Genomic DNA, 260,894 nt, shown 5'->3' on the forward strand with positions numbered 1-260,894 from the left:
ACACAAAGGAGGAGAGAGCGTACAGACAGAACAGTAGCTGTAATCAGATCAGGTACTAATCTCCTGCTTGAGATGTTTCCAACCCTGGAATTAAGTGAGAACACGCTGCTGCTCATCAGTGCTGGGATTGCGCTACCTGAGTGTTACAATGCCCAGTTAATGCTATAGCTTCCAGACTCTGTCTGCTCCTAAGAACAGCCTCTGACAATCTCAGGCTGCGTCCGCAATGGCACCCTATCACTAGGCTATATTGTGCCCAATTTTTGACCGGGCCCATAGGGCTATAGGGCTCTGGTCAAAAGTAGTGCACGATATAGGAACTAGGGTGCCATTTGGGACATAGCCTCAGTGTGCTCTAGAGGTCAGGGATAAAACAACCGCAGTGCATTTCCAGGTGTAGCCACGTCCATTGTCTCCTCCCTCATATGAGAATGTTCTGTCTGCGCCTTTTGTCCTTGTGTCAGCAGGTAGGACATTCTAAATTATTTTGCTCAGCTGCCTCCCTGAACTCTTGCTACAGCACGTAGATACACACAGCATCTAGACTCCCCCACATATCAGGGATGCAGCTCATGTCTATCTGAAACCTCCTACGGTGGGTGATCAAGTTAAGAGACTTAAAGGAACATTGATCAGGAATTATTGTTTTTTTTCTCTCCCTGTTTTCACCTTTGTTCATGTGCATGACTGTTACTGTTAATCATTCATTAGGATTGACCAAATTAACATTCATTACCCTCAGAGATCATTAATTAATGGAAAGGAAATGCATCATTCTCACAAAATACGATACACAAAACCCAGTAAATGTGGTATTATACAGTGTTTTCAACACATAGGTTGAGGAATAATGCTGTTACAATTCAGATACAATTGTATGTTATTTTACAACACACTGCATTAACGAACCACTGTAACATGATCAGCTAAAATGTTAATTGCAACATGATTCATATCAAAATAGTTCATACAAGATATGAAGTATGTACTGAAATAGTTCATACATAATATAGACAACAGGTTGCATAATACAGAATTCAACAATATTATGCAGTTTATATTTAACTAAACCACTACATTATGATAATCAGAGTACATTTTAGATCAATCTGAGGTTACGATCTGGGCCCACTACACCTGTAACAAGAAGTAGCTCTTTGACGCAATGAGAATGTAGTATGGCTAGAATGTTTGCTCAAGATATGTCTCACACAGTAAAATTGTTCATCTCCTCAGGAACAAGGTTAGGGGTTTGCAGAGGCATGTGACTGGCTGTTTTTTAACCTTCTGCCTACAGCCTCTTATGTCACCTCTGATCACTTCAAAGTGGCTGCTCTTGGTTTATTATTTCTGCCATGAAACACTAGCTTTGGAGAAAACCAAACAACGGCTGCTCTCAAAGAAGGAGATTGTGTCATTCYAGATATTTTAAACAAATAGGAAATGTTTTAGTCTAGATCCCTGCTTTGTGGAATCTGATAATTGTCTCGTTCTATGTTCATTGTATTTAGACAGTTCTCTTTTATTTTGCCGTGCGTGATATCTATAACTTAACGTTAATCTATTAATAGAGATGAGAACATCTTATCTCATGTATCTAGCAAAACACAGATGGACTAGTTTTCACTTTAAAGTCTAGACTGTCGACAAAATATTATGCCTTAAACGAAATATTTAGCTGCCTTTGAGCTTTTTTCGGGGGGAGTGGGGGGGGGGTAAATGTTGTTAATATCACTCTAATTGACTGCCTTCTTGTACCTCGTATACTTAAAGTAAGCACGGTGCTGTGTCATTTCAAAATGCGGTCCTCAGGTGCATCTTAACAAATAAAGCTAGTGCAAATCACCAAGGTCCATGAATAGAAATAAAAGTAACAGTGATTGTGTGGCCCTCTGGGGGGTTGATAAGAGAGTTTGGGAGGAGGAAGTGGTTTGATAAAGAATAAAAGTCTATAGCAACCTCCACAATAAAACTCAATGGCTGCTGAAGAGTCCAGGTAGAAAATAACAGAAAAATGAAAAATGAAAGGTTTGCTTTCTCACATTATTTCATGATGTGTAGCCAAGTCCCTTTATGGACTGGGGCTAAAATCCTAATGGGGACAAGCTTGAAGTGAATAGAGCCCACAGAGGATAAGCTACTAAATCTTGCAATAAAAGCAATGTGATTTACAGTAAATTCCACAAGGCTGACAGTGCCACAGCTAAGGGCATAAACACTCCTTTCAAAGCTGTGCTGCCACTCGGCTCTATCTGCTGTGAACTACAGTTGCACAGCGAGCCGTGCTGCTAACCAGCAATGACGTTGATAAATAACCAGGAAGACCCACTGTTGGCTTAAAACTAGAAGTTGTTCAGTTGCAATTCTACATTTGTCCCTTTTGAATGGGTCTGGAAGTGGCTTTACCAGTAATCTGTCAGTGATTGATTGGGTCTCACCAGATCCCCACCGTGTTTTCCTCTGCAGCCTCAATGCTCAGCCACAGCAGAATGCTACAGCAGGATGGCTGTATTAGGGAAGTGCATGCCTTATTTACCTGCTACACAAGCACACTTAATTCCACTTGGGTAAATATGTGCAGGGTGAACGCCAATAAAACAGGAAATGAGAAGTGACATGTTCTTGTTGGTGCTGAATGCATGCGCCCAGGGATAAACAAACACATTTTTATAGACCAATGACTCTAAGATGTTTAAAATAACTATTTCACCTGTCATCATCCCCGTGCAGCATTGTAATGTTGAATTGATCATTTGTCCAGTATCACCAGCATAAAATGGATGGCATAATTAGATGGCTATAGTTGTTGTCAAAGTGGAACAGGACCACATTCAATTCCCAAATATACAGCAATTGTTGTCAAAATGGCATTGTCTAATGGTACGTGCACAGAACTGTTGGAACGCCTGATCTTTATGGGATATGCTTTAGGTTTATCCAACAGTACTATGTCCAATTTAGACTGGGTGCTAGATATTGATTACATTTACCAGAAGATCCATTTTAATTAAGTGAGAAGGCTGAGAAAGATGGCGATGTCTAGCAGGGATTTCTTCTTATTGTTCTTTGTGCATCTTCTGAGAAATGATAGCAAAAAAGCAACACGTGGAAAACACATTTCATACAGTTAGACTTTATTCTTTAATCAGGTATTTAAAACAGGCCTTGGGTAATAATCAAATTCATTTCACATGCAAAGAATATTTTAGTTATTTTTAACAGGAGGTTTGGGCATGAACATTTCATGTATGAATTTTAATGGAGATACTTAAATGGTAATTATTCCACCCAGGCTCAAACGCAGGTAACAAATGGAATTCAATCAGTGTCCGTGCATAATGACCGTCATTATGAGAAAGAAAATAATAATGACATCCTATCTGCATTAAACCTGCAGACACTTTACACAGTGATCCTGTACCCATTATTGATCTCCATGGAGATAAGCAATTGTCACTTTTCAGCATTGTGCACCAATGTTAAATACAGCACATTTTGTTTGCTGCTGCAAACTATTCCAGTCGATGCCACAATCCATTCAATTTACTACTTGAAATCACTGTACTTGTTCTRCGTAATTCACATTTTTAGACATTGCCGTCATAGTTAGCTAGTGCTCCCTCTCTAAACCCCCTGTTTTCAGATTTGAAACCAGCATAAGTACAAGCCGACATTAACTTCTGTTCAAAAAAAACTATCTAGTGTAAATGACAGCTGAAGTTTGTTGTAGGGATATTTGGAGTTTTACTGTGATGAGATTATACTGTTTGTGCTCGAAATTCAAGTAGCTATGCTCTCTCTCTACTGCAATGCAGCCATCAGGTCCTCAATCAAATGTACACTTGAACAAAATCAGGTAATCTCCTCTCCCACATCACTGTTTTAATGTTTTACCTAAGTAGTGTTTATCCAAATGATCACCTATGAATGAATCTGAATGATACAATGGTACTGGTAATGCATTCACTTATTGACATTAGTGGTTGGTTTAAAAAGCACTGCAGAGATCTGCAAAGAACAGCATGTAACAGCATGTATGAAATGCAGATAGAATAGCAGTTGTGACTATACCACAAGTTTAAACTCTAGAATACTCCGCTTTTTTCGGCCCACTCCAGGGTACAGTAATCATGGATCTACTGACAGGGTAACTGCGGCAAGGTTGAGCGGAATATTACTTGGCTGGACAAAATCCCTATGGTTTACACTAGATTCAATAGCACTTCAGTTGGATGGACTCAATGAAATATCTAAGCTCTGAGGAGTAAAACTGAACTGGGCCTCGAAAGCTTCTGACAGATTTTTAAACATAGACTGTAGCAGATTGCTCTCAGAGTATCAGTATAACGATATATTTGTAACATACCGTACATCTCCCATACTGTTTTCATACTGTTTTACTTTTCAGATTGTATAGCTTATAACTTGCCAAAAGCATCAGGCCTATTTAGATACTATTTGGTCTTTGTCATTGTTTCAGTGTTTTTATGTTGTCTGTTTTTTTCAGTTTCTATGAACACCGCTGTGGCTAAGTATTATTGAAACTGAAATATGTGAATATCTAGATAGTAGTTGGGATTTAAAAAATAGTATCAAATAGTATCAGTGACCATTCTGGCCATCTTCTCAAAAGATATCCAATCATTCATTCACTAAGTGAATTTCACAAGCAGTAGTATGTGTCAGGTTCAACATTATAAGTTGCCAACACACACACACAGTAAACAGCACTTATGAAGACTCAAAGATGGCCAATTGGAAAAAGAATTGAATGACAATTCCAACTAGTGATCCAAGCTTTACATACCTTCTGTTCCAGACTAGCTCCATCTGTTTGATTTTGAGAGCACAGACAAGGGTTGCAAAGGGTTGGAAACTTTCCGGTAAATTTCCAGAATTTTTCCGGACATTTTCCATGGGAAGTTAAGCCCGGGAATTTTGTGAATTTTGCTTAAATTCATCAAAAAAGTTAGCTTAAAGCAGTTAACCTTTTTTGTGGGGTACACATAAGGCAATTCTAGGTCTTGTGGTATATTTTGGTTAAACTATCTCCAATTCAATGGAATTGCAACCCTCTGCATGCACAGTGCACTCTTCCATCACATGTACAGCTGATTCTCAAGATCCTGCACACCAATTTTTTGTTAACTAGTACATAGTAGCCTACAGCAAAGTGTGTTTAAATCWTTTCGAACTTGTTAACAATTTCTGCTAGTTAGTTTTTGCTACAAAGTGGGTTTTAGCTTGCTTGTGCCTGCTAACTGAGGAGTGTTAATTCACCTGTTTCCATACATGTGTCATTWAAAAAAAAAAAAATCTTACAAAGGAGTTGTTTAATTTAACTGCTTAACTATTTATCTGTACATGGAATTCTATTCGTTTTTTTTTTACTTATTTTTTTCTAATCTTTACAGGAAAATGCCAAGGACACTATCTGATGTGTGGAGCCATTTCACTGCAGCTAATGTAGAAGGAAAAGCTGTGTACATTTGCAAATACTGTGCCAAATCATATGTGAAGAATGCAACAAAGATGCAGAATCATCTGGCCAAGTGCATAAAGTTCCCTCAGTGCTCACAACAAGCAACCTCTGACAAAAGTCCCTCTACTTCTATTTGAGGTGAAAATGATGAATCAGACACATTATCAACAGCAACAGCTCATGGTCCTCCTGGAATCAGAAGTTTGTGAATGTTCTTCGCCCAGCTTACACCCCTCCAACCAGACATGCGTTATCTACTAATTTGCTGGATGCTGGATCAGAGTTCAAGTGAAGGTCAAGCAAATCATAGAGAAAGCAAACTGTATTGCAATCATCTATGATGGGTGGTCTGTCAGGAGGTCTATGTGTAGCTGGTGTATAGGAGTCAGGCGCAGGACAGCAGATATGAGTAAATAAACTTATTTTACTCAACATATAATAAATGTAATACAAAAACAGAGCCCACAATAACGGCCGTTCCTACATAGAAACAATCACTCACAAACAAACATGGGGGAACAGAGGGTTAAATAATGAACAGGTAATTGGGGGATTGAAACCAGGTGTGTAAGACAAAGACAAAACTAATGGAAAATGAAAAGTGGATTGGCGATGGCTAGAAGGCCGGTGACGTCGACCGCCGAACGCCGCCTGAACAAGGAGAGGGACCGACTTCGGCGGAAGTCGTGACATGGTCAAAAGTTTGTGGGCAAGGAATGATTAACTACATCATCTCCACCCCTCAACCAGTATTCTACAAGAGCACAGACACAAGGGACAACAGACATACCGGTCTCTACATTGCAGATGAGCTGAAGGCAGTCGTCAATTACCTTGGACCACAGAAGGTAATTTCACTGGTGACAGACAATGCTGCGAACATGAAGGCTGCTTGGTCTAAAGTGGAGGAGTCCTACCCTCAAATCACACCCATTGGCTGTGCTGCTCATGCATTGAATCTGCTCCTCAAGGTCATCATGGCACTGAAAACAATGGATACACTCTACAAGAGAGCCAAGGAAATGGTTACGTATGTAAAGGGTCATCAAGTTATAGCAGCAATCTATCTCACCAAGCAAAGTGAGAAGAATAAGAGCACCACATTGAAGCTGCCCAGCAACACCCGTTGGCATGGTGTTGTCATCATGTTTGACAGTCTCCTGGAGGGGAAGGAGTCTCTCCAAGAAATGGCCATATCACAGTCTGCCAATATGGACAGCCCCATCAAGAGGATCCTCCTGGATGATGTATTTTGGGAGAGTGGTAAGCAGCCTGAAACTCCTGAAACCTATAGCAGTAGCTATTGCACGGATTGAGGGAGACAATGCCATCCTGTCTGATGTTCGGACTCTGCTTGCAGATGTAAGAGAAGAAATCCGTACTGCCCTGCCCACTTCACTGTTTCTCCAAGCAAAGGAAACTGCAGTTCTGAAATACATCAAAAAGCGTGAAGACTTCTGCCTGAAGCCCATACACGCCTCAGCATACATGTTGGACCCCAAGTATGCTGGCAAAAGCATCCTGTCTGGTGCAGAGATCAACAAGGCCAATGGTGTCATCACTACCATGTCTCGCCACCTTGGCCTGGATGAGGGCAAGGTTCTTGGCAGTCTGGCGAAGTACACTTCCAAGCAAGGGCTTTGGGATGGAGATGCAATATGGAGGTCGTGCCAACATATCTCARCAGCCACCTGGTGGAAGGGACTTTGTGGAGCTGAGGCTCTTTCCCCTGTTGCCTCCATCATCCTCCAAATCACACCAACATCAGCCGCCTCAGAGCGCAACTGGTCCTTGTTTGGGAACACACACACCAAAGCACGCAAAAGGCTGACCCCATACAAGGATTGAAAAATTGGTGGCCATCTGGGCAAATTTGAGGCTTTTTGAGCCTGACAACGAGCCATCCTCAACAAGGTAGGAAWGTAACAGTGAAGATGAGGCCTCAGAGTGATGTTTAAGAGGTGGACATTGAGGAGGTCCAGGGAGAAGACATGGAAGCCTGAGAGGAAGACAACCAAAGCTTTAGTTTCTAGACTATCATTTTACAGATGCATGTTGAAAACGTTTTTGGGAGATGCGATGGATTATTGGGGATCATTCAATATTCCCTTTTGTTGTCCAGTYAAATCATCCCATGTGACGAGTCAACTCATTTAATTAAAGTTAAATTCGTAACTAAATAGTTTTTTTTATTTTCTATTGGAAGGATTTAATCATTTGCAATTATGTCTACTTATAATAAGGCAAAAGGTTTATGTTTCTGTCTCCATATGATATTGTAAATTTATCCAATGCAAAAAAACATCTACATCTACCTATTAATGATCCACCCCTTTTTTTCAATTTTAGCCTAAAATGACATACCCAAATCTAACTGCCTGTAGCTCAGGCCCTGAAGCAAGGATATGCATATTATTGGTACCACTTGAAAGGAAACACTTTGAAGTTTGTGGAAATGTGAAAGGAATGTAGGAGAATATAACACAATAGATTTGGTCAAATATAATACAAAGAAAAGAACAACCGTTCTTTTGTATTTCTTTAGTACCATCATCTTTYAAATGCAAGAGAAAGGRCATATTGTATTATTCCAGCCCAGGTGCAATTTAGATTTTGGCCACTGGARGGCAGCAGTGTATTTGCAAAYTTTTAGACTGATCCAATGAACCATTGCATRTCTGTTCAAAATGTTGTATCAAGACTGCCCAAATGTGCCTAATTTGTTTATTAATATATTTTCATGTTCAAAATTGTGCACTCTCCGGAAACAATAGCAAGYCATTATTTKACTGTGATASCTACTGTAAATTGGTTAGATTAACAAGAATTTAAGCTTTCTGCTAATATCAGATATGTTCTGGGAAATTTTCTTGTTACTTATAACCTCATGCTAATCACATTAGCCAACATTATTCCAACCATCCGGGACACCGATCCCGAAGAAGTTAAATGGTATTAATAAATGGTATTAATATTAATTTGCATATATTTCTGTTAATTCCAATATATTCCCGTTAATTCTCACGGAAAGTTTCCACCTCTGAATATTCTCCAAAATGTGCAACCCTAGCACTAACACTGTCGCTCTTGTGAGTTAAACAGTAATGATACTATTGCATACAGTGCATTCTGAAAGTATTCAGACCCCTTCATTTTTTCTGCATTTTGTTATGTTACAGACTTATTCTAAAATTGATTAATTATTTGTTTTCCTTCATCAATCTACACACAATACCCCATAATGAAAACACTTTTTTTTTGTTGAAATTGTTGAAAATGTATTAAAAATATAAACAGAAATACCTTATTTCCATTTTGTATTCAGACCCAGAATTGAGCTCAGGTTTATCCTGTTTCCATTGATAATCCTTGAGATGTTTCTACAACTTGATTGGAGTCCACCTGTGGTAAATTCAATTGATTGGACATGATTTGGAAAGGCACACACCTGTCTATATATGGTCCCACAGTTAACAGTGCATGTCATAGCAAAAACCAAGCCATGATGTCGAAGGAATTGTCTGTAGAGCTCCGAGACACGATTGTGTCGAGGCACAGATCTGGGGAAGGGTACCAAAAAATGTCTGCAGCATTGAAGGTCGACAAGAACACAATGGCCTCCGTGATTCTTAAATTGAAGAAGATTGGAACTACCAAGACTTTTCCTAGAGCTGGCCACCCGGCCAAACTGAGCAATGGGGGGAGAAGGGCCTTSGTAAGAGAAGGGCCGATACTCACTCTGACAAAGCTCCATAGTTAACTCTGTGGAGATGGGAGGACCTTCTAGAAAAACAACCATCTCTGCAGCACTCCACCAATCAGGCCTTTATGGTTGAGTGGCCAGACGGATGCCACTCCTCAGTAAAAAGCACATGACAGCCCGCTTGGAGTTTGCCAAAAGGCACCTAAAGGACTCTCAGACCACGAGAAACAAGATTTTCTCGTCTGGTGAAACCAAGATTGAACTCTTTGGCCTGAATGCCAAGTGTCATGTCTGGAGGAAACCAGGCACCGCTCATCCTCTGGCCAATACTATCCCTACAGTGAAGCATGGTGGGGGCAGCATCATGCTATGGGGATGTTTGTCAGCGGTAGTGACGGGGAGACTAGTCAGTATTGAGTGAACGATATACAGGGCAAAGTACAGAGAGYTTCTTGATGAAAACCTGCACCAGAGCTGTCAGGACCTGACCGGGGCGAAACTTTACCATCCAACAGGACAACGACCCTAAGCACACAGTCAAGACAACACAGGAGTGGCTTCGGGACAAGTCTCAATGTTCTTGAGTGGCCCAGCCAGAGCCCGGACTTGGACCCGATCGAACATCTATGGAGAGACCTGGAAATAGCAGTGACGCTCCCCATCCAACCTGACAGAGCTTGAGAGGATCTGCAGAGAAGAATGGGAGAAACTCCCCAAATACCGGTGTGCCAAGCTATGTTGTTGGTCAGATGTTTCAAAAGTGAGAAAAAAATAGAAAGGGAATACACAAATTATAATTAAACAAACAAGCTATTCCGAGCTGTAGAGTAGGACACTAAATAAAGTATGTTTTAAATGTCTATCTTTACAGGGATGGCACGTAAGCCACAGACCTCCACCTTGATCAGACAGATTGTACATGTAGCTTTTCTTATCTTTGCTGTGACATCAGGTCTGGCTCGAAGTCGGCGTTCCAATTGATCCCAAAGGTGTTCGATGGGGTTGAGGTCAGGGCTCTGTGCAGACCAGTCAAGTTCTTCCACACCGATCTTAACAAACCATTTCTGTACAGACCTCGCTTTGTTCACGGGGACATTGTCATGCTGAAACAGGAAAGGACCTTCCCCAAACTGTTGCCAGACAGTTGGAAGCACAGAATCTTCTAAAATGTTATTGTATGCTGTAGCGTTAACATTTCCCTTCACTGGAACTAAGAGGCCTAGCTCGAACCATGAAAAACAGCCGTAGACCATTATTCCTCCTCCACCAAACTTTACAATTGGCACTATGCATTGGGGCAGGTAGCCTTCTCCTGGCATCCGCCAAACCCAGATTCGTCAGTCAGACTGCCAGATGGTGAAGCGGGATTCATCACTCCAGAGAAGGCATTTCCACTGCTCCAGAGTCCAATGGCTGTGAGCTTTACACCACTCCAGCCAACTCTTGCACATGGTGAGCTTAGGCTTGTGTGCTGACGTTGCTTCCAAAGGCAGTTTGGAACTCTGTAGTGAGTGTTGCATTTTTACGTGCTAGACTCTTCAGTACTCGGCGGTCCCGTTATGTGAGCTTGTGTGGCCTACCATTTTGCGGCTGAGCAGTTGTTGCTCCTAGACGTTTCCACTTCAGAATAACAGCACTTACAGTTGAGCAGGGCAACTCTAGCAGGATAGAAATTTGACGAACTGACTTGTTGGAAAGGTAGCATCCTATGACAGTGCCACATTGAAAGTCACTGAGCTCTTCAGTAAGGCCATTCTACTGCCAATGTTTGTCTATGGAGATTGCATGTCTGTGTGCTCGATTTTATACACCTGACAGCAATGGGAGTGGGTGAAYTAGCCGAATCCACTTATTTGATGGGGTGTCCACATACTTTTGTATATATAGTGCATGTTTAATTGTTTACCTTGCATGTACATTATCAGCAGYCCAACAAAATCTGAGCAATATACTGTCCATACTCAGCCATCACCTTCCTCACCTTCCATGTCACAAAATGTATTGAGACATCAAGTTTAGACGTCTTGAGTTGAGACCTTTTGAAACAGACTTTTCAAGACATCATATGACATCTTGAGATACATTATGAAGACATGTCTTCAGACACGCTATAGTCCGTGATTTCCACAAAATGTACGTTTTTCCCAAAGTGGAAGGACATCACTTACATATCTTGTGACCTACAAAGTGTAGCGTAATTTATTTAAAACTCCATAGGAGCAGGGCTGTGAAGAAGGTCACCCACGTTAACTGTTTAATGTTATTTAGGCCAACAATGGTCAGTGTTCAGAGAGACATGGTCAAAGACAGAGATGTTGAACTGCCCACTAAAATACAATTTTCTCCCGCTGTATGCCTTTTACGTTGAAGTGGATCTCCTCATTAAAACTCGTGATGCCAAGGTCATTCAATTAATGTCTGGGCCTTTCATCAGCTTTAGTAGCTCCATTGTGACGGAGCCACACTTTGCCCATCACACTAAAGTGCTCTGCCCATAATAGAAAGAAACCCACCATGATGAGTCCATGTGGTTTCTCTACTTCTCCTGCATTCAAATGATTAAAGTAACTTAATATATTCAGGTATGGGAATACTGTATGTATATGAGAAATTGCTGGATGCAAGGAATTGATTGTGTTAATTTATTCATAGCATTCTTATGGACAAAGCTGGATGGCATTGACTTGAATTACTGAACAAGTTGTAGGTCTGTCATGTAATCAAATCAACATGAATGCCTTTCAGCTTAGCCACTGTGTATGGTAAACTAATTTACTTGATGAATACAAATAAAGACCAACATACTGTATTTGCAAACAGTGAAACATTATATTACACTACACAGTTATGTCCAAGAAATAAATATTAATAGTATTAATTCTACATAATAGTAAGGATATTGGTTTCAGAAAGCAGAAACAGAAATGTGTTATTCCTATGAATGAATTCCAAGTATTTAGCACTATAGATGCTAAAGAAGAAATGATTCCTCAGCTAGAAATGAGGGATGTGATGTGAAGTCAGATGGTTCCATCATTGACAATACATGATGATCACGTACACTACTGTCCAAAAGTGTGGGGTCACTTATAAATGTCCTTGTTTTTGAAAGTAAAGCACATTTTTTGTCCATTAAAATAACATCAAATTGATCAGAAATACAGTGCAGACATTGTTATTGTTGTAAATGACTATTGTAGCTGGAAACGGCAGATTTTTTGTAATCGAATATCTARATAGGCGTACAGAGGCCCATTATCAGCAACCATCACTCCTGTGTTCCAATGGCACATTGTGTTAGCTAATCCAAGTTGATCGTATCCAAGATGGTGTGGCAGTCAGACGTGTGTTTGTCTTGTCCCTGTGTAAATTTCCTTGTTTTTTTCATATATACTTTAATCTCACTTTCCATCTATGAACTGAATATACTTTCCTGCAACCCGCCTCACCCAATGTGGTAATGATCTGCTATTTATATACTTTCAAACCGGAACCTCCATCAGAAGCTAGACAGCTAACTAGCTACTAGCTAGTAGTCAGTTAGCCACTGCTAGCGGTCTTCACCGTTAACTTGGACACCAGCCAGCTTCAGCTCGGTCAATACCTGCCAGTCTGCACAGCACGATATCAACCCAGAGCATATTGGACTCCTTTTTCTCTTCCACATCACCGGATTCCTGCCGCAAGCTCTGGACCATTACACCGGAACATCGCAGCTAGCTAGCTGCAACCGAGTGGCTACTGCTGGCTAACGCCTCTGTCCTGAAGCAAGCACTAGTTAGCCTTGAGCTAGCCTCGAGCTAGGTCCATCTCCCGGCCAGCCGAAGATGTCTACCAGCTAATTCTTGGGCTACAATACCTCTTTTGCCAATTGGCCTGGACCCTTTATTGCTGACACGGAGCCCCGCCGATCCATCACGACTGGTCTGCCAAAGTAATCGTCCAAGGTGGGTTCAACAGGCTTTTCCGTTGCGAAGTCGCCGAAGACCCGTCTGATAGCCCCGGCCAGCTAGGTTTCTGAATCGCCGTGTCTCCAGCTCGCCTAGCATAGTAGCGACTACCGAACGGCTCCCTGACTCACCTATTGCTGCTCATTGGACCCTATGATCACTTGGCTACACATGCCTCTCCCTAATGTCAATATGCCTTGTCTACTGCTGTTTCGGTTAGTTATTATTGTTTTATTTCACAATAGAGCCCCCAGCACCGCCGAACATGCCTTAGATAGCTCTTTTGTCCCACCCCTCACACATGCGGAGACCTCACCTGGCTTAACTGGTGCCTRCAGAGACACAACCGCTCTCATCGTCACTCAATGCCTAGGTTTACCTCCACTGTACTCACATCCTACCATACCCTTGTCTGTACATTATGCCCTGAATCTATTCTACCACGCCCAGAAATCTGCTCCTTTTATTCTCTGTTCCCAACGCACTAGACGACCAGTTCTTATAGCCTTCAGCCGTACCCTTATCCTACTCRTCCTCTGTTCCTCTGGTGATGTAGAGGTTAACCCAGGCCCTGTAGCCCCCAGCACCACACCTATTTCCCAGGCGCTCTCATTTGTGGACTTCTGTAACCGTAAAAGCCTTGGTTTCATGTATGTTAACTTCAGAAGCCTCCTCCCTAAGTTTGTTTTATTCACTGATTTAGCACACTCCGCCAACCCTGATGTCCTATCTGTGTCTGAATCCTGGCTTAGGAAGGCCACCAAAAATTCAGAAATTTCCATCCCCAACTACAACATTTTCCGACAAGATAGAGCTGCCAAAGGGGGAGGAGTTGCAATCTACTGCAGAGATAGCCTGCGGAGTTCTGTCATACTATCCAGGTCTGTGCCCAAACAATTCGAGCTTCTACTTTTAAAAATCCACCTTTCCAGAAATAAGTCTTACTATAGACACCCCTCAGCCCCCGGCTGTGCCCTGGACACCATATGTGAATTGATTGCCCTCCATTTATCTTCAGAGTTCGTAKTGTTAGGTGACCTAAACTGGGATATGCTTAACACCCCGGCCGTCCTACAATCTAAGCTAGATGCCATCAATCTCACACAAATMATCAAGAAACCTACCAGGTACAACCCTAAATCCGTAACCATGACTTAACTAGGCAAGTCAGTTAAGAACAAATTCTTATTTACAATGATGGCCTAGGAACAGTGGGTACACTCCTTGTTCAGGGGCAGAACAACAGATTCTTACCTTGTCAGCTCAGGGATTCGATCTAGCAACCTTTTGGTTACTGGCCCAATGCTCTAACCACTAGGATACCTGCCTCCCCGATACACCTCTGCTGTCTTCAACCAGAATCTCAGCGATCACTCATTGCCTTCGTCCGTAATGGGCCAGTCAAACGACCACCGCTCATCACTGTCAAACGCTCCCTAAAACACTTCAGCAAGCAGGCCTTTCTAATCGACCTGGCCCGTGTATCCTGGAAGGATATTGACCTCAACCCGTCAGTAGAGGATGCCTGGTTGCTCTTTAAAAGTGCTTTCCTCACATACTTAAATAAGCATGCACCATTCAAAAAATGTTGAACTCGATATAACTAGATATAGCCCTTGGTTCACCCCAGACTTGACTGCCCTTGACCAGCAAAAAAACATCCTGTGGCGTATTGCATTAGCATCGAATATCCCCCGCGATATGCAACTTTTCAGGGAAGTCAGGAACCAATATACACAGTCAGTTAGGAAAGCTAAGGCTAGCCTTTTCAAATAGAAATTTGCATCCTTAGCAATATTCCAAAAGGTTTTGGGACACTGTAAAGTCCATGGAGAATAAGAGCACCTCCTCCCAGCTGCCCACTGCACTGAGGCTAGGAAATATTGTCCCCCGCTTCTCCTTCACCAAAATCCTGACAGCTGATGTTCTGAAAGAGCTGCAAAATCTGGGTCCCTACAAATCAGCTGGGCTAGACAATCTGGACCCTCTCTTTCTAAAATTATCTGCCGAAATTGTTGCAACCCCTATTACTAGCCTGTTCAACCTCTCTTTCGTATCGTCTGAGATCCCTAAAGATTGGAAAGCTGCCGTGGTCATCCCCCTTTTCAAAGGGGGAGACACTCTAGACCCAAACTGTTATAGACCTATATCCATCCTGCCCTGCCTTTCTAAAATCCTCAAAAGCCAAGTTAACAAATAGATCACCGACCATTTCGAATAACACCGTACCTTCTCCACTATGCAATCTGGTTTCCGAGCTGGTCATGGGTGCACCTCAGCCACGCTCAAGGTCCTAAACGATATCATAACTGCCATCGATAAAAGACAGTACTGTGCAGCCGTCTTCATCGACCTGGCCAAGGCTTTCGACTCTGTCAATCACCACATTCTTATCGACAGACTCAATAGCCTTGGTTTCTCAAATGACTGCCTCGCCTGGTTCACCAACTACTTCTCAGATATAGTTCAGTGTTTCAAATTGGAGGGCCTGTTGTCCGGACCTCTGGCAGTCTCTATGGAGGTGCCACAGGGTTCAATTCTCGGGCCGACTCTTTTCTCTGTATATATCAATGATGTCGCTCTTGCAGCTGGTGATTCTCTGATCCACCTCTACACAGACGACACCATTCTGTATACATCTGGCCCTTCTTTGGACACTYTGTTAACAGACCTCCAAACGAGCTTCAATGCCATACAACACTCCTTCCGTGGCCTCCAACTGATTTTAAATGCTAYTAAAACTAAATGCATGCTCTTCAACCGATGCTACAAGCATCACTACTCTGGACGGTTCTGACTTAGAATATGTGGACAACTACAAATACCTAGGTGTCTGGTTAGACTGTAAACTCTCCTTCCAGACTCACATTAAGCATCTCCAATCCAAAATTAAATCTAGAATCGGCTTCCTATTTCGCAACAAAGCCTCCTTCACTCATACTGCCAAAGARACCCTCGTAAAACGGACTATCCTACCGATCCTTGACTTCGGCGATGTCATTTACAAAATAGCCTCCAATACTCTACTCAGCAAATTGGATGTAGTCTATCACAGTGCCATCCGTTTTGTCACCAAAGCCCCCTTACTACCCACCACTGCAACCTGTAAGTTCTCATTGACTGGCCCTCACTTCATATTCGTTGCCAAACCCACTGGCTCCAGGTCATCTATAAGTCTTTGCTAGGTAAAGCCCCGCCTTATCTCAGCTCACTGGTCACCATAGCAACACGCACCCATAGCACATGCTCCAGCAGGTATATTTCACTGGTCATCCCCAAAGCCAACACCTGCTTAGGCCACCTTTCCTTCCAGTTCTCTGCTGCCAGTGACTGGAACGAATTGCAAAAATCACTGAAGCTGGATACTTATATCTCCCTCACTAACTTTAAGCATCAGCTGTCAGAGCAGCGTACCGATCACTGTACCTGTACACAGCCCATCTGTAAATAGCACACCCAACTACCTCATCCCCATATTGTCATTCTTTTTTTATTCTCTTTTGCACCTCAGTATCTATACTTGCACATCATCATCTGCACATCTATCACTCCAGTGTTGATGCTAAACTGTAATTATTTTGCCTCTATGGCCTATMTATTGCCTTACCTCCCTAATCTTATTACATTTGCAAACACTGTACATAGATTTTTCTATTGTGTTATTGACTGTAAAGCTTTGCTTTATCTTGGCCAGGTCGCAGTTGTAAATGAGAACTTGTTCTCAACTGGCCTACCTGGTTAAATAAAGGTGAAATAAATGAAAAATATATAAAAAAATGTAATGGCTAATTGATCATTAGAAAACGCTTTTGCAATTATGTTAGCACAGCTCAAATAAAATAAAATAAAATTGTATTTGTCACAAACACAAGGTTAGCAGATGTTAATGCGAGTGTAGCGAAATGCTTGTGCTTCTAGTTCCGACCATGCAGTAATATCTAACAAGTAATCTAACCTAACAATTTCAGAACAACTGCCTTATACACACAAGTGTAAAGGAATGAATAAGAAAATGTACATAAAAATATATGAATGAGCGATGGCCGAACGGCATAGGCAAGATGCAGTAGATGGTATAGAGTACAGTATATACATATGATATGAGTAATGTAGGTTATGTAAACATTATATAAAGTGGCATTGTTTAAAGTGGCTAGTGATACATTTATTACATACATTTTTCATTATTAAAGTGGCTAGAGATGAGTCAGTGTGTTGGCAGCAGCCACTCAAAGTTAGTAATGGCTGTTTAAAAGTCTGATGGCCTTGAGATAGAAGCTGTTTTTTCAGTCTCTCGGTCCCTGCTTTGATGCACCTGTACTGACCTCGCCTTCTGGATGATAGCGGGGTGAACAGGKAGTGGCACGGGTGGTTGTTGTCCTTGATGATCTTTTTGGCCTTCCTGTGACATCGGGTGCTGTAGGTGTCCTGGAGGGCAGGTAGTTTGCCCCCGGTGATGCGTTGTGCAGACATCACTACCCTCTGGAGAGCCTTACGGTTGTGGGCGGAGCAGTTGCCGTACCAGGCGGGGATACAGCCCGACATGATGCTCTCGATTGTGCTTCTGTAAAAGTGTGAGTGTTTTTGGTGACAAGCCAACTTTCTTCAGCCTCCTGAGATTGAAGAGGCGCTGCTGAGCCTTCTTCACCACGCTGTCTGTGTGGGTGGACCATTTCAGTTTGTCTGTGATGTGTACGCCGAGGAACTTAAAACTTTGCACCTTCTCCACTACTGTTCCGTTGATGTGGATAGGGGGGTTCTCCCTCTGCTGTTTCCTGAAGTCCACGATCATCTCCTTTGTTTTGTTGACATTGAGTGTGAGCTTATTTTCTTGACACCACACTCCGAAGGCCCTCACCTCCTCCCTGTAGGCCGTCTCGTCATTGTTAGTAATCAAGCCTAGCACTGTAGTGTCGTCTGCAAACTTGATGATTGAGTTGGAGGCGTGCATGGCCACGCAGTCATGGGTGAACAGGGAGCACAGAAGAGGGCTGAGAACGCACCCTTGTGGGGCCCCAGTGTTGAGGATCAGCGGGGTGGAGATGTTGCTCCCTACCCTCACCACCTGGGGGCGGCCTGTCAGGAAGTCCAGGACCCAGTTGCACAGGGCGGGGTCGAGACCCAGCTTAATGACGAGTTTGGAGGGTACTATGGTGTGAAGCATTCTTCACACAATGAACAGCATTCTTACATAGGTATTCCTCTTGTCCAGATGGGTTAGGGCAGTGTGCAGTGTGCAGTGTGATTGTGATTGCATCGTCTGTGGACCTATTGGGGCGGTAAGCAAATTGGAGTGGGTCTAGGGTGTCAGGTGGAGGTGATATGGAGTTGATATGGTCCTTGACTAGTCTTTCAAAGCACTTCATGAAGACGGAAGTGAGTGCTACGGGGCGATAGTCATTTAGCTCAGTTAACTTCGCTTTCTTGGGAACAGGAACAATGGTGGCCCTCTTGAAGCATGTGGGAACAGCAGACTGGGATAAGGATTGATTGAATATGTCCGTAAACACACCAGCAAGCTGATCTGCGCGTGCTCTGAGGATGCGGCCGGGGATGCCGTCTGTGCCGGCAGCCTTGCGAGGGCTAAGACGTTTAAATGTTTTACTCACGTTGGCTGCACTGAAAACTGTTGTTCTGATTAAAGAAGCAATAAAACTGAAGAGGCGACTCTGGGATGCTGGCCTTCTAGGCAGAGTTCTTCTGTCCAGAGTGTGTTCTTTTGCCCATCTTAATCTTTTATTTTTATTGGCCAGTCTGAGATATGGCTTTTTCTTTGCATCTCTGCCTAGAAGGCCAGCATCCCTGAGTCGCCTCTTCACTGTTGACGTTGTGACTCGTGTTTTGCGGGTACTATTTAATGAAGCTGCCAGTTTAGGACTTGAGAAACAGGCGTCTGTTTCTCAAACTAGACACTCTAATGGAATAGCCTTCATTTCTCAGAACAAGAATAGACTGACAAGTTTCAGAAGAAAGTTATTTGTTTCTGGCCATTTTGAGCCTGTAATCGAACCCACAAATGCTGATGCTCCAGATACTCAACTAGTCTAAAGAAGGCCAGTTTTATTGCTTCTTTAATGAGAACAACAGTTTTCAGCTGTGCTAACATACTTGCAAAAGGGGTTTCTAATGATCAATTAGCCTTTTAAAATGATAAACTTGGATTAGCTAACACAATGTGCCATTGGAACACAGGAGTGATGGTTGCTGATAATGGTCCTCTGTACGCCTATGTAGATATTCTATAAAAAATCTGCCGTTTCCAGCTACAATAGTCATTTACAACATTAACAATGTTTACCCTCTATTTCTGATCAATTTTATGTTATTTTAATGGACCAACAATGTGCTTTTTTTTTCAAAAACAAGGACATTTCTAAGTGTCCCCAAACTTTTGAACAGTAGTGTAAATGGAAAATAAAATCCACAAAAGCTACACTGTATCAAAGTGTGGCAATAATCAGAGGAGAAAGAGGACTTAATGTGAAACAGTGGAGTTAGCTTCTCATTTTGCGAGGCGGCATTGCTTCTCCAAACAATCTCCAGGACTTCCTGATCAGGCCCTAATCCCCAGCTTTCACACACAACTCATTGAGAGCGATGGAGTCCTCTCTGTTTACTCACTCCAAACCAAATGATCTTTCACAAGCAGACCACTTCAGATGTGAAATGTAATTTGCCAGGGTGTTCTATCCTGAGTCTCTTTCTCTGTACGCTTTACCAATTCTCAAATAGAGTTCAGTCGTTCACAGATAATGTCTGTGTGGATTGAGCTGGACTCCTCGGCCATGTGGTGAAGACCCATGGGAGAGGTATTTGAGGGAACTAAAGAAGTGCTGTGAAGCACACACAATGCTCAATTTCATTTTGTTATATTTGCCAAAATGCATTTGTTCATTGGACAGTTGAAGAATGTGTATATCAGGGTTTGAATGACTGAACAATAAAATGGAGTCTGTGTACATTGAATCAATAATTGAGTCCCAAACTAACACCAGCACCCCTATAAATATACAATAAAATAGTTCAACAGAAACACACATAACACACGTAACCATTGTAGGATGAAAAGCCAGGCTCCATATGAAGACTCTGTAGTAGAATGATGCTCATTCACTAGTATGACAAACCCAAAGACAAATGTATTCACAGATCTCCTTGATTGTATTGTCTCTCAGTAATATTCCTGTTAGACTGGAAAGATTTGGAACACTGCTGATGGCCTCATCTTAGAAAAAGATTATTGTATTGCTGCTTTGGGATGTAGTGATGATAAATTGTTGTTTTAGGGTGTCTGCATTTACTTTGTAGAGTCATTATGAGATTATTATGGAGCAGACAAACAGCCATTAATATTCATTATAATTGCGAAACACTGAGATGAATGCAGATTGAGTGTCTGTGGTGCCAGCAGAGAGTTGATATTGTTTTTAATGTATTTCTCTCTGCACCTCCAGAACAGCTGTGCTGCTACACGTGAAAGTCTTCAAGGAGGTGACTATTAACATTTTGACAGATTTCGTCTTCAATTTAACCCTCTACAAACTGGCAAMTAGGCCTACTGTACTGATCAATCAATGAGCACATGATGACTTCTGGATATTTTCCTTGATTTCACCCACATGACAAATGCTTTACAATGCAAACGTTCAATTATCAGCTTGGAATGCATACTTCATAATGCTTTACCGTATATATGACATGTTATGTTATTTATTCCAGATGCTGAGCAATAATCTACTAAGAATTCAAACACCATTTCAACTCATGAGGGTGAGCTAGCTAGCCCCATCTTTGTTTTGTGGCTGGTAATTGGAGGGATGTTGAAGTGAGGAACATTGATATGTTCCCTGGTCTATCTGTGCATGTGGCTGACTGTGGAAAGGAGAAGGTCAAGGCCTGAATTGGCCCCTCTCTCTAGGGCCTTCAGCTGTAGGGACTGGAGAACACCACAAACAATTAAACATGTTGCTTTTCTGGGTAAAGCAGCCAGACTCCTGTTGGTTAAAGGAGTTTTACCTCAGCGGGATGCTGTTGGTCACTCTCCTCAGCAATAATCTGCAGGTTTGGACAATCAATACAGACCCGACAGCTGCAGCTTCTATTACTGCCCGCATCTCTGGAGTGCCTGTGCATGAGGAGGAGAGCACAGAGCAGGAATCAACCCTCTTTCACCCCACCACCACTCTCCTGCCGCGCCTCGGCACTGTCCCTCAGTCACAGACATAAAGATGTTTGTCCATAAAGCAGAGGTTAGAACCAAAATTATTTTCCAATTGTTTAGTTCTGAACAGAACCATTGTTTTTTTCATTCCGTTGGACTGTTCAGACTAGCAAAATGAAGTGCTGAACCGGTTCGAACCCCCCAAGAATACTGGTTTATATGTTCCTTTGTGTACCTTTTTAAACCTCTGAAATATACAGTATCAGCCAAAAGTTTGGACACACCTACTCATTCAAAGGTTTTCTTWATGTTTACTTGTTTCTACATTGTAGAATAAGAGCGAAGACATTAAAACTATGAAATAACACATATGGAATCATGTAGTAACCAAAAAAACYAATCTAAATATATTTAGTATTTTAGATTCTTGACAGCTTTGCACACTCTTGGCATTCTCTCAACAAGCTTCATAAGGAATGCTTTTCCAACAGTCTTGAAGGAGTTCCCACATATGCTGGGCACTTGTTGGCTCCTTTTCCTTCACTCTGCGTTCCAACTCATCCCAAACCATCTCAATTGTGTCGGTTGATTGTGGAGGCCAGATCATCTGATGCAGCACTCCATCACTCTCCTTCTTGGTCAAATAGCCCTTACACAGTCTGAAGGTGTGTTGGGTAATTGTCCTGTTGAAAACAAAATGTAGCCATGCTGGTTAAGTGTGCCTTGATTTCTAAATAAATCACTGACAGTCTCACCAGCAAAACACCTCCACACCATCACACCTCCTCCTCCATGCTTCACGGTGGGAACCACACATGCAGAGATCATCCGTTCACCTACTCTGCGTCTCACAAAACACAGCGGTTGGAACCAAAAATCTCAATTTTGGATCAGATCAAAGGACAGATTTCCACGGGTCTAATGTCTATTGCTCGTGTTTCTTGGCCCAATCAAATCTCTTATTATTATTGGTGTCCTTTAGTAGTCGTTTCTTGGCAGCAATTTGACCATAAAGGCCTGATTCACACTGTCTCCTCTGAACAGTTGATGTTGAGATATGTCTGTTACCTGACCTCTGTGAAGCATTTATTTGGGCTGCAATCTGAGGTGCAGTTAACTCTGCAGCAGAGGTAACTCTTGGTCTTCCTTTCCTGTGGCGGTCCTCATGAGAGCCAGTTTCATCATAGCGCTTGATGGTTTTTACGACTGCACTTAAAGAAACTTTCCAAGTTCTTGTCATTTGACTGACCTTCATGTCTTAAAGTAATGATGGACTGTCGTTTCTTTGAGCTGTTATTGCCATAATATGGACTTGGTATTTTACGAAATAGGGCTACCTTCTGTATACCACCCCTACCTTGTCACAACACAACTGACTGGCTCAAACGCATTAAGGAAAGAAATTCCACAAATTAACTTTTAACAAGGCACCCCTGTAATTTGAAATGCAGCTGGCTGAGAGAATGACAAGTGTGCAAACCTGTCATCAAGGCAAAGAGTGGCTACTTTGAAGAATCTAGTGTTAGACCAGGGCAAACGTTAGCTAGCTGGCTCGCTAAGAAGCTTGTGTGTGCAGAGCAGCACAAGAATTAAAAAACACATCTTACCTTTTTATATTTAGTAAATACAACATGAAATGTGATAACAATAGTATAACAATAGTATCCTTAACTTGTATTGGAAAAGTAAATCCATTCTTCTTTAGTTAAACATCTCTCTCTAATTTCTGAATTAGGCTTGTAACGTTGTCAGTAGGCTAAAGTAATCTATGCTTCAGAGTGAGGAGCAGGTAGCCTGCACACAAGCACACCCACTGGCAAAGATTTCCAGCTGGCAGGCAGACACTGGAATAAGTTTCTGAGTGACGGAGTGAGTGCTTTGCATAAGCGCTTTGTTGTGGTTTTTGTGGGACTGGAAAACAATGCCCCGAATGTAAAATAACATTATTTACTGGTTCCCATGCTTTTAAAATAACGGTTCTGTTCCGGAACAGTATAGATTACTTTTGTTTTCGGTTCAGGTTCTGTTCCTCAAATAATTTTGTTATTCTCTGGTTTTCGGTTCTGTTCCCTGTACCGGTTCCAACCCTTGCCATAAAGTCAAGCTGGCTGAGGTATTATCAACACAGACAAGTCAAACAAGTCCTCAAATTCCTCTTGCTGATGATGAAAAGGACAGCATAAAACCTTTGTCTGTGCAATCATAGGTTGCTGCTAAGTATGTCTGCAATAGTTGCTCAAAACAATGAAGAGCCCCATTTAGCATTTCTGCTTACTGAAGATGACAATGACTTGAAGAAAAGACCAATACGACCTATAGCTATCTAGTGAGTACAAATAGCTACTGTGAAATTGTGTCATCTTCTCTAAAAGCCTATGCCCATCAAATCCAGCATTAATAAAGTAGAGGACAGGAGACAACGTATCCATTAGTAATAGATGAAAATAAACACTTCTTTCATGTAGGGAATTTAGAATGTATCTAAGAGAATGTATCTTACAAATTCATCCCACATAGCATATTTTTGTGTAAACACTCATCCTCTTTCATTTCCAGGGCCAGCCCTAGGCATAGGCAACATAAGCGACCACTTGGGACGCCGCTGCCCTTTTTTTTAAGGAACTCAGTCGGGGTCTCAACTTACTGTTGAGAGTTAGAATAGTAGAAAACACAAGGTGCAATTTTGAAATTTGTCGGTGCATCAAATCAAATCAAATTGTACTTGTCACATGCGCCGAATGCAACAGGTGTAGACCTTACAATGAAATGCTTTCTTAGAGGCCCTTAATCAACAATGCAGTTTTAAGAAAATCCCCCCCCAAAAGTAGGAGATAAGAATAACAAATAATTAAAGAGCAGCAGTAAATAACAATAGTGGGGTGATATACAAGGGGTACCGGTACAGCGTCAATGTGTCAATGTACAGGGGGCACCGGTGTCGAGGTAATTGAGGTAATTATGTACATGTAGGTAGAGTTATTAAAGTGGCTATGCATAGATAATAACAGAGAGTAGCAGCAGCAGTGGGGCGGGGAGGGGGGCAATGCAAATAGTCTGGGGAGCCATTTGATTAGCTGTTCAGGAGACTTATGGCTTGGGGGTAGAAGCTGTTTAGAAGCATGTTGGACCTAGACTTGGCGCTCCAGTACCGCTTGCCATGTCATAGCAAAGAGAACAGTCTATGACTATGGTGGCTGGAGTCTTTCACAATTTTTAGAGCCTTCCTCTGACACCGCCTGGTATAGAGGTCCTGGATGGCAGGAAGCTTGGCCCCGGTGATGTACTGGGCCGTACGCACTACCCTCTGTAGTGCKTTGCGGTCGGAGGCCGAGCAGTTGCCATACCAGACAGTGATGCAACCCGTCAGGATGCTCTCGATGGTGCAGCTGTGAACCTTTTGAGAATCTGAGGACTCATGCCAAATCTTTTCAGTCTCCTGAGGGGGAATAGGTTTTGTCGTGCCCTCTTCACAACTGTCTTGGTGTGCTTGGACCATGTTCGTTTGTTGGTGATGTGGACGCCAAGGAACTTGAAGCTCTCAACCTGCTCCACTACAGCCCAGGCGATGAGAATGGGGGCGTGCTCGGTCCTCCTTTTCCTGTAGTCCACAATCATCTCCTTTGTCTTGATCACGTTGATCGAGAGGTTGTTGTCCCTGCACCACATGGTCAGGTCTCTGACCTCCTCCCTATAGGCTGTCTCAGCGTTATCGGTGATCAGGCTGACCACTGTTGTGTCATCGGCAAACTTAATGATGGTTTTGGCGTCGTGCCTGGCCGTGCAGTCTTGAGTGTACAGGGAGTACACTAGGGGACTGAGCACGCGCCCCTGACGGGCCCCCATGTTGAGGATTAGCGTGGCGGATGTTTTGTTACCTACCTTTACCACATGGGGGCGGCCCGTCAGGAAGTCCAGGATCCAGTTGCAGTTTTACTCTTGTTATGTCAGTCACTGACAGTCACTCATTTAGTCCATGTTAGCAATTTTTTGGGGGATTGGTAAGTTAGTCTAGCCAGCTATCTAAACTTTTAGTAATCATGGTCCTGCAACTGACTGGGCACACAGAGCCAACTACATTTTACGTAGGGCCCCAGAAAGGCTGATGCTGGTCCTGTGTATTTCTCTGATGGAAACACAGGATGTACATTTTTGTGCTTTAGAAATGTAAAGATCATGACAGAATCAAACAAATATCACTGTGGGAAATTTGCCAGTACTCTTTGGTCTGCATGGCAGCCATCTTTGTTATTGAATAGTTAATAACGATGTAGTTCTTATGGTCCTCCAGACATCTCTGAGGGTACAAACGTAATAGACTGAACACGTAAAGCAGAATTGGCACGGATCCAGCAAGTCACACCCCCAGGGAAGGCAGTTCTACAGTAGTTTCACAATTAAACAAACAAAGAAATATTCAGCTTAATGCTTCCTGGAGGAAAATCATAACAWATCCAGAGGGTTTMATTTTTTATTTATTTTTTTCAACTCGCAAAACTAATTGGTTCCCTTGCCTATTGTTTGTCGTCCACAATACTGTGAAAATGCCTTTGACTCTCCGACTGCTCCTCATGAAGAAGAAGGGTGTCTGAACACAAGCAGGTCACATGGATTCTATATAGGCTGTCACCTTGCAATAGGTGAAGACGGATGCCAATTCGGCTTGACTAACACACCTGTTCTTGTATTTTAACTGTTATTTATTGAAGGCATGACTCTATGGAGTTGCTCCTGGCTCTGAGTTAATGTGCATTGAAACATAGAATCAAATGATCTGATGAGCTTTGATTAGTACGTTTAAGGTCAAGGACCTCAGCCACCCGAGCCACAGCCTGTTCACCCTGCTACCATCTAGAAGGCGGAGACAGTACAGGTGCATCAAAGCTGGGACTGAGAAACCAGGGCATCAGACTGTTAAATAGTCACCACTAGCCAACCCCCACCAAGTACCCAGCCCTGAACTTTAGTCACTGTTYCTAGCCGGCTACCACCCGGTCCTCTACCCTTCACCWTAGAGACTGCTGCCCAATGTACATAGTCATTGAACACTGGTGACTTTAATAATGTTTACGTAGTGTTTTACCCACTTGTATATGCTGTACTCTAGTCAAGGCTCATCCTATATTACTGCTGCTGTACACATCTTTTCTATGCATATACTGTCCATAATGTCTACACACACCATCATATATATTTATATTCCGGACTCTGACATTGCTCGTTCTAATATTTATATGTTTCTTAATTCCTTTATTTTTATTTTGGGGATTTGCGTGTATTGTTTTGTATTACTGCACGTTTCGCTATACCCGCAATAACATCTGCAAAATATGTGTAAGCAACTAATAACATTTGATTTCATTTGTTTGTGATTTAATTAAGGGCTAGAGCACTGAGATGATAAACCACACACTGTGCATGATACTGTACACAACATAGCTGGTCAAATATTGATCGTAAATGTATGACATTTTTTTGAAAGAAAGGAAGCAGAAGAGGGAGAGGGGGGGGGGCTAGTTGGGGCTAGTTGGAGTGGGACTTAACACACACAATCAGCTACTACTGTCTCCCATCTCCTGTTTATTGAGATCTTGTGAAAAGTAACATCAGACGGGTGCACAACTCTCATGTAAATAATGCATTTGTAAATGGGAAATGTGGAAGTTTCAGCAATGTCAACATTTGGGATTGACCTTAGAGGGAGGAGGAGGAGGAGCCAAGTGATGTGTCTGATGGATGAATGGAGAGAACAGAGGAGACTTGACTTGATGGATTCTAGCATTACATAATCAATGGCTTGAATAGTTGATTTTCTCTAACTTGAACAGGCTTTTACTGAATTGAGATGCTCCGTCGAGTATGAGTAAGGGCTTGGAGTGTATGGCTCTTGAAAAGCAGGACTTGATGTTGGAAGTATAATTGGCAATAATGGAAAAGAGGCACTTCCCTTGTGTTTTTCTGTAAGTGTGGTGAGTGTGAGCATGTATGTTTAGTATTGGTGGATGAGATGTGGAAATGTCACAATGCGAGATAGAAATAATTCCTCAACGTGAAGATTGTATGAGCCACTGTTTCTTCTTTTCCCATATGTCATTCTACTTCTCAACAGCATTATGGAGAGCTGGTACAATGTACACAAAACATTGAAGGTTGTTCTTACTGTCACGACTTCCACCGAAGGTGGCTCCTCTCCCTGTTCGGGCGGCGCTCGGCGGTCGTTGTCGCCGGTCTACTAGCTGCCACTGATCCCTTTTTTCCCCGTTTGGTTTTGTCCGTCTTGTTGTTCAACTGTGTCTAGTTTAGGTTAATTGTGGGGTATTTAATCTCGCCCTACCCTCRAGGTTTTGTGCGGGATTGTTTGTGTATCTGTCATTTGTTTGGGTTGCGTTTGGTTTGTCCTGTTGAACAGGTGTTTTTTGTGGACTGCGTTCTTGCTTTTTTTGTGGCTGCTGTTGTGGTCCTGTGCCTGTTCTTGATGGACTTGTAAATAAACACCCTTCTTGCAATTCTTACTCTCCTGCGCCTGACTCCACACCCACCTCTTATAGGGAGAACCTGACACTTACAAATCCTGGTTAGAGAACAAATCCATAGAAATGGAGACATTTCCTTGTTTAAAGTTCTTATCAGTCTTTCATTTTGGATACACAGCTATGTGCCTCTCTCATCGCACTGACAATAAGAACGTTGAATGCCCGTGTGGGGAGGTGAATGCTCTTCTTGATATTCACCACAAAAGTGAAAATGTTTTTTAACATGAATTAATAAAACATTCTGCTTAACGTTTAATCTCAACCCGAAACACTTCATAACATCCATTGTACATGCGAGAGCTGCTTTCGTGGCCTCCGCAGAGACTCGTGTTCAGCAGTCTCTGTTGGACTAATGAAGCATACTTGTCCTTCCTCGTCATTCCGAACAAAAATCAGCTTACCCCAAAAGCCAATACTATCTCTGAGGGATAAACAAGTATTATTTTGTAAGCCAGAGAATAGTGTAATCTTCAGGAAAGTATAACTGATTTAAGCTTTAGCTGGAAGCTTCTCCCTCCCTGATAGTGTATTTTCTTTTTCTCCGTTTGTAAGATATGACTTTTAGCCTTCTTTTATGTTCATGGGGCAGTTTTATGTTGTTGTTGCTGTGTTTATCTGCAAATTGTCTAAGAGTCACACATAGGTGTCGTCACAGCCAATTGGGGAGTTCAATCTGACTTAATTGTTTGGTGTCCTGGGTTACATTCAGTACGACAGAACGGTGTGCAACGTTGAATTCAACGGAAACGGTACTGTACTGAACTACCAGTTGAAAACRGTTGTGATTATGGTGACCCAGAGGGCATTTACCACATGGTGTGGTGCACAAGTTTAGCGGTTTCAGATGGTCACACCCATATTGATCAGGGCAGACCTGGTCATACCCACCAAATGGGAGGAAAAGTACCTCAATAGCTGCTGAAGAACGGTGCGTAGCGTTTTGTGGAAACGCGTTGTTCAGTACAAAGCATCACTCAACGTCACAAATGTTGAAGTGAACTGAATGTAACCCAGGACATATACCCACACCAATTAGTTGATGGGTTTTTCTATGGACTGGGAGAGTGTTATAGGGCTGCAATCAACACAATTCCTTTGAGGCTTTGGAGAACAGGGGCTGATGAGCTATTTAATAACACTTGCTTTTGATTAATTATAATATAATATTTCAATGGCTTTTGATGAAAGACAGCTTTTGCGTTTGAAAATGTACAACTTTTCAAAACGTAACAAATTGTGTTTTTTGAGAATTAAACAATGGTGATGAGTATTCGGTTTCTGATAAATAAATAAAAATACACGCTTGCACAGAGATTGCAATGGGTTGGTTGTRGTTTCTCCTGCTTGTGACCAACTTGTAATGCAAAAAGACGTGAAAAAATGTATCATATAAACATTACTAGCATTAGTGTGTTAAGACAGTTTTTTAGCAGTCAGTTGGTCTTTTTGGTCCTTTTGTTCGATTAATTCCGTCGATATATATCCAAAATGTCCATTTATTTGGCGCGTTTGATCCAGAAAAGCACCGGTTCCAACTTGTGAAACATGACTACAAAATATCTCAAAAGTTACCTGTAAACTTTGCCAAAACATTTCAAACTACTTTTGTAATACAAAAGGTATTTTTTTAACAGAAATACTCTATAAAATTGAAGACGGGATGATCTGTGTTCAATACAGGATTAAAACAATCTGTAGCATGCTTTCTGGTCATGCGCCTCTATCTAACAGTTCACTTCAAGTGACCCTGATTCAAAATGGCCGTACTTCTTCCTTACACAAAGGAAAAACCCTCAACTAATTTCTAAAGACTGTTGACATCCAGTGGAAGCGGTAGGAACTGCAAGAAGGTCAATTAGAAATCTGTATTCCCAATGAAAAGCCATTGAAAAGAGAGTGACCTCAAAAAAAAGAAAATCTGAATGGTTTGTCCTCGGGATTTCGCCTGCTAAATACGTTCTGTTATACTCACAGACATGATTCAAACAGTTTTAGAAACTTCAGTGTTTTCTATCCAAATCTACTAACAATATGCATATCATATCTTCTTGGTGATGAGTAGCTGGCAGTTGAATTTGGGTATGCTTTTCATCCAAACGTGAAAATGCTGCCCCCTATCCTAGAGATGTTATTAACGACTAAAAAGTTACTTTTTCCTTATGGAGAAATGCATGTCAACAGTTTTGTTCAGATTTAAACTAAGACATGGCTGCTCAAGCCACTGTGATACATGTGTTTGTTTGGTGTTTGCAATAAGAGTGGACCAGCTTAATTCAAAATCTATTGATAACAGATTGCAGATTTCCTTGTGCGGTACTGTCCCCCAGTACTAGATCAGTCACACTATGAGGACATCAGGCTTAGTGGAGAGAGGAAAGTCTACAGTACAGACCATGATGTGGTGTTTGTCAGCCAGTGAAAGAGTCATTGTACATTGTAGTGTTACCATGGAAAAGCCAAAGTGCCACATTACTTCAGTATGTGCTTGCTTGGTCCTTCACACTGTAATGTAACTCTGCCAACTTGAGCATGTGATTGGACTTCTGGCACAGGTTACCACATGAATAAATCGAATACAATTGTATTGGTCACATGCGCCGAATACAACGGGTTTAGACTTTACTTTGAAATTCTTGCTTACGACCCCTTCCCAATGATGAAAAGTAAAAAAATATCAATACAAATAAAAATAGTAACACAAAGGAATAAAATACACAACAATMGATCTATATACAGTACCAGCAACAGATCAATGTGCAGAAAGAGGTATTTGAAGTAGATATGTACATGAAGGCAGGGTAAAGTGACTAGGCAACAGGATACATTATAGGTACTTAGTTTAATTAGTTGTATTAGTAGTTGTAATAGTATTTTTGTATGCTGTTGATGTATGTTTTTTTATTTGTATTATAATTATTTTATTGTTATTATTAGACAGAAGTTACTATTATTATTGTTACTAAGTATTGTTTGTTTGGTTGTTTTTCGATTTTTTAAAAATTTTATCCTAAATTTCGACCAAAAAAGTAATAATTAGAGTAAAATAGATAACAGAGTAGCAGCAGTATGATGCGTGTAGAAGTTTGTGTGTGTCTGTGTGTGAATGTGTATTTGTATTGTATCTGTATGTGTGTGTGTGTGAGTGTGTGTTATGTGAATGTGTGTGGGTTTTGTGTGAGAGTGACAGAGTAGTGTGTGTGAGTGTGTGTACATACAGTATAGTCTTGTGAGTGTGCATAGGGTCAGTGCAGACAGTCCGGGTAACCATTTCATTAACTATTTAGCAGTCGAATGGCTAATTAGCAGTCTCATGGCTTGGGGGTAGAAGCTGTCTCAGAGCCTGTTGGTCCAACAGCCGGTGCTTAGATACCATTTGCCGGATGGTAGCAGAGTGAACAGTCTATGGCTAGGGTGGCTAGGAGTRTTTGGCAATTTTTCAGGCCCCCTGACACTGCCTGAAATAAAGGTCCTGGATGGCAGGGAGCTCAAATCAAGTTACATGCTTCGTAAACAACAAATGTAGACTAACAGCTTACTTACGGGCCCGTCTCAACAATAAGAACAAATAACACGAGGAATAAATAGAAAAATAAATAATACACAATGAGTAACGATAACTTGGCTATATAGACGGGGTACCATTACTGACTAGATGTGCAGGGGAACGAGGTAGTTGAGGTAGATATGTACATATAGATCGGGATAAAGTGACTATGTAACGGGATAGATAATAAACAGTAAAATCAGCGTATGTGATGAGTCAAAAGAGATTACTGCAAAAAGGATCAATGCAGATACTGTAGCTCTGGGTAATTATGTACTTAACAGACTATTTAGCAGTCTTATAACTTGGGGGTAGAAGCTGTTCAGGGTCCTGTTGGTTCCAGACTTGGAACATTCGCACCTCTGGCCTTGCAGTAGCAGAGAAAACAGTCTATGACTAGGGTGGCTGGAGTCTTTGACAATTTTTAGGGCCTTCCTCTGACACTGCCTGGTATAGAGGTCCTGGATGGCAGGGAGCTCGGCCCCAGTGATGTACTGGGCCATACGCACTACCCTCTATAGCGCATTACGGTTGAATGCCAAACAGTTGCCATACCAATTGGTGATGCAGCCAAAAAATGTGATGCCCGTTTTGGGCTCTAAAAATTGTTTATTATGATCAAGTTCGATTCCCGTGGTGAATTCTTAAAAAATGTGCTACAAATCGAGGTATTTAATTAAATAGTGATCCATTCTGATTATTACATTTTTCGTCACACAGGACCACGTGCTGACACAGACCAATCACGTGCTGACAGGCTATGCACGCTCTTTGCACAGGTTGACTCTCTCAGGCAGGATGAAAACGGCTACATCGACCATGTCTATGGATGTCTTGGGCTGACCGCACCACCCTCTGTAGTGCTTTGCGATCGAGGGCAGTTCATTTGCCATATTAAAAGCTGTTGCAGCCAGTCAAGATGCTCTCAATGGTGCATCTGTAGAATTTTTTGATGATTTGAGGGCCCATGCCAAATCTTTTCAGCCTCCTGAGGGGGAAGAGGTGCTGTCGTACCCTCTTCACGACTGTGTGTGTGGACCGTGTTATGTCCTTAGTGATGTGGATGCCAAGGAACTTTAAGCACTTAGCCCGCTCCACTACAGCCCTGTCCAATGTGGATGGGGGCATGTTCTCCCATCTTAGTCCATGATCAGCCCCTTACTGACATCTTACTGATGTTAAGGGAGAGGTTGTTGTCCTGGCACCACACTGATAAGTCTCTGCCGTTCTCTCTGTAAGCTGTCTCACTGCCGTCTGTGATCAGGCCTACCACTGTCGTGTCATCAGCAAACTTGATGATTGTGTTGGAGTTGTCTATGGCCACGCAGTCATTGGTGAACAGGGATTACAGGAGGGGACAAAGCAAACACCCCTGAAGGATCCCCGTGTTGAGGGTCAGTATGGCGAAGGTGTTGTTGCCTACCCTCCCCACCTGGGGCCGCCCCGTCAGGAAGTCAAGGATCTAGTTCCAGAGGGTGGTGTTCAGTCCCAGGTTCCCCAGCTTGGTGATGAGCTTGGAGGGGACTATGGTGTTGAAGGCTGAGCTGTAGTCTATGAACAGCATACTCACATAGTTATTTCTCCTCTTGTCCAGGTGGGAGAGAGCAGTGTGAAGTGGAAGGAGAGATTGAAAATGTTTGAAAAAAACGTGACAGCTGTACTGCGCATGCTTTGAGAACATGCCCTGGTATTCCGTCTGGCTCGGCGGCCTTGCGAGTGTTAACCTGATTAAAATGTGTATTTATATCAGCCACGGAGAGTGAAATCACACAGTCATCCCGAACAACAGGGGCTTTCACGCAATGTTTCATGTTGTGTTCCTCAAGGTGAGCATAAAAGGCATGTTATGCATCACATGGCTGGGTTTCCCTTTATAACATGTTATCGTCTGTAAGCTTTGCCACATGCAACAAGCGTTGGAGCCGGTGATATAGGGTTTCACCTTCTTCCTATATTGTCCTTTTGCATGTTTGATGTATCGTTGGAGATCATAGCGGGCTTTCTTGTATCAGTCCATGTTCTTGTCCCATTCCTTGTAAGCGGTAGCTCTAGCCTGTAGCCCAGCGCGGATATTTCCTGTAATCCATGGTTTTTGACCCCATACAGTTTGTTGAGTGCTAAAGTGGTGGTAGCTTGTGGAGGGATGTAGACAACCGTGATGATTATGGCTGAGAACTGTCTTGGTAGATAAAAGTGTCTGCAGCTTTCCATGAGTTGTTCTATATCAGGTGAGCAAAAGCTCCAGATTTCCTTCACACTGGAAGCAGCGCACCAGTTGTTGCACACCCCTCCCCCTTGGACTTGCCCGAGGACGAATATGGATRGAGTAGAAGGACAAAACCATTGGCTGAACACTGGCATTTTGTTACCCATTTAAGCAATGCAACATTGCCTATGATTTCCACTTGGACGACTCAGAATGGTTAGATACAGTAGGACCAAATTCATGTTGATCATGTCAACATTACACGATGTGATCAACAACGACACACCCACTGTTCCGGCACCTGAGTTGTAATATTCCTTTAAGACTGCAATTATCCAAAGATTAGCAAGTTCAAGCTGCTACGAGAGGATGCTGTGAGAATGGATTTCAGTTCCAAGATTTCTTGGCCCCTTGCCATCTCTGAAGGTGACAGAAATCTTGCCGATCTTGCATGACGGGAAAGTGGGATGGACACAACACAGGGAGAAGGAGCCAGTGGATCTGAAAGTCAACGCTGTTAGGGCTTCCACCACCCTGCCCTTACTGCCCCAGTCTAATAGATCAGCTTTACTCAGCACATTCCTCTAGCCCCCAGTGGGGACGTACAGGAGGATTGGAGAGGAGAGGAGAAAAGAGAAAAGGAGAGGAGGAGGAAGAGGCGGAGAATTAAACCGCTCCCTAACACGGCTCTGTCAAAGCCCCACTGTCCTGACGCTAATTATTGATCGGATGATTAAGGCAGATGAAGAGATTTTTTGAAAGTGAAGGCTCTGATTGTGCATCCCCGATGTGGCTAGAGAGAGCCGACGGAGAGATCAATACTCTCAATCACACTGGAGAGCAGCTCTGTCAGTCACGCTGAGTGAGGTGATTAGAATTGAGTCTTAAGACAATGAATAACTTCACAGGGCTTCCTCCCGGCGCTCGCAACCTCCTCGCGAGAAGCCTAATGAACTCACATCCACTAAGTGGGCAGCCCAACCTTCCAACACACTGGCAGAGAGAGCGGCCCTGCAGAGAATATTACCTGCCTCTCACCTGCAAACAGACACACATAAACACACACATAGACACCAGACACCAGCAGAGCTGTAACCTTTTATTATACAACACAGAGAGATTAAAAACCAACAACAGGGATTCCCATCGGAAACTCACAGCAAGCCCTTTCATACATTATCTTTATTGTGAGGAATTTGGAGAGGGAAGCTAGAGGCAGGTCGGATGGGCAGAAGCAGCAGGAGAAGATGGACTGAAAGGTGTTCTCTCCTTCACTTCATACATTTTGGGATTGAATTAAAGGCAATAAACCTTTTAATTACTTTGACCATCTGTAAAAATGCTCCTAGATGTTTTCAAACTCAAGTTATGGCAGTTATGGCAAGGTTGTGTTGTGTGCTTTTGAGATAGAAATATAGTAGAAATATATATTTATTTTTTATTGTGCTAACGCCCAAAGATATCTTAAATGCTAATTGAGATGTTGAGTTTATGAAAATTCCCACTGATAATGTTTGTGGATGTGAGATTGACAGAAAGATCAGAGAGCCCTCTGCGACTGTCTCTTTGTGTAGTGCCTGTCTGTCAGCGAGAGAGGGTGAGGAAAATGTCMGTGCTCCCTCTTCCACCACTTCTGTGTGTCCTTGTCAGCCACTCCTTGCCAAAACTCCCATTGTGAGCAGGTCATTTTTAAGGCAGACACCACAAATATAAGGAAATAAAGAGTGAAATATCCCTTCTAAGCGCTAGCATTGAGTCCACTGAGCGATTGTGCAGGATAAAGCTCTCCCAGCAGTGTAGAAAAGGGATCTAAGGACGGCTTTGTCTTTAACAGGCAGCATGCATCAATGTCCCTCCTTCTCTGGCTGACATCAGGCTTTCAGGGAGCCAGTGACTTGTTAGTACTCTAAGCAACAACAGGAACAGATGTGTCCCTGACAGTGGATGGATGGTCAGGGTCCATCTGGTCAGTGCAGCCCTGGACAGGAATGATGAATACAGCTTCATCAGTGAATGGCTGTCATCAATCCCGCTCCGTGGCTATGGCCGGTGACAGCCACATGCCAGCCCCAGGCCCCAGGTGTGGCCAGGCGGAGGGGGCTGAATCCAGAATGCAGGTCAATCAGCCAAGCCTAAGCCAATATTATCTCCAAATGTATATATAAGTGTATGTATTACAACTGCAGAAGAAGTCCATGTTCTAGCAGCTGGACTGGGGGAGAATTTGAATTTTGATTTGGACACAGACTTGGGCGTACATTTATTTGAGCTCTGGTCGTTCGTTACTGAGCTTTTCTCTAAGGACGAGTGTCAGGTGTCCAGACAAGTCATGGCTCTACATTGGATTCTTCGGCAGTCCCAAATGAAATGTGTTGCATCCTTGCCTGCCTCATGGTACATAGATGTGGAGAGGGATTTGAACACTGACCTTGCTGTGGATCATTTTGAATATGTTATGGGTCTATGTTCCCTTGAACTGTCACAACTTAAAATTGAGCAATTCTAATGCTTTCGTACACAGCGTGAGGATGACAAATACTGTGGCTATATTTCTGCATCACGAGATGACATGTCACCTTATTTTGAATGTGACTTTGAAGACAACGGACTAAAAACGGCGTATCTTTTAAAAACGGTCTCTAAATCTCAAACATTTCTCTAAGTTTCCAATGTACTTGTTGGAGCACTGTCTGCTTGTCCTAACGACCAGGAAAGCCTGGAGAGGGTGTGTTTTAGGACCTTGATGTCGATGAAATGAAGACACCAGTTTGTAAGGGGGCGGTTCAATAACACACGAAAAACAGGTACATTTCTACAATTCTACACATTTTGCCATGGGCAAAGAGAAACAATTGCAGTTGTATAGCTAATCTCAAGCTATTTTACACATTTTTGCCATGAAGCTGAGAAATAATGATGCTCTTTTAAAGCGATTTCATGCAATTCTACACATATTGCCATGGGGCAGAGATAAAAATGTGCAGTTTTATAGCTAATCGTGTGCTATTTTCCACATTCTGCAATGAGGCTGAGATACATTTTTAAAAATGGGGGAGGGGGTGGTACACCAGTAATTGGTAAGAGGAAATGACAAGCTGGGACTCTGAACTAAACATACCTCGCATCTCAAGATGAAAAAAAAAACGAATCAAAAGCATCCAGCATTTTTTACTTGTGCTAATATACTTACCTAATTTGATCCATTTATTTTTAACATGTCTGTGCATATTTACATATGTTGTGTATCCATTTAAATGAAATAATGTGATTTTTTWAAACATTTCCATCGTCTAAAGGTGTGTGGAAATCCTCTAAGTTACAACAGAACGGATGTTATATCAATTACAGATAAATCCCCATCTTTACACAGCTGGTGCTGATGCCACGTTGGCTTCAGTGTCAGAACTGTCATGTGTAGTAAGTTGTCAAGGAGAGGGCCTAAAAACAAGTGCACATTTGACCTATTAGAGAGCTGGATTTTATAGTCTAATAAATATTTATTGGCACGGCTCACCTCCAGTCTTGCTGACAGCAAACCTGAGCTTCAAATGGCAATCTCAAGTTCACCAGAATGTTAAGCCTGCTCAAGGTTTATGGTAACTAATAACAGCAAATATTCATATGTTTCTGTATGTTAAAGGTGTGAGTTGCCTTTACATGATAATCACTTGCATTTTTTTTTCATGATGATGCCCAAGTGCTGTACTTAACATTAACTTGTCTCCCTAATAGGCTATTTTCTACMAACACAGCACAAACACACACAAACACACACACACGCACGTGCGCACGCATGCACATATTGCAGTCTTTCACATTCTTTTGATCTGTTGTAAATCATTCAGCTGCTCTTGTCCACTAGATGTTCATTATAACCGTGTTTTGTTTTTCAGAATTAGAAGATAATGAAGCCCAGTAAACACTACCATGGTTATGTTAAAACAAGCACTGTGATCTTAGCCTCAGTCATGAATGTGGTTTGGCTTTGGTCCAGTATAGAAAACATTTCTCTCCTCATGCTAATTGCAACAACAGCAAAAATAACATATTTCTTGTTGGTATCATTAACCAGACTGGGTGCTCCCTAAAGAATATAAATTCATCTCAATAAATTGTTCAAATTCGAAATAAACATGCATTAAACCTATTGTAATGACATAGATCTAAAGATAAACATTTGGCAATATTGGAGGATATGAAACACCCATAGACTAAGGTTAATTTAATGCACAATCATGTTTTTCCATGTTATGTGACTCAAAATGATGGCGTGGGAGTCCAAATGGCTCTTCAAATGTCACTTTCCACTAGCTCACACATTTTCTATCTGAGAAGAGAAAGGTAGTGTGAGCCAGGAGAGAGCTGGTTTTGTACATTTTTTTGCTGCCCTGTCGTTTTCTCAGTGGGGTGTCTCTTGGGAAATTCAAGGTGAGGGGGAAGCAATAGGGGGAGGATCTGGCAGAAAATACACACACAGCCATCAAATCTACAAAACACCTCGAGATGCTGGGTCTCTAATGCTGCGCACATGTGATTAAGAGCTAGATTCTTAGAGAGGCTGTGTGACTAAAGATGTACGGTCTTAATTGAAGCCAGTTTGCTACAGCAGGAAAATAATCCTGCAGCAACAGGAAATGTGGATTATAATTCATGGAATTTCTTTTAGGGATTGATGCATTTTTCATGAGGGAAAATCAAGTCTGACATTTCTAAGTGGAAATTACAAACTCAGAAGCCTTTTTAAACAGAAAATACACTACAAGTTTTAAATGTCCTGCATTGCAGGAAAGTCCTCATGCAACAGGGTGTTCACATTCAGATCCTACATTTGTATATGTGACTGTGTTTCATGACCCTGGTGCTGCGTGTGTCCCTGATGTCCCTGAGCCTGTGTAGTGGCAGCACGCTGGGCTCCTCAAATGCTGCGGACGGTGGAGTGCCTTGAGAAGAAACAGCAGCCATGTTCAGAGCTCCGCTCCGCTTTGTGAAGCCTCCCTGAAACTGACAGTAATCCGCTTTTTCTTCACRAGACTGACAAGAGCAAGGAATGGAGGTGTCACACTGCAGACAGTGGAGGGGGCAGCAAYCCTCTGATGCCCTGCTAAAGCATTGCTGCTGCTTGCTACAGTCAGAGCACTGCAAATTGGAAATCCAGAGGAGATCATCTGTGAAGAACAAGTCCACTGGGTGTGAGGGAAACACAGAAAGGGGGAGAGGGCGAGTGAAAAAATCAAGCAAACAGGCTTGTAGAAAATCTAAAAAGTAACAGTTCATAAACAATACTTCACAGGAGCCTTACTCCAAACTGTTTTCCATTGAGACACACTTAAGCCAGCYAATGTAAAGTATGAGTTGAGAGGAAGGTAATGCATTGCGTCGTGTTAAATATGTGTAACATCCAGCCTCTTGTCTAAGGCGTGTGGTTCCCATCCAGGGAGCCTTCAAACAGAAACCTTCAATCCCACTGACATCTGCTTAGATGTTGAGTTTGACCAGAATCCCCCTGTATTTATTCGAACATATGGTGCAAATTGCATGACCTCAAGGAATTTGACCAGGCCACTTTGGCCAGGGTACAAAGATAAACAACTAGTATTAAGTTCAAAAACAGGCCTACCTCGCCTCTTCCCCTCCTTTGTATTTCTATTTAACCCTAAACCCTTGAAAACAAATAATCTTTTGATAACTTATCTACAACAATCTGCCTGATGTTTCCATTAAATGCCTTCAGAAGGTATTCGTACTCCTRGACTTATTCCACATTTTGTTGTGTTGCACCCTACATTACAAATYTATTACATTTTTTCTTCTCACCCATCTACACACAATACCCCATAATATCAAAGTGAAAACATGTTTTTACAAATATTAGATTTTCTTTTGGGAGGGGGTGAAATACAGAAATATCTCATTTACATAAGTATTCACACCCCTGAGTCAATAGATGATCTTTGGCAGCGATTACAGCTGTGAGTCTTTCTGGGTAAGTCTCTAAGAGCTTTACACACCTGGTTTGTAGAATATTTGCCAATTATTCTTCAAGCTCTGTTAAATTGGTTGTTTACAAATTCCTTAAAAAGGGAAAGCAGAAATGTCTTGAGTCAATAAGTATTCAACTCCTTTCTTATGACAAGCCTAAATTAGTTTAGGAGTAGAATTTGCTTGACAAGTAACATAATAAGTTACATGGAATAAAAGTGTTTAACATGATTTTAGAATCTCTGTACCKCGCACATACAATGATSTGTAAGGTCCCTCAGTCGAGGAGTGAATTTCAAACACAGATTCAACCAAAAAGACCAGGGAGGTTTTATAATGCCTCTTAAAGAAGGGCACCTATTGGTATATGTGTAAAAAAGATATTGAATATCCCTTTGAGCATGGWGAAATTATTAATAAGACTTTGGATGGTCTATCAATACACCCAGTCACTACAAAGATACAGGATCCTTCCAAACTCAGTTGCCAGAGAGGAAGGAAACTGCTCAGGGATTTTACGATGAGGCCATTGGTGACTCTAAAACAGTTACAGAGTAGAATGGCTGTGATAATATAAAATGGAGGATGGATCAACAACATTGTAGTTACTCCACAATACTWACCCAATTGACAGAGTGAAAAGATGGAAGCTTGTACAGAATAAAAKTATTRCAAAGCATGCTTCCTGTTTGCGACAAGGCACTAAAGTAATACTGAAAAAAAAATGTGGCAACAGCAAATTCAAGTTTTGTCCTGAAAAGTGTTATGCTTGGGTCAAATCCAATACAACACATTACTGACTATCACTCTCTATATTTTCAAGCATAGTTGCTGCTGCGTCATGTTATGTGTATGCTTGTAATCGTTAAGGACTGTGGAGTTTTTCAGGATAAAAAAGAAACGGAATGGAGCTAAGCACAAGTAAAATCCTAGAGGAAAACCTGATTCAGTCTGCTTTCCACCAGACACTGGCAGATGAAATCACCTCTCTGCAGGACAATAACCTAAAACACAAGGCTGGAGTTGAACTGGAGTTGCTTACTAAGAAGARGGTGAATTTTCCTGAGTAGCCAAGTTAGAGTTTTGACTTAAATCTGCTTCAAAATCTATGGCAAGACTTGAAAATTCTACTCCTAAACTAATTTAGGCTTGTCATAAGAAAGGAGTTGAATACTTATTGACTCAAGACATTTCTGCTTTCCCTTTTTAAGGAATTTGTAAACATTTCGAAAAACATAATTCCACTTTGACATTATAGGGTATTTTGTGTCGGCAATTGACAAAAATCTCAATTTAATCCATTTTAAATTCAGGTTATAACACAACAACATGTGGAAAAAGTAAAGGGGTGTGAATACTTTCTGAAGGCACTGTGTGTGTTTACAAACAAGTGTATGTGTACAAATCAATTGGCATGATGTGATAGTAGGCCCATCTTTCATTATAGGATATTCTGCTGTTTAAGGGTTTCTAACATTTCACAGGAACCTTCCTTGGATTGCATCATGTGTGGCATGAGAAATAGCTGTGTTTCTGTAACAAGTGGCTTGGTAAGTAGCCAGTGACAACAACAATCTCTGCTCTAGGTACAAATCTCTCCATTTCATTTGAATGTCTTGCTTATCTAATAGTGTGGTGACAGGAGAAGACTTAGAATTACATTTTAGTAATTTAGCAGACACTCTTTTCCAGAGTGACTTATAGTAGTTTATGTGTACGTTTTCATACAGGTCCCCAGTGGGAATCAAACCCACAACCCTGGCATTGCAAGTGCCATGCTCTACCAACTGAGCCACATGGGACATCACCCTGTGTTAAAGTACATGTAAGCCTGAGAGGTTGAGCGGCCTGGGAGAGAAGCACAAACTAACAATGGCAGCTRCAGTTTTTTATATTTATAGCGCCCAGCTTGGGACTATAAGGTTCGATCTGCAAAAAGATGATTCTGAGATAATTGACTTTAAAGTTACGAACCCTCATTGACTTGAATGATGTCAGTTTTTATCTTGTATTCTTTTGAACCTTACTGTATAGGTAGAGGACATTGAACAGAGCAAGGCTATGTCAATAACTGAATTTGAAACAAAAATGCAAGCTCTTGCGGTGTCAGCCACTGCAGTCTCTGTGGTCCCTCCGTCACCCTGTGGCTGCTCTGGGTCCTCCCACCCTGTGGCTGGGCTCTGGTCCCTCCGACACCCTGTGGCTGCTCTGGTCCCTCCGACACCCTGTGGCTGCTCTGGTCCCTCCGACACCCTGTGGCTGCTCTGGTCCTCCGTGTGAAAGAGAGGCACGGGGGAGGGGGCCAGCTGCCGACTGGGATTAGGTACCTGAATCCAATCTTGAGGAGCTGTGAGCTCCAGTGGCGTTAAAGTGTTTTCTGGAGAATTTCTCATGTTCCCRGCMAGCTGATTACTTCCAGATTTTAGTTCTGCCTCAGCGGAGATGAGCTGCACACAGTTTTGTCAGTCGTGGTTGAGATGTAGTTTGACACACTGGTTGCCCTGCGATGAGGTGTGTAATCACATTGGGAGAGCAAAAAGCCATTCGCAAATCATCTATCTAACATTGGACATGCATGTATTTATCACAATTTGCATGGATTTGATATGAATTAAGACAAAGGCCTCTTCAGATAAATGTTTTAATTTGTATTGTCTTCACAGCTATTTTGATTATGGTCTCAGAAAATATATACACTGAGTGTACAAAATATTAGGAATACCTTCCTAATATTGAGTTGTACCCCCTTTTGGCCTCAAAACAGCCTCAATTCGTCAGGGCATGTACTACACGGTGTTGAAAGCATCCCACAGGGATGCTGGCCCATGTTGACTCCAACGCTTCCTATAGTTGTGTCAAGCTGACTGGATTTCCGTTGGGTGGTGGACCATTCTTCATACACACGGGAAACCGTTGAGCATGAAAAATCCAGCAGCATTGCAGTTCTTCACACACTCAAACCGGTGTGCCTGGCACCTACCACCATACCCCATTTAAAGGCACTTAATATTTTGTCTTGCCCATTCACCCTCTGATTGGCAAACATACACAATCCACGTCTTAATTACCTCAACTCTTAAAAATCTTCATTAACCTATCTCCTCCCCTGGATTTAGGCAGTGGTGTAAAGTTCTTAAGTAAAAATACTTGAAAGTACGACTTAAGTKGTTTTTTGGGGTATCTGCACTTTACTTTACTATTGATATTTTTGACAACTTTTACTTTTACTTCACTACTTTCCTAAAGAAAATTTTGTACATTTTTTCCCTGACACCCAAAAGTTCTCGTTACATTTTAAATGCTTAGCAGGACAGGAAAATGGTCCAATTCACCAACTTATTAAGAGAACATCCCTGGTCAACCGTATTACCTGATCTGGCGGATTCACTAAACACAAATGCTTTATTAGTAAATTAAGTCTGAGTGTTTAGGAAGAGGCCAGAGTAAATTAAGTCTGAGTATTTAGGAAGAGGCCAGAGTGTTCCCCTGGCTATCTGTAAATTACATCTGAGTGTTGGAGTGTTCCCCTGGCTATCTGTAAATGATGTCTGAGTGTTGGAGTGTTCCCCTGGCTATCTGTAAATGATGTCTGAGTGTTGGAGTGTCCCCTGGCTATCTGTAAATGATGTCTGAGGGTTGGAGTGTTCCCCTGGCTATCTGTAAATGATGTCTGAGTGTTGGAGTGTTCCCCTGACTATCTGTAAATGATGTCTGAGTGTTGGAGTGCACCCCTGGCTATCCATCAATAAAAAAACAAGAGAATTGTGCTGTCTGGTTTGCTAGATATAAGGAATTTGAAATTATTTATATAATTGTACTTTTATTTTTGATACTTAAGTACATTTGAGCAATTACATTTACTTTTGATACTTAAGTATATTTAAAATCAAATACTTTTTTTTTTACTCAAGTAGTATTTTACTGGTTGACCTCACTTTTACTTGAGTCATTTTCTATTAAGGTATCTTTACTTTTACTCAAGTATGACACTTAAGTACTTTTTACACTACTGGATTTAGGTGATATCAGTAAGGGATCATAGCTTTCCCCTGTATTCACCTGGTCAGTCTATGTCATGGAAAGAGCAGATGTTCCTAATGTTTTTTCTACACTCAGTGTATGGTATGTACACATATACTGTAAATAGTTAATACATTTGGAATACAAATCTTTTTTCGAAAGATGTCAAAGATTTTACAGGACATATACTGTAAACCATTGTATTCTAGAAATACACAATTTGAATGGATATTTGGGCGATTTGGCTAAGTAAGGAGACATCAATACAAGACAATCTCTGTTTCAGCTGTATAAAACCAAAGCCAGACCCTTTTCACCCCTCTTGTGTTGGTTTTTTTCACCAATGTCAGCACTGCTCTTTCTACTTTTGCTCATTAACCTTGCTTGTTCTTTCACTTCATAGCTCTACTAATACACCCCATCTAACTCTTAGAAGCGTCCAAATCCCCATGAGTGACTAAAGAGAATGAGGCAGATATAGCCACACCCAAGCTCTGCATGGTAGATGAAAGTGCGGTATGTCTTGCCAAAGGGTTGGTTGAGCCACCCCTTGTTTCTAGGAAACCATATACAAAATCAATCATGTGATCAAATATTTAGGAAGAGGTCATCATTTCATGGAGTCTGTGAAGGAAGAAACCACATTGAAAAAGTGGTAAGCAAGTTAGATCCAAAAAACAGATTTTCACAAACTCAAATTAGTTTACAGAGTTTTAAGACTTTCTACATCAGTTGGTCTCTATAAGCAACAATATGAACCTATCATGAAAGTGTATCCTTGTATCTTTTGGGCTAATATAGTCAAAATTGTTGCTTTGGGGTAAATTGTGCTATTTTTTTTTTCATTTTACAAATGATTTTTACATTTGTCAGTTTTATGCATAATATGCATAGTATTTTTGCAATTTGTCATTCATATGAACTCAATATAGTGCCATTTTATTGTTACAGAGCAGACATCATCATGCCTTGTGTATACAGACGTAAAACAAGCAGGGGTCTAGCCCCCCTTGAGGTTCGTGAAAGAGCAGCCAGGGAAGTAGGAGAAGGGAAGAAGTCTATTTGAGCAGCAGCAAGGGATGAAAAAATAGACCAACGGACACTGAAGAGTTACATTGACAAAAAAACGAATCAGTGTACCTGTGTGAAAAAGAGGCTATTATAGAGTACCAGAGGCACACATAGTCTGTGCTTGCTAAACATATCAAGAATCTCATGGACCAGTTTCATGGGCTTAGTAGCGTCAAATTCAGAAAACTTGACTGCGAATAAGGCGGCTCAACTTACCCTAAGTTGTGTGAAGAGACAAGCTAGGTTTTCAAAACTGTTACGTTTACATAATTTCCCCCCCCCCCACGGATACACAACATCCTGCAATATATGTAGATATATTTGTTAGAAGCAATAGTAAAGTATTCCCTTGACGTAGTGACGCTGAATGTAAAAAATGGTTCAACATGCACCACTGTCCCCTACTCCAGTCTACATTTCTTTCCAGAGGTAATGTTTGTTTATGCATAAGGCCAATACATTTTTTTCTAGGATCACATTTGTCACATAGATTATAGTTTAATAATCAGAGAAAGATCCCTGGGACTCATTTTAGATTTGAGTCATTTAGCAAACMCTCTTATCCAGAGTGACTTACAGGAGCAATTAGGGTTCGGTATCGTGCTCAAGGGTATATCGACAGATTTTTCACTTAGTCGGCTCGGGTATTGGAATCAGTAACTTTTCAGTTACTGGTCCAATGCTCTTAACCGCTAGGCTACCTGCTGCCTCAAAGGAGGAAGCCACGGCGAAAGCGAGGCAGCCTCCTGATGAGACTACGTCGATGAACAAATAGACACCATTGCCCTCTGTTCTGTTGGCGAAACGTGCAGTCACTGGAGAACAAACTGGATGAGCTCTGTTTGAGACTATCCTATCAACGGGACCTGAAAAACTGTAATATCCTATGTTTCTCAGAGTCGTGGCTGAACGAGGACATAAAAATACATCTGCCTGGTTTTCTATGCATCGTCAAAACCAGAGGCAGACTCGGGTAAGACGAAGGGAGGGGGGTCTCTTTGTAAACAACAGCTGGTTGAAGATCTCTATGGTTAAGGAAGTCTCAAGTCTTTGATTGTCTGAGTTAGAATACTTCATGATAAGCTGCAGAAAATACTATTTACCAAGAAAGTTTTCATCTATATTTTTTGTAACTTTCTATTTACCATCACAAACCGATGCTGGCACCAAGACCGCACTCAATGAGCTGCATAGGGCCATAAGCAAATAAGTGATTTTAATGCAAGGAAACTGAAATCCGTTTTGCCTCATTTTTACCAGCATATCAACTGTGCAACTGGGGGTGACAAAACTATCGATCACCTTTACACCACACACAGAAACACATACAGGGCCCTCGCCCTACCTTTGGCACATCAGACTATACCTCTATCCTCCTGCTTCCTGCTTACAAGCAAAAACTCAAACAGGAAGTATCAGTGACAAGCTCAATACGGAAGTGGTTCAGTGAAGCGGTTGCTAAGCTACAGGACTGTTTGCTAGCACCGACTGGAAAATGTTCCGGGATTCATCCGATAACATTGAGGAGTTTACCACCTAAGTCACCGGKTTCATTAATGCAGTGCATTCAGAAAGTATTCACAGGTAGAATAAACCTCTTTAAAATGGCATGGCTGCCAAAGTTTTTGTATATATTTTCAGAAATACCAGTTACCCCACCGAAGAGATTCTATAAAAAAGTATAGTCAGTCATAACAGATTTTACATGGGCAAATAAAATTCAGAGAATAAAAAGGAATGCTTTACATGTGGTGGTAGTACATGTGGTGGTAACCTTCTAGACTTGGAACTGCATCAACTAACTACTCAAGGCTTTTATTTCCGATATACAGTGCGTTTGGAAAGTATTCAGACCCCTTGACTTTTTCCACATTTTGTTACGTTACAGCCTTATTCTAAAATAGATTAAATCGTTTTRCCCCCCTCATCAATCTACACACAATACCCCACAATGACAGAGCAAAAACAGGTTTTTAGAAATGTTTGCAAGTGAACTTAAAATAAAAAACAGAAATCACATTTACATACAGTTGAAGTCGGAAGATCACATACAACTTAGCCAAATACATTTAAATTCAGTTTTTCACAATTCCTGACATTTAATCCGAATAAAAATTCCCTGTCTTAGGTCAGTTAGGATCACCACTTTATTTTAAGAATGTGAAATGTCAGAATAATAGTAGAGAGAATTATTTATTTAAGCTTTTATTTCTTTCATCACATTCCCAGTGGGTCAGAAGCTTACATACACTCAGTTAGTATTTGGCAGCATTGCCTTTAAATTGTTTAACTTGGGTCAAACGTTTTGGGTAGCCTTCCACAAGCTTCCCACAATAAATTGGGTGAATTTTGGCCCATTCCTCCTGACAGAGCTGGTGTAACTGAGTCAGGTTTGTAGGCCTCCTTGCTCGCACATGCTTTTTCAGTTCTGCGCACAAATTGTCTATAGGATTGAGGTCAGGGCTTTGTGATGGCCACTCCAATACCTTGACTTTGTTGTCCTTAAGCCATTTTTTTCCACAACTTTGGGTTGGGATGGTACAGAGACTGAACTCTTCTCTCTGTACTGCAACTGGATGCTGGACCTCTTGGCGAGCACGCCTCCATCCACATTGATGGGGCTGTGGTGGAGCGGGTCGAAAGCTTCAAGTTCCCTGGTGTCCACGCACACCCACACAGTTGTGAAGAAGGCACTACAGCACCTCATCCCCCTCAGGAGGCTGAAAAGATTTAGCATGGGCCTTGAGATCTTCCCAAAGAATTACAGCTGCACCATTGAGAGTATCTTGACTGGCTGCATCACCGCTTGGTATGGCAACTGAGAGGTACCCAACCGCAAGGTGCTACAGGTAGCCTAGTGGTTAGAGCATTGGGCCAGTAATTGAAAGGTTGCTGGATCGAATCCTCGAGCTGACAAGGTAAAAAAAAATCTGTTGTTCTGCCCCTGAACAAGGCAGTTAACCCACTGTTCCCCGGTAGGCTGTCATTGTAAATGAGAATTTGTTCTTAACTGACTTGCTTAGTTAAATATACAACATTTACAGAGAGTGGTGAGTACAACCCAGTACATCACTGGGGCTGAGTTCCCTGCCAGCTAGGACCTCTATAACAGGCAGTGTCAAAGGAAGGAACAGAAAATTGTCAAAGACTCCAGCTACCTAAGCCATGGACTGTTCTCTCTGCTACTGCACAGCATACAGTACCAGTGTACCACGTTTGGAACCAACAGGACCCTGAACAGCTTCTAACCCATGTCAAAAGACTGCTATATAACTAATCAAATGACTACCTGCATTGACCCTTTATGGCACTCTCGCTTGCACTGACTCTATGGACACATACTGGACTCTACCCACACATTCAGACATACATACACCCCAACACACACATACACACACACACACACACACACACACACTACATACGCCCACACACACAGAACATGCGCACACATGTGACACCACATACACATTCACACTCACACTCACACACTTTCACACTCACCACACACTCTGCTGCTACTGTCTATTATCTATCATGTTGCCTAGTCACTATAACCTACCTATATGGCCATAGCTATCTCAGTTATCTCGTACTCCTGCACATGGGCTCAGTACTTGTCACGCCCTGACCTTAGAGATCCTTTTTATGTCTCTATTTTGGTTTGGTCAYGGCGTGAGTTGGGGTGGGCATTCTATGTTTTGTGTTCTATGTTTTCTATTTCTGTGTGTTTGGCCGAGTGTGGTTCTCAATCAGAGGCAGCTGTCTATCGTTGTCTCTGATTGAGAACCATACTTAGGTAGCCTTTTCCCACCTGTGTTTTGTGGGTAGTTGTTTTCTGTCTTTGTGTCTGTAGCAGACAGAACTGTTTCGTGTTGTTCGATTTGCGTTTATCTCTTTGTTATTTTTGTCATAGTGTTCACTTTTCTAATAAAGGCATGAACACTTACGACGCTGCGTTTTGGTCTCCTCCCTTAGACGATCGTTACAGTACTGGTGCTCCTTAGCCGTGTTATTTTTACTCATTATTGTTATTAACTATTCACTGTGTAATTGTCCCTTGTCACTATTTGGGGGAAAAATACGTTTTATCTTTAACTCTGAAATGTTGGAAAAGGACCCATAAGTAAGCATTTCACTGTTAATCTACACTTATTGTTTACGAAGCATGTTACAAATAAATGTTGACCTTTAAACGTGAATGACAAGATTCTGGACAAAAGCAACTTTTTTATTTATCATCACCAGTCACCTACCCCTCTCACATGTTGACAAATTAGAACTATTTGATACCCAATCATCTTTTTGAACACATGGTTTTGCTGTTGGTGGACAGAACATAAAGACGTTCTATATGAGGATTTCCAGCATTGAAAAAAAAACAGTTTTTTTTTGTAGCTACACGTCTGGATGTCTTTCTGTCAATGATTAACTCATCAGTCCGTTACTATAGTAACTCTATAGCTACACTTGGGTGCTGTCATTATAATTAACCTCTATCAGATTGTCTTTTCTCATTTAACCTAGCTTTTTTCTACTATCAGGGAGAGAAAAAAACTCCTGCGGCTCTGTGATTTTTTTTTTTAGATCAATTAATTCGCTTGATTAATGGATTCACTTGTCCTGAGTTGATAAGAGATCGGATACTTGCGATAACACATTTATGACGGAACTCCTACAGTGTAGAAGACATAGACCAGAGAAACGATTAAAGCCTTGTACTGAGGAGGGCATGTTGGTGTTCTGTTGAGGAATTCGTCTCCTAGAGGAAACAGACAGGGTAATGACAGTATCATGCTCCTTGCTAAAGCTTTGAAATGATATTGTACACTGTACATGATGTTGTAAAATGAGGTGTTGTCTGAATGCATTTGCCGTAAGTAATTGTTTTGACTGCTAAATGTGTCATAATTGGACATGTTTACTCATTTTCCAAGAGCTGTTGGACAATTATGAACTTAACTTTTATGATCTGGTAAGAACATGTCATGTCGGGTCTAATTGAAAATAATGAATTCAACTGACACCAGAATATCCAAGGTTATACAGGGTGTTCATATACAATATACATTATAATGCTCAAAATCAGTTTGACACACTACAGAGAAATGCAATCAAAGCATTGTGTTGTTTTTTCCCGGTGTATTTCGGACTAAGCAGGTGCATTTGTGTTGTGTCTGCAGGTGCGTTTCTGTTGTGTCTAGTCACTGGGTATGTCAGACAACATACTGTAGACTCCCTCTGTCTAGCCAACATAGGACTACTCAGTCCAAATCAACTCAACTGGACAGGTATACCGCCCACACCATTTATAGTTTACTCTGTAAAATCCACCAATAAAGTTTGAAACAAAGCTAATGTATAACAATAGGTTAAATCAAACTACTGAAAGATAGTGGGTAATGATGCAAGAATCGAATTAATAAGTACAGATTTGAGTTACAGCGTAAAAAAATACATTTTACAAAGACGTAGTCTTCTTTCTCAGAGATTAGTATCCGGGGGATCAAGACCATGAGCCTTTGCAGTGCTAAAGCCAGAGGAGAATCAGAGCTCTTTGATGTCACAGTTGAATGTAAAATGATGGCACTTTCACAATGTGGTGAAACCTCAATGTACTTGCTAATGATGACAGAGAAGGCCAATATGGCACCGAGATCCGAGGGAATTTGACAAAATGCTCATTAAAAGGTCTAATAATTAAAATATTGATTCATTAGTCTAACATTGATTTAGAGTCACACTTTATCAAGTCGAGAGGCTCTAATTACTGTGTCATTATGCCACAGGCCGACCTGCTCATTTTTGTCACTTGTAATGAAAAAGGACATTCCTTTAACTGCCTTTTAAATTTCTGACCTGTAAAATTTTAATAGGGAGTACAGTGGGTGTCGGATGTGGATTGGTAGTAAAGTCATGGGTGGCTAATGTCCCTGAGTCTGGTTAAGTGGCTGTACACACAAAGAGCTGCCTGGACCGCCTCTCTGGAGGGATTGGTCAGGGCTGCATTGTTTTAACGACAGGCTCAAACGCTTCCAACAAAGCAAAGCTAAATAGCCAAGCTCTACTAAAGCTGAACTTAGCCAATTGTATAATTGCAACATGTTTTATTACATTCATCAAAATATGCAAAAACATACCTGACAATTCCAAAAATGTAATTGAGATGTAGGGGAATATACAATTATCACTCTTCTTTGATACCATCCCTTTTTTGTGGATAACATTTAGCGGTTAGTTCATGAAAAGGCGTTGAACAGGAAGTGAATCCTATTTTCCACTCCATAGATTCAGAAAATGGTGCTTCAGACACTTGTGAGTGCGGTCAGGAATCCCAATTTGCCTGCCGAAATTGGAAATGTGCAGACATTGAGGTGTGATGCCAATAAAGTCAGTCAGTTTCATATAAGGGACTGGTGGATGGCCTGGTGGCTAGTCCAGTTCACAGACCAGCTAAGATGGGCCATGACACAATAGGCTCCTGTCCATGACCAACATACACTTCCACCAAGTGGAAATTGGACATTTGTGGGCATTCCTTTTCCTCCATGAAATGTCAGTTACATTATTGAGAAGTAGAAGTGTCCATTGCCGTAAAGTACTTTCTTTGTGCTTCATGTGCTTCATTTTTATATTTTCTACATATTGTGTCATCATTTTTTCTTGTATTCTCTTATACGGTCAGATTTTGTATTGTTTTTTCAAACAAAGAAAATGTAAACTGTATCTTGTCTGGTAGAAGTAGTTGTAAAAATCACCACACAATGGCGCTTGATGTACTGTATGCATGAATGACAGAAATAGGCTGAGCTAATGTCAATCCTCAAAGCCAAATTAAAAACAAATTGCAATGAATCCATTAATGAAGGGCTGAGGGAACTGCTGTCTTTCCCATTTTAATGAGCTATGAAGASTATCACACCCCTGTGATTCTGCTGCATCAGAACTACATCCACCACACCTTTGTTTGCACTTCAAGGAGAGCCCATGGGAACATGCCTTGCATATTTACACCTGATTAGCAACTTTAAATGAACATGTCAAAATCRGCAAAATGTTCATCGGTGACAGTGATAAGACCACACTGATTCAACACTGAGCTTGACGAGAATAAAACTACAAAACCAAGGGGGGTTAATCTAACATGGCATGGACTACACCCCGAGTTTAGTTCATCCAAATGGATTTCATTGAAAAGGGAATATATGATTTTTCAAATGACGTTGACTAAATGGATAAAGACATAACATATGAATGTATGCGTTCAATAACATTACGGTTAACAGAAAGACTTGCTACTGTATGGGGATCTACATTGAGCTGTTTTAATAGGGAAACATCAAGAATGACTGTTCAAGGTTAAACATTAAACAATACTTGCAGAGGAGGGTGACTAGCATGAGGTAAAAAATATATATATATATTATCCTGCATATCTGAAATGGTGTGTTTGGTGTGCCATCCCAGATGAGCTCCTCACGTACTGTAGAACATTTATTTTCAATCGATGTTGTTTAGCAACAAACATRGTGCCCAACTACGGGGCAAAACAGACGGGTTTGGCTAAGAATGTTGACAGCATGTAAACAATATTTTTTGAAAATAGAAATACATTTGCAAAATGAGCACTTGTTGTCTTTCAAATGCATCTTTACAGTTGTTGGTTAGCTAGCTAGCAATTATTTTTGCCATGTTAGCATTGACATGAAATCAGGCAAAACATCTCAAAACAAGACATGGTATCAAGAACAAGATGAAACCAGCTGAAACGAGTCACTTAGGATTCCCCACATGGCAGTTTCTTGTCATTGTTGCTAGCCGTCTGGCCATCCAGAACCAWAACAACTCACAGACTTCTGCCCCATTGAAGCGTGGCCATTGTTTCCGTGACGTTGTCAGCTAACCCYTCTATATAGATATATCTTCTTTTTTTTGTAGTGCATTCCTTCACAAAGATGAGATCATTCAAATTTCATGACTATCCCTTAGTGTTCACATTATTATGTATTTTTTTTCACAATCTGTCCAAATTAAAGAATGAAAAGGAGAAGGAGGGAAGGGTCCTCCTAGCCTACCACAGCGTTAACGAACCCAGTATTCCAGCATGCACAGGAGAGGAAAACAGAAAAGTTCAAAATGTTAAGGTAAAGCTTGGGCATGCTAAGAAAAAAATTGACTCTCCATAATTTTCGATGCAAACTTTGTTCCGTTGAGCTCTGTGTAAGGTATGAAATATGAACTAACTATGTGATTATTAATTGGGCCCATTTTAATTTGAGGATTCTGGGCTGCATATTGTTGGCAGCTCTCCACGGGGTCTGTCTGCGCAGGAGCGTGTCGAGGGGGTACCAGGCTGGATGCCTCAGCTATTTAGAGAGCAGCTTGCCACTTGCACATTGGAATACCAATGAGTGAGGTTAAAAAGGCACGGCTCCTCTTGGAGACGGCTCTCCTTCTCCTGCTCGGCTCCAGAGGGTCTCCACGGACTAATTTCCAAAACCACCTCTTAATGTGGGCTTGTGTCAATCACCCGAACAGACAGCTTCATCCCCTGATATAGAATAGTCCTACATTATAACCAAGCACACCAACTGCTCTACAATAGCCACAGAGCATTCACATTCGGAAAAGGATCAGAGGGTCTTTAATGACATTTAGCTCTGAAAAAAATACTTTATAAATTTTTTTGTGCACATTTAAATTACAATCTTAAGGAATATGATCCAAAAGTGTTCTGGAGTCATAGCGATAAAGTGAAGGCAAAATACAGATTTATTTTGAAAACAAAAGAAAGTGTATAGAACAAGAAGTGAAAATCTCAGAGACCAAGACATTTATTTTTATTTTTATGAGTGACCAGTCTGTAAACTTTCATCTTTTCAGGCTGCACATTTACTTTTAAACTCCAACTTATGGCCATGGTGCTGTGAATATAAACTTCAAAAGAATCTCCGGCAGATGAAAATAATACTGAGGGACTTCATTTTACCCTGAAAGCTGTCTGTTGTAATCATTTCATTCCAGACTTTATCATSCACTTTTTCAAAGCCTGGGGGCTTAAGAAAGAACTAGACTGGAGGGACAGCCAAAGTCCTATTTAAGAAGTGCATAATGTTATGTCTTGTAACTTTCCGGCCATATTAGTAATAACAATATTGAGTTGTTACCTTTTTGTGAACGTCATCCATAAATTAACGAATTCTTGGGAAAATGCATAATAGGAACGTCTCGTATCTGTCAGTTAGAGATCTCATTATTTTCCCTCTGACATGGTCTCTCGATACCAAATAATATTTGGTCGGGGAAAGGGGAAAACATTTAAAAGGATCTTGAGCGGGGTGAAAGATGAACGCTCATCAGCATACTTATATGAAAACACAAGGATAGACGTGGAGGTCTCCATTGAAACACACTTGAACATTATGAAATGGACGCTCCAAGGACATGGATTATTTTTGGTGTGTAGAAATAAGAGTTTCGTATTCACCTCAGTTAATGAAAATATTGTTTATTTACTGAGTTGATAAAAACACACTGTGTATGTGATGGAAGTGACAGTATTGTATACACAGATCTAATGTATTAACAGACACTACAACGATCAACATTCCCAGTTCTTGAGTTATCTTACTGAWCTCACGTGACCATATATTCTCATTCAGTCACAGCCATAAAATTCTGTTGGTTCATTTAAAAAATGACTGACAAAATGTTGTGACATGTTTTCTCCTGCAAATGGAATGGGATTCTTCCTGAAGTTGAAAGTGTAATCACGGCGATGTTTATTTGGATACGGAAGCAGTAAGGAAACGACCTGTTTGAACGTTTCAGTGCCGTGTGTGATGTGACAGYGGTGAATAGGTTGCAGTAGTTGCGTGGAATTTGACTGTTGAACTGTAGAACTCTTTGGAGTGTCAGCACTAAACGTAACTATTGATTACAATACGATAGTGCTGAGTGGGTTGGAGTCCCCACAGTCCAATCTGCCCATCAGCAGATTCTCAACGAAAAAACAGGACACAACAAATGTGTACACTCGCTGGTACACTGCAAACCTAATGACATTGTACCGCGAACGACATGTCCATCTGAATATCAGCCTTCTGATGAGGATTTTACAATGTCTCAAGTTTTATTGTCACATGCACAGGATASAGCAGGTGTGAAACAGTGCAGTGAAATGCTTAACTTGCAAGCTCTTTCCCAATAATACACAACAGGGGTAGTAATATAGATAATTAGTAAAAACAAGTGACGTGCGAGAGAAGGAAATAATCAAATCAAATAAAGACGAGAATGTGGATATCTACAGGTACGATATGTAGGTCACTGTAGAGGTTAGTGCAGTACCAGTGCCGTTATGCCAATGTGCAGGGGTACCGGGGTGATTGAGGAAGGAATGTACATGTAAACCGGGCAAAGGTGTCTGGTAGCGGGATAAATACTAATGGTAGTAATGATCGTTATAAACAATATAGCAGCAACGAATGGCCATATTAATCACTATAATCAATCAATCAATTATGGCAGCAGCGTATGTGATGCATGCATGGTAATAAGTGAGTGTATGTGAGGTGTCAGTAGTGAGTGTGTGAGCATGAGTGTGTGCGTGAGTATGTGTGAATATGAAGTATCAGTGCAGGTGTGTGTGGCTGAGTGGTAGAGACCTGAGGACAGGCATATAGTCTGTGTAGGTAGTCAGTGTGGATAGTCTGTGGGAGTGAGGGAGGGCACAGGTAGTTAACTATTCAACAGTTTTATGCTATTCAACATTCTTATAGCCTGGGGAAAGAAGTTATTTCGTAGCCTATTGGTCCCAGATCCGATGCTGCGGTACTGCCTGCCAGACGGGAGCTTAGAGAACAGTTTATGGCTTGGCTGGATGGAGTCCTTGGACGTTTTTGGGGGTTTTCATTTGATTGGGGAACAGATAGTACATCAGTAGCTCCATAAACACATCGCTTAACTCCTTCAGTGAAACACAACCATTCTTCTACTGAATCAAAATCCCTTTCCTGCTCTAGCTTTTCCCTAACATTAAACTGCACAGAAACCATCCCACATACTGAGTTTTGCTTTTTGTGTCACAATCCGAGATGGCATATGACACGTAAAACGATGAGAAAACTGTGGAGGCTTCCAGTAGATTGATTCTCCCAACGCCTCATTCTTTTCTAGTTAGTATTTTATTGACTACAAAGGGAGAGAGTGAGTGAAGGAATGAGTGAGTGAGTGAGTGAGTGACACCTATATAGATGCATTGTGAGTGAGTGAGTGAGTGAGTGAGTGAGTGAGTGAGTGAGTGAGTGAGTGAGTGAGTGAGTGAGTGAGTGAGTGAGTGAGTGAGTGAGTGAAGTGAGTGAGGTCACCTATGTAAATGCATGTACTTGTATTTACTGAAATGTTGTACCATTTGGCAATATCTACAAATTGCATTTCATGCCAATAAAGCAATGTGAGTGAGTGAGTGAGTGAGTGAGTGAGTGAGTGAGTGAGTGAGTGAGTGAGTGAGAGAGCGACAGAGAGAGACAGAGAGAGACAAGAGAGAGACAGAGAGAGACAGAGAGAGACAGAGAGAGACAGAGAGAGACAGAGAGAGACAGAGAGAGACAGAGAGAGACAAAGAGAGATTGACTGCCCTGTTTAATCCTTGGGGCATCGGTGTAATGTGATCACTTCTTAAGAACGCTAAGGCCTACAAGGAAATCAGAGCAGCATTTGAGACTCTAAGCTGAGTTGAACAAGATATGGCCCAGGTTGAGCTCCAGTTCTTCAGGGGGAATAAGACCACTCTGTAGAATAACGTTTGGAGGCTTTAGAGGCATACCAGTTCTTGTGGTCACACAAGGAGCAGTTAGTCTGAACGGTAACCCAGTGTCCTACATGGACAAGTAAATAATCCTTGGGGTTCTTTTAGAGAAATATCTTGTATCATTTCAATTCACACGTTTCATCAGTTATAAACAGAGTGGAGAATGGACGCTTTTTTTTCTCCTTCATGCAGAACATTGTAATTGTTTGATAGCAGTGATTAACCTTTTGTGTATGTCAACTTTCTTTTCAAATATCTTCTGCTGGTTGTATCACACACCTCCGATTACTGTACATCAATGTAGCCTGATAGAAAGGGAAGAGATCCTATCAACTCTGGCTATGTAACTAATGCTCTATTCCTCTTCCAGGCAGATGAAGTCGATATTTATTCAACACCAAGAAGAAATGTGTTTCCAATTGTAATGCTCTCATCAACCCAGACCTTAAGAACTAAACCCAGCACATGAAGATGTACCTATCTTCCATCTGTCAACAAAATAAGCAGAAAAGGAAATAGGTTCAGGTTATTCGCCAGTCTTTTGCTGGATATCAAAATACAATGTTCAGCTTTAAAGGGATTACCATTTGACTATATCAACACATCATAATCCCCTGTGTTGTGTGTGTCGACACACTTGATAATCAATATGTGAACTATCAACTTCTTTTCTCTATATCAGGGGTCTGCAGTGGGTTTCTGTACCCCATTCTTTAAAAGAGTTTACATTTAAATTCAGAGTATTTCAACTGCGCAGACATAAACTTTGTGATAAAAGAAATTGTTCACCTAGCTATGCATACAGCACTGAAACGGTAAAGCATTCCGATTTACTCTACTCCTACACATAGATAACTGATATGATAGTAGATTGAATAGATAGCATATCACATTTCCTATTCCATTGTGATGGTATTAGAAGAATGTCACCCACGTAGGCGCAATATAAGAAAGAAAAAGGAAACTCAACCTTCCTTTGAAAGGTATGCAATTACAAGTTCACAATTCCAATGGATGTGGCAAGGCTAAAGTTGAAGCACATGAGACCGAAGAAACTTGTGCTATGGTTATGCATTTCCACAGTCCAAGAGACTGACTGTAAAATTAATGAAGGGGGAACTCTGACTTTTAGTCAATGTAAAAATGTCATTAATGTTATTATTCAGTCATCTGAATGGTGTTGAATTTATATCATGGATGCTTCATGCTTAGAATTTTGATGTCTAGTATTTCAATTCTCTCATGATCAAGTATCTGGCCAGGTGTACACCAGGGACCATGCATTGTGAGATGGGTACAGTACGAAGGACATCTGAAAGGAAGAGAGATCTTTCTATGGCCACACTATTGAGTAATGTGGATAATTCAATGTTTTCATTTTAAGGGACTTGTTTTCTGAACTGTAAAACATGCCCGTAAAAAGGGATTGTTTTTATTTAGGAAGATAATGCACCAACAGGCGCGCGCACACGCACACGCACACACGCACACGCACACACACACACACACACACACACACACACACACACACACACACACACACACACACACACACACACACACACACACACACACACACACACACACACACACACACGCACATACAGAGTACTCTCTGGAGACCTTAGAGCCTCTATATCTCTATAGTGTCTGCATTAGGTTTGAGTTTCCGCTATCACTGTGTTTTCCCCCTCAATTTCTCTTGGAGTGCCGGGACTTGATGAAGATTCTTTAAACAAATCAACAAAGCAAAAAGCCAGTGAAGAGCCATGAATCAATTCTCCATAGAGTTTAGGATGCTGGTGAGGGATGAAGTATGTGCGTGCAATTGGGGAGTAAATGGTTTTCCGTCAATTGTGCTGGAATGCTATCCTTGTCTCGAGTACTGCTTCACATCTCCGAGGAGTGTCCTTTTCGGGTGGGAACGATATCAATGTTTTGTAATTCCATTTCTAATAACAAGGCTCTTCAGTCCTTTTGGAAAACAGGGTGCTCTTGGTAAAGTGTTCCGTACTTACAGGAAGGGGATAAGAGTTAATGCAAGCCCATATCTGTTCAAAATTCTGCAACAAGGTCCTTGATCGACCACACAGATTGGTTGTGGAAAATAGGGGCATTCTGTCATTTGGCTAAAGATCTGATTAAAGCTAGCGCTCACTCACACAGTTGGACCATGAAGTGTAATGGTATTCAGACGTTGTCTCCTCTACTCTTGGTTTTACGGTAAACTCTGAGACAGAGACATGATACAAACATGCGTGCGTGCTTTTGGAAATCATACAAACATGTGCATTCTCTCTCTCTCTCTCTCTCTCTCGCTCTCTTTAATTATGAATACATAAAAGTCCATTCATTCCTATCGTCTTGTCCTTCAAGCAACCGTGCATACGAGGTAGTTTGAGGTACTGTAGTTCTCTTTCATTCCCTGGCCACAGTAAGTCTATTGACCCTCAGGGTTCTCCATTGTAGCGCTAAAGCAGTGTCGTCTTTAATCTTCTGGATCAAAGATTGGTCAATAAAAATCATCTTAGCATTTGGCGTGAAGGGGAAAAGCACATTCTGGTTCAGCACTAATTGGGACACAACATATCTATCCCATGGACTAAACCCATTTAAATCCTAATCAGCTTTCATGAAAGAAATCGGATTAAATTAATTTATTGATAAATGTTAGTTTTATAAACTTTCACGTCAGTTAATATATAAATGTGTGTTTTGTAGAATATCCAAGGAAGCTGGTTTAAATCAAGGAAATCAAGAGTGTAGGGTTTTTATGCAATTTGATAGTGCTCCAAGAATATACCTCTGATAAATGGTGGCCAGAGCAATGCAAAACAAAACAGTTATGTAAAAACATTAACTGACCTCTCACTACACTGGGATCAATATGGTAGAGTGCATTCCTTAATCCCACCATCTCTCATATGTCTGAAATGTTCAAGAATAAAGCACATAGTCTACAGCCCTCTTACAATTCATGCTCGACGGATGAATTATCTCCGGACTGAATGATTCCACTTCAYGCCAAAGGTTGCCTGTGTGAAAATAGCCCATGCACCATAATGTTCATGAAAGTACATTTTGATGAAGTCAAACCCAATGTGAGGCCATTTGACAAAAGTCCTTATCTGCACCACTGTGTGTTGTACGAAGTAGCAGCATAACCTTTTGGCTATGTGGCTATAGATCATTCACAGTGCTTAATTCATGTCAGCGGGCTGTAGCTTGGGAACAGAGTTTATCCATAAACAAAAATGACTATAAAGAAAGCAATCGTACTGATGAATATCATTTTAAGGCTCATATTTCTGGCAGTATTAGAATTGAGGTTAAACCTCACCTTGATTTTATGATCATATTCTACTATATAAGGGAACTTCAAATTACTATTGGTTATTGGGAATCGAGGTGAAACAAAACTATTTGAAAAAAAGGATTCCAAAAGGGTTCTGAGGCTGTCCACATCGAAGAACCCTTTTTGGTTGCAGGTAGAATTTTTTGGGGTTCCATGTAGAACCCTCTGGGGAAAGGGTTCTACATGGAACCCAATAGGGTTCTACCTGGAACCAAATATGATTCTTCAAAGGTTTCTCTTTTGGGGACAGCTGAAGAACCCTTTTAGGTTTTAGATAGCACCTTTTTTTTCTAAGAGTGAATGGTGTAAGTCTTGAGATATACTTTGAAGACATTTCATGGCTGGGTATGTAAGCAATTCTGATCCGCTGAAAGTCTCGTTGACAGTAGATGTTTAATACAAGTTGTTTCATGATAAGCATTCAGGGTCTCCCACAATAATGGCTTGGGTACCTCCATGTCCAAAAAAGATACCATGATTTACAAATGCCTTTGCAGAGGACTGTATTACATTGTCCTATTCTCATCTTTAGTGATCAGGAATGTGACAATTACTGTCATGTTGTGAAATTCTCACCCCTGCAAGACACTGCAAACAAATCTGTTGTGACCTCTGTTTAGCACTCTGCTATGGGCCAAGACACATCTCTTTCCTCCTAAAATGCAGTGGATTCTGAGGTCATGGTCATTTTGCCCGTGTCCCCATTAGTAGATAATGTMTGTGTCTGTACCCTACTGTGCTAACACTGTACATGGAGACTGAGGCCTCTCTCTCAGTTATATCAATAGATTGCTATATGTGGGTCAAAGTGGAAGCTTTTGAATGGAGGATGATAGGAATACTTCCCAGTGTGATCAAAATGAAAGGTATTTAAACAAAGCCAAATAAACCCATCTCTCAGATGCCTGACCAGAGAAAACTGATCTTCAATGGAAATAAGTGTTAACACAGCTACACCTGTTCCAGCACTTTTGTMCCTCCTTACAGAGGAGCATCTGGAGGGATGTATTGGACTCAGATTCAATTAACTTGTCAGATAATAAGGGGCAAATTGAGGGAGTTAGCTATACAAGTCTGAGGTCCAAAGGTATGATTGACGTTAGTCTCGATTCAACCCAGCATGAAAGGATGAGCTAAGTAAACAAATAGAATGATCTCTAAATTTTCCCTGTCCAAGTAATGGCACCAAGTCCAATACATTTACTTGTGGAATCAATCCCCATATTTTCTGGTATTGTGAAATAATGTGCAAAGGCAACAATTATGAAGTAGTGTCCGAAGGATCAGCCCTGAGATGGGCATATATTGTAGCCGGCTGATTAATTTAATAATTCAGTAAATCTCCTGGATAAAGGACAAACCTGAGCTTGCAAGCCTGTTGGAGGAGAAATGTGTTTGTAGAGAAAGGCTGAAGGGGTGTTGTCAATCAAATACAGCATACTATTTTGGGCTTTGTTTAAGTCAGTGCCTTTTTACGTGATTTTTGGAATAAACATAAAGATTATCTTTGAAGATATTTGGCATACTCTCTATAGTAGCACATTTGTTAGTGGTACGCAAAGAAGTTGCAGGGGGTTTGGTGACGAATTGGTTTTTATCTGTGTGTTGCTGAATGACACAGTGTCAGATGCTGTCTGAAACCTTTCATGTTTCACTTCAGTGCACATTTCACAATCCTTCCCCTTCCCTAGGCAGCGACAGAATACATTACTGTGGACTTGTTGTTCTGCCACTTGTCGTGTTTTGAAGACGTAGATGTACTGTAAAATGTAGAATGATAACAATAACCAAAATGGAAAAACATATATTTAAAGTTGAGGGTAAGGTTTTTCCGTTATTGTTCTACATTTCATGGTATATAACATCATTCATGTTACATAGAGGACATTGTTTAACCATTTGGTCCATTATATAAAACATGCCTTTATTGCCCACCACTTTAGCCAATCACAGTAACAAAACACCTCTCCACGAGCGCACAATCAACACAGAAAAGCAGCAACAAGCAAAAACACCCTTAACAGCCAGTCAATGGATCAGCCAGTAGATGGCCGTTGTCCAAGACCATGTCATTGGGAAGAAAATAACATCTAATCAATTGGCCAGTGTAATGTATGTGTGTGTATTGCTTTCATCCTCCCATTTTCCTCCAGCACTTGTGGGACCGTATCCACCCCGGTGGACATTGATCATTATTGGGGGTGATCAGTCAGCCCTCAGTCATGCTCTGTAGGAGATGAGCTCTCCTGGCTGGAACTATACTGAGGCTGGATGGCCCAACAGTGGAGGAATGTAGTGCTGCCTCTATACTTAGTTAACACCAGTTTCCTATGTCTAATTGAGCAAACTACCTCACTATAATTTCCAAAATGTATTTTTGATTCAACTAATTGTATGACATTGGGACATTTTTATATGTCCTACCAATTTCCATGAAGCCCTTTGAATGAGATACAGATTAGGAAAAATGGCCAAATCCTCCAATGTTTGATTTTCAAACTCATAGGAAGCATATTTAAAAAAATCTAACCTATTAATTACACATTTCACTTCACACTTCCACAGCAGGTATTTACATGCATTCTCCCTGTGTTGGAGTAATGGTATAGGTACTACTATCACACTTTTATTGGGGTGATTGGTAATGTGTTCTGTATACAGCTGTTTGTTCACATGTAGGATCAGTTGACAACAACCTGTGAAGCAAAAGTCTCTCCATCCCCTTAAGAACAATTAAACGTTGTGAGCCCGTGATCTTGACATCTGTTCCTCCCTAGCAATCTGTTCCAGGGAAAAACCTGTTGAAATAGGCTGCAACCGCCAAGCAGCATGGCAAGATGGGGTCACAAAGTCGTTTATCATATAAAGGGTCAATTGTTTTCGGATCTTTTCCAAAGGAATATTAAACAGTAGGTTTTTGTTTCTTAAACAAGACAAAATGTACAGATGTAGGAGCTTAATTTGAGCCAATTTTCTACAGCAGGAGAATAGTCTTGCAGCGACAGGAAATGTGAATTTATTATGTGGATTACAATTAATGGCCATTTTTGTGGGGTTGATACATTTTTTATATATTTGTATTTTTAGGGTGTAGATCAGCTTTAATATTGCAGATAGATTGTAGCTTTCATCAATGTAATTGTCTGAATCACTTCCAATCCCCCATATATTTTTGGCCAATATATGTATATATATATATACCTCTGTATATATATATATATATATATGTGTACACACATATACATACACATACATACTTACATACCTACATACATACACACATAAATACATATACACATACATATAAATACATATACATACATACATACATACATATATACACACAGATTTTTTWWAATATATTTTCCTTTATTACTTTCTAACCCTACCACCCCTCCCTTAATAGGAGTAAACTAGCGAACAACAACGCTTAGGCTTCTACTTCCAGCTCATACATACTATATATATTTTACAGGAACAGTCTATTTTACAATAGTTATGTTTTGTTTGTTTTTACTCCCGTCCTTCCTCGAACCTCAACCATCGATTTATTTGGCAAAAGTTCTCAACCTATATACATTTTACGGACACAGTATGTTTTACATTAGTTATCTTGTTATTAGTTGTTATTATTCCCAACCTTCAGTTCCATGTAACCTCCCATCTATCTCTTAACACCATCCGTATTGGATTTATATTTGTCATATATTTTTCAACTGTGCTGTGATGTTTCACAAAAGTTCTGAACCTTTCTATTCTCATAATTTCTACAGGTTGTAAATTAAAAATATATTTTTTGTTGCTGAAAGTATTATTATATTATTGATCGATTGACTATGATTTATCAGATCACCCAGTTTTTGGTGGAAATGACAAACTACATGTTTTGGTTTCCTCATTGCAAAGAACGTTCTCCTGCAACAATGTAATGTATTAAATCACTTTCAGTTTCATTACATAGTTCTAAATAGGATTTGAACATTATAGACAAAAAGGGAAAGTATAATATACCATGTATGCTATAGTGTAGTGGTATAATATAGTTCAGGGTACAATACAATCTGTAATTACTTGATTTTGTGTTTAGTAATAAAAAGTGTAAGGAGTTGGAGATTGTTCTGATGTGACTGCTTGTTGGGCACTTCCTGCCCTCTAGTGGTGCTCCAACCTTYTGAGGCAGAGACAGGGAGACAGAGAGACAGACAGACAGACGGACGGGCAGACAGACGGACAGATGAGCAGGAGAGTCTTTGTTGTTGAGCTGTTAAACTGTACAGTATGTTCACCAGGATTGATTTGCGGGACAAACGTTCCTAAATGATTTCACAAAATAATAGATTGGCTCTTATCCAAAGGTGAAGACAGGCAGAAAAGAGCAGAAAAGTTCATGGTTAAGCATGTTGTGTCTGCAACCTAATGTCAGATATGAAAACTTCACTAACAAACCTTTAGATACTCCCCAAAGACATAATAATCATTTATCATTATGTGTCAATAAAACATATCTATTTTTATATAGTCTTAAATGTAAGTACAATACTGTATGTAACAACTGTAATTGAGATATTAATATTAAACTCAATATTAAAACACAATAAAGCTGGATTCCGGATTCAGTTCAAATCATTTAGAAAATGATGATGAGATGTCTTGCGAAAGTCATGAATACATGTTTTGTTCTTGACAAAATTCTAGCTAACTGAAACACCAGAAAGAGTATGTGAATATGATTAGGAGAGAATCAGTGTAAATGGTGCTATGATTTCCTCTGCCTCAGAAGCAGGGGAGATGGGGAGAGTGAGCAAGCGGCAAATGCCCAGTGAAAGGTCAGCTCTGTATCGATTTTTTTTTAAATATCTCTTAAAATACCTCCTGGCGTTGCAAATATTTTTGACTACCACCTGGTACTTTGTGGAAGGATGACTCCCCCCCCCCCCCTTTCCCCTCCCCCACCAATGCAGAGCACTGTTCTAACCAATCCGTCCAGAAAAACACTGCTTTGGGTTATTCATCGATTGACTATTCAAATCCCAACATATGCTGCTCTGCTTCCACTCCTCAGCGCTCTGAGAAATGGTTCATTTCCTAGCTCTTCCACCAAGCTTCCTGTCTAGCTCAGGAGTCACTCGCACATCATGTAAATGAGAGAAAAAAGTAGGTAGAATTGCAAATAGATTCAATGTGGTGTGTTGGCCGTGTTGCTGTCTATAAACCCCAAGATTGTGGGTGCGCGTGTGTGTGTGTGTGTGTGTGTGTGTGGGCACGCGCACTACGTACAATATGCCCTGTTTTCAGTGATACTACAACGATGCTTTGGTTAGAGTGCATGCTGCTTCTTGAAGTATTTCAAAGTAATTCTTTTGAAAGTACATGTTGCATAATGTCATATGTGAACTCTTTTTGTTCTTCACACTGAAACATTCCAAATTTGAGTTAGCGGAATATTTCAAGTGTATTATGGATAAAATGTGATTGCTGTACCTGTATAATGTCATGATGCATTAATTTCAGGGCATGTCTCATTTATGATTTGGAATACCAACCAACTGAAAATGTGCAGTTGAATACGAACTATGTGATGTCAATCAGTAGGCCTATGCTGCTGAACAAAATCTCAACTTTGCTTTTAAGTTTTACGCTCTTTTACGATTGTAAAAATCCAAATGTTTTCTCTGCAAGACTCCTTCCTGTTTTTCCCCCTGTCATTTTCCATTTCTTATCCATCCCTTTGATCACCTAAAACATCAGTCCATCTCTTCTATAAGCTGTCAGTTAAATCTCCCTGCTGTCTATCCACAGCTCTCTCTCTGCCCACCTCCCTGCTTGCCAAACTCACGTGTTACTGTGAGGAGTGAGCAGGTTTTACATGCAGTACTGCCTTAATGTTGCTCAGTCGGTGGTCAGCCAGTCAGCCAGCCAGCCACTGAGCCACACAGCGAGCTCCTGCACTTCTGAAACACTGTTGGTCAACACAGGCCCAAGCTGCTGGAGATGCTGAAGCCTCGCTCAATTGTTTTTCTCTCTCTCTCTCTGTTTCTGTCTCTATCTCTCTCCATCTCTGTCTCTCTGTCTCTCTCCATCTCTGTCTCTCTCCATCTCTGTCTCTCTCTGTCTCTCTCCATCTCTGTCTCTTTCCATCTCTCTCTCTCTCTCTCTCTCTCTCTCTCTCTCTCTCTGTCTAACCATCTCTGTCTCTGTCTCTCTCTATCTCTCAGTGCACCTATCCAGCTCAGAAAACAGGCAGGGGTTCGAGGATAGCCAATAACTCTCGAAAATATCCGTTCTGATATTATCGATTCATTGTGGGATCTTACTAAGAACCTTATACATATTTACAATATTCCCTTCTTTACTGTATACACACAGGCATTATTTACACATGTCAGTTTTTATCACACAAACACTTGGCTTGCTGTGATTTCTCTATCTCCTTTGAGCAATATAAAGGTATGCCTTTCAACCGGGGATTAGGGAAGGGGGGCGGGGAGCTGCCTCTTGCCAGGCTCCCTCATAGCAGAGCACTCTTTCTAAGGTCAGAAATCCCACTGTAATGTTGTTGCTTTGAAGGTGTTTCTGAGAAGACAATAACAACTGTCCTGCTGGTGGAGAAACCAACACCATGGATTGTTATGAGAACGATCCTGCCACTGGTCTGGGAAAGCTATACTGAGCTTAACATCTAATGACATCAGCCTGGGCCTAAAGCTCATTTTATTATGAATATTATTTCTAATTTATTGCCTATAACAATACATTTGATGTACAATAATATTAACCAAGAGTGTTTAACTTCTTACTTTATATTAGTCTTTAGCAATTGCTACCTACATGGAGACAGTATTTAACCAGGGGATGTGTCACTGCCTTGTACTGTCGTGTTCAATTTGAACAGTCCAGGTCTAATTGAGCTACTTTACATTGTAATAAGGGAAGGAAATGCATAGAATTGAAGTAGACGAGAACCTGTTCCCTTATGTATTTAAAAATAGGGCTTTAGAAAAAGCTACATTACCTATGTCTTCCCTTTTGAGATTTAATGACTCACTTGTGACTCCACAGAGAATTACTCCCAGTAATTGATTATTAAAACTTGAAATTGCAAACCATATCCATTATTTGACGAGTGAATGTGTTATCCTTGTAATTAACAAAGCTGGATACTTAGCGTTCTCCAGCACCAAGACCTCTGGAAAAATATATCTGGGGTTAGCAGGCAGACTAGGAAGCCAACATTGAAAATGTGTAATTAGCTGCGACACGATATATCAGAAAATGACGAGGTGAAAACCACCTTTAGAAAAAGTCTAGGGAAATTAGATCATTTAAACATAAAACACATGCAAATATAGCTGTCCATTATTAATGTTAGAATTACCACCAAACTAGCCTTTCAAACACATGAAGAAATTGATCTTAATTCAGTTGTTCTTCTTACTTTGGAAGTGCAATCTATTATCTAAAAAAGGTAGACACAAACACAAAATCCAACCTTTGCCTCAGTACTGTGTTTGCTCTGGTTGACTCAAGCCGTTTCAGAAATACCACATATTCCCATCATCAATGTGTTTTAACGTTGCATTCTGCAAGCCACTGCCTTTTTAGATATTTCTTTGTCGAGCTAATGCTATTTGTGTGCTACACCTGTTGTTCCACTCAATGTATAATAGCGATTAAATCTCTAAATAAATTGACAGATATGATTGGCCTTCGACAGAAGAAATCAGATGCTCAATCAGGATGCTCATTAATAATGTATCTCTCATTATCCATGTCACTCTGTATCCATGTGTATATCACAGGGTGGATAGAAAACACTCTGCCAAAAGGTGTTGCACTGAGGAAATGGGCAGGTTTAGTGGGTAGAGGCATTTGAGAAAGAGTAACAGAATTATAAGTACATGTTTTGAGGTATGATTAATAATGAATTCAATTACCCAAACAATATATAGGCATACACCATACCTCTATCTAGTTTATTTTGAATTAAATATTCTTTCTTACACACGTATATATTATAAAAACACATATGTTTTGATGTTTAGAAAGTAAAAAGACAAAAGGCAAAGCAGAGTGAAAAAAAAGTGGACAGTGATCTTTAGATGTTTGGGGCGGCAGGTAGCCTAGTGGTTAGAGTGTTGCACTTGTGACTGAAAGGTTGCAAGATCGAATCCCCAAGGTAAAAATGTGTTGTTCTGCCCCTGAACAAGGCAGTTAACACACTGTTCCTAGGCTGTCATTGAAAATAAGAATTTTATCTTAACTGACTTGCCTAGTTAAATAAAGGTTTATTTTTTGTTGTTGCCTTTTTCCCTTAGTGACAGTGCTGTTCCTTTGGAGATACAGTTGCATTGGCAGTAGAGCTGCCCTGGCCTCTAGGAACAGCCTGGTGTCATAGACTAAACATAGTAAATGTAAATCCACGACACTCAAATTAGTATAACATTTAAAATTTGGTATGGTTACATAAGACAGATGGTTACTTAAGGCAAAAACAATAGTAGGGTGGGTGGTCTGGGTGGGTGTATAATGCGAACGTCTAGCAACCTCAATGCGGAAGACACATTTCAGTTGAAGGCATTCAGTTGTACAACTGACTAGGTATCCCACTTTCCCTTTCCAAAGGTTGTGAGTTTGAATCTCATCACGGACAACTTTAGAATTTTAGTTAATTAGCAACTTTTCAACTACTTACTACTTCTTAGCTAACCCTAGCCCTAACCTTAACCCTTTTAGCTAACATTAACCCTTTAACATATCTCCTAAACGTAACCCTAACCCCTAGCCTAGCTAACGTTAGCCACCTAGCTAGAATTCTTAACATGTCATACATTTTGACAATTTGTAACATATAGTACGGATTGTAGTTCATAACATATCATAAGAAATGGGTGATGGACATGCACAAATTAATACATACAAAACGTAACATATTATACTAAATGGAGTATCACAGATTTACGTACAGAATAAAACTAAATGCTCTGAGACCAGGCTGCTGGGAGTGGCCTGACTTGCTTGGGGAGCCAGCCTCCTGCTGACACACTCTCGGGTCATGTACAGTACATCTAACGCACAGAACATCTACTCTGTCCCTGTCTATACCTACCCTCACAGACCATCAGTACCTTCTGCTCCTTCTGGTCGGGTAAAGTAGAGAAGAGGAGTTGTTCTTGTTCTCATGTGGGCCCAGATAGCGAGCCCCAGTCTGCCTGGGAGGAGAAGTTATCCATAGGCTGTTTGGGCTGTTGTCTAGCTGGATGAATTCATTAAGGGAAGCAGAGTCTCTCCCAGCTGCCATCTCTCCCTTATCCCTGGCCCTGCAGCCAGACATGGATCAATGGCAGGAATGAATCCAAGAGGAGCATTTAGCTGCAGACCTCAGAAGCAGGGCTGCGTTTAAGACTTCAGTGTGCACATCTCCCCTGGATTTGAGCACAGTTTCAAAGTGAGACATTGAAATAGCCGTGGCCATGAAGTGATGGGGTGATTCGTTTATCTCACTACAGAGACTGTGTTGTTTTACTCGTGTTATGTGCAAGAAACGCCTCAAGTCAAAACGCTCAGCCGTCTGACTGCAATGTACAGAACACTAATCCATTTATCAAGGTTATTCATAATCTATTCACACATACAACAGTCTGATAAAGGTTCAGGTAACACTGAAAGAGCGGATGTTAAATGAAAACAAGTTTGGCTGGGGCATATTCATTCATTGCTTTCTGTAAAATTGATTTTCAATTCAATAGAGAAATATGGATTGTATTTCTCACTGTTGACAAACATGTACTAACTCCAATGTGAACTGCAAGCATATGGTAAAAGAGACCGCTATGACTCTTTACAAACCAAATCAAATTAGGGTATAATTTTTTTAAATCAAATAAAATCTTACTAGATAAATAGTATTAAGATTGATCTATTAGGGATATACTGTACTGTATGCTCGTCATCACCTCATCTCCCCATTCTAAAGTTACTATCTATGGTTAGTAATGACAGACCAGTGGATTATTAGTAGGTCTAGTAGGTCCAGTAAAATGTTGTGAAAGTAAATGACTGATTGCTCTATTCAAACCATTGCAATTATTGGTCTACGCAACAGATGCTGAGAGATCCATTGATTTATATGGAGATTTCATCACTCCCTCCAGAATAGTACAAGAAGCCATCTACTGCCATCTAGTGGCTACTATATGTACAACCGTAGTGGCGCCAGTGTCTATGCCAGGAAGGGCATCTTAAATTTGACCAAGGACGACAATGAGCGAATGGTGGACACAAACAAAGCTTTACAGAATACGAAGTATATGTACAGTTGTAGGATCTTAATTTGAACACCCTGTTGCAGGATAACCTTTTGCAGGAAATGTAAAACGTGTAGTGTATTCGAGTTTCAAAAAGGCTTCTGAAGTTTGTCATTTCCACTTAGAAATATCAGACTTGATTTTCCCTTACGAAAAATGTATCAACCCCCAAACATTTTTGATTCATTATAATCCACATAATAATTCAAATTATTTTACCTGCTCTTGCAAACTGGCTCAAATTAAGATCCTACATCTGTTGTACATGGTCATTTCAGATACACTAAGGCTATTTAGGTCAGTATGAAATGGAAGCAGAGCTTGTTATGACCTGGTAAACTACATGCATGCACTAACAACTTCTCATTAATAACATACCTTAAAGGGATACTTCGGGATTGTGGCAATGAAGTCCTTTATCTACTTCCCCAGAGTCAGATGAACTCATGGATACCCTTTTTATGTCTGCATCCAGTATGAAGGAAGTTATAGGTAGTTTCGCGAGCCAATGCTAACTAGCGTTAGCGCAATGACTGGAAGTCTATGGTACCTACTAGCATGTTAGCTGTAACCATAGACTTCGAGCATGGGCGTCTGGCCATCTGGCAATATATTTCTATGTACATATTCTTATTCCATTCCTTTAGATTTGTGTGTATTAGGTAATTGTTGTGGAATTGTTAGATTACTTGTTAGATGTTACTGCACTGTCGGAACTAGAAGCACAAGCATTTCGCTACACTCGCAATAACATCTGCTAACCATGTGTATGTGACCAATAACATTTGATTTGATTTGAGGGTGGGCTGGTTGAAATTGACAACAAAAACAACAACAACAACAACAACAAATATATATAAAATAATGGACACGGCCGGCGGCCCATGAGCCAGATGTTTTTTTAATAACGTTTGCGCGCTATGTGTCTGTCGTCATAATCGTCTACATTGATCATTTGGCTGACCAATGGGCAACAGTATTCTGATTGGCTGAGCTGAGGAGCGCATATTCACATTCAAGTCAAACGTGCATCATCATAGTGAGACCCGCTCTGGCTACAGTACCAGTCAAAAGTTTGGACACACCTACTCATTCAAGGATTTTTCCTTACTTTTACTATTTTCAACATTGTAGAATAATACTGAAGGCATCAAAACTATGAAATAACACATATGGAATCATGTAGTAACCAAAGAAGTGTTAAACAAATCAAAATATATTTAATATTTGAGATTCTTAAAAGTAGCCACCCTTTGCCTTGATGACAGCTTTGCACACTCTTGGCATTCTCTCAACCAGCTTCATGAGGAATGCTTAGTCTTAAAGGAGTTCCCACATATGCTGAGCACTTGTTGGCTGCTTTTTCTTTACTCTGTGGTCCAACTCATCCCAAACCATCTCAATTGGGTTGAGGTCGGATGATTGAGGAGGCCAGGTCATCTGATGCAGCACTCCATCACTCTCCTTCTTGGTCAAATAGACCTTACACAGCCTGGAGGCGTGTTTTGGATCATTGTCCTGTTGAAAAACAAATGATAGTCCCACTAAGCGCAAACCAGATGAGATGGCGTATCGCTGCAGAATGCTGTGGTAGCCATGCTGGTTAAGTGTGCCTTGAATACTAAATGAATCACTGACAGTGTCACCAGCAAAGTATCCCCACACCATCACACCTCCTCCTCCGTGCTTCATGGTGGGAACCACACACGCGGAGATCATCCGTTCACCTACTCTGCGTCTCACAAAGACACGGTGGTTGGAACCAAAAATCTCAAATTTGGACTCATCAGACCAAGGACAGATTTCCACAATTTTAATGTCCATTGCTCGTGTTTCTTTGCCCAAGCAAGTCTCTCTTCTTATTGGTTTCCTTTAGTAGTGGTTTCTTTGCCGCAATTTGACCATGCAGGACTGATTTATGTAGTCTCCTCTGAACAGTTGCTGTTGAGAAGTATGTTACTTGAACTCTGTGAAGCATTTATTTGCGCTGCAATTTCTGAGGTGCAGTTAACTCGAATGAACTTATCCTCTGCAGCAGAGGTAACTCTGGATCTTCCTTTCCTGTGGTGGTCCTCATGAGAGCCATTTTCATCATAGCACTTGATGTTTTTTGCGACTGCACTTGAAGAAACTTTCAAAGTACTTGACATTTTCGAGATTGACTGACTTTCGTGTCTTAAAGTAATGATGGACTGTCGTTTCTCTTTGCTTATTTTAGCTGTTCTTGCCATAAAATGGACTTGGTCTTTTACCAAATAGGGCTATCTTCTGTATACCACCCCTACCTTGTCACAACACAACTGACGCAAACGAATTAAGGAAAGGATTTCCACAAATTAACTTTTAACAAGGTACACCTGTTAAATGAAATGCATTCCAGGTGACTACGTCATGAAGCTGGTTGAGATGTGTTATGTGTTTTGATTTCTTCACTATTATTCTACAATGTAGAAAATAGTACAAATATAGAAAAACCCTGAAATGAGTAGGTGTGTCCAAACTTTTGACTGGTACTGTATGTCAGTCACTCAGTCAAAACAGAAAAAAAACGGAAGGGTGGTGACGAAGGAGTTAGAGACCAAAAAGGGCTCTTGAGGTCGACGCTAATAAATGTTTGAAATTAACCGATTTCTTTGCTAAAACGTCTGGTTCTGCTGGTCTGAGTGCTCTGTCTGTGTCTGTAAGAAATGACAGATCATCATCTGCATTGGTGCAGTCTAGGTAGGAATAAAACAGAGAAAAACACTCACACACACTGACACAGATCATGTAGCCAGTTAGGCCTAATATGTTCCTGTCTATTTCATACCCTACTATAGCAGGCTAATTAGGGGAGGGGGATTCGGGGGACCATTTAAACACTAGGCTACTAGCAATATAGCCTAACAAGTCAGATTGGCTTTTATAACACATAGGTAAGGCAATAGTCCTCTACTAGACCTTTACACAATGTTCTTTACTAAACACAAGTCACCATGTATATCAATAAAGGTCCATTTGGGGACTGTCTGGGTATTTTCATTGTTTTAACAATGTTTATTAACTTCTGAATCGCAGTCTCTTCAGCTCAGCAAGTGAGTTTATAAGGTGCTGTTAAGTCCTGTCTATCTCTCGCTTATTTCATTCGATGGATGGCTATCACTTGTTGGCAGAAAGATATGCATACGCGCGCGGAACTGTCAAACGAAGCACAACGCTGGAAATCTATCCGCATCTTTGACAAACACAGAAGGTTGTATATTGAATTCAACAGAAGAAAACAAAGGGAGAGAGAGAATATGCCAGTTCCTTAATCTAGCCATGGGCTACAGCCAAAACATTAAGGAACTTGCAGTCTTTCTCTTTCTGTTTTCTTCTGATGAATTATACACCCATATGCTCTTTTGCCTCRAGAACAGCCTGAATTATTCGGGSCGTGGAAACATTGCTCAATTGGTATCACGGGACCTAACGTGTACCCGGAAAACATTCCCCACACCATTACACCACCAGCCTGTACTGTTGACAGCAGGCAGGATTGGGCCATTAACTCATGTTGCTTACGACAAATCCTGACTCTGCCATCAGCATGACGCACCAGGAATCGGGATTCGTCGGACCAGGTAATGTTTTTCCACTCCTCAATTGTCCAGTGATGGTGATCACGTGCCCACTGGACGAGATGCCGTTCTGCACACCACTGTTGTACTGCGCTGTTATTTGCCTGTTTGCTGGAACGATCTCTCATCAACAAGCGGATTTCGCCCACAAGACTGCCGCTGACTGGATGTTTTAATACCACGCTCAAAGTCTCTTTAGGTCACTATTATCAGAAATTAGTGTTACCAGTGTTTCAACTACAGTGCAACTAGCATGTCATCTACAACAATATAAATGCAATATTTTCATGAATGTATATACATTTGTGTTTATCTTGTGGCTAATTCTCAATACGTAACAATTATACAACTGAAATCAGACATTTGTTTGCTTCCTTTATTTAGCTTCCTTTATAAAACATGACAGTTCATGACATGCATTACTATTTAAATGCACTGTTCTCCCTCTATGTTAAAAGAAACATTGTATGAAATGCATTGTTAACATGTCTTGGTTATTTAACTTGTTTCAAAGCACAGTACATCTTGTTTCATTATATCGTACTGGTGAAACCGGTCTGTACAAATTGCTGCATGATTACAGTACCATTTCCAAAACGAAGCAACAAACAGTACATGATGTATGTCATAGTTTTGTTGTTTACATCAATATTCAACCATTCCAGGTGCTGCACATGGTTTACCTGAATCTTAAAAAAGACTATAAAACATTACATGTCAATGTACAACAATTCAGATTTTGATCAATAAAATCACAATATTATACTGTATTTCTATCTTACACTTTGTGGTCTAAATCTAAAATTAGGTCTGGATTCAATCCGTAGTGCCGAAGTTCAGCGCTGCAGTGTGCTTGAAATGTAAAGGTAATTTCCGATTGAGCCGGCATATGCAGCGTTTGCCGTGAATGAAGTCTCCACTAAAACGGGAACATTCCCTTTAAATGTCAATCGGGCAACAAAGTGGAACTTCGGCAATAAGCATTGAATCCGGCCCTTAGTCAAATATATCTTCTGTGGCTCTTGCTACAACAACAGAGAGCAGTTTTACATGTATTGATTCAAATGCAATCAATACAATTCAAAGTAATGTACAGTGCAGGCTAGTGAAGCACGTTGTTGTGCATGCTCTCTCCTTACAGCGGTCACAGTCCAGCTTAAACAACATGCAACCACTTTGCATTCTCCTCTGCTACTCATACCTCTAAAATATATATTTTTTAATCATAATTTGTTTTAGAAAAATACCTGAATTCCTTGAGATGTGAAAAAAACAACGAGCAACAGCTTAGTTTACCCAGGAGATGACCAAGGCCAGAGGACCACTGTAGCCTACATACTACATTTCCCATCATGCCTTGCCTACAACCTGATAGTAGTGATCCCCTCCTACTGACAAATGACCAGGTTCAGCTTAACTGTGCCAATAATGCACAAATATTATGGCTATACCACACTGGTCATTCTATTCACATGGTGTGAACTGAGTCAAATAGCCACTCTTGCTCTACGGATCCAACAGTTGGCTACGGTAGAAGATGTTCATTCCCATAGAAAGTTGTAACGAGCAAGTAAGCCGATACACATTGCAAACATGATCAGCTCCACATTATATACAGTACATTAACTGAAGTTTGGACTCCACACGAGTCACTGCGGTGTTTGTGATTCGTACCCACACCCGGGCTAACATACAGGGTGAACCAATGGGCTCGCAGTAGAGCCCTCCGGTCACATCAAGTCTACAGTAGATGCACTTTATCCAACACCAGATTTCTCAACACCTGTGGTCACTTCCCACTGAAGTCATTTTAACATCTTGATTTACATTTGGTTGAATTGTCAACTAATGTGAATTCAACAAAAAAACTCACATCAATGGATTAAGGTAAAAAGTTTGGTGACAAAAAAACGATGAAATTCCTTTACGTTGATGACTTTTTGCAAATCCAATCAGTATTCCACAATGATTCAACGTCATTTCACAGATTTTTGTTGTTGTTGAAATGACKTGGAAACCATGTTGATTCAAACTAGTCTGCCCAGTGGGTTGTGACACAGAATCTTCATCTATTTCACATCCTAACACCTCTAATTCATATTTTATTGAAAAACAAAGTCATTACAAAGACCGATTTACCACGTTTGTCTCCAAGAGGATGGGTTCTAGTGGGTGATTATAACAGTGGTTTCAGCTGGCTTATGTCTGGCGGTGTTCTCTGTGTCTCCTGTCCAAGGCACGGTAGGGAGGGAGGGATGCATGGGTGGTTGGTTCTCCGGAGAGGCCCTGGCTGTGATTAAGGTGCCTCTGTATGTATTGGGCCCTGGGAGACCCCTGGCCCCTCAAAGGGTGATCCTGGCACAGTGGTGTTTGAGTTTGCAGGGCAGCACGCCCCGGTTGAGCTGGTAGAACTCCACTAGCTGGATCAGATCAGTGAAGCGTGTGTGACCGTCGTCCAGACTGTAGAACAGATCGCCCTCGTCATCCACCTAACACACACACACACACAAGCTTGAGCATGTCATCTAAAAGATAAGAGAAGTGCACATACCAAAACAAGGGGTTATACTCACCGGTAAGATCTGAAAGTGTTTGATTCTCTGTGTGTGGCACAGTGACAGTACAAATGTCTTGGGGTTGCTTTGGCTGTCCCTTAGAAGAAATACTCTGAAAACAAAAGAAAAAATCTCAGTTTCTTCAGGAACACCATGGGACAATTTTGTAAATGGTATTTCTGTCCGTTTGAAGAAAAAAAAGTGTAGGGAGGAAAATACAAAAGCTACACTGAACAAAAATATAAKACGAAACATGTAAAGTGTTGGTCCCCTGTCTCATGAGCTGAAATATAAAGATCTCCGAAATGTTCCATATGCACAAAAATGTTACGCACACATTTTTGACATTCCAGTTAGTGAGCATTTCTCCTTTGCRAAGACAAGCCATCCGCCTGACAGGTGTGGCATATCGAGAAGCTGATTAAACAGCATGCTCATTACACAGGTGCACCTTGTGCTGGGAACAACAAAAGACCACTCTAAAATGCGTTGTGTTGCAGTTTTGTCACACAACACAATGCCACAGATGTATCATGTTTTGAGGGAGCGTGCAATTGGCATGCTGACTTCAGGAATGTCCACCAGAGCGCTTGCCAGAAAATGTAATGTACATTTCTCTACCATAAGCAATCCTCAACGTKATTTTAGAGAATTTGGCAGTACGTCCAACTGGCCTCATAACCGCAGACCACATGTATAGTGTTGTGTGGGCAAATGGTTTGCTGATGTCAACGTTGTGACCAGAGATGCGGTGGTGGTTGGGTTAAGGTATGGGCAAGCATAAACTACGGACAACGAACACAATTACATTTTATCGATGGCAATTTGAATGCACAGAGATACCGTGACGAGATCATGAGGCCCATTGTCGTACACAATTCCTGGAAGCTGAAAATGTCCCAATTCATCCATTTACATTTACATTTACATTTTAGTCATTTAGCAGACGCTCTTATCCAGAGCGACTTACAGTAGAGTGCATACATTTTTATTACATTTTTACATACTGAGACAAGGATATCCCTACCGGCCAAACCCTCCCTACCGGCCAAACCCTCCCTAACCCGGACGACGCTATGCCAATTGTGCGTCGCCCCACGGATCTCCCGGTTGCGGCCGGCTGCGACAGAGCCTGGGCGCGAACCCAGCCCAGCCTGGGCGCGAACCCAGAGACTCTGGTGGCGCAGCTAGCACCGCGATGCAGTGCCCTAGACCACTGCGCCACCCGGGAGACCTGCATCCATGACCTGCATACTCACCAGACATGTCACCCATTGAGCATGTTTGGAATGCTCTGGATCGACGCGTACGACAGCGTGTTCCAGTTACAGCCAATACCCAGCAACTTCGCACAGCCACTGAAGAGGACTGGGACAACATTCCACAGGCCACAATCAACAGCCTGATCAATACTATGCGAAGGAGATGAGGCAAATGGTGGTCACATCAGATTCAGATTGTTTTTCTGATCAACGCTGCTCCATTTTTTTTTTTAAAGGTGTCTGTGGCCAACATGTGAAATCCATAGATTAGGGCCTAATTCATTTAAATGTACTGATTTCCTTTGAAATCGTTGCATGTTGCGTTGATATTTTTGTTCAGTATATTTAGAGTTCTTTGCGACAAAACACACAGAAAAGTGRCTGATGCTGCTCACCCATCAATCAGACCTTGTTGAGTGATCAAGCGGTGTGCCTCATCTCTGGACAGTTTGCTGTGGAACCAGGGCTGGGCCATATGGAGGGCTGCAAAACACACAGGGCGACCATGGTGAATTTCATTAGGCACCAAATGGAGGAAAACATACACACTCTTAGAGAAAAAAAAGGTGCTATCTAAAACCTAAAAGGGTTCTTCAGCTTTCCCCATAAGAGAAACCTTTGAAGACCCCTTTTTAGTTCCAGGTAGAACCCTTTACACAAACGATTCTACATGGAATCAAACACGGTTCTCCAATGGGGACAGCCGAAGAAACCCTTTTGGAACCTTTTTTCTAAGTGTGCAGAAACTGGGAGGGGCTGTCCTGAAATTGTCCAATAAGAAATTATTGTTTTCAGTTGTAAAATGGATGAATACCACCCATGAATATGACCCCACCCCAAAATTCTGCACGGTTGGTTAATGACTTGTAAGTAAGCATTTCACGGTATGTTGTATTCGGCGCATGTGACAGATAAAATTTGATTTGACGCCGGAAGGGAGTAGACACTGGTGGCGGAGTCATTAAATTAGCTACTTGTATAATCTTTGCATTGTAATTTCAGAAAATGTCCATAATATATCTGCAGTTATAGTGGAATGATAGTGATTCACAATATTTTTTCACCCCAAAATTATTTTGGGCCAATTCAAAATCGTATTCTAAAATACAGACTTTCTATTTGACAACAAAAGCCAGACCGGCTTCTGGGAAAACTGCACCCTCCCTCTCATCGGCGTCACTAAGAGGCATGGTCATCTCCTCCTCGATCACGGTCATCTCCTCCTCGATCACATTGAACAAAAGCAGACTTGGGAAAGCGGACAATGTAGAAGTCGCGCTATTATTTCGTGGTTGCTAAAATTCTACACTCGTCGCTGAAGTTCAGTTTATGTGAGAAAACAATCCCTGAATGGTGTAGGGAATCATTGTACCATCTAAATGGCTGTGAAATATCTTTTCAATAACAAAATAATATTGTTTTTACGGCTGTTTGGTCCATGCTATCCGTAACCCCATTGAAATTGACATTTTAAATCATTAGGGTTAAGGTTAGGGTTTAGGATAGGGACATCCCAAGGATTCTGGACTGCACTAACCTCTTCYCCATGTTAACAGGAAAATGGGATGCGGGGGAGGGGGGTTGTTTGGAATACAGCATAGGTGTTGTTACAATCCACCTAGATTCCACATGGTTGATACATTCTACATGTKGCACCTTTAAGTGTATTTGGTCAGGAGGGATGTGACTGCATTCCTGGGAGTTGCTGCCTGCATGGTAAAAAAATGGCCTTCTACTAACCTATGTTTGACATGGGACTCTGGGAGGTGGATGGGCTTCCATGGGAGCTCAGACGGTGGCAGCTTTTCCTCTGAAGGGAAGGAGAGGAGGAGTTCCAGTATCACACGCTTGGACTATTTTCACATGGGTGCATCATCATTTCACACCTTATACACATTTTGGGCATTGACAAAGCATCTGTTGTCAGGTATTCAGTCATGGTAAAATAATCCTTTAAGCACTATTGCAGGACCAGTGTGTCACTAGTGTGTCATGCTGAGTAGAMAGACATGATGTCAGAGAGAGAACCAAATGGCCTACCCTCCATGAGAGCCCCTCCTCCACGGCTACGGACAGCGCCTCCGATGGGTTCTCGATCACCCGGCTCTTGTGTCCTGAGAAGTCCATGGCCACCAAGGAGTTCTCGGAGATACTTCTCTGGAAATGTACATCATGTTTGAGGTAGTATATATTATTACGAGTATACAGGGTAACAGTGTTTGAAATMTAGAAAATATGTGTACAGATGGTGAGTGAAAGGTTATAGGAGAAGCACATTCATGCTTTCTGTGTGTGGTATTGTGCTGCCATCTAGTGTCTGAGAAGTGTGACTTGAGTATAATTTCTAGATGATTCCGAGCAGAATGTGCTCAAGTGACTGGTGATTAGAGCGGTTTGGAATAGAATGACACATAGCATTGACGGTAGTCCCTTAAACTCTCACAGCCACTGGTTCAAAATAATCACACACAAAATAAAATATTTCTTATCAGGATTAGGATTGTTATATTGTTGCTGCCTTGCTATGTTGTTGTCTTAGGTCTATCTTTATGTAGTGTTGTCTCTCTTGTTGTGAAGTGTGTTTTGTCCTATATTTATATTTATATTGTATTTATTTATTTATTTTTAATCCCAGGCCCCCGTCCCCGCAGGAGGCCTTTTGCTTTTGGTAGGCCGTCATTGTAAATAAGAATTTGTTCTTAACTGACTTACCTAGTTAAATAAAAAAATGAAACCCTACCCTCAGGAAAGGGGGATACCTAGTCAGTTGTACAACTGAATGCATTCAACTGAAATGTATCTGAATCAGAGAGGTGCGGGGGGGGGGGGGGGGGGGGGGGGGGCTGCCATAATCGACATCCACATTTTCGGCACCCGGAGAACAGTGGGTTAGTTGTAACAAAGTGACTAGTGTTGACTTTAAGGTAGAAACATGTGAATCCTTCTTAGACTCTTCTCCGGTCCATTCAGATGATGTAAATATAATTCTGGCGTTCCCAGACATCAGTGTGCAAACAAACTGATTGCTCCTTTCCTTGACATGTTCTCATTTTCAGTTTGGTTTCGTTAAGATCTAATTCTTTGTCCGGCGGTCTAGTCTAGCGGCGTGCTGTGCTCTAGGCCAGGGGTACTCAACTACTATAATATACAGTCATTATTGCTCATCAATCATTTTGGACCAGTCTATTGTCAGTGCTGGGGGTTGGTCTAGCGCAGGGGTACTCAACTACTATTTGAGAAGGTTCCTAGGTGGCAAAGGTCAGGATGGATATCGTCCTTTATCGGCGTTGTGGTACAGCCGCAGTAACAAACATAGTCGTCTACGACTTAGGAAACATGTTGTTATATAAAATGTACATTAAACATGTGCAACATTGCTGAAGAACAAAGTGGTTGCATAATTGTCTATGCAAAAAAGTGCACTGTGAACCATTTGTACATGGGCGTTGAATCAAACAAATAAGTGCATGTTTTCTGGAGAACAAAGGAGAGTTGAACAAAAACCAATAATCTGAAAGCACATAATGTCTCTGTGGGCGTGCAATATTCATGAGAAGTCACTCTGGGCCTTGCATCAATGAGAGAATGACACTTTCTTTCTCCTGACAATGTTTTGAACTTTGGCACAATGGTGTGAGAGCAACTTGAGACACTGGTGCCGTTGTTCATTGCTGAACATAGAGCGGTATTTGTTTTAATAAAGTTCATTGTGGACGGAAAAGCTGATTCACAGCTGTATGTGGAGCCAAACATGGTCAGGATGTATAGTGCCAGTTTCTTGAGAACAGGGACATCAGCTGCAGGCACCATCTTTCCCCAGAAYGTAACAGGGTCACAGTCACCAGTCTGCTCCTTCAAAGACACATTTTCTTGCAGCTCAATCAACTCCATTTGCAGTGAGGCAACATCTACCCATCTGAAGATCTGTTTTGCTTCTTCTGACAACTTTGTCACATMTGTGACCAAGAAGGGGTTCTGGATGAGCAGCAGCAGTTCTCTTCCAACKGTGKAGTCATRAAAGCGAGCCTTGAAGTTTTCCATCAGCTTCTGGATGAAATCAACATGGTTTGGGAACATCTTTGTCTCCCTGCATTTGCACCAGAAGATTGGGGAAGTGGACAAGTTCTCCCTGGAGATCATTCTTGAAAAGCTCCAATTTCTTCTGGAAAGCCCAGACTGCTGTTATCACATCACACACTGTGTTGTGCCATCCCTGCAGCTTAACATTCAGTTGATTAAGGTGTGATGTAATGTCTGTCAAAAATGCAACTGTTCCCATCTTCTCCTCATCTTCCAAAAACTCCAAAAACTAAGTTGCCTTGTCACTCTTTTGCTATGATAAGAAAGCTTTGATTTCTTCCCGAATGGCCCAAAAGCGTTCCCAAACTCGGCCTTTGCTGAGTCATCTGACATTGTTGTGCAGTWGTAAGTGAGCAGAATTGGCGTTGGCCTCTGTCAGAATGCTTCGTAGAAGGCGGTGTTGTAAGGATGATGTGGCTCTCAAAAAATGGATAAGTTTCATCATCGTTGCCATGACCTCAGAATACTCTTTTCCCAGACTGGCACACAGAACAGATTGATGGATGATGCAGTGGTATGACGTCAGGTCACGGTGGTCCTCTTTTAAACGTGCAACCAGTCCCCTCCCTCTTCCTAACATGGCTGGAGCGCCATCTGTGATGATGGAGACCACAGACTTCAGATCTAGCCTGCTTTTTGTCAGCATCGCTTTGATGGCCTCATGGGATATCCTCTCCCTGTGTGTGTGCTTCTTGATTTGTTAAGCCCAACAGCTCCCCACAGAATTATAAAATCTGACAAACACCAGAAGCTGGGCACTATCAGTGTCATCTGTTGATTCATCCACAGCTAATGGAATGCGTGGTGCATTCTGAATGGCCTCATCAAGTTGTGAAGTCAAATCTTCAGCTAATATTTCAGTTCCCCTCATTGCTGTGGAATCTGACAGTGGGATCGGTTGGATCTTTTCTCTGAGGTCATCTTTTTGTTGACCTTCAAGCAAGGTGTCAGCGACTTCACACATGCATTATTTTACCATCTCAGCCTCTGAAAAGGTTTTTGTTGTGTTTTCCCAAAACCCAGGCTATCCTCAGTGAACACTCCATTGTACGTTGTTGGGCTGTCAGGGAATCGACAAGGACTTCTGGTGGACCTCTCATATTGGAATTTTKGTTGGTTCATCTMGTTTGTTCTCACCTCCGTGTTCAGAGGATACGTTTGATCTAAATTACTATGCCTGGTGTCATAATGGCGCTTAACATGGGCACTTTTCACGAGGGCTACGGACTCACTGCATATCAACCACATTGGTTTTGTGCAAGTTGCGGGTAGAATAAATACATACTGTTCCGTCCACTTGTCTTTGATTATTTGGTTTTCAGCGCCAGCTTTTCATTTTGTTTTAACAAGCCATATTAACAAAGATACTGGTAACTAAGCTCCCATCTGTGATATTAACAGTTGAACCGCGGTCAAATCTTTCTGCCTGCTTGTCCCAAGGTTCCGCAGAGGATATTTGGATTGATGTTATTGGGTAAGACGCGGCCTCTTGTATTTGCATATAACCACGCGATTGGATTAGACAGGGCACTAGTTGAGGTGGCCGTTGTTTTTGWGAGAAAGAGAGGTTGCTGAGTTAGAGGCCGATGCGCCCGGTAGATTTTTTAAAAAGCTGTCAAAAATAATTGATTAACTTTATATAACAAAATGCGACGTTGTCCGGTCCGTATTGACCCTTCTCTGGGTCCGGACCCAGACTGCGATCCGCTAGTTGAGTTTGGCTGCTCTAGGCTGTAGCGGCTGTACGGCAGGGTAAAGGAGATTAAGCAGCGCCATGACCCCTCTACAGTATATCCTGTACCCTAACCTAATATACTCCCCAAGCATGTTCCCAGAAGCTGGGTTAGTCTAGGAGTGCATCCCAAATGGCACCCTTTCCCCAGTTATAGTACACTACTTTTGACCACAAGTGCACTACTGTACATAGAGAATCGGGTGCCATTTGAGATGCATCCTAGCCCTTCCCTTTGCAGCGCTGAGCTCAGGGTCCCAGACCCATGCCTGGACACTCTGTGCATTCCTCTGACAGCAAAGTAGAAGTGACGAGGTGTTAAGTCTGAGAGCAGCTGATCTCTGGTTATTTTTAGAGGAGCCAGGCTCCTCGAACATGTTCCAGTGCCCAAAATAGAACATGTGTTTACTCATAAAGAATACTGGAATTTGAGGGGGAAACGCTTTCATTTTAGACTATTCTAGAAGATCACTCCGGTATGACTACTAGACTGTGTGTTCTGGGTCATGTGCTTTAAACAGTGTACCGGCACATTGGTATTTACACACCACTTACCATAGGTGAAGCTTTCTGTTTCTGGTGTGGTTGAATGAAGTTTTGGTACAGCTGCAACCCATACTGCAACACAAAACAGTAGGTGATAACGRTGTTCAGTAAGCACCGATCAGACATGATGAGGCATGGATGGATGGCATACAGTAGTCAGTTGGGGGTCAGGAAAGACCACACTACTAGAGTTGTGCTGACTTTGGAGATCTGGAGACACTTGACAGAGGTCGCATCCCCAATGGCACCCTGTTCCCCACATAGTGCACCACTATGACCCCTGGTCAAAGGTGGTGCACTATATAGGGAATAGGGTGTACATTTGGGACGCACACAGACAGAGGWTGTGATAAGGGGGCAGCATGGTGACTGTACCTTAAAGAGGCGCATGGCAGTGACCCAGCAGGTTCTGGTTTGCTCATCATCTGCACACAACAGCTTGAGGTCTCGGGGAGAGCCACGCTTAGTCGACTGGAGGATCATCATGAAGAGAAAGCATGAGTTTATCAAACAGAACWCGGAAATGACTTTCCTTTCCTTAATTGTGCCTGATGGGATAAATACAGTTCCATTGAATAACTTAACATTGTAAAACACCAAAGTATAGGTTTATAGATAGAAAATGCAAAAGTACCTTGACACAGAAGCCATAGTCCGTCGGCGCTCCGTGTATCTTCTTCGCCGATAGTAACGTGTAGACGTCGCCGTCACTGAACTCGGCAATAAACTGGAGATGCCTTGGTTCCTGTGAATAGAGAACAAGAAACGTCTCAAATCTCCACATGCCTTTCAGTGTTCATTATTGTGTTTATGTCACATCACCCCCCAACACACGATGCTCCATTGCAACCAGGGGTTCTTCTTGCATGCCACTGTGGAGTAGCCTCAAGTTCCATTACAAATCCAACTATGTGAGGGATCGGGGTAGAAATGTGAACAATGCAGGGGTGCCCAGTGTGAGGACAGATGCTAAGCAAGTGCCCTGGTCGATTGTGATCACAGACTAAAAGTGATCGTTGTTTTAGCTGCAGACTCCTTCGAGCTGAGAGGTGGGACAAGGTTGGCACACTTCAACATAGTCAAGCAAATAGTATTGCCCTATCCATTACACTGTAGGTGTGGCTAGTATGTATATTTAGTGTTAAAGATAGGACCAAATATGTGACAAAGTGATAGGAGCTTTATTAATACTATAAGCATACTGTCAGGGAGCCAAAGCAAAGGAGCACAAAGCAAACCATTGTTGAAACTATGTGACTGCGACACAACATTCTCACTTCCCTGTTGCACAGTGTCAAGCACAGGTACAGTCAGGTGCATAATTATTGGCACCCTTGATAAAGATTAGCAAAAAATACTGTATCAAATAAATACAAATCTATTTCTCTGAGCAATTGTATTATTATAAAAAAATATCATTTCAACCCAAAATGTTTTTGCATACAATTTAGCTCAGTATTTGAATTATTTATTTTATAGAGTATTTTTTGCCCATCTTTATCAAGGTTAGAATAATTATGGACTTGACTGTAGGTATAGTTGTCTGGGTATGTGTTGACTGACTGGCAATGTGTATGACACCAACCAAAATTGTAGCCAAAACCAATGTACTCATGAGCATAAATCACATCATATCAAACAAAAATAATTAAATCAAATCTAACTTCTGTTACTAATTGGATTGCCTATATTGGAGATTGCAAACCCGGGTCATTTTGTGCTCTAGTCTAAAGAACAGCTCTTCTGTAGTTGGGAGAGGGGGAAGTGGTTGGTTTGGCACAGTGCTGTACAGGTCTAAGATTCACCTGTCATCCARGGGTGTTGAGGGCTCAGTCCTTGGCAGTGGCATGCCATCTGACCTGAGGGAAAGCTAGCTCAACCAGTTCCACAGAGCAGCCAGGGAACAATAGAGCTAGCTACTCCCCTACTGTACACCACACCACTCTGGCAAATTGACACAGGCTTCTCACATGAACCCATAAAGCAGCAGGTAAAACAAGTTCAGTTCTCTCCTTAAACCTACTTGCTTTTTTGCAAAAACACTACTTTTTAACACTTTTTTTTAAGGAAATCTTTGTAATTCATATTGTAATCCATTAAAGGCCATGTTTCATTGAAATCTGGAAAAACGTGACAACAGTTACTTTAATATTGAAACATTTATAGACTACACACTTATATAACAAATGCTATTGACTGACCTTTGATGTCCCCTTGTTTGAGAAGTAGAGACCTGACCTCCTCAAGACAAAGTAGAACTTCTTCCAAGACTTCCTGCCTTGTTCTTTGGCATGGAGGTGCCCATGGATCTCTGGACAAGTGCTTGAGTTGAGAAATGTCTGTCGGACAGAAAAATTGTCCTTAAATACTGTAGCAGCAACACTGAGGGGCGGTTTCCCGGACACAGATTAAGCCTGGTCTTGGAGAACAGAGAATCTGGATCGAGTCTCTTCGAAAGTGCTTTTTTTTACCCTTTGCTTAATCTGTGTCCAGGAAACTGGCCCTAACTCTGTAAKTTTAAAGTGAAGCAACATGTAGAATGTTGCTTAATAGATACCTGTATTAGCTGAGAATGGTCCATAATCCCATTGGTTTCACTTGATAAGGACACCATGTCATCTGGGAAAAAATCCTATCAATATGAAAAACAACATCAGTCATAACACACAGGCTCTTTACATCAGCTATCCATTACTGGTCCAGCTGAGTGCATTTAGAAAACAGGCGGTATAATGTACTAATTAGTTCACAATTGTTTTGCTAATCACACCCTGGTCTTACCAGCGGTTTATTGAAGAATTCATATTTGGCATAGTTCTTCCGGAAATATAGGCGACTCTCTGTGTCCATGCCCCACCCGGACAGCACCTCCATCACAGATTCATGGTCTTCTATGGTTCTTTCTGGTCAAAACAAGAGAAAGAAATGTCAACGTAGAGACCACAAAAGACAAAAGAAAGAGAGGGAGAGGAAAGTGAGATGAATAAAGTTAGTAAAATCTACAGTATCCAACCATGTTCCTCATCACAATACCATATAGTCAAACATTAAAGGTTTAGAATAAAGTTCTCAGAAGTTCAAACACATAATCAGGATCATACAGTACACATTACAGTGGTTATAACTGTTCAGAATCATAACAGTAATATAAACTGGTTTAGTGCCCACGGCCCACATACAGTACAATAAGGCCTGTGTCAGAGCAGGGCATGTGCTTTGCTACCTCTAAAACCGTGCAGATTGATTATTAACCCTTTAAGTAGAGATAGATGAATACATAGCTTAAGGTGGGAGTTACAGTACGAGTCCTGGCTCTGTGGGTATTATTATTTAGATGTATTACCGAACATTACTCAAATGAATATTAACTGTTACAATGGAAAGCAGTCATTTGGAGGCAGTCGTCTGGATACTGGAACACTGCACAGCCGTTTGAGGCCAAGTCATTCCCATAGTATGACCAAAGTCGAGGCAAGGTGGTGGTTATGCTGGTCAGGATGGTTTGTGCTGTTTGTACTGTTTCCAAACTTTGCATCTGCACTGTTCAAGTAAATGTGATTTTGTCAAATAAATGGAGGAAATGGTTAAAAGTCGTCCTTGTGCATAGAGTTGTATGGTTTAACTTTGCAATCATTGTTTTTTGTTTGGCACAATATACGTCTCAGCAGCATTCTGTTACCGTGGAATTGCCCCGCAATGTCTCTCTAGTATCTTTAGTGGCCTATTTTTACATTTACATTTAAGTCATTTAGCAGACGCTCTTATCCAGAGCGACTTACAAATTGGTGCATTCACCTTATGATATCCAGTGGAACAACCACTTTACAATAGTGCATTCTAACTTTTTAAGGGGGGGGGGTTAGAAGGATTACTTTATCCTATCCTAGGTATTCCTTAAAGAGGTGGGGTTTCAGGTGTCTCCGGAAGGTGGTGATTGACTCCGCTGACTGGCGTCGGTGAGGGAGTTTGTTCCACCATTGGGGTGCCAGAGCAGCGAACAGTTTTGACTGGGCTGAGCGGGAACTGTACTTCCTCAGAGGTAGGGAGGCGAGCAGGCCAGAGGTGGATGAACGCAGTGCCCTTGTTTGGGTGTAGGGCCTGATCAGAGCCTGAAGGTACGGAGGTGCCGTTCCCCTCACAGCTCCGTAGGCAAGCACCATGGTCTTGTAACGGATGCGAGCTTCAACATTTTACAAATGTATTCATTAGGAATCCCATTTCATGTCTGAAAAGCAGCTTTTCATCTCAACACGAGCACCGCATTAAGTGCTGAGAGGCTTTACGCAAAATATTACATCTACAGTACCCGTCAAGAGTTTGGACACACCTTTTTTTTAAACAATTTTCTACATTGTAGAATAATAGTGAAGACATCAAAACTATGAAATAACACATATGGAATCATGTAGTAATCAAAAAAAAGTGTTAAATCAAAATATATTTTATATTTGTGATTCATCAAAGTAGGTGTGTCCAAACGTTTGACTGATGTTGTAATTTGAGCAGCACTTCATTACAAACTCAGTGAAAGCAGATGCACTTCAACTAATTGTACAAGAAGAGCACAAGCTTAATTTGGCTTGACCAAGATTATGAGTGAATCAGGCCACATATCGTTATAGGAGGTTCTAAGGGCTCTAAAAGATTAAGAGGAACTGATGTGTGGGTGTCCCAAATGGCAACCTATTCCCTATATAGTACACTACCTTTAACCAGAGCCCTATGGGCCTTAGTCAAAAGTAGTGCACTATAAAGAGAATATGGTGCCATTTGGAACACAGCCTGTATACGTCCTGTGTAGCTCAGCTGGTAGAGCATGACGCTTGCCAGGATTGTGGGTTCAATTCCACGGGGGACAAGTACAGAGAAGGGAAAAAAAAGTATGAAAATGTATTCAGTCACTGCTTACTGTAAATTGCTCTGGAATAGAGTCTGCTAAAGGACTAAAATGTATCTGCACAGAAGCACTGGAAAACAGTATTTTGTGTCAGTATGATAACATGGCAAAACAGATGCTGAGGGTTGTAGAATACTACCTTTGGCAGCGATTACAGTCTTCTTGGGTATGACGCTACAAGCTTGGCACACCTGTATTTTGGGAATTTCCCTGAATTTTTCTCAGCAGATCCTCTCAAGCTCGGTCAGGTTGGATGGGGAGCATCGCTGCACAGCTATTTTTAGGTCTCGCCAGAGATGTTCGACCGGGTTCAAGTCCGGGCTCTGGCTGGGCCACTCAAGAACATTCAGAGACGACCCGAAGCCAGGCCTGCGTTGTCTTGGCTGTGTGCTTAGGGTTGTTTTCCTGTTGGAAGGTGAACCTTCACCCCAGTCTGAGGTCCTGAGCGCTCTGGAGCAGGTTTTCATCAAGGACCTCTCCGTTAATCTTCCCCTCGATCCTGACTAGTCTCCCAGTCCCTGCTGCTGAAAAACATCCACACAGCATGATGCTGCCACCGCCATGCTTCACCATAGGGATGGTGCCAAGTTTCATCAGACCAGATAATCTTGTTTATCATGGTCTGAGAGTCCTTTAGGTGACTTTTTGGCAAACTCCAAGCGGGCTGTCATGTGCCTTTTAGTGAGGAGTGACAATCGTCTGGCAACTCTACCATTAAGGCCTGATTGGTGGAGTGCTGCAGAGATGGTTGTCCTTCTGGAAGGTTCTCCCATCTCSACAGAGMAKCTCTGGAGCTCGGTCAGAGTGACCATTGAATTCTTGGTCACCTCCCTGACCAAGGCCTTTCTCCCCTGATTGCTCAGTTTGGCTGGGCGGCCAGCTCTAGGAAAAGACTTAGTGGTTCCAAACTTCTTCCATTTAAGAATGATGGAGGCCACTGTATTCTTGGGGACCTTCAAATGCTGCAGAATTTTTTTGGTACCCTTCCCCAGATCTGTGCCTCAACAGAATCCTGTCTCGGAGTTCTATGGACAATTCCTTTGACCTCATGGCTTGGTTGTTGCTCTGACATGCAGTGTCTGTGGGACCTTATATACACAGGTGTGTGCCTTTTCAATTGAATTTACGACAGGTGGACTCCAGTTGTAGAAACATCTCAAGAATGATCCATGGAGACAGGGTGCACCTGAGCTCAGTTGAGTCTCATAGCAAAGGGTCTGAGTACTTATGTAAATAAGATTCTTTTTMAATTTTATACATTTGCAAAAAATTCTAAACACCTGTTTTCACTTTGTTATTATGGGGTATTGTGTGTAGATTGATGAGGATTTAAATGTAATCCATTTTAGAATAAGGCTGTAATGTAACAAAATGTATAAAAAGGGAAGGAGTCTGAATACTTTCTGAATGCAATGATTCATCATCAGGAAACAATTGACTCTACTAGAAGAGAAGCCACGTTTAGCTGACATTTTGACACATTTAATTTCCAAAGTACTACAATAAACTTTGACTGGTTTTCATTCATCTAAAATTACCAAATGTTCCCGTAACAACATATACTGGGTGGTGAAATTATTAATTTCTCAATTATCATTAATCTCAAAAAAATAAATGTCTATTGAAAATTAAAAGCAGGAGACTCAGAGGAACACAGGAAACTTTGAGACACACTTTACTAAACTGGTTGAATGAGAACAGCACATTTCCAGCTAAATCAATGCTTAAAGACTCCGTTAAATAATGAACAGAACAGATGGGTAAGTTATGCAATCTAAGTGTGAAGAATGCTGCTGAGAAATGGTTAGAAGATAGAAGACAAGAGTCACTTTTGCTGCACAATTCAGTGTTTGCTGACCAACTTGTGGTACCAAAGAGCAGAATCACACTGGTGTGCCACAGAAAGAGTAACTGTTATTTTTTTTGTCAACAATCTACACATGTGTCTCTGCAATATCGAAGTGTTAAAAAAAAATAAAAAAAATATTAGAAATTAAATAACTTAAAAATAGTCGTTGACTATTAGTCAAAAATAGTCGTTGACTAATAGTTGTTGACTCAGCTCCATGAGTCAACAAATGGTAGAAACACATTGGACATCAATTACAGCTGTACGTCTTCTTGGTTAAATCTATGAAGATCTTTGCACACCTGGACTGTGCAATATTTGCCCATTATTATTTTCTGAATTCTTCAAGCTCTGTCAAGATGTTGGGGATTATGGCTAGACAGCCATAGATTTTCCAGCAGATTTAAGTCAAAACTGGGTATCACTTTATTTTAAGGTATACATATTAGTCACTAATTAGTAGTTTATAAGTGTGTATATAAGCAGCTAAGAAGGTATTTATTCCGTGTTATTAGTCATGTATTAGGCCTTAAGTKTTTTCTTATTCAAACATAAGTCATATTACTGGTCAATCATTGATAACTTCATTGTTAGCCATAATAAATACACATTAGTCGTTAATTAAGAGCAAGTTACACTTAAAATGTGTTCCCTGCTCTGAATTGTGGCCACATTTTTACTTGAAAAATCATCTTTACAGAAATGACCTCATTGGACAGAAAGGGGCACACAGAAAACATGCCACACAGAAAACATGSCAGTCAACATTTGATGTAAACACAACAAAACATCCATATACAGTATTTGAATGTTGGCTCTATGGCGTATATTATGTATTATGAAATGCAAAGGAGCACACCTCCCCACACCCATGAGCAACACCATATATTGTTTGCCTGAAACTGAGAATTTGTGTAGTTTCATTAGATAAGAGATTGATTCATATTAATGCCACACATTCAAGGTCGGGATTCAATCTGATCGCACAATGTTGACAATGCACCTTTTAAAGGGATAGTTAGAGATTTTGGCAATGAAACCCTTTATCTACTCCCCCAGTCAGATGAACACAGGGGTTGGAACCAAAATAGTTTTCCAATCATTTCGTTCTGAACAGAGCCATTTCTTTTGTTCCGTTCCACTGTTTCGACCAGCAAAACAAAGTTCTGAACCGGTTCGAACTCCAAAAAAGTTAAGGTTTATATTGCTTCTTTTTTAACCTGTGAAATCAACTTTAAAATTGTTTTTACATTGAGCTCATTAAATGACTTCACCAATCAGTGCAGCTGGAGCAGGCAAGCTAGTTGTTTAAAAGCATAATGGGCAGACAAGTGTAGCCTATGGCACAAGATGCGACTGACATTTTGCTGGTGGGGAGAGAGCGAGAGAGGGTTGAGGAGAAGGCTTGAAGCGCTGGGCATCTTGCTATGACATGCATTATTTGAATTAGGTCCACATAATTACACCTAAGAGGAGTGGCTTCTACGGAGGAACTTTGAATTTCCTTTAAGCTAGCTAGCTAAAAAAAACTTGAGCTAGCTAGATAACAAGCTTGTGTGTGCAGAGCGGCACCAGAATTGAAAACACCTCTTACCTTTTTGTAGTTAATAAATCCAACGTGAAACTTGATAACTAGGACTATATTATCCTTAACTAGCTAATAGACCCAGTGTGCCTTGCAACGGGTGTACAGAGATGACCAGTTTACAGAGGAGTATAGAGTGCAGTGATGTGTCTATAAGGAACAGTGGTGGCAAATCTGATGGCTGAATGGTATAGACCATCTAGCCGCTCGAGAGCACCCTTACCTGCCAATCTATAAATTACATCTCCGTAGTCTTTATGTAGGCCGTAATTGTAAATAAGAATTTGTTCTTAACTGACTTGCCTAGTTAAATAAAGGTTAAATCAAATAAATAAAAGTCTAGCATGGGTAGGATGGTCATCTGAATCAGGGTTAGTTTGGCAGCTGGGGATGAAAAAGGAGCGATTATGATAGAGGAAACCAAGTGTAGATTTTACTTTAGCCTGCAGCTTTGGTAAGTGCTGAGAGAAGGACAGTGTACCATCTAGCCATACTCCCAAGTACTTGTAAGCTCTAAACCCTCAGATGTAGTAATCACACTGGTGGGGAGAGGGGCATTCTTCTTACRAAACCACATGACCTTTGTTTTGGAGGTGTTCAGAACAAGGTTAAGGGCAGAGAAAGTTTGTTGGACACTAAGAAAGCTTTGTTGTAGAGCGTTTAACACAAAATCCGGGGAGGGGCCAGCTGAGTATAAGACTATCATCTGCATATAAATGGATGAGAGAGCTTCCTACTGCTTGAGCTATGTTGTTGATGTAAATTGAGAAGAGCGTGGGGCCTAGGATCAAGCCTTGGGGTACTCCCTCGGTGACAGGCAATGGCTGAGACAGCAGATGTTCTGACTTTATACACTGCACTCTTTGAGAGAGGTAGACACCAATACACCTTAGCCGGCCCACAAGAAAGGAATGGTCTACCGTATCAAAGGCTTTGGCCAAGTCAATAAAAATAGCAGCACAACATTGCTTAGAATCAAGGGCAATGGTGACATAATTTAGGACTTTTAAGGTTGCAGTGACACATCCATAACCTGAGCCAAAACCAGATTGCGTACCCAAGAGAATACTATAGACGTCAAGAAAGCCAGTCAGTTGATTATTGGCAAGTTATTCCAACACATTTGATAAACAGGGCAAAATAGAAATTGGCCTATTAACAGTTAGGATCAGCTTGATCCCCCCCTTTAAATAAAGGACATACCGTGGCTGCCTTCCAAGCAATGGGAACCTCCCCAGAGAGGAGAGACATCCTATCATCTCTTCCCTCTGCTCAAACCTTCTCCAACCTATCTCCTGATTCTGCCTCCTCAACCCTCCTCTCCTCCCTTTCTGCATCCTTTGACTCTCTATGTCCCCTATCCTCCAGGCCGGTCGGTCCTCCCCTCCTACTCCGTGGCTCGACGACTCATTGCGAGCTACAGAACAGGGCTCCGGGCAGCCGAGCGGAAATGGAGGAAAACTCGCCTCCCTGCGGACTTGGCATCCTTTCACTCCCTCCTCTCTACATTCTCCTCTTCTGTCTCTGCTGCTAAAGCCACTTTCTACCACTCTAAATTCCAAGCATCTGCCTCTAACCCTAGGAAGCTCTTTGCCACCTTCTCCTCCCTCCTGAATCCTCCTCCTCCCCTCCCCCCCCCCCCCCCCCCCCCCCCCCCTCCTCCTCTCTGCGGATGACTTCGTCAACCATTTTGAAAAGAAGGTCGACGACATCCGATTCCTCGTTTGCTAAGTCAAACAAACACCGCTGGTTCTGCTCACACTGCCCTACCCTGTGCTTTTGACCTCTTTCTCCCTCTCTCTTCCAGATGAAAATCTTGCGCTTTGTGACGGCCGGCGCCAACAACCTGCCCGCCTTGACCCTATCCCTCCTCTCTTCTCCAGACCATTTCCGGAGACCTTCTCCCTTACCTCACCTCGCTCATCAACTCATCCTTGACCGCTGGCTACGTCCCTTCCGTCTTCAAGAGAGCGAGAGTTGCACCCCTTCTGAAAAAACCTACACTCGATCCCTCCGATGTCAACAACTACAGACCAGTATCCCTTCTTTCTTTTCTCTCCAAACTCTTGAACGTGCCGTCCTTGGCCACTCTCCTGCTATCTCTCTCAGAATGACCTTCTTGATCCAAATCAGTCAGGTTCAAGACTAGTCAATTCAACTGAGACTGCTCTTCTCTGTGTCACGGAGGCGCTCCGCACTGCTAAAGCTATACTCTCTCTCCTCTGCTGCTCCATCCTTCTAGACCTATCGGCTGCTTTGATACTGTGAACCATCAGATCCTCCTCTCCACCCTCTCCGAGTTGGGCATCTCCGGCGCGGCCACGCTTGGATTGCGTCCTACCTGACAGGTCGCTCCTACCAAGGTTGGCGTGGCGAGAATCTGTCTCCGCCACCACGTTGCTCCACCACTGGTGTCCCCAGGCTCTGGTTCTAGGCCCCTTCCTATTCTCGCTATACCAAGTCACTTGGCTCTGTCATATCCTCACATTGGTCTCTCCTATCATGCTATGCAGACGACACACAATTAATCTTCTCCTTTCCCCCTTTGATACCAGGTGGCGAATCGCATCTCTGCATGTCTGGCAACATTATCAGTGTGGATGACGGATCACCACCTCAAGCTGAACCTCGGCAAGCACGGAGCTGCTTCTTCCTCCCGGGAAGGACTGCCCGTTCCATGATCTCGCCATCACGGTTGACAACTCCATTGTGTCCTCCTCCCAGAGTGCTAAGAACCTTGGCGTGTCCTGGACAACACCCTGTCGTTCTCAACTAAATCAAGGCGGTGACGCCGTTGCCTGTAGGTTCAATGCTCTACAACATTCGCAGAGTACGACCCTGCCTCACACAGAAGCGGCGCAGTCCTAATCCAGGCACTTGTCATCTCCCGTCTGGATTACTGCAACTCGCTGTTGGCTGGGCTCCCTGCCTGTGCCATTAAACCCCTACAACTCATCCAGAAACGCCGCAGCCCGTCTTGGTGTTCAACCTTCCAAGTTCCTCACGTCCACCCGCTTCCTCCGCTCTCTCCACTGGCTTCCAGTTGAAGCTCGCATCCGCTACAAGACCATGGTGCTTGCCTACGGAGCTGTGAGGGAACGGCACCTCCGTACCTTCAGGCTCTGATCAGGCCCTACACCCAAACAAGGGCACTGCGTTCATCCACCTCTGGCCTGCTCGCCTCCCTACCTCTGAGGAAGTACAGTTCCCGCTCAGCCCAGTCAAAACTGTTCGCTGCTCTGGCACCCCATGGTGGAACAAACTCCCTCACGCGCCAGGTCAGCGGAGTCAATCACCACCTTCCGGAGACACCTGAAACCCCACCTCTTTAAGGAATACCTAGGATAGGATAAAGTAATCCTTCTAACCCCCCCCCCCCTTAAAAGAGTTAGATGCACTATGTAAAGTGGTTGTTCCACTGGATATCATAAGGTGAATGCACCAATTTGTAAGTCGCTCTGGATAAGAGCGTCTGCTAAATGACTTAAATGTAAATGTAAAAAGGTCAGAGATAGGTCAGATGATAGGGGCAGCAACCTTAAAGAAGGGTCTAAACCATCTGACCCCTAAGCAGCCTCCACTGCCCTGTCCAGTATGAAGGAAGTTAGCTTTAGTAACTAGCATTAGCACAATGACTGGAAGTCTACAGGAACTGCTAGCATTAAATTACCTGTAAAAGTCAAGCATGCTGTAACACACGATCAGATTGAATCCCAGCACAAGTCAACATTTTACGTAAATAATTAGCCACCATTTTACGTAAATACTTGCCACGAGTGCTAATATTATGGTAATTCTGATTTAAAAGACACACTATGGAAGTTTAGATGCCAATTGTTTATGTGAAATGTTTCACTTGATTTGTTGGCTATATGACATCATTTATGTGGGGAGGTGTACCTCTTCTGTCCAATGAGGTAATTTCTGTAAAAACAAAATATGCAACTAAAAATGTGGCCTCACTTCAGAATAGGGAACACATTGTAAGGTACTATGTCCTTATTAGTCCCATATTGAGACAGCTTACTAAGAGTATGTTTCTGGTGTAACGTGCAATTAACAACTAATATGTCTTTATTATGGCTAACAATTAAGTTATTAATGATTGACCAGTAATATATGACTTGCTTGAATAAGAAAATACTTAATTAAGGTATAATACATGAGTAATAACAATACCTTATTAGTTGCTTATATACACAATTATAAACTACTAGTGTCACATATGTGTAACTTCAAATAAAGTGTTACCCAAAATGGTAACTTGGCCTCTTAGGAACAGTCACTGTCTTCTTGGTAAGCAACTTCAGTGTTGATTTGGCCTTGTGTTGTAGATTATTGTCCTGCTGAAAGGGGAACTCCTCTTCCAGTCTCTGGTGTAAAGCAGACAAGCAGGTTTTCCTCTAAGATTTTGCATGTGCTTAGCGCCATCCTGTTTCTTTTTATCCTGAAAAACTCCCCAGTATTTGCTGATGTCAAGCATACCCATAGCATGATGCAGCCACAACCATGCTTGAAAATCAGGAGGCAGTTACTCAGTGATGTGTTGTGTTGGATTTGCCCCAAACATTCAGCTCTGCATTTAGGCAAAAAGTGTATTCCTTTGCTGTACTTTTCGTCTTCTTCAGTATTACTTAAGTGCCTTTTTGAATACAAGATACATGTTCTGTATATTTGTATTCTTCTTTTCACTCTGTCATTTAGGTCACTACAATGTTGTTAATCCATCCTCAGTTTTCTACCAGCACAGACATTGAACTCTGTAGCTGTTTTAAAATCACCAATGGCCTCATGGTAACATCCCTGAGCAGTTTCATTCCTGTCCTGCAGCTCAGTTCAGAAGGACGACTGTATCTGTGATGTGTCTGGGTGGTTTAATTTATAAAAATCGACAGCATAATTGTTAACTTGACCATGCTTAAAGAGATATTCAATGTCTGATTTGTTCTTGTTAGCCATGTACCTATCACTGCCCTCCTTTATGAGGATTTCAAAAAGCTCCCTGGTCTTTGTAGTTGAATCTGTGCTTGCAATTCAATACTTGACGGAGGGACCTTACAGATGTTGTATAAATGGGGGACAGAGGAAGGGATGGTCATAAAAAAAAATCACGTCAACCCCTATTATTTCACACAGAGTGAGTCCATGTAATTTATGTGATTTTTTAAGGCCACATTTTCCTCCGGAACTAATGTAGGTTTGCCTAAATACTTATGCAATGACAATATTTTAGTCGTTGCACAAACAAACTTCCACCTTGACATTACAGAGTATTTTGTGTAGATTGTTGACAAAACATGACCARTACATCCATTTTAATCCCACTTTGTAACACAATAAAATGTCAAGAAATCCAAGGGGTCTGAATACTTTTGSAAGGCACTGCAATCACTGTAATCAGGTATACTGTATTTTTATATGTGAAGGATTTTGTGTCGATTAGATAGTTGGAAAACCGACTCGACTTTCTTAATTGCKRCTGATGGGATAAATAAAGATGTATTGCATTGAAATTTTACCTATGCCTAGATGAGAGAGATGCTCAAACAGAGTCCAGCTGTGGTCGTCAATGCAATGATTCTTCATGACAAACAACTGGCAGATGTCCCGGGCTGTGATGTCAGTGGGAACCTCTACTGCTCGACTGGTATTGTCCTCATTATACACTTTGATTACCTGCAGTGGGAAAAAAACACATTGACATGAACTACATCTCTATGATATAAAATATATACATTAAATATATACATACATAACATTTACATACATCAAATGCACATCAAAACATTACAAATAACCAACAAGGCAAGAAATAGGGGTAGGGAGGGAGGCATAATTTCAAATGCATAGGATTTTCTAAATGTTCTCCAAGCCTTATAAGATATGAGGTAGGTCAAATCCCATCATTAACAAAGCCCATGATAATTCTACCCCATAATCATTCAACCCACACACAACAGCACCAAATTCTCCCAAAAGTTGGGGAATGTGTCCATAACAAAGTACTGTACTATTGCTCCAATTATGTTTTTTTTCTCCCATTCACAACAGTTATGTTACAGTTCTGCATTACAAATAGCACAAAGAAACTCAACAAAACAGCAAATAAGTGACTAACAAATCCATCTAGCATCACAACTTACCCCTCTTTTGGGAGACAAGCAAACGTGTGAATTTGAGCCAACTCTGCAGCCTATGTAGGGCTGAGTGCACAGCATTGTAAACCAGGCTTTTAGTGAGGAACATGGAAACATGCACCAGACAGGCAGACAGCGCAGAACAAAAAAAGCAGAGCAGCGAGTCAGTGTCAGCTGGGAAGCGAAAAGCAGAGCCCCCTCTCTCTCTCTCTCTCTCTCTCTCTCTCTCTTTACTGCAGTGGAGCTGAACTGAGCTAATTACAAAGAGCTGCCTCTGATCACAGCGTTTTCCTGACTCCACAGATATATGTCACCGAGGCTCTGGCCCAATCACCTGCCACCTTTTCCTCAAGTAAAAAGAGACCAGGATCAGCCTGCTCTGCTCCACACACCCCAGGAGGAGGAGGAGGAAGAGGAGGAGAAAAGAGTCACAAGGCTCGCTCCCCCCTCCCTATTCACACAACCATGGCAAGTCGAGTTCTTAGCATAAAGCCCTGCATGAGCTCAAAAGCAATTACAAAAGGTGCTAGTTAAATGTAATGCTAGTTGGGTCAACTCTGTCTAAAGTTGACAGGGGTGGGCGGGGAGAGGGGGAGGGAGAGAGGCACAGTAAAGATCAGCTGGCTGCCTCTGTGTGCTTGGGTCTTGGTTTAAGGCGGATCGGTTGGGCAGGACGCTCCAGCCCTCTTTTGTGGAGAGAAAGGAGGTCACAGTGCTCCAGCAGGGCTGGGGTTAGTGCCCTTAAGGAGCCCGCAGCGAATCACAACCTTCAGCCATGACATCACCCCACAATGAAGTAGACGATCTAGTGATTAAATCAGTCAGTGCCAAGATTTACAACACAAAAAAAACACACAAAAAAAAGGATTTCCCTTTGTAGGTACCTAACAAAAGCAAAAGGGACTGCATTACTGGGATTACTTTAACAGCCAATGTCCCCTTGGTGGGTTGCCTGTACAGTACAGACAGACAAGCTAATGATAATGAGACACTGTAATCATCTTGTACATTGCAGCAACTCTTAGGTCACTCGCATTAGAAAGCGGAGGACAGTAATAATCTAAAAGCCCAGTGCATTTACTGTACTGTATACACCATTACAATGCGTGTAATGCATTTCCAGTGGTAGAAATGACAACAGGAAAAATAGATGAAAAGAGTGTGAAGGAGCCTCTAAATCAGGCTGTGGAAATAGCATCTAGGCACGATTCCAGTTGTGTCCCTCTGTGAAAGTCACTTCCTGAGAATTTGCCAAATCAAATCTCTAAAAAGATCATGTTTCATGAGTAACAGGGCAGGGTTTGTCAGGGGGTGATGAAGCTTTAAGTGCATTACTCCTGAAGGTGACAGGTTGACGTTAGTTCGTCAACTAGGGCTGTGACGGTCATGCAATTTTGGATGACGGTTATTGGTCAGCCAAATGCCCGCAGTCACCGTTATAAACATTAGAATATAAAAAATAAAAAATAACAACATAAATATCCTCTCCTCCACTCCTGACTGCATGTGCTGCCATAGAAATAGCCTAGGCAACCAACGGCTCGTTTTCTACACCTTGCTCATTTCAGCGAAGAGCGACAAAGTTTCATCGCGTTGTTAAGAGTCCAGGTTACCGCAGAAACTGACTTAACCGCACAAATGCCGTTATGGAGGTTATTTTACTTTCATGACAGTCTTCATCCATAACTGTCGGTTACACGGTAATTGTGCCAGCCCTATCCTCAACACAAATACACTGGAATGAACGCTCTTACACACTAGGTTTAACATTTTGGTGCCAAGAGGATCATTTAATACATTGAAGCRCTTTATAGATTAACTGTGCTGACAGAACATTTTGTGTTCATCAATATCAATGTCTACCATCCTTTAGAGAGCGTTCGACAAATATTTGATGAGGTACTTAAAAATTCAACACTCCGCAACAAAATCTTCTGGTTCTGTCCTCATTTGGTGAACTACTCTTACATTTACATTTACATTTAAGTCATTTAGCAGACGCWCTTATCCAGAGCGACTTACAAATTGGAAAGTTCATACATATTCATCCTGGTCCCCCCGTGGGGAATGAACCCACAACCCTGGCGTTGCAAGCGCCATGCTCTACCAACTGAGCCACACGGGACCTCTTAATTGGAGATACAAGGTCACAGACAGCAAAAGTTCACAACTCGCTAACAGCAACAATAAAGTGCTTAGTTCAATCTAATGAATCCGTCAACAGTCTGAACCCACACTAGTCTAAGACTGCTCCTATCTGGGTTTGACCATCGCATGTTGGATGTTTCAACTAGGGTTGAAGTGACTGGCTACAGTATCCATGATAAATCACTTGTTCCAGGGAGTAAAATGAACGCCGAGGCCAGAAAAATGCTGCTGTGAACGGCTGCTTTCTGTGTCAACGAGCACAAAGAGGTGCATTCATCAGGTAGCCATGCTGCTCCATGTGCAGACCTACACTTGTTTTTATGTCGACAGACCACAACTCCAACTCCCAAACTCACTTCTCTAAAGTGTCATASTACTAATATACAGGTAGTTATTGCGGTTGCTTTACCTTCCCTAGAACGATTGATAAAGTCCGCTATTTTCTACACCGACTTTATGACGACTTAAGTCCTTCATATGCTCTTCCTTATATCCAAAAGATAACACCTAAATGTTACAACAAAGAGGATTCGACTATATAAGGACTGCTTAATGCCTCAGTTTAAGTGGAAAATAGTGCCGAGTGCAATCACAGTGATTCTGGAACTGTGCAACTAAATACCAAAGTGCATTTCGGTCCAAAGTAAATGTGAAGTGTGCCCATGATTAACTTCAGATAATTACAGTCGTTCTGGAACCGAGGAAACTTAAAACAATGACATACCCTGTGCAGGGGCTGACAGGGAAAGGGCTGAGGGAAATAAGATAGGAGTTGGGCAACAGTGATAACGATAATGGTGATGACAGAGCTAAGCAGTGCTACGAGCTATGAAGTAGTACTATATGCAACCCAAATTCTACTCCCGTCCTTCCACCGTCGACGGCCGCGTTGTTGGACATCCAAAATGTACAGAACTCCGGGAAGAAAGGAACATGATGTGCTGAGTCTCAATGGTCTTCTATTGAGAGAGGAAAGACATTTGCGCTGGCCTAAATATAGTGTCGTTAAGCAAAGCATAGACAGTTCTATAAGTCCTCTTTATCTCAAGGACAAGATTGCAGACAKCGGTTTACCAATTAGTGTGTACTGGTTTTACCTTGAACTCCACTCCCACAGCTCGATTCAGTGTGTATCCACTGCACATCCACAGTGCCCTTCACTATGGCAAAGCACTGGATGAGCTCAGTTAACCAGGCTACTCCTCCACAAGCTACTCCTCCACAAGRTTCAACTCCCTGTCTGTCTGGACACAGCAGGTCAAGCTGCTACTCAAGGACCTCTTTGCCCTACTGCTCTTATTTTGAGGCATTTTAGTTCAACATTGTGCAGCTGTATGTTCCGTTTCTGCCACGTAATGTCAACCCTTTCATTTCATGGGTCTGATTAATGCTTAACTTATTTGAACAATAAATRCTCCGGTACTCGGGACACCAAACCAAGAATATGTTGAAAGACCATAAATAATGCTAGGGCAAACCTTTTACACATTTAACAGTGGTGCTTCTCAAGAGTGGTTCAACAGGCAACAGGCTCACATAGAACCTTGAAATGGCTCACTCTAGTGTCATTTTTGTCACACAGGTTTATAGACAATTATAGACACATATCTCAAGCTGTCAGATGTTTTTGCATTCCAAATCACTTCTTGGTTCATTCATCGTTAGAGTGATATCATTACATGTGTCAGTCTGAGTTCATTGTGTCTTCTGAAATACGTGGACACAATTGTGTTTTAATGTCAACCATTGTTTTGGAATAAGTGCTACTATAAACCCGCTAGATCTATGGAAGCTTCTGGTGCAAAATGTAGGCCAGCTAGTAACACACAAAACCCACAACAGAGGAGGCTACTGTAGCTAACCTCAGAAGACGCTTGGGCCCTCTAGTGACTGCCATATACTGTACTTCAGCAATAAAGGGGAATATGTACTGAAGACAAATACATGAATTGAATGTAAAGAAAATGTGATGACTGATAGGAAAGTGATATAAAAGACTGAAGCACATTCCAAAGGATCAAGCGAAACTACCGCATATCTGGATTTGAGGTACGTTTTTTTTCTCCAAGTCAAACTGGTTCAGCAATGTCGATGAATTAACAGATTTCCCACACACAGTTTTTCACTTCTATGTTTAGTTGAATCCAAATGTTACTATTTAACACTGACACAGTTAGGATAGTTCAAGAAAGCAGAAGTCATGCACACGGCAGCAAAGAGAGGAAGGTACAGGCTCATTTCCTACCCGCTTCTGAAGACAAAGTGGAGTAATGGCAGGCAAGGTGACTCTTCTCGTATTGAAATTCATGTTTCGTTCTTCAGTACACAACAACTAAGGTGAAATATATCCATATATCTTAATTGTAAATACTGGTATTCTATCAATTATTTTAGGAAAACCAAACAAAATCACAATGTTAATATCTAAATATTCAGAAGCCTATACTGAAAGTGATTCTACTGTATGCTATAGAATGCACTTTGCACAGTATATCTCTACAGTGAGATTGTGCACACTGAGTGTGTGAGACAGAGACAGAAGTAATCTCTGAACAATAAACTCCTCCTTTGTCCTTGGAAAACTAAAACGTTTTTTTCCCCTTCTCTCTCTCTCTTAAAGAAAGCCACTTTATCAAGCCACAACCAACTCTTGATAAAAATAGTTCCAAGGAGGACTATAGTCACAATGCAGAAGGTCAGAGAAAGACAGAAAGCAAAAAATACTTTATATCAAGATTAAAAATGGTACACAAAGGTTAATAGGTGTACTGTATTATCTGTAGCAATGTAGTCGCTCATTTCTAGCAGCTCAGGGAGTGCATTTCCATTGGTACAAATGCAACATGAGGTTTCTTTTTTTGTTGTTGCTGAAAATGAAAACGTTGAGGGTAATCAATGGCCAGTTCTTTAGTAGCATTGACACCTCTTCCTTCTTTACCGTAACAATATATAGATGATCATGTTGGTATGTTCAATGATATCATTGTACTACAAATGGTGTAGAAATGTTGTCAACTTTAGAATYATGTAATTTGCAAATACGTCCACAATATTACCCATCAAATCACATTTGAAACGCATTTCCATATTTCATTTCTCRGAATTTCGTATCGTAAAAAAATAGTAGGTTCAGTGCAAATATAGGGAATGGATAATAGCACATGGCTGATTTAATATCTATACAACACTACAGCAAGGAAAACATGTGCATGAAACAAATCTCAGCAGGCAAATAGAGAGGATTGGGGGAGAGGAGGTGGTTGGCAGGCTGTGAATTGGGGGGGGGTTCAAAATAGATCTGCACCAAGATGTTCCCACAGCCACAATTGCCACAATTCATTATCCACATCTGTTTTACTGTAAGGATGAACAAAGAAGTCTTTATGAAGTAGGAGCAGGCTGCTACAGTATGCATTAGAGTTAATGATGTAATAATTAAAGTCACTCTCAACGGTCTGATAAAGAGGAGTTACACAGTGTCAGTAATGCTGACAAAGTTTTATGAATGTTTCCACTTAATATTACATGACACAATCCCAAATGTGATCAGCTGTATTTAAGAATGTAACTGTAATCCAAATTACACATTTTTAAAAGAAAAAGTAATCCAGATTGATTACAGTTACTTCATATTTGTAATCGGATTACGTAATCCCCGCTACATGTCATCCATTACTAACCAACCCTGGTTACACATTAAATAAATATATCTTCAATGAAATCTTCGAAGGGGAAAAGGGAATTTGGCCCTGACAAAACATCCATTTTAATTCCTACATTGCTAAACAATTATACGAGCTCCCTTAACTATTCTGCCAAATGCTAACTGCTGATAAACTTTTTAAAAGTTTGAGGTAAAAGGGGAATTTGATAATGATGATAATAGTTATGGTTTTGCTGGAAAAGTTCAAGCGTTTCTTAAGTCTTATTAAAAGGACAGCAGAAACATGTCCTCGAACACAGGACACTAGGAACATCCAAGAGTGCTAGATCTCTTTTCATAAAACCCAGTAATGCATTTAGCTAGGACCTATAATGGGTCACAGCCGAAAAGTGCCCAGAAATGCATTGTTAGGTACGGACCACACATGCACAGGCCAGTTCGGCTCTGCTACATATTTCTGTCTGCAGGGCAAAGCTCAGCGTTCGAGCCAAAACTTCTCTATCAATCTTAAAATGTCAAGCAGAGAAGGCAACTTCAGTGAGAAGATAATACACTGACTATATTATGAGAAACAAAAGAGACTAGAAAAATAATGTTTGTATTATTTTAAAGGGCTGATCAATTATTTAATCAACCACATTCTATAGGCAAATGGAAATAATTTCACATTTGAGTCATTTAGCAGACTCTTACAGTAGTTAGTGCACTTGTCTCCTGTAGGAATCGAACCCACAACCCTGTCATTGCTAGCGCCATGCTCTACCAACTGAGCCACACAGGGCCCCATTGGTATACATTTGAATAAATTCAACAATAAAAAAAACTTTAAAAACTTGTGTTTAATTTTCAATACATTATCCGGCTTCATGTACTAATTGAAAGAGCGTGAAATGTACAACACAGTAAACAGGTCAGAATCAGACCATGCACCATAGTTTAGACTAAATCTGGACACATTGTAGAAGTGGGAGGATTCCTTGCACACTCCTTCCTTCCTCCCAGACCAGACAGGGGTGGGGTGTTGGCAGGCAGGCAGGCAGGCAGCACAGCAGTGAATTTCATACATTTCCTCTCATGAGAACGGACGAGGAGTCCTTCCCAAGCTCACAGGCTCACTGTTTATCTGGAACCGCAGCACATCGTCTTGAGAGCACAGACAAGCAGACGCTGCTAGTTATCCTAGAGTGCAAAAATGAATCTGAATTAATGGAGCCAGATAGATAACGGCGTCTCCGCAGCTCTCATAACAAAGCCGGCTCCAGACACCCTGTTCTTGACCAGGGCTTGATTCAAACAAGAACCCTCCACAGGCCCTCCCAGAGCTGAGCAGCAGGCCTGAGTCTGAGTCTGCTACACACACACACACACACACACACACACACACACACACACACACACAGCAGGGCTGGATGTGAAGGAGGAACTGTATCTGACCCCACATGACTGCCTGCAAATAAAACCAACTCTCTAGAAAATGCAGGTCAATAATTACGCACGAATACCTTTATTGCGAGGTATCGCAACAGAGACACTGCTATCCTACTTTCTTTCTTTTCAACTGTACATTCAGTCAACTGTTCTTTCAAATTCATATTTTCATCCATATTACAGCATGATTTCTTATGTGCTCTTAATATTATTTTACAACACAAAAACAATGGTCATTCTTATATCGTCCTATCCTGTTTGACTTGACTGTGCCGGACCTGAAATCATAAGAGCATAAATCGTCCACCTAGACATGTGTACACAAGGTATAGGTTCCTTGTGATATGACACAGTGATAGCGCCAGACTGGTAGCAGACATTCTCATTGAGTCAGAAGGCAGAACTGAACACCAACACTGTGGGGGGGGGGGGGGGGGGGGGGGGGGCATGTCTGCCTGTCTGTCTGTCTGGTGAGGGGCCAAGCAGAGTGTCTTTCCACTCTACCAGTTCTGCACACCTAAAAGTCTCTCACCAGAATACATGTGGACATATGCCCTTGTTGTATGACATCTATGACGCCTCTGAGAAGTGCTGACATCAATATTATGCACCTTCTACTATGGATGTCTATGAAATGATGTGGATGTTATTAAAATCTTTATGCAATTATAATAATGAACAATTGGATTGCAATGTAACCACCAATACCTTACAAATAAAGGTGTTACAAATGACAAAATACATCACACAGGTACGCAAGTAGCTGTGTGATGGAACAATTTGCTTTACGTAAAGAGTTTTATTTACCAATAGGACGCTCTTCACAACCACGTTCCCTACCACACAAACATAGGGTCTACCTTGCACACTTTGCCAAGCATGGTATGGATTGAAGGGCTTTGTGCTAGCCTTTTGAGGGCCCTTGGTGCTGCAAAGACATGGTAGGAGCCATGTCCCCCGGCATTGCCAATGGGATCTGACTTGAGGTCACGCTCCAAAGTGCATAAGTATTCTATTTCACAAGGTAGTCACAGAAGTGGCTGTGATATGGCTGAGGGAGCAGGAGTACTATAGGACCGATACTGATCAAACTTACTCCCCTTATCACCACATCTGCCCTCTTAAATCACTGGCTGCCGTTAGCCCATGTACCACTCTCTTTCTTTATAAGTGACAACATTTTGCACATTCAATGCACAGAGCGATTCAACATTAAATATTATATTCCGCGTTAGCCACTACACGGTGTGTAACATACCGAAACATCAAATAGTGTTGAAGATTGTAATGATCAGTGGTGAAAGTGTCTACACCACAATAACACAACTGGATGTAAAATTGCAATTATTTTTAAACAACTTCACATCCCCAAAGACATTCGGTATTTGAATAATATTCTATACAACATGAATGAATTTGCTTGAAGAGCATTTGAATAGTTTAACACTTAAACTGGTTCCGCCCATACAACATATGATCGAGAACTAAAAATGGACAAGGGCAAATGATAAACACAATAGAAACGGATAACAAATTAACTCAACCATGTGTTAGAGATGCACAACAGAGCATGGGGCTTTTCTTGGAGAGTGCTGGTTGAAGTGGATGTGAGAGTCGACTTGTCCATAGCAGTCACGACTTGCCGCTTGGTTATGCAAATGCACCATGACACTGCAAATGCACGGTGGACAGTAGCTCAGGCAAACTGCTTTCTCACGACTGGAATAGCTTTTAAAACCCATGTTAAAACAATGGCATGTCAAGCAAAGGGCCTCCGTACAATTCCGAATGGGCATTCAGTCCAATCACAGTAAACTAAAACCTGGTCAATCACGTACAAGCACACTGGGTACTCTGATTTTCACGGCAACTAGCACCATTGKACACACCACCGATACTAGTCCAATCCCTATATCTTTAATAATTTAACACACTACTGTCTCCTTTTTGTGGGACAATGTGTTTTTAAAAAAAATAGGGAAGTAATGCAATCCCATTTGTTATTCATGACTTTATCATTAATCTGCTGATATATAGACACTATAATTCACGACAAAGTGTAAATAGGATAATAAAACAGAGATTTGAGAGATAAAATTGTATATCACGGAATGAAGGGTAGCGTAACGTTTTCCTTGGGATAGGTTTATTTCAGCCCTCAGCTGGCAGCACCCAAGTAATCGTTCATTCGGAGAGCAGCTACACGRGCCCCGATCGTAATTCCCATTCCATGGTCAATTTGGTTTGACAATCGATATCTCTATGGGGCTAGATAGGGACAATCAGTTATTTACACAATGTACACGAGACATGTCAATAGTAGAGCCCGACCGATTTATCGGTGAACTTTCTACGGATGTATTTGTATCAGTGTTTAATCCACCAAAAACGACCGATATACACTGCATTCGGGAAAGTATTCAGACCCCTGGACTTTTTCCACATTTTGTTACGTTACAGCCTTATTTTCCTCAATCTACACACAATACCCCATAACGYCAAAGCAAAAACAGGTTTTCATAAATGTTAGCAAATGTATAAAAAAAATGATATTCACATAAGTATTCAGACCCTTTACTCAGTACTTTGTTGAAGCACATTTGGCAGCGATTACAGCCTTGAGACTACTTGGGTATGACACTAAAAGCTAGGCACACCTGTATTTGGGGAGTTTCTCCCATTCTTCTCTGCATGTCCTCTCAAGCTCGGTCAGGTTGGATGGGGAGCGTCGTTGCACAGCTATTTTCAGGTCTCTCCAGAGATGTTTGATCGGGTTCTAGTCCGTGCTCTGGCTTGGCTACTCAAGGATAATGAGAGACTTGTCCCGAAGCCACTCCTGCATTGTCTTGGCTGTGTGCTTAGGGTCATTGTCCTGTTGGAAGGTGAACCTTCGTCCCAGTCTGAGGTCCTGAGCTCTCTGGAGAAGGTTTTCATAAAGGATCTCTCTGCACTTTGCTCCGTTCATCTTTCCCTAGATCTTGATTAGTCTCCTAGTCCCTGCCGCTGAAAAACATCCCCACAGCATGATGCTGCCACCACCATGCTTCACCATAGGGATGGTGCCTGGTTTCCTCCAGACGTGACACTTTGCATTCAGGCCAAAATGTTCAATCTAGGTTTCATCAGTTCAGAGAATCTTGTTTCTCATGGTCTGAGTCCTTCAGGTGCCTTTTTGACAAACTCCAAGCGGACTGTCATGTGCCTTTTACTGAGGAGAGGCTTCCGTCTGGCCACTCTACCATAAAGGCCTGATTGATGTAGAGATGGTTGGCCTTCTGGTAGGTTCTCCCATCTCCACAGAGGAACTCTGGAGCTCTGTCAGAGTGACCATCGAGTTCTTGGTCACCTCCCTGACAAAGGCCATTCTCCCCCGATTGCTCTTCTCCCCCGATTGCCCTTCTCCGCCGATTGCCCTTCTCCSCCGATTGCCCTTCTCCSCCGATTGCTCAAGGATGACCAATAGAAACAGGATGCACTGGAGGTCAATTTCAAGTCTCATAGCAAAGGGTCTAAAAACTTATGTAAATAAGGTATTTCTGTTTTTTTTGTACCTGTTTTTCGCTTTGTCATTATGGGGTATCATTATGGGGTATTGTGTGTAGATGGATAAAAAAAAAATTGTCCTCATCAATTGTATCCAAAGGCAAACCAACTTTGCCACGGCCGCACACCGGCCAGCTGAAGATAATTAGCGAAAGAAGTTGGCTAGCTTGCTAGCTAGTCTAGGCTACTTCCAGAGCCCTATACTACACTGCTGTTAGAAAGGTATTCATACTCCTTGACGTGTTACACATTTTGTTGTTACAGTCTGAATTCAAAATAGATTAAATATTTTCTCTCACCCATTTACATACAATACCCCATAATGACAAAGTGAAAACATGTTTTTAGAAATTGTAGCAAATGTACTGAAAATTACATACAGAAGTATGTAATTTACATAAGTATTCACACCCCTAAGTTAACATGTTAGAATCACCCTTGGCAGCAATTACAGCTGTGAGTCTTTCTTGGTAAATCTCTTAAAGAACTTTGTACAATATTTGCACATTATTTTTTTTTTTATTCTTCAAGCTCTGACAAGATGGTTTTCAAGTCTTGCCATAGATTTTCAAGCCAATTTAAGTCAAAACTGTAACTTGGCCACTCAGGAACATTCAAGGTTGTTTTGGTATGCAACTCCTGTGTATATTTAGCCTTGTGTTTTAGGTTATTGTCCTGCTGAATATTGAATTAATCTCCCAGTGTCTGGTGGAAAGCAGACTGAACCAGGTTTTCCATTAGGATTTTGCCTGTGCTTAGCTCCATTCCATTTCTTTTTTATCCTGAAAAACTCCCCAGTACTTAACGATTACAAGCACACCCGTAACATGATGCAGCCACATATATGCTTGCAAATATGGAGAGTGGACTCAATAATATGTTGTATTGCCACATTTTCTGCAGTATTACTTTAGTGCCTTGTTGCAAACATGATTCATGTTTTGGAATAGTTGTATTATCTACAGACCTCCTTTTCACCCTGTCATTTAGGTTAGTATTGTGGACTAACTACAATGTTGTGGATCCATCCTCAGTTTTCTCCTATCACAGCCATTAAACTCTAACAGTTGTAGTCACAATTGGCCTCATGTTGAAATCCCTGAGTGGTTTCCACCCTCCAGCAACTGAGTTAGGAAGGACGCCTATAACTTTGTAGTGACTAGGTGTAGTAATACGCCATCCAAAGTGTAATTAATAACTTCATCATGCTCAAAGGAATATTCAATGTCAGATTTTTTCTTTTAACCTTATCTACCAATAGGTGCCCTTCTTTGCAAGGCATTGGAAAACCTCCTTTGTCTTTGTGGTTGAATCTGTGTTTGAAATGCACTGCTCGACTAAAGGACCTTACAGATAATTGTATGTGTGAGGTACAGAGATGAGGTAGTCATTCAAAAATAATTTTAAACACTATTATTGCACACAGAGTGAATCCATGCAACTTATTATGTGATTTGTTAAGCAAATGTTTACTCCTGAACTTATTTAGGATAGCCATAACAAAGGGATTGAATACTTATTGACTCAAACTATTTCAGCTTTCATTTTTTATTAATTTAAATAAAATTCTAAAAAAATAATTCCACTTTCACATTATGGAATATTTAAATTCAGGCTGTAACAACAAAATTTGGAAAAAGTCAAAGGGGGTGTGAATACTTTCTGATGGTCAACTCAGTTCAACTCGGGATAACCAGTACTACGATAGCGGCTCAGCTTTTAGCTAGGAAAATCTATATTGCAAAGAACCCTTTAGTACTAATCTGTCCCGGGCAGGCTAACTCAGGGCAGGTTAACTCAGGGGTGAAGACCAATGAAATCAGGTACCTTCCCTCTCGCAAAGATTGAGTCATCATCCCTTTCATTTGAGTTAGAAGACTGATTACATATTTTATTAACCTTTTACTGCAGTGGGCTAAATCAGGGTGACACAGAGTGTTTCTTGGTAGTCAAACAAATCTACTTTGAAACAAAAGTATACATGTCACACACATGGTTATTGTTTGTGTGTTAAAAAATTATAATGCTAAAATACCTATCACATGACACATTTAGTAATGACAGAATGCATTAGAAACTTCACGCACAGTAAAACTTGTATATGACTAAATACAACTATTTTATCGATAGGAGTGAGAAAAAAGTTGCTTGTGCATTGATAAGCACACCAAAGACGACATTAACGATAAGTAATAAATGAAAAACGACACTTCAACAAGCCTATTTCACACCATAGCCTGCTGAATTTGCAAGATAACTTTTCTGACATTTTGATTTCGGCACAAATGAAAATGTGGCACCGACTCGCCCATGGGTCATTCCACCTCATAAAGCACAAGAAACACCCACCATCTCAGATTGTTCTGAAATAGTTTCTGTTAGAAAACGATAGGATTAGCATTGATGCAACATTATTTTGTTGAAATATAATTTGATCTCTGAGAAATTAATCTAGCTGATTGTACCCTAATTGGCCATTTTAATTTATAGGATTAATATAATATTCAATAAATATAAACTCAGCAAAAAAAGAAACGTCCCTTTTTCAGGACCCTGTCTTTCAAAGATAATTCMTAAAAATCCAAATAACTTCACAGATCTTCATTGTAAAGGGTTTAAACACTGTCTCCCATGCTTGTTCAATGAACCATAAACAATTAATGAACATGCACCCGTGGAAAGGTAGTTAAGACACTAACAGGTTAAGGAGACGGTAGGCAATTAAGGTCACAGTTATGAAAACTTAGGACACTAAYGAGGCCTTTCTACTGAACCTGAAAAACACCAAAAGAAAGATGCCCAGGTTCCCTGCTCATCTGCGTGAACGTGCATTAGGCATGCTGCAAGGAGGCATGAGGACTGCAGATGTGGCCAGGGCAATAAATTGCAATGTCCGTACTGTGAGACGCCTAAGACAGCGCTACAGGGAGACAGGACGGACAGCTGATCGTCCTCGCAGTGGCAGACCACGTGTAACAACACCTGCACAGGATCGGTACATCTGAACTTCACATCTGCGGGACAGGTACAGGATGGCAACAACAACTGCCCAAGTTACGCCAGGAACGCACAATCCTTCCATCAGTGCTCAGGCTGTCCGCAATAGGCTGAGAGAGGCTGGAATAAGGATTTGTAGGCCTATTGTAAGCCAGGTCCTCACCAGACATCACCGGCAACAACGTCGCCTATGGGCACAAACCCACCATCGCTGGACCAGACAGGACTAGCAAAAAGTGCTCTTCACTGATGAGTCGCGGTTTTGTCTCACCAGGGGTGATAGTGGGATTCGCATTTATTGTCGAAGGAATGAACGTTACACRGAGAACCTGTACACTAGGGCGGGATCGATTGGGAGGAGGAGGGTCCGTCATGGTCTGGGGCGGTGTGTCACAGCATCATCGAACTGAGCTTGTTGTCATTGCAGGCAATCTCAATGCTGTGCATTACAGGGAAGACATCCTCCTCCCTCATGTGCTACCCTTCCTGCAGGCTCATCCTGACATGACCCTCCAGCATGACAACGCAACCAGCCATACTGCTCGTTCTGTGCGTGATTTCCTGCAAGACAGGAATGTCAGTGTTCTGCCATGGCCAACGAAGAGCCCGGATAACAATCCCATTGAGCACGTCTGGGACCTGTTGGATTGGAGAGTGAGGGCTAGGGCCATTCCCCCCAGAAATGTCCGGGAACTTGCAGGTGCCTTGGTGGAAGAGTGGGGTAACATCTCACAGCAAGAACTGGCAAATCTGCTGCAGTCCATGAGGAGGAGATGCACTGCAGTACTTAATGCAGCTGGTGGCCACACCAGATCCTGACTGTTACTTTTGATTTTGACCCCGTTTTGTTCAGGGACACATTATTCKATTTCTGTTAGTCACATGTCTGTGGAACTTGTTCAGTTTATGTCTATTGTTGAATCTTGTTATGTTCATACAAATATTTACACGTTAAGTTTCCTGAAAATAAACTCAGTTGACAGTGAGAGGACGTTTCTTTTTTTGCTGAGTTTAGTACCTAACATCCGATTTGGACCACATTTGTTTCTAACAATGAGTTAGAGATGAAGAATGCAAATACATTTTCAAAATCCACCCACGGACCCCCCACACCCCACGTCAATCACACCCCAATAACTAATATAAGTCCTCTATGTCAGATGGTGGGTGGCATGGTTTGCTGAAATGACATCGAACGACCCCCATGGATTGATGTTTTCTCAATGAAGAGTTCGGCGTTCGACTAGCAACGTACGACATGCACGCGCAGTTACAAGCCCGTTGGAGTTAGCAGCAAGCGGATGAGCAATATCCACCATCGTAGTACGGATGAAGTCTGTCTGGAATGTGAAGCTAACTGAAGCTGGCTAACTTTAGAAAACCCTGAATAGATCTAGCTTCAAATCATAGTATACCCCTCTGATTTGACTTTCAAGTTATCTAGAAGGTTGACTGTAACTATGTACTGTTTTGGCAGAGTGAGAGTACAAACGCTTCCCCCATTCAAACACACTCCAAAGCCTCCAAGACCCAGATCTCATTCTCAGTCACATTACCTAATGAGGAGAATTGAAACCAAGYKTAAATCAGGAAGTTCAGCCCCACTTTAAAATGTTGAGAGTAAATAATTTTGCCTAGAGACCGACTACCCTCAAAGACAGCCTGGGGGATTCAATAGACAGACTTGTCACACCCATTTATGGGGCTAGGGCAGTGATTTCACTGGTTTCTCAAGTGCTGCTGAGGATGGGTCGTGACCCTGCGACTGGGGGATTGTGACACATAAACAGCTGGTCAGTCTGACATATTCCCTTTGTCTCGACAATGGAACAGCTCAAAAGGCTGAGTGAAAGCCTGTCAGCCTAATCAGGTGAGAATGCAGCTCTCATCATTGTGTTACATAAGGAGCACATTGAGACAGGCTAACAAGGAGCCACACTGTTCCAGCCCGAGGTCACCAAGGTGTCATTCTGCATACTTCTTCAATGCTGAGAAATCCAAGTATTTCACTCTTGACAATCAAAAGAGAAAGCCAAATCCATGCTAATCCTTTGGACTTTTTTTTAAACAATAGAGCGAGGGGATCATTAGAGAAATGCAACCACTCTAATTTTTCAATGTGAATCCTGGGTCAAGTGGAAAGGGGATCGGGTATAAAGGGCTCATTTGAGACTGCTGTATCAAGTGAAGACTGACACTTTCGTTTCTTTGGGAAGATAATCGAGCTCTACAATCATCTTATCAGACTGTATACAGAAGAACAAACAACAATCTGATCACCTCCCTTGAGCAAATCACAAAGTATTCTAAATCGCATGGGCGCCGGAGACAACTGGAGAATGACAAATACATTCTGAAAGCAACTCATTATTAAAAGCTGAGGAGCGAGGTCTAATGCTGCTGATTTTCTTTGGTTAGCACTGAGCTCTGTAATTTCAGGCTTTACCATGACTCAGAGGCCTGAGTTGGGCTAACCCCCCTTGCCTCATCCCCTCCCCTCCCTCAGCCAGAGATACCCAGTGAATGTAATTAACACCTGCAGGGAACCAATCGCCTCCAGGGAATGGGTGGTGTGGTCATCGAACGAGCCACAGCCAGCCTGACTTGACAGTCTTGGGGATAATATATAGCAGGCTTTCCGTTTTGACGTTCAGTCATTTCTTAAAGCATAACCATAATTGTTAGCTTGGAACATAATGAATGTGCTCCCAGTTTAGTAAATGGCACCGAGCATGGGTTCTGTAAAAGCACATACATCATACAGTACAGATTCAACATTGGCACAAATCGAATCAAATCCGTGCAGTATAAAAAAAAAAAACATTGCTCCTGACCTACAATGAGATGTTAATGTTTTCACACAAATTAAAATTAGATTCATTTTTTTTTTTTTACTTCACTAATTACATAATTTTAAATGATTTTCTGTAGACCAGGAACAGCAAGAGCAGTTGTGTGACCATGTTGTATGGTTTTCCGTAGCGCAGGCTGAATCGAATCCCCTATCAAAAAAGTATAAAACATTTTTTAAATCTTACTTTAAGTTAAAGTAATGTACAATAACCATGCATCTGCTGTAAGGTGAATTAAGAAACCTAACCCCCAAAACCTAAACGTTAATTCTCTCTTCTCCGTTCTAGGCGGGAGACAGCCGCGTGTACACAAATAACCTATACCGATAAACTCTCCCCGCGTAATTGCGTCGCAGTTTCTATATACGTAACTACAATGTTGTCACTACAGTTATTACATAGGTATAGGGACAAGTTAAGGTACTGAAGAGTTATCCATTTAAGCACAGGAATTCCATGTGATGAGATCAAGCAGAACCAAAACAGAGCCAGGGATCTAGTAAGGAGTGAACGCTGACCTAGTGCCAGGTCTCCTCTCCCCCCACATTRACCTCCTTCAGTCACCACTCTCTCCAACTTTCTATGGCTTCGTCCCAAATGTCACCCTAATCCGGATGTACTGCATTCATTTTGACATTAGCCATTAGACCAGGTGTGCTGTTCATTGTAACACTAGTGCTGATACAGAACCTAGGTAAAGACCGGATCTCACAATCACACGTAGTGTGGATTCCCTGTAGAGTGTGCTGACACGGCATTCTCAACCCCTCATTTTCATACTTGCACAACTGGTTCTGCGTCCTCACGCCCTGCAGTATCAGATGCTTAGCGCAAGCCAAACATGACCGAGCTATGGGTGAATTTAAATTGACACGTGTCTTGCGGCTAGTTTTTTGTTTTCTGTCAGTACCATGCTATTTAGAATCACATGTAATGCCTGAGGTTTTCAACTGGAAAACATAAGAGGGGGAATTGGTGTTTTCTATAATATAATATACAGAGAACGCAGACTGGAATAAAATGTCTGCTCACTTGAGTTGCGCCGCTTTTGGTCCAGGGTAATAAACAATCAGAGACAAGGGATGAGACGGTTGAGGGAATAAGTTCTGGGAAAGGGTTTGGAAATGGGTCAGTCAGCACAGTCTCCTCTCCCTCTTCACTCTTCCTGGAGAAAGGGAAAGAAGAAGTATATTAAACAGAGGCAGCCTTGGTAATGTCATTGGGACTGTATATCAGATTGCTGGAGGACTATCGGTCTGGAGCCTACAGAGAGTCATAGGGATCTCCTTAGCTTCTATCTGAGACATCAGATTTTACAGTCCATACCCAAACTAAAGCTTGCGTATGGCCAACTTGTGTTCTATACCTCCTCTCTATTGTCGGGGCCTTTGATGAGGACAATGTGTCTTCTGTACATTCGAAGGGATTCAGTATGACTGAACAGGTGATCCTCCCAGACAGACATGGCTGACGGCCAGTCACTGTGTCTGCGACTGTGTTGCCCCCCCCACACACTCTCAGCCAGTCAGACAACACACCCAGCAGAGGGACAAACCGATATTTGATAAAACAATAGATAACAATGTACCCTCCACCTCAGAGGCCGCTTAGAAATAGCACTTTGGAGCCTAGTTCTCTCCAAGTTAGCATTAATCCCATTAAATGCGACATTAATCAAGATAGAGTTTGGTGATACACCCTCTCTATACATTCTGTATAGGCTACAATCTGTATACCCATGTCGCCCCATTCATGCATAGTGAATCCACAACTGAAATACAGTGTATAATCCTTCTGTTTATCTGATATGGATTTCTGATAGTGTCATGTACGAGGGTGCGGCCTTGACGGCCGTTCTGTTGTTTACTTCTCAAAGCGTGTCCGTTTAATCCGTTCACATCTAAATCGATGTCCGTGTGGGAATGACCAGGCTGACAAAAGCGTCACCACATTCTCCGGTAGTAGCATGAGAAGATAGGAAACAGAGTTTATAAGTGAAGGCCTTGAATGGTAAAAAAGGTGGCTCACGTTGACATTTCCTTACTGCTCTGTAAACACACAGCGGTTACTAAGTTACTAATTACAAGCAGAAAAGTAACAGGTGCTTGATTCGAGTCCAGTTCTTTCAGTGTACTATTCAAATTGGCTAAAACTATCCTCTCGTTGACAGTTGTGTGTTCACCACAAGTGTTTACAGGTACAAAGTCTACAGCTATTTTTCAACTGGGACTTCTGTGCCCTACCGCTGCAAACACAAAGGGTGTACTATTCCTCTGTAGGAGAGCATATTGTATGAGCTCACTAATCACATATGTTAAAGATTAACTTCAAGTAGTGAGTTACAGTATAAAGTAAGATAGATATGCTGAGGCTCTTGGAGGAAATGCTGGGATTTATATTACTAACACATTTATGAGGTTTGTGTTTTAGACAGTTCATTGAAAACAGACTAAAAATAAGTTTAAAAAATACAGTAAATCACACTCATTCACAGCAGCCATTCCAAAGGAGAAATAAACCATACCTATTTCCTTTGCAGACAGCAGTCTTGGAGGGCTGGGCATTTGGTGGTTGTAAAGAAGCATGCAAAGGGATGAGGGACGGGCTGGAAGAGCCACTCACATTACCCTTCCCACTCCCAAAAATCTCTGCTTTCTCTCCGAGGCAGCCAGAGGTGTGTATGTCTTCCAGTGTGTTATTCATATCACTCATGGGGGCCGGCTATTTCCAAGGCATCATCTGGAGCAGAGAAAAGAGACGAGCTGTTGGATTGGCGTGTAGAGTGTGCAGGGCAGTAGCAGAGCAGAGCAAAGTGAGAGCGGGAGCGAGAGCTGGCTGGGCTCCTCTGTCTGATCACAGCACACAGCAGACACAAGCTTCTCCGCAAGGCTCATCTGCTGCCCATGAGGCTGGCCCAGTGGGGCAAAATGAACCCTCCTACCAAAACATGATCCACCACAATAAAGTTATTTTTAACGCAATGACTCCCAAATGAGCCCTCTTCGCTTTGACACAGTGACGTATTCAAATCCACAAATGTGTCTCTCTCCCTGTCTGGCTTTTCCCCCTGGTTTTAGTTGTTAATTTACCCTCTTTTTTTTTTACTTCTTGTATTTCTTTAATTAAACGATTTATTTTTGTACTACCTGGAAAGCAGACCTGCACACAAAGCACACTTCCACAAAGGGTTGTTCGTTGTTGGTATGCAACTTATCTCTGTAATGAGTCCTGGAGGTTTGCCAGACTGTAAGACCAACTGTTCCTTTGTCACAGACTTCACACTGAGGTCCCGACTCCACTTTAAACTGAGCCCTGTGCTGGACTAGATGCATGTGGAGAATATCCCAGACAGAGTGACTCAGCTGTGGTGTGGTGGGCTGTGGCGTGGTAGTCTATGTCATTCTGTGATAGCCAGCCAGGCATTATGTGTGGGGGGATGGTTGATGCGATAACATCTATCTGAAAGGTAATGTGTAACAGAGACTGGGCTGGGGTTGAGAGGCTACTGTAGATAATGACTGCCTGCATGTGATTAAGGTAACATCTGGTCGCAGTACCAGTTTACTTAGCTTGCTGAAATCTAGATGACTTCGGTCAATACAAAACGTAGCAAATGTTTTTAACTGGGTATTTCCATGTAAAAAGCCCCATTAGCACCAAAGTCAAGCCAAGTTTTGGGGAAATTAAAGCACATGTAAATTTTTCTACCATTTTACATCATAAAAATTTGGAATAACCAAAGGCTTTGATTGCTGGTCAAACAAAAAATGTATTAAAAAAGGTATTATACAGTGCATTCAGAAATTATTCAGACCCCTTGACTTTGTTCAAATTTTGTTACATTACAGCCTTATTGATGAAATAGTTTTTTCGCCCCCTCAATCTARACACAATAGTCAATAATGACAAAGCAAAAACTGCTTTGTATGTGCAAATTTATAAAAAATAAAAACTCAGTACATTGTTGAAGAATCTTTGGCAGCGATTACAGCCTTCTTGGGTATGATCTAAAAGCTAGGCACACCTGTATTTGGAGAGTTTCTCCCATTCTTCTCTGTATGTCCTCTCAAGCTCTGTAAGGTTGGATGGGGAGCATCGCTGCACAGCTATTTTCAGGTCTCTCCAGAGATGTTCGATCGGGTTCAAGTCCAGGCTCTGGCTGGACCACTCAAGGACATTCAAAGACTTGTCCCGAAGACACTTCTGCATTGTCTTGGCTGTGTGCTTAGGGTCGTTTTCCTGTTGGAAGGTGAACCTTCGCCCCAATCTGAGGTCCTGAGCGCTCTGGAGCAGGTTTTCATGAAGGATCTCTGCACTTTGCTCCGTTCAGCTTTCCCTCGATCTTGACTAGTCTCCCAGTCCCTGCTGCTGAAAAACATCACCACAGCCAGCATGATGCTGTCAACACCATGCTTCACCGCAGGGATGGTGCCAGGTTTCCTCCAGACGTGACACTTGGCATTCAGGCCAAAGAGTTCAATCTTGGTTTCATCAGACCAGAGAATCTTGTTTTTCAAGCCTGATTGGTAGAGTGCTGCATAGATGGTTGTCCATCTGTAAGGTTCTCTCATCTCCACAGAGGAACTCTGGAGCTCTGTCAGAGTGACCATCGGGTTTGTCACCTCCCTGAACAAGGCCCTTCTCCCCTGATTGCTCAGTTTGGCCGGGCGGCCAGCTCTAGGAAGAGTCTTGGTGGTTCCAAACCTGTTCTATTGAAAAATGATGGAGGCCATTGTGTTCTAGGGGACCTTCAATGCTGCAGACATTGTTTTGTACCCTTCCCCAAATCTGTGCCTTGACACAATCCTGTCTCGGAGCTTATGGCTTGGTTTTTGCTCTGACATGCACTGTCAATTGTGGGACCTTATATAGACAGGTGTGTGACTTTCCAATCAATTGAATTTACCACAGGTGGACTCCATTCAAGTTGTAGAAACATCAAGGATGATCAATGGAAACAGGATGCACCTGAGCTCAATTTCTTGTCTCATAGCAAAGGGTCTGAATARTTATGTAAWTAAGGTATCCTTAAAAAATAATAATAATACATTTGCYAAAATGACGCTTTGTCATTATAGGGGTATTGTGTGTAGATTGATGAGGGGGGAAAATTATTGAATCAATTTTAGAATAAGGTTGTAACGCAATAAAATGTGGAAAGGTCAAGGGGTCTGAATACCTTCCGAATGCACTGTAAATACTTCAAAACACAATAATGTTTAAGTAAAGACCCCTGCCAACTAATATCAACATTTAGTTTCACAGAAATGATTTTCCTTCTGTAAGTTTAAGAAATATTGCCTAGTGTCTTGTCATTCTGTTACCAAAACCCCACATATCTTTAAGATATTTTCACATTTCTCTCCCTCATGAGGGAGGATAATGAAAGTCCACAAAGTAACAAGTAAAGTTACACCTACCAATTAGTTTGTGTTTTTACTGATAACAATTTGGTGTATAATTTATTAAAACACATCATTCTGTTACCAAATCGATAACAGAATGTCTGCAATAGAATTGAATTCATAGAAGTCATAAACCACAGTTGAGGGGGGGTAATCCACCCCCCCCCCCAAATTCAATGTGTAATATCATTCAATGTGTAATATCATAGCTTGATACCCCATTCTTTCTCCAGACATCCTTGAATCTTAATTCGGAGTAGGTATTTAACTTAATAAGGAATAAGTGGTCACATAAAAAACTGAGGGAGATTTTACTGTCATTCTGTTACCAAACTTTACATCTGCGCTGTTCTTCAAGTACATGTGTTTCTGTAAAAATTTATGTGGAAATTGTTCAAAGTAGTCCTTGTGCATAGATTGTATGGTTTAACTTTCCAATCAATGGTTTTTGTTTTGCATACTTCTAAAGAGTATCAGCATCATTCTGCTTCCGTGGAATTGCCCTACTCCAATGATGACTACTTCCACTTTATTAGTAAGTAGACATTGAACATTAATTTGCTCTTGGCTGTTTGCGTGTGATAATTATTGTTATGTGCTTCAAATCTGAAAAGTGGCCAATATCTGTACAGGAGCAACTTTTCAAAGTGCTACTTAAATTGCAAAAACAAAATCTATGGCAAATGCCATTAAAAGTCCCACTCTACCTGAATATCACTTGTTCTGAGTAAAGTTCTTATTACTCAATTATTGGATTCTTAAGTCAACGCAAGAGCCATCAGATAAATCTCTGAAAAGAGTAAAAATGGTACAATCTATGTTTAGTCACATGTCCATCATCATTGTGTCTTTTCACGGTTTACAACAAAACAGGCTCTAAAGGGTTTACTTGACAAGGACACTGAGCATCTATTCCCAGAACAGGCTCACACTGAAGAGGCTTCTGTGTCTCTCAGAGTCCGTCCCAAACGGCACCCTATCCCCTACATAGTGCACTACTTTCGACCAGAGCCCTATGGCCCCTGGTCAAAAGTAGTGCACTATAAAAGAACTTGGGTGCCATTTGGGACGCACCCTCAGTTGTTTAAGCAGCAGCTAGCAATTAAATGGAAATCAGACAGATCTGTATGACAGGGAGCTGTGAGCCTCCAGTAATGCACTCCCAGTGTAAAGGAGCCTGAGCTAACAGCACTGTCACAATAACACAGCTCCACCTGGCTTAGGTTACCTTTTCACTTAGACACACCATCATATGAAAAGGCCCCCCTCTCTGGAGAGCACCACTGACAAAGCATGACACCAACAAAACAGGAAACCATCAAATAAAAAGGACAGAAGTGACATGCAACTGCTTAAGTCTTTGTAAAGGTGAATGTGAATAGTCCCATGCTTATTCAACAGATGCATTAAGCAGCGCAATAGTGATTTAGTGTAGTGCATGTGTGCGCCTGTGTGCGTGTGAGAGAGATGACACATACAGAGAGAAAAAGAAAGAGAACGACAGCGTAAGAGAGAGAGACTACTCAAACAATCGAACTGGGGGTCCTCCAGTGGCAAAGTCCGAGACAAGGACACTTAGGCCGAGCAGCATGAGCTGTCCAAAAATAACCCTGGACTGATACACATTCTTCCGCTATCAGTCAATGCAAATGCTTTCTAATTACATTAGTAGAAGATGTGAGCCAAAGCTATTTTAGTAGTCAGTGCCACCTCTCCCAGTCTTGCCACCATGACAGTCCCAAAATAAGACAATAGCTGGTGAAAGCTGAGGTAAATTCTCTGTGTGCATTATGGATGAGGAGTAATGGTTAAGTAAGAGATGTTGAGCACTTATGAGTTCATGTAAAGCGAACGGCCAATCATGCAGTAGCTTCGGCACCCGTTTTGCGTTCCTTAACTGTGACCTAGGTCGTTCCTCTCATTGCACATACATGCACTGAAACAAAGCCATATTAGTGCTCTTTCTCCGAGGTCATATTGCATTCTCATGCCTTCAGCAGCCCCACTGAAAGTGATCCCCTCTCAGTTCTCGATCCGACACGAAGACAGTCCACAGCACTAGACTGACCTTGTCGGAAAACAGTCTGCCTTGTCAAGCCTACATCCAGGGTAAGAAGTACAGTTACGTGTCATCAGTATGTATTTGGAGCTAAGGAGTTTAGAGTAGCTAGATCAACATTGCCATGTACTGTCGTCACAAACCTGTTGTATGCGCTTCTCGTTCCCCAGTTCATTGTTCTTACTGAATATCCTAGTCCCACTCACCTCACGTTCATGAGTGACGTGGGGAGTACAGGTGAGCTCCAACCAATGTTCCAGCAGGTTAGCTGCTCCTACAGAAAGGAGTTGGGCAGGTACAGTAACATAGTGTTTACGGTGGCACAGCTGGATTCGTAAGGAAAAGAGAATTTATGACAGAAGCTCATAAAGACAAAACAAAGCGTAGGTGTCTTTCGTCAAGGTTGTGTGGTTATCGTTGTAGCTGAAAAACCAGGAACAGGTGTGGGCTCGTACAGTGTGACTGACATCAATATATGATCTAGCCCCCTAGACTATGTTCTAGCTAGAATAGGAAGTAATTGAGCAAACACTATCCTCATCATCATCATAAATTATTTTGTCTTCGGAGCAGCATACTCCCCACATCTATTTCCAGCCACACATGCAAGGGGCACTGCACTTATGGAAAGTGCAGAAACAGTTATTCTTAGATGGTCACGTAGAAACATAATTGAGCATTACAAACACAGCACACATCAAACACCAACTCACTCATTTGACCTTTACAGCACAACTTACAACATCAGCTGCTCTAATGGGGGACATCACAGAATGGAAATAGCAAACTGGCTTTCTTTTCTAATCCTTCATCCTCTGTTGACGCAGAAAAGAGGACAGCTATWACACCGCAATCTATCATTCCTTGGAGTCCCGGTTTGAACAAAATGCTCTGATTCACAAAAACCAAGACAATTTAGTTGATTGGAAAGAAATGTTGTATGAGCCATTACGTGCATGACTGAGCAGCCAAAACACCTCATGCTGCTGGATTAACAATAGACAAAACCCTGTGACAAAACAGTTTTATGTAACTTGGTTGTTTTGCCCCAACTCAAGAAGTGACGAAGCTAAACGCAGAAGAATCCAATGCTAGGTGCAACAGGCAGATTACAGTTAGGTCTAATTTAATGTGAAATATAATATTAATGTGATATAATGTTACCTACCTCCAAATCAGTCATGTCTAGGTAGGCTGCATTAAAGTAAAGTAACTARGGGGGTGGAAGGGTAGGATTGGGGACACAAAGAGAGAGAGGGGGGGGGGTAGCGAGATCATTAGAATCTGTACACATTGTCTGCAATTTACATATCACGTTCCACCACTGTAGCACTTTGAGACTGTTTTTAAACGAAAGGGGCCTCACAAATCCAAATGTATTATTATTCATTACCAAGACTTTTGATGGATTTTCCACCGCTTGTGTCTACCTCAGTTGAATTCTGTCCCGAGTCATGTCAGATGAAGAATGGAAAAAAAATACATCTGGCACCAGACATTCAGTACCAATGATGTCATGAGTATTGTCATGCCTCTAAATACAGGACCACTGTGATCTGTTAGATCTCACTAATGATTTGGCAAGTTGACCATTACTACTGAACAAGTCAGTTATATGTTATAGTTTCGCAGGAAGTTCTGAAAATACATCCCAATTAGTAAATGAAAGGCCTGAAAGTATTTTCTTAGTATATGATTATTATTACCTTGAAAAGTGACAATTAAAAGTGAAGAATACACAATAATCACTGATAATGATGAATTCCTAAGTCTAGCAGCAATGTGTATAAGCAATTTAATTGCTGTACAAATCACTTCTAAAAGCAGGGAAAAGGCTGCTAGCTTCAGTGATCCCAGATTTACTGACCTGCATGGATAACAGAATTGCCAAATGAGGCAAAAAAAATCTAACCAATGTAAACTATTCTTTCTTTAAATACTGTAGTAATCTTACTTTTCTAATCCATGTAGAATTTACTTGAATAGCAAAAAAAGTACAAATACTGTGTTTTAAAGGAATAATACCTAAACAGTATATTTAGCGATACAGTCGCTGTTAAATTAGCATTCTTTTATTCTACAAAATCTATCAGTTAGGCAAACTAGCATCTGTAAAGTTCTCAGTTAATACCAGGTTCACATGCCCTTGTATTAAACTGCATGAACTCGGGCGTACAAAAGATAGAGATARCGCATAATGTAACATTAACATGCACCCGTCGAGCAAACACACTTCGTAACTCTAGGAGAAAATACTTAAAACATGTAGACAAAAGGAGCTATATCTGTACAGCATAGCCTGCTCCCAGAGTATGTACTAAAGCTCTAGGAATGAAGAGGTTTTAGCCTCTGAGTGTAGTGCAGGGGATAAGTGGATATTTTAGAGGTCTCCTTATCAACTACAAAAAATACACACCCTTTCTTGCTGAATATTACATGAGGCAATAACCAGCAATGAATTTCTAACCTACCCTGGGTTTGGAAGCAGAAGTGTTTTTTTCCCTCTCCAAATGATTTCATTCCTACTGGCTATGCACCAAGTGTATCATGCTTCTTTCAAACATTCAAAATTGGCTATATTGTAAAAATGTATGAAAACAAATTGTAGATTTTGGGTTTAGGCATTAGGGTTAGCAATGTGGTTAAGGTTTAAAAAAATAAAATAATAATATGACTGTCTTTGCCAGCTGGACCACTTTGCATAGCTGCCTCCAGAACAAGATTCATGACGAAAAACGCTGACCTGCTGTAGCTAATATGGATTTCAATGTCAAGCCACGACTCAGTCACTTCCTTCGACTGACGCCAGACGGCAGTAGCGTAAGTGTTGAAGTGACGTTATTTTCTATGCATTTTACGGAACAGTAGACCGACCTACTGACATTTTACAGAAGTGTGAAATAAAGCGCTATAGTAGCCTATGTGTAATGTCCATAATGCCACAAAGTAAACAAAACAAAATGAGATGAAAAGGATTACAAAGGGAAATAGTTTGAATTATGAATGTATAATGGGGGGTTACAGCCCTACAGGCTTTAGTTATCATTTTGCATAACTTTCAAATTTGAAGATGCAACAGGGTAGGCTACATCACTTCAATGACATAGACAAGACATGTAGACTACACGTGTCTTACCTTTGCTGGCATATTGCACCGGAACATGCGCCACTGACCACAGATATTGACAGTCTGAAAATAAGATCCAGTCAACATAAGAAATCTCATGACTAACAACGCAATGTATGTCGAGGACAAAAAAGTAATCATATAGACAGTAGGCTAGCTATCTGTCCAAATCCTACATCAGTGTTCCCTAAAAACGGTTTATTGTAACATAGCCTACCTGCTACTCGCTGAAATAACGTTACTGCATATTGATTCCTCGCTCGTCTTCATCGCTGTCTTGGAGATCGGTGTGGCGTGCTCATCTAGTCCACGCGATGTCCATAGACAGGTGTTGATATTTACTCCCGCGTTGCGTCATGCACAACCCTCACGTTTTACCTGAAAGAGGACTCGCTGAGATCTTGCCTGAAAAAGTTTCAAGTACGCAGAGAAGTATCAAGTTACTTTTTTTGTGTGTGTGCAACCTGGCCTGCAAGGCAATTCGTATAATCCGGGACGTTTCTTTGGTGTCACTATTTAATATATGTTACATTATGTTGTTTTGTCCTGTTTAATTGTGATGGGATTGTGAGTTGTATGCTATGAACTGCACTTCAATTACTGAACATTTTTACTGCTAATAACATTGTTTTCTGTATCGGATTTCTTTGCAATTCAGTGTTTAACTTACATTCAAAAATGTTCAGTGGGAAACACTCATGGATTGTCAATATAATACTTTAATATACACGACAGTAACCTTTATTCATAACATAATTATATGTTCAGAGAAATACTCTACATACCAGTGTATGTCTGGGCACAGCTTTATCAAAATCAAATGAGTAACACAAAATACAAAATGGACTGAGGGATTTATAAGTACCACTTTCAGGTCCATCAAATTGACCTCTTCAAAATGAAAGACAGTATTAAAATAGGCTCCTGTATTTTCTCGATGATAATTACAACTGAGTATGGAAACTAATAATATACTTTTTTGGGACAAAATAACACACGTGAAAAGTAGAATATGCATCAAATTTGAAATAGAAATCGTGAATAATAATACAAACAATTATTTCATAACTATAATAATAATCTACTTAGTTATTTTTGTCATAACAGAACAGAAAAGTAGTCTTTTCTACAGTTTGTAGGWTGTTAAGACTAGCAACAGAGGTCGTAAAAAACGAATCAAACAACGTTTATATTCCTCTTTCCTCAGCTCATGTTCGAACAGACTCCAGGGCAGGACATCAGGCTCCTAAAAAGACAAAAGAGGGAACTTGAAACCTAACTCAACGTAATTATACATACATTATATAGGCACTCGGACTACATGAATGTAACACTGTCGCAGCCCCACTTGACATTGTGCTGTACCACCATGTTATTGTACAGTCTAGTGCTTACCGTAGATGTCTCCGTTGATCCATTACTTCTCAGCTCCTCTCCACACACACACCGAGCCACTGCTCAGGGTCACTCTGGCCTGCCATCTGAACAGTCATGTCACTGGCTGGGCCACCGCTCAGGTCCCCCCTTTCCTGGAGCTCCAAGCTTTTGTTCTCCTCCCCCTCTCCATTGTCACTTCTCTATGCTCAGCAGAGAAGACACAATGCACACCATCATTCAAGACTCAGGACTGAGAGTGCCAGTCAACTGAGGAAACTGGAAAGACACCTGTACAACACGAGTATAGGCCTAGTACAGAGAGTCCTTCAGGAATAAARATGGTAAAAGACGTGTGCTCAGACTATTAACAAGGAGATAAAAAGTGTTCCCCACTGGATCACAGGGACCAGCACATCAATGACACGCAGGCACACTGGCCCAGTCTCTTAGGGAGGCGACCGTGTCACAGGTCAATGTACAGTACTAAGAGGTAGGATACGCAGCTAGGATTGTTTACCAGGCCACAAACTCGGAACAAACGCTTATGGTAGACTGTTCCAATTTCATTGCGAGAAAATTGTATATACATTCTCAGAGAGGAGTACATCTCCCATTTCCTGTGTTATTCAACAGTCTCAAAGCTGACCCTAAAGGACATGGGAAAACAGCAGACTGGAGACTTCATCTGAGAGTAGTCTAATGGTTAAAGAGATAGCACTGACAATGAAACATCGATCACTTTTAATCGGCTAGAAACAGATTCTGCTGCAAATAATTTTTTTAAGTAGGCATATGCTTTGAACTTTACAACAAGTATCAAAGAAATTAACATTTAAGCCTAACCTTTTGTGGGAAAAGCAACTCTTTGGGTTTTATGTCATTTCAGAGTCTAGAGAACTGTGAATATAAATATCCAGATTCCTACTGTATGTTCTAATATTGAAAATACAGAGTCTCATATGGAGAAAGCACATAACACAAAACATCCGCAACAACTCACCATAGCCCTACATGGTCCTTTAGGATCATTGACTAAAAAGCGGCTTGTGATTGGGTAGAATGGTGGCAAGCGAGGAGAGGGTGAGGTGGAGTCAGTGGATAAGGACTGGGACCTTTTGACCGCCGAGGAGACAGCCTGGGCAAAACGGGACGGGGTCGTAGGAGAGTAGGGTTTGGGAGCAGCAAAACTCCTCAGCTTCTCCAGGCTCAGCCCTGGGGATGGGGGCACCCTGACAAAACTGGGCCGTGGAGATGGCACACTCGGCTCCATGTCAACTACATCAGCGCCCTCTGATGTCTCCTCGTCCCACTGCACCGGAGGAGGGAATCTGTCCTCCTCCACTAGCTGCAGGGCCTGGGCTGCTGCTGCTGCCACTAGACAGCCTGGAGCCTCCCTCTGGCCAGCGCCAGGACTGGCATTCAAACTTTTCACTGCCGCCGAGGTTACATAATACCCAGGTGTTCTTTTGTGCTGTGGCAAGCGGAAAGAGCCAGGCTTGGGTTTAGTTGCGGGTGGAATTTTCATCTCCGTGACCTCTGTTATTAAGCCTGCTTGGTCTCCCCCACTAGAGGGGGATGGAATCTTGTCATCTCCTGCAGGAAGTATTCTTGTTGGTGTTGAGGGGGAGTGAATAGGCTCAACCACATTGCCATTTACAGTGCTCTTACTACTACTAGTAGTAGTAGTAGTAGTAGTGGTGCTGTTGACTTGCTGAGATTGGGAGTCTTCCCTAGGTACAATAGGCTGCAGCTCGGTCTGTTCTGCTGTGACCTGTAACTGCTCAGCCTGTATAGTGCGGTCTTTGAGTTCAAGTGAACCTACTTCCTTCTCGAGAGCCACGTTGGGGGATTCCAACATCGGCTCCAGCTCAAAGTTTCTCAGTTTCTCCAAAGTCTTGTGAGGCACGATAGTGTACGTAGTCATCCCCACCTTGGGGATGTAGTCCCTGGTCAGCTCATTGGATGGCTTCGGAGGGGCCGGGCCACTTTGAGTGGACGTTTGGTACTGAGGGGCTGCTGAGGCAGGAGATAAGGCAGGTGTGATGGGGTCAGCAGGGATCAGCAGCTCCTCTGTAGATGTGGCCATGTCCTTCTTCAGCCCCACCGTTCCAGAGGTAGAAGCTTTAGAAGGGGGAGGCACTTCCTGTTGTCGGGGTGGTGACACAGGACATGGCGGTGTGAGATCGGTCTGGACCTGGGCATCCTCAGCAGGGGGACAGGGGGTGCTTGTGGCCACTGGCCGTTCACGATAGGAGGGGTCAGTGTCCAGCTGATCTGAGGCCTGTGTTCCTGTACTCTGTGTCATAGGCTGGGCTGCTGGTGGGCTGATAGTAAGAGAGCTCTCAGTACTACATTCACCTTTGACCCCATCTTGTGTTGTGTAATCTTTACATGGCAAGTCTGTCTGACCACCTATTTCCTCAACTTGGCAAGGAGGGCTTTCTGGAGAACATAAAAAACACGATTTAGTACAAAGTAGACAATGATCTTGCCAACATTTCTACTAAAGCTTTAGCATTTCATCCATAGTTAACACATTAATGTACATTGMAAAAAAATATAAACACAACATGTAAAGTGTTGGTCCCATGTTTCATGAGCTGAAATWKAAAAATCCCAGACATGTTCCATAATGCACAGAAAGCTTATTGCMCTCAAATGTTGTGCACAAATTTGTTTACATCCCGATTGGCGAGCATTTATCATTTTCAAGATAATCCATCCACATGACAGGWGTGGCATATCAAGAAGCTGATTAAACAGCATGATCATTACACAGGTGCACCTTGTGCTGGGGACAACAAAAGGCCACTCCAAAAATGTGCAGTTTGTCACACAACACAATGCCACAGATGCTTCAGGTTTTGAGGTAGCATGCAATTGGCATGCTGACTGCAGGAATGTCCACCAGAGCTGTTGCCAGAGAATTGAAAGTTCATTTCTACACCATAAGCTGCCTCCAATGTGGTTTTAGAGAATTTGGCAGTACGTCCAACCGGCCTCACAACCGCAGACCACGTGTAACCACGCCAGCCCAGGACCTCTTTATATTTTTGTTCAGTATATTTTAATTCATCGCTACTTGCAAACATACCATCTGCAGCTTCAGATGTGTCCATCTCAGCAATCAGCATGGGATCCGTGTGCTCAGTGTTGTTCACCATGCTGTGCACTAGTCTGTCAAAAACAGAAGTTATGAAAAGCAATGCAAAAACCCAAGTCAAAGAGAAACTACTTAATTCATACTGCACACTCTTAGAAAAAAAGGTGCTATCTAGAACCTAAAGGGTTCTTTGGCTGTCCCCATAGGATAACCCTTTGAAGAACCCTTTTTGATTCCAGGTAGAATTCTACCTGGAACCCAAAAAGGTTTTACAGTACGTGGAACCCAAAAAGGTTCTGCAGTACCTGGAACCCAAAAAGGGTTCTACCTGGAACCAAAACGGGTTCTCCTATGAGGACAGCAGAAGAGCCCTTTTGGAAAGCTTAGGACTCTCTGCTAGAGTTCGTACTTGCCATCTGAGGACAGATCACAAGCCTGATCTTCCCCTGCTGGGCCCTCGCTCTCGGGTGGTGAAGAGGTCTCCATCTCAGCATATGGTGTGTCTGGGGCCTCCAGCGGTGGAGAGAGGGCCTCTGTTTTCTCAGCGTCCACGGAGATGTCTGCTGTTGACAGGTTGAGGCTTCTGTCGTCCTCCTGGACATCACTCATAGAGTCGAAGACCACGGAGGCAGTTGTCTCCTCCTGCTCCATGATCTCTTCCAGTGTATTAGGAAGTTGGACACCTGCAGCACAACAGGATGGAGAAGATTGCAGAGGACATTTTCAATTATCAAGAATCGTAAAATTGAGATAAAATCTGCAATGTCTCATCTAAGTTGGGATGAAGAACTGCAGTGTGATGAGTAATGTGTGTTGTGATGGGGATGAGAATGTCAGACGTTCAATTTAAACGAGACTCATTTAGAGAATAAGTTAATTCGGCTAATAAGAAAATAAGTACTCCTTTACTTCAGAATGAAGCAGCATATTATAAAAACTGATAGAAAGATGATTTAGTATTACTAACATCACTTTCACAGTCACACAACTGCAGATATAACATTTGTGTGTTAGGGAAATTTCAGACAAGTTAACTGGGCTTAATGAAGACATGTAGCATCTCATATTCCCCTCTAGTTCTTCACTCTGCATTTCAAGGCCGTCACAGAGGAATAGAGAGCAGAAGGAATATTCAGCAGGCTGGTTATACAAAACTGGGACTCCTCACTGTGCAGTCTGTGATGTCTAACTGAAGTGAACAGCCGTGGGACGTCAGGGAGGGACACAGAGAGAGACATCCAGGTCTGATCTTTCTCTGTGAAGTTGATTATGTGAAGCCAGCGAGGGAGGGAGGGCAGATAGAAAATGGAGCAATACAAGCATGGAGAAGTCAAATCTTTATGAGGACACTTTTATTCATACAATCTGGGATGAATGGCTAGTGTGGTATTCAAATACTGAACTTACAAKTGACGTTTCTATGAAATACACTCACTTAGGCTGTCATTGTAAATAAAAATTTGTTCTTAACTGACTTGCCAGGTTAAATAAAAAAAAAATAAGTCTGACAACATGAAAGATATTACAAAAGACAGGAACAGAACACAAACAAGTAGCAAAGAAGCAGAAAAAAAAGATGCCTAGATGGATAGATCCTACACWAAGTCTCTKTGGGCTGTGTGTATAMAACCTACACTACTGTTCAAAAGTTTGGGGTCACCTAGAACTGTCCTTGTTTTTGAAAGAAAAGCWKATTTTTTTGTCCATTAAAATAACATCAAATTGATCAGAAGTACAGTGTAYACATTCTTAATGTTGTAAATGACTATTGTAGCTGGAAACAGCTGATGTTTTATGGAATATCTACATAGGCGTACAGAGGCCCATTATCAGCAACCATCACTCCTGTGTTCCAATGGCACATTGTGTTAGCTAATCCAAGTTTATCATTTTAAAAAGGCTAATTATTAATTGGAAAACCCTTTTGCAATTATGTTAGCACAGCTGAAAACTGTTGTTCTAAAGAAGCACTGAAACAGGCCTTCTTCAGACTAGTTGAGTATCTGGAACATCAGCATTTGTGGGTTTGATTACAGGCTCAAAATGGCCAGAAACAAAGCCCTTCCTTCTGAAACTCATCAGTCTATTCTTGTTCTGAGAAATGAATGCTATCGCCAAGAAACTGAAGATCTCGTACTACGCTGTGTACTACTCCCTTCACAGAACAACGCAAGCTGGCGCTAACCAGAATAGAAAGAGGAGTGGGTTGCCCCGGTGCACAACTGAGCAATAGGACAATTACATTAGAGTGTCTAGTTTGAGAAACAGACACCTCACAAGTCCTCAACTGGCAGCTTCATTAAATAGTACCCGCAAAACACCAGTCTCAGCGTCATCAGTGAAGAGGCGATTCCAGGATGCTGGCCTTCTAGGCAGAGTTGCAAAGAAAAAGCCATATCTCAGACTGGCCAATAAAAAGAAAAGATTAAGATGGGAAAAAGAACAGACACTGGACAGAGGAACTCTGCCTAGAAGGTTTTTGTTGCCTCTGATTAATGCACTCCTTGCCTGGTCCGTGAGTTTTGGTGGGCGGCCCGCTCTTGGCAGGTTTGTTGTGGTGCAATATTCTTTCCATTTATTTAAATAATGGATTTAATGGTACTCCCTGGATGTTTAAAGTTTTGGATATTTTTTATTACCCAACCCTGATCTGTACTTCTCCACAACTTTGTCCCTGACCTGTTTGGCGAGCTCCTTGGTCTTCATAGTGGTGTTGTAGATTCTGGGGACTTACAGAACAGGTGTGTATATATATATATATACTGAGATCATGTGACAGATCATGTGACACTTAAATAAAGTCCACCTGTGTGCAATCTAACAAATTATGTGACTTCTGAAGGTAATTGGTTGCACCAGATCTTATTCATGGACTTCATAGCAAAGGGAGTGAATACATATGCACACACCACTTTTCCATTTTTATTTAGTGTAATTTTTTAAATTTCACTTCACCAATTTGGACTATTTTGTGTATGTCCATTACATGAAATCCAAATAAAAATACATTTAAATTACAGGTTGTAATGCAACAAAATAGGAAAKACGCCAAGGGGATGAATACTTTTGCAAGGCACTMTACTACTGTAGGTGAACGACTGGGAGTGTATGTCTGTAGATTTAATTATCAGGTTAGATTAGAATGTACTTACTGTCATGATAGCTCATTAAAGATCACCCCTCTCTCACAGAAAACATACAATCCAACCTAAGCTAGTCAGTAACAAATATAACCAAAGGCCGGTATTCAATCAATAGCAGATAGTCTTTATTTGATTATATTGAAGTACACTGAAAGATAAGCCAATGAAAACTCATGCAGGAAGGTGTAAACATGCAGRAAGAAAAACAGAATAGAACATGTTAATCTAACAGACAGAAAACATGAGGAAAAGCAACAGGTCAGCGCAGAGAGAAGTGGACATGCTTGAGGAGGAGCTGAAAGAGGCAGCAGAGGGCAGAGCGGGTAGTGACAGGAGGAAGATGCAGCAGAGGGCAGAGCGGGTAGTGACAGTGGAAGGTAGCCAAGGCAGAGGCCAGAGGGCGGTAGTGACAGTGGAAGATGCAGCAGAGGGCAGAGCGGGTAGTGACAGGAGGAAGATGCAGCAGCACAGACTCTGTCAGACACCCTCCTCTGGTGACCTGCAGGCTGCAAGTTTAGAGAGAGGAAGTACTTATAGAACATGGTCTTTACTCTTAATATGAAGAAACATAAGAATGCAATGACTATATCACAGTACATGTCCCATTGGATCACAACAGTGTTGACCTTATCCCTCAGACTTGTAGCTACCAAGCATACAATTAAACTTCAGAATAAGCAAACAAAGATATGGCACTAAAAACACAACTATGTTTACCATCATATTTATTATTAAGATCTAATAAAATGGTAAAGTACTGTAGTCACAACTGTAGCTAGGTGTTCATTGTGAATGAAATTCAATCACGAGAACAGAAGCAGTAACTAACTCAATGTGTCTCGACCACTAGGAGGCATCAGAGCCAAATAAAATGAGTGCAACTTCCACTGACCAACCATTGGTCTTACTACTATCAATGGTTGACTTTAGAGACCAAAGTACAATTGTCCAAATCTCTGCCAAATTGTCCAGAAATGCAATAATAGCAATGTCTCACGAACCAGGAGAAGAATGTGTACTAAATTACAGTTGAAAGAGCCTATAGACCAGGGTTCTCCATCTGGCCCCCCATGTTTTCTGAGCCCAAAAAAAAAAAAAAAAAAGGAATGGATTGTTGGATATAAAAGACTGTAAGAACACCAGCAAATGAGTTCCAAGTGATTTTAATTTCCAAAGTATTCCCATGCATAATAGATAGATGTATGTGATTGTATCCAAATGCAAGCAAGTTTTGAAATTATATGTTTTAGTCAAATATTATATCTGTTTGGGCTTCTTGCAGTCAATTTGCATTCCACAAATGATTTGTAATTATGTTCCGGGCCCCTGACCATCCACTCAAGATTTTTTCTTGAGAGGATGAATCTAGTTGATGATCCCTGCTATAGACTCAAGTGACCTCCTCATGTAAAAAATTGTATCTGAAAACGTTGAAACCTATATACAGGAGGTTGAGCACAAGCCAATTCAATACTGCAGGATTAAATCCATTTAAAAACTTTCATACCTCCATCTAGAGAAGCTGCATCATGGACAACCACACTGGGAGATGCAGGGGGTAGAGGAGCCTTGCGCTTCGTCCTCTTCAGGGAAGACTCCGTGCTGCGACTCAGACCAGCCATCTCCACAACAGAAGGGACAAAATAATCATTCAAATTCATCAAGAGCTCTGGACATAAAGTCCTAATTTTGAGGAAATTCAGACTCAGTATTTTACCGACAGACCTGGCATTAACAAAGAACACAGATCTAGTCAGGTTAGAACCACTCACCTGGTCACTGTCCTTTTGGGCTTCGGGCTCTGAGTCGGAGATGGACCTCTGGCGATGGCTGAGGTTAGAGGGGCATCTCTGGGACACCAACATGGGGGGCAGGGGAGCCCGTCTCTTCTTTGGCATGTCAGAAGCCATGGAGTTGCAGTTGAATGTGGAGGAGTGGGCACTGAGCGAACTCATGCTAAGAGGTCGAGGCTTGCTGGGAAAGACTGGGGACGCCGGGGCACTGGCAGTCATTCCCTTTAAAGAGCAAACAAACATCCAATCAGATCCTGATCAGGGGCCTGTTCTCTGCAGTAAGCAAAGAGAAAACTGGCCAATCACATGACTGTGACAATATTCCCCCCTCCCCAACACATACCCTTTCAAATCCTCCTAATCAGCCAAAATTGACTTGCAAATGACTGAGCTGAGAAATGTTGGTGATTGCATGTGAACAGATAAAGAACACACCTGCTCAGGTTTCTTCTTACTCCWCCTGAATAAACTGAACAATCCCTTGTTTTCTTTCTCCTTCTGCATTTTATCTTTACTGGGTGGAATGGTATCTGTCAGGAATATATAGATCTTATTGAAGACATTTCTGAAATCCCTGACAAAGATTTGATGATCTTGACTTCAAATGCATAATGTCAGTAGTAAATTAAAATAAGGTTAAAAAAAAAACATGTAAAAACATAATACAATTGAGTTGCATTACCTAGATGAGTTGGGGTAGTAGGGGTAGGAGAGGCAGGTACGTCCTCTGAGTACATAGCTGTGAAAGAGAAGATGGAAATGATATGTGGTAGTAAATGCAGCATTTACATGAGTATACCTACGTAGTTGTAAAATGAATGAATGGTGAATAGTGTTCATACAGAATAAGTATCTTGTTGGCAGACAACAAGATTTGGTTCTGGGTGCCGAGATTAGTTCAGAATTGGTAATTATTCAGATTAATGAACGTTGAAGGCTGTTGTTTTTATCAGAGAAGCCCTTACCTTTTGTGTCCGTTGCATAAACCTCCCTTATTGCAAAATCATTGAGAGAACAGGTCAAATCCAAAGGATCCTCAGATTGGGCATCTCTCAATAAAAATGTGCTCTGTCGGTCAAATTCACATTTGTCACAAATAGATGGTAAGAGGTCTTCAAGGGGGACTCGAGGGCTGACTCTTAGTATAGTCTTCTGGGTCTTTTTATAGTTTATTACCAGACGGACGGTTGCCTGGAGAATCAAATAAATGTGATTATTAGACTGTTTGAAAAAGTCATATATATATATATATATATAGTACCAGTCAAAAGTTTGAACACACCTAAATATTTTCTACATTGCAGAATAATAGTGAAGACATCGAAATTATGAAATAACACATATGGAATCATGTAGTAACCAAAACAGTGTTAAACAAATCAAAATATATTTTATATTTGAGATTCTTCAAAGTAGCCACCCTTTGCCTTGATGACAGCTTTGCACACTCTTGGCATTCTCTCAACCACCTTCATGGAGGTAGTCACCTGGAATGCATTTCAATTAACAGGTATGCCTTGTTAAAAGTTAAATAGTGGAATTTCAACCCTTCTTAATTTGTTTGAGCCAATCAGTTGTGTTGTGACAAGGTAGGGGTGGTATATAAAATATAACTCTATTTGGTAAAAGACCAAGTCCATATTATAGAAAGAACAGCTCAAATAAGCAAAGAGATGACAGTCCATCATTATTTTAAGACATGAAGGTCAGTCAATGCGGAAAATTTCATGAACTGCAGTCGCAGTTGCAAAAACCATCAAGCGATATGATGAAACTGGCTCTCATGAGGACCGCCACATGATAGGAAGACGCAGAGTTACCTCTGTTGCAGAGGACAAGTTCATTAGAGTTAACTGCACCTCTGAAATTGCAGCCCAAATAAATGCTTCACAGAGTTCAGGTAACAGACATCTCAACATCAACTGTTCAGAGGAGACTGTGTGAATCAGGCCTTTATGGTCGAATTGCTGCAAAGAAACCACTACTAAAAGGACACCAATAAGAAGAAGAGACTTGCTTGGGCCAGCATATGTGGGAACTCCTTCCAGACTGTTGGAAAAGCATTCCAGGTGAAGCTGGTTGAGAGAATACCAAGTGTGTGCAAAGCTGCCATCAAGGCAGTGGCTACTTTGAAGAATCTAAAATGTTAAATATATTTTGACTTGTTTAACACTTTTTTGGATACTACATGATTCCATGTGTTATTTCATAGTTTTGATGTCTCCACTATTATTCTACAATGTAGAAAATAGTAAAAATACATTTTTGAATGAGTAGGTGTCCAAATGACTGGTACTGTGTGTGTGTGTGTGTGTGTGTGTGTGTGTGTGTGTGTGTGTGTGTGTGTGTGTGTGTGTATATATAAACTCAGCAAAAAAAGAAACGTCCCTTTTTCAGGACCCTGTCTTTCAAAGATAATTCTTAAAAATCCAAATAACTTCACAGATCTTCATTGTAAAGGGTTTAAACACTGTCTCCCATGCTTGTTCAATGAACTATAAACAATTAATGAACATACACCTCTGGAACGGTGGTTAAGACACTAACAGCTTACAGACGGTAGACAATTAAGGTCACAGTTATAAAAACGTAGGACACTAAAGAGGCGGTTCTACTGACTGAATAACACCAAAAGAAAGATGCCCAAGGTCCCTGCTCATCTGCGTGAACGTGCCTTAGGCATGCTGCAAGGAGGCATGAGACTGCAGATGAGGCCAGGGCAATAAATTGCAATGTCTATACTGTGAGACGCTTAAGACAGTGCTACAGGAAGACAACGGACAGCTGATCGTCCTCGCAGTGACAGACCACGTGTAACAACACCTGCACAGGATCGGTACATCCGAACATCACACCTGCGTGACAGGTACAGGATGGCAACAACAACTGCCAAAGTTACACCAGGAACGCACATTCCCTCCATCAGTGCTCAGGCTGTCCGCAATAGGCTGAGAGAGGCTGGACTGAGGGCTTGTAGGCCTGTTGTAAGGCAGGTCCTCACCAGACATCACCGGTAACGCCGCCTATGGGCACAAACCCACCATCGCTGGACCAGACAGGACAGGCAAAAAGTGCTCTTCACTGACGAGTCGCGGTTTTGTCTCACCAGGGGTGATGGTTAGATTCGCGTTTATTGTCAAAGGATTGAGCGTTACACGCCTGTACTCTGGAGCGGGATCAATTTGGAGGTGGAGGGTGCGTCATGGTCTGGGGCGGTGTGTCACAGCATCATCGGACTGAGCTTGTTGTCATTGCAGGCAATCTCAACGGTGTGCATTACAGGGAAGACCTCCTCCTCCCTCATGTGCTACCCTTCCTGCAGGCTCATCCTGACATGACCCTCCAGCATGACAATGACACCAGCCATACTGCTCGTTCTGTGCGTGATTTCCTGCAAGACAGGAATGTCAGTGTTCTGCCATGGCCAGCGAAGAGCCCGGATATCAATCCCATTGAGCACGTCTGGGACCTGTTGGATTTGGATCGGAGGGTGAGGGCTTGCAGGTGCCTTGGTGGAAGAGTGGGGTAACATCTCACAGCAAGAACTGTCAAATCCGCTGCAGTCCATGAGGAGGAGATGCACTGCAGTACTTAATGACGCTGGTGGCCACACCAGATACTGACTGTTACTTTTGATTTTGACCGCCCCACCATTTGTCACATGTCTGTGGAACTTGTTCAGTTTATGTCTGTTGTTGAATCTTGTTATGTTCATACAAATATTTACACGTACATTTTTCTGAAAATAAACGCAGTTGACAGTGAGAGGACGTTTCTTTTTTTTGCTGAGTATATATATATGATCTATACTCACAGAAAAAATATACTACAAGATACAGCCATTATTAATTACAGTAAATACCCAAGTTGAGGGAACAACTCTCAGATAAATCTTTTATAACTAGTACATTTCTACCACTGAGATTTCTCACGCGTACCTCTGGCATCTGAGGAATTGGCTTCTTAATCTTGTCCTCCATTCCTTTGGGCTTGAGCAGAACCTTCTCTGCCTCCAGGGCCCCGATCAGAGTGTTGGGTTTGAACTTGATTGGGTTTCTGTTGGTGGTGACGAGCTCTATAATATAGCCTGATGGATTCAGGTGGTACTTGGCACAAAGCATCACTAACAAATCCATCATGGGCTTGCTGAAAAACAGAGACACAAGTTAGAAGTAATAAATCAACCGAGCTAAGGATAAAAGGTTGTGTGTTTTATATCCACAGAGAAAACACAGAACTGTTGGTGTGTGGAAATTGCAAATGCCAAGGAGAAACTACTATCACAAAAGTAGATGCCATCACAGAATACGTTTTACACTCTACATTATAGTAATGCATTATCACACAACTTTTTCACAGTGATAAAATGTAGCATAAGGAGCCATCAGTTTTTGCTTCATACACAACTGTTGGTGGTCTGGAAAACTCTTTAGCAACAATATCTGCGCAAGGCTATGCAGCATTTTCCAAATTCTAGGCCTTGGGAGGGTTTCTGCAAATATAATGCCAAAAGTTAAATTATTATCATAATTAGTTCACTGTACTCTGTCAATGAAAAGAGGTTGAAGAATTAGATGCTTAATCCTTTTATATTAAAGTTGGTCTCGATTATAGCTTGAGAGGGCAGAGGGCAAAATATACCAACGGAGTGCGTTTGAGTCTTGCAAAACTAGAATAATAATATCTTGAGTAAACTTGATGGAGAGTGAACAGTGTGGGTCTGTAGTTTCATAGCAGGACACAAAGTCCTTGTTCTGAAAAACAACGAAGCCCTTTTGACCGTAAGATATTCATCTCATGTTTGTCTGATTAGGCGTTTTGGTCTCAGCTGAATTGGTGTGGATGAAAGCGCCACAGACCAGACTTCATAAGACTAACTTTCACGAGATGTATGTGCAGTGGGCTTGTATCAAAACGTAATCTAAGTTCTACCATAATAACTGTGCTGAAAACACAAATAACATTATTCTACCTTAGCAAGTGAAAAGGAACCAGCCACATTATGCAACTTTTTAGTGCATTTAATGGTGCAAGTATTGTTAACCAAAACCAAAGCTTTTACTGCACCAACTACAATATCTGACTCAAAGAAATGCTACATTCAATTAGAGCCTTGGAAAGATCACGTTATGGTAGAAGGATTTGTGTAATCGTATACCAAAAATTAATATGAATCAAATATTTGTTTTGGAATATATGACTCGCATAAGAATTGGTCAAAATGCATTTAGATCATGCTTCATCTTGGAATCATGGGATGTCCTGGAGGTCTTACCAAGGAGGGAACGTTGGGAGCAGTGTGTTGGTGTTTAGTCACCATGAGACACTTCCTTTATCTATTTACTGCACTTCTTTTGACCAAGGCCCATAGGCAAGTCATTCCACAAAATTAGTGACTTTTGAGATTTTAAGTAGAAATTGTGCACAAATATACAATTATAAAAGTCTTACACTAAATTAAGTGACCTTTAATTTAGACCACATGGAAAATTCAATAAATCCGATTTTTGATATGAATAAAGACTTGCTCAAGTGCCAAGATTCAGCAACATCCTCTGTGACTTCATTTAAAATGTTAACCCACTTAACCCCAACATGTCTCCAAGCTTTCCCCATCATTGTGAAGCCGTAGTTATTTTTGTTTCTTTGACAAAGTAATTTCTGAAGCTTGTTTTAAGATGGTGGAACTATTCCTTGTAAAATATTTGAATAGTCAAATCATAGTGTAAAAGCAGGTGAGCTGGTTCTACTCTTTTGGGCTATTTTCTGGGGTTTTGGGTTGGAAAACAGAAAACTGAGTGGTTCGAGCATAATATGTCAACCCTGTTACCGATAGACAGACAGGCTGGACATTTTTTTACAAAAATAACGTTGTGAAGCTTGCATTCAATTGCCCCTCCCTGTTTCACACAACAAGCTTCAATCCCCCTGTCACAAGGGGATTTCTAACAGATTTAAGATGATGTCAACCCTGTTACTTTATTTGGCACTTAGTGGGCAATTGAGATGGGAAAACTTGTTTTTATGAAGTTGAACATGTGACAGAATGTAAACATTAGGTGAAAACAAAACKGTTTTTTTCCCACCAAGTTACACTACTCAAAAGGCAACGAATTAGTCTGTCTAAACTACTGGCACACAGCTTGGACACCCATGCATACCCCACAAGATCCTAGATCTGTGTTAAGGAGCAGCTTCTAGCAGTAGTGGTTCTACTTGAACCAGCACAAACACTTATGGCCTATGCACTCCTCTGCTACTGACTCTCACTCTGCCAAGTGTGCTTGTTGTAAACTCAACCCAGGCCAATGTTTGTTGAAACTATATTTATTTCATTACAGATAGTCTTTAACTCCACAGACACGGTCCCCAAGTCCAGACACACAGTACTACATAGAGCCATGACTACATGAAACTCTATTCCACATCAAGTAACTGATGCAAGCCATAAAATTAGATTTAAAAAAAAGAACTGATTAAAAAAAAATACCTTATGGAACAGCGGGGATTGTGAATCAACACAAACATAGGCACTGACACATGCATACACACATGATAACATACGCACTATACACACACATGGATTTAGTACTGTAGATATGTGGTAGTGGTGGAGTAGGGGCCTGAGGGCACACAGTGTGTTGTGAAATCTGTGAATGTATTGTAATGTTTTTTACATTTTATAAACTGCCTTAAATTTTGCTGGACCCCAGGAAGAGTAGCTGCTGCCTTGGCAACAGCTAATGGGGGATCCATAATAAATACAACATTGGTGGAATGACMCAGGCACTAAGTAGGGAATAGGGTGCCATTTGAGAAGACCTAGTCTCACCTGCCATGGACAGTGGCTGTCTTCTCCACTCCGCCTGGCAGAACCACAACCAGAGTCAGGTCCTGTTCAAGTAGGTTCTCCTTCTGGTCCATGGTCATCAGAGGAAATGCTGATACAGAGTGTCTCTGGGAGAGGCCTGCACCATCCAGTCCCTTCACTGATACTGGGGGAGACGGGGCCTTGCTTTTGGTTGACACTCTGCCGGTAGGAAAAGCAAAGGGACAAGATGAGCCTCACACAATCATTTCAACTCTTAATATTATATTATCAGCCTGTTGCGGTCAGAAACAATACGACGTAAAAACACGTTTCCCTGATGGCACCCATATGTAGGTAACATTTAACTGGTAGAAAAATATGGTGCAGGGGCTCTGGGTAATATTTGTCAGGATTTTMTTTTTAACCATCCACAATAGATCAAAAAACGAAATTCCATCGGACATGATTATGTTATGGCACTGCATGAAATAGCATGAACGGAACAATTCCTTCCCAACTTAAAGTAAGCAGCTATTAGATGAAAGAGCTTGGGTTCCATTTGCAAACAAGTCACAAGACACTCAAGTGTGATTGATTGATTATCCATTCGGCTTGAGGACAGTGCAACATAGGCAAGGATAACACATTTGAAACAGAAAATTAAAGGTGGAGCATTGTGAGCTAAGGCTGTCTTTACACAAAGAGCCGATCGGATTGGTCAAATGACCAATTAGTGGGAAAATAATCAAAATTGAGCTGCCTGTGTAAACGCTGCCCACGTCTCTGTTTGCTTTACTGTTGTCTTTTAAAACCAACACAATCTCCCCTCTAATCACTGAATGAGCTATTATTATTATTATTATTATTATTATTATTAGGATATGTGGCAGTGCAGACAAAAAGTAGATTTTCCTGTGTTTTATATAAACGTCCCTTTTTCAGGACCCTGTCTTTCAAAGATAATTCTTAAAAATCCAAATAACTTCACAGATCTTCATTGTAAAGGCTTTAAACACCGTCTCCCATGCTTGTTCAATGAACCATAAACAATTAATGAACATGCACCTGTGGAACAGTCGATAACACACTAACAGCTTACAGACGGTAGGCAATTAATGTCAGTGTTCTGCCATGTCCAGCGAAGAGCCCGGATCTCAATCCCATTGAGTACGTCTGAGACCTGTTGGATCGGAGGGTGAGGCCTAGGGCCATTCCACCCAGAAATGTACGGGAACTTGCAGGTGCCTTGGTGGAAGAGTGGGGTATCATCTCATAGCAAGAACTGTCAAATCTTCTGCAGTCCATGAGGAGGAGATGCACTGCAGTACTTAATGCAGCTGGTGGCCACACCAGATACTGACTGTTACTTTTGATTTTGACTCCCCCCCCTTTGTTCAGGGACACATTATTCAATTTCTGTTAGMCACATGTCTGTGGAACTTGTTCAGTTTATGTCTCAGTTGTTGAATCTTGTTATGTTCATACAAATATTTCCACATGTTAAGTTTGCTGAAAATAAACACAGTTGACAGTGAGAGGACGTTTCTTTTTRTGCTGAGTTTATACACACACACCACACTATGAGGTTGGAATAATACTGTAAAATTGTGTAAGAGCTGTTTGAAGACAGCTTTTTTGGTGGGATGAAGTTTTGGCCTTCCATGGTGACATCACRGTGTAGTAAATTAGTTAAATCGACCAATAAGAAAGATAGTTCCAAACCTCTCTGCCAATAACAACTAATTTTCCGTTTTCCCCTCCCCACTCAGACCACTCTAGCAAAACTCAGACCAGTCCTAGCAAAATTCTTGCTTGAGAAATTGCCATTTGCTAAGACCATTTTAATGAAAACAAATCACAGTAAGGTACTTAATTGTTACCCAGAAATTATTTGATACTAAGAAAAAAAAGGCTGCATTGGACCTTTAAGATTCTGTGGCGAGAAAAGTCTGACCATCTGTCACCAGAAATGTGTAGCCAATCCCAATCAATTTAATGATTGGATACATTATTTATCCAAATTACATCATCATTAAACTGACTGGGTTCCCTGGGGAGAGTGTAAACCATTTTTGTCTAAACCATTTTTTCTTTAGGTTGGATTGGAAATGTGCATCACTGTACAGCCAGATTAATTCCAACCTGACCACAACTGCTAACACAGTCAGCCAAAGAACACATGCATGTATTTTAAAAGGAAGACATTTCTTGATAAAAGGTCACACACTTTGTCCTTCAAAGAGGGATACTTTACACTACAGTATGAGAAATGCAAATCATGCTTAACTAAAATAATCTATACATTTAACACATTTAGAGACATTAGGCTATGGCATCCTACTGGTGCATTGTCTRAGACAATAACGTAAGGAACATGCACGGACAACAAATGCCTTTTTTGATGGCATTTCCCTTGATGCTAATCAAGCAGCAGGATAATGAAAATATAATATTCCTTATTGTGTGTTGTCTGGTTATGTTTAGTTCTTACCTTCTTTGGGTAGACCATATGCAGACCCTCCTGCAGCTGTACAGTACCAGATGTTAGCAGAGGGAGATTCCACTCAACATCTGTTTTCATATTTCGCACTGTAGATGTATCTAAATAAATATTACTAGAAAACAGCTTAAGCAAACGCAAATGCAGCTACTGTTATTCTCGCTGCACTGTTTGACGTGACTGTAAGTTAGCCGTAGTTGGCTAGCTAGCAAGCAAGGGATAAGAACGTTGCCAGCCAGTATTGCAATGGAACATTTAGAACAAACGACAGAACAAATAGACTTAACGACTGGGTCGRGTCTCTTGCAACTGAACCGAAAGAACGACCAGCCGGCTTGGGTAGAAACCTTGGATGTGTGCCGGGACTATATTTTGTGGAAGGACGAAACGGTATGAATAAATGCATCAAAATAATGTTTCTGAAAATATGTCCACCATTATGTGAATATGTTGGTAACCCCTTGTATATAGTGATAATGTCCTCGAAGGCGGTGTTTGGAGGACATGGTTTGCCGGCCCGGGACAGACAACTGTGCTAATATATCCTTCAAACACCGGCTTCTTGGGCATTATCACTTAAATAGAACTCCCCCAAAGAAACTAATCAAGTCAGGGTTTAGTGGGCCTGGGCCCATCAAGTTAAGAAATTGCAAAAATTCCTATTTTCAGAGTAAGTGGTGCCCTCTGAAGAAATTCCATAGGCTACAGGTTATGCAGCTTTGTCGACTGTGTTACTCCCCACTGAACAACCCCTTGAATGATTAAAGAGAAATAACTTAGCTCAACCGTCCCGCGGGGGATGAGGTTGTAAGTAACAAGAASATTTCCTAGGACATAGACATATCTGATATTGGTAGAAAGCTTACATTCTTGTTAATCTAACTGCACTGTCCAATTTACAGTAGCTATTACAGTGAAATAATACCATGATATTGTTTTAGGAGAGTGCACAGTTATGAACTTAAAGTTATTAATAAACCAATTAGGCACATTTGGGCAGTCTTGATACAACATTTTGAACAGAAATACAATAGTTCATTGGATCAGTCTAAAACTGTGCACATACACTGCTGCCATCTAGGGGCCAAAATCTAAATTGCAGCCGGGCTGGAATAATACATGATGACCTTTCTCTTGCATTTCAAAGATGGTACAAAAAAATACAAAAGAACGGAAGGTTTTTTTCTTTGTATTATCTTTTACCAGATCTATTGTGTTATATTTTCCTACATTCCTTTCACATTTCCACAAACTTCCAAGTGTTTCCTTTCAAATGGTACCAAGAATATGCATATCCTTGCTTCAGGGCCTGAGTTACAGGCAGTTAGATTTGGGTATGTCATTTTAGGCGAATAATTATTAAAAGGGTCCGATCCTGTTAACTTTTACTTGGTACTCATCCCGGATCCGGGAGCACCCCCCACAGTAAAAAAAGCTGACTAGCATAGCCTAGCATAGCGTCACAAGTAAATACAAGCATCTAAATATCATTAAATCACAAGTCCAAGACACCAGATGAAAGATACAGATCTTGTGAATCCAGCCATCATTTCTGATTTTTAAAATGTTTTACAGGGAAGACACAATATGTAAATCTATTAGCTAACCACGATAGCAAAAGACACAACTTTTTTTCTCCCCCATTTTTTTCCTGCATCAGTAGCTATCACTAATTCGACTAAATAAAGATATATATACCAACTAACAAGAAACAACTTCATAAGATGACAGTCTGATAACATATATGGTATAGCATGTTTTTTTTTGAAAAATGTGCATATTTCAGGTATAAATCACAGTTTCTACATTGCAGCTGCAATCTGAATAGCGTTGGAAGCAGCCGGAATAATTACAGAGCCGACGTCAATTACCAAAATACTCATCCCTAAACATTTCTGAAAATACACACAGCCTACAGCAATTGAAGACACAGATCTTGTGAATCCAGACAATATTTTCAGATTTTCTAAGTGTTTTACAGCGAAAACAACATATATCGTTATATTAGCATACCACATGAGCTAACATCACCCCCGCATTGAATCAAGGCAAAAGGGGCGATAAACGTTATCGCCACCAAAATAATAAATTTTTTCACTAACCTTCTCAGAATTCTCCAGATGACAGTCCTGTAACATCATATTACACAATGCATATAGAGTTATTGTTCAAAATGTGCATATTTAGCCATTCAACAAATTCGTGGTTATGCAATGTAATCTGTCAAACATGGCCATCATTCTGGCGCGCCATCTCTTGAAAGGCACTCATGTTTAACGGATTATTTATCGATTAGATTGACTAAAAAAATACAGGTTGGACAGCTAATGAAAGATGCATGGTTATAATTGCAACCGCTGATTTAGATTTTAAAATTTACTTACTAGACATACATGTGAGTTACTAGCCAGACTATTGCCTCAAAAATGGCCGACAACTGCGTTTACATTTTCCACATAAATACCGGAATCAAATCATAAATAGTCTCTTACTTTTGGACGAGCTTCCATCAGTATCTCTGGGCAAGTGTCCTTTGTCCAAAAGAATCGTTGCTTTGTCTGTAAACAGACCTCTTCAACTCTTCGGACCAGCAGCTAACGATAGCTACACGGCACACACATGTCCAAATCTCAAACGCAATACTAAAGAAATTCCGAAAATTAGCAAGATATACTCGCATAAACTGATATAAATCGGTTGACAAATAACTTTCTTATGAGGTTTCTAACACCTATATCGAATTAAATCACAGACGGATATTTGATCAATACGTAGAGCTTTGAGCATGCCATTCTGAGTCTCTCTTGCGTCCTGGCGAGCGTCAAAAGAAGGGACATCTCCTCATTTTGCGTTTTATAAACTCTGAGAAACACGTAGAGACGCCATCACTTCTGCATGGTTACTGACATCCAGGGAAGGCGGGGTCGAAAGTTCATTTCTATCCAATAGGCATACACAGAGCTTAAAGACTGATCCGAGATCAGAGACTATTTTTCAGAGCTTCGCATGTCCTGTCATGATTTTCGCTGTAGAAAGAGTTCTGGTTCACCCACAGACATAATTCAAACGGTTTTAGAAACTAGAGATTGTTTTCTATCCAATAGTAATAATAATATGCATATTGTACGAGCAAGAATTGAGTACGAGGCAGTTTAATTTGGAAATGTAAAAAAATAAAAAATGCTAACAGCTCCCCCTATTGACAAAAGGTTTTAACAGATGCCCCCAGCTAAAAGAGACACAGACACTACAGTGGTCCACACCAGGCTAGGCTACAAAGTCCAGATTTCATGTCTCAAAGTTTTATGGCAACGTGATTATGGGAATGAGACACAATCTCCTCACCAAAATTATGTCAAGATTTKGTTTCTTTCCACACAAAGGAAACAACATTTAAGAGACATTTTAACTACAAGTTAAAACAGTGTTACTGTTATAGGCTCTGAAAACAAAAAGCAGGTGCCAATATAGCATTAATTAATAGTAAAAAGTGCTTAAAGACAAACATAATATTGTTCAGTTTATGAAACAGTCCTGCTTTTCTCAGTAGCCATATTCAGACACTTCTGAGAACATGTGTATGTACAGTTGAAGTCGAAGTTTACATACACTTAGGTTGGAGTCATTAAAACTTGTTCTTCAACCACTCCACAAATTTCTTGTTAACAAACTATAGTTTTGGCAAGTCGGTTAGGACATCTAATTAGGACAAGTAATTTTTCCWACAATTGTTTACAGACAGATTATTTCACTTATAATTCACTGCATCACAATTCCAGTGGCTCAGATGTTTACATACAGTAAGTTGACTATGCCTTTAAACAGCTTGGAAAGTTCCAGAAAATGATGTCATGGATTTAGAAYCTTCTGATAGGCTAATTGACATCATTTGAGTCAATTGGAGGTGTACCTGTGGTTGTATTTCAAGGCCTACCTTCAAACTCAGTGTCTCTTTGCTTGACATCATGGGAAAATCAAAAGAAATCCGCCAAGACCTCAGAAAGAAAATTGTAGACCTCCACAAGTCTGGTTCATCCTTGGGAGCAATTTCTAAATGCCTGAAGGTACCACGTTCATCTGTACAAACAATAGTACGCAAGTATAAACACCATGGAACCACGCAGCCATCATACCGCTTAGGAAGAAGACACGATCTGTCTCCTAGAGATGAACGTACTTCGGTGCGAAAAGTGCTAATCAATCCCAGAACAACAGCAAAGGACCTTGTGAAGATGCTGGAGGAAACKGGTACAAAAGTATCTATATCCAAAGTAAAACAAGTCCTATATCGACAACCTGAAAGTCCGCTCTGCACGGAAGAAGCCACTGCTCCAAAACTGCCATAAAAAAGCCAGACTACGGTTTGCAACTGCACATGGGGACAAAGATCATACTTTTTGGAGAAATGTCCTCTGGTCTCAATCCCATAGAAAATTAGTGGGCAGAACTGAAAAAGTGTGTGCAAGCAAGGATGCCTACAAACCTGACTCAGTTACACCAGCTCTGAGGAATGGGACAACATTCCCCCAACTTATTCTGGGAAGCTTGTGGAAGGCTACCCAAAACGTTTGACCCAAGTTAAACAATTTAAAGGCAATGCTACCAATTACTAATTGAGTGTATGTAAACTTCTGACCCACTGGGAATGTGATGAAAGAAATAAAAGCTGAAATAAATCATTCTCTCTACTATTATTCTGACATGTCACATTCTTAATATAAAGTGGGGATCCTAATTGACCTAAGACAGGGAATTTTTACTCAGATTAAATGTCAGGAATTGTGAAAAACAGTTTAAATGTATTTGGCTAAGACGTATGTAAACTTCTGACTTCAACTCTATATAGAGTTATACAGCCAATACATTGATCCATTACCAGTAAGTTACCTTGGTAGATAAGTACTTTTACTATTCTTAAGTACTTGCCAGTTGCCAGTGTATCAGATAACACACAGTAGTGGCATGAACTCACAGGGTACCGTTGCCAACCATCAGTTGCTGTCTGTCTGGGGCCAACAATTGATTTACAGTGTGAAATATGAAAACAGATGTTGAGTGGAATCTCCCTCTGCTAACACCTGGTACTGTACAGCTGCAGGAAAGTCTGCATACAGTCTACCCAAAGAAGGTAAGAACTAAACATAACCAGACAACACACAATAAGGAATATTATATTTTCATTATCCTGCTGCTTGATTAGCATCAAGGGAAAAAAGGCATTTGTTGCCCGTGCATGTTCCTTACATTATTGTCTGAGACAATGCACAAATAGAACAGCAGTTCAAAAGGCATAATATCCAGGTACTGCTACCGATTTTCAAATACCTGAGATGCCTTTGTGTGTGTGCGCATGTGAGAGTTAGAGAGAGAGAGAGACCACAGCCCATAGGAATTCAACAGTAATGACTATGTGACTCCAAATCATTCCACAGAAGTTGACGTTATAGTGTTGTACCGTTGATGATTAGGCTACTTCCTAGTCTTTGCTTGGGRATCATTTACAAAACAGAGGAGCCATTACTAACTGGCTGCTACTCACTCCTCTAAATGGATCCACTGAAGGGACTGGGCAGCAGCAGGCAACCAACTCGTGACTACTCACACAGTGAAGTACAGTATGATTACTGGCCTGTATTAAATACACTCTCCAGCGATTGTTATCATTTTGAAAACAAGTTATATCCTGATATGCCATTCTTATATTTGTMTTGAAGCAATAAAAAGGCGGCACAATAACATCACCATAAGAGTCTAAATTCTTTACATTTCAACATGCATTATTGTAGCTGGAACATAGGAATGTTCCCGTGAAATAACTTTTCAGCCTCTTCCATGAAATGTTTCCATAATCAATGGGAAACGCTGAGGGAAAAATAGTTAATACTTGATGGGAAAAACAACAGATTGTTTATGCTTGTGACCGACAAGAGTCAGTCTTGCCCAGCTGAAGTTACAGTCAGTAAATACACGGGATTCGTTAACTCAGGTTTGTTGCATGAAGATTAGCAAGCATTCCCACTGTTGTAGTCAGTTAATGGTTGGTGTGTAGCCTAAAGGTCCCTTGGGAAAGGTGGATTGAAGTACAAAGCACAAAACAAAGTGGCTATGCAAAACAGGCTTCCCTGCCCTCTTCCGGACAACACCCGGTGTATTTTAAGAAACCACCAACAACATTCATTGTTGTCTCTACTGTACGGGCTCACACATGCCACTGCAGGGTTAACAGAAACTCTACTGTACGCTCCCCACTTCAGCAAAACTATTGAATCAATGGCAAACTACAACCAGTAACTATCCACTCAAACCAATGTATCATACATTCTTGTATGACAGTACAAATAACATGGGCCACATTGTGTCTTTGAAGAAATTATTACCTAGGCAGACGCACTTTCAAGAATCGTAGTAGTAATACCCTAAGACTGACGGCACATCTACCCATTACGTTCCTCTTCAACAGTGTATTCGTTAATAAACAATGCAACAAAAGTAAGACAGGGTGCTATAAGAAGATCTAGACAGACCTAGAGTGCCTCAAGTGAACCTTGTACTCTCTTTTTCCAATGCTGGATACATGTTTGAACATGACACATTCATCCTAAAAACAGATCCTCTCCACCAATCATTATCGAGTAACGCCTTCTTACCTCTTGGCCTCAGTGTTGAGTTATCCCCGCTTAAATACCTGCCATCTCCCCTGGGTTCAAAGACAGACTCTGCTACGATATGCCTGTTGGAGCCACTGAGGTATAATAAAAAACGGCTGGAGCAGAGTAGACCGGGTCTACCTTAAAGCCACGCCCAGGCCATGATATTAGAAAATCTGTAGTCTCCTTTATTTTAAATCGCCTCACAGTGGGCCCCCTCCGTCTGTCAGCCGCAGAAAGCTCTTAAGCATGGTGTGTCGGTGGAGATTCAGTTCCGTTCAAACAGAGAGAGAGAGAGAGAGAGCTCCCCCACAGCTAGTAATAAGCACAGGGCTAATCAGCTTTACTTGACCTCCCTGCGCACTGCGTTGCAGCCGTGAACCTGCGGGCATGGCGGTGAAACAACACAGCCCTGCCATCCATCACATTCACAGCATGTTGATCAACTTCCTCTCATATCCTCCAGTTCACACCACCGTGTCCGCTAGCTGTCTGTCCGCCTTATAGAGCCTGTCCAAAAGCATGCCTGGGACGCTTAATCAGGTGTTCATTTGTTTGCATTTGCTTTTCATTATCCGAAAGACACAGACCACTTACCACCATGCCCTGCTTCTTTGAAGTGACTCATTCTGAAGTCACATCAGCAAGTGCGTGTGGATCTAACTCCCATAAACCAGCCTGCCAACGAATGAGATCACATGCACACCTGCACAGATATGTTTCACCTAGGGTGCTGTAGTTGCTGAGACAAGAGTTTGGAATGGATTCCTTGTAGGCTAATCTTATAATGATGTCTAGATGATTGCTTTCTGATGACGTCTGATAAACATATCCTTAGATGACAAGACTTAAGCTTTAAGCCTCTGACTTGTACTCATTTGCATAGGGTTGTTGAGATGAGGCCGGTTAATTATGTAACTACTGGCATTACCTTAGCATTATTGATCTGATGGATCCACAAGTCTCAATTCTAATAAACTTTCTTTTGTTTTCGACATCTGATCCACATTTGTATTTAATCAAACCTTTGTCTGGTTTTGGTTAATCGGTCAAATGTGAAATAGTAAACAGTATTAGAAAACTCATTGGAAAAACAGAAATGATTAAGTACATGCAGTGTGCATGGGTAGGTTTTAATGATATGATCTTAGTGATGTTGTTAGTTACAGTAGTGGTTACTAGGTAGCTGAGCATTCCACCTGATTGGGTCTACTGTACAGCAGTGTTCATTTCATCAACAAAAATAGTGACTAAAATATCCGTCCAACACCTATTTTTCAGTGGCAATTGACGAGACTATAACTGACTAAATAGACCCAGAATAAACTATAACAAAAAGCAAATGTTTTATTTCAGTTCACTAAAACAAGACGAGATTAAATTCACTGTGACTAAAATCGGACTACTAATTGGACTGAACAATCGTTTTTGGAGAGATTGAGAGCTTTTCAGTGATAAGCACAATTCATATTAGCAGCACAGATGCACAGCGCAGACGTGTTCAGCAGTGGGAAGGACACGCCACACCCGGCACACACATCCTACTTCAGCTGGTGAGCTGGGGGGGGGGGGGGGGTCGCTTAACTCTCTCACTTTCCCCACTGCATTTCATAGCCAAGTTATGTTGCCAAAGTATCCAAGTCTCCCTCTTTTCCTCAGAGAAAACGAATCTAGCCCTTACTGTTCAAAAGATATGACCCATAATACCGCCACTACATTTTTACAAATTTCTATCGTGCATTGGTCATTCAAATCCCGCATTGAGTTTGCCAAATGGCACCTAAAAACTCTCAGATTATGATAAATAAGATTCTCTGGTCTGATGAAACCAAGATTGAACTCTTTAGCCTTAATGCCAAGCTTCACGCCTGGAGGAAACCTGGCACCATCCCTACGGTGAAGCATGGTGGTGGCAGCATCATGCTGTGGGGATGTTTTTCAGTGACAGGGAGACTAGTCAGGACCAAGAGAAAGATGAACTGAGCAAAGTACAGAGAGATCCTTGATGGAAACCTACTCCAGAGAACTCAGGACCTCAGAATAGGGTAAAGGTGCACCTTCCAACAGGACCACAACCCTAAGCACACAGCCAAGACAACGCAGCAGGGGCTTCAGGACAAGTCTCTAAATGTCCTTGAGTGTCCCAGCCAGAGCCCGGACCCGATCGAACATCTCTGGAGAGATCTGAATATAGTTGTGCAACCTGACAGAGCTTGAAAGAATCTGCAGAGAACAATGGGAGAAACTCACCAAAAACAGATGTGCCAAGCTTGTAGCGTCATACCCAAGAAGACTCAAGGCTTTAATCACTGCCAAAGGTGATTCAACAAAGTACTGAGTAATACATAAGTAAATGTGATTTCAGTTTTGTATTTTTTTTTATACATTTGCAAAAATGTCTAAATATCTGTTTTTGCTTTGTAATTGAGGTATTGTGTTTAGATTGAAGGGGGAAAAAAAGATTTAATTGATTTTAGAATAAGGCTGTAACGCAACAAAATGTGGAAAAGGTCAATGGGTCTGAATATTTTCCAAATGCACTGTAGTTCTAGCTAACAACCTGGGGCGCATTCAGCAGGACGCAACGTTTTGGAATGTTCAGATGTAGAACAAACATGCCTCTCTGACATGTTGATTAAGGAATAACGTTGGCTCCATTAATGGAATTTCTATCTGGAACGTTTGAGAAGATTTTGCATTTAGTGACACAGAAAGAAAGGAAAAGGGATAGCAAACAATTTATTGACTAAATTCATCTTGCCACTACACTATATCTGACTGGGTAAATAACTTTATTTTTGGTTAATGTGGACCCAGTTACTCAGACTTGAGCACTTGGACTAGGACTCGAGCACTGGGACTCGGACTTCAGCCATAAAGACTCGTGACTCGACTATTGGTGACTTGGACTCGAGCACAGGGGACTTGAGACTCAATTTTGAAGTGAGGTTTGGTGACCGACTACATTACTGCCTGGGAGAAACAGTCATTAGCTCCCGTTCAAAGTCATGAACCCCCGTTCTATTTTTGGACATCAATGTGGCTGCGGTGTCTGTGGAATTTTGATAACAATGGCAATACCGCGACCGAGTGATGGAGGTGCAACCCATACTATTTTGCCAATGCTTTGCAACAGCATCTGGTGATATTGTGCTAGTCTCTCCCTCTCTCTGCGCTTGTGTGAATCTTTGTTTTATATGTAAAGTGCAATATCTATGTAGGCTTAAATAGGAATTTACATGGCCAGATAATTCTTAGATATTAGTATACATGTTTGTCATATTTCTGCTGTTGGGAAGAGAATAAGATGGTCTGCAGAAAAATATGTTTGTAGGACAAGGCTATGTATGTTTGTGCACATGGAATTCAGTGATTTGTGTTTAATACAGGATAAATGAGGCAATACAAGTGTGATGTGACAAAAAAAAAGGGGCATTTAGTTGACTAAAATGACCCACTGTTTTCGTATAATTAGACTAATCATTATTCAAATGGCAAAAATGTGACTAAGATTTAATGACATTCTGGTCCAAACGACTAAGACCAGACTAAATCTAAAAAAAGAGTGCCAAAATGAACACTGCTGCCCAGGCCGGTGATGTAACAATGAGTGTTAATTATGGAGCCTGTCAGCACTTATTACTCTCCCCAGAAGCTTGCATATGAGAAAATGTAATAATAGGCAAGCTAAACTCAGAACCATATATTCATATTTAAAGCACCAATATCTACAGTATGTTGGTGTCAGATTTCACAAACAGAGTGACATCTATATCAACTTTTTTTCAGTTCCCATAATACTTAATAATGCCAGGAATGGCATACAGGTTGAAACATGACCTGAAACGCATTGAAAAGCAGGGCACAGATGCTGCTTGTTACGGTCTATTACAGAGTACTTGAAGTGTCCCGTGCTGTATTTTGTTGTCTAAATTAGAAAAATATATGCAAGCGGTCACCATCTGCCTATTAAATATATTTGTGACCAAAAGCAGGAAGCTACAGTTTGACCTTGGGTAGAAAGCGTACAATGGCTCATTTAAATGTCCTACATTTTACAATGAAAGCGCCAGATCACAGCTCCTGTAAATTTCCTACGTCTTACAATGAGAGCGCCAGATCAAGAGAGATTTAACAACATCAGGTCTTTTCCTGCACCCTCTGCCCTACTTTGTACTGTACATGTCACTTTCACAGGTTCGTTCGCTTAAAATAACAGAACTAAGTGCTTGATACAGTACAATGATCAAGTGCCACTCAGTTCATGCTCCAAGTGTAAGGGCAACAAATAGGTTGTTGTCTACTCAAATAGATTGTTTGGTATACTTCCTCTGTAAATAGTATTTTGTCTTTTGAGTTTGTCCTTCATTTAACAGAAATGCCATATCAGATGATAAGGGGACAACTTGTGGTTGGAGGTAGTAGTGGGTGGGAATTCGCGTGACAGGATGGGGGTGGAGTTGCAGAGAATGGGGTAAATCCCTGTGGAAAGACAAAACACAGGGCCAGGGCTACAGCTGGTAATTTGGTAAGAGGTCACTCACAGTAAACACAAGCTGTTTAGAGAAGGTCTGGAAAGGCCAATACTCCAGGAGCTGTGTGGGACGGATGGAGAGAGATAAGAAAAAAGAGCAACTCTATGAAAACTCCCCACTTCCTGTGTGTATCCTTTATTGTTTTAGGCAAAACAAAACCATTTTCCCATAACATGTTCCTATGCAGGCTTCAAACTTGCTTGGCAAATTTCACACCCTTATTTAGACAACTGATAAGTATCTCGGGGGTATTAATAACTTCAGGTTGGCTAAGCGTTAATATACAGTATGTACTGTAATAACCCTCTCTTATGAATCACCTTATTTCACTTCAGTAACATTGGACCATCCCAAATGGCAACTTATTCCCTTTAGTACACCACTTTTGGCCATAGCCCTGGTCAAAAGTAGTGCACTATAAAGGGAATAGCTAGGTCCCATTTGAGACGCACACATAATTTTTTTATAGCACTTTCTTTCCTTCTTACTACCACTGAGACTCCAGCTGATAGTAAGTTAGTCAGCCAGTCAGTCAATCAATGTAATTTGAAAACATTCTGGGTGATCCTTGAATTCCATGTACTGTACATGAAAATCACCCAGCGCAGGTCACAGAAGAGATCAACCTAGTCTGACTGGTTCTCTCCCCACTTTTCCCCACACGCCGAATTTCAGAGGTCAAATTTGCTTCTGTAGAACATTCTCAGTACAGGCAAGATCCTCACAAAGTTCTACAGCTCACCATCGAGAACATTCTGACCGCTTGCATCACCGCCTGGTATGGCAACTGCTCAGCATGCGACCGTACGGTGCTACAGAGGGTAGTGTATACGGCCCAGTACATCACTGAGGCCAAGCTTCCTGCCATCCAGGTCCTCTATACTAGGCGGTGTCAGAGGAAGGCCTCAAAAATGGTCAAAGACTCCAGCCACCCAAGTCATAGACTGTTCTCTCTACTACCGCACGGCAAGCGGTACCAGAGCGCCAAGTCTAGGTCCAAAGGGCTCCTGAACATCTTCTATCCCCAAGCCATAAGACTCCTAAACAATTAATCAAATGGCCACCTGGACTATTTGCACTTTTTACACTGCTGCTACTCACTGTTTATCATCTATGCATAGTCATTTTACTCCTTCCAACATGTACATATTACCTCCATTATTTAGACTAACCTGTACCCCCTGTATATCGCCTCGTTATTGTTATTTTATTGTGTTACTTTATTTAGTCAAATATTTTATTAAAACTGCATTGGTGGTTAAGGGCTTGTAAGTAAGCATTTCATGGTAAGATCTACACCTTGGCACAGTCAAGACAGGGTAAACATCTGCCAAGCATTACGATATGAGAACAACAAGTAATGTGTTCCAGTCCAAGTGTATGTTTAAATCCATTGCTTTTGGCTTGATAAGGAGGTGGAATTAGGAGCTTTTTAAGGGTATTTAAATCCATCAGATAGTCAGCTGATGCTTATGTTGTGTAGGTAATAATACGTGTACGGCACTGAGAGGAACAAGTTTGTCCTTTCTGTGAGGACATAAAAATCGAATCAAACTGTATTCGTCACAAGCTTCATAAACAACAGGTGTAGACCAATAGTGAAATGCTTACTTAGAGAAATAATAGAAAAGTAATAACACGAGGAATAAATATAAAATGAATAATGATAACTTGGCTATAGACACGGAGTACCAGTACCGAGTCGATGTGCAGGGGTACCAGGTAATTGAGGTAGATATGCAAATATAGATATGCATTCTATGACGGTGCCACATTGAAAGTCACGGAGGTCTTCAGTACGGGCCAATCTACTGCCAATGTTTGTCTATGGAGATTGCATGGCTGTGTGCTCGATTTTATACATCCGTCAGCAACGGGTGTGGCTGATATAGCCAAATCCACTAATTCGAAGGGTGTCCACATACTTTTGTATATATAGTGTATATGATGTAAGCTACTCCACATTATGCACAACAGAAAATGATAAAAGCCAATAGATGTTGCTAGCTATAAGAGACCTTAGGTAAATAAATTAATCAAGCTCCAGTAGGCTAATCTTTTGAGTGTGAACTGTATTACTGTACTGTATTATATTGACTGGAATTACTCACGTCGTTCAATTAAAAACAGCAGGGAGAGAACATGCGATTCAGGTACAGCACATGCGTATAGGCTAGTGAATTTGATTTTAATTTGAAAAAAGGGCCTATTTGAATAATTAGTAAGCTGACGCATATATTCACACCTTTCATATTTCCCCTAATATTAGCCTACCTCTTCTCTCTATTGTTGCATCATTCTTTCCTCGCTTTCAACAGTTACATAAAATACGTTTTGTTGTCCTTATCTTCATCATTCCAATGACATCCTTGAATAATATAGGACTATAATGAGATGCAGAAGGCTTTCACGTCTCTTCACGAAGATTGAATGGTTACGAGTCTAAATAAATAACTGCTATAGCCTACCGCCATCGCGGGTCGCTCTTCTTTCAAACTGCGCGTGAGTTCTATTGGCTGCTGTATTTAACATTCAGCAAACAAGAGCTTGTGTCCCTCTTCAAAGTCTATCGCTATAAGAAATACAAAAAAAATAATGTCCTGCAACCTATTCTAGCTTTTCCTGCATGGGACTCCAAGAGCTAAGGAGTGTTTAAGGAGAGAGGCTACCAGAGCACAGGTGTGTGCATATTGCGCAAGAGACAGCGGCTGTAAGTTAGAAGCTTATTATGCATAACCCATCATTAAATTAGCTAAATACAAAGGCTAATACTGCATTGAATGTATTACCTGAAAGAGGTAAGCTAGGACATCTATATATAGGCCTATATACAGTTGAATTTGGAAGTTTACATACACCTTTGCCAAATACATTTAAACTCAGTTTTTCACAATTCCTGACATTTAATCCTAGTAAAGATTCCCTGTTTTAGGTCAGTTAGGATCACCACTTTATTTTAAGAATGTGAAATGTCAGAATAATAGTAGAGAGAATGATTTATTTCAGCTTTTATTTCTTTCATCACATTCCCAGCGGGTCAGTAAGTTTACATACACTCAATTAGTATTTGGTAGCATTTCCTTTAAATTGCTTAACTTCCACCTGACAGAGCTGGTGTAACTGAGTCAGGTTTGTAGGCCTCCTTGCTCGCACATGCATTTTCAGTTCTGCCCACAAATGTTCTATAGGGTTGAGGTAAGGGCTTTGTGATGGCCACTCCAATACCTTGACCTTGTTTTTCTTAAGCCATTTTGCCACAACTTTGGAAGTATGCTTGGGGTCATTGTCCATTTGGAAGACCCATTTGCGACCAAGCTTTAACTTCCTGACTGATGTCTTGAAATGTTGCTTCAATATATCCACATCATTTTCCTGCCTCATGATGCCATCTATTTTGTGAAGTGCACCAGTCCCTCCTGCAGCAAACCACCCCCACAACATGATGCTGCCACCCCCGTGCGTCACGGTTTGGATGGTGTTCTTCGGCTAGAAGCCTCCCCCTTTTTCCTCCAAACATAACGATGGCCATTATGGCCAAACAGTTCTATTTTTGTTTCATCAGACCAGAGGACATTTCTCCAAAAAGTATGATCTTTGTCCCCATGTGCAAACCGTAGTCTGGCTTTTTTATGGCGGTTTTGGAGCAGTGGCTTCTTCCTTGCTGAGCGGCCTTTCAGGTTGTCGATATAGGACTCGTTTTACTGTGGATATAGATACTTTTGTACCCGTTTCCTCCAACATCTTCACAGGGTCCTTTGCTGCTGTTCTGGGATTGATTTGCACTTTTCGCACCAAAGTACGTTCATCTCTAGGAGACAGAACGCGTCTCCTTCCTCAGCGGTATGATGGCTGCATGGTCCCATGGTGTTTATACTCGCGTACTATTGTTTGTACAGAGGAACGTGGTACCTTCAGGCGTTTGAAAATTGCTCCCAAGGATGAACCAAACTTGTGGAGGTCTAACAATTTTTAACAAAAAAGGTCTTAGCTGATTTCTTTTGATTTTCCCATGATGTCAAGCAAAGAGGCACCGAGTTTGAAAGTAGGCCTTGAAATACATCCACAGGTACACCTCCAATTGACTCAAATGATGTCAATTAGCCTATCAGAAGCTTCTAAAGCCATGACATTTCCTGGAATTTCCCAGCTGTTTAAAGGCACAGTCAACTTAGTGTATGTAAACTTCTGACCCACTGGAATTGTGATACAGTGAATTATAAGTGAAATAATCTGTCTGTAAACAATTGTTGGAAAAATTACTTGTGTCATGCACAAAGTAGATGTCCTAACTGACTTGCCAACCTAAGTGTATGTAAACTTCCAACTTCAACTGTATAAATCTAGAACAGGATTATCTATTTTGGATGTTGAGACAGTTGAGACAGAGAGAAAGACAGAGAGTGCTCGCGCATGCACTGATTTAAAGCAACCATATTCAAGTGATAGGCTGTTTGCGGCAATAAATACAAACATCTTTACAACTAAAAAAATAAGGTGACCCCCGAAAGCCAGATGGCGATGGGTAAATTAGACACGCATTCTGTCTTTATATTACTGTAGCATAGACTATGCTGTAGCAAATGTAGGTCTACCTGTCACAAGAAAAAAAATGACCATGATGAGATGAAAGGTCTACATTGCATTGTGAAGTGCGCTCCATACTGAGATGGGCTGTCTGTCCCCATCCTGAGGCGTTGATGATTCATCATCCAGAGGCCATAGACAAGCCAGATCGCATATCATTTAACACTTCCACTTCATGATATGCTGTTCATGTAAATAATTGATTGTAATTGCCAGTTTCACTCAGTTATTTATCTCGGGGGAAAAGGGAGTGGTAAATCCCGGTAAATCTCGGTAACCGGGTTCCCGCCATTCACCCCTAGTCCGGGATGAGCAGTGCTGGAGAAGAGAGTATTTCCCCTTGAGTCATACTTATATCTATCACACTGTACTCATTCTTTTGAGACAATGCTGCATTGTCTACACTGAAGTGTTTATCAAAGAAGCAGCAGACTGTTGCTCTGCGGTCCCCCCTGATGCTCATCACATGCACTGGTGCTTCCAAAAAGTCATCAAGGGACCAAGAGCTTCATACTTTATATGGAAACATAACTATGATCTTGTTTTGTGATTACAGTTTTCCAAGTAAAAGACACAGATGAAATATGAAAAAAATATGAAATTTGCCACAGTGCAATAAGATAATGTACGAATAGGCTATTCCTTATGAAGAATATATATTCTTACAAAAATGTTTGAACTATTAGGCTATCTGGCTGCTAAATGCATGCTGCTGTGACCTATTCAATATATGGCATGGAAAACAAGGAAATGATCTAGAGATTTGCTTCACATACTCTTTTTCAGACCTTCTTAACAGAAAAACGCTCTGTTATGGGGGTGGAAGGTAGGTGGCTTCCAACTGTTATGTGTCAGAAGAGTGCACAACAGAAAACAAAGCACGGGCCAAGACTTCATACACAGTCTTGACTATTTGCGATCTAGCAGTGTACATACATTCTAGAGACATTTATAATAACCCCATTTGCACAGAGCGTTATTGTGATGAGTGTCGATTTAGTGCTCTATCTGACAATAAAACTGAGCACATAAAATCCTATAATAGCCTACCAATTAATTTGGGGCAATTTGAGCATAATGTTGACTGGTTGTGTGTACAACCCAGTACAACTCCAGTAATAAGAATTCAGTGGTATTTACGGTCAGTGCGTTGGCTTCAACCGCACAAAGACGACCCATTATTCCTCGCTCTCTGGATGACGGCCACTGTCTGTTTTAGGCCTCTGAGGCATAAAGCATACCGTCCACCAGACATAAAAAACCTTTGTATTCCCAAGAACTGACGAGGTTAGTAAATACAAGCTTGTCTTAAGGTCTCAATTACATTTTTCCACCAAGTTTTCATACTGACCAAATTCAGTGATTCCACCTCTCCATTACGTTTAATGTGGTGGTTGCTAAGAGTGGTGTGTGTCCCCGTTGGAATACCACTGACCTCTTCACAGAAACTACAACAAGGCCTGAGAGATCGGTGACAAGTCACTCAACACTGTGCGATATCTTTATCTGCTGTATTGAATCTATCAAACAGCATTGTCGGTAATGCGACATTGCACAAACGTATAATCATCATTGCACAAACGTACTGTATAATCATTGCACAAACATATCATTAAATACTGAAAAGTTGTGCATTAAAAATGTATTAAGAAATGTGTTCATTTTCATATTAGTTTGTCACATTTGTGAGTGAATGATATAAATGTCATCCTCTATTGGCTTTCAGAGTTTAGTGAAGCGTTTGGTGGTAAAGGTGTAAGCTAGTTCCTGGTCCAATTGAGAAGTCTATTCCTGGCTGTACAGAGAGCCTTTTATCCCTCAGGAAAGTTTCAAGGGGAAAGAATACTAGAACTCTGCGGGTTCTCTCTCTGCTGAATCATCATCTTACCTTACATAAGTAGCTTTTTCCCCCTTTAACTGCACCCAGTGAGGAAATCACAAGCCTAGATCCTGACAAATGAGAACACTCTGTCACACATTGTAGAGGCCCAACTATTTCCATAATAGTTCTTCTGTTCGGAGTTGAAACTTTGCAGGAGTATAAAAGGATTAGGTCTCCGATAATATTTTTACAATTAATTAACGTCACAGTAGTTGAAATGGCAAACTTGGATTTTAAATTGTGGTATTAGTTTCACAAGGTCCTCTCCACAAGGAACAAGTTTGCCTCAAAGAACTATAACTTTTACCATGGAAAAACATGGGTGTTCAGTAGATCATATTAGAGTTGTACGGCTGCCAGTATGCTACATTTTGGCACTATAACACATAAAATAAGGTTATAGGGCAGTGTTTTGACTTGGACCCCAATGATTTCAACTTGCAGCTATATTTTCCTCATATCTATCGGTTGTAGAATTTGGCCCATCCCTCTCACCATAGCTTTCATCATTAAATTCAAAAGTGCAGCTGTGCCCTTGGACTGCCAAAATGTCTGGAAACAGCTGTCGCGAGTCACAATACCTTAACAAATTCCATACTCGGCTCCACCCCAAGAGAAGCCTGCCATGTGAGATCATGGTTAAAGGTGTGTCCCATTATCAGCGCAGGCTTTACATAGCTGTGAGCATAGATCAACTCGGTCCTCGGGACTCCAAGGGGTGTACGTTCTGCCCTAACACTACATAGCGGATTCAAATAATCAGCACGATTTGATCATTTGAATCAGCTGTGTAGTGTTAAGTCAGAAACCAAAACGTTCACCCCTTGGGGTCTTGAGAACCAAGTTTGAGAAACGCTCATTTGGAGCGAGGAATGTCACCTATAAAATACAAAACTGTCAGAAAATCTAGACATCCTCCTCCTACATTCCTTTACTGTATACTGTAGGCCTGTATGTGGAGCTCTATTCATATAAATGCAAAGTTGCCAAGTGAAGAATTTCAAAATGAGACCAGATGTCATTTCAAACAGATGCTGCGGTGACAAAAATGATGTTCTTATAGTAGATATTAAAAGGGAAACTTCACTGCTAGACACTATATAGACCAGCTGGACTAAGAGGGCAAATGGCAAACAAGTAAGTTGTTTTGCTGTCGGTAGCTAGCTAGTAATATCAGCTCTCTTTTTACACAAGGCAGTGTTGTTCAGTACAGTACAATTGTATGATCAAGTCGGCCATGACGGGGATTGCTAGTAGCACTACAAGACAAACTAGCCATGTTAAGCTATTTTTCTTTGTTGGCTATACCCAAAACGCACTGTAGCCTAACGTTATAGCTAGCTAGACGCAGTGTTTTTCACTAGGAGCAAAACTGGAGAAATGTTTTGATGATGAAGAGTAAAGGAATGACTTTGGCTTTATGACTTATATTAGTCTTTGAGTAACTACACCTGTGTGTTGTAGCTAGCTAGCGTGTGTCTGTGAAACATTCAATATTCTGCATTGTGCTGTTACATTAGAAAGACAGTAAACAACGATTACCCATGAAAGTCAAATAGTGCTTTTGTCATTCTCTTACAGACAAAACTGCTTGATGGTCTACAGATTATTTTTTGGAGTTTGTTCTACGTGGGATGAGAAGCTAGGCAGAGGACATCAAATCCCCTTGCCTGCTTGTGCTGTTGGGGCCATTCAAGCAATTTATCCCTCACACAATGAATACAAAGAAGTTGATGACTCAAGAAGAGATATGAAAGGTCCCATAACAACAATCTCCCCTTGTGTCAAAGTGAACTCACTGCTATCCCCCAAAACACCATATGCAAGTATTCCCTTTGTAGAACTGTAGTATTTCTTATAGGTGTTATGTTATATATGTCATACATTGCCATAACTGTTCCTGCATACAGCTGAGCTGTGTAAACTCACCTAGGTCTCCAGCGCAAATAAACGTTCTTGTGAATTCAAGCAATGTCTACTTATTTGCTACATTGACAGACTAATCTGTTTTATTGAAACATATTTACGTACCAACAAATGAAAGTTGAAATGATACACCAACTCCCTGCATCATTTGCTTTAGCAGTAAGAGTGTGGCAAGTTACTTCCAAATACGTTTCATGAATACCACAATGAATTGATCCATGGTTTCTGATGCAGCTGGAATGTTCCAGGCAAGATCCTGAATGTTCTTCAGCTGGTGAACCTTGTCTCGTGTTGAACTTCATGAGCTCCATGAAATTAGACTACACAATTTGGCTCTTGCCAGTCACATGCAGTCTTTTCCTCTTCTGAGTCAGATGACGTTGAGCTTGAGGTTGTTCTCGGCTGAAAGCTTTCATCCAATAGGTCTACAGCAGGGGTGTCAAACTCATTCCACGGAGGGCCTAGTGTCTGCAGGTTTTTGGTTTTTCCTTTCAATAAAGCCCTAGACAACCAGGTGTGGGGAGTTCCTAACTAATTAGTGATGTTAATTCATCAATCAAGTACAAGGGAGGAGCGAAAACCCGCAGACACTCGGCCCCCCGTGGAATGAGTTTGACACCTGTGGTCTACAGGATCTGTACTACTGAAGCTGGTGTCAGAGTAATCAGCAGCAGCAGTTGGACTAGTTTGTACGACACACACTAGTCAGTGACTTCCCAACATTTGACTAACTTTGTCCCCATCAATACACACTCAAACAAGGTACAGTACTATATCCACCCATCCCCCTGTGTCAATAGATAATGTATACTAACCTTCACACACACGTCAGTCATCCACACCATCCCTCCTTTACTAATAACTCAGCTTTCTTAAATTTAGACTTCCAAGCTTTACATCACACAAATCAACTACCCTCCATAATACAGAGAAAACTACAGTAGAAGTTGAAACCTACTTATAAACACACCAACTATGACAACAAGACACAACCATGTTTATGCCTAGCTCCAGTATATTTAATTGCTTATGGAGTCAAGGTGACTTAAACTAGTTATTTGACAAGTCATATAGTGTTATTTGACGTGTATCTTTATTGACATGCTGTCACATTCCTGACCATAGTCTTTTGTATTTTCTTTGTTTAGGTGTATCAGGGCGTGAGTTGGGTGGGTGTAATCTAGTTTTCTATATCTGTGTTGGTTTTCTGTTGTTGGCCTGATATGGTTCTCAATCAGAGCAGCTGTCAATCATTGTCCCTGATTTGGGCCCCACTGGACTTGAGGGCGCCTCTGACTGAGCCCAGTACCACCGAGTGCCAACACCACGCACCAGGCTTCCTGTGCGTCTTCCAGACCCTGTACGCCCTGTTCCTCTTCCCCGCACTCGGCCCTGAGGTGCGTGTCCCCAGCCCGGTACCACCAGTGCCGGTACCCACGCACCAGGCATCCAGTGCGTCTCCAGGGTCCAGTACTCCCTGTTCCTGATCCCGCACTCGCCCAGAGGTGCGTGTCTCCAGCCCGGTACCACCAGTTCCGGCACCACCACCAGGCCTACTGTGCGCCTCAGCAGGCCAGAGTCTGCCGTCTGTTTCAGCACCGCCCGAGCCGCCCGTCCTGTCCAGCGCCGCCTGAGCGCGCCGCCTGTCCGGAGCCTCCTGAGCCGCCCGCCTGTCCGGAGCCGCCTGAGCCCCCGCCCGCCTGTCCGGAGCCGCCTGAAGCCGCCGCCTGCCGAGCCGCCAGAGCCGCCCGCCAGTCGGGAGCGCCAAGCCGCCCGCCAGTCGGGAGCCGCCAGAGCCGCCGCGCCATCGGGAGCCGCCAGAGCCGCCCGCCAGTCGGGAGGCCGCCCGCCAGTCGGGAGCCGCCCGCCAGTCGGAGCCGGCAGAGCCACCCGCAGTCGGGAGCCGGCAGAGCCACCCGCCAGTCGGGACGGCAGAGCCGCCCGCCAGTCGGGAGCCGCCAGAGCCGTCCGCCAGTCGGGAGTTCCAGAGCCGTCCCTCAGTCTGAGCGTCCTCAGTCCTGAGCTGCCCCTCAGTCCGGAGCTGCCTCAGTCCGGAGCTGCCCTCTCAGGCCCCGTCGGAGCTGCCCCTCAGTCCGGAGCTGCCCCTCAGTCCGGACGCCCTCAGCCGAGCTCCCTCATCCTGAGCTGCCTAGTGGGTGAGGGCGTTAGTTGGGTGGGTAATCTATGTTTTCTATTTCTGTGTTGGTTTTCTGTGTTTGGCCTGATATGGTTCTCAGAGGCAGCTGTCAATCGTTGTCCCTGATTGGGAACCATATTTAGGTAGCCTGTTTTCTGTTGGGTTTTGTGGGTGGTTGTTTTCAGTCTTTGTGTGTCTGCACCAGATAGAACTGTTTCGGTTTTCACTTTGTTGTTTTTGTATTTTGAGTTGTTCACTTTCATTAAATAAGATGAACAATTGCGCATTGGTCCTCCGATCCTTCAAACTTCTCCTCCTCAGACGAGGAGGAAGACGACAGCCGTTACACATGCAAAGACCCAAACGGCGTTCCATATAAATCATGGTTGAGAAGGAAACGACTGAACAAATGAACAACAAAACAGCACAGCACAGCAAGTAAGTGAAATAAATAGGTTTTGATTATGTTTTACTGGTAATGGGAACATATGTAAATGCCAACAAAATAACTTTTTGGTCAGTGTGGTGTGTGTGTGTGTGTTTTACCTTAATTTAACTAGGCAAGTCAGATAAGAACAAATTCTTATTTACAATGACAACCTACCCCAGCCAAACCCGGACGACACTGGGCCAATTGTGCACCGCCCTATGGGACTCCCAATCTGCGCTGGGCAGACGGGCAGCGCAGGCGGCGCTGGGCAGACGGGCAGCGTAGGCGGCGCTGGGCAGACGGGCAGCTCCGGCGGTGCTGAACAGACAGCAGACTCTGGCCTGGTGAGGCGCACAGTAGGCCTGGTGCGTGGTGCCGGAACTGGTGGTACCGGGCTAAGGACACGCACCTCAAGGCTAGTGCGGGGAGCAGCAACAGGGCGTACAGGGCTCTGGAGACGCACAGGAGGCTTGGTGCGTGGTGCCGGAACTGGTGGTACCGGGCTGGAGACACGCACCACAGGGTGAGTGCGTGGAGGAGGAACAGGGCTCTGGTGACGTACAGGAAGCCTGGTACGTGGTGTTGGCACTGGTGGTACTGGACTGGGGCGAGGAGGTGGCACCGGATAGACCGGTCCGTGAAGGCGTACTGGAGCTCTTGAGCACCGAGCCTGCCCAACCTTACCTGGTTGAATACTCCCCTTAGCCCGGCCAGTGCGGCGAGGTGGAATAGCCCGCACTGGGCTGTGCTGGCGAACCGGGGACACCATGTGTAAGGCTGGTGCCATGTACACCGGCCCGAGGAGACGCACTGGAGACCAAATGCGTTGAGCCGGCTTCATGGCACCTGGCTCGATGCCCACTCTAGCCCGGCCGATACGAGGAGCTGGGATGTACCGGCACGGGCTATGCACACGTACAGGAGACACCGTGCGCTCTTCCGCATAACACGGTGTCTGCCCGTACTCTCGCTCTCCAAGGTAAGCACGGGGAGTTGGCGCAGGTCTCCTACCTGACTTCGCCACACTCCTCGAGAGCCCCCCCCCCCCCCCCAAGAAATGTTTGGGGCTGCTTCTCTGGCTTCCAGCCGCGCTTCCGTGCTGCTTCCTCATACCACCGCCTCTCGGCTTTAGCTGCCTCCAGCTCTTCACAAGGGTGGTGATATTCTCCAGCTTGAACCCAGGGTCCCTTACCGTCCAGAATTTCTTCCCATGTCCAGGAGTCCTGTGTATTTTGCCGCTGCTGCTGCTGTCCTTTACCACGCTGCTTGGTCCTTGGTTGGTGGGTGATTCTGTAACGGCAGATTTCCTCCTCTTCGTCTGAAGAGGGGGTGTAGCAGGGATCGGACCAAGACGCAGCGTAGTAAGTGTCCATAGTTTTAATATAATAAACTAAAACAAGACACAAAATAACAAAAGTAAATCTAACCAAAACAGTCCCGTGTGGCACAAACACTGACACAGGAAACAATCACCCACAAACCAACAGTGAAAAACAGGCTACCTAAATATGGTTTCCAGACAACGCAAAACACCTGCCTCTGATTGAGAACCATATCAGGCCAATATGACAAACCTAAACATAGAAACACAGAACATAGACTATACCCACCCAGCTCACGTCCTGACCAACTAAATAAAGACTAAACAAAGGAAAATAAGGTCAGGAATGTGACAGTACAAGCCCCCCCACCCCCCCCACCCCCACCCCAAGGTGCGGACCCCGGCCGCATAAGGTCAGGAACGTGACACTGGAAGCAATGTCAGCACAATAACTGTTTGTTGGGAGCTTCATGAAATTGGTTTCCAAGGCAGAGCAGCCGCACACAAGCCTAAGATTACCATGCGCAATGCTAAGGGTCGGCAGGAATGGTGTGAAGCTCGCCGCCATTGGACTCTGGAGCAGCGGAAACGCGTTCTCTGGAGTGATGAATCACGCTTCACCATCTGGCAGTTCGACAGACGAATCTGGATTTGCCAGATGCCAGGAGAACGCTACCTGCCTGAATGTATAGTGCCAACTGTAAAGTTTGGTGGAGGAGGAATAATGGTATGGAGCTGTTTTTCATGGTCCGGGCTAGACCCCTTAGTTCCAGTGAAGGGAAATCTTAACGCTACAGCATACAATGACATGAGAGACGATTCTGTGCTTCCAACTTTGTGGCAGAAATTGTTTTGTCGAGATCGGTGTGGAAGAACTTAACTGGCCTGCACAGAGCCCTGACCTCAACTCCATCGAACACCTTTGGGATGAATTGGAACACCGACTGCGAGCCAGGCCTAATCGCCCAACATTAGTGCCCGCCCTAATGCTCTTGTGGCTAAATGGAAGCAAGTCCCCGCAGCAATGTTCCAACATCTAGTGGAAAGCCTTCCCAGAAGAGTGGAGGCTGTTATGGCAGTAAAGGGGGGGGAGGGGGGGTCCAACTCCATATTATTTCCCATGGTTTTGGACGAGGGCCTGTGTTTTGGCAGTGTCAGTAGTAGGATAACAAATGTAGCATGGCGTGGAGGGCCAAGTGATATCTCTACAAGTCATTGCACTTGAAAAGTGGGATGAATTTTCAGAAGCATTTGTCTAATGGCTTCAAGTATGAGAAGCCACAAATAACGCAACAGCTCATGGAGAGAGTGGTTTTAATTTACAAATTGTTTATATTATAAATGAAACTTATGACATGGATGCATGAATGTATTTCAGTCTCAATATGGGAAAGTCAGCAACTGGAGAAACGGAAACTTTACATTAATTGTTATCAAGCCTTCAAATTCTCCATATCACTTCTAATTAAAATCACATTAAGTCTGTATCCCTCCCTTGCATGCCAAAGGAGTGAGCAGTGACTCTAAAAGATCGCAAAGAACTTTGGAAACTCACTCCTCCCAGTTTAAGAGCCAACGCCTCCAACCAAATGGAATACTGTCAGCTGACATCATCTTCAAGCAACCGTTCCTGAACCAAATAAATGGGACATTAAAAGTGTTATGACTGTGACATATTGTAAAGAGATGATCTTTGACTCTTATTTGATATTCAATATTAGGAAAGACAAACATATTCTCATGGATCATTTTGTTTCACCACCAGTGGAATTTTTGGGATAGGTGATTATTACACACTACACACAGTGGTCTATCGGACCATCTACACTACATGATATATCTATGCAATCATCCATACAAACAATTATTTTGAACTGTATTGGCAAAAATTAAATAGCCAGTCGTTGATTATAATGCACATGAGATGCACACTGGTTTGCCTCCAAAACACTTCCCATCACCTCAACATGTGCTCAAGGAAATTTCTCAGAACAACTCTGAATGCAGGAAATTAGTGGAGTTCAAAAATTACTTAAATGTCTGCAACAACTGTTACTTTAGTTACTACACGTACTCAGTATGAGGTGGAAGAATATAGGTTAGAGTTGATTGAAAAATGCACATCTCAAGAACCTCTGGTTGTGGGCTACTAAATTAGTCAAACCCTTTGCCTTAGACATGCAATTATGTCACTAAATTGCAATTTGCTTGCAACATGTGTCCAAAAATGTGTTGCAACAGTTAACTTTTTGGGGGTATAGAATGGTATAGATTAATGAATTTAAAAAATCCCAGTTAAGTCGGGGAAAGGTTTGAACTGAAAAGGGTTTGGAATGACATAAGACTCCATGGGTTACAAAAGTCTCATATTTTCCAACTGATGTCATCTCAAGATGATCTCACATGTTTAAAAATTCCACAGTAATGATCTAATATACACGTTTTTTGTCACTTCCTCATCAATCTTTAGAAGCATTTCGGAACACCTCCAAATAATAGTGACTAATGTTACTTCTAAACGTGAAGTGAACAATAATGTCATGTAGACTAGAGTTGAGAAGAAAAGCTGTTGGCTGACAGCTGACAGAATGAATCCAAATACGTTCTCACACAGAAGCCTCTTAATTAGTAAATACACCCAGAATGAATCCACATACCTAGAGCCAGAGAGCCGTCGTCGTGGACTTCGTTGGGACACATTATCATCCATGTCTAGCTGCACAGGTTTAACAAAGTCCCTCGGACTACCGAAAGTGAAGCAAAGCACACAATTATTCATATTTCATAACTAAAATTGCACAGGTTTTCATCTAGAGCTGTCCCATCCGAATGCTTGCTGTGGATGGTCGAAACCCTATTGACAATCAGGACAGCGTTTCGGATGGTAACTTGCCCTTTGTTGCCCGGCATGCAAAGTGGGACACAGGACAATTATGATTTAATTAAGCTCATTATGTTACTCGTCATCTCTTACCATGAATGCCCCTGACCCTCCGCGCTGCTGTCAACTTTCATCAGTATTTATTAGGGAGAAGAAAATAAATTATACCGTACAAAATATATCGTGGCGTTGATTCGTTCAGTGATACATTAGGCTACTGTGCGTTCAAAATGAATTCTAGAACTCCCACTTCTATCTTGATCCACACAACAGTCGCTCCTCTGTTCCAATACGCCGCCAGCACAACCCAGTCTTTCCATCGTTTAGCCAGCAGTCTACATTTCAAAGTTGTGACACGATGCCTGCTACAAGCACTGATACGTTTTCTCTGCCAAAAGCATACCAACTACAAAAATCGACGTCAAAACGTATGAGTAGAGATTCAAATAACCATTCGAGGGGCGTTGAATACCTTCACTCTTCTCCCGTTTTTACTCCCAGCGGTAATTTCACCTATCCATCCCAGAGGGAATACACATACTTTGCCTGATTTTTAAATGAATTCAACAGTGAAAATGTATGTAAAAAAATTGTGCTGCAGGAGACAATTCATATTACTTTTATTTTTAGTGTTGTGAACAATTCGGGTTTACATTGATAATATTGAAAGACTAAATATTATAATCATGAAATTTCCCAAATAGTAAATGTATAACATATTCCCTCTAACCAGCAGTGGAAAATGCACTACCGTTGGACAAACTTCTATAACTACATTCATCTTCGAAGGGCGTGACATCAAGGCAAGAGGGCAAAAGGTTACCTTCGAGAAACCTTTTTAATAAAAGTTTTATATAGTCTGATTATGTTACAGCGACATCGTGTGGTAGGTTTCTCGAAGGTAACTACTCGCGAAATTCAGTGGAACTTTGTCCCAGTCTGATATACAAATTGATTAATGTATTGCATTATGGCACTTTCACAAATAGTAGCATAAATTATGACACACACATTCATTGCAGAGGTAATAGATACAATGGGCATACAAAGTCATATCACAAAACCCCAGTGTGTAACAACAACGTTTCATCTAGAATTCTGAGTTGAATTCTGAAAGAGTAGCTCAGTGGGTGGTGTCGGGGATATGGAGAGGTTGGAAGTTGCGCAGTAAAACATCTCGGCACCATGGGAGCAGTCTTGGGGGAACATAACCGCCATGATCAAACCAGTTGTCATGACAAAGACACCAGCTATGAGGATGAGACAGGGGATGCGGTTTTCACCTTGGAACCAGCGCTCTGTGGAAAGCTTGAGGTAGCAAGCTGATGGAATGATGAAAATTAAAGGTGTGGCACTTACAACACCCTGGAAGACAAAAAACATTTGTTAAAAAGATAAGCATTGCAATTTTAGTAGAGAAATAAGTTACAACAATTCAAAAGGTCATCCGGCTTACATTTAACACCAGAACAATACCCAGACAGTCGTAGGCCAAGGATAATGCTGTGCACGCTGCAACTATGAGCAAGGTGACCGCCACATGGGCATGGTTGTTGAGAGACCCTTTAAAAAAAACATTGGATACTACCTGCAAACATAAAAGAGAGAACAAGGACTTGATTTTTACAGGGTGATGTGCACTAAAATCTATGAACACTGCGCCACAACATACTGTCCTGTGCCATATGAAGTGGCATGTGCATAAATAACGTCATACCTCTCGAGTCACAAAACACTCCAGAGGAAAAGTTGTTATTATACTGATGCCAAAACAGAAGCGACCAAAAGTAGCCAGGTCATCGTTCCCACAGTAGTTTTCAAAGATATCACCTGAAAATATAAAGAGGCGATCAGAAAAATGTACTCCTTAGGCAGTGTGTATATGGATGCACTTGGGTCTAACGCCACAAGATGGTTCTAGAATTCTATGTGCTGTGTTTTACCTTGCGTGTACCCAGTGAAGGTAGCATAGCCAGTCGCAGCAAACAGAATACTGACAATCATAGCCGAACCAACAGACATGTGGGTGACACGAGACCAGTTACTTAGGCTCTGTTCCGTCAGAGAGCCGTAGATCATAAAGCTGTTGTGATGGCAGATAAAGGCTATGGAACAAAGGGATATGGCAAAGTATTACAACCTATGAACAGTCCAAATTACATGTTTGTGTGGTCGTTTTGTGTGGAGTTCCTTGATTATGAAACTTGATAGCCAATACCATACAATATGAAGATGTACACATGTATGGGTCGTTTTGTCTCGAGCAAGTATTACTTGTACTTTACAAATATACAGTTGATGTAGACGAGAACTGACCAAAAGACATAACACCAACGGCCTGAATCGCATTCCACCTTGCAAACACCCACGCATTCTCTGTAGGGGGACTAAGGGCACAAAGTAATTGGATAAACATGTTGTTATCCATTTTAAGCTTTTCTAATTCCAGAGTAAGTGGTTTCAATAGTCGTTTAGTTGACTGAAATATAAAATAAAAACTGAATGTGTTTCAGATTGGATTAGAATATGATATAGCATGTGAGTGAATAGGTTATGACAGTGTTAAGTAATATAATGTACATATGTGGTCCCAGGGTAGCTGCTCTGATGATAACAGTGATGAGGATGAAAACAGTCAACACCATGGACAGTAAGGACACCTGGAATCACATAGATAGATGCTTTAGCTCACAAATGATAAAGTGAGTCAATGACTACTTAAATAAATGTGACAATATGTGATTAAGTCTTACCTTTCCCAGCTTTGATATATTCCGGAAAAGAGACAGGGGTAATGTGAATAGAATAGTGGATACTGCGATGACAAAATGTCTCTCTGTAAGTATGTGGCCCGGTCCAACTGCAAATAGCATGTATGAAAAATATGAATTTGCAACATGCAATTAACAAACGTGGCCTTGGTGTTTGCACTTAATTCAGAAAAACTGTGACCTATTTTTTACTGTCACAGTATTAGCATATCAATGCACACAAGTTGTGGCTTGAATTTGTTCAGATATATTACATTAAAGTACAACTGTACAACTGTACCTCCAGGTAGTCTCTGAAACACTTTGGTCAATGTGTCACCAGTTATGATGTTGTAGCTGATCATAGCTGGGGAAGACACACATTGTGGTTATGTTACAATCCAAGTCCCAACCAGTACCTGTATATCAGTTTGTATGAGACTGCTCAATCTCATAAAATCTTGGTTGTAAGTAGTTCTGATTTACTTTAAAATGGCACCTCCGTTCAAGACTTACCAATGAAAGGGTATAGAAACTGCAATAAAGACAGAACCAGAAATCCAGTGATACCAAAAGTGCTACGTACAAGTGACTGGTAACTATTTGTCCCTGAAAGATTCCCTCCTTTAATCAACAAGATGATAGAGTAGTCTGCAAGGAAGAAACAGGACAACGCCACAATGTTAGCTGTTGAGTTAAATACATTTTATCGTAAAAGGGAGTTCATCAAAGTTGTCACCATTACAGAACCTACCTGTAATAAATGCTACCAAAACCAGGAGAAAAAGGCCAAGGGGAAGGCCAGCCTGGTTTAAGGAGTATGGCAAACCTGAAAAACAAATTAAATAACAGATCATGTTATCACAACATATTCAAAAATATATATTTTTTAAGAGTTTATATTTTCATTGTACTGACAGAAAAAGTTGAGTCATACAATTTAGAAAGAATTTTGGAAGCACAAAGGAAGTATTATGATGTCAGTGGTCATATGATGCAGGGGCCAACCACCCAGGGGCTGATCAATGTGGCTGAAGTACACTACCGTTCAAAAGTTTGGGGTCATTTAGAAAGGTCCTTGTTTTTGAAAGAAAAGCAAAACATTTTGTCCATTATAATAACATCAAATTGATCAGAAGTACAGTGTAGACATTGCTAATGTTGTAAATGACTATTGTAGCTGGAAATGGCAGATTTTTTAAAATATAATATCTACATAGGCATACAGAGGCCCATTATCAGCAACCATCACTCCTCTGTTTCAATGGCACATTGTGTTAGCTAATCCAAGTTTATCATTTTAAAAGGCTAATTGATCATTAGAAAACCCTTTTGAAATTATGTTGAAGAGTTCTCTGTCCAGTGTTCTTTTTCCCATCTTAATGTTTTATTTTTATTGGCCAGTCTGAGATATGGCTTTTTCTTTGCAACTCTGCCTAGAAGGCCAGCATCCCGGAGTCGCCTCTTCACTGTTGACATTGAGACTGGTGTTTTGCGGGTACTATTTAATGAAGCTGCCAGTTGAGGACTTGTGAGGCGTCTGTTTCTCAAACTAGACACTCTAATGTACTTGTCCTCTTGCTCAGTTGTGCACCGGGGCCTCCCACTCCTCTTTCTATTCTGGTTAGAGCCAATTTGTGCTGTTCTGTGAAGGGAGTAGTACACAGCATTGTACGAGATCTTCAGTTTCTTGGCAATTTCTCACATGGAATAGCCTTAATTTCTCAGAACAAGAATAGACTGACGAGTTTCAGAAGAAAGTGCTTTGTTTCTGGCCATTTTGTGCCTGTAATCGAACCCACAAATGCTGATGCTCCAGATGCTCAACTAGTCTAAAGAAGGCCAGTCTTATTGCCTCTTTAATTAGAACAACAGTTTTCAGCTATGCTAACATAATTACAAAAAGGTTTTCTAATGATCAATTAGCCTTTTAAAATGATAAACTTGGATTAGCTAACACAACATGCCATTGGAACACAGGAGTGATGGTAGCTTATAATGGGCCTCTGTACACCTATGTAGATATTCCATTACAAATCTGCTGTTTCCATCTACAATAGTAATTTACAACATTAACAATGTCTACACTGTATTTTTGATACATTTGATGTTATTTTAATGGACAAAAAAAAGCTCTCCTTTCAAAAACAAGGACATTTCTAAGTGACCCCAAACTTTTGAACGGTAGTGTAGGTCCTATGATGTTTTCTATTCCCAGGAAATCATGTGATCCTGCATGTTCAACATATATAACTTGCTTATCTTATTGGGTAACATGATTGATCAACTTATTAGACAGTAACTAGCAACAGGTGCTCCCCTCTCAAGAAGGGTGTCATTGCAGCTATTGTCACCAGTAGGTCTATTCTGCTGTGCTACTGAAATACAAACATGTTGATCCCACAATTGAATGTATAAACACTAATTTACCTATTATTCCAGATCCTATTATCGAATTGATGAAATTAAAAGAGGCTGATATCATCGAACTTTTGACTTTTCCTCCAACCACCTTTTGTGAAGCAAGCAGCGGTTTCCCTTCGCCATTCTCAATCTAGGGTCAAATTAACACATTTGAACACAATTAACACATCATGTTGTAGAATGGTGGTAATCGTGAGGAACAATAAAAGTAAACCTATTCGTATCATAGTAAGTCGGCAGCCTACCTGTTGAGCTTCCCGGCCTCCACTTTCCTGTATTGATGTACTCATTTTTATGCCACCAGGTGTTCTAAGTGTTTCCGTCAATTTATAAACGTTCTATCCGCATCTCTGCCATGAAATTGATTAACTGGGCAGAATGTTCAAAACTTTCCTGATCGGAGTTGTTTAAGTTCGCCCATGAAAAACGATGGCAACAGCGCCCCTAAATGGCTTAGTACAACACTGGGTGCGTTCCTGATAGGTCTAGACAATTTCTGCATTGGGTTGCGCTGATTACAACATCATTATAATACTCATGTGGTTCCTGAGACGTGAACTATAGACCTGCGCAGAATTGTGTGTCTGGAACGCGTCCAACCTGTAAGCTGCATTCGACACACATACCCAGTCTAGTGAAATGAGCTTTAAAAGATTAGTATCCAAAGTATTTATTTGTTCAACTGAAGGAGTGAATATGCAAAAACGAACAAATTCTACACCAAATGGATAATAAAAATAGGCATATACGTCCTTTGCAATTAGGGACAATGGAATAAATAATATGTTGGGTTCTATTTAACATTTGTGAGGGTTTCAAAGAGTTCATAGAGTTTTGGTCATGTGTTAATATCAATTGTTCCATTATGAAAGAATTGTAGCCTACTGTACATACCCCAGTGTGATCAAGTCAGCTGACATGAGAAGGCCTAAAAGGCTAGAGTCAATTTAGGTCAGACATGTTTTTATTTTTCTCAGAAAGATAGTCACATGTAGAAAAACAAAGCAGAAACACAAAATTAAACTCAACAAAAACGATTTGACTTCTGAAATAAAATCGTGTCTGTCTGTGGTATCAACAATACAAATGTGTTATGAATGAAGACTTTAAATAATATCAAAAGTAGTACAATGTGTTGTTAGGCTTCACTACTGTATGTGTGATGAGCTGTTCTTCAATTTATAAGAGTGTATAACATGACACCACCATCCAATGTTGATATAGAAAAACATTAAAGTCTCAATCAGTTATTAAAGTATTTGGAACATTTAAAGCAGTTGAGATCACACTCATCACTGCACATTTCAAAGTTTCCCATCACACTCTTGCTTTCCCATAATGCATGCTGTCCTACCCAGGATTGCATTCGCTCAGTCCGGGCCACATCATCTGGCTGGCACTCAGACAAACGCTTGCTCTTTAGAGCACCACCCATCAGAGTCCCTGTCTCTGAGCATTGATGTCCTAGAAATGACTGAACGTGTCTGTGTAGTTGCTGATGATTCAGAGAAGTGGGTCATGGTGGAAACTCACACACTGGTCAACCGTGCTATAGCAACATGAACCCAGCAATGTCCCCTGAATGGAAAAAAAAGTATCCTGGGAAAAACATTTAACAGGGAAGTCTGTAAATGTCACAGAGCGGTTTGTTAGTCATACATCAGCGTGGGCCCCTTTGGCAACGAAAGGACCAAAACCTTTAGAGATTCATGATGTAATTAATATAATTGCATATAATTAAAAAGTAGTGTTAGTGTAATTTACCCAAATTAGAGTTTAACCAACACATTTTACCCAATTGGCGACACAAATCTAGATGTGCTTCCTTCATTAACTATTTCACTCACACTCACACATCTCCAGTCAGGATCAGACTTAACCGATCCTCTGATGTTGAATGGAAAACTATCAAGAAGTTCAATAACACTGTCTTCTCTGAAAATACAGAGTTGATGGTTGCTGCACGTCAGTAATTGGACGAATGACACAAAACAGCATTTCATTCCGTTTGATCCCTGAACAATGCTGCCTGCAGCCCCTTAGGTGCCCTCAGAAAACTTGAAGATCTTGGGTGTATTTCAGAGGTAGAATGACAGAGGGCAATATTCACACGTTTTAATACGTGCCTTCTTATTTATCAGTCTCTTATCAAACATCTAATAAAAGAGTAATAGATGCATCAAAGTGGGTATTTTATGTTTTCTTAGATTAGGCTATACAAAATCATGATAACAAGACTAGGCTACTAAAGGGTAGAAAAACGAAATGGATTCACACACGGTAGTGACAACGCACACATGGTAGTGACAGTGTGTAGCGAAGCCTTTAGCTGTATCATAATGATAAAAAACACCCCTACCTCACCCATCACTAGATGACGATCTGACACTTTTGTTATGTTTTTTACGGTGTTACAGGTACATGTAATCTCCAGTTCAGTGATACCAAACTGTAGGCTGGCTCTCTATTATCTCTTCCCGACATCCACGACCACAGCAGACATTATTTATGATCACGCACACAACCCTGCATCTCTGCAGTCATTTGTACCCGGCAACAACCGGAAGCGCAACAGAATGCTCTGAACAAGGCGACAGTGCTGCCAGCAATTTCATGACGCTCTCCTGTGAGATTTTATTGGGGGGTCCATCGCTGGGAAATACTACATTATAGAGAGGAAAACCTTTTGACTTAATCAAGTATCCACATGTGTCCTCGAATCACGTTTTTACTGGGGAGAAAGCAACATCAAGGCGTGCCTGGCGATTATTGGCGGATTCTTCCCCTTCTTGGATGACAAACTAATGGTGGGTGCAGGGGATGAGAATGGATGCCATGGGGCTGCCCAAAGGTGGGAAATTTTGTCTGCGTAATTTAGGTAATTCTCCAAAAAAGTATTTATTTCTACAGTAATTTAATTTCTCAGTAGAAAACGGAGAGGGAGCTGTCCCTTTTTTTCCAAAAGTGATGCGTCAAAGCTGATGGAAAAATAGGGGGAAAGAAGATGCCTGGAAGGCTCTTAAACAATAAAGATCAATTATTGGTAACTGAATGTTCCATGATGCGTAGGCCTAACCTATATATGTCCTATTCAAATAATTTTGATAGACCTTGGTATATCTACTGAAATAATTGAGTTTAGGGTAATCTTTATTATGGGCATCTTGTCATTTTGACAGGGTATTACCAGAGTTTACAGATCTTTTATTCATTTAAAAAGAACAACTGTGGCGTAGGTTTTGAAGTGAATTTGTCTTGTTGGGTAAAATAAGCTCTTTAGAAGATAATACTATGATCCTGCTAGTTATGACAGCTTTGTGATCAAACCTCATTCTTATGTCAATGGATCAAACACTGGATCAGGCGTGAAGTATAGCCTCTGACAACATTGTTCTTTCGGCATTTTTGATCTCCCAGAGAAGATATAGTTCACCACAAATTATACTTGTTCCCTACTGTAGCCTAATTTAACCTTGTCAGAGCGGATATCAATCGAATGTTGTCGATCACTGTGATCATAATATTGCCCCCTCTAATTCTGTTTCTGTATCAGGTTTATTAAACAGATTGTTCCAGCTGACCCACCTAGAGAGGGTGTCACTTCCTGGTATTCCAACCTGTTAGATTCATATCAACAGTGGCAAAAAAGGCTACAGACGATGGAACAGCCAGACAACGATAACCTACTGTAGCCGACACTTCGGCCCCTGGGACTAGATAGGCCGTAATATGATTATTGCCGAAGAAAGACTATGAGAACTGAACATATATCAGTCAATACATGATTTCGACTTTATCCCACTGGGAAAATACGTTTTTATTTATTAATCTTGCGACATAGGCCTGTCATAACACATCAATATACATATATCTGTAGGCTATAAATCATAATCAGTCTGTTCGAACTCATCATAATGTATAGGCCTGCATTATTTATAGTGTCGCCGACGACCTAAATGTATCACGCGTCCCCAATCACTCGACAAAGTAGCCAATTTTTTCTTAAAAATTGAGAAGGGATGCAAGCAGTGTTTGCGGGCGCTTGGCTATAGTACTGCCGTGTATGTGAATGGGAAGGGTGGATTGAGGGTGTTGGCTCTGGGTAGGGCTGAGATTTTGCTATGAGCCCTCTCTAGGGAAATAACTAAAGCCTCAAGTATAGCGATAGCAGCTTACCCCCCCCCCCCCCTTCGTATTGAAAATCTGCCATTGATAAAATAACCTGTTTGATTCCCTCATGTAACATCTCATGCGGTCATATAAACACATTTGAGATTAGCCGAAATCTAGACATTCATTTTCGGGTGTGTACACGCACCCTTTTTCATTTTCTGTTGTTGTGTCCACTTATTTCGCCGATATTTACCTTCCCTCCGCAGCCTACCAGGGAGCACCTTCTGGATGAGACATAGGCTATAGCCTACCATACAGAAGAAACAGTGTGTCAGGCTGCATGTCAACTTTGATTTAACAGTTTATGGTAACAGTCAATCAGATGTCATGAATGTGTTGCCATAGGCTGCTGATAATGGTTTGAATATGATAATGGTCCTTCATACATTCTCATCTGTTGTTTGACTGGTTGACCAGATAGCATATCTTTAGGCTATGTATTTCACCTCTGCGTTTGCTTGCTGTTGACAGCTTAGAACGTTGATTTTGTACCATTTTGTTGAAGCATAAGAAAAAATAGCAATTCCTAGTGCTATTGTTAATTGAAATTCCTATCTCAACTTTCCATAATCGTATCATGTGTTTGCATGCATGAGTAAACTATATCAACACGCATATTTAGTCATGAAATGTAACATCATATACAAAAAGGGATATGCGCCCTAAAACGAGTATGATTTTAATCGTTACATCATTCTAGACTCTTATGTGGGTAATGCCATAACTCTTTAATCTCTCCTACTTGGGCATATCTCTTGTGAAATAATGGAGAATAAATCGTTGACATTCACACAACCAGCAGCCACTGTAAAGGGGATATCAGGCATTTTTGCTAGACCTACCGGCATTTCTGCACTTAGCCTAGTGCGGTTAAACTTGCAGCACCATAGACAGCAGCACATGCGCGAAAATAACCCGCTCAAATCCCTCAATCAACAGCTCCCATCCACGAGAGAAAGTAGCCTAGTAGTTGCTTTGTTGACAAAGTGATTTGTGTTTATTTTAATAATAGACTAAACAACTCACGTCCCACTGGGCACACACTGGTTCAACGTTTTTCCACATCATTTCAATACAATTACGTTGAACCAACGTGGAATAGACGTTGCATTGACGTCTGTGTCCAGTAGGGTTGGACTTTCAATGTGGTTTATGGTCGGCTATAGTAGGCAATATGGCACTTAAATGCCAAAATGCTTTCGCACAAATAAGAAGCTGTTAAAACGTCTGCTGATGCATGGCAATTACCGTGCATTTGGGAAAGTATTCAGCCCTTGATTTTTTTACATTTTGTTACTTTACAGCCTTATTCTAAAATTGATAGAATATTTGTTTCCCCTCATCAATCTACACACAATACCCCATAATGACAAAGCAAAAACTGTTTTTTAGAAATGTTTGCAAATGTATTACAAATAAAAACAGAAATACCTTATTTACATAAGTATTCAGACCCTTTGCTATGAGACTCTGAAATTGAGCTCAGGTGCATCCTGTTTCCATTGATCATCCTTGAGATGTTTCTACAACTTGATTGGAGTCCACCTGTGGTAAATTCAATTGATTTTATATGATATGGAAAGGCACACATATGTCTATATAAGGTCCCACAGTTGACAATGCATGTCAGAGCAAAATCCAAGCCATGAGGTCGAAGGAATTGTACATAGAGCTCCAAGACAGGATTGTGTTGAGGCACAGATCTGCAGCATTGAAGGTCCTCAAGAACACAGTGGCCTCCATCCTTCTTAAATGAAAGAAGTTTGGAACCAGTAAGACTCTTCCTAGAGCTGGCCGCCCTGCCAAACTGAGCAATCAGGGGAGAAGGGCCTTGGTTAGGGACGTGACCAAGAACCCAATGGTCACTCTGACAGAGCTCCAGAGTTCCTTGTGGAGAGGGGAGAACCTTCCAGAAGGACAACAATCTCTGCAGCACTCCACCAATCAGGTCTTTATGGTAGTGTGGCCAGACGGAAGCCACCCCTCAGTAAAAGGCACATGACAGCCCGCTAGGAGTTTGCCAAAAGGCACCTAAAGGACTCTCAGACCATGAGAAACAAGAATCTCTGGTCTGATGAAACCAAGATTGAACTCTTTGGCCTGAATGCCAAGCATCACGTCTGGAAGAAACCTGGCACCATCCCTACAGTGAAGCATGGTGGTGGCAGCATCATGCTGTGGGGATGTTTTTCAGCAGCAGGGACTAGGAGAATAGTCAGGATCGAGGGAAAGATGAACGGAGCAAAGTACAGATAGATCCTTGATGAAAACCTGCTCTAGAGTGCTCAGAATCTCAGACTGGGGCGAAGGTTCACCTTCCAACAGGACAATGAACCTAAGCACACAGCCAAGACAACGCAGGCGTGGCTGAATGTCCTTGAGTGGCCCAGCCAGAGCCCGGACTTGAACCCAATCGTGAACCCAAGCTGTGCAGCGACGCTCCCTATCCAACCTGACAGAGCTTGAGAGGATCTGAAGAGAAGAATGGGATAAACTCCACAAATACAGGTGTGCCAAGCTTGTAGTGTCATACCCAAGAAGAATCAAGGCTGTAATCGCTACCAGAGGTGCTTCAACAAAGTACTGAATAAAGAGTCTGAATACTTATGTAAATGTAATATTTCCGTTTTTTATTTTTATACATTTGTTAAAATTTCTACATCTGTTTTTGCTGTGTCATTATGGGGTATTGTGTGTTGATGATTGATGAGGGAAATAAACAATTTTATATATTTTTGAATAAGGCTGTAACATAAGAAAATGTGGAAAAAGTCAAAGGGTCTGAATTCTTTCCGAATGCATTGCATATCAAGTCAATAGACGTAGCCTACTTTTCGCACAGACTTTTTCATTTTGCCTGAGAAGACTAAAAAGCTTCACTACATTGAGACTAATTTCTATTTGAGACCACTCGACCCAACTTAATGTGGGTCCATGTGAAAGCGGGGAGCCTGTTAGAATTAGTGAAACATGGAAGGGGAAGGCTGGGGTTGTCAGCCACTGAGGTCAAGGCCCCTGGTCAGGTTTTGTTATGAACAGGACAGGGCTATGCATGGTGAAAGACAGAGAAAACAAACGTGCTGTCATTTGGGGTCAGTAATGAGAGGAGACAAATGACTCGGCCTGGTCTCATAGACTGGTCGTAATATAGTAAATGTAAATCCGGGACACTGAAATTAGTATGATATGTTATGTTTGGTATAGTTACATAAGAAAGAAGGTTACTTAAGGCAGAAACTAAAGTATACCGCATACGTCTTGTAACCCAAAGGTTGCGTGTTTGGTTCTCATCATTGACAACGTTAGCATTTTAGCTAATTAGCAACTACTTAGCATGTTAGCTAACCCTTCCATTAACCCCAACCTTAAACCTTTAACCCTAACCCCTAGCCTAGCTAATGTTATCCACCTTGTTAATGTTATCATTAGCCACCTAGCCACCTAGCTTACGTCTAGCAACCCGAAGGTTGAATGTTCGTATCTCACGATGGACAACTTTAGCATTTCAGCATGTTAGCAACTTTGCAACTACTTAATCCTTTTTAGCTACTTTGCAACTACTTAGCATGTTAGCTAATCCTTCCTAACCCTAACCTTAACCCTTTAACCTAACTCCTAACCTTAACCTTTACCACCTTTTACCCTAACACCCAGCCTGGCTAACCTTAGCCACCTATCTAACATTAGCGTTTGCCACCAAGCCACTTAGCTAACATCTAGCAACCGACTTACCAACTTGTAAGTCGCTCTGGATAAGAGCGTCTGCTAAATGACTTAAATGTAAATGTAAAGGTTGCATTTTTGATTCTCATCACAGACAACTTTAGCATTTTAGCTAATTAGCAACTTTGCAACTACTTACTGCTTTTTAGCTACTTTGCAACTACTTAGCATATTAGCTAACCCTTCCCCTAACCCTAACCTTAACCCGTTAGCCTAACTCCTAACCTTAAGTTAAACCCTAACCTTAACCCATAACTCTAATGTTAGTGTTAGCAACCTAGCTAACATTATCCACAACAAATATACATTCGTAACATTTCATACATTTAGCAAATTCGTAACAATCTATAACTTACATATCATACTAATTGGAATGTCCCTATTTACTGTACCATTATATCTATGTTTTTGATTGTAGAGCAAGGTACCTACTGGGCACAAACTGGTTGAATCAAAATTGTTTCCATGTCATTTCAACAAAACAATTCAATGTGATGATTTTGAATCAATGTGGAAAACTGATTGGATTTGCAAAAAGTCATCAACGTAAAGGAATTTTTGGAATATTTATATTTTTTCAACTTTTCACCTTTAACCTAAATACAATGGCATGGTTAACATTTTTGATGATCTGAAATCAAATCAAATTGTATTTGTCAAACACTTCGTAAACAGCAGATGTAGACTAAGTGAAATGCTTACTTATGGGCCCTTCCCAACAATGCAGAGAAAAAAAGAGAAATTAAAGAAAAATAATAACACTAGGAATACATGCACAATGAGTAACGATAACGTGGCTACTGTATATACAAGGGGTACCAGTACCGAGTTGATGTGCAGTTGTACAAGGTAATTGAGATAGATATGTACATATAGGTAGGGATGAATTTACTAGGCAACAGGATAAGATAATAAACAGTAGCAGATGTGTATGTGATGTCAAAAGAGTTAATGCAGATAGTTAAATAGTTAACCAATAGCTACCCGGGCGAACTATTTAGCAGTCTTATGGCTTGGGGCAAGACACTTTTCAGGGTCCTGTTGGTTCCAAACTTGGTGCATCTGTACCGCTTACTGTGCGGTAGCAGAGAGAACAGTCTATGACTTGGGTGGCAATTTTTAGGGGCTTCCTCTGACATCCCCTGGTATAGAGGTCCTGGATGGCAGGGAGCTCAGCCCCAGTGTTGTACTGGGCCTTATGCACTACCCTCTGTAGTGTCTTGTTGAAACGGAGTTTGGTACTCTCTAATGTGTGGATAGGCCACTGGGAGTAAACAGATACCGGACTGCACTCTGGTCAAAGAGTGATGACAGACACAGAAGCCCAGTCTAGGAGTAATGATGAAACAGAGTATTCATGTGGTCTGTGTACAGAGGGAAACAGGATTAAAGAAAGAGAAAATTACTACAATGTAAATCCAATAAACATTAATGTCAGCAATCTCCATACACAATTTACATTAAGAGAAAAATAACACACCATAATTCCTCTTAGGAGAATTAACATTGAAATTAATCGCATAATTGTACAAAATGGTAAGACAACTGGTGAAGAAAGTTGCCCCTTTACATACACATTTCTTGTATTTACATTGAACAATAGCAACAGGAATATTATAAAAATGAAATAAGTATTTGTTCTGACTTACATTTGGTCAAAAACTGATAAATATCCTTGCAAAAATTAGAATGGTCTGATCTCCACAAAGCCAACTCTCAGTTCCATTTGTATACTAACAATTGGTTGCCATGGTGAATAATCCAATAATAATTGGTAGGACACATGAAAGGAAACATCAAAAACTGGCAGAGCAATAAAATGTCCTTTTTAGATCTAAATTCAAATCTAACTGGCTTTAATACACTTGTCAGATGCCAAGCAGTTGCCATACCAAGCGATGATGCAGCCAGTGAAGATGCTCTCAATGGTGCATCTGTGGAATTGTTTGAGGATCCATTCCAAATCTTTTCAGCCTCCTGAGGGGAAAGAGGCATTGTTGTGCCCTCTTCACATCATTCCTTAGTGATGTGGACACCAAGGGACTTGAAGCTCTCGACCCGCTCCACCACAGCCCCATCAATGTGAATGGGGCCGTGCTCGGCCTTCCACTGTTTCCTGTAGTCCATGATCAGCTCCTTTGTCTTGCTGAGGTTAAGGGAGAGGTTATTGTCCTGGCACCACACAGCCAGGTCACTGACCTCCTCCCTATAGGAAACTAAGCACGCACCTCTGACGGGCCCCTATGCTGAGGGTCAGCATGGTGGATGTGTTGTCGCCTACCCTCCACCTGGGGGTGGCTCATCAGGAAGTCCGGGATCCAGTTTCAGAGGGAGGTGTTCAGTCATAGGGTCCTGAGCTTAGTGATGAGCTTGGAGGGCACTATGCTGTTGAACACTGAGCTATTGTCAATGAACAGCATTCTCATGCAAATGTTCCTCTTGTCCATGTTGGAGAGGGCAGTGTGGAGTGCAATAGAGATTGCGTCATCTGTGGATGTGTTGGGGTGCTGTGCAAATTGGAGTGTGTCCAGGGTGTCTGAGAAGATGGTGTTGATGTGAGCCATGACCAGCCTTTCAAAGCATTTCATGGCAACAGGGCGATAGTCATTTAGAAAGGTTATCTTGGCGTTCTTGGGCACAGGGACTATGGTGGTCTGATTGAACATTTTACGTATTACAGACTGGGTCAGGCGGAGGTTGAAAATATTAGTAAAGACACTTGCCAGCTGGTCAGCGAATGCTCTGATTACACCTCCTGGTAATCCGTCTGGCCTGCGGCCTTGTGAATATTAACCTGAAGAGCGAGATCACACAGTCATTCGGAACAGCTGGGGCTCTCATGCATGGTTCAGTGTTGCTTTTCTCGAAAGAGCGCATAGAAGGAATTTGTCTCATCAAATAGGCTCAGGTCACTGTGCAGCTCACGGCTGGTTTCCCTTTGTAATCAGTAATAGAGCTGCCACATCCGACGAGTGTCTGAGCTGACTTAGTAGGATTTGATCTTAGTCCAGTATTTGATGTTTTGACTGTTTGCTGGCTCGTCGGAGGTAATAGCGGAATTTCTGATAAGCGTTGGGATTAGTTTCCCTCTCCTTGAAAGCGGCAGCTCTAGCCTTTAGCTCAGTGCGGATGTTGCCTATAATCCATGGCTTCTGGTTGGGATATGTATGTACGGTCACTGTGGGGACGTCGCTTTGATGCACTTATTAATGAAGCTGTTTACTGATGTGGTAAACTCCTCAATGTTATCGGATGAATCCCGGAACATATTCCAGTGAAACGGTCCTGTAGCTTAGAAAAATGGCGCCAGAGGAGATGGCCGCCGTTTTATGGTCTCCTAACCAATTGTGCTATTATGTGTTTTGTTTCGCGATATTTGTAAATTATTTTGTACATAATGTTTCTGCAACCGTATCTTACGGAAGAAAAGAGCTTCTGGATATCAGGACAGCGATCACTCACCTCGGATTAGACGAAGATTTCTTCAACAACAACAACAAGCAAGACTCACACGATATTCTCCAAACACCCCACAGGGCAGACTGTGGGGAGACTAATCCCAATTATTCGCAAAAGGAAGCGACGCAGAGGACGAAGAGCCGGATGCCTCGTCCGGACCCGCAGAAGGCAACTAGGAAAGCTGCCGTTACCGTCAATATTACTCGCCAACGTGCAATCATTGGACGAGGTACGATCACGAATATCCTACCAATGGGACATCAAAAACTGTAATATCCTATGCTTCACGGAATCGTGGCTGAATGATGACATGGATATTCAGCTAGCGGGATACACGCTGCATCGGCAGGATAGAACAGCACACTCCGGTAAGACGAGGGGGGGCGGTCTGTGCATATTTGTAAACAACAGCTAGGGCACGAAATCTAAGGAAGTCTCTAGATTTTGCTCGCCTGAAGTAGAGTATATTGTGATAAATTGCAGGCCACACTACTTGCCTAGAGAGTTCTCAGTTATACTTTCCGTGGCTGTTTTTTTACCACCACAGACAGATGCTGGCACTAAGACCGCACTCACTCAGCTGTATAAGGAAATAAGCAAACAGGAAACCACTCACCCAGAGGTGGCGCTCCTAGTGGCCGGAGACTTTAATACAGGGAAACTTAAATCAGTTCTACCAAATCTCTATCAACATGTTAAATGTGCAACCAGAGGGAAAAAAATTCTAGATCACCTGTACTCCACACACAGAGGCGTACAAAGCTCTCCCTCGCCCTCCATTTGGTAAATCCGACCACAACTCTATCCTCCTGATTTCTGCCTACAAGCTAAAATTAAAGCAGGAAGCACCAGTGACTTGGTCTATAAAAAAATGGTCAGATGAAGCAGATGCTAAACTACAGGACTGCTTTGCTATCACAGACTGGAACATGTTCCGGGATTCTTCCGATGACATTGAGGAATACACCACATCAGTCACTGGCTTTATCAATATGTGCATTGAGGACGTCGTCCCCACATTGACTGTACGTACATACCCCAACCAGAAGCCATGGATTACAGGCAACATTCGCACTGAGCTAAAGGGTAGAGCTGCCGCTTTCAAGGTGCGGGACTCTAACCCGGAAGCCTACAAGAAATCCCGCTATGCCCTGCGACGAACCATCAAACAGGCAAAGCGTCAATACAGGGCTAAGATTGAATCATTCTACACCGGCTCCGATGCTCGTCGGATGTGGCAGGGCTTGCAAACTATCACAGACTACAAAGGGAAGCACAGCCGCGAGCTGCCCAGTTACATGAGCCTACCAGACGAGCTAAATCACTTCTATGCTCGCTTCGAGGCAAGCAACACTGAGGCATGCATGAGAGCATCAGCTGTTCCGGACGACTGTGTGATCACGCTCTCCGTAGCCGACGTGAGTAAGACCTTTAAACAGGTCAACCTACACAAGGCTGCGGGGCCAGACGGATTACCAGGACGTGTGCTCCGGGCAAGTGCTGACCAACTGGCAGGTGTCTTCACTGACATTTTCAACATGTCCCTGATTGAGTCTGTAATACCAACATACTTCAAGCAGACCACCATAGTCCCTGTGCCCAAGAACACAAAGGCAACCTGCCTAAATGACTACAGACCCGTAGCACTCACGTCCGTAGCCATGAAGTGCTTTGAAAGGCTGGTAATGGCTCACATCAACACCATTATCCCAGAAACTCTAGACCCACTCAAATTTGCATACCGCCCAAACAGATCCACAGATGATACAATCTCTATTGCACTCCACACTGCCTTTTCCCACCTGGACAAAAGGAACACCTATGTGATAATGCTGTTCATTGACTACAGCTCAGCGTTCAACACCATAGTACCCTCAAAGCTCATCACAAGCTAAGGAACCAGGGACTAAACACCTCCCTCTGCAACTGGATCCTGGACTTCCTGACAGGCCGCCCCCAGGTGGTGAGGGTAGGTAACAACACATCTGCCACGCTGATCCTCAACACTGGAGCTCCCCAGGGGTGCGTGCTCAGACCCCTCCTGTACTCCCTGTTCACCCACGACTGCATGGCCAGGCACGACTCCAACACCATCATTAACTTTGCTGACGACACAACAGTGGTAGGTAGGCCTGATCACCGACAACGACGAGACAGCCTATAGGGAGGAGGTCAGAGACCTGGCCGGTTGGTGCCAGAATAACAACCTATCCCTTAACATAACCAAGACTAAGGAGATGATTGTGGACTACAGGAAAAGGAGCACCGAGCACGTCCCCATTCTCATCGACGGGGCTGTAGTGGAGCAGGTTGAGAGCTTCAAATTCCTTGGTGTCCACATCAACAACAAACTAGATTGGTCCAAACACACCAAGACAGTCGTGAAGAGGGCACGACAAAGCCTATTCCCCCTCAGGAAACTAAAAGGATTTGGCATGGGTCCTGAGATCCTCAAAAGGTTCTACAGCTGCAACATCGAGAGCATCCTGACCAGTTGCATCACTGCCTGGTACAGCAATTGCTCGGCCTCCGACCGCAAGGCACTTCAGAGGGTAGTGCGTACGGCCTAGTACATCACTGGGGCAAAGCTGCCTGCCATCAGGGATCTCTACACCAGGCGGTGTCAGAGGAAGGCCCTAAAAATTGTCAAAGACCCCAGCCACCCCAGTCATAGACTGTTCTCTCTACTACCGCATGGCAAGCGGTACCGGAGTGCCAAGTCTATGACAAAAAGGCTTCTCAATAGTTTTTACCCCCAAGCCATAAGACTCCTGAACAGGTAACCAAATGGTTACCCGGACTATTTGCATTGTGTGCCCCCCCCAACCCCTCTTTTATGCTGCCGCTACTCTCTGTTTATCTTATATGCATAGTCACTTTAACTATGCATTCATGTACATACTACCTAAATTGGCCCGACCAACCAGTGCTCCCACACATTGGCTAACCGGGCTATCTGCATTGTGTCCCACCACCCGCCAACCCCTCTTTTTACGCTTCTGCTACTCTCTGTTCATCATATATGCATAGTCATTTTAACGATACCTACATGTACATACTACCTCAATAAGCCTGACTAACAGGTGTCTGTATATAGCCTTGCTACTCTTTTCTCAAATGTCTTTTTCCTGTTGTTTTATTTCTTTACTTACCTACACACACACACACACACACACACACACACACCACACACACCCACACACACAACACACACACACACACACACCACCACACACACACACACACATACACACACACACACCTTTTTTTTTCGCACTATTGGTTACAGCCTGTAAGTAAGCATTTCTGCTCATTGAGTGCAGCCGGATTGTTGTGCTAAATAGATAGCTACGATATAGATGAAAACTCTCTTTGTAAATAGTATGGTCTGCAGTTTATCATGAGGTATTCTAACTCAGGCAAACAAAACCTTGAGACTTCCTTAACATTAGAGATCACACACTAGCTATTGTTAGCAAAGAGACACACACCTCCCCCCTTAACCTTACCTGAAGCTGCCGTTCACTCTTGACAAAGCACTCTTGACAAAGTCCTTGTTCTTCAGGTCCCGTTGATAGGATAGTGATTGTACGTTCACCAATAGAACAGAGGGTAGAGGCATTTCATTTAGTCACCGACGTAGTCTCATCAGGGAGCCCACTCTTTTGCCTCTCTTGCGCCGTCTCTTTCTCTTTTGAGTCCCGGGGATTAGGGACTGGTCCGGAATGAGCAGGTACATCCACAGCCAAATCTTATGCCCAGAAGCTGTTTTCGGGTCATAGAAAATGAAAATCTTGGCTATATTAGATAGACTTGTCACCCCTCAAGGCTTGAATATGATATCTATGTTTTATTTAATTTTACAATATAAAATATTTAATTCTGAATAATTGGTTCTATTATTCAGGAAGCAGGTGTCAGCTGTTCATTGCACTATTTTCATAACTGCTGCTACTTATGCATGTGCTCTGCCCCTTCAGTGCATGCACTCAGATGTCTAACCACAAGCAATATAAATGCCATGACTATGTCCTAATGAAACTGTTGTGAAACTCTTTATTCAACTGTTGCGAATATATATATTTCCTATCCCATTTGGAAGATGTACTGTACAGAATAGAGTAGTCTGAATGTTTTCAAAATTTATTTTTGTCCTTTTGGTAACTATAGTATAAAGGTTGGCTTTGGCTTTGGCTTTGAGGTCAATTTGTCATATGCAGTAAGGCCAACAATAGGATGAATTTTAAATAAGCTACTGTGGCTGAATTTCGTACACAGTTACAACTGGCAAATTCTGTACAGAAAAACTTTTACTGGAAAGCCATTTCTTGATGACTTCTTCCATTTAATGAAGGAAAATTATATGCGGCTACTAGCCATTAAATTGATTAGAAGATGCGTGAGTAGTATACAGTACTAATGCCGATCATAGACACTTATGAGTTCATTCCAAATTCAGGGTCAATTTGTGCACAGCTGGCTAAAGAGTCAAACTAGTCCATCACAGCTGTGATAATAAAGGTATTTCTAGTATAACGTATTTAATGTATTTATTTGCTTTTCTGTTTTAACAAATCATTAATATTCACAACCCACAAGAACACCACTCACATGAAGAATATGGGGAGATATGATAATCTGCCATAACAGAGCACAAAGACACCTCACACAGAGGTTACAACAACTGCTTTCGTTTCACTAAATCCCTTGATGGGTTTTACTATGTTGACATATTGATGTGATTTATGTTAAATCCAATCCAGCATTGACCAGTGTGTTAGTGATTGATATCTTGGACCCGACAAGGCAAACAATGTATTTTATTGCACTGTAAAGCCAATGACAGAGTGATAAAGCAGATGTGACAGATGCAGAAGAAGCAGTAGTAAAGGGATTATTGATATTACCATCGCAGTGTCCCTGTGCATCATGTTACTACTCTCTGAGTCTATTTGGAAACTCAGCCTCTCCCTCTGTCTCGTCCCTACTCTTTACACTGAGACATTTTATAGTGGAAACGTTGGGCTCTGAACGAGATCATGCCTCCTAGCTGTTGTTTGTGTGATTGGCTCTGGAACAGAGAGTAATGGGTTAAACTAGAAGTCGCATCTGATGCAAAATCCCTCTGTTTAATCCCATGTATTATAATGTCACATCTGATTGAATTTTTCCCAGGTCGTTGCTGTGGATTTAAGAGCATGGCCAGGTCTCTCTAGACTTTTTAGGACCAGCTACTTGTCCTCTGTGGGATCTGTCCACAGCCAGATCTCTCCTCCACTCATTGGGTTGTTTTCTTTAGAAAAAGTGAAGTGATAGGTGTGGAGAATAGACTGTGAAGTACCTCATATTGATGGTTTGGCCGCCAAAGAGTGGCATGGAAAGCATTTTTGTTTTCCTTCTCACTGGTACCTGTGTGATATTGGATGATTGTAAGTGTAAGATTATAATGGAATCATATTGTCCAAGTCAGTGTGTTAGGCACTTATAAAGGTTGCACATTTCCTGCAACAGAAATATTTTTTCAGGTTGAATGTCGTTTTTAGGATATCATTGCCTCAGTAGTCGACGCTCAGTCACTACACTTGCCTCTTACTGGAGTTTCTCCCTCTTGTTTCTTCAGCCCTTTCTAATGTAGGAGGCTAGCCATTCACTCTGAAAGTGCAGGATGAAATGATGGCACAGCTGCTTGTACCGCCAGGACCAGACAGCTTCCGCCCGTTTTGTCGTGAGTCCCTCGATGCCATCGAGAGGCGGATCGCTGACGAGAACGCCAAGAAGTCCAAGGCGAAGCCCAACAACGATGACGACGACGGGCCTAAGCCCAGCAGTGACCTGGAGGCTGGCAAATCACTGCCACTCATATATGGGGACATTCCCAAAGGATTGGTGTCCACACCACTGGAGGACTTGGACACCTTCTACAGCAATCAGAAAGTGAGTGGGATTAGTCATCCCAAAGAGCTGGGCTTTGAAACCAAGGAGAGGATGTTTGGATGAGTTGTGAAGGGTTAAGGCAGTATTGGAAAGCATTTGGATCCATGTCATATTTTGAGCAGAGAGTTTATGTTTATGCAAACTAGTACTGTCTATCCTGTCATGTGTATGCTGTGCAGTGAGAGATCTCTATGTGTCAGGCACTGTGATTACCCAGAGTTGCAGTAGCACAGGCTTTCTTTGTTGTCAGATCCAAGTTCAGTTGTTATCGTGTAGGACAAAGTGATGAAGCACACTGTCATCCATCCAGAGCCTTTGTATCCAGGGTGACAGAAAAGCTATGATTGATAGGGCTCCCGTCTGACAATTTCAACGGAGACATATCACGACACCACAGAGTACCACTGTGCTCTACAATGTGTGCTATAGCAATAACAGAAGCTGGTGTTGTGTTGTCCTTCTTTTTGTGAATAATTTCCATCACTCCTAAGTGACCAGGAATATGTGTTGACAGTCTCTCTCTCGCTCTCTCTCTCTCTCTCACAGACCTTTATAGTGTTGAACCGAGGGAAGGCCATCTTCCGCTTCAACGCCACTCCTGCATTGTATGTCTTAAACCCCTTCAACCCTCTTAGAAGAATATCAATTAAGGTTTTGGTACACTCATATCCTTCGATTAAAAAAAGATTAACCACATTTAATGTTTTTGAGGTCAAATAAATATGTGTCCTATATCGTATGTCTGTATCTTGTTTGTACAGATAATGACTAAAGCATTAAGGCCCGAGGGGGTGTGGTATATGGCCAATATACCACGGCTAAGGGTTGTTCTTATACACGACGCAAGCGGAGTGCCTGGACACAGCCCTTAGCCGTGGTATATTGGCCATATACCACAAACCCCTGAGCTGCCTTAATGCTATGATAAACTGGTTACCAACGTAATTAGAGCAGTTAAAATATACCCGTGTTATATGATCTTATATACCATGGCTGTCAGTCAATCAGCATTCAGGGCTCGAACCACCCAGTTTATAATGCACTTTATACAACGCGTCGGTCTAATCCTGAATGCTGATTGGTTGAAACCGTATTCCAGCCGGTGTCTATTCCACAACTTACCACCGGCTAAATCTATGACGTTAAAATGCCTGTTAACTGTGCAATTCACTGTCTCATCAGCCCAGCCAAGCAATTTATAAACTTGATCTCCACTATAAAAAAGCATCTAGACATTATCTCACATTTCTTTTAGACTAACATTTCATTTTCAACAACGGAGATTTGTATAAACCTTGCTGTCTGTCTCTCCAACATTTGTAACATTGTTTCAATATGCAAATTCGATCTCTAGCTGTCCCAAAGTAATGAACGTGTCAAAGAAATGTCAATAGAAAACAGGTAAAACAAAACGAAGTGCAGCTAATTTGCTGTCTTTCCAGCTTCAGTTTGAAGTGATTGTGTTAGCTGTGTTGTTGGCTAGCTCCTCTGAACAACAGTGTCCTGACGAGTGAGCACATTTTCTATGCCAGGCGAAATTGTGCCTCATTAGCTCATTGATATGGATGTATCCAAATAAATGTATCCAGACAACAGCTTAAACAAACGCAAATGCAGCTACTTTGCTGTTATTCTGGCTGCACTTTTTGATGTGACTGTAAGTTAGCCGTAGTTGGGATAAGAACGTTGGATAAGAAGGGATAAGAAGGGATAAGAACGTTGCCAGCCAGTATTTGTAATAGCACATTTAGAACGAACGACTGAACAACTGGGTCGCGTCTCTAGATACAGAACAAAAAGACTGACCGACTGGGTAGCGTCCATAGATACAGAACAAAAAGACTGAACGACTGGGTCGCGTCTCTAGATACAGTACAAAAAGACTGACCGACTGGGTAGCGTCCATAAATACAGAACAAAAAGACTGAACGACTGGGTAGCGTCCTTAGATACAGAACAAAAAGACTGAACGACTGGGTCGAGTCTCTGGCAACCGAACCGATAGAAAAAACGACCAGCCGGCTTGGGAAGCAGCCTTAGATTTGTATCGGGACTATATCTTGTGGAAGGATGAAACCGTATGAATAAATGCATCAAAATAACATTTCCAACAAAAATATGTCAATCATTATTTGAATATGTTGGTAACCCGTTGTATAAAAGTGATAAGGCCCTCGAAGGCGGTGGCACAATATATCCTCCAAACACAGGCTCCTCGGGCATTATCACCTAGTTGTGAGAGGTGTACGTTCTATGCCAGGGTCAAGTGTTGTATTGCATGATATGTGTAATGAATATTGAATCAATAGGTCTGGACAGTTCAGTTTCCTTGACAACTGCCTCCACATTGTTCAGCATGGTAATCATGTTGACAATCCTTACCAACTGTGCGTTTATGACCCTGAGTCAGCCCCCGGAATGGACAAAGAATGTAGAGTAAGTCATCGTCTTACCCCTAAATCGACACGCTTCCACAATACACACACAGTAATCTATGTAGACTAACCAGTCCTCTTTGTTTCCAACAGGTACACATTCACTGGAATCTATACATTTGAATCTCTTATAAAAATTCTGGCAAGGGGCTTCTGTGTAGGGAAGTTCACCTTTCTCCGAGACCCATGGAACTGGTTGGATTTCTGTGTTATTGTCATGGCGTAAGTATTCTCTCATTTTCCTGTTATGATCAGTAACAGGAGTTTGTAGCTTTAATAAGGACTATTATTAGCTTCTGATATTATTACTTACCTACAGTGTGTAACTATTGGCCACACTGTACACCGGGGTTCCCCAATAGGCAGCCCACGATCCAAATTCAGCACGCGGGTTATTTTATTTGGCCCCCAAAGTATATATTTTTTGTTTATAATTTTTTGGACATAAAAGACTGTAAAATCACCAGAAAATCAACCCGAAAGTGATTTAAATTTAGGAAATCTGTTCCCAAGTATTCCCAAGCATAAATAGAGAGGCATATGTAATTGTGTCCCAATGTAATCAAGGTTTGAAATTATTCTGTTTTTGTCAAATACTAAATCTGTTTGGAATTCTTGCGGTCAATTTGCAGTATACAAATTATTTATAACTTTGTCCTGGCCCCCCGACCATCCGCTCAAGGAAAAATTGGCCCAGGCTGAATGTAATTGGGGACCCCTGCTGTACAGTCACTAATGTTCACTATAAAAAATTCTCACAACAAACCCACTTCTACACTGCTAGTAATTTTGCCTACATGTATTTCTACTAACACCTACCAGACTTCACTACTGTTTGTTTTTGCTGCTTGAGGCAGATGAGTTACAACAAGTACAGGGTAAATGTCGATTTAGATTACAACATCGATTCTGTTTGTTGTTCAGGGGCAACATGCCAACTTGGTTTATTCTTTGTGTTGGTAGTGCATTCATTGTTGGTGGCTTACACAAGAGAACAGTCATATTGCAATACTGCGTTAGGATGGTTGCAAGACCCTGTTATTACAATACCATGTAGACATGATGAATATTGAGGCACTCATACTGCTCAGACTAACCTGAACTTTGATAGTGTTAATCCTTGTTTAATGTCCTCAGAATCCTCACACCTATTGTCTATCCCACCATGTAATAGTGTTTGAGGGGTTTAAGGCCCTTGCCATGTAACATTGAATGTCTTTTTTCCTGAACTACACAAGCTCTATTGTAATTGTGAATTTTCCTGCAGGTATGTAACAGAGTTTGTAAACCTAGGCAATGTTTCAGCTCTTCGCACTTTCAGAGTACTAAGAGCTTTGAAAACTATTTCAGTTATCCCAGGTAAGGAGTGCCTGCTGCCAGGTGTCAGCCAGCCCCTTCCTTGTGTCATGTTTCCTCCGACTGCTCTTTGTTGTCCTGTCATGGCGTCTGTTTGTGACCTACCCCTTATTACAGATATGTCACAGAGTTTGTGGACCTGGGCAATGTCTCAGCACTGAGAACGTTCAGGGTTCTCCGAGCTTTGAAAACTATATCGGTCATCCCAGGTGAGAGCAAGGTTAAGGGTTAAGGTTTCGGGGCCAAAGGGTGGTAATGTACTACTCACTCCATCAAAGTTTAAGGGTCACTTCACCTTTACGTTTTTATTTAGGTCTGATGGTTTGCCTCTCATGCTGTAATATGGCCAGTAAAAGCAGAAATCTGAAGCAGTTCCTTGAAATGGAAAGGATTCCTTGCTTTTAGACCTACTATTTTATTTATTAATTTGTTTATTTCTCAAGAACAGACTTGGGGGGTCTAGTCGATTTTTGTTTGCATGAGACTGTTTACATCCAGCTTGTGTAATTGCGTTTGTGGTGCTGTCCAGCTCTCCTCTCCTTCCTGTGTTGTTTGGGATGGTTGCTTGTCATTGTCCTCCCTGACTGGGGTGTCTGCCTTCATTCAACTTCTCCTGACTGTGCTGTTGGTCTAGTAAGGGTGTGTCATATGTCAGAGCTAATCGTGATGCATGTCCACCCTCACAGACATGCATGCTTTTGTTATTGAGACATATTTTCTGATCCAAGCTCTTAGTAAGGTTTATAGCACACTGGTATATCTACAGTACAGCATACATACAGTGCATTTGGAAAGTATTCAGACCCCTTGACTTTTCCCTCATTTTGTTACGTTACAACCTTCTTCTAAAATGGATTCAATTGTTTTTTTCCGATCAAGTCCAGGCTCTGGCTGGGCCACTCAAGGACATTCAGAGACTTGTCTTGGCTGTGTGATTAGGGTCGTTGTCCTGTTCCGCCCCAGTCTGAGTGCTCTGGAGCAGGCTTTCATCAAGGATCTCTCTGTACTTTTCTCCGTTCATCTTTCCCTCGATCCTGACTAGTCTCCCAGTCCCTGCCACTAAAAAACATCCCCACAGCATGATGCTGCCACCACCATGCTTCACCGTAGGGATGGTGCCAGGTTTCCTCCAGACATGATGCTTGGCATTCAAGCCAAAGATTTCAATCTTGGTTACATCAGACTAAAAAATATTGTTTCTCATAGTCTGAGAGGCCTTTACGTGCCTTTTGGCAAACTCCAAGTGAGCTGTCGTGTGCCTTTTACTGAAGAGTGACTTACATCTGGCCACTCTACCATAAAGGCCTGATTGGTGGAGTGCTGCAATTGTAGTCCTTCTGGAAGGTTCTCCCATCTCCACAGAGGAACTCTGGATCTCTGTCAGAGTGACCATCAGGTACTTGGTCACCTCCCTGACCAAGATCCTTCTCCCCCGATTGCTTGGCCAGCTTTAAGAAGTCTTGGTGGTTACAAACTTCATCCATTTAAGAATGTTGGAGGCCGCTGTGTTCTTGGAGACTTTCAATGTTGCAGAAATGTATAGGTACCTTTTCCCGGATCTTTGCTTCGACACAATCTTATTCTCAGAGCTCTACGGAAATCTCTTTTGACCTCACGGCTTGGTTTTTGCTCTGACCTGTGCTGTCAACTGTGGGACCTTATATAGACAGGTGTGTGCCTTTCCAAATCATGTCTAATCAATTGAATTTACCTCAGGTGCTCCAGTCAAGTTGTAGAAACATCTCAAGGATGATCAATGAAAACAGGATGCACCTGAGCGCAATTTCGAGTCTCATAGCAAAGCTTCTGAATACTTATGTAAATGTTATATTTCAGTTTTAAATTTAATACATTTGCTAAAATAAAAGTTAAACTGTTTTTGCTTTGTCATTATGGGGTATTGTGCGTAGATTGATTAGTTTTTTATTTGTATTTAATCCATTTTAGAATAAGGCTGCAACGCAACAACGTTGTGAAAAAAGGAAAGGGGTCTGAATACTCTCTGAATGCACAGTATGTCAATTGTGGCGAGAACTGCCTGGACATTATAACAACTATGAGTAGGCATATTGGTTTTTATAATCACCTGTAGAGCAATAAATAACTTTATTTTAAGCTATGGATGTGTGCTATAAACATATTACTGGGATTTGGATCTTAGACAGAAAAGATGATGTGCGTATAATGGCTCATATAATTCTAGTGGAGAAAAGAACATGGGATAGCTAGGGTTGCAAAGATACCGGTAATTTACCAAAGTTGTCAGAATCTTCAGTAATTTGGGTAATTAACAGAAAATCCACTGCAATATATCATACATTTGGTAATTCATAATTGAATAACTTAAAAAAAAAAAATTCACATATAGTATTCCTTTTGTATGTATGTGTCCATATTGTCTGAGTTTCTAGTAAATAGACCATATGGTTCAAGAGAAAGTAGCCTAATTAATGAAAAATAAACATCTAATCAACAATGGCATTATTTTCATTTAACTCTGCAATTATTCCAACTATTGTCTTTTCTTCACAACTGTCACCAGTTTGACGCCAAAATGTTGATAACAAATACATATTGACATAGTAAAATAAATATAAAGTTTGCAAAAAATATATAAAGGATATTATGCTGAAATGCTAATATTAAACACCAATAGTATTCACTAAGTTAATGGTTTATATTTAAGATAATGTTTTACAGCTTTGTTGTTTTTCATTTTTAAATCATCTTATCATCTCATCTCATATATTTTACATGTGATAAGGCCACACAGAGGGGCAGAGATAATTACAGACATCTGTAATAATCTGAAGTACCCCCAAAGGGCCACTAGATGTCTTGAAATAAATTACCTCAAATTCATGAAAGATACCAAAATTCTGGTAGTTTACTGGTAAACTTTGAACATTTCCAGTAATATACCCTCCCTTTGCAACCCTAAGGGTAACAGATGAAACCTCATCCTCATGGTGTACGACTCATTGAGACAGTAGAACGTGTCACCGCACTGCCAGCAAACCAATCTTTGACAGTTATATGAGCAGCTTCTTCTGGACACATCCACACTGTTTTCTTTTAAACATATGAAGCAACAGAAATGTAAGGGTGCGTCATATGTCAGAGCTGATTGTGACGCAGGCCCACCCTCACAGACATGCATGTTTTTCTTGTTGTACTCAAAGTCATCTTTTCTGTTCCAAGCTCTTAGTAGGGTTTATAACACACAGGTATAAAAACTACTGTGACATATGTCCATTTTTCTGGCCAGAACTGCCTGGACATTATAACAACTATGAGTAGGACTTCCTTAGCTTATTGATTTTTATAATCACCCATAGAGCAATCAGAGACTACATTTTAAGCCACATTGTCATGTATGGACGTGTGCTATAGACATACAGGTATTACTGGGATTTGGATCTTAGTCAGAAAAGATGATGTGCTTATTATCATGGCTCATATAATTCTAGTGGAGAAAAGAACACGGGGTAACAGATGAAACATTCTCATGGTGTAAGACCCATTGAGACAGTAGAATGGGACTGCACTGCCAGCGTTCCAATCACTGACAATTATATGAGCAGCTTCTTTGGGACACATCCACACATTTTCTTCTTTTTTTTTAAACATATGAAGCAACAGACATGCTGTTTCATGCTGTGATGTTTACATTGTGTACAAATGAAGGCGTCTTCTTTGCATACACTGTATAAGACTCCTATGCGAATAACAGTGAGGTTCTGTCGTGTCCTGCAGGCCTGAAGACCATTGTGGGAGCGCTGATCCAGTCAGTGAAGAAACTGTCAGACGTGCTGATCCTCACTGTATTCTGCCTAAGTGTCTTTGCCCTAGTAGGGCTGCAGCTGTTCATGGGCAATTTAAGAAACAAATGTTTAAGGATCCCTCTTAACTCAACCAACGTCTCTGATGATTCATTCGACTTTAATGGGACGGACCTTAACAAGACCAGCTCGTTCAACTGGACCTATTACATGAATGATCCCAGTAAGCATGTTTCTTTGGCTTCAGACAGTCAATGGAGGGTTAGTGAAGGCCATGCTACTAGCCTCAGACTACAGTGTGTGAGTCACAGCTCATTGCTAGTAGCCAAACGAGCAGACCAGGGCTAAAGAGCGTAATGTAAAATGACAGGAATGGCTGAGAGGGGTTTGTAAGAGCTTCTGGTGGGAAGTAGTGTGGCGGTTCATCATAACACTGCTTGTTGATGGATGATACTAGTGGAACGTTTAGCTTGTCAACACGGAGGGTATTGAGTCACCACCCAAGTGGGGGAAATGGCAGTGGCACCCTGATGGCCATAACACTAGGACCTGGGCAACCATGGGGTAAGAGGGGAGAAAATAGATTGAGAATTTTTTACGACCAGAGAAAGTGATTTTTGTGAATAAACCTTTGAACTGTTCTCTAGTTACAATGCTGTGAAGGTATTGAGGACGGAAATCATTTATCCTTTTTGCAGTTGGCGAAAGATTGACTTTGTCTCTTTTTCCTGTAGAAAATTATTACTACCTCCCAGGTAAAAAAGATGCTTTGCTTTGTGGAAATGGCAGTGGTGCCGGGTAAGATCGAGCCCACATTACTATCTTTGTGTCTGATCGTCAGGATGCACTATTAATTGTGCTTGTGTGCGTGTTTGCGTATGCTTGCGGGTGTGTGCGTGTGTGCTTGTCCTCGTGCATGTCTTTGTGCTTTAAAATCAAAATAGATTTATTGTGAAAACCAGATATTGTGAATGCAGAGATAGGGATTATGATTGGCTTGTTGTTTATTGTAGGCTGTGCCCAGAGGGATTCTGGTGCATCAAAGCGGGCCGGAACCCAGATTACGGCTACACCAGCTTTGACACGTTCAGCTGGGCCTTCCTGTCTCTGTTCAGATTGATGACTCAGGACTACTGGGAGAACCTCTACCAGCAGGTCTGTCTCATAGAGATGTACTAGAGAGCTCATCTCCTGTCTTTGCAATGGCCACTTTTGTGACAGCATGGGCAGCACCATTGAGGAATATCTACATTTTAAAGTTGTCCAGTTCTGTCTCTTCTACTTCTTTGAGTGTACTGGCAGTTTTTAAATAGACTGATAAGGTGCATACCACCCCCTACTTTGCTGGAGTGTATAATCTAATCAGGAACAGTATAAAAACAAGGTTGGTGATTAACTTCCACCTGCAGTTATGGAATGTTTGCCACCAAATTGACTACTTCAAAATGTTGAAAGCCCTCAATGGTAGCCTGGTGGAACCAGCCTGATTGCCATTCTATTTACAGAATGGTGAACACAGCGATCAGGCTGGTTCCACAAGGCTACCTCAATGGCGCTGCCCTGGCTAAAACAGGCTTTGGGCCCAGGCTTTGGGCCCTCTATGAAACTCTATGGTTTGTCTGCTTCATGCCATGTGATACTGGAGGCTTTTTTATTTTTAACATGTGGAAGGAACTCCTTGTGTTGTCATTGGACAGACCTATTGGTGCCAGCTTTTGTGCTCTGACAGTATATGCAGCGAATCTCTTGGGTATCACTGAGAGATAGAGATGTGTTATAAGCTGTATAAGCTGTGTTGTCTCTCTTCCAGACCCTGAGGGCTGCTGGGAAGCCATACATGATTTTCTTTGTGTTGGTCATCTTCCTGGGCTCCTTCTACCTTATCAACCTAATCCTGGCTGTGGTTGCCATGGCCTACGACGAGCAGAACCAGGCCACCATTGAGGAGGCTCAGCAGAAGGAGGAGGAGTTTCAGAAGCTGAAGAGACAGCAGGAGGACGCACAGGTACAAGATGTCTGTCACGCCCTGACCATAGAGAGCCATTGTTTCTCTATGGTGAAGTAGGTCTGGGTGTGACTGGGGGTGATCTAGTTTATTTATTTTCTATGTTGGGGATTTGTATGATTCCCAATTAGAGGCAGCTGGTAATCGTTGTCTCTAATTGGGGATCATATTTAAGTAGCTGTTTTTCCCACCTGTGTTTGTGGGATATTATTTTGTGTTGTGTGCATGTGCACCACTTAGTCACGTTTCGTTGTTTCTTTATTGTTTTGTTTTGCTTAAGTTTCACTTAGAAATAAAGATGTGGAACTCAACCTCCGCTGCGGCTTGGTCCGATAATTATTCCAGCGAACGTGACAATGTCACCGATATAAATCCCATCTTAAATTGGGTGGTTAGAGCCCTGAATGCTGATTGGCTGAAAGCCGTGGTATATCAGATTCTATACCACAGGTGTGACAAACATTTTATTTTGACTCTTCTAATTACGTTGGTAACCAGCTTATAATAGCAATAAGGCACCTTGGGTTTGTCATATATGGCCAATATACCACGGCTAAGGGCTATATCAAGGCACTCTGCGTTGCGTCGTGCAGAAGAACAGCCCTATAGCCATAGTATATTGGCCATATACCACACCCCCTCTGGCCTTATTGCTTAATTATAGCACACCTATTTCAACAACCTTGGAATGTCTTTAACAGTAAAATGTTTTAAATCATTGATACTGTTAGTGTTATCTTATTTTTACCATGACCTGAAAATGCCCTGCATAAGCTTCCAATATTTTTCTGTCATTTCTGATGTGCTGCTGCTGAGTCTTGTGTTGCCCTTGACGACAGTGGTTTCTGTGTGTTGACTGGCTTACAGGCGGCGGCAGCGGTGACAGCGGCTGAGAGTGGGGAGTTCAGTGAGAGAGGGGAGCTCACTGACACCTCCTCAGAGGCCTCCAAACTCAGTTCCAAGAGCGCCAAAGAGAGACGCAACAGGCGCAAGAAGAAAAAGCAGAGAGAGGAGGAGGAGGAGAGAGGGGACAATGACAAGTTTCACAGGTCTGAGTCTGAGGGCAGTATGCAAAAGAGTCGTTTCCGCTTCTCCATAGATGCCTCCAACCTGCTCAACTACGACATGAGATGTTCCACACCACACCAGGTCGGGCTCCTCTTCTTTTTTTAACCTGCTCCTTTCCCCTATCTTTACCTTTCGCAATCAAAACTTTGTGTGTTCGCTGTATTGCTGTAATGTTGTGCATGCTGCACACTCCTTAGTGAGTCTACCCCTGATTGTTGTACAGATTACTTGCATCATCATCAACATTAAGTTCTATTTGTTTTCTTTTTGATACATTTTATCCTCTTCATAATCATCATCATTATTTTCATCATCATTATCAATATCATCGTACGCTATCCTCTCCATTTTCAGCAGCACCATCATCTTTCAATTCCACATTTTCCTTATCATCGTAATCCCTATCATCATCAGCAGAAGCAGCAGCATTGTGCTTATCATCATAATCATCATTATCCTCTTCATCATGCTCTTGCACATTTCCTTTGATATTATCCCTGTGGTCATCCTCGAGATAACCAACATCATTGCGTCATCTTCATCATCATCTGCAGGACCCGCTCTTCCATCTTAAATTACTGCACTTCTCAACCCATGCTTATACCAGTGATAGGCACTGAGGAATGTCTTTCTCTCCCAGTCCTTCCTGAGTGTCCGTGGACCCCTGTTCTCATCCAGACGAAACAGTCAGGCAAGCCTCTTCAGCTTCCGGGACCGAGCGCAAGACATGGGCTCGGAGAACGACTTTGCCGACGACGAGAACAGTACTTTCGAGGACAACGACAGTCGCCGGGGATCTCTGTTTGTCCCCCGGCGCAGCGACCGGCGCTCCAGCAACCTCAGCCAGAACAGCATGTCGTCACATGTCCTGTTGCCGGCCAATGGGAAGAAGCACAGCTCCGTGAACTGCAATGGGGTGGTGTCCCTGGTGGGCGGGGCTTCACTTCCCACATCACCTGAGGGACTCCTTCTGCCAGAGGTGACAGTAGATAAAGCCTCTACCGATGACAACGTAAGGAAGTTTGGTTTAGCCTGGATGACCTAGACCAGCTCTGTGCGGTCTCCACCTGCCGAGCCTCTACTGTAGTTCTGCTGTGGTGTTCTAGTGTGAATATTGTTGCATTCCCTTCTCTCTTTCCCTTCTCTCCCTTTCTGACTGCACGTGTTTTCCTTGGTCTTATACGGTATACACGACATGTACACACTGAAAGATAACATGTGTTTAAACAAATGAAATAGAAGGCAGTATAAACAGATCTAGTTTTCATATAGATTGTCATATATTCTATATATGTACAAACCTATTTCAATATTTCTATTGATGTGATTGCAAATACAGTATTTTGGGGTTTAACAGATAATAACATCCCGGTTAAGGGATTATTAAGCCTCTTGAACATGGCCATCTCTGGTGGTAACTTTGTGTTAACTGCTGATGCAGTTGGTTTGTGTTGACTTGTCAATCCATGGAAGATGCTTCCAAACGATGTAACTTCATGTAACGGATTCATCTATGTACGTCCAGGGCAACAGTACGGAGCCAGAGTACAGAAAGGCCCGATGTGAATCGTACCAGGCCTCTATGAACTTCCTGGAGGACCCAGGGGCCAGGCAGAGGGCCTTCAGTGTAGCTAGTGTTATAACTAATACTATGGAAGGTGTGTACGACTATACCATACCCTAGACACCCCCTAAAACAAAAAGCATGAATAGACTAAATGAGGACACATTCATAAAACACATATTTTCTGTTATTTCTCCTCTATGTGTATCAGAACTTGAAGAGTCGAGACAGGAGTGCCCTCCTTGCTGGTACAAGTTCTCCAACACCTTTCTCATCTGGGACTGTTGTCCGGCATGGCTGAGGATCAAGAAGACAGTCAAGATGATTGTGATGGACCCGTTTGTAGACCTGACTATTACCATATGTATTGTTCTGAACACAGTGTTCATGGCTATGGAGCACCACTCAATGTCTGGGAATTTCAAAAAAATGCTTTCTGTGGGAAACCTGGTACGCAGTCACGTCAATAGTTTTTTCCATATCACTTTGAATCGGCCATTTTGGAATCGCCATGACATGTTAATTACTGTTGTCACTGTTTTGTGTGTTGTTTTACTCAGGTGTTCACAGGTATCTTCACAGCTGAGATGTGTTTCAAGATTATCGCTTTGGATCCGTACTGTTATTTTAAGGAAGGCTGGAATATATTTGATGGTATCATTGTCAGTTTGAGCTTGATGGAGATTGGCTTGGCCAACGTGTCTGGAATGTCTGTCCTCAGATCATTCCGATTGGTAAGAGCATCGGCACTACAGCACAGCATCCAATATGCTGCAGGTTCAGTCAATAATCACTGGTAAAAAGTAAACTGTCAACGTATTGGAATAGCAATGAATATTAATCCTATTCTTATCTTTGTATGCAGCTGAGAGTATTCAAACTGGCCAAGTCTTGGCCCACACTGAACATGTTGATCAAGATCATTGGTAACTCAGTGGGGGCTCTGGGTAACCTCACCCTGGTCCTGGCCATCATCGTCTTCATCTTCGCGGTGGTGGGCATGCAGCTGTTTGGGAAGAACTACAGAGACTGTGTGTGTAAGATCTCTACAGACTGCACACTGCCCCGCTGGCACATGCATGACTTCTTCCACTCCTTCCTGATTGTGTTCCGGGTGCTGTGTGGGGAGTGGATCGAGACCATGTGGGACTGTATGGAGGTGGCTGGTCAGAGCATGTGTCTCATCGTCTTCCTGATGGTCATGGTCATCGGGAACCTAGTGGTACGTTTTCAGCTCTACTGTATCTCCGTATGACTGTTAACAACACTGTTAATCCACCGTAAATCAATTACAGTAACTTTAAACCATCAGTTGTGCGTGTGTTTGTGTGCGTGTGTGTGTGGCAGGTCCTGAATCTGTTCCTGGCCTTGCTGCTGAGCTCGTTCAGTGCTGATAACCTGGCGGCCACGGACGATGACAGCGAGATGAACAATCTGACGGTGGCCATAGGCCGCATCCACCAGGGCATCGCCTTTGTCAAGGCCTTGGTGTGCCACTCCTTCCACAGCATCTGTCTGAGGAAAAAGAAGGGGAGCCTGAATGAGGACAAGCCCCTGGATGACCTCCACAGAAGCAACTACAACTCCAACCACACCACTGTGGAGATCATGAAAGACCCTGAATACGTGAAGGATGACAATGGCACCACCGGTGGGGTAGGCATGGGAATGGGTAGCAATGCAGCAGGGAAGTACATAGTCAACGACAACACTGACTACATGCAGTTCATCCACAACCCCAGTCTGACCGTCACGGTGCCCATCGCTGTGGGGGAGTCGGACTTTGAAAACCTCAACACTGAGGACTTCAGCAGCGATTCCTCGGACATAGAGGGAAGCAAAGAGGTGAGCATGTTCACTTCGTTTGGACTGGCAGGATTCTAGGTGGAAGTAGTACACAGTCTGAGATTCTTGTACCTAGTTTGAAATCAACTGTTGATCTAGGCTTACGATTTGAAAAAAAAGACAGTGACTTTATGAGCTTAAAAAAGACAGTGATATTATGCAAATATCTGCTTGTTTGCTCTTGTTTGTCCACATTGTCTAACATAATTACATTAGAATGACTCATTAGAGATGATTTCACTTTTTCCAAGTGATGCAGTGTCTGAAAATGGTGACATCCAGAGCCAGGTGGTGCTCAAATATTATCATGTAATATTGTGTGTTTGGCACATTAGAAAGAGGGAATTGCTGGCCTTTCACTCGCTGTTCACTGGGGGTGTTAATCAGTTGCAAGTTATGGACGTAGAACAGCTGCATATGTCAGAGAGTTCCCCAAAATGATGCACAATGATGAAAATACTGTCATTATATTTTATCCAGGGAACAATAACATTTAGTCCCTCCAGTTCCCTTATCACAGTTTTAGATCATGTACTGTATTGACGTCAATGAGAGATATGCAAGTCGGGGTTAATTACGCAGATCTCATGTTAAGCTTGGGCCACTACTATGGCTTCTGATTTTATGGGCTGACAAAATAGAGCGAGAGGCAAATAGAATAGGAACGATGGATGAGGACCGATTCAGATATTGGCTGTGGTGTGGTCCACTGCGGATGCATTTGTTGCTTAAGATAAGTAGGATCTTCCATTGCAGTGGTCATGCTGGTGCACTTAACCCACGGTACATGGCAAGCAAAGCATGAGCATGTGACATTATGGATCCTCTGGAGTCCCTGTATACCATGACCCTTTAACGAGGAGAAGCTAGTGAGACAGGAAAATACTAGTCTTCAAATTACATTATGTGCCATTTAAGTCTAAGTGCTCTGCAGCTACATCCTCCTCTTTAGGGAGCTTTAATGCCTTGTGTTGTAGTAGATAGGCCCATTCATCTCTCTCTCTCTCTCTCTCTCTCTCTCTCTCTCTCTCTCTCTCTCTCTCTCTCTCTCTCTCTTTCTCTCTTCTCTCTCTCTCTCTCTCTCTCTCTCTCTCTCTCTCTTCCTCTCTCTCTTCTCTCTCTCTCTCTCTCTCTCTCTCTCTCTCTCTGCTCTCTCTCTCTCTCTCTCTCTGCTCTCTCTCTCTCCTCGCTCTCTCTCTCTCTCTCTCTCTGAATATGGTATAAACTGAGGGCCTACTGTGAATTAGTATCTATGGTAACATTGTAGTCAGACAATCATAAAATGTCACTGTTACGTTGTTGTACTCTGCTGTTCATGTTGTTATGGTGCTGTAATTACTATTTATCATTCAACAATAATGACTTTTGTAAATTTGGTGAGACTGTATTTTCTACACAAAGTGTATTTTCTGAGAGGTTAATATGTGACTAACATGCTTTGCTCCCAGACAAGTTAGCATGTGGTACAGTAACTTACCACACTTAACCCCATTTGTTATTGCAGCTGTTTCACAGACGCTCTCAAGGTTTTCAATGAGAGGAGACTTGTAAGACCACTTTATTGTACATAACACTAACCATGGAGGTTGCCTATTCCATTTACCAAAAAAAGAACAACCTTTGTATTGGATTGCTCATCTATGTTTGTTTCTGCTTGATCATACTTTCCTCCCTACTTCATTTATATTCGTTCAGCAGCCGTTCTGATGCTGCCAGCCCTGATAATTTTTTTATTTCATTTTTGATATAAGGCTTCTTTGCAATACTTTTTTAAATGAATGATCAACACCACCGTTTCCATCAATAGTTCAGCCCATGGTTATTATTTTGTTTTGTTCCTTTGGTTTGGTTTTTGGGGGCTGGATTGCTCAGCAGCCAGAGAACCCGGAGCTTTACAAATCCGACTGATATGCTGTAGAGTAATGGATTTTGAAGATCAAAATCCATTGGAGGAATGGTTCACAGCCCAAACATGTATTATGGTATTTTCATTTGACGAATATGATCCATAATGGAATGATGAAAGCAGATGATTACAAATGCTTGTTTTTAAGAGGACCATCATTATTTCAATCAGCTGAGTTTCCAAAATGAATATTGTTGTTAGTAGGCATACCGTTATTAATGATGTGCAAGTAAGAATACAGAGTATAAATACTACTTATATGGTAATGACTAATTATATTTGACTTAATTAGCTGAATAAGCTCAAGTCCAAAAGAGGTGCAACGTCTTGAGTTACTACTAAAAACAGATAGTAGAGTATACTGTACAGTATGTGGTAATGAGAAGACATCGTAGTGCCTACAACAGTACCTAAATTGAAGGTCAAACATCTCTATGATTCCGGTAGCTTAGTCAAATGGAGTATTCAGCACATATATCATCGTAGCATGCACATCATTCCCCATTCTGCATTAGCTGGGTCCCATGACAGCTCAGGGCTGTTGCACTCCAGAAAGGCATTAAGGCTGCTCTCAGTTCAAGGCTGCTGGAAGACACACCCAGTAGAAAGACACCAAGTGCTCGAGGATAGACGGTGAATAAGCTTTATTGACATACCTCATACAATTGGCCCATGTTTGAATATTGTCAAGAGTATTAGATGGTGCGTGGTGAAGTTGATACATTTTGTAATCTGGCACACCTCTTCGAAAAGCAGGCTTCCTCTAGTTATTACACTGTATTTAGGACATTTTCTAAGGACTATGTTCTATTGTCAAATATTGGAGGCATTTTTTTACCCTTATTTTACCAGGTAAGTTGACTGAGACCACATACATTTACACCAATGACCTGGAGAATAGTTACAGGGGAGAGGAGAGGGGATAATTGAGCCAATTGGAAGCTGGGGATGATTAGGTGGCCATGATGGTATGAGGTCCAGATTGGACATTTAGCCAGGACAATGGGGTTAACACCCCTACACTTCCGATAAGTGCCACGGGATCTTTTAGTGAATGCAGAGTCAGGACACCCGTTTAACGTCCCATCCCGAAAGACAGCACCCTACACCGGGCAATGTCCCCAAACACTGCCCTGGAGCATTGGGATCTTTTTTTTGGGGTGGGTGGGTGGGGGTGAGGAAAAAGTGCATCCTACTGGCCCTCCAAAACCACTTCAAGCAGCATCTAGTCTACCATCCAGGGAACAACCAGTACCGACCCTACTACGCTTTTAGAGGCAAGCTAGCAGGGGGATACAGGGTGGTATGCTGCTGGTTTATTGTGTGATCCACATGGGTCCAAAATCACAAAGGCCTTTGTAAAACCATATAGGATCAAAAACTACATTATTTCCCCAGTAAGATCACACTAATCTGTCAATTTATCTCGTCCTGGGCGTTTAATGCCCTGTCTCCAGGGAAGGTTTGAGTGATTAGGGGGGTCCTAATCTGACACTAGCCTGGAATGCAGACTCCTTAGTGCCTGTCTTGGTTAAAGTGCACAACACTGTTATATCTGCTGTTAAGCTAATGCAGGCGACCCTCTTTTTAAAATGAATGAGGCTTGTCTACTGATTAGCAACTGGACATATGTGTTTTCATGTCAATGAGGGAAATGTAAAGGGGGGGTCAAAAAGTCCTGGAAAAAAGTCCTGTTTGGGTCAAAAAGTCCTGGACATGAAAATACCGGAGCACACATGTTCTATCATTAAGATCACAAGCTTGGTTCAAACACGCACTTTTAGAGAACGCATGCCATATGACTAAAGTGAAATCATTTTTACCTACAGCCTTTATCGAGATACAAATATATTTTCTAACAGTGCTCATATACCAGCATCTCCTACAATTGGACTTTCCAAACTATACGTGTCTCATCTCCTAAGTCTGTAGGTACTTTTGATTGATTCTGCATGAAATGATACAACTCTAAAGAAAGGCCCTGTGAGCTTACATATGGCAAGCACCCTTGCATCACTGGGTGATCCATTGTAATGAGGCTCCCGGGCAAATGCTAGCGTCCCAGGCCCTGTCACGGGTGTGCTATGCTAATGTTGCTGTGGCTTCGCTCCACTTGCAGCAGCTAGCTAAAGACCGTCCGCTGAGCTCATCAGAGGGCAGTACAGTGGACATCAGGCCCCCAGGAGAGAGAGAGGGCTCGGTGGACATGGAGCCTGAGGAGTCCATGGAAGCTGAAGGATGCTTCACTGATGGTGAGAGATACAATAGGCTACGTCTCAGGATGTGGGTACTGTTTTTTTTGGCGAATGGCTTCAGGCATAACAAGCTGGAACCCAGAAACAGAATGGGTCTGATCAGAACATAGTTAGACATTCGTCATGGGCATTTCTCTGGGAATGAGGTGATCTTTATAGCAGAAGTATAATCTGTTTAGCTATGCTGTCTGCTTTCAGGCTGTGTCCGTAGATTCCAATGCTGCCAAGTGAACGTTGAGGAGGGCAAGTGGAAGATGTGGTGGACGTTGAGGAAGACCTGCTTCAGAATAGTGGAGCACAACTGGTTTGAGAGCTTTATCATCTTCATGATCCTGCTCAGCAGTGGAGCACTGGTGAGTGGGGAAGTAATGATTTCGGGAAGGATCTGAGGCTATGAGAGATAGGGCAGGCAGATTCTCTTCCATTGTCTGACTTACAGTAGTACCCTTATGAGAAACAATGGAGTAGAAATGCTGTGAGGGTTGTTCTATTTTTCAAAGCGCTTAGTACTGTGTAATTGACCATTCTGTGATCCCTTGACACAGAATTAACTGGTAACAGATCTGATGAGGCAGCAGCAGCTGCTCTGGTGTATGAGATTAGTGTGGGTTATAGGAAGTGATAATCGGATTGTCTTGTGTTTACACCAAGGCATTTGAGGACATCTACATCGAACAGAGGAAGACCATTAAAACGGTGTTGGAGTTTGCGGACAAAGTCTTCACCTACATCTTCATCCTGGAGATGTTGCTGAAATGGGTGGCCTATGGATTCGCCAAATACTTCACCAACGCCTGGTGCTGGTTGGACTTTCTTATTGTTGACGTAGGTATTTTTTTTAACTACCTCTTCACTTGCGAAAAAATATATATATACAGTATATACAGTGCATTCGGAAAGTATTAGTACCCCTTGACTTTTTCCACATTTTGTTACGTTATAGCCTTATTCTAAAATGGATATCAAAAGAAAAATCCTCATCAATCTACTCACAGTACCCCATAATGACAAAGCAAAAATAGGATTTTAGAAATGTTAGCAAATATATAAAAAATGTAAAACAGAAATACCTCATTTACGTAAGTATTCAGACCCTTTGCTATGAGACTCGAAATTGAGCTCAGGTGCATCCTGTTTCCATTGATCATTCTTGAGATGTTTCTACAACTGGATTGGACTCCACCTGTGGTAAATTCAATTGATTGGACATGATTTCGAAAGGCACACATCTGTCTATATAAGGTCTCACAGTTGACAGCGCATGTCAGAGCAAAATACAAGCCATGAGGTCGAAGGAATTGTCCATAGAGCTCTGAGACAGGATTGTGTCAGGCACAGATCTGGGGAAGGGTACCAAAACATGTATTTAGCATTAAAGGTCCCCAAGAACACAGTGGCCTCCATTATTCTTAAATGGAAGAAGACTCTTCCTAGCGCTGGCCGCCCGGCCAAACTGAGCAATCGGGGGAGAAAGGCCTTGGTCAGGCTGGTGACCAACAACCCGATGGTCACTCTGACAGAGCTCCAGAGTTCCTCTCTGGAGATGAGAGAAACTTCCAGAAGGACAACCATCTCTGCAGCACTCCACCAATCAGGCTTTTATGGTAGAGTGGCCAGACGGAAGCCACTCTTCAGTAAAAGGCACATGACAGCTTGGAGTTTGCAAAAAGGCACGTAAAGACTTTCAGACGATGAGAAACAAGATTCTCTGGTCTGATGAAACCAAGATTGAACTCTTCGGCCTGAATACCAATGTCACATCTGAAGGAAACCTGGCAGCATCCCTACGATGAAGCATGGTGGTGACAGCATCATGCTGTGGCAATGTTTTTCAGCGGCAGGGACTGGGAGACTAATCAGGATCGAGGGAATGATGAACGGAGCAAAGTACAGAGAGATCCTTGATGAAAACCTGTTTACGTTTTATTCTTAATACATTTCCAAACATTTCTAAAAAACAGTTTTTCCTTTGTCATTATGAGGTATTGTGTGTAGATTGATGAGGAAAAATAATATTTAATGCATTTTCGCATAAGGCTGTAACGTAACAAAATGTAGAAAAAGTCAAGGGGTCTGAATACTTTCCGAATGCACTGTATATATACAGTACTAGTCAAAAGTCCTGACACACCTACTCATTCAAGGGTTTTTCTTTATTTGGACTATTTTCTACTTTGTAGAAGACATCAAAACTATGAAATAACACATATGGAATCATGTAGTACCCAAAAAAGTGTAAACCAAATGCTGGGAACCACACATGCGGAGATCATCCGTTCACCTACTCTGCGTCACACAAAGACATGGAACCAAAAATCTAAAATTTGGACTGAGACCAAAGGACAGATTTCCACCAGTCTAAGGTCCATTGCTCATGTTTCGTGGCACAAGGAAATCTCTTATTATTATTGGTGTCCTTTAGTAGTGGTTTCTTTGCAGCAATTCGACCATGAAGGCCTGATTCACGCAGTCTCCTCTGAACAGCTGATGTTGAGATTTGTCTGTTACTTGAACTCTGTGAAGCGTTTATTTGGGCTGCAATCTGAGGTGCAGTTAACTCTAATGAACTTATCCTCTGCAGAGGTAACGCTGGATCTTCCTTTGCTGTGGCAGTCCTCATGAGAGCCAGTTTCATCCTAGAGCTTGATGGTTTTTGCGACTGCACTTGAAGGAACGTTCAATGTTCTTGAAATTTTCCAGATTGACTGACCTTCATGTCTTGTGACAACCCTCCCACTCGCTTGCCGAATTCGTTCTCTTTGCTCTTGTTTTCCTTAATAGGATGTCAATGGGTGGAGCCGGGAGTGTCGTCAGCGAAATGGGACACCTGGGCCCCGGTGTAACCCAGGGATAAATACACATTTCCCCCATACATTGAGGAGACTCTCTCCACACAGACACACTGTTATTTTTGGTTGTGGCATTTTGTGGCTTGTTTTGGCACCTCTCAACACCCCTCATTATCACCATATATGCACGCAACCACTCACTTACACTACTGCACACACCATCGTTAATTGTATATAGTTTACTTTAGTTAATAAATATATTTTTGTTATTACTCGATCTCTGTGTTGTCTCCCTTTTTGTTAAGGGCTACGAGCTGGTTCGTGACAAAGTTTTGATGGACTGTCATTTCTCTTTGCTTATTTGAGCTGTTCTTGCCATAATATGGACTTTTACCAAATAGGGCTATCTTCTGTATACCACCCCTACCTTGTCACAACACCACTGATTGGCTCAAATGCATTAAGAAGGAAAATAATTCCACAAACTTTTAACAAGGCTCATCTGTTAATTGAAATGCATTCCAGGTGACTACCTCATGAAGCTGGTTGAGAGAATGCCAAGAGTGTGCAAAGCTGTCATCAAGGCAAAGGGTGGCTACTTTGAAGAATCTCAAATATAAAATATATTTTGATTTGTTTAACACTTTTTTGGTTACTACAGGATTCCAGATGTGTTATTTCATAGTTTTGATGTCTTCACTATTATTCTACAATGTAGAAAATAGTAAAAATAAAGAAACCTTTGAATGAGTGTCCAAACTTTTGACTGGTACTGTATGGGAAAATATTATAGTGTCTTTTTCACCTCAACCGAAGTAGACTCTGGCTTTAGGACCACTTCAATATATTTTATGAACTGAGAAAAATAGACAGTTTATTTGAGAGCGCCACAGGGTTTTTCTGCTTAAGCTAAGTTCTTAGTGTCCAATACAATATCAAAATCAGCTTGTAATTGCAAAGACATTGTATTGTTGTTGCATTGTTGAAATGATACTGTAATGTAGTCAAGGCGAGACAGTGACCCATTTCCTGGTTTATATCTTTGAGACAGAGGCTCTGCCTCCGCTGAGTGTCAATCAGCTAGTCACGTGTCTCATGATGACATCATTCTGTTTACAGGTCTCTTTGGTCAGCCTTGTGGCCAACGCCCTGGGCTACGCTGAGCTGAGTGCCATCAAGTCCCTGAGGACGCTGCGAGCGCTGAGGCCCCTGAGAGCGCTGTCCCGCTTCGAGGGCATGAGGGTAAGAGTCACCAGACCTGGGGCCTCATTTATAACCATTGTGTAAATTTAACACTAAATATCTGTGTGCGCCATTTCTGAAAAGACTGCACTCACACAAAAATATTGAGATTTAGAAACATACATACGCAAGTTTCCTGTTATAAATCAGACCTGTCGTGAAACTGTGAACGTATGAACAAGCATAACTCCGCCTGAAAAAATGCCCATATATCACCTTTTATGGTGACATTTTTTGTGTGTATTTGTTATATACATTGGAAGTATTGGAATTTGTCCAAGACAGTATCTAACAAAATAGCAATGCATGGCAACCTTGATCAAATGTTTTTGGAGGGGTTGGCAGAATATTTAGCTGTATCTCAAATCAAATCAAATTTTATTTGTCACATGCGTCGAATTCAACTTGTGTAGACCTTAATGCTTACATTCTAGACTTTAACCAACAATGCAGTTTTAAGAAAAATTTCTCTTAAAAATACATAAATAAAAAATAAATAATTAAAGAGCAGCAGTAAAATAAAAGTAGCGAGGCTATATACAGGGGGCACCGGTACAGAGTCAATGTGCGGGAGCACAGGTTAGTCGAGGTAATATGTACATGTAGGTAGAGTTAAAGTGACTATGCATAGATAATAAACAGAGAGTAGCAGCAGCGTAAAAGAGGGGGGACGACGACAATTTAAATAGTCTGGGTAGCCATTTGATTAGCTGTTCAGGAGTCTTATGGCTTGGGGGTAGAAGCTGTTGAGAAGCCTTTTGGACCTAGACTTGGCCCTCTGGTACCGCTTTCCGTGCGGTCTATGACTAGGGTGGCTGGAGTCTTTCACAATTTTTTGGGCCTTCCTCTGACACCGCCTGGTATAGAGGTCCTGAAAGGCAGGAAGCTTGGCCCCAGTGATGTACTGGGCCATACGATCTACCCTCTGTAGTGCCTTGCGGTCAGAGGCCGAGCAGTTGCCATACCAGGCAGTGATGCAACCAGTCAGGATGCTCTCGATGGTGCAGCTGTAGAACTTTTTCAGGATCTCAGGACCCATGCCAAATCTTTTCAGCCTCCTGAGAAGGAATAGGCTTTGTCGTGCTCTCTTTGCGACTGTCTTGGTGTGTTTGGACCATAATAGTTTGTTGGTTATGTGGACACCAAGGAACTTCAAGCTCTCAACCTGATCCACTAAAGCCCAGGCGATGAGAATGGGGGCGTGCTCGGTCCTTCTTTTCCTGTAGTCCACAATCATCTCCTTTTTATTTTTTTATTTTTTTTATTTTTATTTTTTTTCTTCTTTTTTTTCATCCTTTGTCTTGATCACAGTGAGGGAGAGGTTGTTATCCTGGCATCACACGGCCAGGTCACTGACCTCCTCCCTATAGGCTGTTTCATCATTGTCGGTGATCACGCCTACCACTGTTGTGTGATTGGCAAACTTGATGATGGTGTTGAGTCGTGCCTGGCCATGCAGTCATGAGTGAACAGGGAGTACAGGAGGGGACTGAGGACGCACCCCTGAGGGGCCCCCGTGTTGAGGATCAGCATAGCGGATGTGTTGTTATCTACTCTTACCACCTGGGGGTGGCCCTTCAGGAAGTCCAGGATGCAGTTGCAGAGGGAAGTGTTTAGTCCCAGGGTCCTTAGCTTAGTGATGAGCTTTGAAGGCACTATGGTGTTGAACGCTGAGCTGTAGTCAATGAATAGCATTCTCACATAGGTGTTCCTTTTGTCCAGGTGGGAAAGGGCAGTGTGGAGTGCAATATAAATTGGGTCATCTGTGGATCTGTTGGGGCAGTATGCAAATTGGAGTGGTTTCAGGGTTTCTGGGATAATGGTGTTGATGTGAGACATGACCATTCTTTCAAAGCACTTCATGGCTACAGACGTGAGTGCTACGGGTCGGTAGTCATTTAGGCGGGTTACCTTAGTGTTCTTGGGCACAGGGTCTGCTTGAAACATGTTGGTATTACAGACTCAGTCAGGGACAGGTTGAAAATGTCAGTGAAGACACTTGCCAGTTGGTCTGCACATGCTCAGACTACACGTCCTGTTAATCCATCTGGCCCTTTGGCCTTGTAAATGTTGACCTGTTTTAAAGGTCTTACTCACATTGGCTATGGAGAGTGTGATCACACAGTCGTCCAGAACAGCTGATGCTCTCATGCATGCTTCAGTGTTGCTTGCCTTGAAGCGAGCATAGAAGTAATTTTGCTTGTCTGGTAGGCTCGTGTCACTGGGCAGATCGTCGGCTGTGCTTACCTTTGTAGTCTGTAATAGTTTGCAAGCCCTTCCACATCCGACAAGCGTCGGAGCCGGTGTAGTACAATTCAATCTTTGTCCTGTATTGATGCTTTACCTGTTTGATGGTTCGTCGAAGGTTATAGCAGGATTTCTTATAAGTTTCCGGGTTAGAGTCCCACTCTTTGAAAGCAGCAGCTCTACCCTTTAGCTCTGTACGGATGCCTGTAATCCATGGCTTCTGGTTGGGGTATGCACGTACAGTCACTGTGGGGACGACGTCATCGATGCACCTATTGATGAAGCTAGTGACTGATGTGGTGTACTCCTCAATGCCATCGGAAGAATCCCGGAACATATTCCTGTCTGTGCTAGCAAAACAGTCCTGTAACTTAGCATCTGCATCATCTGACCACTTCTTTATTGACCGAGTCACTGGTGCTTCCTGCTTTAGTTTTAGCTTGTAAGCAGGAATCAGGAGGATAGAATTATGGTCAGATTTGCCAAATGTAGGGTGAGGGAGAGCTTTGTATGCGTCTCTGTGTGTGGAGTAGAGTTTTTTCCCCCTGGTTGCACATATAACATGCTGGTAAAATGGATGTAAGTTTCCCTGCATTAATGTCCCCAGCCACTAGGAGCGCTGCCTCTGGATGAGCGTTTTCCTGTTTGCTTATGGCCGTATACAGCTCATGGAGTGGGGTCTTAGTGCAAGCATCGGTTTGTGGTGGTAAATAGACAGCTACGAAGAATATAGATTAAAAGTCCCTTGCTAAATAGTGTGGTCTACAGCTTATGAAATACTCAACCTCAGGTGAGTAAAACCTCAATACTTCCTTACTATTAGATTTCGTGCACCAGCTGTTGTTTACAAATATACACAGACCGCCACCCCTTGTCTTACCTGAGGCAGCTGTTCTATCTTGCTGATGCAACGTAAAACCCACCAGCTGTATGTTATTCACGTCGTCGTTCAGCCACGACTCGGTGAAACATAAGATATTACAGTTTTTAATGTCCCGTTGTTAGGACATACGTGTTCGTAGTTCGTCTATTTTGTTATCCAATGATTGTACGTTGGCTAATAGGACTGATAGTAAAGGCAGATTACCCACTCGCTGTCGGATCCTTACAAGGCACCCCGACCTACGTCCCCGATATCTCTGTCTCTTTCTCCTGCGAATGCTGAGGGCCTTGTCTGGTGTCTGAAGGAAATTCTTCGCGTCCGTGACACGGCCGTCAAAAGAAGTGGACCAAAGTGCAGCGTGGTTAGCGTACATTTTCCGTTTTTTTTGAGTAAATGTCGCCAACAAAACAACAAACGAAAAAACAACCGTGAAGCTTACAGGGCTTAGTGCCACTAACAAAAGTTAACTACCCACACTGAAAGGAGGGAAAAAGGGCTACCTAAGTCTGATTCCCAATCAGAGACAACGATAGACAGCTGTCCCTGATTGAGAACCATACCCGGCCAAAACATAGAAATAAAGAAACATAGAAAACAAAGCATAGAATGCCCACCCCAAATCACACCCTGACCAAACCAAAATAGAGACATAAAAAGGCTCTCTAAGGTCAGGGCGTGACAGTCTGACTTGTTAAAGAAAATGTTTTTCCAGTACGTGGTGAGTAATCACTGGCCTGATATCTAGATGCTCTTTTCGGTCATAAGAGACAGTGGCAGAAACATTATGTACAAAATAAGTTACAAATAACACAGAAAAAACAAACACAATAGCACAATTGGTTAGGAGACCGTAAAACAGCAGCTATCTCCTCCGGCGCCATTGTATCTAAAGTTGTTATCAAGGCACAAGGTGAGACCCAAATGCAGAAACAGGAGTCAGATGGTTGGAGTCTTACAATGTTTATTAATCCAAAGGGGTAGGCAAGAGAATGGTCGTGGACAGGCAAAACGGTCAAAACCAGATCAGAGTCCAGGAGGTACAGAGTGGCAGACAGGCTCGTGGTCAAGGCAGGCAGAATGGTCAGGCAGGCGGGTACAAAGTCCAGAAACAGGCAAGGGTCAAAACCGGGAGGACTCGAAAAAGGAGAATGCAAAAAGCAGGAGAATGGGAAAACTGCTGGTTGACTTGGAAACATACAAAACGAACTGGCACAGAGAGACAGGAAACACAAGGATAAATACACTGGGAAAAATAAGCGACACCTGGAGGGGGTGTAGACAATCACAAGGACAGGTAAAACAGATCAGGGCGTGATACTTGTCTGAAAAACAAAAACATTGCACATTGTTGTGTACTTGCAAACAGATAGTTTGAATTCAATAATGTTTGGCATTTACTTTTTCCCAAACCTAAATAGGCTATGCCGGCGAATTCTGAAACATTGTTTACTCTGAAAAAATTAAAACTACAGTAGGCCTACTTACGTTGGTAGCTACACACTTCAATGCAAAAGATCAACTGTCTTATCACCTGTAAAATTCTACTGTATGTAATAAACCGCTCTCCCTTTCAGATGCAAAAACTTGAAATTATAGTAGTCTATCTACTAGGCACATTCCTGCACAAAGATACTACTAGGCTACTTTTGCCTTCTTGCGGTGCGTACACATGGTTTAAAGTTTGCGGGAGGATAAGCACATTCTCACCTCAAGTTCAGTTTTAATAAATTCCAACTTTTGACTGAAAACTGGTGCACGCATGTTTTGGGGCATATTTTGTGCGTACTCAATGTTTATAAAATGAGGCCCCAGAGCCCTCACTGTAAAAAAAAATCACCAACAAATCTAGTCGTTTCAAATAAATATTATCAAGTAACTGGTTCCAAAGCATTTTTTATTTTATTTAGTAAACTTTTCGGTCAAAGTGTTACCTGAACTTAACAGTTTTAGTTGGCCCAAACGTAGCTCCAACGTGATAAAAACGTAGGCAAACATTCAGTCAACTTAAAATGATGTGTTTGCTCAATTTGTCTCATATCTTCATTCAACTAGAAATTATTATTTTTGGCATTGTAACAAAAAAATGGCTGTGGAACTATTTACACATGCAATGCTTTGAACAAACTTACATTGCACCTGTTCATTTACACAGTGATTAGTACTTAACATATCCTCACCTGGGATTTGAACTCACAACCTCTTGGTTGATGACATTGCAATCATCCTGCTACGCCACCATGACTTTGTCAATTAGCAGTTAATTTGACTATTCTCATCATCATTGATTTGATTTACTTATTTAAGCAATTTGAGTTTTTTCCATATACTTGTCTAACGTTGGTGGAGCATATTACTCTGTTTTAATGTTACTCCTTAATCACTATGATAAATGTAATAGTTTTTCTTGAGTGTACTTTTAACAGAGCTGAGATTTACTTTGAAGTGCAAAGAATAACAATACGGGTTAAATCAGTTACTGACACAGACATGGTGGAATAGCAGGAAGATTTGCATGCTGTGACTCAAGAGGTTGTGTGTTCAAATCCCAGGTGAGGGCATGTTGAACACGAATTACTGTATAAATGAACATACACAATGTGATAATGTGTGACAAGTATGTAATTCGGAAACATTGTATGTTATAATAATAAGAAACATTTGTGAAGCGCTTTTCATTATAAACTCAGCGAAAACAGAAACGTCCCTTTTTCAGGACCCTGTCTTTCAAAGATAATTCGTAAAAATCCAAATAACTTCACAGATCTTCATTGTAAAGGTTTTAAACACTGTTTCCCATGCTTGTTCAATGAACCATGAACATGCAACTGTGGAACGGTCGTTAAGACACTAACAGCTTACAGACGGTAGGCAATTAAGATCACAGTTATGCAAACTTAGGACACTAAAGAGGCCTTTCTACTGACTCTGAAAAACACCAAACGAAAGATGCCCAGGGTCCCTGCTCATCTGCGTGAACGTGCCTTAGGCATGCTGTAAGGAGGCATGATGACTGCAGATGTGGACAGGGCAATACATTGCAATATCCGTACTGTGAGATGCCTAAGACAGTGCTACAGGGAGACAGAACGGAGAGCTGATTGTCCTAACAGTGGCAGACCGTGTATAACAACATCAGCACAAGATCGGTACATCCGATCATTACACATGCAGGATAGGTACAGGATGGCAACAACAACTGCCAGAGTTACATCAGGAACGCACAATCCCTCCATCAGTGCTCAGAATGTCCGCAATAGGCTGAGAGAGGCTGGACTGAGGGCTTGTAGGCCTTTGTAAGGCAGGTCCTCAGCAGACATCACCGGCAATAACGTCGCCTATGGGCACACACCCACCATCGCTGGACCAGACAGGACTGGCGAAAAGTGCTCTTCACTGACGAGTCGTGGTTTTGTCTCACCAGAGGTGATGGTCGGATTTGCATTTATTGTCAAAGGAATGAGCGTTACACCAAGGCCTGTACTCTGGAGCGGGATCGATTTGGAGGTGGAAGGTTCATCATGGTCTGTGGCAGTGTGTCACAGCATCATCGGACTGAGCTTGTCATTGCAGGCAATCTCAATGCTGTGCGTTACAGGGAAGATATCCTCCTCCCTCATGTGGTACCCTTCCTGCAGGCTCATCCTGACATGACTCTCCAGCATGACAATGCCACCAGCCATACTGCTCGTGCTGTGTGGGATTTCCTACAAGACAGGAATGTCAGTGTTCTGGCATGGCCAGCGAAGAACCCGGATCTCAATTCCTTTGATCACGTCTGTGACCTGTTGGATCGGAGGGTGAGGGCTAGGGCCATTTCTCCCAGAAAAGTCTTGCTGGTGCCTTGGTGAAAGAGTGGGGTAACATCTCACAGCAAGACCTGGCAAATCTCGTGCAGTCCATGATGCACTGCAGTACTTAATGCAGCTGGTGGTCACACTAGATGCTGACTGTTACTTTTGATTTTGATCCCCCCTTTGTTCAGGGACACATTATTCAATTTCTGTTAGTCACATGTCTGTGGAACTTGTTCAGTTTATGTCTCAGTTGTTGAATCTTGTTATATTCACACAAACATTTACACATGTTAAGTTTGCTGAAAATAAACACAGTTGACAGTGAGAGGACGTTTATTTTTGCTGAGTTTACAAGAATTATCTCAAAGTCCATAGAATAAAAGTAAAAAAGTAAAAAAATAAAAAATAAAAGTAAAAAAAGCAATTATACAGTACCAGTCAAAAGTATGGACACACCTACTAATTCCAGAGTTTTTCTTTATTTTGACTATTTTCTACATTGTAGAATAATAGCAGACTTCATAACTATGAAATAGCACATATGGAAACAGGTAGTAACCAAAAAAGTGTTAAACAATATATTTGAGTTTCTTCAAAGTAGCCTCCCTTTGCCTTGATGACAGCTTTGCATTCACTATTGTCACCTGGGATGCATTTCAATTAACAGGTGTGCCTTGTTAAAAGTTAATTGGTGGAATTTATTTAGTTCTTAATGCGTTTGAGCAAATCAGTTGTGTTGTGACAAGGTAGGGGTGGTATACAGAAGATAGCCCTATTTGGTAAAAGACCAAGTCCATATTATGGCAAGAACAGCTCAAATAAGCAAAGCGAAATGACAGTCCATCATTACTTGAAGACATGAAGGTCAGTCAATCTGGAACATTTCAAGAAGTGCAGTCACAAAAACCATCAAGCGCTATGATGAAACTGGCTCTCATGAGGACCGCCAGAGTTACCTCTGATGATGAGGATAAGTTTGTTAGAATTAACTGCACCTCAGATTGCAGCCCAAATAGATGCTTCCCAGAGTTCCATTAACAAACACATTTCAACATCAACTGTTCAGAGGAGACTGTGTGAATCAGGCCATGGTTGAATTGCTGCAAAGAAACCACTACTACAGTAAAGGACACCAATAAGAAGAAGAGACTTGTTTGAGCCAAGAAAAACGAGCAATGAACATTAGGCCGAGTCCAAATTTGAGATTTTTGGTTCCAACAGCTGTGTCTTTGTGAGATGCAGAGTACGTGAACGGATGATCTACACATGTGTGGTTCCCACTGTGAAGCATGGAGGATGAGGTGTGATGGTGTGGTGGTGCTTTGCAGGTGACATTGTCAGTGATTTATTTAGAATCCAAGGCACACTTAATCAGCACGGCTACCACAGCATTCTGCAGCGATACGCCATCCCATCTGGTTTGCGCTTAGTGGGACTATAATTTGTTTTTCAACATGACACCTCCAGGCTGTCACCTCTATTTGACCAAGGAGAGTGATTGATTGCTGCATCAGATGACCTGGCCTCCACAATCACCTGACCTCAACCCAATTGAGATGGTTTGGGATGAGTTGGATCTCAGAGTGAAGGAAAAGCAGCCAACAAGTGCTCAGCATATGTGGGAACTCCTTCAAGACTGTTGGAAAAGCATTCCTCATGAAGCTGGTTGAGAGAATGCCAAGAGTTGCAAACTGTCATCAAGGCAAAGGGTGGCTACTTTGAAGACTATAAAATATATTTTGATTGTTTAACACTTTTTGGTTACTACATGATTCTATATGTATTATTTCATAGTGTTGATGTGTTCACTATTATTCTACAATGTAGAAAATAGTAAAAGTAAAGAAAAACACCTTGATGAGTAGGTGTGTCCAAACTTTTGGACTGGTACTGTTATATAACCATATCATAAAAGCAACAATCAAAGTCTAGGAGGAAGGGTAGGCCAGCCGATAAAGATTAGTCTTGAGGCCTGCTTCAAAGCCTCAACAGTCTGAACAGCCCTGAGATTTTCAGAAAGTTCCAAAGGCGTGGTATGTGGGAGGAAAAGGCATGAGCCTCCGTGTTCCTAGCCGGTCCTGGGTGCATGAAGCAGTTTTAGCGTTGCTTGAACGTAGGGTGCATGGACGGTTCATAGGGGGAGAGTAGATCTGACAGGTAGGCAGGTCCGATGCCATTTAGGGCTTTGTAGACCAGGAGGAGAATTTTAAAGTCAATTCTTTGAGGGACAGATAGCCAATGGAGGTCAGCAAGTATGGGTGCCATAATCTTTGCTGCACTGTTTGAATGAGTTGTAATTTATTAATCGAGTTTGCAGGCAGGCCCCAAGTACTGCATTCCCATAATCAGTTCTGGAGAAAACTAATTCATGGATAAGCTTTTCTGCTTCAGAAGTGGTGAGAGAGGTCTTAGGTGGGAGATGTTCGAAAGAATTATGTTTTACAGACGTGACTAATGTTTGTATTGAAGGAGACGCGAGGGTCAAATTTCACTCCCAGGTTGGTGATGACAGACACTGTGCTTTCTGAAGATCTGGCCGTGTTGTGTGTGTGTGTGTGTGTGTGTGTGTGTGTGGTGGTGTGTTGTGTGTGTGTGTGTGTGTGTGTGTGTGTGTGTGTGTGTGTGTGGTGTGTGTGTTGTGTGTGTGTGTGTGTGTGTGTGTGTGTGTGGTGTTGTTGACTAGTTCCACAGCCTTTTTTTGTGGTAAAATAATCATTTCTGGTTGAATGAACATATGAGACAAATTGATCAAACGCGTTTTCTCATGTTGGAGCTAAGTTTGGGCCAACTAAAAATGTTAAATTCAGGTAATACTTTGACCAAAAAGTTTAGTGAACAAAAAAAAGGCTGTAAAACTAGCTACATAATAATAATTAGTTGAAACAACTAGATTATTTTTACAGTGCTGTTGCCTCATAGTGCATATCATCACAGCCAGAGCCACATATTTAGAGAGTTACGCCAACTTTTAGAATTTAGATTTGTTTTCTAATTCTAGACATTCAGTTACATAGCATTGTTTAAATATTCCCCATGAAACATTAATGGGTAACTAACAGGTTTTGGCTAGATGGGATACAGCTTTTGTCAGAATTGACTTTTTGTAGCATTGGCCCGCATTGGCACAATTCTCTAAGTACTCTACATGGCTCTAATGACAGCCTCTTATCAACGTGACATCAGCTCCCTGCAAGGATACAGAGCTCTGTAGTCAAACTAAGGCCCACAGCAACCCAATAGCTGAACAGAAATATAAACACAACATGGAAAAATGTCAAAGATTTTACCGAGTTACAGTTTATATAAGGAATCAGTCTATTGAAATACATTTATGCGGCCCTAATCTATGGATTTCACATGACTGGAATTACAGATATGCCTCTGTTGGTCACAGATAACTTTTTTATTTTAAAGGTAGGGACGTGGATCAGAAAACCAGTCAGTATCTGGTGTGACCACCTCATGCAGCACGACACATCTCCTTCGCATAGTATTGATCAGGCTGTTGATTGTGGCTTTGGAATGTTCTCCCACTCCTCTTTAACGGCTGTGCAAAGTTGCTGGATATTGGCGGGAACTGGAACACGCCGTTGTACACGTCGATCCAGAGCATCCCAAACGTGCTCAATGGGTGACATGTCTGGTGAGTATGCAGGCCACGGAAGAACTGGGATATTTTCAGCTTCCAGGAATTGTGTATAGATCCTTGCGACATGGGGCTGTGCATTATCATACTGAAACATGAGGTGATGGAGGCAAATAAATGGCACGACAATGGGCCTCAGGACCTTGTCAAGGTATCTTTGTGCATTCAAATTGTCATCGATCAAATGCAATTGTGTTTGTTGTCCGTTGCTTATGCCTGAACATACCATAACCCCACCGCCACCAATGGGGACTCTGTTCACAATGTCAGCAAACTGCTCTCCCACATAACACCATACACGCTGTCTGCCATCTGTGAAGAGTACACTTCTACAATTTGCAAGTGGCCATCGAAGGTGAGCATCTGCCCACTGAAGTCGGTTACGATGTCGAACTGCAGTCAGGTTAAGACCCTGGTGAGGAAGACGAACACGCAGATGAGCTTCCCTGAGACGGTTTCTGACAGTTTGTGCAGAAATTTTCCAGTTGTGCAAACCCACAATTTCACCAGCTGTCCGGGTGGCTGGTCTCAGACAATCCAGCAGGTGAAGAAGCATTTCTGGAATATTTTATTTCAGCTCATGAAACATGGGACCAACACTTTAAATGTTGCATTTATATATTTGTTCAGTGTATATTTAGAGATACCTCTCCTCTTCTATTCCTCCTTTTCCACCTACATGTGTTTTCAGGATGTTATAACACAAGAGTGTGCATCAGTCCCACCGGCAGGTCACATGCACTCGTCAGAGGATGTCAGCCTAACTGGAAACGAATCAATAAGACATGTGGAAATGGCATTAACTGGACTTCAGTTCATTAAACTACATGAAAACATTCTTAAGTCTTGGAGGCTACTGCACTTAACCATCATAAACTTGTACAGTACTCTCACGGCAACATACTCTAGCCAGGGTTTTGGATGTCATATGTGCGGGAAGGGTGTCGACTGGTATAACCAACGTAGTTCTTATCGATCACATGCCAGTGCTGTGACGACGGTCTCTCCTCACGTGGTTGTCACTGAATTATCCCATCTGCATGACTGACTTCTCATTGCTTCACTGGCTCTCTATTTATGCACTTTGAAACTTTACTGTGTTTGGATGTTGCTTGCTGTTGGGTACTGCCTTTAACATGAACAATTTCTTCATTTTTGTGTTTGTGCTTTTCATTTACAGTAAACAAATTATGTGACTTCATCCTGCCTCTACAAGGTTTTTTCTGTTTCGTTTTTTCACACTGTAGCCTAATTGCAAATCACTATAACAAGTAAACATACCATCACAGTCTCTCCTTTACAAATACATTTCACCCTTGTCCTTTCCTTTCCTTTTTTCCTTGTTGTTGTCATGGTCGTTGATTAGCTGTGGTGTTAGTTATACTTGTGTTGAGCTTTACACTGGCATTTAAACACTTTACTCTTGTGTTTTCCTATTTTCACCATCACCAATCAAAGTCAACATGTAGCCTACAGTACAGATGTAGGATCTTAATTTGAGCCAGTTTGCTACGGCAGTAAAATAATCATGCATCAACTTGAAATGGGAATTATTATTCTGATTAAAATGAATAGACTTTTTTGTAGGGATGGATACATTTTTCGTAAGGGAAAATCAGGTCTGAAATTTCAAAGTGGAAATTACAAAGCCTTTTAAAAACCTTAAATACTCCACAAGTTTTGGAAAGTTATCCTGCAAAGTTATCCTGCAACAGGGTGATTAAGATCCTACATTTGTATATATTGTCAGTGCTGAAAATTATAATTATCCAATGCAATATTGTCTATGGTTCTATATCTGAGACTGTCTGTGTGAATCCTTGCAGGTGGTCATCAACGCTCTGCTTGGAGCCATCCCCTCCATCTTCAATGTGCTGCTGGTGTGCCTCATCTTCTGGCTCATCTTCAGCATCATGGGTGTCAACCTGTTTGCAGGGAAATACTACCATTGTATCAACATGACCACGAGGGAGCGCTTCGAAGTCAGAGACGTGGCTAACAAGACAGAATGTTTGGCTTTGAAAGGTACCCACTGGAAGAATGTCAAGATCAACTTTGATAACGTGGGAGCAGGCTATCTGGCACTGTTACAAGTGGTGAGCGGCTCTCTCCATTCACCTTTCACCAGAAATATTTTATTGACATTTTCGAAAGAGAATGGACCCATGTCAAAGGTTTTGTAGCAATTTCGTGTGGGCAGGCAAATTGTGCGAGGGCAATGTCCTTCTGAACTAGTGTCTTAACTATTAGGTAGTAAAATGTTCCTTAATTTCTCTCTAAGGCTACATTCAAAGGCTGGATGGACATCATGTATGCAGCTGTGGACTCTCGCAATGTAAGTATTTTCAGTAATTCCTTTCACAAGGTATTTTAGACTAATGGTTGATTGTGTTTGCACATTGTCTATTTATATATGATAATATTTTAGTTTTATGATGTTCATGTATGGTAATACTACGCTATTCTATTACAGTTGGATGATCAACCCGACTACGAAGTGAATCTGTACATGTATCTGTACTTTGTGGTATTCATCATATTTGGATCCTTCTTCACACTCAACCTCTTCATTGGTGTCATTATAGACAACTTCAATCAGCAAAAGAAAAAGATAAGTCTTTTTTAAAGTTGTAGTTATCATGCAATGATACATGCATCCATTTTCTCTGATTTAACGTAATGAGGATTTTTCCCTCCAATAATGGGCAATTAAATGTGTGTAAGAGCTGCAGGAATTTAACTAGGCTTGTCTTGCCTCTTTACTTTGGAGGTCAAGACATCTTCATGACAGAGGAACAGAAGAAATACTACAATGCTATGAAGAAGCTTGGCTCAAAGAAACCCCAAAAGCCTATCCCTAGGCCAGTGGTAAGGTCATACTGTACCACTATGTTTCTCAACAAAGACATTCCTCATTTCATGAACCTCTATTTCTACATCCTGGTGTCTCAAAATGCTTCTTTCTTATGTTTCCTCCAGAACAAGTTTCAAGGATTTGTTTTTGATTTCATTACAAAGCAAGCCTTCGACATTGTCATCATGATTCTTATATGCCTTAATATGGTCACCATGATGGTGGAGACGGATGACCAGACAGACGACATTCGTAAAATTCTCTACAATATCAACCTGGTGTTTATTGTCATGTTCACCGGAGAGTGTATTCTGAAGATGATCTCACTCCGACAATACTACTTTACCATTGGTTGGAATGTATTTGACTTTATCGTTGTTATCCTGTCAATAATTGGTAAGATTTTTCACCTATTGTTCATAATTGTAATACTGCAAAGTGATATCATGCTTTGGAGATTATTATGTGTAATTATTTTCTGTCCTTTCAGGTATGTTTCTCTCAGAACTGATAGAGAAGTACTTGGTTTCACCAACCTTATTCCGAGTCATTCGACTGGCCCGAATTGGCCGTATCCTTCGCCTCATCAAGAGTGCCAAGGGAATCCGTACACTCTTGTTTGCGTTGATGATGTCACTTCCTGCATTGTTCAACATTGGTCTTCTGCTCTTCTTAGTGATGTTTATCTATGCAATCTTTGGCATGTCAAACTTTGCATACGTCAAGAAGGAGTCTGGGATTGACGACATGTTCAACTTTGAGACGTTTGGCAACAGCATGATCTGCCTGTTCCAGATCACCACGTCAGGGGGCTGGGACGGCCTGCTGGCCCCTATCCTCAACAAGGGAGAGCCAGACTGCGACAGCCGGAAAGAGCACCCAGGAAGCACGTACAAAGGGGGAGACTGTGGAAACCCCACTGTGGCCATTATCTTCTTTGTGAGCTACATAATCATATGTTTCCTTGTTGTGGTCAACATGTACATTGCTGTCATCTTAGAGAACTTCAGTGTGGCCACTGAGGAGAGCGCTGAGCCCCTGAGCGAGGATGACTTTGAGATGTTCTACGAGGTCTGGGAGAAGTTTGATGCGCGGGCCACCCAGTTCATGGAGTATGACAAGCTGTCAGACTTTGCTGATGCGCTAGACCCCCCGCTCCGCATCTCTAAGCCCAACAAGATCCAGTTGATCTCAATGGATTTACCCATGGTGAGTGGGGAGCGCATCCACTGCCTGGACATCCTGTTTGCCTTCACCAAACGTGTCCTGGGCGAGGGCGAAGGCTTGGACATCCTCCGGGGTCAAATGGAGGAGCGCTTTATGGCGTCCAACCCCTCCAAGGTGTCCTATGAACCAATCACCACCACACTGCGCCGCAAGCTAGAGGACATGTCTGCCCTGGTCATCCAGAGAGCTTTCAGACGATATCTTCTCAAGCGTATTGTTAAGCGGGCCTCTGCCATGTACAAGGAGAAGATACAAAGTGGAGGCATGCTCCTTGATAAAGAGGTTCTCGTCATAGACAAATTTAACGAGATCTCTACTTCAGACAGAACTGACATGACACCCTCCACAGCTTCTCCCCCATCATATGACAGTGTCACAAAACCTGATAAAAACAAATATGAAAAAGACAAGAGAAAGAAGGAGGTGAAGGAGAAAAAAAAGTACATGGATGTCGGGAAGATTTAGCATAGATTTCATTCTACTACAAATTGTTTACAGCCTTTGAAGGTGACCAATGCGTCAAGTGAACCCCTTCTTTGGTGTGAATATCTATGCCAAACGGACAATGCTTACTTGAGTCTAAATGTAAGGTTGGTGCCTAACATGAGGTAGTAACTCAACTTCTTAGGCTGTTAGGTGACCAGTTGTTTGGATGTTCATTTCTGTGGGGACTAAAACAAATGTTTGCCGGCTTTATAGGGACAGGTAAAACATTTTGTGTGTTGTTACAATCAGAAACATTTAGTTAGTAACTTCTCTTGCAGCTAGTACTTCCAGGGTTGCGTTCAGTGTCTTGCATTATAACTGCCGTATGATTTACGAACTTATTTTTATTACAGAATCTTGTTTTTAAAACTCATAGGTTGATTGTTGATTGTGACTATTTTTGTAAACATATGTTTTACTGTAAAACAAGGGGTTTCATGTATTGCTTTAAAGGTAGTCTTGTTCACTTTAAATGTTCATACAACTTGACTAGTCAAGTGTGATCAAACACACATCCTTGTGGGGTGCATTGCCGAAAAAAGTTGGTATAAAAGAAATTGGGCCCGCACACTCATAAACCGTTTTTAAATGAAGGTACATGGTGGAGCTTATGCATGTGCGGGCTCTGTTTCGAGCATAAGACATGACTACTCATGACAACCATTATTGCTGCAGTGCAGTTAGGGGGATTGCTGCAGTTCAATCGACATGTAGACTTGCATGAATGCTTACCCATGATTACAGTGTTGCGTTACGCACCATCACCAAAATGAGCTTGCTTTCTCCGTGATGTCTGAGAGGCTCATACTTTGATGAATCTGTAACATTATGTTACTCTCACTATTACAAATCTACAGGAAAGATTTCTCCTGAGCATACAGTCCAAATACCATTACCATCAAATGTTGTCTATAATCTGTTTCCAAATAATAACACGCTCTAGAAAAACATCGTTTTCCTCCTTTCATTCATCAGAAACTACAGTACAATGCAGAATACATTCATCTTTAGTGCTGGTTCACAGAGTTGATACGCATAGTATTCGTAGTCCAGCTCTTCTGTCCAGCTTGAACCTCAATGGCCTCAAAGACATGTCTATACTGTCTTTTCTCTTCCCAGGGGTGAATGATAAAATTAGCCAATTTCCTCTGCACGGTATAGTTGTGACCATCAGGTGTAAATCGCCTCAAATAATCTTCAAGCCTTGTCTGACAGGTGAAACACTGTATTCTGTGTGATATATGCTCACTTAAGAAGCATTCCAAAAGCATGTATCTTGTGTACTCTGCGGTTCTGGTACTGCAACATCATTAGTAAGTGCTATAAAACGTGTAATTTACCAAATCTAAATTGCTTTGAGTTTACCTTTCCTACCCTCTTCCCAAATCATTTTCCATTGTTATTGATGTATCTGTATGTACATATTCTATAATATATGAAATATACAAATATATTTGATATATTATGTGATGTTTCATGTATAATGGAATATATTAAGTTGTTAATGTTATTTAATACATATATCTATTATATTCTGCATTCTCTGCTCTATATGGCAGACAGACCAGAGTATGAAGCATCCAGTTGAGGCTGTGGGAAGATTTTGTAGTTAGATTACACTCAATGTCTATATAAATATTGTAATATAATCATTTTTCTTTGTACTGTACAACTGTTTTGTAAATAGTTTGCTATACAATATGGCAGCACTGTCTGCGATATAGCCACTTTAGTTATTTAAGCTTCACTACACCCTTTCTTTTGGAAACGCCTCATGTGATCTAGTGAAGGGGAAGTGGACTTCTCATTTTGATTCTTGCATCTTTTACTTTGTGTCATTTATGAACTGTGGTCACAGTTTACCTCACAATGCTTTATCATAATAAATATCTAAGATGGAACATCAGGTTCAGCGAATTCTGAATATGATTGTCTCAAGGCTAGTGTGACAGCACAAGTCTTCAGTTGTTTCCTACATTTGTTTACATAGTTATCCAATTCCTCAGGATGTTACTTTTGTCAGCTGTTCCCTTTGTATAAAGTGTCACAAGTATCTGTAATTAAAATGTTATAAAGTATGTTATGAAGAGCATATGTTGCATGTAATAAAAACATTCATAATATGTATATACTATACATGTATACACAATGAATGTTTTGATTACGTAACATTTAATAGATCACATCTTTATATGCATTATGCTTGTAGTGTATGAGTAAACTGCATGCAAGATATTGCTATAACCCATCTAATTGAAAAGCCAAAAGAATAAAGAATACATGTACCTCAAGTATGTCTGTAAAATATTAATTTATTCCATCACACGTGTTTGACTATTTATTTGTGACATTGCAATCCATACAGTACATCAACATACTCTATAAATACATTGTTATTCAAGTTTTGCATGCTTAACAAATGTTTGCAAAGCAGTGGCCAGTGAGTTAAATGGTCCTGGAGTTTTTTTCCATGTCAGCGAACACTTTTTACTGACCAGTAAAAATGTGTGTCTCCAATTCTAAGATGTTTTAATGGACTAAATGTGGATTATTAATTTAATACATAAACCACTATAAATCAATCATGTTACAATGTAGTTGCCCATGGAGTTCCAGAATTATAGCCTCACATGTCATTGAACGGAAGTCTTACATGATTTTTAAGCATTTATTTGTAGATATGTACTGTATACAGTAAATCCTGACCATTACACTGCATTTCACACCACTAAATACTTCAGAATACATTAACCGTTACTCTCTCGCGGGAATTCCACTAACGGTCCATATGTAGCCAAACGTAGCTGCTGCTCATGTTGGTATCTGTACTGATGGCGCAAAAGTCATGACAGGGAGACATAATGGAGTGGTAACGCACGTGCAAGCTGTTGCTCCCAACGCCACTTGGGTACACTGCAGCATCCACCGAGAGGCTCTTGCTGCCAAGGGAATGTCTGACAGCTTGAAAGACGTTTGAAAATGGTTAACTTTGTTAAAGCAAGGCCCCTGAACTCTTTTGTATTTTCTGCGCTATGCAATGATATTGGCAGCGACCATGTAATGCTTTTACAACACAGAGAAGTGCGCTGGTTATCAAGGGGTAAAGTATTGACACTTTTTAAATTGAGAGACGAGCTTAAATGTTTCTTTACTGACCATAATTTTCACTTGTCTGACCGCTTGCATGATGATGAGTTTCTCACACGACTGGCCTAACTGGGTGATGTTTTTTCTCGCCTGAATGATCTGAATCTAGGATTACAGGGACTATCCGCAACTATATTCAATGTGTGGGACAAAGTTGAGGCTATGATTAAGAAGTTGGAGCTCTTCTCTGTCCTCATTAACAAGGACAACACACAGGTCTTTCCATCATTGTATGATTCTTTGTGTGCAAATGAACTCAAGCTTACGGACAATGTCAAATGTGATGTAGCGAAGCACCTGAGTGAGTTGGGTGCGCAATTACGCAGGTGCTTTCCCGAAACGGATGACACAAACAACTGGATTCGTTATCCCTTTCCATGCCCTGCCTCCAGTCCCACTTACCGATATCTGAACAAGAGAGCCTCATCGAAATTGTAACAAGCGGTTCTGTGAAAATTGAATTTAATCAAAAGCCACTGCCATATTTCTGGATAGGGCTGCGCTCAGAGTATCCTGCCTTGGCAATTCGTGCTGTTAAGACATTGATGCCCTTTGCAACCACGTACATATCTGCGAGTGTGTTCTCAGCCCTCACTAGCATGAAAACTAAATACAGGCACACCCTTCTCATTAACCTGTGACCTGAGTTATTCACCATTTTCGATGAACAAATAAGGTTTTATATGTAAGACGGTTAAATAAAGAGCAAAATGATTGATTATATTATATTACTATTTGTGCCCTGGTCCTATGAGAGCTCTTTGTCACTTCCCACAAACCGGGTTGTGACAAAAACTCACACTCATTCTTATGTTTAATGAATGTATTGTGTGTGTGTTGCAGGCTTACAATGATGGCAAAAAACAACATTTGAGAGTGCACTGACCATGGTGCTAGATGGGGTACGCAGCTAGAGGTTGTATGTTTGAAGGGGTACGGGACAATAAAAAGTTTGGGAACCACTGCTTTACAGCATACTGTTTCATTTCAAATCTATTCCAAACAAAATATGAACACAACAGTATTCAGCTGCAATACATGTTCATGTTTAATGGTTTGCTGACCTGTGAATACCTTATACCTGTCTGTCTTTGTGCAATGCAGTCTCAGATTTCATTGAACAAAATGCTGGATATGAATTGGTATTAGTCTATTCTAAGTTGCATTATGGTCTTTTACTGTTATGGGTATCAAGTAGTATGATTCACTTTATTTGCATATCGTAACTCTTCCTGAACTCTATGATGTACTATTCATGAAAGGAACATTATACAGTTATTTCATACAAGATTCCATTTCTTTTATACGTTGTCTGTCTTTTTGCTCTGAGTGGTATAAACGTCTGGAATGCACTCGTGTTTCAAGATACAATAGGAAGAATTGCTTTAGGCCCATAGCAACTGCTACTTAAATCAGAGCTATATTTCAACGCCTGTGTGTTTGACACAGTTCATCAGAGATGCAGTAGCAGCTGACGTCTATGCTGAGGGGTCAGGGCTGCCAGTCCCTGTTTATTAACTTGAGGCTTCTGGGTGAATGAATGAATGAATGAATGGTGGAGGCAGGTACAATGCTAGGAGTGGCAGCTGCGCTTCTGTCTCTTGAGCCAGTCAATGCCAGCTCATGTTTTCTACTCAGCTCAGCCTTAGTCACTGCTTTGCATGGCCCTACTGGGTGTATACAGTAGCTACTAGCTAACGACAGGGCAGAGTGAAACCTGCATCATCTACATTCTAGCATGGCTGGAAATGTGGACAAATTAACATGAATTTGAATGATGCAATAGATTCACTCAATTCCATAGTGACTCAGACAGGGTTTTCAATTAACATCTCCATTGAAAAATACTTAACTGGCCGCTATTTTACAAAACAGGTGGTATTGTCTGGTGACTAACAGTACAACAGACTTCTGTCTACAAGGGAACGATATGTTGCTGTCAAATCAAGTCTGAAAAACATCTGCTACAACAAGTCCTCCTCTCTGTGCCTTTTAAAGGTTTAATCCGTGTCTGAATCCTGATCAAGTCACGGGGGATTTGTCACTGTGCCCAAATCCTTGTCAGTGAAGCTACATTTTTCCAATTATGTCTCATAAAGACAGACTGCCATTAGCACACTATCATCTGTAAGAAGTTCCTGCATTGTGTGTTTTATTGTATTACTGTTTCGAACAGGAAACGGAGCAGGATATTGTAGACACACATTTAAGCACTGTTCATCATCCTAAATAATATAATTTTTTCTTGGAAAGAGAGGACCACTAATCGGACTGGACCTGTCTCAAGTAACTAACCACATAATTACAAAAGCATTAGACATAAAGCTTTTCCAGTCACCCAATTTAAGACTTTGACCACCATTATTGCACCAACACCGCAATCAGCATTAGTCCCACTTAAGATCCAGACAGGATCTTAAAGGGTTAATCTATCATGTGCCAAATTGTAATGAGCACTTTACAGTGAATTATCTGTTTGATAGGAGAAAACTCACTGTTTCTCTCTTCTGGTTGCAGTGAGGAAATGTTGCAGACAAATGTCTCTTCTCTCCACAAAATGTGCATTAACTACAAAGACCTAATGGTACAGTATGTGATTGGATTGTTTGAGAGATGTTTGGTCATCATGAATTTAGTAAAAACCAAGAGGTGACGCACACCCACATTTATTGTAGAGGACCATGCTGACTAACAGAAGGCTAACTGTATAAAAATAAAGAAAGACACTAAATATGCTCCCAATCATTTTATGTACAACCAGCGTTTTGGCACTCAGTGCCATCCACAGGCTTACATAGTAAAATCATCATAAATTGACACAGAATTATAACGTCTGCATCTGAGAGGGTTATCGAGAGGGTATATAGGAACAAAAGAAACAAACAAATTTAACTGATATTGAAGTCTTGTGTAAACTAACAATGGATGTTTGTCACAATGAAATAATGTTGTTTCTGAGTGGTTCAGCAGTGGCTGCTGTTGGAGTCCATTAACATCTTGAGTGGGTCAAATATTTGATAAATAATTAATCATAGTCCAAACACTGCATGGCTTTTACCTGGGGCAACTCTTGTGCTACTCAGTCTGGAGCACAATGAACAGGAGGAGGACAAATGGTACTGGGCTGAGTATTACGATCAATCCTTTTCACATTGAAATGATTATAAGCATGCACCACACCCAATCCTAGTGATTGTGCTGTGCTGTATTACTCTGACCGGCTTTGTCATAAAAGCAAAAATGATGCTTGTATCTCTATCCAGTGGCATTCTGTAGTTTAATGTTAGGCACGCAACTTTGCTTTTAGAAGTGTGGGGGACATAACCTGGTGAGGGGTCTGGGGGTCCTCCCCCTGAATTCTTTGGGGCATCTAAAGCTCATTTTCTGCATTTCTACACAATTTAATATGACCCATGGCAATTCTAGCTGTCTCTATTTAGAACAACAAAAAGTAAGCAAAATGCCCATGAACAGTCATCAAGCTAGGTAAGAGTCCATTATTAAATATGTTTAAGTGATTGATAAGACAGAACTAGAGCAAAGGTAATTCAAAAATCAATATTGTGTTGCACCTTTAACCAATAGCCTAACAAATTAACAACTCTTGAACATTTTTAGTATACAGACAACTTTTGTTTGTGTGAATGGAATTTTAATGTGTGAAGAAACAGTCTTGAAAATGTTCATCTTGTCGTTGGTGTCATAAACAATCCTTGGTTCCTGCATGTGCCTGGTTAAGATATGGGGGGGGGGGGGATAATCATGATCTCCTCTTTAAGAACATCTGGCAGAACGCCCAGAATATGATCTTTAAGTTAAGATAGGAGACGGTGCCGGAACCACATGCCGGAACCAACCCTATGACCTATGCCTATGTAACGTGTCCGTAACCAGTATATAAGGGAACTAACGGACGTTTGGAACCTCTCCAACACACTGACAATATAGAAGGATTAATTTAAGACTTCGAGTGTCCCTGTGTAAACATTTCCACAACAATTTGGCGTCAACGAAGAGGATGATTGATTCTGCCTGCGGAGCTTTCCAGTGGGGGTCTGCAAGGAAAACCGGTGGCGCATTTTATGAAGCGTGAGGGAAATTCCCGTCTGACCAAAAGACAGCAGACTCACGCAGACCAGACCCTTACTGTGGGCTGCCCAGGAGGAGACACATAATCTGCGAATAGTTAAGGGACGGCAACTGATTTCACTAAGTCAATTTAAATGAATCAGTATAAAAATACAAATAAATTATACAAAATGTAATTAACGTGAGTAATGTATAAAAATAGGTACCCATATTCTTATAAGAGAGAAGGCTAGTATTATGTGAAAACTAAAGCGAGGGCATAGCAGTACCAAGGAAAGCCCCACTGACAGCTGTCTGTAGATATTTATAAGAGAAGTGTCTACGTGGTCTGCAGCCACTACAAATAGCACAAGGTGTTTTTGAATACAGGGTGTTATTTATATGTATAGTGTCACGACTTCTGCTGAAGTCGATGCCTCTCCTTGTTCGGGCGGTGCTCGGCGATCGACGTCACCGGTCTTCTAGCCATCATTGATCTATGTTTCATTTTCCATTGGTTTTGTCTGGTCTTCTTACACACCTGGTTCCAATCCCATTCATTAATTGCTGTGTATTTAACCTTCTGTTTCCCCTCATGTCCTTGTCAGAGATTGTTTATTGTTATGTTCATGTTCTATGGATTGGTGTGCGACGGGTTCTTGTACCCACATTTATTTTATTTTGGACATTGGTTTTGGAGTTTATGTTTTAAAAGTTATTAAAATACTTATACCAAGTTTAATTATCCTGCGCTTGACTTCCCTGCTACCAGCATACACGATGTGACAGAATCTCTGACCAAATATGAAGTCAGCAGGAGAAAATACCCCGGACATGGAGGTGGAGGAACGCATCCAGGAGCATACGGAGAAGCTTTACCATCTGAGCGTCGCCATGGATCGCATTGTCCAGAATATGGACCGCTGGGAGAGACAGGGAGTTTTTCCAGTGCCTCCACCAGCACAACCGGGGTCTATCATGCACGCCCCTTTACCACCTGAACCCAGTGGGATCCGTCTACCCATGCCACGGGGTACGACGGAAGTGCTGCCAACTGCCAGGGTTTCCTCCTCCAATTAAACCTTTATCTGGCCACGGTCCAACCAGCTCCATCGGACCATGAGAAGGTTTTCGCCCTCGTCTCGTGCCTCACCGGGAAAGCACTGGAGTGGGCCAGCGCTGTGTGTAGAGGGGAAGATGCAGCGTTGGACCATTTTGAGGAGTTCACCCGCCGTTTCCGGGCAGTTTTCAACCACCCACCCGAGGACAGAGCGGCGGGTGAGCGTCTCTATCATCTGAGGCAGGAGACGAGGAGCGCGCAGGAGTTTGCTCTGGAGTTTAGGACCCTGGCTGCCGGCGCAGGATGGAACAACAGGGCCATGATCGACCATTACCACTGCAGTCTACGCGAGGACGTCCGTCAGGAGCAGGCCTGCAGAGACACCACCCTTACCTTCGACCAGCTGGTGGACCTGTCCATCCGGCTGGACAACATGCTGGCTACTCGTGGGCGTCCAGATCGGGGTATAGTGGTTCCATCCTCCCGCACCCCCTCTCCGATACCCATGGAGCTGGGAGGGACGGTGTGCAGGGAGACCGGAGGGGGTTCCCGCTCGTGCACCATCTGTGGCTGCAGAGGGCACACTGCTGGTCGGTGCCGGGTTGGTTCCTCTGGGAATCGAGACGGCAGGCAGGGCGCTCTTGAGTCACCCCAGGTGAGTCGGCACCATTCTCACCCAGAGTGCTCTGTCGCACATATATTTGTGTCTGTCACTTTTGCTGATTTTTCCCCTCGTTCTCAGCATAAGGCGCTAGTAGATTCAGGCGCGGCTGGGAATTTCATTGATAAAGTGTTAGCTCATAGTTTAGGGACTCCTATTGTTCCCGTGGATGTACCTTTCCCCATTCACGCCTTAGATAGTCGACCATTAGGGTCAGGGCTTATCAGGGAGACCACCGCTCCTTTGAGTATGGTGATGTGGGGGGGTCACACGGAAAAGATTAGTCTTTTCCTTATTGACTCTCCTGCGTATTCAGTGGTGCTAAGCCTACCCTGGTTAGCTTATCATAACCCCGCTATTTCTTGGCCACAGAGGGCTCTCACGGGGTGGTCGCAAGAGTGCTTAGGTAGGTGTTTAGGGGTTTCCGTTCGTGCTACTACGGTGGAAAGTCCAGACCAGGTCTCCACCGTGTGCATCCCCCCAGAATATGCCGATTTGGCTCTCGACTTCTGTAAAAAGAAGGCGACTCAATTACCATGTGCGACGGGTTCTTGTACCCACATTTATTTTATTTTGGACTTTGGTTTTGGAGTTTGTTTTAAGTTATTAAAATACTCCATTTATACCAAGTTTAATTCTCCTGCGCTTGACTTCCCTGCCACTTACATACACGATGTGACATATAGGAAGTAGCGAAAAGAGAACTGTTGAAGATACATATGGTGCATAGCAAGTAACTACAAGAGAATCGTTGAAGATACACATGGGGTAATAAGGGAGACTACCGAGTGTGTTTGGGAATAGTACTAAGTGAATGTGGATGTGAAAGTTGTGTATGGTGGTGTGAGTGTGGAAGGACGTGTTAAAGGGGAATGGAAACACCTTAGGAAGTAAATCTAAGTAAAGAGATATATTCATTACATTAACATGAAAACATCTCTATATTTAGTATTTTGATCGTCGACAAGGTTTATTTGAGCTACTGTATGGTCAGCGCCATTTTAAATTGCCAATGTAATGACTGACGCCAGTGCTTCACTGACAGCAATCATCAAATTATCTGTGGTATTGAGTTTTTGTGCGAAGTGTGACTCGAAGAGAGAGGTTAGGTGCGGACAACGAAGATGGAAACAACAAGTAGTAATTCAAACATGAACTGTATAGCGTCAGGCAGTATGAATTGGCTTTTAAAAAATCCCTTGGTAAGCTACCATCGGATGCCCAAGGACCCACAACTTTTGAAGAAGTGGCTCCGTGTCCTGAAGAGGAAGGACGTGCCAGCTCGAACTAGTAGGATCTGCAGACAACACTTCACAGTGGCAGACATCGCGATGAAGGGCACTTTTGACCAACCAAGAGTTTTCAAATGGAAAGGAGTCATAGGCCTACGTTGAAGCCCTCTGCTTGTGCTGCTATTTACAATTCCGAGGGTAATGGTGTAGAGGTTACCGACCGACCATTATCAAACTTCGCTGACTTCGGAGTCAACCAAAAGCGACTGAATGGAGGAGTCTACACGAGTCAATGCAATGGAGCCTGAGGTAATGTTACCCGGTCATGACTGTTGTTGACTAGGCTAGCATTAGACACTGGACAACTTTGTTGCAACTCTAGTTGAAGGTAACTAGCTAATTGTGTCTGAATTGTTTTGTGTAACACCCCCCAGCAAATAACATTACCAAGCAACTCAATTGCAACTAAAATTGCAACACAGATTCTCCATGTGCCACTGTTATTAGGTAGTTACTGTAGCTAGCTTCCACCTCAGATAGTCAAGTACTGTAATACATTTGGTTGACAGATTTGTATTTGTATATTTTTGCTAGCTCCACCTCATTTAGCTAGACTGAAGATGACATAGCTAATGTTTTCTGAAAAATAAATGTCCCTGTATTTGCTGTGTGTGTGTGTGTGTGTGTGTTGACAAAGCATACAAGACAGATATATTTGGGTTGAGTTGTCTTAACAAAATGTTTTTTTTTCTTCTTCACAATGACATCTTCCCTGAAAAGGTTTTCATCCTGGAGGAGACTGTGCAGGAGGCAGAGGAGGTACATGCAAATCCATGTAATTTCTAAGGCTAATGTTTATTTCAAGACACAATCTGTCACCCCTGATGCCATTTTGGATATAAAATGGACAATATACAGTATATGCGTTGATTCTTGAATATAACTATAGCCTATAGATGCTTTAATTGTTTTCCACCAACAGGAAAGAACGGTTAGTACAGCCTGCCAAACTGACCCCTGGGTGCCAGAGTGTTCCTGTGCTGCGGTGGAGAAGAGGTCCACCGGGACCATCACTAAAGAGCTCAGGGCCCAGCTAGATTGCACTCACAACCATCAGTATACAACTGAGTCCTGCCCCTATACACCACAGATGGAGCTGATGGAGAGTGAGATCAGTGAAGCCCATAACTCGCTGTATGAACCTGAGAGCTCAGAATCACAATCATCACCTCATCCTGAGGTGGTGAACTGTTGCACCCTCTATAACCACTCTGGTTATTATTTCGATGTAAAAAGGACTTTTGTAAAATGCATTTGATTTGATTGTTTGCTGTGCTGGATGCTGTGTATTCACTAACTCTCTGAGTGATGGGACATTTTTATAGTATCTGTAACATATTTAGGTGTGTATTTAATCTCCATCTTATCTTCTTAAAGTGGCAATCAGCATTAGAAACAATAAGAAAGTGTCTCCCTGCTCCTCTTTCGGTGAAAAGCTGAGGGATGGGGCTGGAGAAATTTAACCACTCAAATTCATAGACAGAGCTATAGATGCAAGGACTGACCATCCATTGACTGTATGTTTTGTTTATTCCATGTGTAACTCTGTGTTGTATGTGTCAAATTGCTATGCTTTATCTTGGCCAGGTCGCAGTTGCAAATGAGAACTTGTTCTCAACTAGCCTACCTGGTTAAATAAAGGTGAAATAAATATTTTAAAAATCCATAATATCAAAATTGTAATCCTGTTTCAATGATCTGTTTCCACTACTATGTACCCAGTTTGCTTTGGATAAAGGTGTCTACTAAATGGCATATATTATTAAAGTTTACTTTGACTCTGCCAACTAGCTGCTCAGTGTAGTTACCATTCCTTTCCAATAAATGGCAGCCAAAGCTATTTGAAGTCATTACTCTAGCGACAGGGACACAGGATTAGTGCGCGTTGAAAGCAGTTTTATCTTTAAAGCACGTTTATCTTGTTACGCTTGAACCTGTTATAGTGGACAAGCTAACTAATACTATTTTAACATAAGGCGCAGGCATTAGCTCTATGTCTTGAAAATAATTACAGCAGGCTAGATTTACTAAATGAACTGGTTTTATTTAAACTCAAACCCTATTTGAAAAATGCCTTTGCTTCTGGTATGCGCGCCTTATGGAGGATCTAAGTCCTAGTGTTTCCATTCCCCTGATTGAAATTTGGATAATAAATTGATTTACATGATTAATATTAACATTAGAATTTGGATAATATGATTGAAATGTGGATATTAAATTGATTGAAATTTGGAGAAAAAGATTGATTCAAATTTGGACATTAAGCTGATTGACATTTGGATATTAAGATATTGAAATTTAGCTATAACGTACTGAGTGAATGAGAGCTGTCAGGGGACTAGCTCCAGTGTGAATGTGGAGTGAACGTGAGCTGAGTTTTCCAGTTCTGTGTGAGTCTTTTGGTCAAATGTTATTTGATGTAAATACCTAAGTCGACCACCGCCCGTCAGATCTACAGGTAGAGGATAACATGTCTCAGAAATCTCATTTGAAATCTCATTTGAGGGTAACATGTCTCAGAGGATAACATGTCTCGATTTGTAACAAGAATAACATGTCTCATTAGAGGATAAAAGGATTACACGTCTCATTAGTAATGAGGATAACATGTCTCTGAGTGGAACGTGACTCATTTTTGGATTACATGACTCATCAGTGGAGTTTGATGGTATAACGTTGTTATGTATGTGGAGATATGAAAGGAGAAAGTACTTTTCCCGAAAATGCTGTTAAATCGAACGCAAGTGAATGTTTAAACCCCTGTATGAATAGAACACTGGTGTAGAGGAGGACTTTGTGATGGAACACACATGTATAATGGGTTACTAGAGATAAAGATGAAGTAACAATGTAAAAATTTAAAAAAATAATATACAACTTGCACATCCACACGTAGATGTATGTAAGTGGTGTAAAAAGTATTCAGAGAAATGCTCAGAGTGGTCCCTTTATGGATAATTTGATAAAGATAAGGTTACACCATTGTACGGGACATGCCTCACCCCTAACCAATAAAACTATAAACGCTTATGAGATTTCCTCCACCCTAGAAATACATTTTGAAATAAACCCCATACCCTGTTAAATAGAACCAATGGTTTTATGTTAACTAAAGTTAAGGCTACAATGTATTGTACTCCCGATGGCGTTTTTGTTGATATCCCAAATGATGACGATTTAAACCAATTTGTGAATAGGCCAAATGGGAACTGCATCTGTTTCTCTGTCTATGCTGTCTTAGGTGTCAGACTTATTATGGACGGAGCGCGCCCTCTACAGGGGACTGACAGACATTGCCAAGCCAGTTAATACATATTGATCCCTCCAAAGCGTTACATGTTAATCTTAAAATAATAGACATTTAATAAGTAGAAGCAGAAAGTGAATATCCAACAGAAATTTCAAATAAATATATAGAGTAACATTGTTATGGTAGACTAAAAAGAAAACAATTCTTTCCAAAATGAAGAAAGTTATCATGTTTGTTTTGTTTTGTTTTAAACCTTGCAATACAGGGAAAAGCAGTACTTTGTGTCAGAGTGATCTGTGTGTATTAGTAGTAATAGATTGGGAAGGTCTTCCTATTGGGAAGAAGGGAGTTCTAGTTGAAGGAAACATATATGGAGACTAGTGAAAGTAACAAAGTGAATGGTAATTGGCTTTCAGATAGCACTCCATTAAGGCAATATTTTAGTAATTTGAAGAAGTAAGACAAAGGGATTGAGCATTGGGACTGATATTAAATTAGAGGCTGCTCACTCTTCAAGGCCTGGTCCACTGCTCTCGTGTTTAAGTCATCTGGTGTTTGGGTTAGAGATAAGCTTCCGGTGGAAAAATAGATAGCCACCAGTACACACTGAACTCAAAAAGGGACACAGTGGGGAAATTTGGAACAGAGGTATTAATAGTTGAATATGTTTTTGACATTTTCCAATTATTATTAATCAATTCAATAGTTTGGGTAGCACCAGTGATTTAAGTAATATCATCAAAAACAGTAATCTGTTTCCATTACATGGAACTGTGTCGAGAATGAAGTAAATCCAAGTAAATGCTTTTAGTGCCTAGTATTGAGCTGATAAACCAGCACCAACTTTTTGAAGGTCCTAGCAGATTTGTTAAACAACAAGTTTCATATTTTGACTAGTTTATGTTCCAGGGACAGTTTGTACAGAATGTATGTCAATGCAACAGGTCAAAATGACAATGACTACAAGAGAGGGGCTCTGGGATTGTTTACTTTAGAAGGTGCCTATTCAGCTTGACGGGACACTGTATCATCTGATGTCCTGAAGTATAATTCTGTATACGACTGATGGAATGTCCGCTACCAAGTTTTTTTTCATGTTTATCAGTGATTCTGTATCCCTCCCTTTGAAAGGCTTCCTAAGGCAAGTGCCTTAGGAGAGCAGTTAAAGGTACCTGGATTCAGCTGTCAAGGGAGCTCCCAAATTAAATAAGGCCTGGCGACTTTGTTTTTACCCTACGATTTCTACTACACACACGCCAGCACCCACACACAACCCACCCATTAAGGAATACTTGTTTGTGTTTAATAATCTGTTTATTTGTTGTTTGGGGTCTTTAAAAAAAGATATGTTTTCACAGATTAGAACAGATTTCTATTGTAAATTTCTATTGTAAATTCTCTTGATAAGAAATGTTGTTGAAAAACCCAATGTAAACCTGATATGTAAACCCCCTACCCCGGACCGACATCTCAGCGCACCCCCCCCCCTCTCCTTCACCCAAATCCAGACAGCTGATGTTCTGAAAGAGCTGCAAAATCTGGATCCCTACAAATCAGCTGGGCTAAACAATCTGAACCCTCCCTTTCTAAAATGATCTGCCGAAATTGTTGCAACCCCTATTACTAGCCTATTCAACCTCTCTTTCGTATTGTCTGAGATCCCCAAAGATTGGAAAGCTGCCGCGGTCATCCCCCTCTTCAAAGGGGTAGACACTCTAGACCCAAACTGTTATAGACCTATATCCATCCTGCCCTGCCTTTCTAAAATCGTTAACAAAAAAGTTAACAAACAGATCACCGACCATTTTGAACCCCACCGTACCTTCTCCACTACGCAATCTGGTTTCCGAGCTGGTCATGGGTGCACCTCAGCCACACTCAAGGTCCTAAACGATATCATAACAGCCATAAAAGACAGTACTGACTGTCAATCACCACATTCTTATCGGCAGACTCAATAGCCTTGGCTTCTCAAATGACTTCCTCGCCTGGTTCACCAACTACGTCTCAGACAGAGTTCAGTGTGTCAAATCGGAGGGCAAGGGTTGTCTGGACCTCTGGCAGTCTGTATGGGGGTGCCAAAGGGTTCAATTCTCGGGTCGACTCTTTTCTCTGTATATATCAATGATGTCGCTCTTGCTGCTGGTGATTCGCTGATCCATCTCTATTCAGACAACACCATTCTGTATACATCTGGCCCTTCTTTGGACACTCTGCTAATAAACCTCCAAACGAGCCTCAATGCCATAGAACACTCCTTTTCAATTGCTTTTAAATGCTAGTAAAACTAAATGCATGCTCTTCAACCGATTTCTGCCCACACCCTCCCACCCGACTTGCATCACTACTCTGGACGGTTCTGACCTAGAATATGTGGACAACTACAAATACCTACAGTGGGGAGAACAAGTATTTGATACACTGCCGATTTTGCAGGTTTTCCTACTTACAAAGCATGTAGAGGTCTGTAATTTCTATCATGGGTACACTTCAACTATGAGAGACGGAATCTAAAACAAAAATCCAGAAAATCACATTGTATGATTTTTAAGTAATTAATTTGCATTTTATTGCTGACATAAGTATTTTGATACATCAGAAAGCAGATCTTAATATTTTGGTACAGAAACCTTTGTTTGCAATATAGAGATCATACGTTTCCTGTAGTTCTTGACCAGGTTTGCACACACTGCAGCAGGGATTTTGGCCAACTCCTCCATACAGATCTTCTCCAGATCCTTCAGGTTTCGGGGCTGTCGCGGGGCCTATACGGACTTTCAGCTCCCCAAAGATTTTCTATTGGGTTCAGGTCTGGAGACTGGCTAGGCCACTCCAGGACCTTGAGATGCTTCTTACGGCGCCACTCCTTAGTTGCCCTGGCTGTGTGTTTCGGGTCGTTGTCATGCTGGAGACCACAGCCACGACCCATCTTCAATGCTCTTACTGAGGGAAGGAGGTTGTTTGGCCAAGATCTCGCGATACATGGCCCCATCATCCTCCCTCAATACGGTGCAGTCATCCTGTACCCTTTGCAAGAAAAGGCATCCCAAAGAATGATGTTTCCATTCCATGCTTCACGGTTGGGATGGTGTTCTTGGGGTTGTACTCATCCTTCTTCTTCCTCCAACACGGCGAGTGGTTTAGACCAAAAGAGTCTATTTTTGTCTCATCAGACCACATGACTGCTCCATTCCTCCTTGGATCATCCAGATGGTCATTGGCTTCAGACGGGCCTGGACATGCGCGTGGCTTAGCAGTGGGCTTGCGTGCGCTGCAGGTTTTAATCCATGAGGTGTGTGTGTTACTAATGGTTTTTTTGAGACTGTGGTCCAGCTTCTGGTCATTGACAGGTCTGCGTGTAGTTCTGGGCTGATAATCACCTTCCTCATGATCATTGATGCCCCGAGGTGAGATCTGCATGGAGCCCAGACCGAGGGTGATTGACCGTCATCTTGACATCTTTTTTTAATATGCGCAACAGTTTTGTTGTTTCACCAAGCTGCTTGCCTATTGTCCTGTAGCCCATCCAGCCTGTTGCATGTCTACAATTTTATCCTGATGTCCTTATACACGCTCTCTGGTCTTGGCCATTGTGGAGAGGTTGGAGTCTGTTTGATTGAGTGTGTGGACAGGTGTTTTTTATACAGGTAACGAGTTCAAACAGGTGCAGTTAATACAGGTAATGAGTGGAGAACAGGAGGGCTTCTTAAAGAAAAACTAACAGGTCTGTGAGAGCCGCGAATTCTTACTGGTTGGTAGGTGATCATACTAAACTATCATGAATAAAATGCAAATTATATCTTAAAAATCATACAATGTGAATTTTCTGGATTTTTGTTTTAGATTCCGTCTCTCACAGTTGAAGTGTACCTATGATAAAAATTACAGACCTCTACATGCTTTGTAAGTAGGAAAACCTGCAAAATCGGCAGTGTATCAAATACTTGTTCTCCCCACTGTAGGTGTCTGGTTAGACTGTAAACTTCCGTCCAGACTCACATCAAGCATCTCCAATCCAAAATTAAATCTAGAATCGGCTTCCTGTTTTGCAACAAAGCCTCCTTCACTCACGCTGCCAACAATACCCTCGTAAAACTGACTATCCTACCCATCCTTGACTTCAGTGATGTCATTTACAAAATAGCCTCCAACACTCTACTCAGCAAACTGGATGTAGTCTATCACAGTGTCATCCGTTTTGTCACCAAAGCCACATATACTACCCACCACTGCGACCTGTATGGTCTTGTTGGCTGGCCCTCACTACGTATTCGTCACCAAACCCACTGGCTCCAGGTCATCTATAAGTCTTTACTAGGTAAAGCCCTGCCTTATCTCAGCTCACTGGTCACCATAGCAACACCCACCCGTAGCACACACTCCAGCAGGTATATTTCACTGGTCATCCCCAAAGCCAACACTTCCTTTGGCCTCCTTTCCTTCCAGTACTCTGCTACCAATGACTGGAACGAATTACAAAAATCACTGACGCTGGAGTCTTATATCTCCCTCTCTAACTTTAAGCATCAGCTGTCAGAGCAGCTTACCGATCACTGTACCTGTACACAGCCAATCTGTAAATAGCACACCAATTACCTCATCCCCAAATTATTACTTACCCTCTTGCTCTTCAGCACCCCAGTATCTCTACTTTGACATCATCATCTGCACATCTATCACTCCAGTGTTAATGCTAAATTGTAATTATTTTGCATATATGGCCTATTTATTGCCTACCTCTCTACTCTTCTACATTTTCACACACTGTACATAGATTTTTCTTTTGTGTTATTGAGGGTACGTTTGTCTATGTGTAACTCTGTGTTGTTGTTTTTGTCGCACAGCTTTGCTTTATCTTGGCCAGGTCGCAGTTGTAAATGAGAACTTGTTCTTAACTGGGCTACCTGGTTAAATAAAGGTTAAAAAAATGTTTTTTTTAAATAAAACACAAAATGTTTGAAATGTTTGAAATATCTTGAAATAATGTCTGAGGTACAGGGAAACAAATTGACCTCTGACTGACCTGTGACCTAATTTCTGACTTCCTGGTGAGGCCTTATCACCCTTACTAGAAAGACAGGAGACATTGGGTGAGATTTAATTGGGCTATGTAAACACTAATAATTCTAAGAAGTTTGTCATTGATCAATAATCCTATGTGTGATTCGGACCACGAGAAGGACAGAGAGAGAGACCTGTCTCTACTCTATTTTACCATTACCTTATGGGATACCATTAAAGTTAAAATGGAGTCACCAAGAGTTACAATTTTAATTTAATTTGTTATTTTGATTTATCAGGCAGTGTTGTTATTTTTTGGGACGCATGAATCATGATGCGAGTCATGTTTCCAAAGGGGGAAATACCAGTGCCGTACCGGTCCCCTGGGCCTTTGGTAGATCTTCACATGCCTGCCAGTAAAAGGAAAAATATGTTGGTAATGGTTGACAGTTACTCCAAATGGATTTGAAGTTTTCCCCACCTCGAGTGATATATGTGTATTGCGGTTGTTGTTTTGTTTTCTTTGTTTTTGTCTTGCTTCAATAAAAAATCTCACCAGATTGGGTCTGCTGGATGGTCGGGATTTCTCCCTAAGTACTAGCCCTCTAACTCCCTGACCCTGTAGCTCTGCGGTGAGATTGCCAAGATGATAGGGGAGTATAAGCCAATTTGTAAAGAAAAAGTGGTTTTAACTGTGTGTTGCTATTCTCTTCGACATTTGTCTTAGACATTAGTATTAAGAATATTGGTAGCAGTAATAATTTGTCATACAGTAGATCATTTGTCATTTGTCATACAGTAAATAATTTGTCTGGATTTCCTGAATCAGAAATGCCTTAAACTAAACTGTTGTTCTGGTCTGTCCTCTTTGTCCTGGTCTGGTGAAAGTGACCACAGATTGTGTCTAGATGCATGGAAGGGATAATTTGACCAAGAACAGTGAGAACCTCAATCCCCCCTTACCGGCTGAAGTAATGGCGACAATTGCGTTCAGTATGGTCCTTCACCACTTCTACCGTGAGACCTGAGTCCGAGCCAGCAACCTGTACACAGCATCCAGTCGAGGCTATCAACTGCCTTTTCTCGAATGCCTTTTCTCTCATGCCTTTTCTCTCAGGATTGCGACATGAGTCCACGTGGAGTGAGCATGGAGAGAGATCCCATCCAAACTTGCTGATGTACTGGTTGGAAAATGGACAAGACGTACTGGACTGTAAAGGACAGTGAGAGACATTATCAAGGCCCATCCACTTTGAACATGTGCCATTGGAGGACGAACTGAAACACTATCTGAAGAAGAACATGAAGAAACCCCAGAAGGATGAGTGCCGGGAGGGACAGGGGTGGTCAACCGTGTCGTAATTGATTTAGGATTATCCAAAATTGTTTATTTGGGGTATCAGGTTAATTGTGGAGGTCTGCACACTGTGAAATGTATAGTAAGTTAGACTAAGCATGCATTGAGATACCAATCTGGCATAGTTAATGCTAGAAATATAGGATGAATATACTGTATGTCAATGTAAATGTACATTCTGCCAGTATCAGTGTGTGCTAAATTGAGGTTCTTAAATTAAAGTGATAATACCCATAGACTTATATGTGCCCAAATAATTTCTTAAAATTAAGCACATTAATCCACTTTACAAGGGGTGTAGAGCCTAACTGGCATACATAAGCAGCGTGAGTTTCAGTTTGGGGAAGATAATTTTCAGCATAAAAATTCACCATTGCTGCGCTTATAATGTGAAAAAATAGGCAAACAATTATTCAGCATTTTAAGCTAAATGTTCTGATCTGTTGCATCAGCCACATTGCGTAAAAAAAGTTTTTTTGATGCTAGTGGTTATATTAAATTGGAATCTATCGCATCCCACAGAATAGGGTGACTTTTGTACAGTGGTTCTTCCTTTAATAGTTTTGAGTTTATGCCACAACCGTTTCTGGTAGATGGTAGAATTTTGTGTTAAATTGCGTCATTCTGGCAACAATGGCTGACACTTAAATAACGTGCCATAGAATTCTGCGGCACCCCGCTGTCACGACTTCCGCCCAAGGTTGGTCCCTCTCCTTGTTCGGGCTGCGTTTGGCGGTCGACGTCTCCGGTTTTCTTGTCGCTACCGATCCACGTTTCATTTTCCATTTGTTTTGTCTTCATTGTACACACCTGGTTTCCATTCCCATAATTATTGTTCCCTATTTTACCCTCTGTTTCCCTCATGGTGTTGTGCGTGTTTGTTCTGTGTTAAGCTGTCGCTTATATTTGTGAGCTGGATTATTTTTCCCTGCGTGGAATATTTTGTTGTTTTGTTGAGTAGTCCTTTATTACTCATTCTCTGTGTCCTGCGCCTGACTCCGTCCCACCTGCTGCACATTGACTCTTAACACCCGCAAGCTGTGCTGCAGTACGCCGCAACTTTTAAAGGAAGAACCACTGTACTATGGGGGACAGTAGATTGACATGGGCTAGTGCTTTTGCTGTTCGTTAGGACTACTCATCTTGTTGGCTGACGAAAAGTAAATGTGGACAGTTCTTCCAATATCTTCAATATGCACCTTGGAATTGGATAAGGACGCATGCAGTTGTGTCCCTGATGTGGTTTCCACACATCTCCTGGCTTCCACAGATAGCCTACAAGCCACTGATGCAGACCCTTAGAACATATGCATTTCAAAAAGTCTAATAAATCCATGTAATACAGCCTATATCTTCACAATAAATCCACTATTTATTTTAGACAGGTCTAAAGAAGCATGATATAAAGAAAATGTAGTCAATTTCAAAAGAACGGAATAGCATACTCTGAGTTGTCCTTATGTTAGCCAAGCGATTTGAGGTCGCACATGCGTCTATTCTGTGTTTAGCGGTTAACAAAGAAATAGGTATTCCTACATGCTTAATTTAGAGTTATTATTAATGTAACTTTAGTTGTTCTACAAACGTTGGGCTATATGTTTAGATTTTTAATAACAATACGAGGTGGATATTATTACAGCATAATCGGACAGATGGCTAGAGGCTAGAGCTGACCTGGCTAAATTCATACATCTCAGTTGAGAGGGGATGAAACATTGGCTAACATCAGTCAACTAAGGAGTAGCTAGTATCTGCACTGCTTGATTTTGCAACTCGGAGAAAGAGTGCATCACATCCACACCGTCAACAGCTGCCTCTGTTCAACTCTCCCTTGCCAGTTCTAAACCAGCCTTTCAGACACAGACTGTCCGATCGCTCTGCTCTGAGGCGTCCGCATGGTCCTAACGCACACTGATGCCACTTTTTCGTATCACAGTACAATGATAAAACTGGGGGGGGGAAAGTGCCATTTCAGAATGTGTGGGGGACATGACCCCCCTGTACTCAGTGAAAGTTATGCCCCTGTTTAATGTAATTGATGTTCTCCAAATAACTGCTGGGTCAACCCAACACCTACTGTAGTTATGGCATCACTATAGTGGATAGGATGAACAATTTAGGAATTGTTCAAATTCAAGTGCATTGCTGTGACCCATGTCCTCAGTTAAAACTGCATTGTCCAAAGTTAATGAGAGAGCAACATGGGGTTACTGTGTTACTAAATATGTTCCGTGACTGAAAAGAGCAGATAACCCCCTTGATGGAAACAGTGTCAGGTCTGGGGGACCTCTTATTGGAGTCAATTAAATTAGGAGTTATGCTGCAGATTCTCCTCGCCTGTTGCCTGGCAACCTGACATCCCAGCTACTCTGTGTGACTGATCAGCTGGTTCCTCATTTCTCAGACCTTTACTGCCTGCCTTCCAGAATGCTCTGTACAAACGGGAAATCTGCCCTGGCTGTCCTCCCCTCCCCCACTCTTCCCCTTCATTTACATGTGCGTAAATGTCCATCTATCTGGAGGGCAAATGCAACTATGGAGTTTGCTGTGATCCTGGCCATATGATGGGTGTACAAAAATAATAAAACTGTGGAAAAGAGAAACATAAGAACAGATTTTTGCTTTATATAGATGGACTGGTCTTCTTGACAGGAAAGGGATTCCCATTAGCTATAGATAGTGAGGACCCCACCTCCCGCAGCACACGTACACTCACACAGCACAAACAGGCATGGACACCTGAGCTAATAGCAAATATTTCCGCCAGTGGTTAGCTGGGATACCCAAGGTAATGAGCCAGAAAGGTTGATGCCTAACCTATTTACTCTCAATAAACATGGTTAGTAATCTGATATTATGCTTTTATGCAAAGAGCAGTCCTGTTTATGCTGCTACAGATTACCATCATGGAGATGTATGCATTACTCTCACCCTTAACACAATCACTAACCATCCAAATTGACCCACTGTAAAGCTATATTAATTAATAGGATCATACAGTAAGCTACTGTATACTGTATATGTATTTGAAGTATCACATTTTTATTAAATGGTCTTATAACAACATGGAAAAAATGTAAGTGTACAACAGCCAAAAGAGAAGTGTGTGTTATGGAGTGGGACACTTGGATCAACAAGTAGCCTATTACAGAGAGAAGCCACAATGGAAGAGGCCAGTAATATATTGCAGGATACAGCCCAGGGACACATTTAACAGGTTTTTGTAATGTGTTCTTGTTACCAGCTACTGTACAATATTCTACTGTCCCTCACAGTGCTATTCCCTCAAACGACAACACTACAATTCCACAATAACATGTACACACATTTTGTTCATGTGTGTTTATGGGGTTGTTTCTACAACTATTAAAAAAAATAACATTCAAACCTCACTTGACATGTACTGGTTTGTTAATTTATCCTTTATGATCAATGGCTGTTGAGCAGCAGCTCTGTGAGATCACAACAAGGTGTGTACTACAGTACATGTTAAAGGGGATGATGTATGGCCCACAGTTGCCCATGCTCAGAGCTCGACAGCAACCTGATTTACTCATCCATTAATGTGTGCTGCAGAAAGTAATGATTATGTGCCAGTGTTTGTGTTAAATAGTGTCTGACAAGGCATGGAAAGGTCTCCCATGGGACAGCTGTTCTGTGCCCATGCACACTGGACATTGGATGTTCTAACCATGAAGTCCCATATTTCCATCGCACGTGAGAGGAACCGGTGTGTGGGAAGTGGGACTTCAGACAACATGCTATGACTAACAGCAATAGTCATAATTATTTCATTTAACCTATCTATGGTTGTATATTTTCCCGGTTGTTTACAAATGTTCCATCCCAAGAATAAGTCACTATTCTTCCACGTAACCGCCAAAACCGAAAGTGTCATTCAAAAGCATTATAAAACATATACTGTAAATGTCTGGATTTGATTAGAGCTTTGATCAGCATGAAATGCTACGTGTGCCTAATGAGCCGTGTATTAAACACATTTTATGAGCCCTACAATAATGGCATTTAATGAGTCCAAGCCCATAAAGGCCCAAATGATTGTGTTGTTATCTAATTGGCTACATACTGTAGGTACATTAAGCACTACAGAAAAACATAAGAACCCATAGATGTAATTAGCTATATGCTCACTTTGGGTAAATAAATTGATCTAGCTAAAGTAGGCTAATATTTTTGAGTGTGAATTATATTACTGTACTGTATTATACTGTATTATATGGACTGGAATTACGCACATCATTCAAACCATGATAAAGCAGAAGAGACCATGCGATTCTGGTGCAGCACATGCGGCCTACACAATTACAAATATCGGCTAGCAAATTTGATTTTGAAATATAATAGGGCCTATTTGTATAATTAGCAGGCTACGCATACAGTACAGTGCATTTGGGCAAGTATTCCATCCTCATCAATCTACACACAATACCCCATATTGACAAAGCGAAAACAGGTTTTAGAAATGTTTGCAAATGTATTAAAAATTTAAAACAGAAATATCTTATTTAAATAAGTGTTCAGACCCTTTGCTATGAGACTAAATTGAGCTCAGGTGCATCCTGTTTGCATTGATCATGTTTCTACAACTTGATTGGAGTCCGCCTGTGGTAAATTCAATTGATTGGACATGATTTGGAAAGGCACACACCTGTCTATTTAAGGTCCAACAGTTGACAGTGCATGTCAGAGCAATAACAAGGCTATGAGGCCATTTGGCCCGAGACAGGATTGTTTCGAGGCACAGATCTGTGAAAGGGTACCAAAAAATGTCTGCAGCATTGAAGGTCCCCAAGAACACAGTGGCCTTCATCATTCTTAAATGGAAGAAATTTGGCACCACCAATACTCTTCCTAGAGCTGGCCACCCAGCCAAACTGAAAAATCCGGGGAGAAGGGAATAGGTCAGGGAGGTGGCCATGAACCTGATGGTCACTCTGACAGAGCTCCAGGGTTCCTCTGTGGAGATGGGAGTGGCCAGACAGACGTAAGCCACTCCTCAGTAAAAGGCACATGACAGCCTGCTTGGAGTTTGAAAAAAAAGAAATGTAAAGGACTCAGACCATGAGAAACAAGATTCTCTGGTCTGATGAAACCAAGATTGAACTCTTTGGCCTGAATGCCAAGCGTCTGGAGGAAACCTGGCACCATCCCTACGGTGAAGGATGGTGGTGGCAGCATCGTGCTGTGGGGATGTTTTTCAGCGGCAGGTACTGGGAGACTAGTCAGGATCTAAGTAAAGATGAACGGAGCAAAGTACAGAGAGATCCTTGATGAAAACCTGCTCCAGAGAGCTCAGGACCTCAGACTGTGGCCAAGATTCACCTTCCAACAGGACAACGACCCTAAGCACACAGCCAAGACAACACAGGTGTGGCTTCGGGACAAGTCTCTGAATGTCCTTGAGTGGCCCAGCCAAAGCACGGACTTGAACCCGATCGAACATATCTGGAGAGACCTGAAAATAGCTGTGAAGTGACGCTTCCCATCCAACCTGACAGAGGTTGAGAGGATCTGTTGAGAAGAATGGGAGAAACTCCCCAAATACATACAGTGGGGAGAACAAGTATTTGATACACTGCCGATTTTGCAGGTTTTCCAACTTACAAAGCATGTACAGGTCTGTAATTTTTTATCATAGGTACACTTCAACTGTGAGAGACGGAATCTAAAACAAAAATCCAGAAAATCACAGTGTATGATTTTTAAGTAATTAATTTGCATTTTATTGCATGACATAAGTATTTGATCACCTACCAACCAGTAAGAATTCCAGCTCTCACAGACCTGTTAGTTTTTCTTTAAGAAGTCCTCCTGTTCTCCACTCATTACCTGTATTAACTGCACCTGTTTGAACTCGTTAGGCTGTTATGAAAAGGACCCTGTGTCACATCACTCAGTCAGAAAAGACTCAACCTCTCACAAATGGCCAAGACCAGGAGATGTGTTAGGACATCAGGATAAAATTGTAGACCTGCACAGGCTGGGATGGGCTACAGGAAAATAGGAAGCAGCTTGGTGAGAAGGCAACAACTGTTGGCGCAGATATTAGAAATGGAGAAGTTCAAGATGACGGTCAATCACCCTTGGTCTTGGCTCCATGCAAGATCTCACCGTCGTGGCATCAAATGATCATGAGGAAGGTGGGGATCAGCCAGACTACACGGCAGGACTGGTCAATGCCTGAAGAGAGCTGGGGACACAGTCTCAAAGAAAACCATTAGTAAACAACCACGCCGTCATGGATTAAAATCCTGCAGACACGCATGGTCTCCCTGCTCAAGCACGCAGTCCAGGCCCGTCTGAAGTTTGTCAATGACATCTGGATGATCCAGGGAGGAATGGAAGAAGGTCATGTGGTCTGTGAGACAAAAATAGAGCTTTTTGGTCTAAACTCCACTCGCCGGTGTTTTGGAGAAGAAGAAGGATGAGTACAACCCCAAGACCATCCAACCGTTGAAGCATGGAGGTGGAAACATCATTCTTTGGGATGCTTTTCTGCAACGGGACAGGACTACTGCACCGTTTGAGGGAGGATGGATGGGGCCATGTATCGAGGAATCTTGGCCAACACCTCCTTCCCTCAGTAAGAGCATTGAAGATGGGTCGTGCGGGTTTCCAGCATGTCAACGACCTGAACACAACACACGACGACGCAGGGAGCAAACTAAGGATTGCGTATCGTATAGCGGTGAAGAAATGCATCTTAGATCTAAGAAGCAGTCATCCTGGAGTGGCTAGCAGTCTCCAGACCTGAACCCAATAGAAAATCTTTGGAGGGAGCTAAAAGTCCGTATTGCCCAGCGACAGCCCGAAACCTGAAGGATCTGGAGAAGGTCTGTATGGAGGAGGTGGGCCAAAATCAATGCTGCAGTGTGTGCAAACCTGGTCAAGAACTACAGGAAACGTATGATCTCTGTAATTGCAAACAAAGGTTTCTGTACACAATGATTAAGTTCTGCTTTTCTGATGTATCAAATACTTATGTCATGCAATAAAATGCAAATTATTACTTAAAAATCATACCATGTGATTTTCTGGATTTTGTTTAGATTCCGTCTCTCACAGATTGAAGTTGTACCTAGTAAAAATTACAGACCTCTATACATGCTGGAAAGTAGGAAAACCTGCAAAATCAGCAGTGTATCAAGATAACTTGTTCTCCCCACTGTATGTGCCAGCTAGTAGCTTGGAGCATCACTGCCGCAAGAAGATCAGGCTGTAATTCACGGAAGAAGGGTGGCTTAACAGCAGGCGGCAGGTAGACCTAGTGGTTCGAGCATTGGATCTAGTAACCGAAAGGTTGCAAGATCAACATTACCGAGCTGACAAGGGTTAACGAATCCTGTTGTTCTTGCGCCCTGAACAAGGCAGTTAACCCACTGTTCCTAGGCTGTCATTGAAAATAAAAATGTGTTCTTAACTGACTTGCCTAGTTAAATAAAAGTTTAAAAAAACTGAGGAAAGGGTTTGAATACTTACGTAATTATTTCTTTTTTTATTTGCGAAAATGTATAAAACCTGTTTTTGCTTTGTCATTCTGGGGTATTTTGTGTAGATTGATGAGGGGGAAAAAACGATTTAATACATTTTAAAATGAGGCTGTAACGTAACAAAATATGGAAAAAGAAGGTCTGAATACTTTCTGAAGGCACTGTACATACACTATATATACAAAAGTCGTAAAATCGTGCACACAGCCATGCAATCTCCATAGACAAACATTGTCAGTAAAATTGCCTTACTGAAGAGCCCAGTGGCATTCAACATGGCAACGTCATAGGATGCCACCTTTCCAACAAGTCAGTTTGTCAAATTTCTGCCCTGCAAGAGCTGCCCCGGTCATCTGTAAGTGCTGGTAGTGTGAAGTGTACATTTCTAGGAGCAGCAACGGCTCAGCCGCGTAGTGGTAGGCCACACAAGCTCACATAACGTGACCGCCGAGTGCTGAAGCGCATAGCCCGTAAAAAATAGTCTGCCCTCGGTTGCAACACTCACTACCGAGTTCTAAACTGCCTCTGGAAGCAATTTCAGCACAATAACTGTTCATCGGGAGTTTCATGAAATGGGTTTCCATGGCTGAGAAGCCGTGCACAAGGCTAAAGTCACCATGCGCAATGCCAAGCGTCGGCTGGAGTGGTGTAAAGCTTGCCATCTGGCAGTCCGATGGACGAATCTGGGTTTGGCAGCTGCCAAGAAAACGCTACCTGCCCAAATGCATAGTGCCAACTGTAACGGTTGGTGGAGGAGGAATAATGGTCTAGGGCTGTTTTTCATGGTTTGGGCTAGGCCGCTTAGTTCCAGTGAAGATGAATCTTATTGCTACAGCATACAATGACGTTCTCAACGACTCTTTTCTGTTTCAGCATGACAATGCCCCCATGCACAAAGCGAGGTCCATACAGTTTGTCGAGATCGGTGTGGAAGAACTTGACTGGCCTGCACAGAGCCCTGACCTCAACACCATCGAACACCTTTGGGATGAATTGGAACACCGACTGCGAGCCAGGCCTAATCGCCCAACATCAGCACCCGACCTCACTAATGCTCTTATGGCTGAATGGAAGCAGGTTCCAGCAGCAATGTTCCAACATCTAGTGGAAAGCCTTCCCAGAATACAAAAACATGTAATGTTCATGGGGATTGCAAATGTTTTTTAATGTGTAGGCTAAAATGGGATCTGTAGAAAGGGAAACATTTTAAGCTTTGTTTACAACATGGAATATATGATTGTAGTTTTGATTCAAGTCTCAGAGTTCCCAGTATCCCACAGACATCAGTGTTTTGATCCAAGGATGTGGGCTAGTTTATACAAATCTATGTTTGTGTCAGTGACCTCTACTTCATCACCCTCCCGGATCCGGGATCCTCCTCATCAAAAAAGCTGACTAGCATAGCCTAGCCTAACGGGACAGGGATATCATAGAATATAATTTTCATGAAATCACAAGTCCAATACAGAAAATGAAAGATAAACATCTTGTGAATCCAGCCATCATTTCTGATTTTTAAAATGTTTTACAGCGAAAACACTATGTATTTCTATTAGCTAACCACAATAGCCAAACACACAACCGGCATATTTGTTCACCATGTTTCCACCGATAGCGATAGCTTTCACAAAACCGACAAATGAGATAAAATTAGTCACTAACCAAGAAACAACTTCATCAGATACAGTCTTATAACATGTTATACAATACATTTATGTTTTGTTTTGAAATGTGCATATTTGAGTATAAATCATAGTTTTACGATTGCAGCCACCATCAAAAATAGCACCAAAGCAGCCAGAATTATTACAGGAGAGCAACGTGAAATACATAAATACTCATCAATAAACATTTTGAAAATACAGTGGTACAGCAAATTAAGATAAACGTCTCTGTGAATCAGCCATCATTTCCGATTTTTAAAATGTTTTACAGCGAAAACACAATATAGAGATTGATATAGCTTACACAATAGCCAAACACACAAACGCATTTATTCACGCAAAGGTAGCGTTTCGCTAAAACCAGCCATATATATAAAATGAATCACTGAACCTTTTGGACAACTTCATCAGATGACAGTCTTATAACATCATGTTATAGCAATCATTTATGTTTTGTTCGAGAATGTGCATATTAGAGCTGCAATCAGTGGTTTATGCATTGTGAATACGTAGCAACATTTCCTGCCAGAATGTCGGAGATATATTTGGAACTCACCTAATCTGACCAACAGACTCATCATAAACTTTACATAAAAAACTTGTTGTATGGGCAAATGAAGATACACTGGTTCTTAATGCAACCGCTGTGTTAGATTTTTAAAAATAACTTTACCACAACATACAGCTTGGGTTATTGTGAGGACAGCGCCTCACGCAACACGCAGAGAATAGGCATAACATATTACACAGAAGTACGAGAATAAATCATAAATGTTTTCTTACTTTTTGCTGAGCTTCACTCAGAATGTTGTAAAGGAGTCCTATTTCCAGAATAAATCGTTGTTTGGTTTTAGAATGTCCATTTCTTTCTGTCGAATTCGCGCCACAATGCTAGCCAAGGTTGCTAAATTCCCATCCTCTCTTGGCGCAACAGAACGGAAAACTCAAAAGTCCCAATAAATGTTGAATAAACTGATGAAATCGGTTGAAAAAACCTACTCTATGATGTTATTATCATATGTATTCAAATAAAATCATGAGCCGGAGATATTCGCCGTGTATACCGAACGCTTTTCAGAAGACCAATGTCGAGGTCCCTCGCACGCCGTCGAAGACAAAGAAATACCGGACCTGTCACTCCAAAAGCTCTTGTTCGGCTCAGATCAAAGCTAGACACCCCCAATTTCCACCTTCCACTGCCTGTTGGACCATTTAGTGGAAGGCGTATGAAGTGCATACATATCGATAAATAAAAGCCAGTTGAATAGGCAGGCCCTGAAACAGAGCCTCGTTTTCAGATTTTTCACTTCCTGTATGGATGTTTGCTGCAAAATGAGTTCTGTTTTACTCACAGATATAATTCAAACAGTTTTAGAAACTTCAG

At 41.8% G+C, this 260,894-nt stretch overlaps 4 protein-coding genes across 16 annotated transcripts; 1 reads left to right on the forward strand and 3 right to left on the reverse strand.

Moving 5' to 3' along the window:
- Positions 1 to 74,078: 74,078 nt before the first annotated feature.
- Positions 74,079 to 125,956, reverse strand: LOC111974704 (growth factor receptor-bound protein 14). Of its 10 annotated transcripts, XM_024002656.2 has the most exons (16): positions 125,800 to 125,956; positions 125,592 to 125,645; positions 117,516 to 117,730; positions 116,024 to 116,156; positions 97,742 to 97,898; positions 86,673 to 86,794; positions 86,449 to 86,523; positions 86,093 to 86,230; positions 84,526 to 84,636; positions 84,267 to 84,362; positions 83,901 to 83,963; positions 79,574 to 79,690; positions 79,274 to 79,343; positions 77,929 to 78,016; positions 76,290 to 76,383; positions 74,079 to 76,205 (listed from the first exon to the last, which is right to left on the reverse strand). In XM_024002656.2, exons 3-16 carry the CDS (start codon positions 117,701 to 117,703, stop codon positions 76,059 to 76,061), a joined length of 1,599 nt encoding a protein of 532 aa, XP_023858424.1. In that variant the 5' UTR covers positions 117,704 to 117,730; positions 125,592 to 125,645; positions 125,800 to 125,956; the 3' UTR covers positions 74,079 to 76,058. The 10 variants fall into 10 exon arrangements, with proteins under 10 accessions (XP_023858424.1, XP_070303314.1, XP_023858433.1 ...); XM_070447213.1 differs by lacking the exon at positions 125,592 to 125,645; XM_024002665.2 differs by lacking the exons at positions 125,592 to 125,645; positions 125,800 to 125,956 and adding an exon at positions 118,138 to 118,620.
- Positions 125,957 to 126,283: 327 nt separating this feature from the next.
- LOC111974739 (cordon-bleu protein-like 1) lies at positions 126,284 to 171,080 on the reverse strand. Of its 2 annotated transcripts, XM_024002709.2 has the most exons (14): positions 170,746 to 171,080; positions 170,429 to 170,515; positions 141,831 to 142,028; positions 138,937 to 139,144; positions 135,964 to 136,189; positions 135,681 to 135,737; positions 135,434 to 135,528; positions 134,978 to 135,220; positions 134,713 to 134,827; positions 130,472 to 130,745; positions 130,054 to 130,136; positions 127,960 to 129,401; positions 126,978 to 127,159; positions 126,284 to 126,828 (listed from the first exon to the last, which is right to left on the reverse strand). In XM_024002709.2, the coding sequence occupies exons 1-13, from the start codon at positions 170,784 to 170,786 to the stop codon at positions 127,007 to 127,009; spliced, it is 3,222 nt and encodes a 1,073-aa protein (XP_023858477.1). In that variant the 5' UTR covers positions 170,787 to 171,080; the 3' UTR covers positions 126,284 to 126,828; positions 126,978 to 127,006. The 2 variants fall into 2 exon arrangements, with proteins under 2 accessions (XP_023858477.1, XP_023858485.1); XM_024002717.2 differs by lacking the exons at positions 170,429 to 170,515; positions 170,746 to 171,080 and adding an exon at positions 150,957 to 151,152.
- A 560-nt stretch (positions 171,081 to 171,640) lies between these two features.
- slc38a11 (solute carrier family 38 member 11) lies at positions 171,641 to 176,247 on the reverse strand. The gene is made up of 12 exons (XM_024002728.2): positions 176,072 to 176,247; positions 175,833 to 175,956; positions 174,157 to 174,231; positions 173,919 to 174,053; positions 173,704 to 173,769; positions 173,406 to 173,512; positions 173,233 to 173,312; positions 172,969 to 173,039; positions 172,596 to 172,757; positions 172,370 to 172,482; positions 172,109 to 172,240; positions 171,641 to 172,017 (listed from the first exon to the last, which is right to left on the reverse strand). Exons 1-12 carry the CDS (start codon positions 176,114 to 176,116, stop codon positions 171,739 to 171,741), a joined length of 1,389 nt encoding a protein of 462 aa, XP_023858496.1. The 5' UTR covers positions 176,117 to 176,247; the 3' UTR covers positions 171,641 to 171,738.
- A 2,125-nt stretch (positions 176,248 to 178,372) lies between these two features.
- On the forward strand, positions 178,373 to 232,790 carry LOC111974756 (sodium channel protein type 2 subunit alpha-like). Of its 3 annotated transcripts, XM_024002750.2 has the most exons (27): positions 178,373 to 178,633; positions 192,802 to 193,115; positions 193,662 to 193,780; positions 195,462 to 195,551; positions 195,644 to 195,772; positions 197,024 to 197,115; positions 200,663 to 200,911; positions 201,423 to 201,486; positions 201,702 to 201,843; positions 202,499 to 202,693; positions 203,561 to 203,842; positions 204,402 to 204,773; positions 205,287 to 205,419; positions 205,537 to 205,775; positions 205,886 to 206,059; positions 206,191 to 206,547; positions 206,673 to 207,170; positions 211,196 to 211,328; positions 211,530 to 211,684; positions 211,983 to 212,156; positions 215,240 to 215,362; positions 227,759 to 228,028; positions 228,214 to 228,267; positions 228,406 to 228,543; positions 228,696 to 228,800; positions 228,912 to 229,182; positions 229,277 to 232,790. In XM_024002750.2, exons 2-27 carry the CDS (start codon positions 192,852 to 192,854, stop codon positions 230,476 to 230,478), a joined length of 6,024 nt encoding a protein of 2,007 aa, XP_023858518.1. In that variant the 5' UTR covers positions 178,373 to 178,633; positions 192,802 to 192,851; the 3' UTR covers positions 230,479 to 232,790. The 3 variants fall into 3 exon arrangements, with proteins under 3 accessions (XP_023858518.1, XP_070303360.1, XP_023858509.1); XM_070447259.1 differs by lacking the exons at positions 178,373 to 178,633; positions 192,802 to 193,115; positions 193,662 to 193,780; positions 197,024 to 197,115 and adding an exon at positions 196,818 to 196,909 and having other exon boundaries at positions 195,467 to 195,551; XM_024002741.1 differs by lacking the exons at positions 178,373 to 178,633; positions 192,802 to 193,115; positions 193,662 to 193,780; positions 197,024 to 197,115; positions 204,402 to 204,773 and adding an exon at positions 196,818 to 196,909 and having other exon boundaries at positions 195,467 to 195,551.
- Positions 232,791 to 260,894: the final 28,104 nt, after the last annotated feature.

Source organism: Salvelinus sp. IW2-2015, linkage group LG2 (genome assembly GCF_002910315.2).
Source record: "Salvelinus sp. IW2-2015 linkage group LG2, ASM291031v2, whole genome shotgun sequence".
Classification (NCBI taxonomy): domain Eukaryota; kingdom Metazoa; phylum Chordata; class Actinopteri; order Salmoniformes; family Salmonidae; genus Salvelinus; species Salvelinus sp. IW2-2015.

Coding starts and splice junctions, on each gene's coding strand:
- LOC111974704 (XM_070447213.1), bottom strand. CDS start 117,703: ATGAGTGATATGAATAACACACTGGAAGACATACACACCTCTGGCTGC. Junction 86,524..86,672: donor AATTCTTCAATAAACCGCTG/GTAAGACCAGGG, acceptor TCATATTGATAG/GATTTTTTCCCAGATGACAT. Junction 84,637..86,092: donor CAAACAAGGGGACATCAAAG/GTCAGTCAATAG, acceptor CTCTATTCACAG/GAACCAAGGCATCTCCAGTT.
- slc38a11 (XM_024002728.2), bottom strand. CDS start 176,116: ATGAGTACATCAATACAGGAAAGTGGAGGCCGGGAAGCTCAACAG. Junction 173,770..173,918: donor GTTTCTATACCCTTTCATTG/GTAAGTCTTGAA, acceptor TGTCTTCCCCAG/CTATGATCAGCTACAACATC. Junction 172,241..172,369: donor AGTGTTTTGTGACTCGAGAG/GTATGACGTTAT, acceptor TTATGTTTGCAG/GTAGTATCCAATGTTTTTTT.
- LOC111974756 (XM_024002750.2), top strand. CDS start 192,852: ATGATGGCACAGCTGCTTGTACCGCCAGGACCAGACAGCTTCCGCCCG. Junction 200,912..201,422: donor CTATTACATGAATGATCCCA/GTAAGCATGTTT, acceptor TTTTTCCTGTAG/AAAATTATTACTACCTCCCA. Junction 228,029..228,213: donor ATCTGGCACTGTTACAAGTG/GTGAGCGGCTCT, acceptor TTTCTCTCTAAG/GCTACATTCAAAGGCTGGAT.